Source organism: Equus caballus, chromosome 14 (assembly GCF_041296265.1).
Source record: "Equus caballus isolate H_3958 breed thoroughbred chromosome 14, TB-T2T, whole genome shotgun sequence".
NCBI classification, from domain to species: Eukaryota; Metazoa; Chordata; class Mammalia; order Perissodactyla; family Equidae; genus Equus; species Equus caballus.
This window is the reverse complement of record NC_091697.1, coordinates 62,888,383-63,164,950: the sequence shown is the minus strand read 5'-3', so window position 1 is coordinate 63,164,950 and position 276,568 is coordinate 62,888,383. Positions and strand designations below refer to the sequence as shown.

Below are 276,568 nucleotides of genomic sequence, written 5' to 3'. Positions count from 1 at the left end.
AGATTCATGCTCACTATACCAATTTATTTTTCTCCCTAAAATATGTCTTAAACAATTACTCTAGTCTTTGAATGGTCGAAGTTTCACAGGCAGGATTCAGATGAAAATTCACACAATATTCTTAAAACTGCTTGACTCCTTGTAGTTTCCAACCAATTTTCCGGTAACTGTGCAGAGTTTAGAAACTTCAGTCTAAAAATTTGACATGACAGTTGGCCGAAATAAAGCCTTGAGCGAAACCCACCAGAGCCATCCTTCAAATGACTGGATGCTCTGCTGGAAGTATTTCTGGGCAGGTTGTTGTGGAACCTGTATATGTTGAGACTCTCCTGGAATTCACAAAATGTGAAACTGGAATTTATCAGTGTGATATTAGCTAAACCTTTATGCCTTGAAAACAGAACCATCTCAGTAGAAAGCCAAGATGAGGGAGTGGAATATGCCCTAAATCAATGCTCGCCAGCTCCCTATTTGCTGGAGGCAGGGAGGGTGAAGCAGAAGAGAACGAGTGATCAGAGGCCAAGTCCTATAAAACTACCTAAATCTTTATAGCCAGAAGCTTCTGGATAGCTGGCTTTAGCCGAGAAGTAAGGACCAAAGGCCACTTTCTCAAGAGAGCAGATCAAATGCTTTACAAGACAAAAGTAAAGGGGCCTGTGAAACTCCACTGACACTTAGGCAGATAATCAGAAAGAGAGACGGGAAAAAAGCAAAGATCAGGGTTTCTACCCAGTTTAAAGTCTTGCTCAGTGACTAGCGTCCTCCCCCTTTTTTAAAAAATTGAAGTGAAATTCACATAACATAAAATTAACCTTTTTTTTTAAGATTTGCACCTGAGCTAACATCTGTTGCCAATCTTCTTTTTTATGTTTTTATGTTTATTTTAATTCTTCTCCCAAAGCCCCCCAGTACATAGTTGTATATTTTCAGTTGTAGGTCCTTGTGGTTGTGCTCTGTGGGGCGCTGCCTCAGCATGGCCTGATGAGCGGTGCCACGTCAGTGCCCAGGATCCGAACTGGCGAAACCCTGGGTTGCCAAAGCAGAGTGTGCCAACTTAACCACTCAGCTAGGGGGCTGGCTCCAAAATTAACCATTTTAAAGTGTACAATTCAGTGGCCTGTAGTACATGCATGATGTTGTGCAACTGCTACTTATATGAAGTTTCAAAATATTTTCATGACTCCAAAAGAAAATCCTGTTCCCATTAAGTGGTCACTCTCCATTCCCCTCTCACCACAATCCCTGACAACCAACAATCTGCTTTCTGTCTCCATGGATGTAGTTTTTTCTGGATGTTCACATAAATGGAATCATGTAACACGTGACCTTTTGTGTCTAGCTTCTTTTACTGAGTAAACATTTGTGAGGTTCATCCATGTTGTAGCGTTAGTTATCATTTGATACTCTACTTCTGATAGACCACAGAAAAAGTAAAATTTAATCATACATGTTTATCACTGCTTTGGAAAGAGGAAACTTAAGGTCCAGGTCATTTCCCCAAGTAGACCTTTTCCTCTTCTGGATTCTTCATCATCATTTGAAATGGACATTGGTTGTTTTTTCCCACCCAGTATCCAAGCCCCTAGTGACATCTCTTGATTTTGTGTGGGGCACAGTCTCTCCCCTACTCAGACTTTGGAGTTCGGGTAATGCTGATCCAACCTCCTCACTTCTGGAGTGGGCATTGACCTCAGGCTATCCAATAAGGGCTTTCATCCCCTTGGCCACAGTTCCAGATGGACACATATTCCAGTTACAGGGACACCTCTTGGAACAACAAAAATGAGTTTCCTTGCTATTGGACTTGAAGCTGGAAGGTGTAAGCCTGCCGGGTATCTCCACATGGATAACTAAGCCAATGCGAATGAAAGCAGAGGGAAAAGAAGGTGGGAGACAACTGAATCCTGGGAATATTGTTGAGCCACTTTGTCCAGCCATATTTAGTTAGTTACAAGCCTTTTTTTTCATTTCTTTTCTTGTGGCAGTTTGAGTTGTATTTCTGTTACAGCCTGTCACTGCAAGGCAGGAACATGGCCACACTCACCTAGGGCTGGGGCAGTGTGGATGAGGACAGTCCATCCCCAAGCCCAGGAAAAGCCTTAGTGTTCTTTGAAGGGAGGACTCCCATCCTCTATGTCTTCTCTGCCTGTCTGGTAGTGCTTTACTCTGTTACAGCAGTAGTGGACAGGCAAGATGGTGTTTGAAGTTTTGATATTTACCCACCTACCTATTTATATCTATATCTTTAATCTTAAATATTTTTAGTGTAAGTTTATATGAAAAGAGAAAAGAATTCCAAAATTCTTTCCCTCTGGTTTCATGACATTAGATCCTTGATAGGGATACTCTTTAGTTCAATAGATGGAAGGATAGAATTTCATTCAATAGCATAGAAAAAAATGTGGGTCATTTTACCAATAAAAAACCTTGAGGAACAGCATTTTATATCATCAAGGTCTTTCTCGTTCAAGTTGTCATAAGTGCTGCAAACAAACAAAGAATAGCTTTCAAACATTAGAGTGGCTTTTTCCTCAGTCTTTTTAGATTCTCATGTTTCACACTAAGAAAGACAGGAACTTTGCATATTCCCTAAAAACATTCTCCTCTCCAACATGACTCAAGGTTTTAAGATAAACTCCCAACTAAAATTTGCTAAAAAGTAACCAGGAGAGAAGTTTCCTCTGTTTTCTCTTTTGCTTTAATTGAAAAGAAGATAAATTATAGACGAGTACTCCCGAGGGCGTATTACTTTAGTCAAGGATTTCTCTTTTCGTTGTGGAGATTCACCTCCCTTTGGGGCCTTTTGCGAAGAGTGCCAGAAATGGAGTTGCTTCATCAAAAGCTGTCTTGGCACGCAGAGGTTAATGAATCAATTTCTTTAAAAATTTAGTTTTTGTACATTTAAAAAACCATAAACAATCTGGTTGGATATTGCTATGGGCTGAATTGTGTTCCCCAGAATAATGTTTTAAGTCCTAAGCCCTGGAACCCCAGAATGTGAGCGTATTTGGAAATAGGGTTGTTGCAGGTATAATTATTTAAAATGAAGTCACATTGCAGTAGAGTGGTCCCCTACTCCAATATGACTGGTGTCCTTATAAGAAGATGGCCATGTGAAGACAACTGCACACAGTGAGAACACCTTGTGACAATGAAGGGAGAGATTGAGGTTATGCAGCTGCAGAACAAGGACCACCAAAGATTGCTGGCAAACCACCAGAAGCTGGGGAGAGGCAAGGAATCTCCTTCAGTTTTCAGGGGGAGCATGGACCTTAATTTTAGACTTCTGATCTCCAGAACTGTGACACAACAAGTTTTTGTTGTTCTAAGGCACCCAGTTTGTGGTACATTGTTATGGCAGTCCTAGCAAACTAATATACAATTATATTTTTATATAATCGCTTTTTTACAATGATGTAAAGGAAAGGATACCATAAATAAGACCCCTACCTATATCAGTGTCAAGAGACCTTGAGCTCTTTGCCACATGTACGGTGAGAATGAAGACCATCCTCAACAATTATGGTTGATATTCCAGAAAATGTTGACATCATTGTGGGGGGATGCACAGTTATTGTGAAGGGTCCCAGAGGAACCCTGCAGAGGGACTTTAATCACATCAATATAGAACTCGGTCTCCTTGGAAATAAAAAGAAGAGGCTCTAGGTTGACAAATGGTGGGTGTCTTAGTCAGTTTGGGCTGATAGAATACCACAGACGGGGTGGCTTATAGGCAACAGAAATTTATTTCTCACAGTTCTCGAGGCTGGGAAATCCAAGATCAAGGTCCTGGCAGATTCAGTGTCTGGTGAGGACCTGCTTCCTGGTTCATAGATGGCTGTCTTCTTGCTGTGTCCTTACATGGTGGGAGGGGCATGGGAGCTCTCTGGGGTCTCTTCTATAAGGTCACTAATCCAATTCATGAGGACTCCACCTTCATGACCTACTTACCTCCTAAAGACCCCACCTCCAAATACCATCACACTGGGGATTAGGTTTCAACATATGAATTTGGGAGGGACACAAACATTCAGTCTATAGCAGTGGGGAAATAGAAAGGAAGTGGCCACAGTTCAGACTATCTGTATTCGTGTACAGAACATGATCGAGGGTGAGATCTTGGGCTTCCATTGCAAGGTGAGGTTTATGTGTTCTCCCTTCCCCATCAATGTTATGCAGGAGAATGGGTCTCTTGTTGAAACCCGGAATTTCTTGGGTGAAAAATACATTCGGGGGGTTCAAATGAGGCCAAGCATTGCTTGTTCAGTATTTCAAGCCCAGAAAGATGAGTTAAATCTTGAAGGAAATGATATTGAATTTGTATCCAATTTAGCTGCTTTGATTCAGCTGCTTTGATTCAGCCACAACAGTTAAAAGCAAGGATATCAGAAAAATTGGGGATGGTATATGTCTCTGAAAAAGGAACAGTTCTGCAGGCTGATGAATAAGATCTAAGAGGAAACAACAAGATGCCGGATGATTGCTAAGATCTATTTGTGATATTTTAAAGATGCAATAAAAAGTCTTCTATTGATTTGGGACTTTTTCTAAAAAAAAAAAAGAGAGAGAGAGAGATCCCGATAGGTCACTTCGGCAATATTACGATCCATGATCCTTAATAAAAAACCCCTGACAATTCCATGTTATAATGTAGAAGACTATAATTATAACAGTGCTCAAAATACCCAAGGGCATGATGGGATGCACGTGGTGTACTGCACAACTGCTGTTCCTTGCTCCGGACCCAGCTCCTTCTTGAACCCAGAGGTTCTCAAACTCTGTGTGAGAACCCTCTTGGTAAGATCTCTCCGTTTCCTCCCTCTCTTCCCTTTCCCCCTACTTCCTTCTTGCTCCATTAAAAAAAAAATTCTATAAAACCACCGAACAGAATTTATGAAAACACTGGTGCTCTTTAGATGGGGAGCCAATAATATAACTAATCTGTTCTCAATGTGATAATTCTATTAACTTTACCAAACCATGAAATACTCCAAACACACAAAAATCTGGAGCGCCAGCCACTTGGAAGACACTCCCAACTTCCAGCCATCCCTGGGGGGTGCCTTGAGAACTGCTGTGCTCATCACCTAGTACAGTGGTTCTTAACCCTGGCTGCCACGTTAAACCACCAGGGAAGCTTTTAAAGCCTTCTCACTCCAGACCAATTAAATCAGAAACTCTAGGGATAGAGCCTAGGCCCTGGTAAATCGAAAGATCCTCAGGTGGTTCTGACATGCAGCCGGGGTTGAGAACCAGTGGCTTAATGTCGTGTTGTTACTGTTGGACTCCGAATGCTCTGATAACAAGAGGCAGAGGTGAGCACCCATCTCTTCCCCTCACAGCCCTCTGCTTTTTGTCTGATTGGACTTATATAAAACCTAAGTGGAACTAAGACTAAGCCTGGTAATTGTCATGGCAATGCCCTAGATTTTCCTATCAAATCCAATCTTATTTAGAATGGGAGATGCAGAAGTGACTCCAGTAAAGTTAAAATATTTCTGCCCCTATTTAGAATATTCAGCATTAAATTCAATAGAGTTTTTCCATCAAATTTCAAACACTAAAACTTTTGAAAACAGCGGATCTCACCCGAATCAAAAAAATTTATCATTAATTGTAAAGTGCGCTTGATCACAGGGAATTATCTAGGCAATCAGCATCATGTATAGCTTTTAATGCCTCCTGTCTGCTGAATGTGAGTTCTGCATATTGATCACAAATTTGCAAATTTCTCTGCTTATGCCTCATCACTCCCTTCTTTGATTGAATGTAAAATAAACGGGATTTGAAAATCATAGAGCTGGGAGGGAACTGTGGAAACCATTTTATCTCGTCCTCTGACTTTACAACTGGATGCCTAATTCGCTATGAGAGTCAGGCTACCAAGGACTTTTGTTAAAAGCATGAATGCTGAAGCATGGACAACTGCAACATCTTTCTGAGTGGCTCCCTCCCTCCTTCCTGCTCCCCTTTTTCTCCACATTGCTGTCAGAGTGATCATTCTAAACAAATCCAATCAAGTCACTCCCATCCTCACTTAACCTTCAATGACTCCACATTTGCCTCAGGTCCAAATTCAAACTCCTTAGCCTCACCCACATTCAGCTGTGAACTGACCTGACTCTCTCTCCCTCTGCAGATTCATCTCCTAGAGCTCCTGTGTCTCAGTCTAAATGACAGTCATACAGAGTTCTAAATGGTCTAAATGTAGTTCTCCAAATGTGCCCTGTATACCACCATGCATTTGCACATGCTGTTCTTTCCCTCAAGATGCTCTCTCTCTCCCTGTGTAAGGAGACCCTTCCTCTATTCTTTCATTTGTATAGTTCATATCAGGTTGTAATGAGCAGGGTAAACATTACAAATTGCAGTGCAAGGTGTGGAAAGTGGGAGAGGACTTATTGAGATAAAGGGAGAAGATTGGATGGATGGTATTTACATCCTGAAATAAAAGGTCTTCTTAACTGTTTTCATATAAAGAGCTTCAAAGTTACATATAAGACTAAGATCAAATGGGTTGAGAATGAAACTCTCTGGGCAGGTGGTGGTAGTGGTGGTATTTCAATGGCCATAATGGGAGAGAGAATAGCCTATCTATCTATCTATCTATCTATCTATCTATCTATCTATCTATCAGCTCTCTCTCTCTGTATCCATCTTTAGTTGGATCTCAGGTGCATTGATTTAAACTAACCACACTCCTCAGTTTATGGCCTATTATTACCATTGGTCTACACAAAGTTGCCATTTAATTTAGTTTTTTAAAAACTTTACCAAAACTTTTATGCAGATTCTTAACTCCTATTCCCCTCCTCCCACATAGGAAACTATTCTAATGTATTTAATGTGGATCCTTTTATTTGTATGTATTCTTTGGGGTCCATATATTTAAAATTTACTTTTAATGGCACTGTGTTCTATATTTCATTCTATATTTTTCTTTTTCTCATTGTGTTTTTAATATTATATGTGTTGCCATGTATATTTCAGGTCTGTGGCCTTCTAACTAGTGCAACCACCATAGTTAGCCTATTCACCTTCCCTTCCCCCATCCTAGATAAGGAGCACCCAGATAGCCTCCAACAAACCTGTGCATCCCCCTGTTTGTCCCCTTATAGATGTGTATGATAGGTACCCAGGCATGGGTTCTAGATATATGCACGCTTAATCTGACCAAATGGTGCTATAGCTTTACCAGATTGTGCTATAGAATGTGCGCCCGTCTACATGCCCACTAGCAGAGCATGATATCCCTTCCTCTCCACCAACACTTAGTATTACCCAGCTTCCCAATATCTGCCCCTATAACAGGAGCAAAGTGATGCCTCATTTTGTTTTTATTCTTTTAAATAGACTTTGTTTTTTAGAGCAGTTTTAGGATAACAGCAAAATTGAGTGGAAAGTAAAGAGAGTTCCCATTACACCCTGTCCCACCCTCCCCCAGTCTCCTCCATTGTTAACATCTTGCGCCAGACTGGTACATTTGTTATGAACCTGTATTGACAAATAATCATGCAAAGTCCAAGTTTACATTAAGGTTCACTCTTGGTATTGTACATTCTGTAAGTTTTGACGTGTCCACCATTATAGTCTCATACAGAATAGTTTCACTGTCCTAAAAATCCTGGTTCTGCTGATTCATCCCTCCTTGCTCCCTAACCCCTGGCAACCACTGATCTTTTTACTATCTCTATAGCTTTGCCTTTTCCAGAATGTCGTATAGTTGGAAACATATAGTATGTAGCCTTTTCGGATTGGTTTCTTTCACTTAGTAATATACATCTAAGATTCCTCCATGTCATTTTCATGGTTTAATTGCTCATTTGATTTTAGCTCTAAGTAATTTTCTATTGTCTGGAAATACCACAGTTTATTTATCCATTCACCCACTGAATGGTTACTTCCAAGTTATGGCAACTATGAAAAAGCTACTATAAACATCTGTGTGCATGTTTTTTGTGTTAGTTTTCAACTCATTTGGGTACATACCAAGAAGTGTTGTTGAATTGTGTGGTCAGTGTATGTTTAGTTTTGCAAGGGATCACCAAACTGTCTTCCAAAGTAGCTGTGCTGTTTTGCATTCCCACCAGCAACGAGAGATCCTGTTGCTCCACATCCTCACCAGTAGTTGGTGGTGTCCGTGTTCTGGAGTTTGGCCGTTCTAATAGGTGTGTGGTGGTATCTCACTATTGTTGTAATTTGCATTTCTCTAATGACGTATGATGTGGGCGCATCTTTTCATATGCTTATTTGCTATCCGTTGATCTTCTTTGGTGAGGTGTCCACATCTTTTGTTCATTTTTTAATCAGGTTTTTAGTTTTTTATTGTTGAGTTTTAAGAGTTCTTTATATATTTTATATAACAGTCCTTTATTAGATGTGTCTTTTGCAAATACTTTTCCCAGTCTGTGGCTTCTCTTCTCATTCTCTTGGTAGTGTCTTTTGCAAAGCAGAAGTTTTTAATTTTGGTGAAGTTCAGCTTATCAATTATTTCTTTCATGTATCATGCCTTTGGTATTGTATCTAAAAAGTCATCACCATACCCACGGTCATTTAGATTTTCTCCTATGTTATGTTCTAAGAGTTTTATGGTTTTGCATTTTATATTTTGTTCTATGATCCATTTGGAGTTAATTTTTGTGAAGGGTGTAAGGTTTCTGTCTAGATTCGTTTTTTTGTGTATGGTTGTCTAGTTATTCTAGCACCATTTTTTGAATATTGTATTATAATTACATAATGTGATAAATATTGCTACACTGACAATCATATTACAATATATAAATGTATCAAAGTAACATGTGGTACACCTTACACTTACACAATATCAAATTTATTCAATATCTTTGGATAAATACCCAGCAATGGAAAGCTGAATCATATGCTAGATCTATTCTTAAATTTTCTGAGGATACTCCATACTTCTTTCCATAGTGGCTGCACCAGTTTGCACTCCCACCAGCAGTGTACAGTGTTCCCTTCTCTCCACATCCTCTCCAACACTTGTTGTTTCCTGTCTTGTTAATTATAGCCATTCTGACTGGAGTGAAGCGATATCTCATTATAGTTTTGATTTGCATTTCCCTGACAGCTAACGATGTTGAACATCTTTTCATATGCCTGTTGGCCATCTGTATATCTTCTTTGGAGAAATCTCTGTTCCGATCTTTTGCCCATTTTTTAATTGAGTTGTTGGTTTTTTTGTTGTTGCAATGTATGAGTTCTTTGTATATTTTGGATATTAACCCCTTATCTGATATATGGTCTGCAAATATCTTCTCCCAATTGTTAGGTTGTCTTTTCATTTGTTGAAAACACAAATGCATAAAGATACATGCACCCCTATGTTCACTGCAGCATTATTCACAATAGCCAAGACTTGGAAGCAACCTAGGTGCCCAGCAAGAGACGAATGAATAAAGAAGATGTGGTATATATACATAATGGAATACTACTCAGCCGTAAGAAATGATGAAATCCGGCCATTTGTGACAACATGGATAGACCTTGAGGATATTATGCTAAGTGAAATAAGTCAGAGGGAGAAAGTCAAATAACATGATCTCAGTCATAAGTAGAGGATAAAAACAATGACAAACAAACACATAGCAACAGTGATTGGATTGGTGGTTACCATAGGGGAAGGGAGGAGGGGGAAGGGAAAAGGGGTGATGAGGCTCACATGTGTGGTGATGGACTATAATTAGTTTTTGGGTGATGAACATGATGTAATCTACACAGAATTCAAAATATATTACGATGTACATCTGAAAGCTATATAATGTTACAATCCAATGTTACTGCAATAAAAAATAAAATAAATGTATTCAATAAACAAAAGACTACCTTTCCTCCTTTGCTTCTTTGTTGAAGATCAGTTTACATTTATGTGTGTCTATTTCTGGGCCCTCTATTTTGTTTCATTGATCTATATGTCTGTTCTTTCGCCAATTCCACACTGTCTTGAATTCTGTAGATTATAGTAAGTCAATGTCAGGTAGCATTCTGACTTTGTTCTGCTTCTTCAGTATCGTGCTGGCTATTCTGGGACTTTTGCTTCTCCATATAAACTTTGAATGTTTGTTGATATCCGCAAAATAACTTGCTGGGCTTTTGATTGGGATTGCGTTGAATTAATAGATCAAATTATGAAGAACTGACATCATTTTAGTTTAATTTGCCTTTCTCTGAATACTAATTAGTTAGAATACCTCTTCATATGCTTCTCAGCCTTTTGGTTTTCTTTCCTGTAAATTACTTGGTCATATCCTTGTCTGTCTTCTTCTGGAGTTCCTGTCTTTTTCCAGTTGCTTAGCAAGATTTCTGTGTATACTCTGCATATTGGTCCCTTGTTAGTTAAACATTTTGCAAATATCTTCTGTCTGTTAACTGTATCCATCATTTTGTTCATTGAGAAGAGATTCTTAGTTTTCCTTTAATCAAATTCATTAAGTTTTTGTCTTTATGGTTTGTGTCTTTTGAGTTTGTTAAAAAGTCTGTCCTCACTTCTAGATTACAAAGATATTGTGCTATATTTTCTTCTATTAACTTTATAGTTTTGTTTTTTACATTTAGATCTTTAATATACTTGTGACCACTTTTGGTCTAAGAGTTACTTTATTTTTCTTTATGTAGTAAATAAGTTTTCCTAATTCTGACTCCAAGTAATTAATTCTTTCCCATTGATTTGTGGTACCACCTGAATTGGCAATTAAGTCAGACTCTGGATCTCACTCCAAGTGGGTGTTGGTCTGATTCTGAGCATTCTTTCTTGTTGCTTTGGTCTAATTGTTCTTTCAGTGCAAACCACACTTTTCTTTTTTCATAACGATGGCCTGGTATGGTGAGTTTCCCTCTTAAGTCTTCTTTTTCATTATTTAGCTATTTGTGGACATTTGTTCTATAAAATGTTTAGACCCAGTTTATCAATTCTTCAAAAAATGCAACTGGCATTTTGACTGTCATTGCGTTGAATTTGTGGATCAATTTGGGGATAATTATCATCTTTATAATATTAAGTCATCCCCTTTAAGAATATGAATTGTCTGTCTGTTTATTTAGATCATCTTTATATCCTTCATTGAATTTTTAATTTTTCTCCATGGCAGTCTTATATAGTCTTGACTAAATTAATTCCTAGATACTGTGTATAGTGAGTGGTGCTTTATCTTTTATATTTTATATATGCCTTTGATGATTTTGTAAGTTAAAAAAATGTTTTTTTGGTGAGGAAGATTGGCCCTGAGCTAACATCTGTTGCCAATCTTCCTCTTTTTATTTTTTCCTCCTCAGAGCCCCAGTGCATAGTTGTATCTCCTAGTTGTAGATCATTCTAGTTCCTCTATGTGGGATGCTGCCACAGCATGGCTTGATGAGTGGTGTGTAGGTCCACATCCAGCATCTGAACTGGCAATCCCTGGGCTGGTGAAGCAGAGTGTGCACTTAACCACTACGCCACCAGGCTGGCCCCTGTAAGTTTAAAATTTTTAAGTTGATGTTCTATCTGGCAACCATGCTGAGCTGTCTGAATAGTTATGGTAATCATTTTGATTCTTTTGGCTTTTTATAGGTAGATGATTGCAAAGTTCCTCATTTTTTTTAAGCCCCCAAAATATCACAAATGTATTCTCTCGTAGTTCTGGAGGCCAGAAGTCCGAAATCAACATCACTGGACCAAAATAAAGGTGTCAGCAGGGCCAAAACCCCTCTGGAGGCTGTAGGTGAAAATCTGTTGCTTGCCTCTTCCTCTTTCCAGTAGCTGCTAGCATTCCTTGACTTGTGGTCACATCATTCCAATCTCTTCCACTGTGGTTACATTGCTTTCTCTCTTTGTGTGTATATCAAATCTTCCTCTGCCAACCGCTAATAAGGATACATGTGATTGTGTTTAGGGCCCACATGTATAATCCAGGATAATCTCTCTATCTCAAAATCCCTAGCTTAATCACATCTGCAAGTCTTTGCCATATAACGTAATATTTACAGGTTTAGGGAATAGGACCTGATATCTTTGGGGGCCCACTACACTTCCTCAATATAATAAAATATATATAATTCAGCCTCTAACCTCGCGTTTTACTTAATGAGGCAACAGTAAGCCTTTCCCACTTAAGTTAGGTACTAGGTGGGGATCATACAATTTCTACTCCTATATAACATTATTTTGAAGCTGTTATCTATTGTTATTAGACAAGAGAAAACAGTTGGAGGATATAATAATTGGAAATGAAGAGTTAGAACTCTATTTTCAGATGACACAATTATACTTCTGGAAAATCCAAAAGAATTAATAGAAATTGATCTCAAACAATAAAATAATTTGGTAATGTAGTGGCTTATAATATTAACCTTCAAAAATCAATAGTCTTCATAATAGAAACAAAAACCAATTGCAAAATATAATAGAGGAGAGGATTCCTTTTATGATATTAAAAAAAAGAACATAAGTGCCAAGGTAAAACTTGACTAGAAGTATCCAAAACCTATATGAGGAAAATACACCTGAAAGTTACAAAACTCAGCAAATGGAAAAATGTGCCCTGTTTTTGGATAGAAAACTCAACACTATAGAAAATATCTGTTTTCTCTATTTTAATTTATAAATTTATGAAATGCCCAATAAGAATATCGTTGGATTCGCCCCCTAGAGCTAGACAAGTCAATTGTAAAATTTATGTGAAAGAACAAACAAGCAAGTATTGCTAAAAGCCTGAAAGAGAAGAGCAACTGGGCGAGAACAGGAGGGGTTGCAGTTACCAAATGTCACAACAAACCATAAACCCTGTATAACTAGGACAACTTGGTATTGACTCATGAATAGACAGATAGACTAATGGGGCAAAGTAGAAAAGTGAGAAGTAGACTACACTGCATATGGAAATTGAGTATACAGTAAAGACAGCATCTCAAATCAGAGGAAAAGATGTATTTTTTTTTTAAAGATTGGCAACTGAGCTAACATCTGTTGCCAATCTTCTAATCTTCTTTTTTTTTTTCCCTTCTCCCCAAAGTCCCCCAGTACATAGTTGTATATTCTAGTCGTGAGTGCCTCTGGTTGTGTTACGTGGGACGCCGCCTCAGCATGGCCTGATGGGTGGTGCCATGTCCGCGCCCAGGATCCAAACCAGTGAAACCCTGGGCCGCCACAGCAGAGCCCACGAACTTAACTATGTGGACACAGGGCTGCCCCCGAAAAGGTGCATTTTTAAAAATAAATATTTTTAATAATAGAAAGTAGACTGTGTTTAGTTACATAAAGATTAGCACAGTTAAGAAAATTCAGCATAATGTTTGTCAACGGAAGTCAGCTGACAAACTATTCAAACATTATTCTTTGCTTTCTAGTTCTGGATGAGTGTCATAGATTATGGTTCCATTGTGTTTCACTTTGAACTAGAGCTGTAAACTTTTTAATAAGTGAAATTGAGATGCTGCGTAGCCAGTGTCGTGCTGGTAAATGTTTGACACACATGTTAAACACATGTGTATGTGTGTGTATATATGTATATTATAAATTTTACTGATATAAAGGATGTTTAGCAAGCAACTTACAAATAGTAATAAAACATAGAATACTCTCTATTGTAAACTCTGTATAGTTAATTGGTTCTCACAGGATGCTTTCCTTGATTTTTGCCAAACTCTTGTCCATAACCAACCTATGGTTTCAATTGATGAGTGTAATTCTCACATGAATGTAGGTACTTATTCTCATTTACATTAATGAATAATGTGGAAGTGAAATGACAAAGATGTATGTTGAATCCTGACTTGTCAATCAGGTGAATAACTTCTTTGCTGAATTGGATAATAGTTTTTAAGTATTGGAAGATTATTTCTCAATTTTTTGTGCTGGTCACAATGTAACAGCTACAGATATGATACACTTTTAAGATTAACCTACATTGCTAACATTTTCTCCATCATTTTCTTAAATCTAGATCAGGGGTTGACAAAATTTCTGTAAGAGCCAGACAGGAAATACTTTAGGTTTTGGGGGCCATATGGTATCTGTTGCAACTATTTAACTCTGCCATTATAGCACGAAAGCAGCCATAGACAATATGTAAACAAATTGGTGTGGCTGTGTTCCAGTAAATTTTTATTTATAAAAACAAGTGGTGGGCTGGATTTGGCCTACTGGCCATAGTGACTGCAGTTCTACACAGTCAACAAAACAATAAATTTAGCCCTGATTTTAGCATTGCCAATTTCTGTGGTGGGAATGCTCCCACCACAGCCAATTTCACGCTAGTAGTATAATGTTTAATACACAGGTGAGAAGAGATGTACAGCAGCATACCATTCTACAGAATCTCTACCATACAGATACTATAGACATAAATAACCTCAAGAGCCTTGATAGTAGTAAAATATATTAAAATAATTACAAAGTGATGAGTTTTGAATATTTATTAGCTTTGCTTTTAACATGGTTTTTCTCACTGAAAGTTTATATAATCTATTTTGTAATAATCGCTGTGTTTAACAATCAGCTCACAAAATTCCTGAAAATTTAAGAATTAGCTCTTCTGAGCTGGCATAAGCCAGCTCCAGCACACCATGTGTAGCCATATGGGAATAGAGAAAATTGGATCCATTATTTGTAGCATATACCAGAATAGATTCCAAATGGATCAGAGACATAAATGTAAAAATAAAATGGAACCATGCAAGTACTAGGGAAGATGTAAATGAATTCCCCTATAAGCTAGGGGTGGGGAAAACTTTCTAAACTATGGCTTAAAATTGAGAATCATTAAGGGAAATGAGATTATATTAGTTTCATAAAATGAACTGAGAATTATTCTTTCCTTTTGCATTTTCTGGAACAGATTATATAATACGGGAATTGTGGTTTTGGAAGTTTGATAGAGTCCATTTTAAAAGCATCTGGGTCTAGAGATCTTTGGGATTGAGTTTTAACTACTAATTAAATTTCTTTAATCCTTGTGAGTCTATTTTAAATCCCCTTTTTCTTTGTGTGCCAGTTTGGCATTTTATATATTTTCCAGGAATTTATCCATTTTATCTGTTTGTTTTTTAAATCTGTAATTATTTCCCATCTTCATTTTCTGATCCATGTTTTATTTATTTTTGTCATCTCCTTTTTTTCTTATCAGTTTTATCAGAGGTTTATCTTGATAACCTTTTCGGAAACAGAGCTTTTAGTCTTACTAATCTCCTCTACTTGAAAAAATTATTATATTGTTTCTTTTCCTTTATTATATCCTTTTTCTTCTTTGGGTTCACTTTGATGTTCTTTTTTATAACTTCTTGAGTTGGATGCTGAGAATATTCCTTTTCAACTTTTATTGTTTCCTGATACACATTTAAAGGTATATAAACGCTCTTCTAAATACTGCTATAGTTATGTCCTATACATTTTGGGTTTTCATGTTCATTCAGTTCTAGATATTTCTTCATTTTGATTATAATTTCATTTTTAACCTATGAGTTATTTGGTAATATGATATTTTCAAAATGTGAAACATTTAAAAGGTTTTCCTTTGATTAATTTCTAATATCATTTCATTATGTTTGGAGGGTATAATCTGTAAGCTGTTGTTCCTGGTGAGTTTATTGACACTTCCTGTAGACCTAAAATATTCATGTAAATATATGCCTGCTTCTAAAAAATGTATATTTGCTACTTGCATGAACTATTATAGTATATATATCAAAAGATATATATTATACACAGCATGCCATTAGGACATACCTATCAAAGATCTGAACAATATAATTAATAGTATAAGCCTTCCAGTTATAGTGTTTAGATAAAAATCTGCTGAATTTTTGTTTACTTAATACATTTCTGATAGTTGGGTGTTAAAAACCCTAACTATGTATATGTTTCTCTCTGTATGCTGTCAGTTATTATAACCTAATATTAGTTCATATATGTTTGTGATAGTTACATCTTCTCACTCTGTTTTGTTTACCTTTTACCTTAAATTCTATTTTGTCAGCTATTATGATTACTATTTGTGTGTGTATGTGTGTGTGTGTGTTTTGTCTTGCACTCTTTTATTTTCAACCTTTTTTGTATCTTTTGGTTTTAAGAATGTTTCTCAGAGACAACATATTTTTGATTTTGTTTTTATTTCTTAATACCGTCAGAGAGTATTTGTCTTTTTATTTGTGAATTAACATCGTTTGCATTTTCTGTAATTGCCATTATATTAGAAGTTATTTCTCCCTGTATTTTCAATGTACTGCATTTTCTTTTTGTTTTCTGCTGGCTAAAAAAATTATTCTATTTTTGTTCAAGTGTGGCTTTCCTTAAGACCCTTTCCCTGTTTACTTATTCCTATTAATATCTTAAACTTATCAATATCTGTATATTCCTCCTAACTAGACAAATAATTTAATGAACTCATTTGTGTATATATATATTATTGTTATTGTGTGTGTACGCGCGCGCACACACACACACACACGTATATCCTAATGGTTCTGCTTCTCTGATTGAACTCTATTACACCCAGATACAGAAAGAGAGAAAAAAATGAAAAGGAGATAAGGAAAACTCTAAACCTAGAAACATCAGAATAAAACAAGAACATCAAAGACAAGGAAAGAATTTAAAAACCTTCCAGAGATAATGGAGAGATCATCAACTGGAGGAAGTTGAACAGTGGGCGCAGATGACAAATAGGAAAATTGCTTTTTAAATATTAAAGGAAAATAAATTTGAACCTAGAATTTTATATCCAGCCAAATTGTCTTCCAAATATAATGACTTAAAAAATACATATATGTGTGTACATATATATATACACACACACACACGTATGTATTTCAGGTAAGACTGAGAATGAAGTTATAATAAAAATATGTGTTGGAAGCAATATTCAATATTCAAGAAATATGGTAAAGGTGATGAAATTTCTTGGTAGAGTTTGTGTTTTTATTAAGGACTGAAGTGAGAAAAAGAACAAATTTATAAATGTATCCAAAACAACCTAGAACTAAAATTTGAGATAATATCAATATCACGGGCGTGCGGAAGGGGAATACATACGTGGCAGGGATTTGACCTTGGGGAACTGTGAGAGCTGGTTAAGCAGTCTCTGTGAGGCCATGGTCTTTATTTCCAACCCTGGAGCTTTAAAACTACAGAACAGGCAGTTGGAAAGGGAAGATGGAAGTAAAAGGGGGCATGGTGAGAAGACAAGCTGGAACCCACAAGCACAAGCTGGAGCTTGTGAAGACAGACCAAAACTCATGTTAGTTCTTGTTGCCTCTAACCTTGATTATATGTGTTTCTTGCAGAAACTGGAGCCTTTCACCACAATTACCAAACCCACACCTGGTCCAGGAGTCAGAGCAGCTTAGCGAGGATCTACAGAAGATGGAGCAGTTGGATGTTCCACTGCTGCTTCACACCAATGAGGGGAGCTGGCAGGTAAGTGACAACACCCTCAAACCTTTCACAGGGATCTTGCTTATGGCCCACCCTAACTGGAAATGTACAGGAAAATGAATTTGGGGAAACGTAGTTCAGCCTAGCTAAGCTGACACAGCACAAAGCCACTGCTCACAGGTGTTAGCACTTTTCCTTCCACCCTCCACATCTCCTAGCTTTCTTTTGTATTTTCTCTCTTCACCCTTTCCTGCTGACTTCCAGGAAAGTTTCTCAGTCTGATCTTCCAACTCGCTGATTTATTCATCCTTTATCCATCTTTCTATATATCCTTTCTATTGTTTCGTTCACTTCCGCTATTACATATTTCATACATAATACTCAATTTGATTCATTTTATGTTTTCTTGTTGTTGCTTCATCTTGCTGAATCGGCCTTAACCTCTTAAGATATTCATCATCATTATTTTAATTTCTTGGTCCATCTCTTCTCATAATTCTAATTTAGATGGTTTATATTGTTGAGTTTGTTGTCTTTCTTATATAGTAGTTGTATTCCTTATATGGATTTCCCGTTATTTTGTCCCAAGAACTCTTCCTCCCCTTGGAATATCAGTTACTACACATGTTTCTGTGTTGAGAAAGGGCTATATCCCAGTCACCAGTTGACGTACCTGCAGGTGAATTAAGGTCAGGGAAGAGAACCTCAGGGCCCACAGAACTGATGGTAATCATTCCAATTTGCCCACCATCCACAAGTAACTTCTCTAGTGTGCATTTCCCATTTGAACTCTCTAGAAGCTGTCTCCATAAATTTACTCCCCTTGCCCTGGGGTTTGGAGTGGGAGGGGTACAGCGGTGAATACCCAAGGGTAACTGGTTGGTACACATCCACCCGTTCATCCCTTCTTACTCCCGCAGGGCTTTTGCACATCTCTTGTTGTACCCTCCTGATCCTGCAGCCGTGGCTGTTGCTGCCAACAACTGTGATTGGCAGACTGTGATTGTCCATGTGGGGGAGAAGCCAGAGCAGAACAGAAAGTTGTTCTCCTTTCTCCTCTCTTCTCATGGTCACCTCTGGTTGCCTCCCTCCCAGGCTGAAGCCCGTCTCTTCTTTCCCTCCCCTTCTCGGCTCCCTCCTCTCCCCCTGCCCCCATATAACAATTCCTGAGATTTCAGACTCCCTGGGGAATTCTCACAGTGTTTTATTTTATTTTATTTGTTGTTATTAGTTCCTCAAATCCACGTTTCCCTCTGGCTTCTATAGTTTCTCTAGGGTTGATTTTCAGGAAGGAGCCAGTGGCCAATGTAGTTTGTCATCTTGACAGGATGAGAGAATGGTTTATAGAATGAGCAGGTGTACCACAGAAAGGGGGGGATTTGAGGCAGCAGATATATGAGTCTTAAGAAAGAAGCTAAAAATGTACACCAACAGATGCTTTTTTTCTACATTTGACTTTTTAATTTTAACTAATATGTGTGTATATATATGTATAAGTGTGTATATGTATATATATATATATGACTTTAAAGTGAGATGATGCTGTCAGGCTTATAATGAAAACAGCAGTCTTCACCCCTTCCTACTCCAAAAATCTACTCCCTCAAAGCAACAATTTTTGATATTTTAAAAAAACTTTCTTCTAATGTTTACTTCCACATTCTAAGTAAGATGCTTATATTACTATTTCTTACTTTTAAATGTTACATATTATCTTTGGCTTCCTAAAGTAGAAAATGAGGACTTAGTGCTTGTATCCTGCTGTATTTTCCCTTCCAACACGTTCTCTTCTCCTTAGTCTAGCCTCCCAATATAGTTGCATCACTGCTTCCAATACTGAGTAGCAATATTGAGTGTTTACACTATCATGCCCACGCAAATGCTATTCATACCTGAGACATGTAGCGTGCTAAGATTATGTTTCCTTTCTTATATAGCTTTTTGTTTTCTTAGGGTTAATAGTTGCCTTTCTCCCCAGTTGTTCAGTGCTCTCTGTGCCTATCATAATTCTCTGGATACTTTCAGTAGAGTTGAAAACGAGGTAATCTATCTGATTCTTCCCCTGCCCCATTCCCATCCCTTCTGTGTGAGCTCTGCCCTCCTGCTCCACTGGAATCTGTTTAGACTTTCCCTTCGTCGGCATCTTGGGAACTTCCTTTGCCTGCCTCCCTGTGTTAGATCTCCCATTTCCTAATTTTGTATCTCGCTCTTGCTGGATTCATTCCCTTGAAAAAACCTAGTATCTTCTGGTTGCTTCGTAAGAAACGGTCTACAAGAGGTAAAAGTTCAAGTCTGCCTGTAGTGATCGTTTGTCATTCAGGCTGTCCCAAATTTTTGAACACCCACTTCCCATCATTTAACAGTTTCCCATATGATAAATTCCTCATTCTTAACAAAGAAATTTTTCAGGTTGTTTTCTGTTGTTAGATTGCAGACATGTGGTTTTGATTCCACCAGTCAGCTGCATCTGTTCCAGAGTCAGAATCTGGATCCAGAGCTGAATTACTTGGGAAGGAGTCAGGGCCTGAGGCTTCCACTTGGCAGGTGCAGATCTGGGTGAGGCAGCACAGCAGGGTCCTGGAGTCCAAAGTGTGACTGCAGCACCTGATTCCGCACCTCCTGATGATGGCAGAGGCAGAGGCAGAGGTTGGAACTGGCACCTGTGACAGCAGCCTGCTGGCTTGGCGGTTTCCACTGGCTCGACGGGCAGCTCTGTGCTGCGGTGCTGGGGTGTCACTCCTAAAAGCACAGTCCGCTTTTCCTCCCTCACTCTGTGAACTCTCTCCATCTCATAACTAGTCCTGTCGGCTTAAACTGGTGTCTTCGTCTGTTCAAGTTGCTATCATAGAATACCACAAACTGGGTGACTTAAAACCACCAAAATTTCTCACAGTTCCGGAGGCCAGAAGTCTAAGATCAGGCTGCCAGCACGGTCAAGTTCTGGTGAAGGCCCTCTTCTGGGTTGCAGATTGTGGACGTCTCCTGTGTCCTCACACGGCGGAAGGGGCAAGGGAGATTTCTTGGGTCTCCTTTTAAGAGCGTTAATCTCATTCATAACGGCTCCGCCCTCACGCCCTAATCACCTCCCACAGTCCCCCTTCTCCTAACACCTCACACTGAGCATTAGATGAATTTGGGGGGGACACAAACATTCAGACCACAGCAACTGACTAGAGAAACTTTTGCTGTTTTAAGCTAACCTGGTCAATATGCCTTGTATACCTAAAGATGCCTTGATTCTACTGCAAGACATAAGAGTTTGATTGAGAATAGAATTTGAATTCAGAAACCATTTTCCTCAAAAATGAGAAAGCATTTCTCCATTGCCTCTGGCTTCTAGTGTTATTGTTGAGAAGTCTGAGCTGTTCTTTTTCCTGAATCTGTATGTGATCTACTTCTTCTTGCCAAAGTTTTTTTGTTTTATCTCAAAGTAGTATTTATTCTTAATTTTTTTGTTTTTATATTATAAAATCTACAAATAGTCATATTTTAAAGAGTCAAGAGTTCTATATTTTGTCTTATGAAACACAACTGCTTCCTGACTTTGTTCCCCATTTCCTTACCATTAGAAGCAACCACTTTCATGACTGGTACATATGGATATATAATTAAATGCAATTTTAGCACTCACGAAATGAATCCCAGGAAGTATTTCAAAATCCTCACGTTTGGCTGTTATTCACCTTTTCAAGAAAGCATTATACATAAAAGTGGATGACTGCCTTGTGCCTAATCAGACTTTAGGCTGTAGGGGTTAGAGATCTGGTAATAGCAGTTGTTGGTGAGTTTTTGCTCCCTTCTCACTCACTTGGTGGTAGAATCTGAGCCTGGGCTGAAGTTTGAAAGTAGAAGGGGCCTCTAGTTCTAGGGGGTGACAAGCAAGAGGTCAGGTGGTTTTGGGGTCCATGAGGTTCCTGGCACCAGCATCCAGGATGGGGCTCCTGACATGTGGAAAAGGCCAGGTAGTGAAATCTAAAGAGCTGCAGTAAGGAGCTCAGGAAGGTTGGTGTGGAGCTTCTTGGCTGAGCTGAGTGCTCAGAGATTGGACTCTCCCTCCATGGAACTTAGAAGCACCGCTATAGCCTGGGCAGGGGGTGTACTGGCAGAGGCCAGCCTCAGCTCATCACTTTGGATCCTATTTAAGGACCAGCAGAAACGGCAGCATCAGGCAGAGGAAGCCTCTTGAGGCTGTTTACGCTTCAGCTGCAGCTTCATCTGCCTTTGGTGTACCTGCTCATTCTAAGCCAACCAGCTTCAGTAACTGCCATTAATTTCGCCAGCTTTAAGGGAGTACATCTGGCTCCAAAGTAGCAAAGTAGTGAGATGGAAACCAGCAGGATTCCCTTCTGAGACTGTTTAGCATCCTGGCATTTCTACATGTGTGGAAGGGCAAGGGAATCCAAGAGAGAAACTGATTTCTTACTAATATGGACATTGGGGTCTCCAGTGTGGCATCAGGGACCCTCGTCGGGCAAGGCTGGTTGTTATTCAAGAAACAACCCGTGAAATAAGATATACTGGTTACATATATTATATTTCACTAATATTGTCTCTCAACTTCTCCTGATACTAATCATCTCTGGTTACTGTTGTTATGGACTGAATGTTTGTGTCCCCCCAAATTCATATATTGAAATCCTAACCCCTAATGTGACAGTGTTAGGGGCTGAGGCCTTTGGGAGGTGATTGGGTCATGAGGTTGAAACCCTCATGAATAGGATTAGCGCCTTTGTAAAAGAGACCTGAGAGAGCTCTTGTCCCTTCTGCCGTGTGAGGACGCAGCAAAAAGACGACCATCTGTGAACCCAGGAAGCAGCTGTCACCTGACACCCAGTCTGTAGGCACCTTGATTTTGGACTTCCCAGCCTCCAGAATTGTGAGAAATAAGTGTTTGTTGTGTAAGCCACCCAGTCTATGATATTTTTGTTATAGTAGCCTGAATGGACTAAGACCCCTGTGATTTACTTTTTTTAGCACTTGAGGATGAGAGGTTAGGGAGAGAAAGGAGTTCAAACTGGGAGGGTCTGGACCTGACATGATTTTCTGTGTCCAAAGCTCGTACCTGAAGAGGCCTCTGTTGAACCAAGGCACTTTCTACAACTCACAAAGGTAAATTTGAATCCAATTTGTATATTTCTTCTGTGCAGAATTGGACTATTTATCAAAGATAGGGAAGCAAAGGCTACAAGGTTAAAGCTGAACATGGGGGCTCAGAACTTCCTTTCTCTGAACCATAGCCAAACACAAAAAACCTCAAAAAAAATCCACCCCAAAACCATAAAACAAAACTCCCAAACAAACAGAAATAGTTGGTGCATCGTTAGATTCGTACACCAGGGTGAATAACGCAGTTTTGACAAACAGTGATAAGCCTGATAGGAAACATGGAGCGATATAGGAAATGAAATGAAGCTTTTCAGGAAATGAAAAGAGGCAAATAGCCCAAACCAGGCCCCACCTCTGTGACTCTCACTAAATGGCCTGTCTGCTCCATCACAGCTGTTTTCAAAATCCTGGAAATCAGTTCTCTAGCTTAATCCAAGGTGAACTGGACCCATGGAATGTTTCAGTCACACTCAATTCTGCCACAGTCATGTTTGCACAGACGTTGTGTTTGCTGTCCTGACTCCTTGGGTGATGTGGGGCTGTAGTTATGACTGAGACTAATGAAAGACACATTTGTCCCTTGTAGTTAGGGAGAATGTGTACTCAAGAACAGTTCCATATAGTATTAAATGGAAGGTGCGGGTTGGAAATGAACAAATGGATTCCAATAAGATAAGGGAGATTATTTAAATTTGACAGCAAGTGGTTATAACTTGAAGAAATTTGAATATGGGAGGTTCTAGTCAAGCATTTTTTACCAGAAAAAGCAAATCTCTAAAGTAAGCAGAAGTAATCAGAATGCATCAACTCAAGAGAGAACGAGATATGGCACTTGGAAAGGAAAGATAATAACGGCAATAATAATGTTCAGACTGGTTCAATAAAATGTAATGTAACATTAACAATTTCTTGGAAAAAACCCAATCAACTGCTCTTCTCTTTTTATCTATGGCTCTATATTCCATGTGAATTATTCACTGCTGTGCTTAGTCCCTTGTGTCAGTGCATCCCTGAGGAATTCTGGGGTGTTAAGTAACAATGAAAGTCAAATTTGTAATATTTTATTTAAGAATAAATGTTAATTAAGGCCTTATTTATAAACAATTATCTGTTTGTTTTTAACCTGAATGCTTCCTCAATTTCAGCTATTGATTTTACTCCATTTAAACCTAGGATTCTTACCATGTATGCTGTAGTCTGGGACATTATGCATCTTTTTAAATTTAAAATACCCTATTCACAGAAAGTGTGATTTTTTTCCCCATCGCTTGCTAACCCGTTATCTTTCCATAGCCTCTAAGGGGTGGCTGTGTAATGTGTTACACTGAGAGAGAAATCAAGTTTGAGGCAGTTTTCTAGGCACTTCTGTTTACTCAAGCTGGGTGTCAGAACCCTAATGTAATGTTCAGCTTAGGTCTATCTGGTATCTGTATGATAATTTTGAGAGTCTTTTTAACTGAGGGCTTTATGAAGATAATAAAATAATTTTTTGAGAATATTTGAAACCAAATCCTGGAATTAAAATGAATGATCAACTTCAGCATTAATATAGACAACAAACTACAGTCATGTGTCCCTTAATGATGAGGATACATTCTGAGAATGTAGGTGTTTGGGTCATTAGGTGATTGCATCATTGCGTGAACATCATAGAATATACTTACGCAAACCTAGATGGTATAGCCTACTACACACCTAGGCTGCACGGTACTAATCTTATGGGACTGCTGTCATGTATGCAGTGTGTCATTGATCAAAACGTTGTTATGTGGCAGATGACTGGACAAGCTATCATAAAGTGGAATTTGATCTCAGTTTTCAGTGCTCCCTCCTCTGCTCGAGTGGCTCAGGGAATGTTTTCTGTTAGGATATTTGTTCCCCTGGGTTCCCTTTTTCCTCATCAACAATCCATGCTCTTTAATGCCTCAGGCTCTCTGTGCTGGCATGGACCCATATTGCTGTTTTCAGATTGTTCTCTGGTTCTACGTATGTCAGGGCTAAAGTTTGCATCGTTTAGGCTTTATCAATTGTTTCTGTAGACCCTCTTGAGTGTGGAATGCTCTATAAAATACTGATGTCCTACTGTACTTGTGTACCTAGGAGAAACTATGGATTCTGTGTGTCTCTTCATTCTCTCCTTCTCATCTAAGCGTTGTCCGACTTCTCCCTTCTCTCTTCTAGCTATGGTGAGGTCCTTTTGCTGTTGTCTTGGGTGATGTGGAGGGTTCTTTTCACCTTTTGGCTGAACGAGTGTCTCCATCACGGAGTTAGGGTAAAATAGATTCCTCCATTGAGTGGTACCGAGATATTTCCTACTCAGTGTCATTAAACAACCCCCAAGCAACCGTGGCTCAGGAGTTGTATGATTCCCGTTTACAATGCATGCAAGGAAACCACTTAGACACAATGATGTGTGGTGCGGGAGTTAGGGAGAATTCCTTTCTGTTTCTTCCTCCCTTCCCTTCTTATTCCTTCCAATTACTTTGGAAAGAAGTTTGACTTACCAAGTACTGGACACAGAAGTGGTGACTTGTGAACCCATATTCCCACACATTTTCAATCTTAACTCTGCATGAGATTCATCTCTAACAGTTATTAAAAAAAATAAGAAGCTTGGGCCCCACTTCTAAATTACCGAAACAGAATCTCTGGGGATGAGACTTAAGAAGTCTATATTTAAAAAAAATCTCCACTTTTTAAAAAACACTCTAATATGCAGCCAGTTTTGAAAACCCACAGCCTGAGTGTTGCTTGCTGTGTCCATGATGTGTCAAATGCTACGTCTGATCACAGATTGTGCTGGAGTTAGTTTAGTTTGATTTAACTCTCTCTTTGATGCCTTGGCTAGAGGGACAGAATAGTGACAAGGTTAAGAGTATGAATTGTCACATCAGACTGCCAAAGTTCAAATTCTGATTCTACTCCTGTGTGTGTTTTGAGCAAGTTATTTACTCTCCCCATGTTTCGGTTTATTCATCTGTAAATAGGCATTAAAAACCTATCTCATAGCACTGTTTGGTGATTAAATGAGATGAAACACATAAAGCACTGAGAACAGCACTTGACACATAGTAAATGCTGGTGAAATATTAGCCATTACCATTTTATGATCATGATTGAATCATAGGGGTCTCCTAGAGTTTGAAAGGACTTTAAAAGATGATCTGGTCCTCAGGCAGGTGGATATTATTATGATCCCCATTTTACAGATTAGAAAGCTCAGGTTTTTAAGATGTGCCTGCTCAAGATGATTCAGGATGAAAACAACAACAATTATAAAAACAAAAACAATAACAGGTAATATCTGTTGTGTGTTTACTGCATGCCAAACACTGTATTAAGTGTTTGATGTATATTGTATCATTAACCCAGTGGTTTCAACCCTTAATGTGCATACAGAATCACCTGGGGATCTTGTTAAAACATAGACTCTGATTCCGTAGGTCTGGGTTGAGGCTCAAGATTCTACATTTTAACAAGCTTCCAGGTGATGGTGGCACTGCTGGTCCAAGGCTTACACTATGAATAACATGGGTTTAACCTGAATGATGACCCTATCTAATGGGTACTAGTTTTTGTCCACATTTTGCATATAATAAACTGAAGTGTTGAGGATAAATAACTTTCTCAGAGTCATAGAACTTGAAGCAGTAGCACTGGGGCTTGGACCAGTTGTCTCCTTTCAGAGCTCGCCTCTTTAACCGCCACACCCGACTTCATTCATGTGTATGTAACAGTGGTATCTTGGCCACTTGGCTTCTCTTACTAAGCAACAGAACATAGAGAAAACACCATACATTCTCCCAAGTTTTTGTCATGTCTCTACTTAAAGCAGAGACACCTATGAAATGTTTTACATCTTTTTAATTGTACGTCATACTTCCTAGCCCTTTCAGCCAGAATGGATCCATCCATGCCTGTGGCTTCTCTTGCCGATAAAAGTCTTGAATTCCAGCTTGTATTAAACCTAATGCGCAGTCACTCCTGAGCTGTAACACTCACTCCCACTCTTTTTAATCCTGACCTTATTTGGTTTGAACCCATTTCACCAAGTTTAGAATTCTTGGCTCCATATACTTCATTTGGGTCATCGGCTTTCCTGTACCTTTTCTGTCTTAGCCTAGGTGGCAGACACAGAGAAGCTCTGCTCAGGCCCCTTTGAAGAGAAAACTCATTGCCCAGCCTCAAGGGGTGGAGTTAACTGACACTTGCAACTCTTTACTCTTTCAGGTCTGCTTCAGATTTGGAGCCCAGGCCAGCTCTTCTGCGGCCCCTAGGCCTGGACATTTCCACTAATACTGACCCCTCTAAGTGCACTCTTTGCTCAGAGCTCCTCATTGGACTGGCAGAGACTTTGTCAGGTCAGCATCATGATCTCATGGTGTTCCATGTCCAATCCTACTTGTCCTTTTCTTTTCACAAATATTACTCCCCAGTATAGTAAACCTTCTGCACTCCTAACTCCATCTCAGCATCTGCTTCCCAGCGGTCCCAGCCAACACCTCCCACTACTCAAGTGAGAGCTCCCACTCAACCTAATCCAAGTTACCAACCCCCAACTGGTGCCTGGCGAAGCCTGGCCAGATACTCCCTAGACATCTATGACCAGGCAGGTGCTGAATTATATATAATCACTCAATAAACAGATGTATATTGAGTAACCATCATGTACTCATATCTTCATAAGCATAATCACCTCTTCTAAATGTCTGAGATAAAAAACAAATGTGGCAAATTTATATACCATGCCTCTATTTAGCCTTTGGTTTCCATGATGAATTGTTTGCCAGAGTTTAAACTTTAGCAATTACATACTACATCTTGGCATCATTGGGTGCTGCCTACGTAATTACAGTGTTATAACATAGTGGGGAAAAACAAATGCCACCAAAATAAGATAAGAAGTGACTAGCTATGTCTATAGTGAAAAAAATATAATGACCATGAGTCAGCAACATTGAACTGGAGTTCAAAAAGTAAATCACATATTGGATACAAAAAAATTAGCAGAGTAGAAGACTCTGAGAGTTTTTTGTCTGTTTGTTTGGTTTTTGGGTTTTTTTGCTAGTGTATTAATACTACACAGAATCCTTGGTTATAATTTCAAATAGGGAGACATTGTCAACATGATTTAATTTGGTGGGCTCTAGGAAAGCTCCTACCCCATTCTCATATCCATTTATCCATATGTTGAGGCTTTTGGAGTTTTTAAGGGGGGCCTCTAGGGGAGGGAATGGTAACTTTTGAGTGTGGGTCATTCCCCCAAAAGTGTAGGCCTGTGTCACTGCTTTTTGGATGTATGAGGCTGTCAGTGGAGAGGTGATGAAAGAATGTCTGTGTGTCCAGGGGACAGAATGAGATCTTTCAGTCTCTGGTGAGAGAGAAATGACTGAGAGATGGAGACAGTATCATGGAAGAAGGAAAAGACAAGTCTAGTTTTGATTAGAGGAGACTTGGTACCATAAAAAAGTCTGAGAAAACCTGTAGAGAGACTAGAAGTAAATCATAAAGTGGAGGGCTGGGCAGAAAGGTTTGAAAAATACATTATTAGGTCAAAAAAGGGAGATGAACTACCAAAGAAATTATGAGCTATTCTCCAGAAAATGGACTTTGCTTGATGCAGACAGGGTAAGAGGTTAGATCTAAAGTAGAATTTCTTGTCAATAAACACCGACATTATAAATTAACAAAGGAGGTTGTGAAATTCACATTCATTGAAGATAGCTCCAGGATGGCCTTATGTGAAAGTGAGAAAACAAGAAATAACCAATTTTAAAGACCTTTTAGCCCCATGATTCTCTGATTATGGAAAATTAACATCTTTACTTTTTCTACTTCACCTACAGTCTGACGCACATGCAGCAAAGGTATGAGCATAACATTTTCTGAATAAATAGCCTAGAAACCCACCAGAGCACACACACAGCGAGATGACTCTGTCACCCATGGAGCAGCTAAAATGACATCAATAAATCATAAAATATGCCCAAGAGGGCATTATAAATCATTTAGACTTGCTATTAATATTTTAGACACGTTCATTTTTAGCAGTGTATTAAATTTTAGTGTTTGCATTCCATTTTAATTCGGCACTTGATAATTGAAATATGAGGCTTTTGAAAAAGTGATTTTGGACTATTTTTTGCTAATCATTTAAGGATTAAATAGAACAAGGGAACTGATTGTTGCTAGCTTCATTTTCTCTAAAATTCCTGCCTGGCATTTTGGACACTGGTTCTCTTGGAGTGCAGTAGGGTGATAAAAATTGGTCTTCATTAGTGAGACTGATGATAATTTCTCTTCCTGGCTATGGACCTCTCACATCTCAGAAATGTGGCGGTGTGGTGGCTAGTAAGGTGACCAATTCTTCCTGGGTCGTCCAGGACTTTCCTAGTTTTGGCACTGAAAGCCTCAAGTTCCAGGAACATGACAGTCCAGGTCAAACTGGGATGGTTGGTTACTCAGGCTGGTCCCAAAATTCCAAAGAATATTCTTTGGCCCTACTGGCCCCAGGAAAAACATTGAATTTCAACACCTTCATCTTTATGGCCTTCTTTCTTTCTGTGACCTGTAGGCCCCCCAACTCTTGACTTCTTTAGTGGCTTTATGCTTTCTTTAGTTGGTTAGTCCTGCTGGACTATCCCACTGGGGGTATCCACTTCTTCCATATTATTAAAAGCATCCCAAGTTATTTAAAAAGGTTACTCTTTACTGAGGATCTGTTTTGTGCCCAGTAGTGTGCTTAGGATTTTATATTACAATATCATGGGTCTTTGCAAAAACCCCGTGAGGATGCTATTGTTTATTACTCCTACTGCTTATAAGGAAACTTAGGTTCAGAAGGTTGAGAACTTAAGGAAAGATCTCAGAACTGGTCTTTGGAAGCTATCTTTATTGTAAAGCCTGTGGGTTTTTCTTAATCGAACTTGATCCCCTTAGGAACTTGCCTGCTAATACTTACAACTTCAGTGAATGGATCTCTACTAATAGATGCTTATATGTTTGTGATAACTCATACTTCATGAGTTATGACTTATTAGCCACCTCTTTCTAGAGTAGCCATTTTCTTTTAAGCACTAAGAGGCCATTCAGGTAGCTGACTTCAGGGGACCAGTGGTGTCTCAGAATAGGGCTACACAGACCAATTGGCTTCACTTTTCCTAGAGTTGGTGAGGAGTAGAGACTGTGTCTGCCAGGACTCTTGATAGTGAGTGACACAAACTCAGCTCCAACTGGACGCAGGAGAAGAATGTGCTTACTGAATGGCATAAATGAAAGGTATGGGGGTACCTCTGCCTTCAGGTGTGGCTGACTCAGGTACTAAACAGCTTCATCAGGACGTTGTGTCTCTCCATCTCTCAGTTCTGCTTCCCTTTGTGTTGGCACTATTCCAGGCAGCCTTCTTTGTCACGGTGATTCCCAGGAGCTTTTGGCTTAGAGCCTCTTGGTTTATCAACCTCAGGAAAATCCCGGAATTTAGTCAATGAGACTGATTTAAGTCATGTGTCTCTCTGAATCAATCGCTGTGGCCAGGGATGTGGAATACTCTGTTTGCCTAAGCCCTAGTCACATTCCACACTTGGATTTGAGGATGGGGATGCAGTCAGACTCATCTGAATCACATGTAAGTGGGAGAGGCATGCCTCATCAAAGTAAGATTGAGGAGCTGGCCCCGTGGCTGAGTGTTTAAGTTCACGCGCTCTCAGAGTTTCGCCAGTTCTGATCCTGGGCACGGACATGGCACTGCTCATGAAGCCATGCTGAGGCGGTATCCCACATGCCACAACTAGAAAGACCCACAACTAAAAATACACAGCTTTGTACTGGGGGCTTTGGGAAAAGAAGGAAAAATAAAACCTTGGAAAAAAAGAAAAAGGAAGATTGAGGTTTATTACCAGAAGAGGTGGGAGAAATGGATTCTGAGCGGGTAAGAAGTAGAGATGGACACTTGAAATAGCTAGTTAAGTTGAGTTGGTTTGAAGATGAAATGAGAAAATATAAAAGCATTTTATAAACTAAAAAGTACTGTGCAATTTAAAAAAAATGCTCTTCTTTTATTAATTGATGTACTGCTCCACTCAGAGTCTAGAAATGAAAGGCTTTAAAAGCCTGCACTTTGATTTGATTAGTAGATCATTCAATATAAATCCATGCAAATGCAACCAGCATAGGCTTCCTGGGGGAGCACAGCTGTGGCATGTTCTTTTTTACCTGTTGACCTCATGGTGGAGAGACTTGTGCAGGGGGTCAGGAGAGGTAAGAGGGGATGGGTAGTCTTGCATATCTTGAAAGGTCTATGATCAACTAACGTGCTTTCCCCTCTTCAAACCTCATACTTTATTTTAAAAAGTAAATATTAATTTTCATCATACAAATGAAGTTTATATACAGTTTAACATAGGTGTGATATGGTAGGTTCATCACAGAAGCATCAACTTTAAATGATTGCTACCTAATCTAATTCTATTTTTCCCCCTTTTGTTTCTTGGAGAGAACTTTTGTTTCCTCTCAGTATTTCTGCTGTTTAGAAACCTATGCAGCTACTCCCGTGACTCAGGAAATTTCTGCTCGGATGTCAAAGCCCAGGAAGGCAATTTTTCTCCAATTTTATTACCTTCTTGGAACTCCGCAGGAAGAAGGCAAGGTGTGCCCATGTACCCTGAGCATTCCCATGGCCTTTTCGGCTCGCTCTGCCTTGCCTGAATCTCATTTGGCTCAGAGAATAAAAACCCCTTAGGCCACTTGGTTCAGCTATCAGGAGAGAAAATATCTGAACAATGCTTCCTTCTCCCTTTCAAATCCCATTTATTCGTCTCCTTCGCATTAAACGCTCTTCTCCGCTGAGAGTGTGCTTTAATTAAACCTAGAAACACTTAGACATGAAAAACCTAGACTCCCAAAAAGGCACATACAGCAAAGTGCATGAATATATACATGTAATTATAACTTTTATGGATATTTTATTATAGAAAAGTTTGTTCATAAAAATTTTTTAAAAATAAGTAAAAAGATTTAAAAATCTCCTATATTCCACCATTCAGATATTAGCACTATGAACATTGTGGAACCTATTCTTTTAGTTTTTAGGGGAGGAAGGAGAGCCTGGCATTTGCATATTTTTCTTCATTTGTAAAAATGAGATCATGTTAAAAAACTCATTTGTAATCTTTTTGCACATAGTATCTGATTGATTTTCTTTTCTACAACAGTCTATTTCTTAAAGGAGTTAGGTCTTATTTCTTTTTCTATTTAAACATATACTTTTCAATATTCTTGAACAGAGTAGCAATTGCTAAATAGAAATGTATAGAGGTTTTTGTCTTTGCATTAATGTGTTGCTGCCCCTGCCAAGAGAGATGTTTGCATTTTAATATTGCTTTTCTGTAGATGCCTTAGTGCAAGGAAATAAATCTAACAATTGGTCCCATGGGGACATTTTAAAACAGAGTTCACTCATTATTTTCATCATGACACATAGTCTGTCCATCCATTTGCCCATAATAGTGACCCCACTCTAAAGAGAAACTTAGCCCTTCTTCCCCGATGAGGTTTGTAGAGGGAAGGGAGGAATCAGACTCAATATTCATTTTAAATGGCATTGATTAAAGATCTGCCTGCTTATGATTGGCCTATTGTATCACTGTCAACTGCACCTTTGAACACATTCATGACTGGTATACCAGTTAGCCACAATCATGTTTTAAAGTCTGTGCTCCTCTATTCAATTGTCTGTGGCTCACAATAATGTTAGATTTTGGAAAAGGAACAAGGAGATATCCCACTGTTAGCATATTTCTGTTACTTATGTTTGTCAGAACATTCCTTTATGAACTAACATATATTTTTCCTGTGCCAATATCTTTGTATGGTGGAAAATGGCATTTCACCAGCTGGACAGAAGCATCCCACTTTAGAATCGAGGAAATATGATATTTAACTTGGGTAAAATAATGCCAGGGAGGGCGTTTGGAGGAAGGAAAGTTGCTGACTGGAAGGATTGGAAATGCCAGATATTGTCAGATTGAAAGTGGGCCAGAGGCTAACTTCTTTTTTTTTTTGAGGAAGATTAGCCCTGAGCTAACATCTGCTGCCAATTCTTCTCTTTTTCTAAGGAATACTGGCCCTGAGCTAACATCTGTGCCCATATTCCTCTACTTTATATGTGGGATGCCTACCACAGTGTGGCTTGCCAAGCGGTGCCATGTCCAAACCCGGGATCCGAACTGGCGAACCCCGGGCCACTGAAGCAGAACATGCACAGTTAACTGCTGCGCCACTGGATCAGCCCCAGAAGGCTAACTTCTAAGAACCGAGGATGAGCCTGGATCTTTGATCAGAGCAGAGTAGTGGGGTAGGAACCAGACTGCCCTTTGGGAAGAACTTTTATCTGAATGCTCCTTTACATGCCAGGCAATTTGCTTATGGCATCTCATGGGTTGCAGAGGCCATAGCAAAGCAGGATCTGAGGTTCAGCAAGGTTTCCAGAGGTGAACATTAGCAATAGGTCTGTTCCCACCTCATACAAAAAGCTGCAAGTGTGCTAATTGCTAACGTCGGGGGTGAGCCTCATCTGGGACCAGCAGGTGGAAACTTAGGGCAGCAAGCAGTTAAATAATGCTCCCCTGGAGAGTGCAAGCTCAGAACAAAAGGTCATACTAACATTACCCCTGACACATCCAACAAGTCCTAGAAGGGATAAAGGTAAGTGACGCCAAGGGCATGGAAGCAAGGGCAAGCCAGAGACATTTTAAGAACTTGTGTTTCAGCATAAGCATCATGTATGGTAGGCAGTGGTAGGAGGAGAGATTGAAAAGGCAGATGGGACCCCATGGAGGATTTTACGTGTGGAAGAGTTTGGATGTGTTCTGTGGGTGATGGGAAAACTGTGGACGGGTTAAAGCAGAGGTGTGACCAAATCACTCTTGCCGTGATCGATTATTAAGGCGGGAATGTGGGGAACTGGAAAGCTGGAGAGGATTCATATGAAAGGCAGGGGGACCCATTGCAAGGGCAATAAGGACAAAAGGATAGATATTTGTTGCAGCACTATTTACAGGGGCAAAACTCTTGAAACAACCTAAATAGCAACCAATAGGAACGGAGCTGTGCAGTCATGAAAGAAAAAAGTAGCTCTCTCGACGTACTGATACGGAATAGTCTCCAAGATATGTTAAGTGAAAAGAATCAGGTGCAGAATAGTATGTACAATATTCTAAATATTTGAATGAAATAAGGGAAAAATAAAAATATATGTTTACGTATGCATAAAATCTAGTGTCAGGGTTAGCTTTGGAGGGAACCTGGGATGGAAAAGGGGCTTAGGATTCACCATATGTTCTTTTATATTATTTGAATATTTTCCATGTGCAAGAATTACAACTTTTAAAATCTTATTTCAAGAAATGCAAATCAAAACTACACTAAGATATCACCTTTCACCTGTTAAAATGGCTATAATCACTGAGACTAAAAATAGCAAATGTTGGCGAGTGTGTGGAGAAAAGGAAATCCTCATACAGTGCTGGTGGGAAGGCAAACTGGTGCAGCCACTATGGAAAACAGTATGGAGATTCCTCAAAAAACTAAAAATAGAACTACCGCATAACCCAGCTATCTTACTACTGGGTACCTACCAAAACAACTTGAAATCAACAATCCAAAGTAACATATGCACCCCTATGTTCGTTGCAGCACTATTCACAATAGCCAAGACATGGAAACAATCCAAGTGCCCATCAACTGATGATTGGATAAAGAAGATGTGGTATATATATACAATGGAATACTACTCAGCCATCAAAAAAGACAAAATCATCCCATTTGCAATAACATAGATGGACCTGGAAGGAATTATGCTAAGCAAAATAAGCCAGACTGAGAAAGATAAACATCAGATGATTTCACTCATATGTGGAATATAAACAAACACATGGACAAAGAAAACAGTTCAGTGGTTACCAGGGGAAGGGGGTTGCCGGGTGGGCACAGGGAGTGAAGGGGAGCCTTATGTAATGACAGTCAAGAAATAATGTACAACTGAAATTTCACAATGATGTAAACCATTATGAACTCAATAAAAAAATTTGAAAAAAGACAAACATTTCAAAGTCTTATGAAATAACCAATATGAGAGAGGACTTTTGGAATGTAGTGGTTCCAAGATAGAGTTTCCCTGAAATCAAATCTCTTAATCACAGCTACTTTGGTTTCTCCTTTAGTCTACAGCAGCTTGAACCATTTTCTTGGTGGCAATAGCATCTCCACTTTATCCTCCATCCGTTTTCTGGCCCAGGTGGGAAATGGCTCATGAGAATGGGAAATTAGAAGAGCAAATTGGGACAGTGGGCATCCTTGGAAACTCTTCCCCCGTTAACTGAGAATTCTCTGCCATGACATAGAATTCCACCTCCTCTCTTCCTTAGCCACACAAGCCAGTTTTATGGAGATAAGAATAGGAATAATTTTTAGGTGGCACCGTGTTTTCGATGCCAGTATTTGATGAATAATACAAATTTTATTTAAAAACAGTTGTTATGACAACTGCAGTGAACGCTGGGATTGCATGTTGTTATGGAAAGAAGTGTGCTCTCCCTCCAAGCCCTCAGCCCACACCTTCAAACCAAGGTTAGTTCTTTGGTGGTTTTTAAAATTTTAACTTCTAGATATAATACGTAAATATAAAACCAAGCTGAGATCTCACTCCCAGTGGGGTATTCAGGAGCTTGCCTTTCGTCCAAGATACTTCAGTTTTCTCATGTTGTTTTAAAGCTTTGAAGGAAAAAAAAATCCTAGAACTCTGTGGTATAGATTTTTCAGTCTCCCTGAAGCACCCACAATTGTTTTTTTCTCTCCCCTTTTGAATCCAGAGAAACAAGTCCTTTTTTTCTTAATATAGTTTTATTCATACATCATTAAACTGATTTGCCATATTATGCCCCAGTGTAGGTTTAGCAATCATGGCTTTCTCTCATCGAGAGAATGAAACAATTATTCAGAGTCTACTATAATAAAGAGATTTTGCCCAATTCTGAATGTACACACCACTGGGGGTTTTGCTAAAATCCCTGATTTTATTAAAGTTCACATAGCGGGTATGGAGGGATAGAAATTAAGTAAATTATAAATGCAACAAATGAAATGTTAACTGTAAAGTAGGAGTGTGTGGCCCTTAGGACTCAGTTGGCTAACAAAACATTTCTGAGGAGTAGTTTTTACCTGGGGTTTCATCAGTCCTTATTTTACTTTGGAAAGCACATATTGTTGGGTGGGTTTGCTCTGAGTTTTGGAAGTCCCTGATTCCAAGTTTGCTCTCTTAAAACACATACACAAGTTTTGTTTCCTTTAATAAATGCTAGAGTTTTAAATATTCTGTGGTTTTTCTCTACCATGACAAAGAGAAGAATAGAAAGTGATTATCCACTAATGATTGGCACTCAAAGGCAGGATCACACAGGATAATGAGCCGGCCATACACTGCACAGTTTGGAGATTAGTAAACAAGAGGCCATTATTGCCTCCGGTGAGAAACCACCTGGAAGTTGAGATGGTGGCACGTCCTAATCAGAAAGATAAATGACCAGCTGCAAAGCTAAAAGCTCACCATTCAAGGAGTGTCCTTCATATATTTGAAAGCATCTGGAAAATAACTCGAATCGGCATTAACTACAAACTCATTTGCAAGGCTTGGCAACATCTCTGCACTTGGCACCTCCCTAATCACTCATCTTGTGGGCCCAAAGTGTGAGGGCTGTGCTCATAAAAACACAAAGCAAAACTGAAAACCAGCAGGGTTTTACCACATGGATGCTTGCCAGTGGACACAGAAACACACTGAAGGAACTAGAATTTTCAGACAGTCTGTATGTGCCCTTTTTCTGCTCTTTAAGACCAATCTATTTCCAACCATCCTTTGGCTGTTTGTTTTGTTTTAAAGACAATCTTTTTTAGAGCAGTTTAGGTTCACAGCAAAACTGAGCGGGAGGTACAGAGATTTCCCACATACCACCTGCCCCTACACATGCATTGCCTCCCTCATTATCATCATCCCCCGCCTGAGTGGTATATTTGTCATAATTGATGAACCTACATTGACACATCGTAATTACCCAAAGCCCATAGTTTACATTGGGATTCGCTCTTGGTGTTGTACACTGTATGGGTTTGGAAAATGTATAATGACATAGATCCACTATTACAGTATCACAGAGTAGTTTCACTGCCCTAAAAATCCTCTGAGCTCTCCTGTTCATCCTTCCCTTCCCCCTAATTTCTGGCAACCACTGATTTTTTCCTGTCTCCATAGTTTTCCTTTTCCAGAGTATCATATAGTTGGAATCATAGGCTTTTCAGATTGGTTTCTTTTACTTAATTTACTTTCTTTTACTTACGTTAATATTCATTTAAGTTTTCCATGTCTTTTCATGGTTTGATAGCTCATTTCTTTTTAGTACCGAATAATATTCCATTGTCTAGATGTACCAGAGTTTATTGACCCATTCACCTACTGAAGGACGTCTTGATGGCTTCCAAGTTTTGGCAATTATGAATAAAGCTGTTACACATATCCTTGTGCAGGTTTTTGCAGGGACATAAGTTTTCAACTCCTTTGGATAAATACCACGGAGTGTGATTGCTGGATCCTGTTGTAAGAGTATGTCTAGTTTTGTAAGGAACCACCAAACTGTATTCCAATGTGACTGTACCATTCTGCATTCCCACTAGCAATGAATGAGAGTTCCTATTGTTCCACATCCTGACCAGCATTTGGTGTTGTCACTGTTCTGGATTTTGCTCATTCTAATAGGTGAGTAGTGGTATCTCATTGTTTTAATTTGCAAATTTATAATTTGCATATACTATAGAGCATCTTTTCATATGCTTATTTGCCATTGATATATCTTTTTTATTGAGGTATCTGTTAAAGTCTTTGGCCAATATATATATTTTTAATTGGGTTTTTTGCTTTCTTATTGTTGAGAGTTATTTTAACCTTTTCTTTTTGAGAAGGAACCAAGTGAGAGGACTTTTCTAATATTCAAAATGAAAATGAAAATGCAACATGGGTATTTCTGTGAATTAATCACAATTTATTTTAAAAGACTTTGTTAGAAATGGCAGTACATGTGATACCTGATGTTCTCTAGATGCTTTTAGAGTAAAAATTATAGATTCACAGTGAAGTCAGATGCATGCTTTCAAAATGTTCCTTACAGTGAGGACCTAACCAAAATTGGCAATATATTGGGGAAGACCTTCACATATATTGGAGAAAAATGCCCCACTAAAAATGTTGGGACTATCCTTCCCATGGGAGGGCAACATGCTAAGGAGCCCATATTATGTTCGATTGACTCTTTGAGCTCATCAAACAATGATATGAATAATGGGTCCTAAGATGTTCCTCTATCTAGGGTTTAATGTCCAAAGTAGAAGGCAGGACCCCCTTAGCACCTAGCACAGAACTTTGCATCAAGTATTGTTGAGCAATTCCAGAAGATAATCAGCTCTAATGGTCGTCTGTGCTTTAAATTTATTTGAGACTTGGGTTATGTAGTTTCCCAAACTCAGGACCCATGTTGAGTACATTTTAGCAAGTGACAAATGAAATTGTTGGATGACATGGATGGCTTTATATGTGAAAAGTGCTAATAGAAAATTCATTAACTAGGAGAACTTAATCCATCAAAAGCCTCTAGAGATCACATGATGAGGCTTCCAGCACATGGCAAGGACCCAATGACTTGAAAGTAAGTGACAATACTCACTCAGGAATAGTTTCATTGCTTGTCAGACTGAATGAATTGAATATGTGGCCAACAAATGCCTGCTTTCTATTTTAGAATCAGTTTTTACTGATGGACAATATTGACTCCTTCCCAAGCAGTCACAACAATCCCATGGCAGTCTTAGCTTCTGATCATAATGTATATGAGATGAGAATTGCTAAGAGCTGAAGAAAACCCACCTGCGTTAGGTAAGAACTAGAGTTGTTGGTGCTGTAGAGTCAAATCTGACTCCTAGTGACCTTGTGTATAGCGGAGTGGAATCCTGCCCAGTCTTTTTTTGCGGGGGGGGGGGGGGGGGGCACCCTCTCATCTTCCGGTACTGTATCAGACAATGTTCCATTGCTATTCACAGGGTTTTCATGGCCAACTTTTTGGGAAGTGAGTGGCCAGGTCCTTCTTCCTAGTCTGTCAATTTGGAAGCTCCACTGAAACCTGTCTGCCATGCTGGTGTTAGAAATACCAGTGGCATAGCTTTCAACATCACAGGAACACACAGCTGCCACAGTATGATAACTGACAGATGCATGGTGTGGTTCCCTGACTGGGAAACAAACCCGAACTGTGGTAGTCAAAGTGCCAAATCTTAACCACTAGACCACCAGGGCTGTCCAGGAACTAGGAAGCTTGGGAAAAATATTTTAGTTTATATATGTAAATTCCAAACACAGTATTTCCTCCCTTGAACACACTTTTCATAACTTCCCAATTAAAATATATAAAAGAAAGGGATGAAGCACAAATATGGAAAGTTGAGATACGCTTAGTATCTAAACCCCATAAAGATACTTCCATTTAATCTAATATTACTTTCTCTTTTTGGACTCAGAAATTTATCTGCCTGGGTTCAGATATCCCCTGAAGAAATGATAACCTTGCTTAAGTTCATAGAAAAGCAATAGCCTGAGCTGAGTCAGAGAGAATAGAGGTTCACACCAGGGGAGACTTCAGTTCTACACCTGACAGCTGGAGTGGCTCAGATGTGGTCCATGAGCTTGCTTTACTCTATTTGAATAAAGAGACCTTGCTTCTTGATTTGAAGATGAAGAGTTTAACTTGTGATGTGGACAGGGCAGATGCCTAGGGGAGTGCTGGGTGACACTGAAGAAGGACAGAAGCAATTGATCTTGCTTTGTTCAAGGTGGTACTAAATGATTTCCCAACCATTTCTGTAGAGACCATCTCCCAAGTGATGGTAATCTAATTGAGTCCAGGGACCCAGACAATGGCTCCCTAGGGTTCTCGAAAAGGTAGAAAAGAATGAGTGCCATTCGGTCCCTAAAGCCAGGCTTGGCTTGTTTTGTGAGTGCCAGCTGGGCACTGACTCTAGTTCAAGTTCCATACTAAGGCTGTCACTGGTATAGTGACCTGGTAGTTGACCTGACTAAAAAGGTCGCTTTATTAGACTTGAAAACGTTGAGTAAGATTAGAACACAACAGTGGAACCACCAGTCCCTTTACATTGTGGATAATACAACCATGAAACTTGTTATCCCAAGGGGAAAGAAATTGGGAGTATAAAGATTTATTAGGAAGCTCTAGATAATTCAGAATAACAGAGCTAAATGTGTTAGGGGAACTAAGATTTTGGTGGTAGAGGAGACATACCTTTTGCCTCTCTAACACAGGGGAAGCAATCTTTTCTTTCAACAGAGTGTTCCTTGGAGTTGACAGTCTTCTGGGTTATATCGTTTCCTGAGCTGGGTGGTAGGAATGGCCATTTGACCCGCTGGCTCTGACATCAGACTGACAGTGATGCTGCCACAGAGTTATGGATTAGATAGATTTGGGGAATTGGAGGAGGGTCTCACTCTACGGGCCACAGTGACCCCACAGCATCTTTTCCCCATAGTTGGTAGCAGGGCTCTAGTTTCTCTGGGATCTCTTTGCACAGGGGAGATGCCCTACAGAGTCCAGACCTGAGCATGATCCCTTCTCTCTATACCCAGAAGGTGTGACTGGGAGTGCTGATAAGCAAGAAGCATCTCAACAAAGCATGATGGGATTGAGGGTCCTGAGCGAGGCCTGAGGCTGGGGTCCAACTCCCTTCTCACATGGTCTCTTCCCATTTGCTTTAAACTCCACCGGAGGCATGAAGCCCTCACTGCCTCCTCTGTTCACATGTACAGAACTGGGCCACAACACAATTCTGTCCTCCCCTCCCTTTCCTCAAACACAAGAGTTTAAGTAATCAGACTAACTTTCCTAGTAATGTAGGTCTTTATCTCTCTGCTCAGGCGCCTGTTCTGGGGACAGTCGGGGGGAATGAGTGACTATAAAAGTCTCAGAACAGGCTCCAGCAGCACTGCTGGTAGGAGGCCCATGGCAGCAAGCAGTCACCCTTGGACTCTGAGTCACTTCTTTTTATTTAAGGTTCCTGGGATATTAAAAAGTGAAACCTTGCCAAAATAGTGGCACATTTGCCTTACATCACGCAAATCAATGCTTTTAACATCAGAAACCCCACAAAGACTCTCTGTATAATATCATTTGGGGAAAAGGTTAAAAGTCTACATGTGGGGCCCCTTGTAAGAGTGAGACCTGAGCTACCTGGCCTGGATCCCCCTGTGACAGAAATGAGCAACTAGACAGTAGGGACGAGACCAGGTAGTTTGAGAACACTTAGAAGAGGAAGCAGTGATGATCTAGAGATTTGACTGCAAGTAACAATATCCTGAAAAATAATATCTTAAGCAAGATAGTTAATATCTCTCTCACACAGAAGAAACCTGGAGATAAGGCAATCCAAGGCTAGTATGGCAGCAAGAGTGTCAGGAAGCTGCACTTGTGTTGCTGTGCTCTGTGTGTGGCTTCTATTCTCAAGGCCACCTCACAGTCCAAGATGGCTGCTTGGGTCTAGCCATTATATCCTCATTCCAGCAACAGGATGAAGAAGGTAAGAAGAAATATGTACAAAAAGATTTCACGGACTTAGTTCACAACACTTTTTCATTCAACTCATTGGCCAAAACTAGTTATATTCTAAGTTGACTGAAAGGGAAGCGGGGAAAATATCTTTTAGCTAGATAGCAATGTATCCTGCTTACAAAAATTCAGAGTTTTACAAGGGAGTAGGGGCGAGTAGATTTGCAGAGGCTATTAGAGGTGTCTGCCACAACTAGGTAACCCCCATGTCCCCTTGTCTCATGAACTTGTGGATTAAAGTTTTCTTTCATTTTTTGTTTCTGAGTTTATTGGATCAAAAGTCCCCACCATCAGATGACCAGGCATTGGCCCTTCCTCATTCCAGTCTCACATTTACCTCCCCTCACTGCCTGGACATCTAGCATCCCTGTGCTCTGGTTGTTTTCTCTGTGCGCTTCTCAATAATTGTTTGCTGCTGGTCTGATTGCCAGCGTATAGATAGAAACTTAGTCTATAAAGCCTGGCGTATTAGAAATGGGATGTTACGGTATTCTATGTACCCATTTGCTAAGGGAATTCAACTTCGGGGCTTTTTTGAGAACACTGCCCCAGAGACCTTACCTAGTACCAGCAATTCAAGTGGGCTCCCCAATGCAGAACAAACGCATATTTTCTTCTGCCTCACCTGCTTTCATGCCCCCTGCAACCAGGAGCCCGTGCTGTGGATGACGTCTGTCTCACTGATCCCTGCTTCGTTTGTGGATATAGTCCTCGCTGGTGTTCATCATCTCATGCACTTCTAGGACTTCAGAGGCTGCCAGCTAGCGCGGTGGGATCATCCGTTGTTTCATGGTGTGATTGTTTTGGGGGAATATCTAGTTTTCAAGGTAAAAGTTCCATGCAATTTCTAGTCTCTACTGATTTCAATAGAATCAGTTTAACCACATAGCTCTTTTCATCCTAGTATGTTTGGAGACCAGCAGGGAGCTGGATCTGGAAGAAATAAAGGACCGGATGAGAAGCGTACAGAGTCAGGGCCAGAGGGAAGGGATCTGGAAGGTTGCATTCTCTTTGGAGAAGTAGGACTGACTGCCAAGCATGGTTGCTCAAATGCCCTGGAGGTGGGAGGGACCAGTCTGGTGACTAGCTGCCAGGTACGAATCTGAGCCTCAGCTCCAGAAAAGCCAGGACTTCTGCTGGATCTGTCCTTACATCTCACTCACCCTCTTGCCCTCCAATGTGATTTCTTTAATGACAGAGAAAGAGGTAGAATTTTAGTTTTACTTCTGGGAATGTCACAAAAATTTGAGTATGCCCAATGTTATCTGTCAGTGTGATAGGCCAAAAAATTGAGAATGATGGTATTAGAGAATTGAGGTCATCTTTATTTGGACTTCATCAAGGCTTTTGATCAGTTTACCCAAGATATTCTTGAATTTGAGAGAAAAAAATGTAGTACATTTGTACCTGATTGAATTAGCATACCCAATGGGTGCTGATTGATGGAGGTGAGAGTCTAGTGGATGTCACTAGGCTCTGTCCTTGCCTAAAGAAGATATAGAAGGCATGCTAATCAAGTTTTCAGGTGACATTAAATTGGCAGTGATAGCTAATATGATAGATAACGGGTTAGAGAGAATTAGGATCCCAAAACACCTCATCAATCTGAAATGATGAAGTGAACTTAACAACAGGAAAGGTAGTGAGGCATAAATGTGATACCCACTCTGGAGTCCAAACTACCAACCTCACACTTACATGTTGAAGGAGACATGCTTATGTCCACCATATTTGAGCAGGATTTGAACTGTCATTCATTCATTCAACAAATATTTTTCAAGCTCCTTCTTTGCTCAGCCCTGGGGATTTGATGGTGAACAAGACAGATATAATTCCTTTCCTTATGTAAACAATTAAATAAGAAATAAAAATAAAGGATGACACACGCGATGGTAGAATAAAAACAGCATCCTAGGGAATACATAGCTTTAACATTCAGGAAAGTTCACCTTGAAAAAGTGACACTAAAGCTGAAATCTGCAGGATGAGTGGGAGCTGGCTTACCAGACAATGGGGTGAGAAAGAATGCTACAGTAAGGGAACAGCATGTGCAATGGCCGGGAGGTAAAATGACATAAAGCATTGAAGGAATGGAGGAGGTTCATTAAGACTGTGTCATAAAGGGTGGGAGAAATAATGTGAGAAGAAATTGGACAGGGAGGACTGGGGTAGGTCTGGAAGGGTTTTGCAAGTCACTTAAAGAGCTTGGATAGTATTTTTGTGGGATGGGAAACTATGAAAAATTCTTAAGCAAAGAAGTGACTTAATCAGATTTTCATATTGGAAGGTCCCCAGTGGTTTCAGTGTAGAGAAGGGAAGAGGCAGGAGGGAGCACAACTAGGTGCCTGGTGACCCGTTAGGAGGCTGTTGGAGTGAGCGAGGTGAGAGATGTTGGTGACCTCCACTAGTGACAGTGCAGGTGGAAAGCAGTGGGCAGAGCTGAAAAATATACAGAAGAGGAATCAAGGATTTGGTGATGATTTGGAGGTGGGGACAGCAGAGGATTCAAGAGTGACTCTCAGGCATCTGTGTTGGGACAACTGAGTGGAGAGTGAAACCATTTTTTGATTTGGGGGAACAGGATGAGGGGAGTATATTTGGGAGAGAAGGTCATGTGTTTGGTTTTGGATATGTTGAGTTTGAGGCGATCAGGTGTTTCCAAGTGGTGATGTCTAGCAGGTAGTTGGATATAAATCTAGAACCCCAGAGAGAGATTTGGGCTAAAGATACAGATTTGGGAACAAACTCAATGAGCCAACAAAAATAGTGAATTCCATCTTTCACCACATTCATTAAAGTAGGGAGCCTAGAATAAAGGAAATAGTAGTTCTGACTGGAGTTCAAGATGGCACAAGGGCCAAGGGCTCTGGCCCTGGTTAATCCTGGCTCTGCTCCATACAGGCTGTGTGAGCCTGAGGGTAGTGACATATGTCTTTGAGCTTCAGCTTCTTCGTTATAAATTGGGGATTGTAAAACCAGTTACTACATGGTATTTTTGTAAGACTGGAATAAGATGATGAATATAAAATGCATAACCGTTCCTGGCATATGGTAGTATGAAATACTCAAGAAATAATGAGTATTACTGTTATTGTTGCTGTTGCTATTATGTTTTACTCATCTTTTGGGAGAACTCACTTTAAAAGGGACAGACAGACCGTGCCTCATTCAGATGAGACACTGAAATGTGAAAGTTTGTCACATGAGAAATAGTTAAAGAGCATGGGGCTGGTCAGCTTGATGTACAGGAGATCTGAGATAGCACTTTTCAAATACATAAAAGTCTTCCAGAATAAAAAGGAGATAGAATTGCCCAGTGGGACCCCAGAGGATGAACTGACAGGAGTTTCAGGGAGACCGACCTCAGCTCAATATAATGGGAGCCTCCTAATAGCCAAAGTTCTCTAAAGATAGAATAGTTTGGCTTTCTTGGAAGGAGGGACTTCCTTCTCTCTAAATTAGGGATCATATGATTGCAGTTGGCATAGTCATACCTGTTATTGGAGGAGAGGTTGGATGTGGCCTTGCTAACTGTAGAGGGAGTGCCTGGTTTGAATAAGGGTATTTATTTAGGGCCTGGTGTCCTCAGCAAGTTCATTAAAATTTATTACAGCATTCATTCTCACACTGGTTCTTTAACCATAAGAGAGATTGTTGTCTCCACTGAGTAGGGCACAGGCTGAGATTTTTAGCTAGGAACATCTTCCTCACGTGGGCCCACATTCTACAACTGCCCAACCTGCATGTCCCAAATGCACACAGCACAGTGTCATGGGTAAGGGGCACAGACCCACCCCGGAGTGCTGCTGTGGGGTTTTGTCTTTTCACTGACCCATCTTAACCCCTAAATGCATCATTATCCTTCCCCAGCTGAGCGGTCTCCTCCCACCTCCGCCCTCCCTCCAGGGTAGAGCTTCAGGGAAGGCACAGTGATGTGTAATAAATAAGAGGAGGTCAAGACCTTAAATCTCACCACCCTGGGTTTATTTTCTGATAGTAAAATGGAAGGAAAATAGAGTGAAACCTCCATGATTTATGGCCTCCCTTCCCTTCGGAGGTTTTCCAGTTGCATCTTTGTGCTATGCTTGACATTTATGATATAAAGTATTAATACCTGGAAAGAGTTGCTGCTGGTGCTAATTATTCAGACCTGCTCTGACAGTGAACTGGTGAGCAATACTCATATGTCAGATCCCATCTATGCATTAAGCCTTTAACTTAAACTCGGTGGGAATTATGAGGCACTACGGGCTTTTGCTGTATAGATTTCACAGAAAGTCTATAAGAAATCTTAGTAAATCAGCCATGATAGAGTTGCTGAAAAGCAAGCCAAAAGCTGTCTGATATATGGAATCCTCAGGAAAGTCTTTGACTTAAGAAACATGCGAGAGATACTCCAGTGATACAAAGGAGGGAAAATGGAAATGAGGGGGCTAACTTTTCTTAATTCAGAAAGGAAAATGTTTGCCTCCTCTTCTAATTTTTCAGTTGTCAGATGTGCCTGGTTTCTAGTAGCTATTTGTAAAATTAATCATTTTAACAGTATCAGACAGACTGGGTTTTTACACTTGATAAATTTTTGATGTTGAATCTTTGAAAAATGTAGTGATGTGATCTTTTTTTTTCCTCTCAAGAGTTTCTCCCTAGAAGTTAGTGTTAATTTACAGATGCCAATGCATGACTATTGACTTTATCTCAAAAGATTAATACACATTAAACCAACATACAACTAAGGACTCATGCCCGTATAGACTTTTGTCATGAGAGAATTCAGGCTTTGTGATTCTGACAGATATGTTGGCAGTTGTGTCCTCATGAGGGATGGTAATTGGTTACTTAATTGGTCAGTCAGCCTGGTAGACCCTATCCAACAGTCAATCCTTTCTTCTTCCATGTTAAAGAACACTGATTTTGTTCGGGAAGCAATGAGCTCAGCCCCAGGTGATGAGATATGATTGGTCTAAGCCAATTACGGTGAACTACACCTTTGCTTGTGCGTAGTTGAGGGGCAAGGAGGTGACCTAATTCTGGCCAATGAAGTGTAGGAGAAGTTGGGGTTGAATGGGTTGGAGGGACAAGGAAGAGTGGTTTCTGGAAAAGAAATGAAAGGGGATCATCATGTGGGAGTTAGTCCTTTTTGTCTTGGCTAATTTCCTTCCTGATTTTGGATGTGCTTGTGAGAACCTTGTGCCTGCAGCCTAGCAGTCATTTTGGGATCCTGAGTGGAGACCATAGCTAGTGCTTTGGGTGGCAGAACAGAAAGATGGAAAGAGCCTGTGTTCTCTCTGACATCATCAAGCCACCAAACAACTCTGCCCACCTCTGGATCTCTTTTTAAACAAATAGCAAATGTCACGATTTAAGCCACTATTAGTCAAATTTTCTGTATATTGCTGCTGGAAGTATTCCTAACAATTATAGGCAGTTCATTCAGTTTTCAGGTCTGGGAATTGTTCTTGTTCTATTTTTTTTTAATTCATAAAAGTCACACTTGCATGTAATAAAACAAAATGTCAAACAATTTATAAAAAGTCATTAAATAACAAATGAATGTCTATTATTCCAGCTTCCAGTAACCTCCTCAAAGGAAACTACTTTTAATTGGTTCTGTTTTTAGGCCTCGATGGTTATGACTATAATTTACAGTAATTTGACTATTCTTCTATTCCTAACATATTATTTGTATAGTGTCTATTGCCTCCCCACCCTGAAAGATGAGGAACTTAGCTCTAAATTCTACTCCTTTCCCACATTTATTACATTTCCTCTATTGGTTACATTTATAGCTTTAACTCAATAAATATCACTTTTTACATTTTTACTCTGTAAATATTATTAAGTGAAGAATCAAGTGAAGTGGTTTAATCCATAGAAAAGGGGATGCAATCCTATAATACTAAACTATTCAAGGGAGAACGTTCTAGGCATTGGATTCTCTATCTTCATACTCAAATTCTTCAAAATTATCCCACACATTTGTTGCTCATCTTTGTATATTGGTTTCTTGAACAACAGGTTTTTTTCATCCTAACTTGCCAATTGCCTTACTTTTTTCTCCTGGAGAGTGGAAACACAAATGTTTTCATCATGTCACTAAGATATCAACTTCATAATCGTCCTGTTTCTTGGAAGATATTATCCTCATAGGTGTCTGAATTCCTATTCTAAGTTGGTTGACCCCATATTCCTACAGAGCGATGAAAAGGCATTGCTCCATGGTCTTCTAGCAATATGGCACATGAGAAGTTTGATGCCAATTTTATTTCAATTTTTCTGTAAATTTTTTCTTGATGCTTTTTTAGCTTTTTTTAAATTTTTCTTTGGGTGTTCAATTTTATAAGGATGGATTGGGAAATGAGTATCAATATATTTACTCTACTTAATAATCTTAAATCTTATCATTTTTGTTTTTGTGAGTTCTGGGAAATTTTCTTCTATTTCTTTTTTTAAAATTAAAATTGAATTCCCATGTCATAAAATTCAGCCCTTTGAAGCATGCAATTAAATGGTTTTTTGTATATTCACAAAGTTATGCAACCATAACCACTGTCTAGTTTCAGAGCATCTACATCATCCCCCAAAGAAACCCCATAACCATTATCAGTCACTCTCCATTCCCTTCTTCCCCCAGTCCCTGGAAACCACCAATCTACTTTCTGTCTCAATGGCTTTGTCTATTCTGGATATTTTATATAAATAGGAGCATACAATGTTGCTTTTTGTATCTGGTTTCTTTCACTTAGCATAATGTTTCCAAGATTCACCCATGTTGTAGCATGTATCAGTACTTCATTCCTTGTTAGGGCTGGATAATACTGAATGCATAAACCACATTTTGTTTATCCATTCATCAACTACTGTTTCTTTAATTATTTTCTCCTGTTCATTTTTTCAGTTCTCTTCTTCTGGCAGTTTTGTTAGTGGGGTATAGGACTTCTTATATTGATCCTCTATGATTTTAACTTTTCTTTCATATCTTGATTTCTTTCTTTTTGTCCAACATTTTAGTAGATTTCTTTGATTTTATTTTTTAGCTCTTCTATTACATGTAAAAATTTTTAGCAACCATATTTTTAATTTCCAGTAACTCTTTCTTCTTTTCTGGTTGTTCCTCTTTTATAAGAAGCCTCTTTTGTTTTGTTTTATTTTTGTTTTCATGAGCTTTAGTTCACATTTATTGAGCACCTATCTAGGTGTTGTAGGCCGATGTAAGAAGTCCCCAAAGAGTCCTATCTAGGCAGATGAGGGGCATCTCTCTTGGTAGTCATATCCACTATGTTGTGAATTAAATAAAATAAGGTCCCTTGTCATGCCTGGTACTTGGCACATCCTTGGTTTGTGTAGGACTTTCTTTCCCTTCTGCTTCTAAGTCGATCAGGCTATCTTAACACCTTCACTGAGATGGATCCAGCCTTTCCATTTATCACTCCTCTGTGCTGTTAGACAAGCTGATGAACTCTTCAGGACTGCTGCAGACCAAGTCACTTGCCAACAACTTTAGCCTTCTTTTTTTCATGATTTGTGATGCTTTTTTAAGTTCAGGTTTATTGGGGCATAATTTATATACAGTCAACTTCACTCTTGAAAGATGTTGAATTTGATGAGTTTTGATAAGTGTATACAGTCATATTACTACCACCGTAACCAAGATAGAGAATAGGTTCATCAACCCAAAAAATTCTCTTGGGTCTCTTCTCAAGCCTCTCTTCTTGGTTGTGGATTTCTTTGAGTGTTAGTGATCAATCCTACAGATTACTGCCATGGGTTTCCCCTGCTGCTGTGTGGGTTCTGTTTTCTAACAAGCATCTCTACTGACCATCAGAGCCCAGGCTTCTGACTATGAGCTCTGTGGGTAGAACATACTGACAGCAAGGTTTTCCTAGGGCGTGTGGGTGTGGAGTAGAAACGCAGCAGTTCTGCAGCTCAGATTCCACAGTCTCTAATTGCTTTGATGCAAGCAGATAGGAATGGGGTGGGAGGGGCTATTTGGACCAGATATTTCATAAACAGTCCTTTAATTTATTACACTGATGGCTGCTTTGCATCCTAGCTCTGCTGTTGTTTCTTGTCATCTACACATTTAGGGTCTCCTAGGACTCTGCCATAAAGAATGGCTCCCGCCTCTGCAGTAGCCTTCTTCCAAATGTGTTCTGGTCTCAGCTTCCTTCACTCTGGTTATCCAGTAACACGGTCCTCTTTTTTGTTGCCAAAATTTATCAAAACATATTTCTCACTAATGTTCTTCCTCCTAGTCACAATGGTGTCATAACTTTATTCCTGCTATCACCTTGACTCCTAATAATTCTTTGAAAGTTATGCTTTAGAAGAGGAGAATCAATTTAAAAACAAAAACTAAAACACCCATTTCTCATTCCAAACCATAGATTACCACTCAGATATCTTTCATTTTTGGTCTTTTCTTTCTATTCCTTAAAATTGTAAGGGGCAGCACTATTAAAATATTCTGTCTTTGAGTAGCAAAGAAAGAAACTTCCTGTAGGCAAAAATCTCTAGTGGATGGGCTGCAGTTTCCTCATTGTGAGCACTCACAGTCATAACATTCGGCAATAAGGACCTTCCATCCATGAGGAGGGAGGGGAAGAGAGTGAGGCCCTCATGCTTTCACATCTTTCCTGAGAGGTTGTTGCCAGTGGGTCCTAAGGGGATTGTGGTGAAGCCCTCACATCTGCTCACCTTTTCTTTCTTCTGGGCGTTAGCTGTGACCTCTTTCCTTGCCTCTCCTGTGGAGCACCTGCACATACTAAAGGGCCACAGTAGGGTCTAATGTATGTGAGGTGATGAGAAATCTGACCTTCACCTTGCTAAGCCCTATCAGGGATACTGTCCTGCGTGATAAGTTTGCTCCTGATATGTGATTTTATACAAGTCAATGATGTTTTGGGTAAAGCTCTCACCCTAGCAGTGGAATCTAGCCCAGCTCTGTCATGAATGTCTGTCTGATTGGAACAGGCTGCTTAACTTTCAAACAGGCTCAGTTTTCTCGCCTATAAAGAGAGGATTGTAATAGATGCCCTCCTTACAGGAATAACAGATACCCCAGGGTCTTCAGGCCTTTGTTTGGGAAAGCTCAAATCTCTATAAATATAGGAATGTTATTGTGGCTTCCCTTACCCCTGTTCCAGATCCGCACCTGGCCCTGCCCAGAAAACCAGCTGCTCCTGTTTCTTCCAGGACCTGTGGTGGCACCTTGGGCACTCATTCATTCGGTTCTGTCAGTGTCTGCCAGCAGTCACTCCGATCACTCCCCAGTTAGACGCCCCCTGCCTGTGGGGCCCGGCAGCTCTCCAGCAGCCAAGGTCTCTGGAATTAGGCTCTGCAGCATGGTCTGCCTTATTGTCCCACACCAAGACCTTGTAAGAGCAAGTCGTCTCTCCCAGACAGGGTCACAGGGCCTCGGGGGCCAGCGCAGAGCTGGAGAGGAAGAAAGAGTCGGAGCCCTGTCAGCACATTCAGGGAGGTGCTGAGTGAGTTTGTGTGTGAGCGTCCATGGGTGAGGCTGAGATGAGCTCACATTTGAAGCATCTGAAGAATTGAGTGTGAGGAGAGGATGTAGAACAGGCTGAGGAGAGGTGAAGCCTGTGTTAGATGGGTGTGAAAGCAGCTAAAGCTGTGTGAGCGAGGAGGAAGCAAGAAGACCAGGATACGCGATCTATGAACTTCATGTTCCTTTTTTCTTTTCAAGTCCCTTGCCCCTCTGCTTTGGTGGTATGTGCGCATGTTTCCTTCCGTTGTGTCTCTTCCCCTCTGCCCTTAGCTGGGAGGGGAATGGGAGGAAATGCGTGAGGCCGCGCGAGGTAGAGAGAGACTTGCACTGCCCTCTAGCTGCCATAGCAGAAACTACAGCGATAACCTGCGTTTCTGTCTGGATAGCAAGAAGCCTTTGACAATTTTTGCCTGACACTTGGGGAATTCTATTGCTTGGGTTTTTTTTTTTCCCCTGAAAGGAAAAACTGGTGAATGAGATCAATGAAAAAGAGAGGCATAAATAAAAAAACAGAGAGGAATATTCATCAGTGAATTTTTATGGTGGTTAAAATTTTAGTTTTCATCACCTAAAAACATGATGTGGGCAGCAGATAAGACCATCACATCCCTTCTTGTAGTATTCTCATTTCTTTCCCCAAGTGCCAAGTAATATGGTCGTCAATAGCAAAAAGGTGTGTTGGTGGGGTTTCAGGGCAGGAGCTCTCTCTCGCCAGCAGCCTGAAGCATCATCACATTTTCTTCTCAGACCTAGTTCTTGAAGCCCTGCTAATCAGGGAGAAGGTTGGAGCTAGAAGGCAGGGAAAAGTATATAAGTCAAAGTTAAGCTCAAATGCTGAAACGCTAGTGTTGATAAGTTGGAGTCCAGAGGCTTGGAGCTGACTGCATTGCCCTCTCCTTTCAATGCTCAATTTCCAGGTGAGAAGGCAGAGAGGTCTAGGGCTTAGTGACTATCACAGGGAGGGACACAGGTGAAATTCTGCTCTGAGAATCCCTGATCTTGGAGTTAGCTCATCCTCAGAAAAAAATGAAGTGAATGAAAGAAGAGAAGGGACAAGTATTAAGTCTGTCAGGAAAGGAGAATGTGTGATTAACTGGGCACTGTTATATTCCAGGTGTCTTACATAATTATATTACTTATCCCTGCCAGCAGCCGAGTGAAGCAGGTTCAGTTTTATGATCCTATTTTGCAGATGAGGAGACTGAGGCATAGAGAGTCTATTTGCCAAAGGCACATGACTTTGTGGAACTCTGTGGCAGCTTTATGGAGCTCCCAGCCTGTGTTGTTCCAAACCTTGTATTAGTCTCCTAATAGGAAGGAAGAAAAACATATCATATCCTAATTACTCAATAGATCTGTGATCTTTAATGCTGAAGAAGGGTCTGAGGCCACCCAGTCTATCTGTTTCAATATCTTCATTTCAAAGTTGAAGAGACCAAATTGCCCAGGGTCAGGCAAGGCAGGCTTGGAAGGCTTTCTCATCTCTGTAAAGGGCACCACCACGTACTCAAGTTTTCTAACCAAAAATCCAGGTGCCATCTTGGTGACTCTCCCTCACCTCACACCGGGGAGCCACGTTTCAGTCCTGCAAGTTCCAACTGTAAAGTGTTGAATCCTTCCCCTTCTCGCTCCTCAATGTATGCAGTCATCTTCTAATTAGCATTCCTAATTTCACTCTCCACTCATGATCCACGCCATAGCGATCTTTAAAAAATGGAGTCTGCCACTCCTCTGCCTAAAGCACGTCAAATACTTCTCATATACTTAGATTAAAATCTAAACTCCTCACTATGTCTGCTAGGCCCTCCATGAGCTAATCCTTTTCTGCTGACCTCACATAAGGTCCCTTTCCATCCTGCTGGCTGTCTCTTGACACACTGGCCTCCTGTCTGTGCCTAGAGCATATGCACTCTTTCTCATCTGAGGAAGAGATGCATGAAACGCTCTGCCTTGGAATCTGGCTAACACCATACCATCCGTCAAATCCCTGCTTAAATACGAAAAGAGCCTTCCCTGACATCAACCCGCTACAGTTACTATTAGCACATTACCCTATTTCTTTCTTTCGTAGCATTTATCACTATCTATAATCTTCCTGATTATCTGTGTACTTGTTCATTGTTTTTCTCCCTTAGAATGTAAGCTTCTTGAAGGCAGGGACTTTACTGTCTTTCATCACTGTTTTCCAAGGCTTAGACCAATGCCTGGCATGGAGAAAACGCTTCAAGATATTTGTTGAATGAATAAATGACCAAATGAACTCATGCTTCTTGGTTCCAGGCCAGTGTTCCTTCCTTCACTAGCCCACTGAGATATAAGACATGACATAGTTGGGAGATCGAAACAGAAAGTTTGCCCCCATCAGCTGGTAGAGTCAGGAGAATGGAGAATTGGGAAAAGCGGGGAGCCTGAACCCAGGATGAGGAGCGTGGGAAGGCAGACCAGGGACTGAGTCTCGACTGCAGCCTGTGCCAAGATCTCTAGTGAGTATTTCTTGATTTATCCACAAACATTTGTGATGGAGTCTTATTACACATAACAGCAAATTCCAAAGCAGCAGTAACAGCAGAAAAGAATAAAAGGCTCAGGAAGCACGCCCTGAAGAGAAAGTAGCTTTTGGACAACAGTTTCTTCATCTCAGCATTTTTCATGGATTTCAAATAAGGGGCAATAATATTTTTATTTGCACATTTGCCTTGAAAATAAAAGTGATCTTATTTATTTTCAAAACGGAAATGATTAAAGCACACTTTTAAGGTTTACTTGCTATTTTGTATTTGTAGTAAGTGCAATGGTTCCCTTCCCTTCCCCCCAAGTCTAGGTGGCATATGCCGAAGTATCAGGAAGCTCACTCCCCAACAAAATTACCTTCCTCATTTTGCTTAAGTTTCCTATAAATATCTGAATGCAGCTTTAAAATGTTAAGAATTCATATCAAGAAATACTCATGGAGAATTTATTCTATTCAAGCCTGTAAGGCTTGACCATAATACACAGACTTCAAGGACCTTGAGGACAGGCTCTGTGTTCTGTTCATTTTTAGTGTTCTGGGGCCCAGAATATTGTAGGCCCTCACAAAATATTGGCTGGTAAATGAATACATATATTGTACTATGCTAGGTACTTGGGAAACAAACAGTCATTGTCTTCAGAGTGCAGAGTAGACGTTCAATAAATTTTTTAGAAGTGTATGTAGTGGGAGCAGATAGGAGATTGTAGCACAAAGTAACACAGAGTAAGTGCAAACAGTAGTCTGGAGATGGTAAGGAGGGAATTTTGATTTATAATTCCAGAATCAGGGAGCGTTTTGCGAAGGGAAAGTGTTTCAGGATAGAAAAACGGGCACTCATTTATCGAAGGAGTGAATGCATTTTGCCACAGGGCAGAAAATGCCAACAAAAACAGGCAGGAAAGACGAGTAAGTGGAGTGTGGAGTTCGTGCGGGAGAGGGACGCCAGCGTGTGGAGCACCAGGGTGAGGAGACGGCGCTGTCGAGGCTGAGACTCCAGCAGAAGGAACTGGCACAGGCAGTGGGAATAACTCCTCAATCACGAACTGGCCTGTGCAAGGTATTCCTTTAAGCCTTCACCCCACCGTGCTGGAAGTAAATTCAGTCTGTCATTTGGGGCTTCTTTCTCCCTCCCTCAGTATCTCAGAGACTTTTGTGGCTCCTTGGAAAACAGAGAAACTTGCCCCTAATTCTTGACTCATCACGGTAGTCCTATTGTCAAAGCTGTCACAGACTCTTACATGGCAGTGCATCTGTTTCTGTGCTCTTTTTGGGCTGCAGGAATCTTTCTTCACAAGGAAGCCCTGTTGCCCAGGGTGACAGCCTCTTTCATTTCACCACACAGTCCTACACCTCCGAGGCCCTGTCCTCTCCCCCAGGTACTGCCAGGAGTAGGACACGGGTCCCTGCTGGTTGTGGACACCACCATGCCTTCCTAGAAGAGGGCAATCTCCTTCTCTCCTTTGCTGCATCTGCTTTGCTTCTGCCACAAAGCTCCCTGGAGGAAGGCAACAATTAACCCGGCTACTTGCTTGGAATAGGGGAGGAAAATACTGGTAAGACGAAGCACAGATTAATAGTCCAATAAATTATCCTGTATATACTTGATTGGGTGGACAGTGAGAAGCCACCAAAGATTAGTAAGTAATAGTATTCATATTTATTGTTCACTTTTTTTTCTTCCATTAGGTTAAGGATGAAGGGGAAAATGCAAACCCCCAAAAAACGTGGCGGAGGACGCTAGAATTTGGAGATTTGGTAGACAGAGTTTTGTAGGAAACCTCTTTAACGTGGCCAGCTAATCTCCTGGCGGCCCACCTCCCTTTTCCTCCTCACTTTGTTTAATCAAGGGCTGAAGCAGGTGGCCCTAGTTGCAGGGTCGAGAGGCTTCCTGTTGAATCTAGGTGGGGATCAACTCTTCATTCTTTCCTGGACATTATATTAACTTAGAAGGCTATCTAAGGAGAGATTTTACCTGAGGTCATTTTCAAACAGGGCTTCTGGGTGGGCAGAAATTGCACTAGGCCTCAAGGAACAGAAAACCAGAAAACAATGAAAAAAAATTAGAACTTTTATTATTCTTACTTACATTTGGAAGTAGGAAATCTAGAGCCACTACTGGGGTTCCATGAAGCCCACAGGACCCTCCTGTATTTCCACTCAGTAATCCTGACCGTGCTCTTGGGGCCTCAAGGTCACAGTTTGGTTGCCCCACCTCTAACATTATGTTTCTAGGCAGGAAGCAGGGGAAGAACAAGGGACCCAGTCAGCTGAGTCTATTTGCCTTTTAAAGAGCCTCCCCAGAAGTTCTGTCTGGTGACTTTCCTTGATATTTTGTTGGCCCAAACTGTGTCACATGGCCATTCATAGGTGCAAAGGAGGCTGGGAAATGCGGTTTTCAGCTAGGCACATTGCCACTCTCAGAAAAATTAAGGTTCTTTTAATAAGGAAGAAGGGAGACTAGATACTGAGTAGGCAACCAGCAGTGACCGCCACTTTCCCCACCGTTTTGCTGTTTTATTCAAGGTAATGTGCTTTCTGGGACTGCAAAGCAAGTTTTAACAAACATAAATCTTCTGCAAACTCTTCTTTCTGTGTACCTACTAAAAAGCATAAAAGTGATTTTTGTATTGGTATTGCATATTATGCATATTACAGTTTCCATCCATTAGCATAGATTGTCTTGAGTTGATTGTATTTGTAGATGCACGTATGTAGTTATTTTTACAGCTGCCTCTAATGGCCAGTTCTTTATTAAGTATCTTTTAGTGCTTTCCTCTACTTTCACTTTCTACTTCTCTATGTGGACCCTCTTATCTATACAAATACTTCAACAACCACTTATTTCCAGCTCTTAAATCTTTATATTTGAGCCAGTCTGCTTTCATGACTGTGCAGTCCAAGGTACCTAACTTCATTCAAGATAAAGACTTAGTCTCACGGGCGCCTTAATTTCAACATGCCCAATTGAACTTATTGTCTTTCCCTCCCAAGCTTTTCCCTCTTCTGTGTTGCTCACCTCAGTGAATGTACATGCCCAGGCCAGAAACCTGGGAGTCATTCCTGAATCCTCCCTCATATTCCTTCCCCCCTACAACCATTGGATGTTAAAGTCTTGTCTGTGTACTGAATATTTTTACATTTGTCCTCTTCTCTCTGATCCATTGCCACCTCTTGGGTTCACCTAGTTTGGACTAGCTGTTTTAAGCTATGTTGTTGCCACAAGAAATATCTGTTAGATTTCTTTGATAGCTTTGTGTGTAATCCAGGATCTATAGCTCTCTGTGATATTTTTCAAATTATTGTGTTTTCATTTAAATTACATTTAAAAAATATAAGCAAAATATAGCCTGAATGGCTGCCTTAGAATTGAGTACTGACAACTGACTTTGGTGCCTGCATGTGCATTTGTGTTTTTATTGTACCCACGGATGTTGCTATAACTATCAATAACTTACACAAAAAAGAAGGCAGAGGGACTTCGTAACACCAAATGAGGCATTTAAATGGGGGCAGATAAATATCAATGAATCACTGTCTTTTGTTATATTAACCAAGGTTTTACCCTAGTTCAAATAAGTAAAACCATCACATGACCTAAGTTGCTGAATTCAAAAGAACATGTGCTCGGACAGCCAGTCCTCTGTTAGGAGTGGAAATTTGTTTCTATGCAAACATTATCATCTGTCACATTGAATTAATAATGTTAATTTGGGTGCCGGCCCCGTGGCCAAGTGGTTAAGTTTGTGCACTCTGCTTTGGTGGCCCAGGGTTTCACTGGTTCAGATCCTGGGCTCGGACCTAGCGTTGCTCATCAAGCCATGCTGAGGCAGTGTTCCACATAGCACAACCAGAGGCACTCATAACTACAGTATACAACTATGTACTGGGGGGTTTGGGGGGGAAGAAAAAGAAGAGGAAGATTGGCAACAGATGTTAGCTCAGAGACAGTCTTTAAGAAAAAAATAGTAATGTTAATTTGTAGTTATTATTTTTGTTTAAATTTAACATGCAGATTTTTATAGTTGCATAAGAATTTTATAAGTTGCATTAAATGCTTACACCTATTTTTAGGTTTGTACAAATCTAAATAACCATATACTAATAATGTCAAAATGGCACTTTGGGTCAATGAGAACTTTTTCTTTTAAAGAGGGTGCATGTATCACTCAAGTGGGCTGGAGTAGGGTCGGCAAACTTTGTATGTAAAGGGCTGGAGAGTAAATATTTTAGCCTCTAGAGGCCATACGGTCTCTGTCAAAACTATTCAACTCTGATGTTGTAGCGCGAAAGCAGCCGTAGATAATATGTAAACAAATGAACTTGTCTATGTCCAATAAAACTTTGTTTACAAAACCAGGCAGCAGACCAATTTGGACTTCACGTATAGTGTGCTGACTCTCTGCCTGGAGAATACAGTCCCAGCTCCTCTGCTTGACGTATAGTCTGTTCACCTCTCTAGACTCCTCTCCCACCCACTCTTACAAACATTGCCTGTGCTCTAGCCATACAGAACTGCTTGCATTTCCCAATCTTGTTACACTCTTGTGATTCCATGCCTTAGCAAATGTTCCCTGAGACATCCTTCCCCGCCTTCTTAGACCCACTCACTCCTACTCACTCTTGAAGATAAAACTTACAAATCGCTTCTTCTCAGAAGCTTTCTTTGGCCCCTTGTGACTGAGTTTCTCTTCTGTCTGCTCCCTCTGTGCTTCTTTGTATTCACTCTGTGCTCCCACAGCACTTTCAGAAAATACGTCTGTGTTGTGATTGGGTATTCACTTGACTATCTCACTGCCTTCTCTCGTAGAATGAGCTCCCTCTTCTTCACCGCATATCCTGCTGCACCCTTGTTATGATTACCTCCTACCCTCAAATTTAGAAGATGGATAGAGAGAATAGAAGGAAATAAGAAAGAGTGTGAACTTCATATTGACTTCATATTTACCCAAAGACACTGAGGAAAAATCCCAGAAATGCTTGAGTTTTCCTTAAATTGGCAAAGTTGGATATTTTTCTATCTGTGGAAATGGGGACCTGTGAGCGAAGCCAGTTTTGACGAAATAAAGGGAGTTTTATGTTTGCACATCTGGGTTTTGTGACTGTAAAATTTATGCCTGTGGTAGAAGTTATTTAACTTTGAGGAATGGAAGGAATCGAAAAATAAGAGACAAAGGAAAAGAAAACTTATTGTGTATGTTTGGGGTGTGGATAGGTGAACCAAGTTGGATATGTAATAATCAAAGGTTTAGATTTTGGGGTTCTTGGGGGAGCTGTTTACAGAAGCAGACTGAGAGGGATGGAAGGCATGGTGGCGGGCAGTAACTCTGAGCAGGGTGAGATCTGGGGATTCAGAAGCCAGCAATGTTGGCTTTCTCTGTCACTCTGTCTTTTTGCCCCTCCCTGCTTCTCCCTGCTCCTTTCTTCTATTTCTATTTTCTCTAGATGTTTCTATCTTGCCTTGCCTTCCCTTCTCCTGAACCAGTCCTAATATAGTACCAAAGTAAATATTTTATTACTTATTTAAATTTTATTTTCCATATTCTAAAGTCTTGATGTAGGCCAGTTGATCCTTTTCTTCTTAAGGTGAAAGCAAAATGCATAGTAATTCTTTAAGTCACTTGTAACTTGTAGAGATTCGAATTTTTTTCTATATCACTTGCAAGGAAAAAAATTATTTCCACTACGGTTACACATTTTAGGAAAAACTCAAATAAAAGAAATACAAAACTAAGGATTACTCTTTTGTTCTATTTGAAAATATAATTATTTCACTTAAGGGAAAAAAGAGTATATTAAAAACTGAGTAGTTTTATTAAGCCATGAATGACTAATAGTGAAAATCCTGTAGAGAAAGGAAAGTTATTGTTCCAAAAAAGGGTAATGGGTTAAAATCAGGGAAAACTCCTAGCATCCCCATCACCACCACCACCACCACACACCCAAATATGCATATACAAGCCAGGGGGTAAAGATACTGTGGCTGAGTTCCCTAATCAGAAAAATTTCTTTGAAATTTTAAAACCGAGTTTCAGTTGTAAGGTTTAAGGAGTGATCCTAAGACTAGACTAGATCTTTGACTGGATCTCCGAGCACGCCTTTTTCCATTTGTGATTTGGATCTTTCTGTGGGAATGTCAATATCATGTAGCCACTTGCACACCAGACACAGGTCACATATGTATCACTAATGAACAGGAAGTAATAGAATCCTCAATGAGAAATCACATTGGACACATTTTATTGTTAAGATTATTGTTTATTATTTGGGGAATGTTAACGCTTGTCATCTGATTGTTCAAATCAAACTCTTCTGCCCTAAGTAGTTCTCGTTAGATGATGATGTTAGTGATTTTATGCAAACATGTTGACATTTCACCGTATCATACTTCTAACAGGGACCAAATTTCAGACAATATTTTTTGTCGAGAAGACCCAGGGTCTTCCTTTAGTCTACGCATGGAGTTTAATGGTCCTTCACTGAGAACATCATCATCATCACACCATTGAGGGCTTGTTGTGTGCCAGAAATTGCGTATGTAGTAACTCAGTGCTCACACAAGCCATATAAGATGAGTTCTATGATTACCCATGTTACAGATGTGGAAGCAGATACAGAAAGGGTAAGTAACTTGCCCAAAGTCACACAGGTGGTGGGCGGCAGGGCCAGGATGACATCCCTGACAGTCTGGCTCCTGAGGCCACATGCCTCACCCCATGCTTTACTTCTTCTCAGGATTCTAATTACCAAGTGTACCGATTTCCTCTCATCGCTGCAGGATATTCATCCTCTGTTGGTGTCTATTTATGATCTATATCCACCTTTCATGAAAAAAACTGATAAAGCTTTGTCTGTATAAATGACCTGTGTTAATGTCTCTTGGCATTAAGATAGCTCATGGGGAAATAGAAATTATATTTTGCAGTCCTTGTCTGGTTTCCTCAGTAATGGATTATGTCTACAGGGTATGAATTCAATCGGTTGAAAAACTGAAGGAATCATCATTAATAACAGTACAACTGACATCATATGGCTCCTAATGTGACACATTGAGAAGGACACAGCATCACCTGTGTGATAGTACTGCCAAAATGTTTCACTTGAATTTAATCATGAGGAAACAATCAGACAAACACACATTAAAGGACATTCTGCAAAGTAGCTGGCCTGTACTCTTCAAAGGCATCAATGTCATGAAAGACAAAAAGGCTGAGGAGCTCTTAAGATTGATGGAGACTAAAGAAACAGGACCATGAAGTGCATCGCATGGTCCTTGTTTAGATTCTGGATCAGGGGAAAAACAGCCATAGAGGACATTGTTGGGACATGCAGGAAATTTTGAATATGGATTGCATATTAGATAATGTTAAATTTCCTGAGTGTGATAATTGTGTAACGGTTATATAGGAGAATGCCTTTGCTCTTAGGAGATAGATGATGATATATGCATATGTGTATATAAACATAAATACATGTATACACAGACCTATAGAGCAAGTTAACAAAATGTCAACAATTATTCAACAATTATTTCAACAATAAATGGATGATTATTTACTATTCTCACAACTTTTCTGGAGGTTTGACATGTTCATAACTTTAAAAAATATATGTGGAAGTGGGGATATAGATTAAGCAAGATTAGCCCAGAGTTGGACATTTTTGAAGCTAGGTGTTGAGTACCTAGAGGTTCATTATATTATTCTGTCTCCTTTTTTATATGTTTGAAATTTTCCCTAATAAAAAGTTTAGAAGAGCAGAGAGAGTCAGTCAGATTTCATGGTGCCGGTTTCCAGTAAATGATGAGGATAAACTGCCCTGAGGATTCTCCCTCTGCCTTTCTGCATCGTGCCCTCATCGCCACTCCTGCCCAGCCCCACCTACCATTTTCCCTTGCCTGGATCCTGACTCCACCCTCCATTTATTATCCAGCCTGAAGTGAAAGTGATTTTTTTTTTTTTTAATGTAAAGTCGATCTTCCCAGGTCCCACTTAAAACCCTTCAAGATCTGCCATTGTTCTAGGAGAGAACTCACCGCCCCTGCACAGCCTGCCCTTCGCCCCTCTCCACCTCCTTTCCCTGGGTTCTGGGCTCACAGCTGGTCTAGGTCTCTGATTCTTACCCCATCCTTCTCTATACCTATGGAGAGACTGGTCCCTCTCACTATAATGCTCTTTTCCCTCTTATCTAGTTAGAGCTTATTCATTCTTCAAAATTCACTTCTGTACGAACTCCTTCCTTGGTCTATCTGCTTAGGGCAAAGCCCCCAGTGTGGGCTTCCATGGGGGCAGGCACATTTCTCTGGTAATGTTTATCCCAACTGGAATTATAATTCTGTAATTGGATTAATGCTTTCCTTTCTCACTAGGTTGCAAGCTCTCTCATGTATTGTTTTGCTTACCATGTGTCCATGATACATGCTTGATATTCATACATATTTTTAAAATTAGGGTTTTTTTCACTAAAAATATTTATAATTTTTGTCTTTATAGAATTCCGTTATATTTATCTTAAAAAGGATAGGCAATTGTCTCCTAAGGCTTAATTTCAGTTCTTCAATTGATGTGATCCCTCTGACAATGTAGAAATATTCTTGTCATAATGCTCCCGGAAATATTGGTTAAGTCACTTGGTTTCTGCTTCCTTTCACAATCGATATGACTTCATGCGAAATGATGCAGCAGTTCACATCATTCTGTCAGTCCCCATCAAGGAAACATTGTTTTCCAAAATTAAAATTGTGAATCAATTCACAGGAGGATGTCGTCGAATAAACAAAGAATCATTGCTTATATTCCACTGCCAAGTTTTTGATGAGCTTAATTCCTCTAAATGCATTTAACTTTAATGAAGAGTAATACAATTTAATAACAACATAAAATGGAATCATTTATCTTCCCAGTCCTAGACATTGGGCAGATGTCTTCTTAATACATTGTTTCAAATGTAAAAGGTTTTTTCCTTCTCCTTCAGATTTGTCTCTCCTCATTTGTACATGTGTGGCTTGGGGAGTGATCTATAAGCGCATATTTAATTAAATCACTCATCAGGCTGCAGTTTTCACGGTTGGAAATCTCTGGGATTTGTTGTTTCAAGTTCCTAAGGCAATGATATTTATCCAACCTAATAAAATATGATAATTATTAATATATTAGTCAGGATTATTTCAGTTGCAAGTGACATAAAACCAAACTCTGTCTTAAGCAAAAAGGGGCATTTATTGGCACACGTAACTGGGGAGACCAGGAGAGGATGCTGGTTTCAGGGGCTCAGATGAAGTGGGTAGGGGCCCCTCTTTGCCTCCTGGATTGCTTTCCTCTGTGCTAGCTTCATTCTCAGGTAAGCACTCTCCTTGCTCACAGCATGGGAATGTTTATGAAGCAACACAGTAGGTTATTTATTGAGATAGTGACCTTCAGATATTTAAATGTAGGCTGAGACTAAACTGGGGTTTGGAGTCGGCCTGGGTGTTTGTTTATGTGACTTGCACCTTTTTGTTTTTGGCTTAGGAGAGGTTTTGTTATAGGGCCTCTGGGAGAGGGACAAGATAGGGAGACATCACTTGCTGCTGCCTCCAGCATGGCCCAAGGACTAATTTTTGAGCCTCTGTGGAAAGAAGAATTATAACAGAAGAGGAAATCATTCTTAGGATGAATTTTGTAAACTATGAAGGGAACGCAGCCTCGTTTTGGTGTTTTATGGGCGTGATTGCTTTGAAACGCTTCCAGGAGGCAACATCAGTGCAAGACAGGACAGCATCTCACAGAGCAGCAACGATGAGCCCAAATGCTATAGTTTCATTCCTGAACACCCTCTGGAGACTTCCAGAGCTACTTGGTTCTCTGGGGCACAGAGGCAGAGTATTGTGGATTATAGTAACAATAGATTTAGCCCCTTGTTTTGTGGAGGGTGCTGCTAATTAGTTTTATATGGATAGATTACATGATGGCAAAAGGTGTCTTATAGACAGAGAAACAATGCAGAAGACATTGTCAGAGTTAAATCAGAGTGAGTGAATGTGAAGATACAAAGAAATAGAGTATTACATGTTGACAAATATTACAATTTGATAATTCATTAAAACTTGCAACTTATGCAGAAAGCCAGTAGCACTGCAGGATATTTCTCTTTTACTGCTTGTCAGGAAGTCATGTTATTGCTCTGTATGGGCTTTCAAAGATGGAACCAGTGTTAGAAGAGCTGTTTCAGACATATTGCAAATAACTGAGCAATATCAAGATTCCTCACATTGAGAGCACTCTTCCTATATAACCTCTTGGCTGGTTAAAAGCGTTAAAATTTTTTAAGAAGCATACATAATTCGATTGCAGGGATTTATACATTCAAATCAGTCATGCAGTTTGCAAAAGTTAACTGCAAATTGTTATTTAGATAAAAGCCTCTATTTCTGTTGTTTGTGTAAGCTCGGATCCTAAATAAAACCACTTTCAGTAGAATGCTCATTAAAGCAGATTTAAGATTCCAAATGAAAAGTTATTGATTTCAAAAAGGGTAAACACCACTAAGTCTCTAGAATCATCTGAAGTTATTAAATTACCAATTTAGTTACTCTTACTATTTTTTACTATCTTAGTTGTTTATTAAGTAAACCATATATGGTATAATGTTTGAAATGAAACTGGAAGATATCAGCCAATAGTTATTTCCCACAGACATTTAGAAATTAATGATCTGCTGGAAAACGATGATGGGTTTTGGTCTCCCTTGCCCCAAATTCCTGGCCCGAATAAAAAATATAGCCTACTTCATGTGTATGGGACAGGAAGGATTAGAATGGGGGTCAGATGATAAATTTTTAGCCACCAGCATCTAGCTAAAAGAGCCTGACTTAGCCCCATCACATTTCCCATGTATATTTATGTACTGTACCATTTGGGTATTATAATAAAAATTTTTATCTGTCCCTGGAGGCAAAATTGAGTTATATATTAAATGGTTATTTTCTTTGTTTTCTGCTTAGGTATGCATGTAATGTGGTAGCATAATATATATTCCACACTTGTTTCTTTCCTGCAGAGAGATAATATTTTTGCAGCTGACAGAGTAAAGACATCCTGTGCTTCCAGAATAAGAGAGAACATATTGGCAGGATAAAATACAGATGTTCCCAGTGTTTTTCTTCCTCATGGTTGTATTCAGCAGAGGTTAACTTCCATGGACATATTTCCCTGTCCTCGTCTGGGCAGTTGGACACAGAAGTCTACAGTAAATTCAAGACTGTAAAAGGTGGTTTCAAGGAAAGTATCTCAAAATGTTTTTATTGGGGGGAAAATAATACAAAATTCATTCTCTCTGCCCCCCCATAAAAGGCACTTTTCATAAGAATGTTGGAATCAAAATAACTTTCCTGCTTCTGTATATGGAAGAAACTTGAAGTATATCCAATTTTTCTCTTAAAGAACTTTATTTTTCCTAAGTGAGAACCAAATATAAAATTTTCTTGTCATAGTCTAGGAAAAATAAATGGAAACTTCTGTGACAAAGATGGTATCCTAATCACATGTTTCATCTCTTCTTTTTTATCATTTCAGAAAGACACAACCCAAGGAATGTAAAAAGACTATAAAAAGATCATTTGTGTGTTATCATCAGAAACTTCTCGACTATATTCATGAAGCTGAGGAGTTTTAACTGAAAATGATACAAGTGGGAGTGAATGAAGGGGACATGGATGAGTCACTATTCACATTTTGGCGGTTTATCCTGGAAAAACCAGTTCTTCCATTCTAAGGATAAGAGAAAAATTTCCAGATTAATTAAGAAATTTAGTAGCTCAAATGAAGACTATCAAATGTGAGCATTCAGATTAAATCATATTATCTGTAGAATAAAGGGAAGAACTTGGGGTGAGGGATCTAATTTTCCTAGTCAGATTCAAAGGGATCCTATATTAATTTTTTTTAAGTGCAGACTTCCACAAAAATGTAGTCATGGGAAACAATAAATAAAGGAGAATAACTAAGGGACATTCTTTCAGAATGTAGTGCATAAACTCCAAGAGTTGGGAATTCAAGAGAAAAGTCAAGAGGCAGAAAAGATCGAAGCAAGAGAAGCAATACTGTTATTATAGGAGTTCCAGAAGGATAAAATAGTATGGATGAATGCAAAGCAATAATCAAAGAAACAAAAGAAGACAATTTCTCTGAGTTGAAGTGTTCCATCTTTACGTGGAGAAGGCTTACCAAAAACTGGGCAGGTACCATGAAAAGGAATCATACTCAGATGGTTTTCTATGTCCTGGATAAAGAATAAATTCTGGAACAGCCAACTGGAAAAAAAAGGTCACCAAAAAGAAAAAAGTTTGAATGACATTAGACTTCTGTTTTGCAACACTGGTGCTAGAAAAACTCAGAGGAAATGTATAGACTTCTGAATAAAAAGCATTATCTTCCAAAAATTATATGCCAAACCAAGCTATTATCTAAATGTGAGGGCAAATGAAAGCCTGGTTCAGATTTGTAAGAATTTAGAAATTATATGATTCATGTATGCTTTTTTAAAAAATATAACTTAAAAATAGACCTTCAGGAAAAAGCTAATCAAAATAAAGAATTTAATAAAGATAAAGTCATGTTTTAGGAAAAAGAGAAGTGAGCAGGAAAAACTTAGACTTAAGTCTAAAGAATTGTTTGTAAGATGGTTGTGCAACTAAGTACAATTTATAACAAAGAATTTTCAAAAGAAAAATGTTGACCAAAAAAAAAAAAAAAAAAAAAAAAAGAAAGAAAGAAAGCTCCCTAGAGATGTGGGGTGAGGAGAGAGGTGGAAAAGAGGAATAAGTAAAATGTGATTAAGTTTTTATGTCAAAAAGGAGGGTCCGTATTTCTAACTGCAATCTTGACATTGAGAAGAATAAATTAAAACGTTTAAAATGTTTTTAAACAAAACCAATTTAAATTGAGACCATTAGAGAAGAAAGAAAAAAAAACATGAAAAGTATTATTATTCCAAAGGATAGCAAAGTGTGTGTGTGTGTGTGAGAGAGAGAGAGAGAGAGAGCAAGAGAAAGAGAGAGAAGGGAGGGAGCTGCAAGAAAATATAATGAAAAGCATTCATGGAATAAGATGGAAGGAATAAAAAGAAAGAGATCAATTAGGTTCTTCTATTACAATTTTACTTCCAGCCCATGTGGAGTAACGGACATTGGATTTACCCTTCCACTCTAAAAGTGAACAAAATATGTGAGGTGACTATTTTTAGGCATTGGAAAAATGGACATTGCAGGAGAGTCCTAGAGAGATAAGAAATACATGATGTGAGCCCCATACTTAACCTGATTCTGTGTCTGGGGGCACTTTCCTGAATGAGGCACACAGAAGTAGAGCCCAAAAGAAGAACATTAGTCTTACCGCGCTGAGGAGGCAGAAATTGAAACAGAGAAACTGTAAAGGCAGCTGGAATTTGCAAGGTAGGATTCCAGAGAGGAGTGAGCTATATAGAAAGGAAGTCCCAGAAGTTGGTTTGGAAATTCTCTTTAGCTCTTTGGCTGACAGCTTGTCTGGGCTTTGCATGTGCAGGTTAAGATTCTGCAAGACCTCAAGATTCTGCAAGACAGCAGCTGCTGTGGAGCTAAGAAATGAATGGAAATGCCAGAGATCATGCAGTGCTAAAAGATAAGTCATAGTGGGAAGACATCACTGAGCACGTCAATCATTCAATTGAGACCCCAGAAAGGCCACTCTTTAGGAACAAAGAGTAGAGCATATCCTCAGATTAAGGTCAAGATCAATATAGACTTGGCCAAAGAATAAAATGAAACCTGAAGGATCAAGAGAATGAGCCAGGGTCCAGCCCAGTGGCACAGTGGTTAAGTGTGCACGTTCCGCTTTGGTGGCCCAGGGCTTGCCAGTTCGGATTGTGGGTGCGGAAATGGCACCACTTGGCAAGCCATGCTGTGGTAGGTGTCCCACATATAAAGTAGAGGAAGATGGGCATGAATGTTAGCTCAGGACCAGTCTTCCTCAGCAAAAAGAGGGGAATTGGTGGCAGATGTTAGCTCAGGGCTAATCTTCCTCCAAAAAAAAAAGAGAGAATGAGCCAGTTATGTAGTTGCTGGCCTGAACCAAATTCTGTGCCTTTAAATGAGAGACACATAATCTAGATGCTCTACAATATATCATCCATAACATGATGTATAAAATAAAAAATTACTACACATGCAAAGAAACAGGAAAATGGGATCCATAATCAAGACAAAAATGCAGGCAATAGAAAGACATCCTGAGATGACTCAGATTTCGGAGTCAAGACACAGTTTTAAAAATGGTAATTATAAACATGTTCAAGGATTTAAAGGAAAACATGGACATAATGAATGAACAGTTGGGAAATCCCAAAAGGAAATACAAGCTATAAAAAAATGTCAATTAAAAATACTAGAAATGATAATTTCCCTCAGTGGCTTAAGAGGAGATTGGACACTGCAGAACAGGAAGTATGAGAACTGAAAACAGATCAATAGAAAATATCAAAATTGAAAAACAGAGAAAAAAGATTTTAAAAAATGAACAGAGCCTCAGTATCTTGTAGAATGATATCAATTGTCCCACATGTAATTGAAGTCTAAGAAGAAAAGGGAAAAGAGAGTGGGTCAGAACTGTTTGAAGAAATAATAACCAAAAATTTTCAAAACTTGGTGAAAAAATCCATCTGCCAATCTAACAAGCTCATAAAACCCAAAGCAGTTTATCTTTCAAAATATTCTTCAAAATGGAAGTTAAAAAACTTTCAGATTGATATAACCTGAAAGAATTTGTTTATATTAGTCATGGAACTGAAAGAAATGCTGAAGTTCATTGAACCAAAGGTAAAACTTAGAACTGTAGGAAGGAATGGAGATTATTGGAAATGGTAAATATGTGCATGAATATAAATGAATTTTATTTTCTTATCTTTCAATTTCCTTAAAAGATAATTAACTGGTTCAAGCAAAAGTAACAACAATGTGTTGTGGCATTTCTAACATACGTAATGGTAAAATATGACAAAGAATCAACAAAGAAAGAAACATGAGATGGGATAAATAAAAAACAAATTGCAAGATGGTAGAATTAAACCCAACCATATTAATAATTATATTCAATGTAAATGCACTAAATATTCCAATTAGTAATAAATTTCATAATAAAAAAGGGTCAGTTCATCAAGAGAATACAACAATCTTAAATGTGTGTTCATCTAATTATGTTTAACATAGCTTCTGGCACATGTAACTATTATTAATGCAAGGATGACTCAACATAAGGAAATCCATTACTGTAATTCACTACATAAATAGATCAAAGGAGGAAAAACTCATGACATTTCAATATGGGAAAAATGCATCTGCTAAAATTCAATGATCTCTTTTGATGAAAAACAAGTAAACAATAAGTCTTGGTAAGCTTCACTAGAGGAAACGTCCTTAAGCTGGTAAGGTTAGCATAAAACAAGAGCATGGGCCAGCCCTGTGGCTGAGTGGTTAAGTTCATGTGCTCCATTTCCATGGCCCAGGGTTTGCCAATTCAGATCCTGGGCACAGACCCACACACTGCTCATCAAGCCATGTTGTGGTGCATCCCACACAAAAGAGCTAGAATGACCTACAACTAGGATATACAACTAGGCACTGGGGCTTTTGGGAGGAAAAAAAAAAAGAGGAAGATTGGCAACAGATGTTAGCTCAGGGCCAAACTTCTTCACCAAAAAGCATACTAAAAAGAAAAAAACAATAAGAGCAAATATATCTGATGTAAAACGTTAGAAGCATTCCTACTAATGTTAGAAATAAGATAAATTTGCCCCCCAAATTGTTACTATTTAACCTTGTAATAGAGAGTAACTCTAAATAATGCAATAAGACAAAAAAGAATAATATGATATATAAACATTATAAAGGAAAGACACAGGTATAACTATTTGCACACAAAAGATTGCCTTGAAAATCCAAGAAAACAATTATCAGAATCAATAAAGCAGTCAGTATGACGGTTAGATACAAAATTAGCATAGAAAAATCAATGCTTTCCTACATATTATTAACAAAATATGTAAGAATAAAACAGAGAAAAGGGAATCCGTTCTCAATAACAATAATAACTATGAAATGCCTAATAAAAATATAATTCATATGTTGAAAACTATAGGAAAAAAGATAAAAGAAGATCCAATAGATGCAGATACATAGCCTCTTCCTCATAGAAAAATAATATTTTTGAGATATCAATCCTTTTCAAATTATTTTAGAAATGTAATGCAATCTTAATCATTATATGTGAAACTTAAGCTGATTCTATAGGTCAAATGGTAGAGAAAATAACAGGTAATTGCCTGGAAAATTCTGAGAATAAAAAAATGGGAGAAACTTCTCTTTCAGAAATTAAAACACATTTGAAAATATAATTGTAAAAAGATAGGGTTGGTGCAGGTATAGGCAGAGATCTTGATTAATAAGACTGAATAGAATTTAGAAACAGGAGTGTGTACACTGGGATTTAGCATAGTAATTAAAAGTATTAAATGTCAAGCCAGGCCACCTGTGCATTCTTGGGCAAATTACTTAAACTCTCTGTGCCTTAGTTTCCTTATGTGTAAAATAGGGAACATTATACCGTCTATATCTTATGGTGGTTGTGAAGATTAAATAAGTTAATGTACATAAAGCATTTAGAAGAGTGCTTGGAGTATGGTCAGAACTGTGGGAGTACTAGCTGCTATTAATGATAAGGATGGTAAAAAAAATTAGTTGGAAGATGTTGAATTACTTCTCAAATTAGGGTGAAGTTTGGTTATCCATTTTGAAAGGAATACAGTTATACACATACACCATACTCAAAGAACTAAACATAAAAGTATTAGATGAAAATATAGAAAAACGTATTCACAAGCTTGGGGTGAAGAAATCCTGTCTAAGCAAGATATAAAACATTAAAGTCATAAAAGAAAATAGTCACATATTTAAATGTATGAAAATTAAAAAGGAAACTTCCGTATGCAAAAAACATAAAAAACAACATTAATAGACAATTCACAGCCTGGGAATATATTTGCATTATATTAATAAAAGATTAATATCAATATGAATCAATAGGAAAAAGACAAACACTCCAGGAGAAAAGTGAGCAATGGATATGAAAAGCAATTTCTAGAAAAAAGAAATACAAATATTCAGTAAACTCTATAAAAATGTACAACCTCGCTGGTAATCATTGAAATGTAAATTAATGTCGTACATTTTTATCAATTATTATCAATCATTTTTATCAGATTACTAAAATATAAAAGCTTGATGATGCCCTGGGTTGGTAAGGATGTGGGAAATGAGCACATTGCTACTCTGTTGGAAGGAGGCTAAGAGGACAGAACACTTTTTGGAGAGCAATTTTTCAGTAAGTATTAAGATAAAAACTGCCCATTTTTGTTGACTTAGCAATTCCATGTTTAGGAGTTTGTTTGAAAGAAATACTTCACATGAACATGGACCTAAAGGTCGATATAGGAGAATGATCACAGCAGGAATGTTTATTACAGTGAAAAATGGGAAGCAGACAAATGCTCATCATTAGAAGGGCAGTTAAACACATTACGGTAAAGCCACACAACTACGAAAAAGGATGAAGTTCACGTATTTCATATTTTTATCATATATGTGTGGAAACTCTCCAAGGAAAGTGAAAAAAAGTATGTTTCAGGATAATTCCTCCATTTATTTTTTTACACACACACTCACACACATACATGTGTGTACGTATAAATATGGGAGGGCCCAGGAAAAATACTGAAATGAAAGTACTAGACTGTTAACCCTGGTTAACTCTGGGGATGGGGTGGCGGAGGGAGAGCCTCACATTTTTAGCCTTTAAACTTGGGTATAGTTTTAACTTTTTATAATGAAAGCATGCTCATACATAGCTCACACAATAAAAAACAATGAAGCATAACACAAGAATACTGACTGAAGAGGACGAAGCACAAGGAGGCAGATTATTTTCTGGGCAAGTGCTCTTAACTCAGCAGCTAATTCATATGACTTTGAAACTGTTACAAAGCAAACACATGAACTATTTTAATTGATTTAATATGGCTGACATAATCCTGAAACCAAACTTGACAAAGATAACACATAACAAGGCTACAGTTCATATTCATAAGCACAGATGCAAACATTTAAAATAAAATACTAGGAAATCCAGTTAACACATCACAATTAAGTAATGTTTATTCTGTAAAAGAAGAACTGGTTTTACACTGTGACAGATATTAATACTAACAGATTAAAAGAGACAAAGCACCTGACAGTCAAGAAGTGACCTGCCCATCATTGATCCATTCATTCATTCAGCACGTTTTTATTGAACCAGGCATTATTCTCAGTTCTGGTATAAAACCAAATACTGATCCATATCACCAGAAACATACATTGTAGGGAACAAAAGAGACAACCAAAAAAATGCTAAAGATAAAGCATGAAAGAGTGTTTAGGTAGGGGATATACTAGAAATCGAAGAAATAGATGATCAAATTTATGTCTGAAATCAATTGAAAGTAATATTCACAGTGGGGAAAACTAGGAGTATTTCCATTCAAGTTGAGAGCAATATAACTACTCATTCCCACTCTTAAAGCCATATTCAACAAGTTCTCACCCATGCAATAGGAGGGTAAAATAAATGAGTCATACACATTGGAATGGAAAATTGTAATACATGATTATAATTACTTATACATTTATATGATTGTCTACCTAGAAAACTGAAGACAATCAGTTGAAAAAATATTAGAAGATAAGTATTAAGTAAGGTAGCAAGTTGCAAGAACAATATAGAGCTTTCTTTTTTTTGCAGGGAAATAGTCACGCTGAGCTAACATCTGTTGCTAGTCTTTTTTTCCCCGCCCTAAAGCCCCGGTGCATGGTTGTATATCCTAGCTGTAGGTCCCCCAGTTCTTCCATGTGAGCTGCTGCCACAGCATGGCAACTGACGGATGGGTGGTGTGGTTCTGAGACTGGGAAATGAGCCCAGGGCTGCCAAAGTGGTGAGAGTGCTGAACTTTAACCACTAGGCCATCAGGGCTGGCTCTGGAGCTTTCTTATAAACTAGTAACAGTCAGTTATAATATATAATGGAAAAAGACATCATCATAATAGCAAAAAATAATATAACATTTCTTGACACAAACAACAGAAAATGCACAGGACCTATATAATAAGAAAATGATGAAGCTCTATCTGAGGATAGAAAAGAAGTCTTAACCACATTTCTAGAGAGAAATGCTCAGAATTATACAGATGTCAATTCTCCCTACATTATTTATGTATAAACTCATGTAATTCTATTGAAAATAGTAACATAATTTGGGGGGATTTAGAAACTATTTTTATTTAAATTTTTGATCTTTGTTTTTCTCATCATGCTCACTTTAAATATGAGTTCTGCTAGCTTATAGCATCAATGCTCAACTTTACTCTTTCCAGCTTCTGATGCCTGCTCCCAAAGTCAACAGTTTCCAAAACTTTGAACTGTTTTTACTGGTGTTTACGCCTATATCTTTGAACAAGAGGATTTTCCTGATTCTTAAGTTTTGCTTTTCTTTTTCAGTTTTGGAGATTATCAATTTGCGTCCTACAGTAAAAAGTAAGATTTAATTCTCTGACCTACTCCGCAAACCCCAACCAGACTCCTCCCCACCCCACACAAGTACACACAAATGTGCACACATGTCACCTTCTCTTCAATTTGACCATATTTTTGGCTCTATTGGTTCAATGTTAAAATTAGTATGTCTATATAAGTATTGTTATACACAGGTGAGTCTCAATGTATCCTACAGTTTCCTTTCATATCCAACTTGCTTTTCTAGGAGTTAATAATTATTTACTTTTAAATTTGGTTTGTTGTTGATACAATTGGCAGAGCTAAAGAGAGGGAGATAGAAAAGGAAGGGAGGGAGGGAGGGAGGAAGGAAGAAAGGAAAGAAGGATGGAAAGAGGGAAGGAAGGAAAGAAAAGGAAAAAACAAAAGAAAAAAAATACCCTCTCAAATTAGTCAAGCACTTGAAAAAAATCTAAGAATTCCAGTTTTTCTTGAAAATATGCATCCTGGACAACGCTTCCTCTTCACAGTGGACTGCTTACTGTCTCGACTTGCTGCCCGGCTTTTTCCCTTCATTGTCATCCCGGGAACTTTCTTTTTCCTTTTCTGAGGTTGGAGCTCCCATTTGCTGGGTTCCATGTCTCTGTTGTGGTTTACACTGTTGTTTCGGGGGGAGCACTTCATCCTGTAGATTCTGGGGAACTGGGCCATGGAACCGACTTAGGGAGGAAATGCTACTGTCACTGCCCCACCAGACAGTAGAGAGAACTGTCACCTCTGCCACTGCACCTTAAACCAACCACTGGCACCCTCTGGGAAATCTGTACTGCCATCACTGCCCTCTGTGATGTCCAGAAGCCTCGGTGGCCACCTGTGCCAGCCAGTTCAAGACTGCACCTGGCATTGTGTTTTAAAATTAATCTGTTAGACCCTTTTCTTTAAATACATCTTTTCAACCCATGATTCTAAATGTTAAGAAATCTCTTTCACTCCTTCTACACAGGTTGGAGTAATTTGAACTAGATCAGGTGGTGCCCAAATGGGTCTATTCTCATCAAGTTGGTGGGTAACACCAACCTGTGATGACAAATGTAGTTTGTAATTTTAAGTAAACACATACGGTTTTTTTACAGTGAACATTTCAACAGACATCGTAACCTGTAACACATAGTCTAATTGCAAAGCTGTAAGTCAATATTCAGTGGAAATATTAAAAATAAACCTTCAAATATTATAAGAAAGTTTTGTCCTTAAAAAACATATGCATAAACTCAACTGTTTTGTGACAAAATACAGAATAAGTCTGGTTTTCATTTAAATTTTTTGGCAATAGGTATGTACATAATTGCTAAATATTACTTATCTATTTATAAAGTTGTAAGAGCTAGCACAAGGAGTAAAAAGACTTTCATTTTTTCAAATGCATTAAAAAATTAAGATATGTTTCTACCACTCCAGTAGCATTTTCTATCAAACGTTCAAATAAAGAATATCTTTAACATAGTGGTGAAAGATAAAGATGAAATTATTTTCTGCAAGTCTATGGGTTTAATTTTTTTTAATAGAAGGATGATAACAGGAATCAGATAGAGACCCATCAATCTGATGTTTAACTTTACTTTTCCAATTGTGTTCAGTATTCCTGCTTCACACAGTGAACTCTCTTCCTTCTGAAATGAAAATGGAAATGTTTTCTTAATCTCAGAATAGAGATTAAATGATATTTATGTTAGCATCAGTTATCTCTCCTTGGGGAGAGACAATGTTGAACAAATGAGATTGGTTTTAAGGAAGTGGGACACAAATGAAGAAGAAGAAAGTTAAGAAATTATGTGATGATAACTTGTTTTCAAGCACTGTGCCAGTTAACTTCTACAAAATTAATCAGAGAACAGCGCTGTAAGTACTTTCATGTTCCAAGTTACACCAACTTTGAGTTGAATATTATTCATCAGTACTTAAAATTTATCCTTTGCTTCAGATTTGGAATAATATGACTTGGGAACACATGTAAGGAACAAGGCATGGGGTTGCAGGACAGAATTTATGTGCATTTCTCTGAGTTGAATTACCTAATTATATATCCTTTCTTTTTTCTTTTTGGTGAGGAAGGTTGGCCCTGAGCTAACATCTGTGCCAATCTTCCTCTATTTTGTATGTGGGACACTGCCACAGCATGGCTGGATGAGTGGTGTGTAGGTCCATGCCTGGGATCTGAGCCTGTGAACCCTGGGTTGCCTAAGTGGAGCTCGCAAACCTAACCACTACACCACTGGGCTGGCCCCTAGATATCTATTTTTAGATCAGGAAGACAACGGTGGTGAGGGTCACTGCAGAGTGGCTGAAGGTCATAGTTCTACAGTAAGCCCTCCAATCAAGATTGCATCCAGGAACCCACTGCAATATAAATTCCATTCATGAGATGGTTTGAGCCCGAACTCTGAACAATTCCAGATGAGAATAGCTAGCAGAGGGGGACTCTAAGAGCTGATTGTGACTCTGCATGATGCCAAGACTGGTATACATGGCGTGGAGTTTGGAATCAAGATAATCATGCCACACCTGCCGACCACTGGCCAAAGAATGGGTTCTGCATAATTGGGATATACACTCTTAGGGTTGTGATTTTCTCAATCTATAACTGGTTTTTTTTTCTATGATCCAACAAACTTTATTTTGAGCTTCCATTCTATTTAATGGTGGAAAATTAACCCAGTCAATTCATCATCCTCGCAAAGTTTGAGAGATGTGGGGAGAGGCCTCAAGTCGCTTGGAGGTGTGAGGTGGGGAGGCTGTGGCCCCAAGTTATCATCTATCCTGCGTGGCATTTACTGTGATGTAGGAACCCATGTGGCTCCTTGTCATTACCTTTCTGTCGTGATGTCCACATTTCGACATCATCTCTGGTCTTGTGTGATTCATCCTGCTGTGTCCCCTGGTCATGGCTTCAAGGCCCCTCCAGGTCCACTGGCCCCCTCTCAGCTAAAGTTCTCAGATTTTAGAGGTAAATTTCAGATGATATCTCATGGCACTCTGAGGCTGTGGGAAACTGGGGAGTTACCTCAAGCACTCTGTGCCTAGAGATGCTGCCACTTCAAGGTTGCTCAAGGCATAAATTAAGATGTTTCCAGCTGTAACGAAACTTATCTCAAACTTCCTTAAGGCAAGTTATTAGCTCATATAAGAAGTCAAGAGGTGAGGTGAGCTTTAGGGTGTGTTGATCCAACAGTTTAAAATTGCAACGAAAGACCTGGGTTTTCTCTGTTTCTCTGCCTGCCTTCTGCCTGTCATTTTCATTCTAAAGCACGCTCCTATCTTAGTTGTATGACAGCTGCCTGCAGAAATTAAGGCTTTCTCTTTTATATCTAATTGGTTTCTCCTGCTTCTTTCTTAAGAATGAAGAAGAATGTTCCCAGAAGTCTCTGGCAAATCCCTTTTCATCTCTTGTTGGTGTAACTGGGCCACATGCTTATTCTGAACCAATGTTTAGCAAGAGGAATGGGATTTCCCTTAGACCACAATCAGGCTGAAGCCTGAAGCTGAGGGTGGAAATCACCATTTCCTCGGGCATTTGGCTATGTGGGGGAGGGTTGAGTACCAGAACAAAATTGAGAATTTGTTAGGAAGAGAATGAGGAGGAGGGATGTTCTCTAGGGAATAAGATCAGTTCAGGATTTCGTTAGGAAAACAAATTGCTCTAGGAACTTCAAGCAGAGCGAGATTTAACCCAGGGAATTAAGCTATAGAATCGTTGGAAGGGATGAAAGAAAAAAAAGGAAGAGAGGTGAGGCGATGTTAGTCAATGTTCAGGAGCCCCAGGAAGCTGCCACTGCCTCTGTAGGAGCCCACACCTGCCTAACTGGATTCCTCTGAGCCTGTGCTCTTGTGCCTCTGCAGAGCCAGTGTAGTTGCTACGGGGCACACTGCTGCCACAGCCAAAGCCAGAAGATGTGGCTCTGCCTTTATTCTTCCCTTTAATCTTTTTTTTTTTTAACAGATTTACCGAGATATAATTTATATACCATGCAATTCAACTATTTAAAGTGTATAATTCACTGACTTTAATATATTCACAGAGTTGTGCATCCATCACCACAATCAATTTTAGAACATTTTCATTACTCCCAATGAAATCCTTTCTCCTTAGACATCATCCTCCAGTCCTAATCCCCCTGTCTACCTCCCCAGCCCTGGAAAACATTAATCTACTTTTTATCTCTATAGGTTTGCCTATTCTGGACATTGCACATAAATAGAATCTTATAATATGTGGTCCTTTGTGATTAGATTCTTTCACTTAGCATAATATTTTTGAGATTCATTCACGTGTTAGCGTGTGCCAGTCTTGTTTTTATTGCTGAATAATTTTCCATTGCATGAATATACCACATTTTATTTATCCGTTTATCAGTTAATGGCCATTTGGGTTGTTTCCAGTTTTTGCCTATAATTAAGAATGCCACTATGAACATTCATGTACAAGTTTTTGTATGGATGTATATGTGTTGAGTATCTACTTAGGAGTGGAATAACTGGGTCCTTTGGTAACTCTAAGTTTGACCTTTTGAAGAGCTGCTAAATTGATTTCCAAGAGGCTGCACCATTTTATGTTCCCACTAGGAGTGTATGAGGGTTCCAATTTCTCCACATCCTCCCCAACACTTATTATGTGTCTTTTTGATTATAGCTTTCCTGGTGGGTATGAAGTGGTATCCCATTGTGGTTTTGACTTGCATTTCTCTGATGGCTAATGATATTGAGCATCTTTTCTTATGCTTATTGGCCCTTTGTATATATATTTCGGAGAGATGTTTGTTCAGATCCTTTGCCCGTTTTTTAATTGGATAAATTTTGTCTTTATATTATTAAGTTGTAATAGTTCTTAATATATTCTAGATACAAGTCCCTTATCAGATATATGATTTGCAAATATTTTCTCCCATATTGTGAGCTGTCTTTTCACTTTTTGATGTCTTTTGTTGCATAAAAGTTTTTGATTTTGATGAATTTCAATTTATCTGTTTTTTAATTCTGCTGTCTGTGCTTTTGGTGTCATATTTAAGAATCCATTGCAAAATCTGAGATCATGAAGATTTACCCCATGCATTCTTCTAAGAATTTTTAAATTTTAGTTCATTTAGGTTTTAGATTCATTTTGAGTTAATTTTTTAATTCTTGGTTTGTTTTTTGCTGGGAGAGATTCACTCTGAGCTAACGTCTGTTGCCAATTTTCCTTTTTTTCCCCTCCCCAAAGCCCCAGTACATAGCTGTATATTTTAGTTGTGAGTCCTTCTAGTTCTTCTATGTGAGCCACCACCACAACGTGGCTACTGACAGGTGAGTAGTATGGTTCTGCACCTGGGAACCAAACCTGGGCCACCAAAGCAGAGCTCACCGAAGTTTAACTGCTAGGCCATCAGGGCTGGCTCATTTTCAGTTAATTTTTGTGTATGGGGTGAGGTAGGGGTCCAACTTCATTCTTCTGCATGTGACTATCCAGTTGTCCCAGTATTTCAGTTTAATCTTGGGCAAGTTCTTTCCACTGGCAGGTCCTGAACTGAACTATCTAGCACAGGAGATTGGGAAATGTAGTTTCCAAACTTTTAGCTCCTTTGACACAAGGGAGAGCTTAGAAGGGTGGGAACCAGCCTATAATATCTATCAAACAACCAAAATAAACAGCAGCCGTCTGGGGGGGTTTGCTGTCTCTGGTGTCTATGCAGAAAGCAGGCCACAAATCTCCTTTTACTCAAAGCTCTTAAACCTGTCTAGGATCATTTTATCACCCTCAAATCTTTGGAAGGGTACAAGATATAGGGCCCCAACTCTCTTTATTCTGTGTTTCTCTTCCTTGTTTTTCTCTCTCCTCAGTCCAGAGAATTCTAAAATTGAGTCTAAGGAAAACTCTGTCATATATCTTTCCAGACATTTCTGTTTTATGTGCTTTTGTCCTCTTCTGGGTTGTGTCCTCAAGCCAAACGACCTGGACTGAAAAGGAGGGCCTTGACAGAGACGAGGAAAATTTTGGATTAATACTTTGAAATTTTATCTTGCCACATATGGTCATGATGCTGATGGGGTGGAAGCAGAGATGAGGTGGATATAGGGTGGGGTGAATTCTTATAATATTTTCTGAAAATAACAATAAGGGCCATGCTGAGACAAAAGTGCAACAATAAAAACTTTCTACTGCTTTAAGAAATATACATGGTTCTAGGTGTTGCCTACCTTTAAAGATACATTGCATTGCTTTTCTTAATTTTGAAACAATTTGAAATACTATGATAAGCTTTTTAAAAGAATGAAAGACAATCTTAAAGATGCAGAGATTATTTTAGATAGACTATTAGATAATAAATAGCAGCATTTTGCCTGACAGATTGGAAGATGGTTTCATGAACGCAATGCAATGCTCCAGAGACAGGGATGGGACTGTGGGGGAGAGATTCTCAAAGGCGGGAGATGAATAACTTTTACATAAGGAGGTAAAATTAATAGGTGAGCAGGACATTGATGCCTTTGCTAGAGATTTCTAGTTATGACTATGCAGGTATTAGGAGTAACTTGGCAATGATTTTACAACTGTATTTTATAATAAATCATAGCATACTAATATAGACTGAACTGTTTAAACATCTTGGAGACTTTAATTTATTCAGTTTAAGAGCTTAGTTGAAGGAAAAAAAATAATGGAAAGTAAGCTGAAGGATTGCTTTTCCTGAATTCTAAATTTAGCTTAAACATATTTCTAATCCACTATGCCAGGGATATTTTCTTGAAATGCATTTGAATTGTATAATCTGATCACCTTTATTAATGCAGGGATTTAGATGGGCATAAACATGCTTACTGTATTTTATTTACTGTGTCAATTTTTAGCCTAGGTAATCCTGCAAATGATTAACTAATTATATTCTGTCTGATTATCAAGCTACTTAACATAACTCCAGTATGATCATAAAAAGCAAGTAAATCTTCAGTGCCAATAGAGGAGATTCCACGCACGGTTATCTTTGAGAAGGCAGAAGAAACTGTACCAGGTGACCACAGCGGGAACTAGATTAAATCCTTATTACAATGATGACAGAAACCAAAAAGGAATAGACTGTGGGGAGAGCAACACAAATTCACAGCCATCATTTTGGGTCTGTATGACCCGAAGACAAATACTATTGCTCCCTAAACTGATTATCTTTTGAAACTAGATGGGGAACATTCCATTGCCAATTGTATGAAATGCCCCTCTCCATTTTCAATTTAGGTCCAGATTGTCTATGGGTATAAATGGAGAACTCTTTTTTTTTTTTTAAAGATTTTATTTTTTCCTTTTTCTCCCCAGTGCCCCCCGGTACATAGTTGTGTATTCTTCGTTGTGGGTCCTTCTAGTTGTGGCATGTGGGACACTGCCTCAGCGTGGTCTGATGAGCAGTGCCATGTCCGCGCCCAGGATTCGAACTAACGAAACACTGGGTAACGAAACACTGGGCCGCCTGCAGCGGAGCGCGCGAACTTAACCACTCCGCCACGGGGCCAGCCCCTAAATGGAGAACTCTTTAATGAACAATAGAAAAGGAAAACAGTGTGTGAGAACTCAAATGTGTGATATCAATACAGCTCCCAGGGGAAATTAAAAAAAGGAACTAGCAGATTCAGAGTGTCTCCCACATGCAGAACATACTATTTCATTTAGTCCTCATCATGGCCTAAGAGGAAGGTGTTATTATCTCTAGATGTGAAAACTGGATCAGAGATATATTAGAATCTAGTTTGTCTGATTCCAAATTCTATGCTCTTTCGGTTGTTACATTTTGACAGCACTCTTTCAGGTACAAAAGACAGAAAGAAACACAATTCAAATTCACTTAGGAAAAACAAGGAATTTATTAGTTCATAAAACTGAAAAGTATAGACATGATTCTCCTCATTCAACATTGTCTGCTGCAGGCATGTTTGGATCCAGGGGCCAAGTGGAACTCTTTCTCTCTGTGTCTCAGTTCTACTTTTCTCTGTGTTGTACTTTCCATCAGGCAGGATCTCAGGAACTCCAGCTTCGATCTTTCAAGCTTCAGTCTCATGAAGAAAAAAGATTCTCTTTCTAAGTTGGAATAAAAGTCCCAGTATTGAATCTTGTTGTCCTGGTTTAGTCTAAGTAATCCTGATCACATACTATAAGCAATTTGAAAGAAAAGTGAATCTGCAGGACCAGCTATTTTAGAAAATGTTAATTCTAACTCTTAAGCCTTACATATATCTGTTAAAAGTGCAGGTATATACTGCAAAATAACTGCAGTATTTCTGAGATGTTTTTTCATGAGGATCATGAATATAACCAGATAACTATAGCAATTGGTGCTGATCATGAAGATTCCTGAAGTAAACAGACAGCCTTTACTTCTCTGCTATTGAGAAGGTCTTGATCACACTATAAGATCAAACATACAGCTTCATTCAAATCTATGTGATAATATATTGCATAGCTTGCTTTAAAAAAATATATTTGAAAGAGAGAAGGGCAAACATTTATCAAATACCTGCTATGTACAGGCATAAAGTAGGCACTTTATATCCGCTTTCATGTTACACAAATGGCCCAGCAGGAACTAACTACTTAAAATGAAAACTCTAATTAATTAAGTTAAATTAACATTCAGTTCCTCAGTTGCACTTTGAGTGAATAGCTGTGTGACTAGTGGCTATCACAATGAATGGCATAGACACAGAACATTTCCACCATCATAGAAAGTTCCATTGGAGATCTCTGGACGTTTGTGTGAGTTCTTTCCTTTTTCAGAATGGAATCTAGCAATCATAAATCATGTTAAATAACACTATGAAGAAATAATCAGTCCAGAATGTGGTATTTTCTACAAGAAAACTGATCTGAGCTTTTGGAAAAGTCAATGTCATAGACAAGTAAAGTGGAGGTAGAGGGTACTGTTTTAGATTTGAAAAGACTTCAGAGAGATAACAACCAAGTATAATGTTTGATCCTAGTCTGAATAGAAATAGTTAAAAGAAATTTTGTTTCAATGAGGGAATTTGATAATGAACTGGATATTAGATGATATTATGGAATTATTGTCAATTTTTTCAGATGTGATAAAGGTGTTCTGGTTTTGTAAGAGTATACTCAAACTTTTTGAAGATCTTTGCTAAAGCATTTACAAGTGAAATATCTTGCTATTTTCCATTTACTTTGGAGTGATATAATAGAAAATAGAGAGAGGGATGAAGCAACCACAGCACAATGTGAAGAAGCATTTAATCTAGGTGGTGGGTACTATTGTTTCTAATTCTGATATATTTTAAAACTTATAAAATGAAAATATTTTTGAAAAACCTATCTTTTTTTTGAAAATGGTTTTTGCCTTTGGTGTCACATTTAGAAAACGTTTTCTTAAACAAGAGTTTTAAAAATAGTCACTGAGATTTTCTTCTAGTATCTTAATGGGTCGTTTCTTTTAAACACTTAAATCTTTTATCTGTTTGAAATTTGTTTTGGTGTGATGTACAAAACAAAGATTACTTTTATTTTTAGGTAGTTAGATGGTAGTGAATATTTATTGTTTGCTTTTCTAAATTCACCATTTTTTCTAGAAAGAGCCCCTGATTTTCATTTAGGCGATCTACATTCCTTTTACTTTCTGGTCATGTATTTTGGGTAGTACAGAAGCAGAATATTATAAGCCTGATATTCTTTAATTTACTCTTGGCTAAAAAATTACTGGAGCAGAAACCACAGTCCACGTCGGTAGTTTAATAGGAAATTTAAAGAATGGGAGTCTTGAGATGTGAGCAGATAAACCCCATGCTAGCCATTACATCCTATTAAATAGATAGGAAAAAAGTTTAGAGTATTAACATATCTGTTACCAGAAAATGAAGGTTAAGGTTATATGTTTGTTATATGTCTTATACCAAAAAGTGGAGTTTCTATGTGTGTTTCCTAAGAAGAGTGTTTCAGTCACGGCTCAGAGGAGAATATGAAAAGCACTATAGGTCTTTTAAGCAGAGGCTTTAATACAAGGCCTCAGGTGCTTACAGAGGCATTACAAGGGCTGAAGGAGGCGAGGCGGGGGACCACCACTAGCTTTTCGGTGTACCACCCCAGAAAGTTAGACAGCCTCTGTCTGCCAGAGTCAGGAACGTGCAGGAAACTCTTACTCATCTCCTAGTAATCTGTAGCTCCAAGATGGGTGGAATGGCAGGGGAGATGGGAGCCACTCCGGAAACTCACCTTTGGAAGGCCCATGCTGTGCCTTCTGCTGCCGGGGAGTGAAGAAAAATGACTTTGGCTTCTCTGCTGCCTTTAAAGGATCATGTGAGTTTCTCTGTAAGATGGAGCCTAAAAATGCATGCAGAACTGCTGGCTAGGGTGTCAGAAAAATATACTTCTCAGGCTTCCAGCCTCTGCAATATGAGAGACAGAAGAGTGTTTAAAGCTGGATGATGGACTAGATGTCAATAGACAAATCCAGCAGAGGGGATGAGGAACTTTCTGGTAATATTCAGATGTTTACTTTAAAAATTCAAATAATTGTTGGCTTGAAACTTTAAGAGTAGACTATGTAGGAAAAAAAATGTTTGTTATAATGTGTGGTGAAGAAAACAACTGAAGTCATAAATGATGCTTGTCACAGAGGATTGGTTTCACTCACCAATTTGTAAGAATTAACTTTCTATGACATCATCTAATTTAGTAGACTTCCCAAGTGGTGGGTCAACCAGCCCTGGGGGTGGCTGGGTAGGGCTAGTAACCAGAGAAGCCTTGCCAAGGGCTCTGATTCCCTTGTTTTTCCCAGTATGCCATATGAACATAACTATCCTTAGTGTATGTATTGTGAAAAGGCTGCGAAGCACTGTATTTTAGTAAAACAATCCTCCGTTGTTTTAATGTGAATGATATTCCTGAATGTGAAGGCTTCTAAGTGAATTAATATACGAGAAGTGTAAGGAAAGACTCTTTCGGGGCGCTCGCCCTTCACTTGTGTGAATACATCATGGTCATATAAGGCTGTAAATCTCAGGATATAATATTAATATTCCAGAGAGTAATGTTAGGTAAGGAACAAAGCAGGCTGATAAAAATTCCCTGGGTTTTCAGAAAAGTTAAAGGCTTGATTAATTAATTCTTTATCTGCATCTCCTCCTCCCCTTCTTAACTTTTATAGCAAGAGTGAGATAATTATTATAATCTGAGAGATAAGACTGAAATCTACTGAGAGCTGTATTTGTGCAACTCTGTGGTTTGGGCAAATGTATTAAATGAATTAAAGAAATTCATGCTCAGGAGCCTCTGATCTTAAAATAATTTTCTACTTAGAAAAGATAATTTCCAAGTGGAAAATAAAAATCCTCTACTGAGTTATAAAATTTTTGTTTAAAATACATTCACGATTTTTGAGAAATTACTATGCACGAGGACACCTCGTGGTGCTTGAGATACATCGGTAAACAAAATAGACAACTCTGCCCTTGAAAAGCTTATATTTTAGTGGGGGAAAGGCATATATCAAACAATAAACATAATGAATAAGTAAATTATGTAGGATATTAGAAGGTGAAAAGCAACATAAAAAACAGGAAAAGCAGAGCATTGTAAAGGGGATTAGGTGTGCTGGAGAAGCAGGAATGAGTTATGATATTTGATAGGAAGGCTCACTGAGAAGGCACAATTTGAGTTAGACGGGAAAGAGATGAGGAAGCAAATCACGCATTCCAAGCAGAGCAAATAGCAAGGGCCCAAAGGGGGAAAATGCCTGGTTTGTTTGACGAAAAGAGAGGAGACCGATGTATCTGAAGTGGAGTGAGCAAGAGGACAGAAGATTATATAAAGAATTCCTATAACTTAACAACAACGAAAAAACTCAAAAAATAAGCAAAGAACGTAGCCATTTCTCTAAAGAAGATATGCAAATGACCAACAACACATGAAGGATGCTTAACGTCACTAACCATTAGCAAAATTCAAATCAAAACCACAATGAGATACCACCTCCCATCTATTAGGATGACTACTAACAAAAAAGGGAAAATAACAAGTGTTGGCAGGATGTGGAGAAATTGGAACCCTTGTGCACTGTTGGTGGGAATGAATGTACGATGGTGCAGTCACATGGAAAACAGTATGGGAATTTTTAGAAAAATTAGAAATAGAATTATCATATGATCCAGCAATTCCATGTTTGTGTATTTATCCCAAAGAATTGAAGGCAGGATCCTTAAGAGATATTAGTAAACCCATGTTCATAGCAGCATTATTCACAAGAACCAGAAAGTCGAAGTAACCCAAGTATCCATCCATAGATGGATGGTTAACAACATATGTCTACACATACAACACAATATTATTCAGCCTTAAAAGGGAGGAAATTCTGATAAATGCTACACCATGGATGAACCTTGAAGACATTATGCTAAGTGAAATGTCAGTCATAAAATAAATACTGTATGATTTCACTTATGTGAGGTACCTAGAGAAGTCACATATAGAGATAGAACGTAGAATGGTGGTTGCCAGGGGCTGGGAAGAAAGGGGAATGGGGAATTATTGTTTAACGGGTGCAGACTTTCAGTTTTGTAAGACGAAAGCGTTCTGGTGATGGATGGTGGTTAAATAGCCAAGAACTCTCAGAAATAGTGTTAGAGTGACAGTGAGCCACTTCTCACCCACACTGGCTCTCCACTTGGTCATTCCCAACAAGATACAAAAACCACAGTAATTCCTTCCACCTCTGAAACTCCTCTTTTGATCCTACATCCCTTGATAATTACTGCTTCATTTTTCTGCTGCAGTTTAGAGCAAAATTTGAAAGAGTTGTCAATACTTTGGGTCAAGTACCTCTCTTTCCATTCTGCCTTCACTTGTCTCCAAATAGACTTGCAATTCACTACTTCTCTGTAGAAAGAAACCCAGACACAGCATCTGTAAAATCACCCAACTCAGAAGCATTGACTGTGTTATACACGCACAGTAGAATTTATCTGCTGCAGGAGGATGTTATGGATCAATCATTTCATTGAATAAAACTTACTTTTCCCCCTTGATTTGTCAACATGGAATGATCTGATCAATGTGCTTGTCTTTACTATCTCTACTACTTTCAGAATAAAAATATGAATAACTTACTACTTTTTACTTTTAATTTCATAATACATATTTGAGCAAAAGTGTTTATATATATTATTATACAGTATTAAAATAATATGCACTTTTCTTTCACAAATACTTGATTAAATCATTGTCACACTTATGAACAAATGATTATTCATTTTAACATGAAAATACATAAAATCCTTCATAAGTCTTCTCCTATTTTGTTAGGCATGAGAAAGTTATTTTGTGAGCCAGAATGAGAGTCGATGTAAATCTCAACATAGCGTACTAATTTAAATTTTTAATGGTCCCAAGTAATTCTGCATGATGATTCAGATATGTCCACCCTGGTTCAATACCACTTGGTGCCTCCATTCATTTGAGGCCAAATTTCACACACAGTGCAAAGAAAGACTCTCCTAGTGATGGTGGTTCAGTTTCACATTAAGCGATTACTCAGGAAAGCCCAATTTTTACCTAGCTCTTTTTCACTTGTCTTGGTTTCACGACAGCATTTCTCCACTGGTCTTCATTAAGTTATGTGCTCATTATCTGTTTACTGTATTGCTCCCTAAGCTGGATACCTTCCTCTAATATCTATCTGTCATCTCAGCTGCACCCCTTTTCTGTATTTGAGAAGTGTTCACCTTGTGAACAGGGCTACTGCATATAGGTGTGCAGTTTGTGCACGGCAGTAAGGCTCTCAGCAGAGAGGGCAAGTGGGGCTGAAATCCAGGTAAACTCTGCCCCCTGAGCCCTGACAGTGGCCTGTAATCACTGGAGAAAGGGAAGAGTTTTTCTGCATTTTCCTCATTTGCACAAATCTATGTAGAGGCTAACAGCAATCCTGCTTTGAGACTTGATGGGAGGGAGAGCCTTTCTTGCAGGATAAAAGCACAAAGGACAAATACTTGCTTCTTCAAACTCCTTTGTAACTGGGCCTTGGACATGTGACTTAGGCTCAGCCAATCAGATGTGTCTGCCTTGGACTTTTAATTGCCACCTGGGACAATGGAGCATTCTTTCTGGCAGCTCAGGGGAAGCAGTGACATCCCATTCCTAGAGGCAACAGTTGCTTCAGTCAGTGTCCAGGGCTGGAGGCATTGACGGTGAGACGTCCGGCATTCGGTGCCCAGTGGTGGGGCAGAGCTTCTTCAGGTCAGTTCCAAGGAGAGATTTTAGCTCTGGGTGCAGAATGTCACTCTGTCCCTGGGCACCTGCCCAACCTAGTCCTCCAGTCTTCCTGGCGTTTCACTGAGCACCCAGTATCTTCACACTAAATCCGTTTCCTGCTTGAACTGCTCAAAGTCCATTTCCTTTGCTGTGTAACCATTTTATTGGAGAGTCTGAACTCAGTGAGATACTAACGTGAAGCCCTTTCATTTGATTTCTCCAACATGGTTTTCAGGTGTGCTTTGATGAAGAGTTGTTTTCTGTCCCTTCACTGCATCTTGGGTAGCTCCTTTAGCATTCCAGATACTTTCAGGTTTTAAAACATCAAGGCCAAGGTAATCCAGTTTACAGCTACTTTCAGGTTTTAAAACATCAAGGCCAAGGTAATCCAGTTTACAGCTTGAATCTCAAATCCAGTTTTATACTCTTCCCCTCACCCTAGCCCAGGTTTGAACTGTGATGCAAATGGTCCTGCCCTGGGGAATTGGGTGTGCTTTGCTTCTCTCCTCCTCCTGCATTTCCTTCTCTTCTTTCATCTTTTGGATCCACCTTTTCTGTCTCTTGCAGAATGTTGGGGTCCTGGAGGAGGAATGGGAAAAGGAACCAACATCTCACGCTTAGCTGCTGCCGCTGTGGTCCACACTGATGGTCAGTCCACCTGTAGAGGAGACATCTGGATGCTGCTGAAGTGCAGGGCATGGGTGGGCTCTTCAGGAGGCCCTGCAGGGGCCCCAGTTGCACAGGCCTCTGACATGATTAATTCATCAAAACCTGAGTTCTTCTGCCCCCTGCCTTTTCAGTTTCTGCTCCTTGGCTCTGTCTCCCCACTAGTAGGCAACCCTCTTAAGCAGGGTGATGACAAGATTGCTTAAGCCCAGACACCCTCCAGTGGTGTCCATTTGGCCCTAGGGAAACTCAGGCTCTTGCCTCACCAAACATTGGGAGTAGAAGCTGCCCACTGTTGTCTCTTCCCAATTCCCTTCCTCCTGTTCTAAGGTGTGGAGAGATCTGCCTGCTCTACATAAGCAGAAGTCTAACTAGGGGTGGAGATGCTGTTCAGTCCCTGCTCAGCACTCCTCATCTCCGTGACAGTTTCCTTGCCTCCCCCTGTATCTTAAATTAACTTGCCCTAGGGAGGGAAGAAACATTCCTCTTTCCTCTAATATGGAGAGGTGAAAAGCCACCAATTGGGTGACAAATTTCCATGTGGCTAGAATTCTGACAACTCTTCTGAAATTCTTTATTTTTTTTCCTATAGGGGTAAAGGAATAGAGATTGGGAGGTGGATGACAGTGCTTGCTGGTGGTATCAGAGCTGGTTTTCATTTGCCTCTTATTAAGTTCTGCAAAGGTTGTGTTTGGATGCATTCTTTAGAATGCAGGCCAGTTACCATTTTACTCTTCTTGGCTCTGAGACTATAGCCACAATTCCCAAACAACTGGAAAACACCATTCACCAGCCTGTTACACTTGCAATAAAGGCCCTTACTGATTCACAGTGCTTTGTCATGTATAGTTTATTGGTGGCTTAGTAACTATTTCCTCTTCCCAATGACACCCTGATTTATTTTTGGGACGTTTCCTCTCCCTACTTTTCCATGCTCCAAGAGGGATGGTATATTAGGCCAAGTACTTCATGTTGTCCCAGGACAGCTAAGAAGACATGCAAAACCTGAGTTCAGCCAAATGGACGCTCTCTCCTGTGACTTTAATCTTGAGAATGTGACGTGAGGACTAAGGAAATTAATGGTTTGGATTCATTCATCTCAGTGGGAACAGTCTGACCAGTCTGTTTCTGCTCGGAGACCTTGGCTTTGATTCCCCCTTCCCCTTCCTCTAGAGAGAGGAGTGCCTTCTTATTTTCAAATTTAGTCTCACAGTTTCCCCTCTCTTTTGTAGTCCCTCAAAAGCTTCCCCTAGTTTTGTTTTTATTAAGTTAGTCAGAGTTGACTTTTATTACTTGAAAACAAGAACCGTGACTGACACAATAAGCATTCATATTGCAGACAAAAGGAGATCACACTGCAGGAAATGTTTTTTTTCTGATACTCATATCATTACCACGGTTACTTTTAGTCATCTTCTGTAACTTTCTTTTCATACACAGTTATGAGAGTCCTTATTATGTAGATTGCTTAGATTTATTTATTACAAATAGGAATAGATCTATTTATTGAGTCAAATATTACAATTTAAAAAGCAATGTCAGGAAAATATCCATCTCTACTTCTATCACTTTTTAGTCTTCTGTATGAAAGATGAAGCCTGTTTCCTGTTAAACCACTTCCAAGCATGATACCACTCCACAGGAAGTCTATTTTTACAAGAATATCATAGATAGGCATATTGTTGGTTCAAGAGCTTCTCCAAACATAGTGTCACACCAGGAAAAGTGCCAGCAGTGCTTTTACAAATTGACAGTCCAGATAGATTCAAAAGTCATAAAAGTAATTTAACATTTAAATAAAGTGAGAAAATAGAACTTTGCTACTCAAAGTGTGTCTGAGAAACAGAAACATCCACCTAGAGTAGGTTAAAATGTAGGCCCCACCCAAGATACTGAATCAGAATCACATATTAACAAAGTCCCTAGCTGATTAACATGCACATTAAAGTTTGAGAAGCACTAGAATAGAAAATATAAGACATTACGTATAGTGAGAGTAAGTTTTGTTTCATGAAACTTGTTCCAATTATATGCATATAAAGATATGAATTTGGTCATGATGAAAAATGTACTTCTTACTGTGGCTCACAGTAAGAAAAAAATTTGGAGAGAGGGACATCAGCAAGATGGCCAACTAAGACTTCTCTCATCATATCCTCCCCAACAACAATCATTTGGCATTAATCCATGGATGAAAGTGACTTTGTGGGAGCTGTGGGATCCAGAACCACACGCCCAAGGACCCAGAAGGAGTCTTGCCCATTCATGCATCAGATAATAGGAGTATAGGCCATCGTCCCCATTGTGGACCCTCAAGCGGCCCATGAACCAGCATTAACCCTACTCAGCCATGGTCTAGGAGCCTCTGGAGAACACTGACTTACACAGTCACCCACAGATGAGAGAGTCCTTGGGGAAGTCCAGGAGTGCATTGCAGAAGTTCTAGCATACTGCTAGAGCAAAAAATTCAAGATTAGATGTACTGGAGAAAGTAGGAGGAACAGTTTGACTTTATCCATGTCACCCTTCCCTCAAGGCAACAGAACTCAGTGCCAAGAGGGACTTTCTCAGCTCATGATTTCTGCCTCAGGGAAAGTGAGGGCATGTGAGTGAGTGCCCAGCTTCCCAAGCTATGAGGGATGCTGCCAAAGAGACCCATCTCTCAAAAGTTATGGAGTGGCTGGATGGATTAAAAAAAACAAGACCCAATTCTATGCTGCCTACAAGAGACTCACTTCAGCTTTAAGCACACACACAGGCTGAAAGTGAGGGATGGAAAAGATATCCATGCAAGTGTAAAGCAAAGGAGAGCAGAGGTAGCTACACTTACATCAGACAAAATAGATGTTAAGCCAAAAACTATAATAAGAGACAAAGAATATGTTATTATGTAATGATAAAGGGATCAATTCATCAAGAGGATATAACAATCATAAACATACATGCACACAACATTTGAGTACCTAAATATATTAAGTGAATATAACCAGATCTGAAGGGAGAGACAGACAATACGATAATAGTAGGAGACTTCAATACTCCCCTTTCAGCAATGGATAGATCATCCAGACAGAAAATCATAAGGAAATGTTGGACTTGAACTATAATTTAGACCAAATGGACCTAACAGACACATATACACGACATTCTATCTAACAGCAGCAAATTCATATTCTTCCCAAGTGCACATGGAATATTGTGCAGGATAGATCTATGACAGGTCACAAAGCAAGTCTTGGCAAATTTAAGGAGATTGAAATCATATCAAGTATCTTTTCCAACCACAATGGTGTGAAACTAGAAATCGATAACAGGAGGAAAACTGGAAAATTCACATATATGTGGAAATTAACACAATCCTGAACAAAGAATGGGTCACAGAAGAAATTAAAAGGGAAATAAAAAAATATCTTGAAACAAACAAAAATGGAAATGCATCATGCTAAAATTTATGGGATGCAGCAAAAGCAGTTTTAAGAGGGAAGTTTATAGTGATAAAGGCTCACATTAAGAAAAAAAAAAGATCTCGAATAAACAACCTAACTTTTCATCTCAAGGAACTGGAAAAAGAAGAATAAACTAAGCCCAAAGTTAGCAAAAGAAGGGAAATGACAATAAATGAAATACAAACCAGAAAAACAATAGGAAAGATCAACGAAACTAAGAGCTGGTTTTCCAAAAAGATAAAATTAACAAAACTTTAGTTTGACTAACCACAGAAAAAAAAGAGAGAAAACTGAAATAAATAAAATTAAAAATGAAGAGGAGACATTACAACTAATACCACAAAAATACAAAGGATCATATGAGAGTACTATGAACGATTATATGCCAACAATTGGATAACTCAGAAGAAATGGATAAATTCCTAAAACATACAACCTAACTAGATTGAATCATGAAGAAATAGAAAATATGAATAAAACAATAATGTGGAAGGAGAATGAATCAGTAATCAAAAACCTCCCAACAAAGGAAAACCCAGGACTATTGTGAATTCTTCTAAACATTTCAACCAAACATTTCAAGAAGAATTAATGCCAATCCTTCTCAAATTCTTTCAAAAAATTGAAGAGGAGGAAACACTCCCAAACTCATTTTATGAGGGTAGCATTACCCTGACCCCAAAGCTAGATAAGAAGAAGAAAACTAGAGGTCAATATCCTTGATGAAGATAGAAGCAAAAATTCTCAGTAAAATATTATCAAACCAAATTCAACAGCACACTAAAGGGATCATACACGATGAGGAAGTGAAATTTATCCCTGAACTACAAGGATGGTTCCATATACGCACATCAATAAATGCAATATACCACATTAATAGAATGAAAGATAAAAATTATATGATCATCTCAATAGATGCAGAAAGAGCATCTGACAATATACAACGTCCTTTCTAATAGAAGTCTCAACAAATTTGGTATAGAAGGAATGTACCTCAATATAATTGAAAGCCATATATGACAAGTCCACAGCTAACATCATACTCAAGGGTGAAAGGTTGAAAGCTTTTCCTCTAAGATTAAGAACAAGAAAAAGATGCTTCCTCTCACCACTCCTATTCAGCATAGCGCTGGAACTCCTACTCAGAGCAATTAGGTAAGAAAAAGAAATAAAATGCATCCAAATCAGAAAGGAATATAATTTTCCCTGTTTGCAGATGATACAATCTTATATATAGAAAGTCCTAAAGACTCCACCAAAAAACTATTAGAACTAATCAACAAATTCAGTAAAGTTGTGGGATACAAAATCAACATCTGGAAATCAGTTGTGTCTTTATACACTAACAATGAAACACCAGAAAACAAAATAAAGAAAATAATTCCCTTCACAATAGCATCAAAAACAATAAAATAATTAGGAATAATTTTAACCAAGCAAATGAGAGATCTGTACACTGAAAACTGTAAGACTTTGATGAAGGAAATTGAAGAAGACATAAATAAGTGGAAAGATATCCTGTGTTCATAGATCAGAAGAATTAATATTGTTAAGATGTCCGTACCACCCCACACGATCTAGATTCAATGCAATCCCTATCAATATTCCAATGGAACTTTTCACAGAAACAGAAAAAAAAAATCCTAAAATTCACGTGGAACCACAAAAGACCCCAAATAGCCAAAGCAATCCTGAGAAAGAAGAACAAAGCTGGAGCTTCCTAATTTCAATCTATATTACAAGGCTATAGTCATCAAAACAGTATGGTATTGGCATAAAATAGACACATAAACCAATGGAACAGAATTAAGAGACCAGAAATAAAACTCACACATGTATGGTCAACTAACATTTGACCAGGGAGTCAAGAATACTCACCGGAGAAAGGAGAGTTTCCTCAACAAATGGTGTTGGGAAAACTGGATAATTACATGCAGAAGAATGAAATTGGATCCCTATCATACGCTACTCATAAAAATTAATTCGAAATGAACTAAAGACTTGAACATAAGATTTAAAGCTATAAAACTCCTGGAAGAAAACATAGGGGAATAGCTCCTTGACATTGGTCTTGGCAACACTTTTTTTTTTATATGACACCAAAAGCACAAGCAACAACAGCAAAATAAACAAGTGAGACTACACCAAACTAAAAAAGCTTCTGCATAGCAAAAGAAAACAATCAACAAAATAAAAAGGCAACGGACAGAATGTGAGAAAACATCTGCAAATCATATATCTGATAAGGGATTAATACCCAGAATATACAAGGAACTCATACAACTCAATAGCAAAAAGAAGAAAAAAAATCTGATTAAAAATGAGCAAAGGACCTGAATAGTCCTCCAAAGAAGACACACAGATGACCAACAGGTACATGAAAAGATACGCAACATCACTAATCATCAGGGAAATGCAAATCAAAATCATGATGAGATATCACCTCACACCTGTTGGAATGGCTATTATTATAAAAACAAGAGATAACAAGTGTTGCAAAGATGTGGAAAAAAGGGAACCCTTGTGCACTGTTGGTTGGAATGTAAATTGGTGTAGCTGCTCTGGAAAACAGTATGGAGGTTCCTCAAAAAATTAAAAATAGAACTTTCATATGATCCAGCAATCTCACTTCTGGGTATATATCGAAAGGAAGTGAAATCAGGATCTCAAAAAGATATCTGCACCCCCGTGTTCATTGCAGCATTCACAACAGCCAAGATGTGGAAACAATGTAAATATCCTTTGACAGATGAATAGGTAAAGAAAATGTTATATATGTATATAACAGAATATTATTCAGCCATGACCAAGAAGGAAATCCTGCCATTTGCCAAAACATGGATGGACCTTGAGGGTATTATGCTAACTGAAATAAGTTAAACAGGGAAAGAAAAACACTGTATGATATCACTTATACGTGGGTTCTAAAACAGCTTAACTCATAAAAACAGAGTAGAATGGTGGTTTCCAGGTGCTGGGGCGTGGGGGAAATGGGGGAGATGTGGTCAAAGGGTACAAACTTCTAGTTATAAGATGAGTAAGTTCTGGAGTCTAATGCACAGCATGGAGACCAAAGTTAACAATACCATATTATATACTTGAAAGTTACTAAAAGTAAATCTTAAATGTTCTCACCACAAAAAAGGAATGATAAATATGTGACATGATGAAGGTGTGAAATAACCCTACTGTGGTAATCATTTCACAATATATAAGTGTTTCAAATCAAGTTGTATATCTTAAACTTATACAATGTTATATGTCAATTATATCTCAATAAAGCTGGAAAAAAAGAATATTTCAGAGAAAATAGGCAAAACAAAACAAAAATGAAACCAAAAAGACTGAAAAACGCTAAGCTAGGAGAAATACACAGATGAATTTGTAATCCCATTTTTGCCCCTCTCCCCAAGAATACCAAGATCTCTCACATCTGTGGAGGCATCTTACATAAGAGGAGATGGAAAAATGCCCCTAACTTCTAATTCAGGGTCAGGTGCTGCAAATACAGTTTCCTCAACCATTGTCCTGTGTCTTCTTTTCTTTCCTCCAACACCTTCAAAAGAGAGTGATCTTTTTAAAAAAGTAGGCAAGGGTCATCCTTGAGAAAGTAGTATAAAAAAAAATCTAGGACAAGACACTGAGATGAAGGAGTCTGAGGGGCCACTCGTGGGCCCAGAACTCCACCTTTCTAACTCTCTCCATCCTTCAGGTGAGTCTTATGATTAAAGATACAACCTATTTCAGTCTTGCCTGTATTTGTCCTGTGGAGAGAGATGAAGCTGTATATATATATACCTAAGAGCTTCTAAGACTCCTGAGCAAAGACTCTTTCTAAGAAAAATCAAACTCTACAAAGCCAATTTTCAAGGTCCATGGGGGGAAAAGTAATTAAACACAGCATTGGTGAAACTTGAAGAGCTATCGTGGGCTATCAGAAGACTAGAACAGATAAAGGTAGTTCTAAGACAGGTGAAGTTGGAGAGAGAGTATCAGCTTTAAAGTCAGACCTGCCTCTGCCGCTCACTAGCTACATGATCATGGGCAAGTTAATTGATCTTTCTGAGCCTCCGTTTTCTGTAAAACAGAAATAATGATACATACCTCCTGTTAGTATGGAATGAAGTAAAGAACGTTCACTTTGTGCCATATTTATAAGTTAACATTTTGTAATCCCCCCACCCCTTTTTTAATGGGAAGGAGATAAATTCTGTGAACTCTAGTCTATTGCTGTAACTAACAAGCTTTTAAATCACAGATTGAAAGATATGATTGAGAGCACTACAGAGTGGAAGTCATGGGTATGACATGTCAACCTTGTTTGCTAAGAGGTAGAACTGCTAAGCTTACTTGATTTCCTTTATTGGAAATATTACAGACAGATAAATTGAAGGAAGGAGAATACATCTGGATTTATAAGGTAATTGAAAAAATATCCCATGAAATCCTCATTATCAGATGTAATAGAGTTGTAGCATTTATAAGTGGTTGACAGACCATAGTACAGGATATGAATAAATAGAAATGGAGAAGAAAATCTCTGTCAGAATATACCTTTGACTTTTACCTGCTTCCATATGTTTAACAAGTATTTGCTCAAGAGCACTGTGGCTTGCTGACCAACTTTCAAATACCATGATTCTGAGCTGGCTAGCTAATATAGTAGGACAAGAATTAGCTCCACCAAGATCTCAAGTTCTAAAACAGACCACGTGTAGAAAAATGGAATTTCATAGGGCTTAAGGAATAGTCCTGTAAAATTACTATGAAAGTCCCAATTAATTGTATAAATAATATTTTAAAAAGTCGGGCTAATAGCAAGTATGAGAAATAGTTGGATTTTTAGTAGATTATAAATTCTATGTTAACAGAAGAGTATAATTACCAACAAAAAAAAACCCATTTAATCTCCTATTGTATTAATAATGCTATAGTATTTAAAATAAAAGTAGTCAAAGTCTCACTGTAATCCAGGTTGTTCAGGTTTTATCTGAAGTGCTTCATGGGTTCATTCTTGGTACCACATGTGTATCATCCAGAGTTATTTGGATGAAAGGAACAAAAACCAATTCTATTCAACTCAAGCAAAATAAATTAAAACATAGAAAAAATGTGAAGGAATTTATTCAAAGAGTATCTCCTAAAGATCAAAGGAAAAGAACTTCTTTTTCTGGCCATAAAGGAGTAACTAGATCGGATTTATGCTCCTGCTCTAAACAACCAAAAATCGGACAAAATATATGAAACAACACTTTTCAGATATTAGGCAAGAGGAATGCGGTCTCTGAGAAAAGGTAAGCAGATGAGGTGAACCCTAGAATCACTCCAGCTCTCTGACTAGAGGTTCTTCCTGGAGCACAGTACAGGGGAGCACAGGAAAGACAGACATTGGAATTCAGAGAGGCTGAGGTGGCTGGAATTTGGAGGGCAGTGTACCAAAGAAGAGAGAATTACATGAGGAAAGATCTCCAGAAATTTGCGTTAAGTCCTTCTACTGTTGAATAATACTAAGCCATGATGAATAGGGGGAAACTTTATAAGACTAGGCGCACCCCAGTCAGGAAAGCTATAAGCTGAACAACTGACAGACCCCTGGCAGCCCTGATAAACAGAGTGAGGAGTGAGTAGTCTTCCCTGAACTGCTGGGGCATTCAATAGAGACTCCAGAAAGCTCATGCCTTGTTAGAGTATATCAGTCTGGCACTAATCAGGAGACAGAAACCACACGGTGGGTTAAACGGGGGGGTTTAACATAAAGAATTATTAACTGATAAAAAGTGACTTAAGATATGACAATTCTGCATGGTACTCTAGGCTGAGAAACTGCTCAAGAAAGGACAAAATTGGAAGGGGTTCAGACCTCATTGGAGAAGTTATGGTTCAGTCCACCTGCTAGCAAAGAAGTTTGCTGGTTTGCCCAGGCTGTAGCTGTCTAAAGTCTCCAAGCTATGGGGAAGCAACGTTCTGGAGTGCAGGTGAAACACTGGTGATTGGTAACAGGTAGTGTGGGCACGCAGAGAGTGGTAGCTCTGTGCAAACCCTCTGGACCACAGATGAGCCACACAGGAGCCTGTAGAGGGAGCAGCGGCACAGGAGATACTCTCCAGTCCACAGGCAAGCCATGTAAGGAGTTGTAGAGCGTGCGGGGACTGAATGGGAAACCTTCAGGCTGCAGGCAAGCCATGATTGTGGGAGCAAAGAGGGAACTGGAGAGCCAGTGTGGGAGTGATGATGTAAGCAGAAGACCTTCAGGGCACAAGTTTCTTTGTGGAGGGTCTGCAGGACATTTATCGCCATGCCAGAATGGGGCTGCAAGGTCCTTAGATAGATCAAAAAATTGATGAATCTCTTGCCAGACAAAGAGATCACAAGAAAAGAAAAATACAGACCAATATTCCTCCTAACATAGACACTCCTGAACAAAATTTTAGCAAATGAAATCTCATAGTACATAAAATCTATACTACACATGGCCAAGTAAGCTTTAGTCCAGGAAGGAAGGCAGTTTTAACAATTCAATCAATTAACAAAGTCAAGGAGAAAAACCATGCAATCATTTCAATTGATGCAGAAAATGACAAGATTCAACAGTCATTCATGGTAAAAAACTTAGTGATGGGACTTTTTCATCCAATGAAGGTGTCTATGAAAAACCTACAGCTAATATCCTACTTACCGGTAAAAGACTGTTCATATTTGCTCTAAGATGGGGAATAAGGCAAAGATATTAGTTTTTACCACTTTTGTTCACCATTGAAATAACTGGGTATCTGTGTGAAAATAATGAACTTCAGCCCTTACCTCACACCATACACAAAAATTAACTCCAAATGGATCACAGGCATAAACATGACAGCTAAAAGTATAATCTTCTGAAAGAAGCCACAGGAGAAAATTTTCATGACCTCGGGGTAAGCAAAAATTTCTTACATAGAATGTAAAGAGCACATCCATGAAAGAAAAAATTGATAAATTTCATCCAAATGAAAAACTTCTACTGTTTGAAAGACAGCATTAAGATATTTAAAGGCGAGAAATGGACTGGAAGAGTATATCTGCTATATGTATATCTGACAAAGACCTAGTATTCAAAATATATAAAGAACTCCTACAACCCTATAACAAGAATACAAATGACCTGATTAAAAATTGGGCCAAAAATCTGGACATTTTATCAAAGAACAAATGACATGCAAGCACACAAAAAGATGGTAAACATCTTTGATGGCCATTATCATTAGTCATTAGGGAAATGCAAATTAAAACCATAATGAATACAACTATATACCCAGTGGAGTGGCTAAAATAAAAAGACAGACAATAACAAGTGTTGATGAAAATGTGGAGTCACTCTCCTACATTGCTGCTGGGAATGCAAAGTGATGCATTCACTTTGGAAAACGGTTAATCTCTGTTACATAGTTTAACACACACTTACTGTATAAACCAGTAATTCCACTCCTGTGAAATAAAAGAAATAAGAACATATGTCTACAAAATGACCTGTACAGGAATGTTCCTAGCAATTTTATTCATAATGAGACTAAACTGGAAATAACCCAAGTATTCATCAACATTTGGTGAATGGGCAAATTGTGGCATATCCATACAATGGAATAATACTTATCAATAAAAAGAAATAAACTGCTTACACAAACAACATTGGTGAATCTTGAAAACATTATGTTGAGTGAAGGAAGCCAGACACAAAGGGATACACGCTATATGATTTCATTCTAGAAACTCTAGAAAAGACAAATCTAATCTATAGTTACAGAAAGCTATTCAGTGGGCCAGGGATGGGATGGGGAACTGACTTCAAAGGGGTGCAAGGGAACTTTCTGGGTGATAGAATTGTTCATTATCTTGATTGTAGTAGTGGTTACATTGTTCAAAACTCATCAAACCATACACTTAATATGAGTGCACTGCATTGAATGTAAATCATGTCTCAATAAAGTTGATTAAAAAAATCAAAGGAAGTGGAGTAACCAGGTTTCATAAAGCAGAGTAGCTTTGAGGAATAAGCGACATGAGCTAATGGCCAGTCTCTGGAATACCGCCACACGGATCAATCAGCTCTCGATTTGTGTGTTCTTGTGCCGTTCTGATCATAGTTCGCATTCCTGGCAGAAAAAGTCTGAGGGGACCAGCTTAAGACAGGGGTCCACTCCTGGCCCACGGTGACTGACCTTACTATCCAGACTGCACTAAGTGTGGCAGGGGTGGTCCCCCAGAGAAAAATGGAGGTACTGTTAGCCAGAAGAAACGGCAATCATGCCTGGTAAACAAACAAACAAATACAGTGTTCCCTGTGTTTCTAGGGGTGACCGAGGAGGACGGTGAGGGGTTTCAAACATATATATGTTCGTTCATTCCATTCAAGCAAAATTATGAGAATGGACTATTCGCCAGGTTCTAATGCTGACTGGGGACGCTTATATATTTGAGGTCTCTCTAGAAAGAAAGAGTGCCTGTGTAAAGAAGAGAAACCTGGTAGGAGAGGATCATCCTGGGGGCTATGAAGCACAAGCCTTTTTTTTTTTTGCAAAAAGCAGAGGAAGATAGGATTCAGCTGAATATAAGAAAGAACTTTGCAGCAATCAGAGGTTTGTATCTGCTTGGGTCGTCCAGACCCGAAGAAATTCTTTAGTGAGGAAGGTGGACAGTCAGAGAAGTAGATTCCAGAATTCATGTCCCGCCCAACCCAGAAATGGAGAAAAGCCTTTTTCATCGTTTTACCTTTGTATCGTCGGTCCTCCCGGGGGCCTCCTTGGCCAGTCGGCAGAGGGAGCCATTCCCCAAGAAATCTCTGCGCCAGGCCTCCTGAGGGCCCGGAGGGATTTTCTTGCGGGTCCGGGGAGTTCTCTCTCCGCCCCGCCTGTAAGGCAGGCTCCCTCACTCCACAACCCCCGCCCCCCAACTCTCCTCGCCCCACCTTCCCAATCATTTTTGCTGCATCGCACACTCTTGCACGGTTAGCTCACCCATCCCGTCCCCGTCCCACATTTGCGCTCCCTCCCTGGCACCGCTAGGGACGTGCCTTCCACTCCAGCTGGTCGCTCGGGTGCTGTCCCTAGTCCCTCGAACCCTCATAGAGGCTCTAGAACACCTCCCGAGGACTTTGACGCCGAGGCGCGCACTGAATGTGGGTCGGGACGCAGAAGGGCACTCTCTCCGCCACCCCTTGGTTCACCCCCTGCGGTGACCCTACGGTTTGCCAAATTCGTGAGCGGACTATTGGCGGGGTCAGTCCTGGGCGGTGGAAGACGCTCAGGGCAGGGGCGACCTGCTACTGGGGCGCAGGAGTTGGGTAGGGAGGATCCTGCGGGTTGCACCAGGGACTGCTTGGGGAGCCAAGCGACCCCCCCTACCCCCCCCCCCCCCCAAAAGCGGTCACTGCCCCGGTGGCAGCAGCTGCAGCAGCAGCAACTGCTCGCATCCCGGGCCGGGATCGGGTTACTCCCCTCCTCCTCCAGCATCTTGGGCCAGACGGGGAAATCCTTATTCAAGTTTCCAGCGAGTACTTTCCCTGTGCTGAAAACTGGGGGGTCTGGAAACGCGCTGAGACCGGCCTCCTTTCCCGCGTCTCCACCTTTGAGCCCGAACGAAGACTCCCAAGTATCGCTCTTTTCTGGGACGCTGCTCGCAGGCTAACTGCGCTGTTTGGAACAGATTTTGTTTCTCGGCTGGCGTTGGTTGAAAACCAAGGGAAAAGGGTTGCGCTGCGAATCTGAGGATCTCAGGACCCTGGTAAGAGTTGGGCAAACTCAAACTCAGTTCTGGCGGCCGCCGGACCTTGGCCGGACGCTGGATGGTTTCTTATGGGCCGGGGGTACATTTCCTTGGCCAGGATACCCGGGTGCAGTGTGAGGTGGGGCGAGATGGGCTCAGTCTGGGTTGTTTACTAGTCTCAAGGGTTTATTGTTACTGTTTGCTTTTGGTTTTGTTACTTGGGATTGTGTAGGAACTTCTTGGAGTATTTTTCATGGGGAGACACCTCCATTCCGCACTTTATTTTGCATAATTTCTGCCTTGTGTTGCCTCGTCTGTGTTGACAGGTGTCATAGCTGGATGCAGGGAGGTTTGTGGGGAATCAGAATGAAAAAGAGTTTCAGTGGGGCCTTCCTTCCAGACCAGCTTCATTCTCCTCTGGGATCTTGACTTATTTTCTAAACTTTTCTTTCGATATTCAGATTGTTCAGATAACTCGTTGGACCTGGGGATGCTCCTCTTCCAGAGTTCTCAATGTCCTTAGGGGTGTCAGGATCACAGGCTGGGTGACTTAGACCAGAGGAGTCTCTTCCTTGTGGGAACGCCTGGCTCCTCAGGGAATGTTGGAAGGTGCCATTCTTCAAGCCATAGTTACTATAGAAAGATCTATCTTGTGTTGGTCTTTTCAATTGCTTTGACCTAGGACTTTCACCTCTGGTTTAGGGAAATATTTTGTCCTTATTTTTCTTTCTGGAATTAAGAATGACACCACTGAGTAAATGAAGTATTTAGTGATATTCTTGATGCTTCTTTAGCATCCTCACACGAGGATCCAATTTCTTTAGGGGAATGTTAAAGTTTGGCATTTTATTAGCCCAAAAGTTCTTAGGCAGTGATATCCATGCTGTAGCCCTAGGCAGAGAGAATGCCGTTCCTTCTTGGTTCATCTTGCCTTTCTCCTTTATACCCTGAGTCTCACTTTGTGTATGTCCTTCCTTATGGATGAAAAGATTGGGATCAGATCATTTTATCCAGAAATGCCATTTTCCTGATGCGACTGCTCCAAGGGCTCAGCTTGTAGGGTACTTTTTGTTTTGCTGTTCTGAGGTCAAAGAGCTCAGTAGAGGTTGAGCTCTGAGACCAGGCAGCCTGGGGTCAACTCTCAACTCTGTCACTTTCCAGTTGTGTCATTTGGGGCAATTACTTAACCTCTCTATCTTCATCTGTAAAATCAGAACGATAATAGCAATGCTTACATCAGAGGGTTATAAACAGGATTAAAAGAGCTAATGCATGTGGAGTGCTAACAAGCCTGGCAGATAGTTAGCTATGATGATGATGATGTAGCCAACATTATTAACTCTTGTGTCACTATAATATAGCTAAGAGCTAGCTATTATTCCTACTTGCATGAGCTTTGAAGGCTGCACTCATGTGGGCTTCACGCCCACCTAGGATAGGATGCATTGTCAAACTCAGCTCAGACATGATCTTTGTAGTGCTTTCTGCTGGGGCCCTTTCAGAGGAAAGAAAGGTGCATGTGACAGGGCTGGGATTTGTCGAGGGTCATGATTGGCTGCCAAAGGGTGCTTGGGACAGGTGGGAAAGCTATACTCAGTTTACAAACTGTACCCTGCCTTCGAAACTGCCTGTATTAATATACCTCCTTTAACCTATTTTTTAGAGGCCGATCATTTGTTCAATAAATATTTATTAAGCCTAGATTACATTTCGAGCACTGGTCGAGGTTCTATAGTATTTAAGTTGGTGGGCTTCATTTTGAAAATGCATATGCATGAGTATTTGCCTTATGTTCCTCCCCACCATTTCAAGCGTTTTAGGGCTTCATGTGACACTAGCACTCTATAAATTAAATCCCAAACACTTTTTAGCTATCATGGTCTCAGTACCTGTTAAAATGAAGAGTACACATCACTGAGGAATTGGACAAAATATTCAGTATAACCTCTGGCAGTTTACTTCTCCCATCAGCTCCATCAGGCGTAAACTTGTGTTGGGAGGTAAGGAAAGAACGGGATACTCGCGGTGTTCCTTCTGACTCTGCGATCCTTAAGTTAGCTGCCTTACTTCATTGGTGGTTGTTTTTGAACTTCCTTTTTTTTTTTTAAACATTTGTCTTAGGTACCTAAATGATGTCACTTCCATCATTGCATGTTAATCAAAGTGAATGATGATGCCGATAATTAATACAAAAGGAGAAGTATTTAGCTCTGCTTGTATTTCATCAGCTATTCTCAGCTTTGGTTAGATTGAACTGTGAGAAATTGTCAAAATTTGACCATTTTTGACCTACGTAAAATGGCGATTTCATATAGTTCAACCTGATGTAAATCCTCGCCCCATCTGCTTGATGAAGATGCAGTGAGTCTCGGGTGAGGTATGAAAAGTCTGCAGTGTTACAAGTTCACCAGGCGATTCTGTTGCAAACCCAAGTCACATGCACATTTAGTAGCAGTGGATTTACCTTCCAGATTCTCAGCTTGGGCTAATAGCATATTTCTAAGATAAAAATCTGATCATGTCATTCCCTTGTTTAAAAATCTTTGTTGGCTCCCCAGATGGCGAGTATCAGTGTCACCCAGGTACTCATTGAAAATAAAGATTCCAGGGCTTCATCCCAGATGGAAGGCCCAGAAATCTGCATTTGAGCAGATCTCCAAGTGAATCTGGTGGAGGTGACTTCAGATCACAGTTGGAGAAATACTGGTGTATAGCATAAAGCCTGACGTTTTCCCCAGGATACACAGTACTAACGTTGCACCATCTTCTCTGGGTCCTTTCTCTGCTTCCCTGTTCCCCACTGATCTGGATCTTGTTACTGTTCCTCAGAGAATGCATTGCCTGCTTTCTCTCCTTCCTGACCTAGCTGTGTGCTCTTCTCTCTGCCAGAAGGAAATGTCTTTGCTCCTCTTTTCTGTCTATCAACTACGTACTACCCATTCATCCTTCAAGATGCAGTTCAGATATGATCTCCCTTCTGAAGGTTTTCCTAGTGCTCTCACATAAACTTAGTGATATCTCATGTGATTCCTATTCTTCTATGCAGATGGCTTTAATATAGCATCTATCATGTTATATCAACTGTGTTTGTTATCTGGATGTTTCTCCAACTGATTGGTGAGTTTATCATTCCTTATTCTAAGCCTTTTTCCAAATGGCTGGCACATGGTAATTACATAATAAATGCCTAAAGAATGTGGGGGAAGAACAAATGAGTGAATGCTAATTGACGTTTTCTTAGCACACCAAGTGTTTGGAACAGTCACTATGTACGTTCTAAGAGTGGTGGCAAAGCCAGTCAAGAATTTGCAATTTGGCTAGACATAGCCTACAAAGTTAGTAACCTGGAGTGGAAAAAGGACAAGATAGAATATCTTAAGAAGACTTACGAAACACCAAATGCCACCGAATTAATGTTATGTGTTCCCCACTGTGGCAGTACTATGATCCAAGAGCTGAGTTGATCATACCTGGGATGGTTTTGGTTCTGAATGACAGTGCCAGGGCACTGGAATAGAAGAGCCAAGGCCAATACAAACAAACAGATTTTGCCTTGTGCTTTTCAGTTTATAAATACCTTTGTATTTGTTTTTGTATTTGATCAGAAACATGGTGACTGGTACAGTACTATTTTTCCTACATTAATACAGAGTGCATTCCTAAAAATAGGTCCAAAGGTTGTGTAAAAGCCTACATGTTAAAAGAGATGCTGGCCCTAGAGAGCCAAATATATTATAAAATGTCTAATTATATCTTGCCATTTAATGACCACAGCATTTAGTGCTTACGCCTTTCTTTAATTTTTCTTTCTTTAACTTTCCAAAATTTTGGTTATTTTCTCCTCAGTTGAACAACAATTGACCTGTTCAATACATTTCTGATTCAGACTAAAGATCTGCCATTTTTGGCATGTCTGATAGCTTTCATTTTTGTCTCACTTATATTAAGTTTACGAGACAAAAACTTCTTGTAATTACTATTAGGTTTTAAATTTTTCCATTTCTCACTCATTTTTTGTAATAATGGAAATACGCAATAACATTTGAACAAGTGAACAAAAAAATCCCAGGGTAATGACAAACGTGGTGATGCTGCAAAAATTGAACGTTTAGCTCATGGGCGGTTTCCAACACAAAGTAAGTAACAAAAAATGTTGATTTTCAGGCTGCTCTGTGAGAGTTCCAGTGACTTAGGGCGGGAAGGTAGCAGCTCGGTGCGTGAAGTACAAATGTCTAGATTGCTTGGACTTCAAACAAAGCAGTATTAACAACTGCCTGTGCTCTCAGTTTCTCAAGGATTTGTACCCAGTATTTCGTTTTAAAAATTAGCTTAGTTTTAAGAATTAACTAAGATTCATTGGGTTTTGTTGATTTGTCTTCTTTTTCAGCTATGTTTCTAAAATGAACTTTCTCTACCTTCGTTTAAGCTTGCATCTGGCTGTATTTTTGTAAGTCTCTTAACTAGTCTCCTTTATTCATTCAGCCATGCATTCATTCATGTACTCATTCTCTCTATCATTTATTCATTCAGCCATGCGTTCATTCATCTACTCATTCTCACTATCTGAATTTCCCAAGATTTTGCACTTATCTCTTGTCTCTCTTTTCTTCACAATTTAAGGTTATTTTTCGCTGTGATCATTCTAACTCTTTTTAAAAGTAGTTATGCAGAGGATTAATTTATAGCACTTAATAAAAGGATTTCTCATACTGTGAGAAAAAAAGATACAAACTAGTGTTATTTTACTTTATGTAACTTTATTTAGAAAACTGCAGGTCGTTGTGAGGATGTTATTTGGTGATGCATGCTCTGTGCCATTAGCCAATCTGGAAAGTGTGAAAGTGTTAATATATCCTGTTATTATTGATGTTCATTTCTAGTGATTTCCTCTCTTGTTTCATTTCCAGTGATTTATACTCCTAGATAAAGAAACTATGTAAAGCATTTTAATGACCTCAATTTCCTACTCAGAGGGCAATAAATTGTACTCTTCCCCACTTCTAAGACAAAGAAAACAGTATTTCAATACGGAAAGCCTCATCTTGATAGGTACGTGTGCAGGATATTAGCATCTGTTAAAGACATCTTTGGGAGCAGGGAGACGCCATCCTAGAGGGTGACTAAGTGCCTTGTCGTTAACGTCCTGGCTGACCTGGATGAGCTGCACAGATTTGGTTGGTTCTAAGACCTCATCACAGGTGATCATTCCCATGATGAATCCTTTAAATACTTTCTGATAAAGAATGATGTTTGTCTTTTTTAAAAAATAATTTTTGATGGCAAATTGAAAATCAAAATTCATAAATTTAACTTGCTCCTTATGAAACAAAATAGAAGTATGAAATCTTTGTTTTGGACCCAGGGGACTAATTTTACAATCAAAATGAAAAATTTTAACTGTCTACCTCTATTGATTTCTTAAGAAGGGTGCCTTATGTATTTTTTTGGACAAGGAATCAATGACAAGATGTGACTTTTGTGTTCTTAAAAAAAGCAATTGGTTTGAGTTTTATTTTTGCTCCATTAGATATTTATTAGGTGTATATTTTATCGGGATAAATACTATGTGGAATTAGCAAGATGCTTGCCTTAAAAAAAAAAAGATAAAAAAATACAACTGACTGTGTGAGGCTGGGTGAGTGAGGGCTGAGAGGGCAGTGCTGAGAGCACTCTGAGAGCTTGTCCTGGAGAGAGGGCTCTGTGTGCTCAGCAGAGGTGTCTGGTGGAGGGGACCTCAAAGAAGAGAGCATTTGAATGGATGGGGCATGTTAAGGGAATGAGCTCAGCAAACACGTGGCTGCAGGGGTTTGCAGGACATCTTCAAGCAATAGTGACTGAACCATGACACAGGAGTGGTGAGTTAACATTTGAGAATCATTTGATGATAGCCGCACATGGGGCTCTAGGACGAGATTCTGCCTGCTCCCATAGCACTATGTGCACTAAGGGAGCCCCTCATGGCACACTGCTCCTATCTTATTGTGTAGATCAGATGTGCTTTGAGGCACCCTATTGAGATTCAGGTAAAAATTGAGCCCCTGTTCCACAAGAAGGTGTGAAATGAGAAAACTGTTGTTTCTTTCAACCACTATGGGGCTTCGTGGGGGTGGGGGTGGGGCTCATGTTTTTTCTAGCATCATCTGGATTTGAATTCCTATTTTCCCTTAAGAAGTTTAATTGAAAGATTATCTTGCCACACTACTGTACTGTCTTTTTTTTAGTGTGAAGTCATCCACCCAGCCATGGATATTGCTTCCTATCTCCTTCACTTCATAAAATATCGCCAAACATGTGGCTCTGAATGGCTGACTTTTAAGACTTGGAACTACAGAAGAAGTTCACATCTGAAAACTTGAAACTGGACATTAAGCATGCTTGTTTTTTAAAAGCCATTTGTCTGTCTTACCGTTGGAACTTTGTCACCGTCCATCCTTTTCTGAAGGCCACAGCCTCTGCCAGGTGCTTCAGCACCCTCCTTCTACTCTCCCTGCACCTCCCTCCTTTCGCTCATTGCTGACCCTACCCCTAAATTCTGTTATCTTCGGAACAGCTATTATTATTTGTTTTAATTTCCTGCCTCCTTCCTCACGTTTCTTGGCACTCGTGTCTTTCTCACCTGTCTTCTCCCCAGGCTTTCCCCCACACTAAGTTTTGGTAACCGTGGTATAAAGCATTTGCCCTTTCAGTATCCCCCATCTTCTGTACATCCCTTGAGCAGATCCATGTACAAAATCAGGCCATCAGTGAGGTTAGACCTGCTTGAGGCCTCTGTTTAGCCTCTGGTTTCAAACTTCAGGGGCCTGAGAATCACCGGCAGATACTGGCTTCTCTCTAATGATTTGGATTCAGTAGGTGTGTCGTGGGGCCCAGAGGTGTGTATTTTCGACAAGGTATTCTGATGCAGGTGGCCCATGGATGCACTGTAATCCTTGTTAGGCTATACTGCTTCATTCAGGAGGCATGGCTTTTCTTTTTCTTCTTTAATATTTTAGTGATTGGTCAGAGGGGGTCACAGAGAATAGCTGATCTGTGAGAACTCGTGCCTCTCCGTCTCTGCTTGGAGGGACAATGGCTGTAACACAACGCTGTTCATGTGACAGCCGGAGAAAGGGGCCCATTGTTCGGGGATTGGCTGATGCTCCATTCCGCTCTGGCCAGCCATCCAACTGAGCTTGGTAGCCCCAAGGAAACAGACACACTTGAATCAGAGAGACAAAGAAAGGAGGTCAAGGCCTTTCACAGTTAAACTACTTGCAGCAATGTGTCAGAGGTAGGATTTGGGAAGGAAAAAAGCAATGCTGTGGAGGCATCATTAATCTGCTGGTTTGGGAGCATGAGACACGGCGCTGGGGGAACACAAGTCTATTAGAATTCCTGGTTGATCTTTGGCCAAGGAAGAATTGTTTCCTACTCTGTCCTTTTGACTTACCTTATTGCAGGATTTTATGATTGATTTTAAAAATAAAAAAGATCTCCCTGTGTCCATGGTAGGCAAAGGCACATTTCTCAGCCCCTTTTCCTCAAACTCATCAAAGACAGGTATCTGATCTGAAAGCCTGCTTAAATCCAGGCCTACAACCTCAGAGAATGAGTGTTTGTTCTGGGACGTGGTCACCATATAAATGATGTGTTAATAATTTCCTTCCAAATCTAAGTTCAGATGTCAGTTTTGAAGCCGAAAATTTTTTTGAGATTGAAATACAGTGAAATCCATTAGAAAGTTATTGATGTATTTGCACAGTTATGAGGTTGGGGGACTCCCCAGATGTCATTTAGATGCCACCCCTCACCCCTAGCTTCTAAACTTGATTCTAGCTCTGGAGGGAAAGGGTTGCAGACTTCCTGTAAAGGTCCAATCCAGATCTGAACAATTGACTACATTCTTGGTGTCAGAAGAAGATTCAAATTCAAGGTCATAGCCTGAGCAAAGGTCGCAGACTTTTTGCACAGAATTGTTCTTTTAGCCTGATTACTCCCTTTATGGAAAAGTATGTCATTCATTCAGCCTTTGCCTCTGGGTTTCTTTCAAAGGGAAACTTAGTCCCTAGTTCTTGTGGATATTTGTAGGTAGCTTTTTTTTTTTTTTAATTTAGGTGCAAAATACAGCCTTGAGAGAGGCAGAATGGGGAAAGCCTTTTCTGGATGTAATGGGTTGTGGAGAGCCCATTTACAGAGTGTTCAGGCAGCTGGTGCCCATTGGCCAGTAGGAATCCTTTTGTCTCTGAGATAAGAGGTTTCCTGACTGGGAGTATTAGACTTAACAGCCTTGTACCCAGGAGAAGGCAATATATGATTCGCTTGAGGTCACTTAGCGCTCCCTGTAATTAAGTCTGTCATTGCACCTTGATTATAGACTATCATTGTAAATCCATTAAAGAGGGAGAAGCCAGTGGATTGCAGAGAGGCAAGTGGCTTTATTTTCTCCATTATATTTCCACTCCTCCCTCCCCTTGCAGCTTGTTTGTACTTTACTAAGTGGATATTTGGTTTTACCAATGATATAGAGGCCTTTGAAGTGGAGAAGGGAAAGAGGAGACTGTTTGCAGGTGGCAAGAGGATTGTGTTAAACACGCTCCTGATTAGTTAATTAACTTTCAATTCGTTGTCATTAGGCCTTTTGCTTTGGCTCCATTCCTCTGATGCAGAGAGGCTCACCCCTCAGTTCTGTGAGGGATGAATACCGTGCTTTACTTGTTCTATGTAGTCATATGTTGCCTTCTATTGTGGTTGTTCGTGTGGTAGCATGTTTAATGCTAAATGCTTTTTTAGGCATAAGATGCTTGCTGGGACTTAGTTTTGTGTCAGAATTAAAGCTGTGCCCAAGGAGGGCATCTGGGATGCTAACATTGTTCTATTTAATATGGGTCTTGATTATACGTGTGTGTTCATTTTGTGAAAACGTATTGAGCTGTTCAATTTTGATTTGTGTCCTTTTTTGGTTTGTATTTTATACTTCAATAAAAAGTTCCAAAAAAATTTAAAAGCATCATGTTTAATGGAGAATTAAAGCTGTAGCGGTGATGGAAAACAGTAAACTCGGGGAACCCCAACTGTCACCTAATTTGGGTCTCAATGGGGCTGGGAGGGCCTGGAGCTTTAAATATCCATGAATTCGCCCTTACTTCCATAGCTGGAAGGGCTGTGTGTCAGAAAGCAGTGAAGCAGCACCGTTAGAGCTGATTATTTTACTTTCCTAGGCAGCAAATCCAGTGCCTAAGAGATCAGCGGTGTTAGCAGAGCCCTGCTCTTTAGAATCTCAAACAAAAGCACCCCTCCAAGTTGGCCAGCTAGCAGATCTCATTCCCACTCTCCACCCTCCTCCTGTTCATTGTAATTTGTCAGGAAAAATCAGAAAAGCTCTATGGATCATGGATGTTTTTCTGAATCTTCAGATGACATCTCTCCTGAAGTCTAATATTGGAAAGCTTTTCTGTTTTTCTCCCATTTTTCTAACTGGGACAAAGTGAAATGTGATGTGGGGTCTTTAGCTCATCTCTCTCATTTATTTCAGCCATCACTTCTTAGCTCCACGATGAGCTCCAGGAGCCATACCTGTGAAGGTGCAACAGCTGTATAACCAAAACGGTGCTTCTGGCACAAGAGTGGCCTGTGGCCCTTTGTCTAGAGGACATCTGTCATCATCAGCGTGGGTCATTGTACCTATAGAACCTCCTAGCTCACTGTTACAGTATGGAGCTGGTAGATTCAAACAGAGAAAATAGGAGCTTTTTTTTTCTGAAGGAGATTTTGGAGTCCTTGGCTTTGAAATAATTCTAGCACATCTCTGAGAGGTCTGAGTACCCATTCTATACACTTCCTTTGGGCATTGGACTTAAAGATTAACTGTTGATTTACACGAACATGTGTGATTAAAGTTGTGAGTTAAGAGACGAGATTTTGATGGTCTGGGTCTACTCCTGGCTGGCCCTGTCATTTACCGTATGAAATGTGACAACTTGAGTCAGGACCCGTCTCCACCCCTTAAACCTTTGTGACCTTGGGCAGGCTATTAAGCTCTCTAAGCCTCTTTTCATCACATGTGAAATGATAACAGTATATACTTTCAAAGAGTCTTACATTTAGCCTAGTGGTAGACGCGTAGTGCTCTCCTAATAAATTGCAGTTATCGTTATTTAACACCAAGTAATGTTAAAATAGGGGAGAATAATTAACATGTCTAGGAATAAGATTTGCCTGTGCTTTTTATGAAAGAATCATCCAAGTACTTAAGTAAGATCCTACTAATTATAGAAGTTAGAAAGTATAGTCTCTGACACAGCATATAAACTATAAGGAATTTAAAATATTCTGGAGTACAACAACATTTACTCATGGGCATGAATATTTTTTAATGAAGATAATATTTTGCTAAAAGAAAAGTTATTTAGGGGCCAGCCTGGTGGTGTAGTGGTTAAGTTCACGTGCTCCACTTTGGTGGCCCAGGGTTCATGGGTTTGGATCCCAGGCATGGACCTACACACTGCTCATCAAGCCATGCTGTGACAGCATCCCACATACAAAAAAATAGAGGAAGATTGGCACAGATGTTAGCTCAGGGCCAATCTTCCTCACCCCGCCCCCCCCAAAAAAAACCAGAAAAAGAAAAGTTAGTTATTTCTACTATAGAATTAGGGTGAGACTTTTAGTTAATGAATCTGTTCTTCCCTAGTAAGATGTCAGCAGAGTTGAAAAGAAATGTTCAAACAAAAACTTGTGCACAAATGTTATGGCAGCATTATTCACAATAACCAGGAGGTAAAAATAACCCAAATGTCCACCAACTGATGACTGGAGACTGGATAAACAAAATATCATATACCTATACAATGGAATATTATTCATCCATGAAAGGAATGAAGTACGATACATGCTAGGACATGGGTGAACCTTGAAAACATAATGCTAAGTGAAAGAAGCCAGACTCAAAAGGCCACTTGTTGTATGATTCCATTTATATGAAATATCTAGAATAGGCAAATCCATAGAGACAGAAAGTAGATTAGTGATTGCAAGGGGCTGTGGGGAGGGGAAAATGGGGAATGATGATTCCTTCTGGGGTGATGAAAATGTTATGGACCTATGTAGTGGTGATGGTTGCACAATGTGGTTAAAATGCTGAATTTTATGTCTATGAATTTTACCTCAATTATTTTTTTTTTACTTTTATTTAAAAAATACCACATCAGCAGGTATTTTGTATTTAGATGAGATGTATCTGCATTGGTCAGTCTATTTTTGTTAATGATGTTCCTGTTATGACCCAAGCTTTTACTGCATGTTGTGGAGAATACCAAAAATGACAAGGCCTGGCCCCGGCCTTCAGCACATTGCTGGTCTCTGAAGACAGGAAAGGATGAGGAAGCAGGTCCTATGTTCCAGGTGAACCCATCTTAGGAGAGGGAGAGGTCCCTGCGGATTTGGTAATTAGAGAAGGCTTCTTAGAAGAGATGGGACTTTGAAAGATAAGTGAGCTTCATGAAATCACAGAAGAGGGAGAGAGCACCCCAGTTGGTAGAAATATACATGGTGAGGGCAGTGGGAGGAGTGTGTGGGGGATGGGTGTAGGGAGGGCAGGGGCAGGCAGAGATGGCCAGAGTGGAATGTTTCTATAATGGGATATCAAGAATTAAGGTTGGAAGTATAGGATGGAGCCAAGTTGGAAAATCTTTGAAAGCTGTTTCAATTCAGTGGATAGCAAAGGATTATCATTGATGGTAGGCATAGAAAATGAAACAAAAATGTGGGAGACAAGAAGAAGACTATTGCAATAATTTCACTAAATCTAACACAGTCTGTTATTTATTCAATAAATATATGTTCATCGCTACCATGCTCCATCGAGTTTTCTGTGATGGAGATGGGGCAATTCCTGAGATAAACTAGGTCCCTGTGCTCTGGGATTTGCATTCTAGTAAACATTCTGGTATTGACTGCTATGTCCCATCAATACAGTGGACAAATGTAGTTGAAAAGTTAAGGCATAGCTGTGCTATAATGTAGTGGTTTGGAGTGTGGCTTCCAGAACCAGACATCCTGGTTTAAATCCTGGTTTGCTCCATTGTTTGTTAAATGTATGCCTTGGGCCAGTTACTCCAGACTCGATTAAGTGGGGATAATAATGGGAGCTTTCTCATAGAGTTGTTATGAGGATTAATTGAGATAATAAATAAAAAGGACTTAGGACACTATCTGCCATGTAGTAAAGGCTCAATAAGTTTTATTTATTTGTATCCAATTGATTAATTTCTACACAAGGATTTGTCCAGGTCACTTCTGTTTTTAGTTCAGTGAGGCTATTTCAGAATCCTGGTGTGCTGCATCTCAGGTTAAGCTCTCTTTAATACGCCATACTATTTTAGATATTGAATTTGTTGAATTAATTAGCATACAAACTCTGCCTTTATGATTCAGGAGAACCACAAAATTCCTCTCTCTAACAAACTGCAGCCCTGACCTTGGCTTGGGCAAAAGCTTCCAGATAACACTCCTACATTCTGAATAGAGAAATCTCTTTAAACATCTTGGCCTGAGAGGTATTGCCCTTTCAGTATTAGGAGTCTGGTGATAAGGAACATGGTTGATGCTCCAGAACTTAGCACATTCAGTCTCTCTCTGGAGACACAGCTTCAGTCTGAATTTAATTTCTTTGTGTTACCTCATCTCAAGTATCACAGGCCACCTCAGCTCTCTGTGCCTCTGTGTCCCTTTCTGTGAATTAGCGTGAAGTAGCCAACTACCTCATCAGGAGGTACATTCTTAGAGCGTATCAGAAGGAATCTTTGGAGCTTATGGGAAGAGAGTGCATAAACTTTGAGGGCCCTGCCAATTCTAGCATAAATTGACTCCAGTATGTAAGCTCCTTGAGCACGTAGGATCTATCTTATTTACCTTTCAGTCCCCAAATGGTCAAGGATAGTGTTATAAACTGAATTGTGTCCCCCAAAATCCATATGTTGAGGCCCTACCCCCAATGTAGCTGTATTTGGAGATAAGGCCTGTGAGGAGGTGATAAAGGTTAAATGACATCGTAATGTGGGGCCCTGATCCAACAAAGCCGTTGCCGGTATAAGAGGGGGAAGAGATACCAGAGCTTTCTCTTTCCATCATGTAAGGAACCAGCAAGAAGGAGGCCATCTGCGAGCCAAAACTGAATTGGCCAGCACCTGGATCTGGGATTTCCCAGCCTCTAGAACTGTGAGAAAGAAATTTCTGTTGTTTATGTCACCGAGTCTGTGGTATTTAGGTATGGCAGCCTGAGCAGACCAAGACACGTACACTTTTTCTTTCAATAGAACAGGAACTTAAATATTTGTGGACCTGACTAATTTCAAGATTATTCAGAACTATGGAGACATAAGAATAACATGAAAAATGAACCTGACCGACAATCCTAATCCTCATTTAAATGGATAATCTTGACCTTGTCTTCCACTGTATACCAGTGAGCTCACAAGGTAGCATCATTGCTTGATTAAAATTTCCCCAAGACTTTATTTTTCCTTTGGTGGAGGTGCTAATGAGTGGTGAACCAGTCAATGGCAAGTGATAACCATTGTCGGGAGGATATGAAGTAAGGGAAGAGCCTGGACAATTGATACTTTGGACTTTCAGGTTTTGAACAATTGACCTCCTAGCTATTCTTTCATAGGATGCAGTGGAATTAAAGTGGTGAGAATGTGAGAGGAAGGTAAGTCATGGAGGCCGCACCAGTGAGGCAACACTTCGCCTGGGCCAGGAGAGGTGAATTGACTCCTCCCACCAAGGAGAAGAGACCCTCCTTCAAGAAGGGTGATAACTGTGCCTGAGCCCAGCCGAGAATTCAGGGGCACAGAGCCCTGGGTATGGCTAGCCAGATGGTCTACTTTTATTTTGGTGAAGACCAGCCTGGACCAAAGGCACTTTTCTTCTGCCAGTCAAAAACAAAGACAAAACCAGAAGAGCTTATGATGTGGAGCTCTGCCAAGGTGGCTGGAAAAAAAATCCTTGCCTTTCTTTCAAAGCAGCCTGTAAATGATGCTTTGTAGTTTTGTTTGTGCCGCCACTGGGGTTGTTCAGAGGGCCTCCCCGCAGCCCATCACTGCTGTGGCGTTTAATTGTAATGATCATGATCATCCTGCAAGCTAACCCTTCAGGTCCAGTTGTCACCTCCCAGCGTTAATTGTCTTTGGTTGAGGATATTGTACTGTTATGAAATCCAGAGATCTTCTGAAGGCAATCTCCTAAATTTGCTTTTAGAATTTCAAGCACGTGCTTATGTGTAGCCTCCTCTCTCAAGGACAAAACTCTGATCTTCCTGAATTTGCCCAGAGTTCAGATGTGGCAGACAGAGACATTAATTGTTTCTATCTAAGAAGGATTTCTTACAGCTTGACCTAAGGAGACTCCTGTCTAGCTGGAGCACTTGGAAGAGCATTTTTCATTTCTTGGCCAGGATTTACTATATATGAAAACAAGGCTGTGTAATTAGGGCCCCCATGGCACGTAGATTCATTCACTGGCACATAAGAGAGACCTCACTGGGCTAGTGGCTGACATGTCCTCTCTGTTTCCTTTGATGGGGGAAGTGTTAGGCTCCATTGCTGAGAGAGATGGCAACCAAAGCCTGACAGGAGACCTTCAGAACAAAATGTCAGTGTGTAAAGAAAGGGCCATGTAAGCCAGAAGAGTGTTGTCACTGAGTTCTAAGAACCAGTTCTTTAAAACAAAAGCAGCATCCTAGTCTCTGTCTAGGAGTTGGATCCATCACAAGTAAGACCCCAGGCAGAGCAAACCCCCTTCAGTGCATACTGGGAACCACAGTACAGTTTCTTCCATGGTGTACTCCCTGAGACGTGAGGAGACGACCAGGCCTCTGCCTGGCTCTGGCCTCTGGGCCCACAAGGAAAAAGCTGTGTGCAGTTGCCGTCCCACCCATTCTTTTTGGCCCAGCAGTTGTTGGCAGCTGAGCAGCTAGGGAAAGTGAAGATGCTTGCGGGCGGTCAGGATCAGGCCTCAGAATCATTGTTGAAGGCCCAATGGGGAGCCCATGGTTAGAGGAAAGAAGTCCAGGTGATGTAAAATTATTTAAGGAGAGATTTATCGTTAGGGCGTTCTACTTCATTGACTCAGTTCAAGTTTTATCTTAATTGTACTTTATGCTGAGTTGTGGGAGGGAGTGGAATCACCCAAGGTTGAAATTCCAGCATGATTGTGGCTTCCCACTTTTAGAATTGCATCAATTAGAGGTAATTTTTTGTGTTTTCTAATCTTGGTGCCAATGGAAAGCATTGACAGTGATGCAGATCTCAAGGCTAATGTCACTAACCCATTAATTTTTTTTTTTGGCCTTGAGTGAAAGGAATAATGCTTCTAGAGTGAGGGAGCATACTTTTTACCCCAGAGCTATAGCTATTAGGTAGCCCAGAGTGGTGGAAAGAATACTGCGTGTGTCTAGGGCCAAAAGATCTTGTCTTGAAATCTAGCTCTGCCACGGTTTGACTTTAGGCACCTAAAAACTCCTTTGTGGCTGTTTCCTTATTTATAAGATGAAAAGATCAAAAAGGCCCTTTCCAGCCCCATGAACGTGACTAGGAAGCCCCTGGGGCATGTCTGGTCTGTAGGGGTGCAGCTGAGTGGGCCGGTGAGAAGAGCGTTGGTGAGGGCTCACTGCTGGCGGCGCGGGGAGCAGAAGCACAGCCTTGCCTGAGCACGCTGCTTGGCATGGCCACGGAGCTAGACACCAAATGGAAGTAGCACGTGTGTGTGACATAAAGAGTGTGCTCTTTCTGCTCCCTTCTGTGCCCTGGAGAGGCTGAGTATGAGTTTCAGGACAGCTGTTTTCTTGGGGGGCTCTTCCTCTGTGTTGGCCCAACCTAGCACCGACATGTGGAACTGCTTCCTCCTAAAGCATCGCCTCAGCTAAGTCTCAAAATTTAGCTAGCTTCAGACCAAACCCAAAACTTCTTCTACCCATGATGGTTGCATTTCTTTCCACTCCATTATGAAAGATCTTTGGGAAAATGTGTAAAAATGGATTGTTCTCGCTCTCTTTCTTTGTCAAACATACACACAAATTAAAAAAAGAAAAAAAAGAAATTGTTAGCTTTAAAAATTTTGTGAAGTCTGGTATCTGCTTCTGTTCCCCCAGAGACCCTGAGAAGAGTGTCAGGTGATGGCATCAAGCCCTGGTTCGGGAGTGTGGTGTGTGAACCCAGTCCTGCCCCACTGGGTGATAGAGAACCGGGACACTCTAATCCCTATCACATGCGGTGACCCGAGCAGACCCTGCAGGACAACAGAAGTCTTGCTGTCTCCTCTTGGAGCAGTTGCTCAGAAGCCGTTGTCCAGCTGTGGCCTGCTTTGTTAGGAAGTGCAGCCTGGCTTGATCTTTTAATCTCTTTTCTCCCTATAGGTATTATAAATAACAACTGGTCCATAGGAGTACCTGCCAGAAGGGATTGAGATGTGCATTCTGTACTCAAAAAACCATTGTTTTGTGTAATCTTAACTTCATTAGCAATGGGGGATGGGGGGATAAAACCCAAAAGCAAAGCTACTTTGTTATGACTCAGAAGAGCCAAGTTGAGGAATTTAGAATTGAAATCGAGGAAGACAAGTTCCTCTAAAACCTCAAATTCCTTAGCACTTCTCTGAGACAGTCAGAAGCACACACACACACAAGTCCGGATCCCTAGGTCCATTCATTCCAGGTTAAACAATCGAATCAAAGTTTTGAATTCGGGCAGACGCTAGTGGAGAGCTGGAATTCTCATGTTGCTCCCTGGCTCCAAGATGTTTGATGCCCTGTAGTTTCTGTCTGCTTGAAGTTGAGAGAGAGTTAAATTGCTCTGTTTCGGTTTCTGCGTCTGGGTTCTGGAGGAATTGTCATCTGCTTTACAGTGCTCTTAGAGAGCAGAGAGGTGACATTCTGGCCAACTGTCACAGAGGAGGCAGGGATGGGGCTGGGCTGACACAGTCACACTGTTGTTAATACATTTGCTAATACTTGCCTCCTTCACCCCCAAATTCTAGTGACTAGATTACAAATCCATATGCGGTCCGTGGAAGAACGCGTGAATGTTTGTTTTAATCATGGAGACGGGTAATAAGAAGCAAACAGAAGTCCCTACCTTTTAGGGAGATATCTGTTACTTACCCTTTGGAACTTGGCTTAATTCTAGATATTTCTTTTTCTTATCATGGTAAAATAGACATAAAATTTACCATTTTAGCCATTTTTAAGTGTACGGTTCTATGGCATTAAATACACTCACATTGTTGTGCAACCATCGCCACCATCCATCTTGGGAACTTTTTCATCCTCCCAAACGGAAACTCTGTACCCATTAAACAGTAACTTTCCATTCCACTTTAGCCCCCAGCCCCTGGCAACCACACTTCTACTTTTTCTGACTCTGTGAATTTGACTACTCTAGATAACTCATATAAGTAGCGTCATACAATATTTGTCCTTTTGTGACTGGCTTATTTCACTTAGCATAATATCTTCAAGGTTGATCCACGTTGTAATGTGTCAGAAATTCCTCCCTTTTTAAGGCTGAATGATATCACGTTGTATGTATAGACCATATTTTGTTTATCCATTTATCCATTAACAGACGTTTGTGGTGTTTCCAGTTTTTGGGTAGTGTGAATGATGCTGCTATGAACATTGGTGTACACATCTGTTCGAGTCCCTGATTTCAGCCCTTTTTGAGTGTATACCCAGAAGTAGAATTGCTGCATCATATGTAATTCCACGTCTAATTTTTGAGAAACCACCATACTGTTTTCCGCAGCAGCTGTAGCATTTTACATTCTCACCAACAACGCACAGGGTTCCAGTTTCTCCACATCCTCACCAAAACTTGTTACTTTCTGGGTTTTGTTTGTTTGTTTTGCATTTTGATGGTAGCCATCCTAATGGGTGTGCAGGGGTATCTCATTGTGGTTTTGATTTGCTTTTCCCTAGTGATTAGTGATGTTGAACATCTTTTCCTGTACATATCAGCCGTTAGTATATCTTCTGTAAAGAAATATCTATTCAAGTCCTTTGCCCACTTTTTAATTAGGTTGTTTGCTCTATTGTTGAATTGCACTTTTTTTAATATTCTGGATTTTGACCCCTTATTAGACACTATATGATTTGCAAATATTTTCTCCCATTGTGTGGATTGTCTTTTCACTCTGTTGATACTTTCCTTTGATACATAAAAGTTTTTAATTTTTTTTTTTTTTTTAAGATTTTAGTTTTTCCTTTTTCTCCCCAAAGCCCTCCCGGTACATAGTTGTACATTCTTCGTTGTGGGTCCTTCTAGTTGTGGTATGTGGGACGCGGCCTCAGCGTGGTTTGATGAGCAGTGTCATGTCCGCGCCCAGGATTCGAACCAACGAAACACTGGGCCGCCTGCAGCGGAGCGCGCGAACTTCACCACTCGGCCACGGGGCCACCCCCAAAAGTTTTTAATTTTTATGAAGTCTGATGTATCTGATTTTTCTTTTGCTGCTTGTGTTTTTGGTGTCATATCCAAGAAATCATTGCCAAATTGCCTTTAGATATTTTAACGTATAGCTCCTTTCTCTGTAATAACACATAAACCATTACTTGTTTAAATTTACCTTTTGAAGGACTTTTGCTTTGAAATGGCTCTTTTGTACTTGTTTGGGGAGTGGCCTTTATATAATTTCAGAATTGGTCGATTTCACTTTCGCCATGCTCAACCATCTCTCTTCTCTTCTCGAGGGATCACAAAGGCTCATTTGTGGATACGAAAAAAAGAGAGTGAGGGAAAGGCTGAATTTGAAAAGAGCCTCGATCACTTCTATTATAGGGGCTGAGGAGAGAAAGGCCAAATTTAAGAAGTCTGGGGAATGGGAGAGGGCCCTTTGGCAATCATGACTTGCGGGAAGTGTATGACGCCAAACTGGATTGCCATTTGTCTAAGAAGTCTGAGATCTATTTCCTAAAGCCCTTTTTTTCCCCCTCAGGCTGGAAAGATTGTTGAAAAGTGGGCAGGCCCTAGGGCTGAACCTCTAGGGAGCTGACCCTCAGTCTCCAGCCCAAGGACAGAAAGAGTTGTTCCACGTACACTTCTTCAAGTGTTTAGACAATGGCTTTTATAAATATTCATTCTTTTTAGAAAACACCATATATTTCTTTTATTTTTATTAAATGCTGGTAAGATTCTTCTAATAGCTTAGAAAATCCTTTCTCTGCTTGCCAATTTCTCATACTTTACTCACTGTTATTTCTGGATTATATTCTGTGCACAAATCACCATTAATAGCAGCCACACATTCCAAACACTATGGATATTGCCTGGTATAGAAAAGAAACTGAGAGTGCATGATAAATTTATACAATCTCCTCCTGGAAGAGCAAGTTAAATATGGAGAGAGACTACCTCAGGGGCATTCTGCTTTACACTTGATTGTTCCAGAAAAATGTGTTTACAAGCTATCTATGTTATAGTGTTCTCTCATTGCTTATGTTACAAGCATATGTCACAACTTGCGTGGCATTGGCTCTTGTTTACTTTAGACATCCAGGGTCAGGTGGGTCTGTGTGTGTTTCCCTACAGGGCGTGTGTTCAGATAGGAGACTGTTTGCTGTGGCTGTCCTGCCTGTAGGTCTGATCTGAAGGGTGATTTTCTGTGCCAATGATTGTCCCTGTGCTGCTGCCTGCGCAGTAAGTTGACTTAGGGATACAGAGAGCTGAGGCTGTCTGGAGTTTTGCAGTTTTCAAAAGTTGAATGATGGCCTCCTTTATAAAGGCAGCCCTTTTCAAATGAACTGCAGTTTAATTAGTAGATCCCCACTCGCCTACATAAACAGACTTGAAGGGATCAACCAACAGCTTCACTGGGGACAAGGAACAATGGCAATAAGTTTCTCTAATATGTATGTTACAGAATGAGACGTTAAATTTCTAAAATCCGATTTTGTGGTTGCTTCATAAGGCCCAAGGCATCTGAGGAATTAGGGATCCTGAGAAACTGACTTCTTGATGCTGCAAGCTAGTGCACTTTTTAAAGTCATAATTACCTCAAGAGCTAGAAAATGCTTTTCATCTGCAGCATCCCATTATAACTCCTCATTTTAATGTCTGCAAGTAGGCCTCACAACAAAACCACAGCTCAGCCCCTCCTGCTCTCCCCTCGCTCCTTCCTTTTACCACTGTACCTGTTTGTCATGGGCTGTGGGGAAGCGTGGTGGAGCCCAAAGGAGGGAGGGAAGCTGAAGGCAGAGCAAGCATCCCAGGCCCTGCTCCCAGCTTAACTGGCACCGGGAAAAAGTGCCTTCAGCTGGCACAGGGGCTTATGTGCGCCAAGTTTTGCTTGTTTGCCCTGAAAATCCTGGTTGTAACAGAGACCGAGGCCATTCAGGCGGCGAGCGGGAAGCTGCTTTTATGGGGAGGCTTTTTTGGCACCATGTCCGACATACACTCCAGTCAATCATGGTAAAGTGCCTAATAACAGATGTGGTAATTAAGCCTGAAGAACTCTGTCTCTATTTTTTCGTTTTTATTGCAGGGAATAACAAAGTGCCTCATTATACCTCCAATTGTGCTGATTTTTGAACTGGGCATACTGATGTCGTAAAAAAGGACATCTCTGCAAGGGCTTTCTTCCTCAGTCCGTGTCAGCCAAGGTTGCTGCCAGGGAAAGGTTGGATCTGTTTTGGGGAGGATAGTTCTGTTCTTTCTGGGCTGCCCTTTGCACTCCAACACCAAAGTGCATGTAGATTCCTGGGGTACAATCTGGTTCCTTGAAGTACCTTGGTTGTAAATAAACAGTTTTACCTTTTCCGTGCCTGTATGAATATAAAATGCTACCTGATTCTTTTAGGTTCAAATTATGCTACTTATAGCAAGAAATTAACTTCAGCTTTCCATCGTAGAAAGGTTTCAGATAACCCGAAACCATGGTAAATTACCATATTTTAATAGGATAAATTATCTTGGAAAAAAATTTAATCACATCTGAAAAGGTCTGTCTTTGATTGTGGCAGTTTCTAAGGCAAGTGTCTTCATTAAGGTTGTTTTTCCTTCTTTCTTTTTTAATGATGAACATGAGTCTGGCTCATCATTAAAGAAAGTGAATCTAAGAATTTAATGACTTGGGACAGGTAGAAAAAGTGTATGTTCTCAATAGGAAGAGAACATGACTTGAAACTTTCTCTTGAGCTCTTCCTGGATGTCCAGAGCTGGTTCTGTGTGACCGTGGTGCTCTCGGGAAAGACGGCCAAGTTTCCTGCCCATTCCTGCTATGTTTCTACGTGGCTCTCTTGGATAGTGTAGATGTGGACGCTGCATTTATATCACGGACATGAATTTTTGTTTGTTTCTAATTTAGTGTGGCCATAAAGCATAGATATTTGGGCAGATGTTCTGTTTTCAATATTTTGAAAAGGCCTTGAATCTCATTTTATAAAATTATTGATTCGTTTGCTTGTCTTCTAATGCATGATTTTGAGTTTTTCAGGATATTTCCAGGAGAATTTCAAGTTGACCGTATTCTTAAATTTAGCTCTTTTAATCTCACCCAGTGAAGCAGAGGATTCGTAGAGCATAATCAAGATTTAACTCAATTTCAATTCTTGTATTAGTAAAGCATAAACTTGACATGTTTATTTGATTAGTCCTGAACAAGTAATTTGTGGGTATCTGACATTTGTACATACACATACACACACATACATGTAAAAGTGTGCCAACCTTAATGGCACTCCATATTTGTTTACTCATCTGACGCCTAATATTTGTAATTCACTTTTTACCACCTTTATCCCTTTAGGCATTTTCCGCCATTGATGTCAGGCATATTTCTTGTCAAATATGAAAGTAGGCATGTGCAGACTCAGATTTTACCACATTAAAATTTGTTTTAAGAAACTATCTCTATATGCATCTTGCATGGAAAAGTGAGACCTCCTAGATACAGTAGGAAAGGCCCTTGGTTCAAGCAAAGACACTGTCATCAGGATTATTCAGTTGCTGGAAAAGCAAAGCTTTTCTTTAAATAAGATTCAGATTAGTTTTCTTATATTTTCCCTAAGAATAGCAAGATCTTCTGCAATGAGACAGTTTATGTTTTAGATCCAGTTCTAATGTTGGGAGAATATGTCTATAAATTCAAGGAGATGCCTTTTAGATGAAATGGAAACTTGGCTAACCCACAAGGGCCCTTAGCTAAAGCACCACCCCCGGCAGAATAGATCATTTCAGGGATGGTTTCTCAAAGTTCCCTGGGCTCCCAGCTGAGGCATTTGTTTTTCCCACATAGGGATCCCGTTCTCAGTTATTAATCTCTCACCTCGATCCTTTGGACTCATATCAACTATCTGTGACTCACAGGATACAGCTCCCGGACTATCCAATCTCTCAGATCACCGCCCAATATGATGTGAATGTTGCGTGCCCTCTAGCTACAAATTTTGATCTAGCTCAGTTAGCCATTTATTGAGCGTCTGTTATATTCTTGAAGACGAGGAGAGAAGTAGAAATCAGGGAGGAGTGGAGTGCAAGACAAGACAAAGACTTGGGCTCTGCTTTCAAGGAGATTCGAGCCTAGTTGAGGAAATGGGATTGGGTATGTCATGATGACCAGCAGCCCAAGGTAACATCACGTTTCAGATGAAGGATGTGGAGAGTTGATTCCATCAGAGATTTCTATGCAGTTTTTAGTGAAGAGACTAAAGAATATTTTTTCTGATGTTCTCAACACATCATTAACTACATATAGACTGAAAGAATAAATTATTGCAATGAGAGAAATAAGTTGACAGGAAGCTTATGTAATGGTTTGAATTTCAAACAATTAGGGAGGCTTACATGTTGACCCGAGGGATTCATGGAAATGAATCATAGACCCTTTTAAATTAGCAGGGCAGGAAAAATATAATCCTTGCAGGAAACTATTTTCATCCTCCATAGATTCTTCAATTGAGATAGTCTTCATATGTAGTTTAAATCCATTAGATTTTATTTTTCCTTTTTAAATTAAATGCTTAGAAAGTTTAAAACCTTGAACAAATGACAGTATTATAGTTTATAGCAACTGCTTCTTCTTAAGAAGGAAATTAATGTATTCAGTGTGATGGGGTCAACTTAATCTTGAGTGCTTTCTGCTACCTGTAGTTTCCAGTATTTATGATAAAGTGAAGATACGGCGATTAGAGATTTTGAAATTAAAAAAAAAGAGTCAAGGAAGAGAACTTACAATAAAGGCAAAAGGGCAATGACATTTCAAAAGATCAAGAATGGAAAAAGGGAAGAGATTAAGGAAATATAATAAACTGCAAAGCCTGTAGCCTGCGGAGTTCGGAACTCATGGTTTTAGTTTAAATACCTTAACTTCTTTGGTTCAAATTGCCCTGAAAGAGTTATCAGAATCTGCCTAAAAGTAAAGGTGTTATTCACTATGAAACCTGTAATTATTTTTATGTTAATATTGCAGTTTATATATTCTTCACATTATACTTGGTGTGCATTTATGCCCACCTGTGCTTTTCATTTCCTTGCCTTATTTGGGAAATGTGTAAACGCTTATGTATATTTCGGGTCCATTAAGATGTTCTTTTACGTATAGTCACAATGTGACCTTCATTAAAGACCATCAAAGACCTTAGTTACTTCTCAAAATTAATCCTTAAAAATATATGAATCCCTTCCTTTTCTTTTCTGTTTATATTTCAAGCATATATTTTAAATCACTTTATGATGTAATCTTTCTCTTTTCTAAACTGCATTTATATTACACTTCATGAACACGTTGAGGCAGGGTAGTCTTTCAGTTATTGTAGCGGTAAAGGTTATGATTAGGAAGGTCTGGAGTATTACTAGTATAGTAATGTATAACTTTTTCTGGACTAATAATAATCTGCTAATTATTGAGGATTCATTCTGGGGTGTTCCCAGACATTGTTTTTCTAGTGATGTTTGCTGAGATGGGTCCCTGTGCCAGCCCACATAGGCATGCCCTAGGAATTGCGCTTTTCAGCCACAGGGACTCAACTCTTCCAAAGAGTCTTAGCAAAGAGTCTCTTCCAAAGAGTTCTTAGCACAGCAAAAGGCTGCCATTGAGAGTTTGGTTCCATTGCTTCTTTGCTCCTGACTCTTGTACCTTCTTTTGTTACTTCCATTGCCTGACTCCCAGCCCATCCTGGACCCTCCTTTTGCTGTTCCCAAATGTGTGCTCGTGGGCACCTCACTTTGCCCACAGCTGAGAGGAAAACCAGGTCCACAAGAATCGTGACCAAATGTCACCATGTTTGAGCAGGGCCACTTACTGAGAATAAAGGAATGCCAATGAAAAGAATGCCTTAAACTTTTAAATGAATTTGCAGAATGGCTAACTGTTAATTAAGCCCTTGAAAACATCCATAGGTTCTCTTCAGAAACAACATAAATTTTGTCTCTAATCAAAACAAATGTTTTTCTAGCAAAGCTTTCATTGTTTTTCTGTATTTATAATCACTAGTGTTGCAATCATTTTGTTTCAACTCTGGGATATTTTTTTGTAGTTGTATAGTTTAGCAATTAAATGGGATAATCTTGACCCTCCATTTCTTCCTTTTTATATTGAGAAAAATATTTCACAATCCAGAACGACTGATTTACATATTTTGAGCTTTATCTATCCTATGGATCATTCATTCATTCATTCATTCAGTAGTCAAGAAATATTACTGAGCCCTCAGGATGTGGTAAGAACATGTAGAGATGAGCAGTGTACTGTTTTCACATTAAGGAGTTCACCAGCTGGTGGAGAGATGATTAAGAAAATGATGAGCGAAAGAGTATGTGTTACTGTGACAAAGTCCACATTGTCTCTTCCCAGGATGTCCCAGGGGTTATGGGAGCAAAGAAGGATGTCTAGATTGGCCTGGGGACACTTCTAAGAGGAAGTAACATTTGATTCTTGAAAAGTGAGTGAGAATTAAGTTGACCACATATTTAAGGCCATTCCAGGAAGAGGGAACAGCATGGGGAAAGACATAGAGGAGTGAGAATGTGTAATATTTTGAGAAATTCAAGTAGCAAGAATTGCCCAAATGATGTATAGAAATGATACATACATGTCAGAACTTGCTGGGTGATAAGACTAGACTCAGGTGATCTTGAATGAATGAATATCAGTTTGGACTTTACCACAAAGGCGAGCTCTGGAAAGCTTTTAAGTATAGAAGTAGGATGTTTTGATTTGTGTTTTGAAAGAATTAGCAGCAACATGGAGGATGAATTGGAAGTTGATTGGTAAAAGCAATAAATTGATCAAACTGAAAAACTAGTCAACAGCTAGTGTTTCTGGGTCTTGGTTTTAAAACTTGCTGTCAGTAAAACCTGTTTTATCTTTACAAGAGAAAGTCAAACTAAAGGATTGATACTACTTAACTGTTTATTGCTGTAGTTAAAATGAGGAATAAAACTAAATTAATGATAATGATATATTTCTCAACTCTTTGTTTCGTATTCCAATGTTAAAATAAAATTTAAAAACTTAATGACTCTTTCAAGAATAGCCAACCAAAAATTCGCCATTTCCTCACTTCCCATAGAAGTTTTTGCTAAAATATAAAAGTGATAAACAATTTAAAATGATAGGACCATACTAAGTAGGTACACTTGGCATCACTGGCTGAAAATGAATTTAAAAGTACTTTGGAAAGCAGATAAAATCGCCAAATTGTGTTTTAAAAAAAAGTTATAGAATCATCCTGGAATATACAAAAGTTATAAATACATGAGGTAAGAGATGACAACTCATGCAACAATTTTGCCATTGGAAAACTGACTTCAGCCTGAAAAATAAGTTAATGAAAAACATTTTCAATAAGCATATCAAGGATGTTGGCTGAGAATGAGAGCGAAAAAAACTGAAAAGCCCATAAAAGTTTTAAAACTATGCCCTATTTCAAACCAGCAAAGTCAAAGTCCTCCCCTAGAACTTTTAAAAAATAAAAAAGAAGTATTTTAAGATATTTTATGGTACCTAAGTGATGCACAACTGCCTCATGGTACATAAAAATTATTAATTCTTGAAAAACCCATGACTTGGAATATATATTTTTCAACTGATTGTTATTTGTCCAATTCACCAATTCCAAATCTTGCTGGAGAAGTCTTACTAGACCCAAACCTTTTTCTTTTTTAAACTAGTTTTTCTTTTCTTAAGTTCTTTGTTCAAGTCTGCATACTTGACTCCTCTCTATACTTTTTATTCTTTACATTCATTCATTCATGTATTCATTCACTCATTAATTCATTCATTTGCCCTCCTCTCTCCCAGGTGCTGTTCTAGGTGCCAAGGACACCACAGAGAACCAAAAAGACATCATCACACTGAGGAAACTGGGGGATGTCCATTTATCTTTCATCAACTCCTTTGCCACAGCCATTAGCAAAACTTTTATGAGGCCTGTGTCTAATCTGCCCCTTTGATGCACAGATTGAGTAGACATAACTCACTGTGCGCTCCTCTTCCTGGAATGAAAAGGAGAATTCACACGTGGCTTTATTAAAGCCTTGGCCATTTCATCGTTATTTAAGTGTTAAACTTTTATAAAAACCCTATTGCCTATAATTTGTATATTTGTACTCTATTAAGACTGGAATCAGCCACATAAAAAAAATGTAATTGCATCTTTATTATCTTTGTGTATAGCAATTCATAATATTGTGTAAGACAAACTGACAGGGTCTTGAATTTTGGCCCAATATTAGCCTTAGGAGAAGCTATTTATGAAATAGCTTTGAGACCTTGGACATACACTTAATTTCTCTGAACCATGGCATCATCATCTGTAAAATTAGATTATTGGATCAGCTTTCTGCTAAAGGCTATGTTCACACTAAAGCCAATGAATCTTAGGCATTCTGGAGGCTTATAAGGAAGGCAAATGAAAAATGCGACTCTCATTATATGTTTGCTTGCCATTAAAGCTGCTTTCCTGGCTGATATTTCTGAAAGGCAAATAAAGCACAGAAAGAATGAGTAATCTGTCTGTGATCAAAGTTTGATGCCAAGACAGACTAGAATTTACCTCAGTCACCATACCTTCCTGTCCCCATGGCATCCAGATCCTAGATTTCCCTAAAAATGGCAGAGAAGGACAAGTAAGGAGATGCAGAGAAATCAGAAGAGAGGATTATGGATAATGTGAATGAAGGAAGTAGTATGGAGAATGACTCTTAATTTTCCTATCAATATGAGATTGTTCTCAAACTATTATTCAGGGTCAGACAGGGTCACTTCTTGAATAAAAGATCTGTCTAGATACCACAGGAAGTGGTGTTGCTACTTCAGCATGTGGCACTTTATCTACTAAAACAAAGCCCTATTTTAAGAGTCATAAAGTTGGGGTTTGGGCTGTGGCTTCCTATATTTGCATACATATGCAATTGGTGAGGAAGCGGAGGTGGGAGGCAAGGCTGCCCAAGCATTTTCTCCTTAATGTCCTGGCCAAACGCAACTTTGAATAATTATGTTCTTTCTCCTACTTAGACTTCCTCGGCAGTTTCCTCGCATTTTGCCTCAAATCTTCAAAGCTTTTGACCATATGGGTTTTTAACCGTAAGGATAAAAGTGTCCAGACTCTTCTGTGGTTGCTTTGCATCCTGGTCCCGGTTAGTGGTTCAGAACTGAGTCACCCTGGGAAGAATGGCAGCTGAGTCCCCGTGTTGCTGATTATTTGAAACATCTGTACAGTATAAATGTGGACATACCTTATGTATTTTCTAATTCAGAGTCTTAGTTTTGACCAGGACGTCTCTTAGTCACTTGGAGAATCTAACTTTTAATGAATTTGCGTTTCAAGTAGCATTTATGACTCCAATACACAGATGGTGTGTTTTTTCGAAAGACTAAGACTGTTTTACCTGATGGAGAGGTGATTCGATTGGAGTTGAGAGACCTAAGTTCTGGGTTCTCGTATTGGACCCCCCACAAACTAGCTCTGTGATCATAGTCAAGTCATCATAACTTGGACCTTCAATTATTTCATCTACACAGAGAAAAGATTACTATTGGATTCCATCAGGCCTTAAACTGTAACTTTCTCTTCTATTTTTTTTAGCACAAAATCTCTGTGGATCCCAGGACATCCGTAGTGCTCTGGAAACTTTTGGGAGCCAAATGAATGTTAAAAACCTAGGTTATATGGCCTGTTATGAAGTAGTAAAAACTAGAGAAATGCTGTGTGTGTGTGTGTGTGTGTGTTTGCCTTAATAGAATCTGGATAGATGCAGTTGGCAGGAAAATTTTTGAAAATCTTGAATTTTAGATTTAGAAAGAATTTAGAAATTCTTTTCCTCATAAGGTCTCTGCTCTTCTGTATTTTCTTCTCTGAGAAATAACCTTTAAGGAAAGGAAGGCTTCACTTGGATTGCTCAACCGTGCCCTAATCATGAGTATCTCAGGGACTGAGGGTTAGCATACTGATCCAGAGTTAGGAGAGCAGGTGACATGTAGGTGCCCCTTGTCAAGCCAGTGATGGGGGCAGAATATGAGTGTCGTCATCCATCCTACTTAGTAGCATGCACCATTGAGAAGGACCTTCCTGAGAGAGGGACCATGTAAATACTTAGGCTTCCCATTATTGTCCCTGTCCTCCCCCAACCCCACGTGCAAGGAAAGACCCAAGAGTCTGATGACACCCAGGCATCCTGCTGCGCATCAGAGAATTATATTTCCTCCTCTTTCCCTTTATTATCATTTGATTTTTCCTTTCTAAAGGAAATTGCCTTCCTTTGTCATTTATTCTGTTGCAATTGAATTTTTTTACTGCTTATATCGTGTTGGGGGATTGGTCAAAATGTTCAACTTCTTCAATCAGTGTTGTTGGTTGAAAGGAAAAAAAAGCAATAAGTCTCCCTTTCTTTCTGGGCTGATCAAATTCTATTTTCTAATTCATTTTTCTCAAACCCGTTCATTCTTGGACTGCCTGAGGTCTCATCAGGCATTTGAATATTTTACCTTGAGTAAGAATTAAACCGTGATCATTCCTGACCTGGCTTTACAATTCCTCTTCCACGCACTTTTCCCCTCTGTGTTGCAAAAGTTATGTAGATGAATGTCCTTATTCTTAGGAAATGTACATTGAAGTATTTAGAGATATGGGGCATGACATGTACAAATTACTCTCAAATGGTAAAAAATATGTATATATATTGCATATATATGTGTGTATGTAGACAGTAATAAAGTAAGTGTGGCAAAATGTTAGCAACTAGTGAGTCTTGGTCAAGGTCATACTTTGTTCTGTATTTGTAACTTTCAAATAGATTTAAATTATTTCAAAGTAAAAAGTTAAAAAAATGAAACAATAGTTAAATTTTATATATCATCTTATCAGAGATAATCATAGAAAACTAGTTCCAATGCAGGAAAACAAAAGAAACATTTATTTGTAGATGAAAGAATAACCCAGAGCCCAGAATCCATTCATTTACTATTTTATAAATGACTTGTAGCACAGAGCACATGATGAACTCTCCAGGTTGTTGTGAAGCAGGTCAATTCTTTGGATAGTCAGATGCTAGGTTAAGGATAAATGGCAGGATAATCTGGGACAGCACTTTGCGTGGAAAAGCAGCAGATGTACCTCAAAACACAGGCATTGTGGGAGCATGCCTCTAGGAACAAAACAGCTCAAACTGTAATGAGAAGATGATGGGCTCTTGCCAGGAGTTATAATGTAGGGAAAAGATTTCAGATCATTGCAAGTGGTGTCTTCTGTGTGCTACTGCCAATGAGGATGCCAAGAAAATGGTGGGCATTATTGAGAGCTATTTTGGAAGTCAAACAAAATATTGATGGTATAGACACATAGGAATATTGGTTGTCTATTGCTATGTAACAAATTACCTCAAAACAGCAAACATTTCTTACCTCACAGTGTCTGTGGGTCAGGAATTTGGGAGAAGCTTAGCTCGTAGTTCTGGCTAAGGGTCTCATGAGGTTGTAGTCAGTATGTCAGCAGGGCCTACAGTCACCTGAAGGCTTGGCAGGGGCTGGAGGATCCACTCACATGGCTGTTGGTAGGACGCCTCAGTTCCTCACTATGTCGATCTCTCCACAGGGCTGCTTGAGTGACATGGCACTTTATTAACATGGCAGCTGGCTTCCCAAAGAATGGTGATGCAAACAGCGAGATGGAAACCGTAGTGCCTTTGATTACCTAGGTTTCGAAGTCATACTCTGTCATTCTTGCAGCATCCTATTGGTTACACAAGTCCACTCTATTCGTTCTGAGAAGGGCTTGCACAAGGCAGGGATCATCGGGGGCCATCCTGGAGACTGGCTACAACAATAGGGTGTAATTAGGTCTGCCAAAGCATGTGGTTGTTGAAAAAAGGAAAGAAAGCGTAAATTTTATAAAGGGTATGAAGGCTTTTTCATTTGGTGGACAGGCCAAAAAAATTAGGCCTCCTCAGGTTGAGAAGAATGAGTAGGAATGTTATTGAGGAATATTAAATAATGAGAAGTTTGAGAAAATAAATATGACTTTATTCACCAAATTCTGGAATGAGAAGTGGTGTTTGAAGTTTCTTTCTCTAATAAAAAAAGAGATGTATTGTTTTCCCAGTAGGTGATAAATAGATCGAATGGAGAAAATATAACAGGGATTCAGAATGGTTTAAACTCAAGACAGCTCTCCCTAACATCAACCCTATTTTCTATTATTTCTCCTAGTCCTGACAATTCTTTCCTTCACTGGTTTCTCACATACTTCCCATTCCTTAGGCTACCACCCTGCGGCAGGCGGTTCCACCATACACCTCAGTTCACTAACCTCTGCCCGCTTTCTTTGCCTCCAGTTTCTGTTCCTTTGGGTGAATTTTGCACACCTTCTCTGTGTTAATCTCCAAAACACCTCTTTCCTCAAATAGTGCACCCTGCTCAAAGGCTTAAGTGTATTCCACGGCAGGCAAGATAAAATCATTTGCCCTCTGTAGCCTCATGCTCAGGACCCTTCATCATGGAGCTCTGCCTGCCTTTCTAACACTGCTTCTCAGGATTCCTTACAAGACCTCCTGCTCTCTGTCTCTAGGCTGAGCTTACACTTTTCTTTTTGCCTTGTGACCCCTCCCCATGGTTTTCATTTACACAAAGGCTTCCTTTTATCCAATGTGATTTTGAGGGCAGATTGTAGACATTGTAGTCATCAGCCAGACTTGTTCAAATCTCTGCTCGAATTGTCTGATTTCAAGTGAGGCATTTAATCTCAACCGGTGAGATTACAAATAGGAGGTGTGCAGCGTGAGGTAGGCACTCAGTGATTTCCAATTCTTTTTCTTTTGAAAGCTTCTGTTCAGATTTGACCTCTTTCAGGAGCCTTCACTGCTCCCATTGATTTTTCCCTCCTCGTAAAACTCGGGCAATTTATTTCTACATTGGCTTATTTGGCAAATAATCATATTTTATTTCTAACTTTCCTCCCTAGTAGATTTTGAACTATTGAGGGCAGAGACCATGGCTTATAAGTCACAAGAGTCCCCGCAGTTACAGTTACTTGCACTTAGATCCTTAGTGAGTATTGTTTGAGGGTTTTTTCCATAGGTTCTAGGTGATGGATTCATAGGGACATTGTAGAGTCCGTCCAAAAGTTGATGACAAGTGAGTGACCAGGGCCTCCCCCAGATTATCCCAATGGTACCTAGATAATGACTGTGGGATGTCTGGTTAAGTAGGTGAGGCTGTACCTCTGTGTTCCCACAGCAGCCTCTTATGGTCTTAATCATGGCTGCATCATGCCGTGTTGGAATGGATGTTTGTGGCCATTCTCCATGTGGGCCAGTGAGCTCCCTCAGGGTGACTCAGTACCTGGCATCCTTAGGGCTTTGCCCACTTTTTTGCTTGATGTGAAGTGCCCAGTGGATGCTAGAACCATTATTAAACACTCTGTGCTAATGTTTAGGGATTATTTTTTTAGTTGTTTATAAAACCGTTGTAGGTTTATAAAATAGGATTTGAGAATTTTTTTTATTGGTGTTAATAGTCACACTCATTTAACATATTCTTAGAAGCGTCCAAGGAATGCTGTGTGACTATTACAACATGATTTAATTTGACTTAGAAGAATATCTTTTTTTTTTTTTTTGAGTTCTTCCCCCTCCCTTCAAAAATGGTTTAGCTAGCTAACTTCCATTCCACTTTCCTGCAGAGCCTGGAAAGGAAAAAAGGTAAAGATTCCTTGGACTCCCTCGTGAGACAGGAACCAGCCTAATGAGACAGGGCCATCTGTAAGGCCCCTGGCCACAAGATAAGGCACTGAATCAATGGGCAAGCTAGGAGAATCAGACAGAGTCCACCAAGATCCACCTTCTGCAGCCTCTGAACTTTCCTGGGCTTACACATGGGCCCTAGCACCGAGGAGTCCACTGAAGGTGACCCTATTAGCATAGTAAAAACCACACCCAGGGGTGGAGAGCTGGCATGCTAAAGATACATGTGTTGCATGTAGTAGCATGCTACGTGACAGCACAGGTGCAAGCACGACCCCACCTCTACGTGCCGTGACAAGGCACTCCTCCCCAGCCTTTGCCTAATAAAAGCCCCACAATCCTATTCCCTAACGAGCTGGTCACCCGCCCCTTTCCTTTTTGCGCAGGCTCCCTTGTGCCTCTTCTGTGCACAAGATAACAAACTCTTACTTTGACTTAGAAGAATATCTTTTTTGAGGTATTTGATGTTAGCAAAATGACATGAGGTCCCCCAGATAAACAATATATATAGCACTTGTACTGCTTCAAATGAGTAGTTATACTTGGGTAAAGTAATAATATTACTTTACCCAATAGTTACAGTTTTTTTCTTGTGATGAGAACTTTTGCTATTGACTCTCTTAGCAACTATCATACAATACAATACAATGTTATTAACTATAGTCACCATGTTGTACATTACATCCCTAGCACTTATTTATTTTATAACTGGAAGTTTGTACCTTGTGACTGCCTTCACCCATTTCACCCACCCCTGCCTCTGGCAACCACTAATCTGTTCTTTATATCTATGAGCTGATTTTTCTTTTTAGAATCCACACATAAGTGAGATCATATAGTATTTGTGTAACCACGGGCCTACTAGGACCAGTTCAACTGACCCCATCTTATCAACAGAATAATTAAGAGTTGTTTTTCAGGATCTAAGAGTCTCCCCTTGTCTAGTTCAGAATGGTTGAGATCACCAACACATCAACTGGGCCTGCCCAAATGCCCAGTAAGTGAGCCTTTTGATGTCAAAGGACTGAAAACCACCCTCTGATCATGCTAACACCACCATTTTGTGAACATGTGTCCTATGAAGAGCCGTGAAGCTTGACTATGCTTGCAGAGATCATCAGTTACGTCACTTCTCCTTACCTCCAATCGTCTATCTCCAGACTTCAGAGTGCCCTGCCGCTGATCCCATAAATTTTACCCAACGTCCTAGATGAGGGAGACAAATCTGAGAGCTGATGCCTCCTGTCTCCTTGCTTATTGATCTCACAATAAAGCTGTATTCTTTTCTCAAAAGCTGATGATGTAATAATTGGCTTTTTTAATGCTTATCAGGTAGGAGAACCCCATCTTTGTGTGGTAATATTTATTTTCTCTTTTTGACTTATTTTGCTTAGCATAATGCCCTCAAAGTTCCATCCAATTTGTTGCAAATGGCAAGATTTCCTTTTTATTAATGGCTGAATAATATTTCATTGTATATCTATCTATCTATCTATCTATCTATCTATCTATCTATCTTTCTACCTACCTACCTACCACATTTTCTTTATCTATTTATCCATCAATGCACACTTAGGTTGTTCCATGTCTTGGTTATTGTGAATAATACTGCAGTGAACATGGGGGAGCAGATATATTTTCAAATTAATGTTTTTGTTTCCTTTGGATAAATACTCAGAAGTGGAATTGCTGGATTATACCGTAGTTCTATTTTTAATTTTTTGAGGAAACTCCATACTGTTTTACATAATGGCTGTACCAATTTACATTCCCACCAGTAGCGCACAAGGGTCCAAAATGTGGCTATTCTTCATCAAGAAATTAGTTTTCATTTAGATAACTGTGAGAGGATTTTAGGGGTGGGAAATGAGCTTGAGAAAAAACTGGATGAGGGCACCCAAGTTATTTCTATGTGTGCACTTAGTGATTTTAGGAAGAGAATAGAATTTAGAGTCAGAAAGAATTGTCTGGAATCATTTATCCCGCTGTTTTAAAAAATAAATTAGCAAGTCAACACCCCGTTATTTATTTCTCCCTAACACACTGATAAAGGAACTACTCCCTATCATCAGAACCCAGACTCATCCACTGTAAGGATTTTATTCAACCTGATTATTTATTGAGGTTTTTGTGGTTGAGTAAGCAAAGCCTGCCTTCCTAGTAGGCAGCAAGAGTTAACTCTGCCTGCTGTGTTTCCTCTTTCTAAGAGGAGCACTTTAGCAATGCTAATCAGTTGTACTGATTTTCTGTTTTGATTTTTCCATAATAATTAAGTGAATGATATGGAATGCAATCAGGTTTGGCACTAGGGGGTTCATGCAAATGATAGTTTATTTTTTTACCTTTTAAATTTCATTAAATGGAACCATAAGGAAAGTTGTTTGAAGAGGAAGACTGGGTGGGTGGGAGTAGCTTAACACTCTATTTAGAGTTTTGAATAATTTCAAAACGTCTATTTTAATGAAGTAGATCACCACTGTGTTGCCTTTTTATTCAACTGAAATAACACTATTTTTGAAGATTGTATTTTGTTTTCATTTGTACTCCAAAGTGGAAGATTATAGTGTAAGACAAGATGACACAGCTTAAAAGAGAGAAGTGAGGAAGAAAAATGATTGAACTTTCTTTCTTCAGGGTAGACACAAATGAAAAAAGGCACCCGCATGTACTCATCAAAACCTGTAGAAGGAAGCAAATGAAATTGGGAATGAGTATATGTAATGCCTAGTCCACTTCTTCTTTGGGTTGCTTATCAGTGCTTTTATTAAACAAGATGGAACAAAAGAAAGGACCATCCATGTTTCTGAATATAGTGAAGTGTTGCATTTCTACAGTTCTTTCCAGTCATTGACATATTTGTGAAATATCTTCTCCCCCCACCATATATAACATTTAAATTATTTTCTCAAATGGTCTTAAGCAGTTTATGTGAGTTTACGTGATTCCTGCATCTGGATCTAGCAATTCTTTTTGCTTTTCGTATTTTATACTTTAAAGTAGATTATTCTAGAACTCAGCTAATTTTCTAATTTTAATTCTGAAAATGCTTTGGGAATAAGAGACTCAGGGATGTGTATATACATTTTTTAATGTGCTGATATTTTCCCTTCCGTGAATGCCACCAGCAGCTTTGCAAAGCAGTTTGATTTTCCTGTATGCTGAATTTCAAAAGCAATAAGGAGGCGACCAAATTCTGCTTTTTTTCCCCTACCATTTCTGTAGAAAGGTTAAAGGCTTTACAGGGTCATGCTTCAAGTGCAAAGCAAGAAGGGCTACCAAAAGATTAGCGGTAAAATTTTTACTTTAAAAGAGAACACACAGCCTCTTTCTTTTTCTTGGCATTTTGACTCATCGCTTGCAGCAATTTCTAACTTTACAGACTAAACATTTCTAATTGGGAAATGGATGGTTTGAGTCTGAGATTGTGACTTAGGAGATAAACTTTCCAATTTGGGGTAGTAATTGTTGTAAATAGATGGCAAATTACTGCTGACCAGCCCTCGTTTTGTCTTTGAGGAAAGAATGAAAGTTAATATACATATTTCACACTTCATTGAAAGGAAATAGTTATCCTGACTTAGAGAAAGCAATGAGACAGAGAGATATTTGCCATGCTTGTTTGTTACAAGCAAATGAATTAAAGGTTTTCTTCTTTTGATGGATGAGGAAAGCATTAGCAGTATATTATATGTCTTCAACTGTGAAATGGAGATATTAAAAATACCTGCTCCTTAGGTAAGTTACGGTGAGGATTAAATAGATAATTAACATAAAATATTCAGCACTGTGCCTGGCTCACAGTAATCAGTCAGGAAATGCTAGCTGTTATTGTTTATCATCATCATCATCATCATTTTTTATTCATTCCTGTTAAGTGGAATAGCTTCTTTGGTTATATAATGTTAAGCTTCCGATTTTACCGTTTCATGACGGTTAGCCTGTGAGAAACATCAGTAATTTGAATTAATTCAAAAGCCATATTTTGGTTCCCCATTTGTGCTTTATATGTTGGGATTATTTTGTGATGATTGAAATTCCCTTTTTAAAGATTTCACAACCTCTCGTGGTGGCTTACACTACCTTTCAATTACCCTACACATTCATGATATTTTTTCCTTATTGCAAATCAAACATTTTCTTTTGTTTTAACCTTTGTGGAGTTAGAGATAGTTAACTTGCCATAATATACTTGTCCTTATAAACAATTTTGATTTTGAACAATTTAGTACTTCTTCATTTGATCTATTCTCTTGAATTTGAAGGATTAAACTATTTCCTAAGGTTAGGTTTTTGCTGGTATTATTGTTTATTATTTGTTTGTTTTAAGATAAACTTACCTTTTTAAACCACAAGGTTATTATTCAGGAAGTTCAGTTTCCAGATACTAAAAACTGGTGAGCTCATGGTGTGTAAAATTAATATAACTCCTCAAAGTGCCAGCTTTCACCCAGAAAATAACTGCTTTGGTCACATAATCTGGCCTATTGTTCCTAGTTTCATGAGATTACCAACAGGCATGTTAATGCTTATTTCCTTTTTAATTAATAAATGGATCAGCTATTTCTAATTCATGCCCATTTTTATAATGATTATATAAAATCATTTTATGTAATATGGCAATTAAACTTTTCCTTCTTACTAAGTGCTAAGTTTCTGGAGGTGAAGAGAAGGAGATGATTCCCAGGTACCTGCCGTTGCCATTGTTACTCACCCAAGCTGACCAGTGCCTGGCACACAGTAGGTGTTCAATAAGTGCCCACAGATGACTTCATTAGAATATCTCATAGGAACCTCAAACTTGACATCTCTAAAACAGAGCTAAAGCTTCCTCCCCCTGGAGGAGGAGGGCTTCTGTGTTTCCCATCTCAGTGGTGGGCACAGTGTCCACCCAAGGGCCGATACCAGGCGTCCCTCCTCTCTCTGTCTGGCATTTAGTCGCCAAGTCCTGTGGATTCCACCTCCTAAAAATCTCCCAGATGCACTCAGTTCCCTGCAACCCCAATGTTACTTTCTTAGTTCCCCCACAGTGGTGTCTCACCTGACCTCCCTCGAAAGTCTCCCCCTGCAGGTCACTCTCCCCTGCAGCCAGAATGATCTTCTGATGTCACTGCACCCTTTACTAGTTGTCTCTTATCTTTGGATGAAGTTCACATACTTTGCAATGGCTTATAAAACCCATTGTGACATGCCCCCTGTTGCTTTCTCCATCTGAATTACAGTCATAGGTCACCTAACAATGGGGATACGTTCTGAGAAGTGCGTTGTTAAGTGATTTCGTCGTTGTGCGAACGTCATAGAGTGTACTTACACAAACTTAGATGGTACAGCCTACTACACACCTAGGCTATATGTCACTAATCTTACGGGAACACCATCAAATATGCGGTCCATCATTGACCAAAACGTTGTTGCGTGGCACATGACTGTAATAGGAACTCCCTAAATGTGCCTGACTCTCCCTCACCTTCAGTTCTCTCTGCCTGAAACCTTCTCATCCCTCTTCTTCTGTCTCCTTTGTCGGCCTGTTTTGCAAATATGTTGCTGCTTATTTTTCCATTCTGGTCTTCCCTTCTCTCAATAATACCAGGTTCATTTTCTCTAACACTGACCTCCAAACAGCTTTACACCTTTTTTTGTACACCTGGGTAGAAACCTCTGTACGATAGCTGGTTTTATTTCTGCTCAGCAGATGGGGAAACTGAAGCACTAAATATAAGAAATGTATGTCATGATTATTAAACTATAAGCTTTTTAATAGGCAGGGACAGAAACTAGATCTGTATTTGTTTTTTTTTTTGTGAGGAAGATTCACTCTGAGGTAACATCCATTGCCAATCTTCCTCTTTTTTTTCTGTGTGAGGAAGTTAGTCCTGAGCTAACATCTGTGCCAGTCTTCCTCTATTTTGTATGTGGGATGCCTCCACAGCGTGGCTGATAAGTGGAGTGGGTCTGTGCCCGGGATCCAAACCTACGAACCCGAGCTGCCAAAGTGGAGCATGCGGAACTTTAACCACTCGGCCATGGGGCTGACCCCCTAGATCTGTGTTTTATGTCCAGTTTTTGCACAGTGCCTAGGATAGAGTGGGCATTCAGTGCACATTGAGTGAGTTATTAAATGAATCTCAGTTTGAGCCTGAGGTGCCTCGTTCTCTAGTCAATGGAGCTTCTGTTTCATCATTTATCCTCTAGGACAAATGAGGCCAGATTCCTGTGTGACTCCTTTTCTTCCAGAAGGGAAGTATGCCTGGTGAGAGAATCTGGAAGTCTGTGTTGTTCAGATTTGGTCGGTAGATTCCTTTGATGTTGACTGGCATGGATGAGAAGGGCTTTTGTTGTGGTGGCAATTAATGATGATTTGCACATTTTAGGAATTTACAAAATGGTGGCCACCTGGCACAACATAAGAAATACCTCTCTCTCCTGGACCATGAAATGTGGTGACCCGTCTATTTAAATCCATGGCTTGTCGTGCATATTTCAGCCCTAGTGACAACTGGTACTGAATGGTTGCTGTACTGAAAAGAATTCTGTTTGGGTCACTTTAATGCATCTCTAATTTGGACTTTTTTTTTCTTGTAGGTTGTTCTTCAGCAAAAATGGTTATTTCTTCAAACTCCTGCCTGGGCTTTATCTGTTTATTGTTATGCCACTGGATCAGGACAGCATCATCTCTAAATCTTGAAGACCCTAATGTGTGTAGCCACTGGGAAAGGTAATAGTTCTGAAAGTAGTCTGCGAAATAATTTCTGATAAGTTTCTTTATATATCATTATCAGTCTGATCTATAAAATTGGAATTTAGAAGAGATTGTAAAATTACTTTTATGTAAAAATCATTAGTTATATGTAATAAATTAGCATTATTCATCTTGGTCTTACAGAATATATGTTAGGTGAAAAAACCTTGTTATATTGACTCTAACACAAGTGTAATTGTTAAGATCCAGGGAAAACATTAATAGCTCAATTAAAATGATCTCTCTAAGGTCTTCTCCCTGCTCTGAATCTATTTGCAATAATTTGATAGGGCTGGACTTATGCATGGGAATGAATGAGTGAGCAGTGGAAGACAGTATGGAATAATGTACTTAAGTGTTGAAATGAATGCATAAAAAGATTGCGCTGTAGGTGGCCTGAAAAGGAAGACATGATTTCTGGAGGAACTGGAAAGACTGCATGGAGTCAGTGTCACTTGAGATGCTCTTGAAGACCTGAAGGAGACGAGTGGATGGCAGCGCTTGGGAGCGGTTCTGGGGATGGAAGGTAGCTTGAAACCAGTGCCATGCAGACCACTGAGGGCTGTGCCCAGTGAGACTGGAGTCTGTACAGGACTGGAGGAGGGCAAGATTGAATAGATTATACAAAAGCAGATAGTGTAATGTCCAGAGCTGGGCGAATTGCAGTAGGAAATACAGAGGAAGTAGAAAACAATGTCATTCTCAGAGATCTTATAGTCCCTTTTGGAACGCACATATAGCGCAGATCACCTTGTGATATTGTAGTACCATCAAATGCAGTCTACACCACTCTAATGTGCTATTTGCATTCCTCACAAAGTATCTTTATCCAAGAATAACATGGCAAATGCAGGTTTTTCAAACAGCTAGAAGGTGCCATCCTTCTAGCACTCTCAAGTACTAGAGAGTAATATGTTCTTTTAATAGCTATAAGGCAGTGACATCGAACTCTTGGTCTCTTTCTCCTGTCACCCTCAGCACCATGATTAGCACACCACAGAGTACACATTCTAATCACAGGTGTCACCCACTGGTAGGATAAGCAAAGCTCAGAGCCTTTTAAGCACAGCAGCTGTATTATCCCAGGGGCACACTGGTGCCCCTCACTCACAGCATTATTTTTCGGTGAGGGCTGTTTCCCGTCTCGATTGGCAGTGTTACAATTTGGATAACAGAAACATATTTCCCTGATCGATCAATGGGGTTATGTATCATTATGAAATGTTCAGCTGTAGAGAAAATAAGTGTGTGTGTAATAAAGTTCTATGTATTTGTGGTATTAACTACATTCTACAAAATTTAAGGGGAGGGACCTCCTATTAATTTATAATCTTCATAACATCTCCCATAAAACATTTCGCCATCAAGCAAATAAGTATTTATTAAAGTAATAAAAATGAATCAATGAATACAAGAGTGGATACATAGCAAATTTAACAAAGGGAGAGGCCATTGGTTTTTGAACTTCTGGAGGATGATGGCTTTGGAATGGGAGGAAAAAAGCAAATTTGTAAGATACTGTGAAATAAGAACCAGTGGATCTTGGTAATACATTGACTGTAGTATGTGAAAGACGCAGAAAAGGCTGAGATTTAGAACCTGCTGTGCGAAAGAGTGGAGGTGTCATTGCACATATGGAAAAATAAAAAGAAGAGAGTTGATTTGAGAGGGAAGAGATTAGTGTGGTTGTGTTCATAAGATCAATTTGAAATATGGGCCTGGAAGTGCTTGGGAATATAGATTTAGGATTCTTCAGCATGTTGAGATGTGAACAAACTCCCTAAGGGAAAGGCTATAAAGAGAAAAGAATCCAAGACTTAAAGTAACCTAGCACCCGCTCATACGTACACATTTGTCCTGATCCATTGCTCCATATTTGATCAAACTTGCCAACACACATTGCATTATTTTTTTCACCATTGATAATTCCCAGTGTCTAAAACACTGCCTTGCATATGGCATGTGCTCAATAAATAATTGTTGACTGAGTAATTGTTTTCTGGCAGGAAATGAAATGACTAAATATAGACATCAATGGGGGAGGTTCCAGGGGTGGGGGAGAGAGACAGACAGACAGACAAGGGGCACATTAATCTCCAAACCTAATATAATTCTCCTGCTGCACGAGTGATAAGAGTAACCTCGAAAATACTCACTAATGGGGAGGGAAATTGAGGTTGAAAAAACAGGGACATGACAGAGATTTTTTTCCTGAGTATATTTTTTCTATGAACTGCTAGAAAGAAGAATTGACAACTACAATCTTCTTATTGATAAATTTCCTGTTAGAAAGCTAGGTTATGATTCTTTGAAGAAAGGTAAAAGAAAGTGGAATTGTTTTGACAAGAATGGAGAAAGGAGTATGAATTAAAATGATCAAATAAAGGTGCAGGTGACAGGTTCTCCTTATTTTCAGAAACTGAAATGGGCTTGAATTGAAATGGGGAGAGGAAGATTAGCTTCAAAAACAGAGTTTTTGGTAGTCGGACTGAGTAGGGCTCATTGTAGTCTTTCCTTATGCTAAGACCCTCTTGTACCCAAAGGTGCTGAGCCGTAGAATCACCTGGATCCTTGTTTCTCAGAGCGTGGTCTGTGGAGCTTTGGCGTGAACATCACCTGGGAGCTTGTTAGAAATGCAGACTCCGCCTCAGACCCACTGAATAATTTCTTTTCGAATGAAAACATGCCTCATTTTAGCGCAGCAATTGTGATTCTTAGAAGTTGTAAATAAAATGAAGTTAAGGAAAATTAAATCATTTAAAATACACAGGAGTGCTTGTTATTAAAGGAATTCTGTGCAGCATCTTTTTGGAAAAGGAATAATTCCAGGAGTCATCTGTTCCTTCCCCTATAGCCTTTCCCTGTTCTGTGAGTTTAAGTGCTTCCATCTATTGGGGTTTCTTCTAAAGAAGCCACAAATGAAGAGAGGACATTTTTCCCAGCCCTCTGGGGCTGGAACACAGAAGTGGTAGTAATTGAAGCAGCGGTCCTGAAGCCAGCAGAGAGAAGAAATGATGATTATTACTGTATCTGATTAAAGTAACAAGATAATTTTGGCAGATAAAATGTAATTAACCACTTTGGAATGTGTCCAAGTAATGATGGCTTTTTACCCCCTGTTCTTTGACCTTAAATTAAATCTTGCTGGAATTTCTCCCTGGATAATACTTCGCAGGTTAAAATCACAGTGATGATATGTTTTCAGTGTGTTTGAGAAGATAAACAAGCAGGAGATAAAGAGTTTCGCATCTTGGTGCTGGAAATAGTGTAGAATTGAGATCAGATCCCTTTTATACCACAGTTTGCCCCTCATTGTCTGCTTTACAAGCTTTAGGTGTTCTAGCGACATCTGAGAGGGGACACAGGGACAGGATGGTGTCTGAGGGTGGTGGTGTTAGTGCTGGCTCTAGACTGACCCCTAGCACTGGGAGCTCATTTGTGCTGAAAGCAGGATTGGACTAGACAATCGAGAAGTTTCCTTCTTCTTCTTTGACTTTAAGAGTGGCTGCTGATGAACTTGCAGGTGTGGCCTGTTAGCACAGGCACTAAGTTCAAACAGCCCTGACACTGGCCAAAAAAGCAGTGATAGAGACCAGAGGAGGCCAGCCCATTCTCAGAGACATTTCCCTTCATGATGAAAGCATAGAGCTTCCAGAAAGTGGCCCCTTGAAAAGTGATACCCCCTTAATTGTCTAACCATAGGTGGGTATTGAGCAAATTAGGTGTAGTTGCTTATGGAATATTTGGCAGTGATAATTTGAAGACTGTTTATTACCATGGAAAGATGCTTAGGATATACTTTTTTAAAATTTTTGCTTGTATATTTTCTAGTTTTTTTTTCTCTTTTTTTTTTTGAGGAAGATCAGCCCTGCGCTAACATCTGCTGCCAATCCTCCTCTTTTTGCTGAGGAAGACTGGCCCTGAGCTAACATCCATGCCCATTTTCCTCTACTTTATCCATGGGACGCCTACCACAGCATGGCTTGCCAAGCGGTGCCATGTCTGCACCCGGGATCTGAACCGGCCAACCCTGGGCGCTGAAGCAGAACCTGCGAACTTAACCGCTGCGCCACTGGGCCGGCCCTAGGATATACTTTTAAGTTAAAAACATCAGTGTCAAAATTATCTGCTAGCATGATTATATAATAATATAAAAACAAGAAAACTAAACTAACCTCCCCCCGAAACTGTAAAGAAGTACGGCAAAATGCTATTGGTTATGTATGAGTTACGGAATTCTCTTTTCCTAAAAATTTTTTTCCAAATTTTGTTGTGTGATTATAATACCATTAAAATGGAAAAAAAAGAGAAAGATTGTATGGAAAAGAAAAAGTGTATAAAAAAGGACAAAAGAGAGGCCAGCTTGGTGGCGCATTGGTTAAGTTTGTACGTTCTGCTGAGGTTTGCCGGTTTGGATCCTGGGTGTGGACCTACGCACTGCTTGGCAAGCCATGCTGGGGCAGGCGTCCCACATATCAAGTAGAGGAAGACGGGCATGGATGTTAGCTCAGTGCTAATCTTCCTCAAAAAAAAAAAAAAAAAGAACAAAAGAAATTTGATATGAAAAGGCTCGACACCCTTAGGTGGAAGCCTCAGTTTATGATCAAAATGAAAAATAATTCATATTCAATCAGTTCTGAATTGAGTTTGAACTTCTGAATCATTTTAATGAGAAGGGTCAAGACTGAAGAGAAGTGTTGAAAACACAGTGAATTTTATTCTCCTATTTTCCCCAAACTATATAGATTTCTCTTTTGAAGCCATATCACCTTATTTTCAGCATTTACGTGCTGGCGTCTCTTGAGAGCTCTTTTATGGCAGGAATTGCATAGAAGTTGTTCAATAAATGTTTCTTGAATTGGAATCCTAAATGGTTTGATTACCCTTTTATGGAGAAGGGCTTTTTTGTTTTCTAAAACCAGAGAAACATCTGCAAATGTATGCTATAGGTGAGCAGCACGTGACAAGAAGAGGAAATTTGTGTACTTGAACATTTCTTCTGATTTAGGCAATCTTGCAGGCTGTCAGAGATTAGTGAAAGCATTTTCATGTTTGCTTGTGGAATCAGTTCCCCATCCACATCAGATGGGTTGTGTTTGGCCGGGGTCCGTTTGTTGATTATCACTTTCGCTCTTCAAGGCATGCAGACCTCAACATCATAACGTGGCCTTTGAAATTTTATGGAAATGCTGCATGAGGTCTAGTTCCAACAAACTAATTTAGTTCAGCTAAATTAGCACTGTAGTGCCTGGTAGAATCCATTTTTTTGCCCAACTGGCATTAATTTATTGTGGTTTCTTTTTCATTCTCATAGCACATGTGGAAAGTTGCTGTTTTGCTCATGGGTCATGTCGACTGCACCTATGTGGGCAGTTCCATATACAGAAGACATACATTCACTTTGCTCTCCACTAGGAATGGAGAAATAATGCTTCAGGCCTCAAGATTCAGCTATTTACAAGCAGCTGGGTAGGAAGGAAAAAAATTGGCGAGGAAGTCTTAGAATTTGCATCAATCTGAACCTTAGGAGACCAGTAGGGATCTGAAGAAAATAATAATAGCTTAATGTGATATTTCCTCCCAGGAACACTTATATTTTAACAGAGGCCTTTTCTTTACCCAAAAGGGGTTATATGACAGATGTAGGCAGTTGCGTACTCTACGTTCACCTGAAACTGTTCTTGCAGGTAGCAGCAGTGTCATCTCCTGCAGTAGAAGGAAACAGCTATCTGAAATGTATGTTAGAAATTCACGTGGGAAGGGATCTTCACGACCATCCCTGACCCCCAGGTTTTAAGATGTGATAATGAAAACCCAGGGAAGCGAGGTTATCTGCTGAAGGTCGCCCAGTTTCTCAGTGTCACATCAGGATTGTCAAAATCAACCATAAATGCAGACCAGATTTAAATTCCCTGAGCAGACAAAGCTAGTTAGTCATACGTGCAAATCTTAATTTAGCTTATTTTGCAAGACAAGTGAGATTAATTTAACTTGGGTCACTTCTTGCTTATGCCTTCAAAAAGCATAGGCGAAATTTAAATAGTTTCCCACAATTGATGTGACCACTGACCAATTCCCTTTCATTTAAGAAAATCTTAACATTGCAAGCAGTCACTGTGAAGAGTGAACACTGCCTGCCTTTGCACCGTATGAGCTGCCTTATAACAATACACATCAGAGCCTCATTCCATGTTTTGGTTTGAGTGCTCCCAGTTTGCAAACTGTCTTTTTGGTGTGTGCACATAAAAAATTTACTAATTCCTACTGAAGTGACTTTTGGTTTTACTTCTGGGTTTCATGAACTTTTGGCAGGGTTATAACCCTGTCTTTTAATTAGTGATCTTTTCAGTTGGGCTTGTTGCGTCTGAGTAAGAGTTGTGGAGGATCCCTAAATTTACCTAGAAATCAAGTTGCAATGTCCCAAACAATGAAATACACAAAAGTATGACTAGTATGATTGTTTCATGGATGTCCTATTGAAGCCTAAGTACATGTCACTAACAGAGACCAGCTAGGAAAGAAATCCCACTGGATGTGAGGCCAGCACCGCACAGCTTTCCAAATGAGAAGGTTCTGCTCTAGAGGTCACCTGAATTCTTCAGGAAGAAATTTCAACCTTATTCCTTCCGTACCTTCTCTACTTGATAGTTCCTATTATTGAACTTGGGCTATTGATTTGCAGCAAGTGAGCCCGTGATTGTGGCCCGTATTGTTTGTTAGTGTGAATTAAGGATTTTCTTGGAAATCTTTAGGAAACTGTTGATGAAAAGAAAATGGTTTGGAAAAGAGGATTCTCCAGATTTTCCCGGAGGCAGGAACTCTAATCTCTTGGGCATGTAATAGCCTGCTTTAAAATGAAGAAGTATGGGATTGAACATTGAATGTTTTTTATATTTCATGGATGTTTTCCACCCACATTCTTAGGCCCATAGGATTGCATGCTTTTACTTTAACAAGAAGCTGCTAGTGAAAATGCATTGGAAATGCAACAGCTGGCTGTTCGTATGATTATTTCAGGCTAATTGTCTCAGCCATATGTTTAAAACTGGGTTTCAAGACTTCTTTGTTGTTTTTATTTAGAGGTTGGATTTTCTTCTTCTGCATGAGAAGTAGGGCAGGCACACGAAAGCAAATGATTCCAAATTCCAACCCGAAAAATAGGCTCTTTCTGATTTTCCAGAATCAGTAGCAAGTGTACTGGGTTATGAATACTCAAATTGTCTCTTTGCTGATTACCCCTATCATTTGCATGCAGACTTAGATTGAAAACTTTTTGGGAAAGATCTTGGTTATCCCTAGACCCTTGGAGTGAAGAGATGGAATTATACACAGAAAAATACATGGTGATATATTTTTATATTCAGGAATATCAGAGTTTATGGTGAATAATAAAACAGAAATTTTTTGAAATCTATAGCGTGAACTCTTGTCTTTTAAATATATTATTAATATTGGTCCTTTTGGGGTTCTGGTTCAAATAAAAACCTTTAAAAATGTGGAGATTCTCTGTTAAAAGTCAGTGTGGAGTTGCAAAAAGAGATAATGTAGCCTACAGTTGTTTTTCGTACATAATATATCATTAAGGTAAGAAAGAGAAATATTGGTTCCTTATCTTTCCTCTTCTTTTCAGCTACTCAGTGACTGTGCAAGAGTCATACCCACATCCCTTTGATCAAATTTACTACACCAGCTGCACTGACATTCTGAACTGGTTTAAGTGTACACGGCACAGGTAAGGGAAGCTCAGCTATGTTTCTGACTTTGGCTAACTGGGAGGAGTCTGATACACCGACATTAAATATTTGAGAAGGTGCATCCATTCATCTAGTGAGGAGTTATTGAGCGCTTGCTATTGTTCCAAATCACAGGAGATATAGAAAAGCAATAAGGTTGTCGGTGCCCTTAAGGAGCTTGTAGAGAAAATGTCTACTGGTTTCCATCGTTCGGTTAGCAAGAACTCACCCAGCTTTTGAGTTGTGCATAACTGGGGGAAATACTCTTAAATATGGACATCACCAGTTATCAAGAAACTCATATCCCAGCATGTGTTTCTACTTAAACATCTGACTCAGTTTAGGCCACCTTAAATTTGACCTCCACTTAAGTAAAATAAGCCCCATATTTTTTTCTGTAAATGCGAAAACAGAAAATAAACAACATAATGAATATTAATGTTAATATGGAAGGGAACCATGGTACCTTAATTTTATTTGTAAAATACTTATAGAAGTACGAGTCATGGGTCTAGGGTGGCACCTGCTGGTTTATGCTGCACTAAATGATGTCATGCTCACTGTCACTTCTTCAGACGAGCTTTCCTTGGCCACTCTATCTCAACCAGCTTTCCCTCCCTGTCACGCTCTATTCCCTCACTCAGGCTTTATTTTTCTTCACACCATTTAATCATTACCAGTCTTGATATGATATATTTATTTATTCAATGTATATCTTTACTTAAGTTCTGCAAGGAATTTTTCCTTTAAAACATATGTAAGTGAATGATGGTTAGATAAGTATCATATGTGATATAAATCAATACTTTTCAAGATATTTCAAGATAAGTGAAATAGAGATGTCACGAAACTTCTGATCCCTTGAAATAAAGTGTAGGTTGGCTTAAATGGGCAATCTTAATATGTTCTTAGCAAGTTGATGCCTTAGCATAATATTGGTCAAGACATAAGTTCTATGTTTCTTAATTATTTTGGAGTACTTTGCTTTTCATACCTTTAGCATATTTAATAGCTCTTTTGTATTAAAGTATAAATTCTTGGTTTCTAATCAAATTGCAGGTCAAAAAAAGTAACAGTGTGCTTTTTCCCTCTGTATAGAATCAGTTATCGGACAGCCTATCGACATGGGGAAAAAACTATGTATAGGCGCAAATCCCAGTGTTGTCCTGGATTTTATGAAAGCAGAGAAATGTGTGTCCGTAAGTAAGACCTCCATCCCTTGAAGTTCACTTATTTTTCCCAGTGCTGATTTTCATCTGTTAATGGCAGCCGAGATGGAGGCGTGGGGAGGTGGGGCGTCTTGGATCGTTTCCTTTCACTCTTGGCTGCTGCTGTCTTGGTCTGTGTAATGAGGGAAGCATTAACCCTGTCCCTCTGTCCTATCAGAAATCTCCAAATGAATGTCGCTTGAGGAGAAAACAGATGTCATAGAAAGATGATTCAGGGCCGGATGGAGCAATGTTAATTACGGTTGTTCAATAGAAGTCTCTTTGGAAATTGGTCAGGGAGTCATTAGACTTAGGGCACAGCCGAGAACAGAGACGTAACTTTCCTGCAGCAGCCGACCAGAGTCCCGAGGAAACTTCTGAGAGGCCAGCGTGTTCTTTTCTGGTGCATAGAATGATGAGACTTATTAAGAGTTGAAGAGCTTTCACAATAAGAAATGGCTATAAGTCTGGGTCACAAAGTAGACCTCCTTTTTTCATTGCCTTTTTCTCTCCCCTTTCCCCTTCCCATCTCGCCACTTCATTCTGAGACGTCTGTAGACAAGTTTGATATTTTATGATACACTTCAGAAGATCCTAGAGTATCATGTGGGATGCAATTTGCAATTGAGATTTCTTGCTATTGTGTATATGACATGTAGAAGAGACCATTAAAAATGATTTTGTTCAAATGTTTTGGTTCAACACACAGCTAGAGGGGCACCTTTGCTTTCTGAGCTGAGACACTGATGTTGAATAGCGTGGAGAGACACACGGTTCTGCTCTGATTTGGAGGCACTGGGAATGGTTGGACACATCTGGGCTTAAGAATCCGCGGAGCCAGGTGACAGCACTGGCTCTGCCGCCGCTCAGCCGGGTGACGTTGGAGAAGTCATTTTTACCTCCTTGAGGCTCCTTTGCTCTCAAGTAGAGAAAGGGCTTGGACCGCTATGTGTCCTCTTCCTCCCAACCCTGGATTCTATTCTTTATGTAGACAGGAGATTCCTCAACTTTGATTCAGAACCAGGGCTATATATGATAATGTGTTGATTGAAAAAAATTAGAAAATGTAACTAAACAAAAAGAAGAAAAAAAAACACATGGTGAATTGTATTTCTGAGTTACAATTTGAATCATAATATTTTGAATTACATTGTCAGTAAATGTACTTCTGTAACATATTGCAAATATTGGTATGTTATTGCATTATAGGTATTTATTTAACCATTTTCAACTGTTGAATATTTACATAATTTACATGTTTTACCTATTATGAACTGCCCTAGAAGACATCATTGTGGTTAAATCTTTGTTCATACCCTTAATTAATGGGTAAGGATAAATTCCTAGAAGTCAAATTGCTGGGTCAGAGGTATATACATATTTCTGAAATGTCTGGTGTATTTCCAGTTTGTACCCCACCAGCAATATATGAAAATGCCTTTTTGCTTATACCCTGTGCCAATTTTCCCTTTGCCATTTTTTCTTAATTTGCAAGTTTTTGATTAATAATGATGCTGAATAAGAAAAATTACCTGTTTACCATCAACCATTTTAGAGAATAATCATAAACTGATCTATGTGGCCCAGGCTGATGGAAATTTTCAAAGGAAAGCACTGAGTGCACAGGGTGAGACTGGGGAGGCCAGGTTTTGGGGTGACATTATCTTGGTGCCCTTGCCAGGTTTCAAACTTAGAAGCACAACTGTCAGCATACTGAGAGAGTAGTTCCATCCCCTAGGATTCATTTCTGTTATCCCAGATCATAGGAATTATGTATAAAGCCAGGATGCTAAGTCATTGAGTTACACAGAGCCTGGAGAGCTTGGGCTGTCTTCTGGCCGTACCTTCTCTCCTTGAAGGCCTGGCATGTGGGAAGCTAGATTTTAATGGCAAACTGGTATGGGGAGCGTGGATCCATCCAGGCAGAGAGTTTCAGTGCTTCGTGGACCCAACCTTCCACACCCCAATCCCTCTGTCATTTTATTCAGTAGTGCAGCCCATCTCAGAAAGCTGGGCAATTCCACTAGCACCATCATACTTGACAATTATAATGGTAAAAATAACTTTTCCTTTATCTCACACTAGACAGGTTGTGAGGTGTCCCCCTGACTGCTTGGATAGGCATCTCTAGCATTTGTCTCTAAAATTCTCCTTTTTCTAAACCTTCTTGGCTGACCAACTGCCCCTGGAGACTGAAACATTTTTCTTTTAGATATGTTAATATATTTAATCAGCTTACTGTCTAGTCTCAGAGGTCTGGGGGCTCTTTGGTCTTTAAGGGTATTTTGCATCTCTCCACTCTGATGTCTTGATTTCATAGCTCATCCCCATAGGACAATCATGCTTCGCTTACTTGCTTGTTCTTGGGGATGCCTCCAGTAAAGCTTCTGTACTTTCAACAGCTGGCACTCGTGAGGCACCCTTGTGGATAGAGAAGGAAGAGAGAACACGCAATTCTTGGTTCTGCTTTCATAATCTTTTTCGACTAGGTTTTGCTGCCAGGCACATAGCACATTCAGCATTTTTAACTGTTTCCAGTTACCAAAAGGAATTCAATCACAGGAATCAGTTATAATTTTAGTTTAATTTTTGGTAGTCAGTTTACCCAGAAGGCAGAAAAGCATGGTTTCATGCAAATACCTGTATTTGAAAAAAGTTTCATTTAGGTAACAGGAGTAGATCCTTCTGGAAGGCAAGTCCCATCCTCCCATTCCTCCCCACCCCTGCTTCATCCTGCCCAAGATTATGCACTTCTGCTAAACTCTCAGGCTGTGCGGAAGCTGCTGGTCCACAGAGCACGCTTTGAATAACAAGGCTCTGTATCCAGAAGACAAATATATGTCGTCGGGCGGGAAGAACCACAACAGAGAGTGGTGGGAACGGTGTGGTTAGAAGCCTTTCCTAAGAATCTGGTTGGAAAAAAAGAATGCATTGGAAAATTTTCCACAAAGAAAATATTACTAGACATGAAGATGTCTATGATTCCTTCATGAAGTTTTAGCCTGTTGATAAAATTAATTAAACTTTTAAGATTATTCATCCTTCAAGGTTACTATTCTTACCTAATCTTGTGTTTTATTACTTTTGATTTGGAGAAATTCAAATATTAATGAAGAAATACCCAGAGGAATGGTGTTAATGTGTGTGTGTACATTTATATGTGTATATATGTATGTAGTGTGTGTATGTGTATGTATATATGTGTTCATATATACATATTTTTTTTTAAGTTGAGAGATAATTGACATATTAGTTTCAGGTGTAGAACATAATGATTTGATATTTGTATAATTGTGAAATAGATACAAGTTAATTAAAATAAGTCTAGTTAACATTCATCAGCACACATTTACACATTTTCTTTTACTTGTTATAAGTACTTTTAAGATTTACTCTCTTAGCAACTTATAAAGTATACAATACAAAATTATTCACTATAGTCACCATGCTGTACATGACATCCTCAGGACTTATTTTGTTTATAAGTGGGAGTTTGTTTCTTTTGACTATCTTTACCCATTTTGACCATCCCCTATCTCTGGCAACCATGTCTGTTCTCTGTATCTATGAGTTTGTTTTTTTGTTTTTTTTTTAAGATTCCACATGTAAGTGAGATCATATAGCATTTGTCTTTCTCTGTCTGACTTATTCAGCACATATGCCTTCAAGGTCGATCCATGTTGTTGCAAATGGCAAGATTTCCTTCTTATATATGGTAGAATGGTATCCTATATATATATATATATATACACACACACACCACATCTTCTTTGTCCATTCATCCATTGATGAAAACTAAGATTGTTTCCATGTCTTGGCTATTGTAAATAATGCTACAGTGAACGTCGGGGTGCAGATATCTTTTCAAGTTAGTGTTTTTGCTTCTTTCAGTTAAATAGCCAGAAGTGGAATTGCTGGATCATATGGTAGTTCTGTTTTTGATTTTTTGAGAAACCTCCATACTTTTTTCCAGGGTGGCTGCACTAATTTGTATTCCTACCAACAATGCACAAGTGTTCCCGTTTCTCCACATCCTCGCCAATGCTTGTTATTTCTTGTCGTTTGGATAATAGCCATTCTAACAGATGGAGGTGATATCTCATTGTAGTTTTGATTTGCAATTTCCTGGCGATTAGAGATGTTGAGCATCTTTTCATGTACCTGTTGGCCATCTGTATGTTTTCTTTGGAAAAATGTCTATTCAGATCCTTTGCCCATTTTTAAATTGGATTGTTTGTTTTTTTGTTATTGAGTTGTACGTGATCTTTATATATTTTGGATATTAACCCTATCAGATACATGATGTACAAATATTTTCTTACATTCACTATTTTGCCTTTTCATTTTGTTGATGGTTTCCTTTGCTGTGAAGAAGCATTTTAGTTTGATGGAGTCCTGTTTGTTTATTTTTGCTTTTGTTGCCTTTGCTTCTGGGGTCAAACCTGAAAAATCACCACCAATACCAATGTCAAGGAGTTTACTGCCTATGTTTTCTTCTAGAAGTTTTATGGTTTCAGGCCTTATGTTCAAGTCTTTAATCCATTTTGAATCGATTTGTATATAGTGTAATATAGTGGTCCACTTTCATTCTTTTGCATGTGGCTGTCCAATTTTCCCAACACCATTTATTGAAGAGACTTTCCTTTCTCCATTGTATATTCTTGGTTGGTTTGTCGTAAATTAGTTGACTATATATGCATGGGTTTATTTCTGGACTCTCTGTTCTGTTTCACTGATCTGTGTGTCTATTTTCATGCCAATACTATACTGTTTTGATGACTATAGCTTTGTAATGTAGTTTGAAATCAAGGAGCGTGATGCCTCCATCTTTGTTCTTCTTTCTCAATGTTGCTGTGGCTATTCAGGGTCTTTTGTGGTTCCATACAAAGTTGAGGATTGTTTGTTCTATTTCTGTGAAAAATGTCATTGGGATTTTGATAGGGATTGTGCTGAATTTGTAGACGGCTTTGGGTAGTATGGTAATGTTAACAATATTAATTCTTGCAATCCATGAGCACAGAGTATCTTTCCATGTATTTGTCTTCCTCAATTTCTTTCATCAGCGTCTTATAGTTTTCAGTGTATAGATCTTTCACCTCCTTGATTAAATTTATTCCTAGGTATTTTATTCTTTTTGATGCAATTGTAAATGGTATTTTTTTCTTAATTTCTCTTTCTGATAGTTTGTTATTAATGTTAATAATTAATTTTTGATTTATGGAAGTTATAAATCCCAAAACCTAGTTGCTTCTTAAGCTAAATTCAGCTTATGGATGTTTCACTCATTAGCCTAACAAACTTTAACAAACACATTAAAGGGCCTTTGACTGATGTTTTATAAATTTAAACACTGTCAAATTTTTAAAATGGAATTTATATATTTAATAAATTCAATTTCCATTTTAAATAATCCAGCTTCCAAGCTGACAAACCATTCCATGTGCTTGAATAATTTTTGTAAATCTAATAAGTTCAATTTATTAATAAGGTGAAGTCTTAAATTTCCTTAAATGCTCTAACATTGTATTTGTAAGGTTTCAACTTTAGAATAACATCTCTAATCAATTATGTCATTACACATTTAGAAAATGACATTAGACTGTCCTCTTATTCTAACAGGCCACATTCTTTTAAATATTACAAACATCTTCTTTTTTTTTTTTTTTTAAAGATTGGCCCCTGAGCTAACATCTGTTGCCAATCTTTTTTTTTCCTTCTTCTTCTTCTCCCCAGAGCCTTTCAGTGCATCGTTGTATATTCCAGTTGCAGGTCCTTCTTGTTCCTCTATGTGGGACGCTGCCTCAGCATGGCTTGATGAGTGGCACTAGTCTGTGCCCAGGATCTGAACTGGTGAAACCTGGGCTGCCGAAGCAGAGCATGCAAACTTAACCACTCGGCTGTGAGGCTGGCCCCCAATGATGTATTCTTTTTTCATATAATTCTTATTTTTTTACAACGACACATCTCTTGTAAATAATAAAATGATATCCAATTGCATTTTGCAAATCTCATGGCTATGCCTGAATGTGAAATCATAACCTCTAAGCTCACCTTGTTCACCCTCTTCCACTCTGCCTTGGTGCTGGTCCCATGTACAGTCTGAAGTTATAAGCATGGCAGTTATGTGGCTCTTCCTCCAGGGCATTAATTTCCTCTACAAGATCAGCAGTCTCCAGACACTTCCCATCTTCCATCTTCTCAAACCCCCTCTCCCCACCCAAGATGCCGTATAGTTCTTTAATTTAGAATTTTGAACTTATTCCTAAAATGAAAAGATACCTAACACAAATTGACCTAAATGTAGTGTGTTCCAAGATTATCTGTTAGCGTCTATTTCCTCCTCACTGTTTTGGCTGCCTCACTTACCCTTCCTGCCTGCCTGCCTGCCTTCCTTCCTTCCTTCCTTCCTTCCCTCCTTCCTTCCTACCTACGTACCTACTCTAATGTTGGACATTGAAATAGTTTAGTGGCTACAGTGAGTATCATTTCATATCTCTCTTTGCACATATGAGTGATTCATAAGATAAGTAGGATTTCTGGGACAAAGGATATGCATGTTCTATCAGTAAGGTTTAGTTTCGGCTGTGAGATAAAAGTTATTTACTTCTCATATAAGAGTCCAGAGGTAGGTAAACCAATAGGGGACCCAGGCAATTTCTACCCTTCCACTCCACCATCTCTAGGGTGTGGGCTTCATCTTCATCTACCATTACTGATCTCTATGCATCAATCTAGGTCCCAAGCAACACATGGAAAAGGCGAGAGAAAGAGGCAAATGGCAATGCCAGCTGTCTCCTAAGGAAAGTTCCTAGAAGTAATCACATTCCATTTCCAGAACTTAGTCACATGGCCTCACCAAACTGCAAAGGCATCTCTATTCTGGGTGGTCAGGAGCCCAGTAAAAATATATTTCTGTGGGAAAGGAATAACAGATATTAGGAGCAATCTGAGCCACATTTTAAGACTTTTGGGTACAAATTGCCAAATGGTTGTCCAGACAGGTTGTAACCACTTGCATGCCCACTAGTAGTATATGAAGGTGCCCACTTCCCCATATCCTCACCAACACTAGGTATTACTATTGCTTTCAACCTGTTGGGTGAAAAAGTGGTACCTTGCTTTGCTTTGCATTTCTGTATTTAGTAGTGGTGCTGTTCTCCTCAAAAATATATGTTTTTTGTATTTTGTATTTTGTATTTTGGTTTCAAGGACAGAAACAGTTTGGGGGATAAAGTGACTGCTTTGTTCTTCAGAGAGCCACAGAAATGCTGATTAAAAACAACAGGTGGCAGTGGAAAGAGACACAGGCTGATTTCAGGGCTGGTAAAAGAGACAGTTTGAGACTCAGACTTGAATCCCAAATTCCAGGTCAAACAAGAGGGTGGCTCAGGCCCTTCAAAGCCCCTTAGACTCACCGACATCACTGGGATCCATTCTCTCATCACCACGAAGTTCAATATGTCCCCTTCTCTCAAGACCTCAACTGATCACAGCTCCAGGGATGGTTTGGAGCCGGGGAGCCTCTTGTCTCCTCCCACGGCCCCCCATCATGAGCACTGAGGAGAGAGGAATAATCTCTGGTCCCGCGGCCATGACGGGAACCCTAGGCAGCCCAAACTGAAACGTGAACGCTCTGGTCCATGGAAAGGAGTTGAGACCCAGCCTCTTAGCAAGTGGGGATCACTTGTAGATTTGATCTCATGGGACTAGGGAAACTCACAGGAAAAGCAGCAGCAGGGTGGGAAGTTGGCAACTATCCTTCTGTGAGAAGGATTGGTTAATCCCAAGACAAGCCTGGCTGTATTTTTTCTTTTTTTAAACATTGGCACCTGAGCTAACATCTGTTGCCAATCTTCTTCTTCTTTTTTTCTTCGTCTCCCCAAGGCCCCCCAGTACATAGTTGTATATTCTAGTTGTAGGTCCTTCTGGTTGTGCTATGTTGGATGCTACTTCAGCATGGCTTGATGAGCGGTGCCATGTCTGCACCCAGGATCCAAACCGGTGAAACCCTGGGCCACTGAAGTGGAGTGCACAAACTTAACCACTCATCCACAGGGCCAGTGCCTGGCCATACATTCTAACTTTAAGGTCCTTGGTTTCACCATGGCTGATGACAGAGAAACCAGATCATTGTAAGCAGGGCTGCTTGCAGCAGAATCGTGAATGGACAAAGGGTCTGGGCATGGCTCCCTTCTCCAGTCCAGGTCCCAGCCCTGCCCTAAATGCCCTGTCTTCTTCTGCTGGATGCTGCTGCAAAGGAAGGGATTGTTCTGGTGAGTTTCTTTGTGGTAGACTTAACTCTGTTACCCTGTTTTTGTTAGATGGATGAGGTCAAATGCTGACTTCAAATTACAGCTGTAATGGGGGCCTTGCAGGCAGCATGACTTGCAAGGAAAACATAGGAAGCTGTTTGGGGACCGGGACACTCTGTTGCCTTGTAGGCTGGCTCTGATGGTGGAAGATCAGTTCCCATGGATGTGCCCTGCCTGTCGTTGGCACTCGTTAAGAGAACTTTGGAACCGTAAATAAGAAGTTTTAACTCCCACACACTGAACTGTATATGATTTCCTGTTCTTAGCAGGGAGGAGTGTGACAATTGATTACCATAGCAGTGAATGAATATTCACAGCTGATTTTTAACTTGGCCAGTTTTATGAAAAACTGAACTGGCTGTAGGCAAATAAGGAGCTAGAACTGTGGTTGGTGTTTATGTAAAAAATAATTCCTGCAGATAAACTTTACTCTTGTTTGAATGTCATGCTTCAGTAAGCAATGGGTTTTAAACCCAAATTTTGGGTTAAAGGCTTAATGGCATTACTTACCCAGGACTATTTTCCTTCCAGGAGGTAGGCCACACAGGTGGCACTTTCAGGGGCCACATTAGGCTATTTGCCATATAACTTGTACATTTCCCCCTGTTTCTTCTTTTCGTATTGGAATATTTATTACGTTTTGTTAAACTGGAGTTAACAAAAAGCTTCCTTTTTAGGATAGAAGATACCGTCTCTTGGAAGTGGCTACCTGGAACATTGTGTTTAGAAGGATTCTGAGGCCATCCATGTCTGTGCTAAGAGAGAGAACAGAGTGACTCAGTGATTTCTGTCATCGTCATTGGGTGGCCCAAGTGCCCGCATTTGCCCTCCCTGTTTTGGACTCTTTCTGCCATCCTATGGCATTTTGGACCTCTTGAGTCATGGAGATATCATTTGAGGTTCCTAAGTCATGCACCTGGCCATGGGCTCCTGTTAGATCTAGCTTCTCCATTAACTGGGAAGTCATATATACTTTTCCTGCTTTTGGTCCCGGAAAAATGAACTTCCTCTTTGTGAGCTGGAGGATTTGCCGAGCTAACTCAGGATTATATCATCAGCAGTTTTCTTTAGAAAATGGAAAAAGATTCTCACCAGCCACATTTTGCCTCAGTGTCAGCCACAGGGGGCTCTGATAGGAGGGGCACTGGAGGCTTGGGCAAATTGACCAAATGGGCAAGACTTTGGGGACGAGCTGCTCTGCGGGCACTTGTTTCCCCACCTGGAGATTATGGAAGGACACATTGAATTCTTTATCCAGGCTTCTTGTCATTTTGCCCTTTTATTGCTGAGAAGTTTGGGCTCAGATTTTTCAGGGTGAGAGCAGTTGGAGTGCAGGGCAAGATGCCTGGTTTGGGGCTGTGAAGATGCAGCCTTTGGCAGAGGGCTGTTTTATGGATGAGCTGGGCTTCTTTGGGGCATTTGGGGACTATGGTGAGAGCTTAAGGAGAGGATGAGTACCTCTCTGAGGTTAGAGGCCCTCTGAGCCTTCTGCTCTGGATTTGTTTGACTCTCACAGGCTTGTTTAATAATAAAGTTGTGATAAATAAATAAAGTTGTCAAATATTTCCAAACAACCCTAGTGTGTAGACTCTTTTAGGCAGACCCCTTTGAGGACAGATAAAAGTGAGACAATCCTGTTAGGCTAACCAAAGCGACCCTGAACTGACAGCACTCAGATGGTACGATCCTAAGTGTACCTACCCAGGATGCCCTTTTTGCCACTGGCAGTGAATTTTTTCGTGTTTCCATAGGGACCCTAAATTCTGTTGCTATGGAGCCCGACTTGGTTCAGAGGAACCTACCAGTAAATACTGGGAAAGGCCCTTTGTCCACATACTGAACCAGCAGAAATTCCAATTTTCCCACACATCTATTGGAACCTAAACTTCACTTTTCCAGTTTTGATCATTGGTCTCTGCTGGTAGGGAAGATAGGAAATCTGATAAATAGTGTAGGAAACTTTCTTTGCTTTACTGATTGCCAATGCTTACTCACTACTTAGGATTTTACAAATAGAAACCATGAATTTAATAGTAATAAAAAAACCGCTATGAATTTAAGATAACCCCAGTCTAATAGATGGAAACCCTGTCTTCTGCCTGTTTTTTGCTTAAGAAAGCTGACTATAGAGTCCCGTGGAAACAGTGCCAAAGAGAAACAATGCAAAATCCTTGCCGTATGTCTAGAAAATGAGTTCCTGCAATTGCTGTCCTTGCAGGACAGGTAGAATTTTTACAGGCTTAGTAATTTATGCCGTCTCCTCGCAGGGATAGATAATAGCTAATATAAAAGCACAGAAGTGAGAAGCAATTTTTATTGCACTATGGTTCAAATCTTTTTAGAGCAGAGTAATTTAAAAGAAATGGAAATAACACATTTTGATCTAAGTGACCAACCACAAAACATTGACATGACCAGGTGGTGACAGAACTTGAATTTTCAGTCTGGGGTAGTGGCTGTCAGCACTTTTACAGAGAATCCAGTGATAAACCTAGAACATCCCTCTGGGCCACACACAGAGATGCTAATGAGGGGGAGGCTGATGCATGGACGCAGGCAGTGCTGTGTTGACACTGCTCTTTCCTCAGGCTGCAGTCATATCCCAAGTTCCAGATGTAGTTTTCTTCTTGATGAACAATTCTAAAAGAGGTTTGAAAGAAATCAGCCAGAGCTCCAAGAGAACCGCCACCTAGAAAAGCAGTCTTCTTGGTTAGGTCACAGAGGGCTGCATGATCTTGAAGGTGGGCCTCCCTGGCCAGCTGGGCACATTGGAGAGGCAAAGGCTGTTATGGTAAGTCTACAGATACGGCACCCAAACTGATGTTTAAGCTTAAAAACAGCTAAGGTAACTTATTGTACTTAGCATATAATTGAGGGACAGAAAAGGAAATGTGCCACCTCAAATGAAATCTATCCATTGATCCAGGGAGGAGAATAGGTCTCCAGAAACTTGGACTCTGGGCATTATCTGTAGTTGCATGCCCCTAGTGTGCGCTGCTAAATGCTCATCCTGCAGAATTCACTGTTGTGTAAGGTGGGGAAATGCCTTGTCTGGATCCTTTCCCAAAGGTTTATGTTAGTCTGTTAAAAGCTCCGGGCTGCTTGGAATAAGGGCATGTCTCAAACTTATTTGACCATGGAATTCCCTACTCCTTCACCTTCTCTCTCTCTCTCTTTTTTTCCCCCAAGAACATGATGGAACTAATAATCCTCAGAGTCTACTTATTTGGAAAACAGTGCTTTAAGGGATTCAGTTTGCCTTTATATAACCTTAGGCTGGTAACTGTAAATATTTAACTTCATCTTTAATTTCTTCTTTTTTTCCAGCTTTACTGAGAGAGAATTGATATATAACATTGTGTAAGTGTAAAGTGTAGAAGGTGGTGATCTGATACACTTATATATTGCAAAATGATCACCCTAATAGAGTTAGTTAACACCTCCATCATCTCACGTAATTACCATTTCTTTTTTGTGGTGAGAAAATTTAAGATCTACTCTCTTAGCAACTTTCAAGTATATAATACAGTATTGTTGAGTATAGTCGCCATGCTGTACATTATATCCCCAGAACTTATTCATCTTATAACTGGAAGTTTGTGTCCTTTGACCACATTTTCCCATTTCCCCTACCCTCCAACCCTGCCCACCACCATTCTACTTTCTGTTTCTATGGGTTCAGCTTTTTTAGATTCCACATGTAAGTGACATCATACAGTGTTTGTCTTTCTTTGTCTGACTTATTTCACTTAAGATAATGCCCTCGGACTATCCATGTCATCACAAACGGCAGGATTTCCTTCTTTCTTATGGAGGAATAATATTTCATTGTGTGTGCATATATATAGATATATACATACACCAAATTTTCTTTATCCACTTTGCTGAAGGACATTTGGGTTGTTTCCATATTTTGACTATTATGAATACTGCTGCAATGAACATAGGAGTGCGGATATTTCTTCGAGATTCTGATTTCGTTTCCTTTGAATATACACCCCAAAGAGAGATTGCTGGGTCATATGGTACTTCTATTTTTAATCTTTTGAGGAGCCTCCATACTGTTCTCCATAGTGGCTATATCAACTTACATTCCCACCAATGGTGCACAGAGGCTCTCTTTTCTGTACATCCTTGCCCACACTTGTTATCTCTTGTCGTGTTGATGATAGCCATTCTAACAGGTGTGTGGTGATAGCTCCTTGTAGTTTTGATTTGCGTTTCCACGATGAGAAGTGATGTCAGGCACCTTTTCATGTACCTGTTGGCCTTCTGAATGTCTTTGGAAAAATATCTATTCAAGTTCTCTGCTTATTTTTTAATTGGTTGTTTGGTTTTTTGCTATTGAGTTATATGAGCTTTTGTATATTTTAGATATTAACCGCTTATCAGACATATGATTTGCAAATATTTTCTCCCATTCTGAGGTTGATTTTTCATTTTGTTGATTTTTTCTTTTGCTGTGCAGGAGCTTTTTAGTTTGATGTGGTCCCACTTATTTATTTTGCTTTTGTTGCTTGTGCTTTTGGTGTCATATTAAAAAAGAATGTTGCCAAGACCAATGTTAAGGAGTTTTTTCTCTGTTTTCTTCAGGGAGTTTTATTGTTTCACATTTTACGTTTAAGTCTTTAATCCATTTTGAGTTAATTTTTGTCATTAGTGTAGGATAAGGGTCCAATTTCATTCTTCTGCATGTGATTATCCAGTTTTCCCAGTACCATTTATTGAAGGGTCTATCCTTTCCCCATTGAGTATTCTTGGCTCTCTCATCAAATATTTGTTGATGGTATATTCAAGGGTTTGTTTCTGTGCCCTAGATTCTATTCTGTTGGTCTATGTGTCTGTTTTTGTGCCAATGCTGTACTATTTTGATGACAGTAGCTCTGTAATATAGTTGGAAATCAAGAAGTGTAATGCCTCCAGCTTTGTTCTTCTTTCTCAGGATTGCTTTGGCTATTTGGCATCTTTTGTAGTTCCATACAAATTTTAGGATTTTTTTTCTATGTCTGTGAAAAATTCTGTTGGAATTTTTACAGGGATTGCATTGAATCTATAGATGACTTTGGGTAGTATAGGCATTTTAACAATATTAGTACTTTGAATCCATGAACATGGGACATCTTTCCATTTGCTGTGACTTCTTCAATTTATTTCATCAAAGTCTTAGAGTTTTCAGTGTACAGGTCTTTTACTTTCTTGGTTAAATTTATTTCTAAGTATTTTATTGTTTTTTGATGATAGTGTGAATGGAATTGTTTTTTTTCTTCTTCAGTTAGTTCATTGTTAATGTATAGAAATGAAACTGATTTCAGAGTGTTGATTTTGAATCCTGCAACTTTACTGAAATTATTGATTAGTTCTAAGAGTGTTTGGTGGAGTCTTCATGATTATCAGCAAACAGATAATTTTACTTTTTTTCTGACTTTTGTGCCTTTTATTTCTTTTTCTTTCCTGATTGCTCTGAATAGGACTTCCACAACTATGTTGAACGGAAGTGGTGAGAATGGGCCCTCTTGTGTTATTTCTGATCTTAGAGGAAAAGCTTTCAACATTTCACCTTTAAGTATGATATTAGCTGTGGGCTTGTCATATATGGCCTTTCTTATGTTGATGTACATTTCTTACATACCAAGTTTGTTGTGAATTTTTATCATGAAAGGATGCTGTATTTTGTCAAGAGCTCTTTCTGCATCTATTGCGATAATGTATGATTTTTATCTTTCATTTGATTAATGTGGTGTATCACGTTTATTGATTTGTGTGTGTTGAACCATCCTTGCATCCCAGGGATAAATCCCACCTGCTCAAGGTATATGATTTTTTAATGTGCTGCTGAATTTGGTTTGCTAATATTTTGTTGAGAATTTTTGCATCTATATTCATCAGAGATATTGACCTGTAATTTACTTATCTTGTGGTGTCCTTATCTGCCTTTCGTATCTGGGTAATGCCAGCCTTATAAATGAGATTGGGAGTGCTCTCTCTGCCTGAATTTTCGGGAAGAATTTGGGAAAGATTGGCATTAATTCTTCTGTAAATGTTTGGTAAATTCACCAGGAAACCTTCTGGTTCTAGGCTTTTCTTTCTTGGGACGTTTTTGATCTCCTTACTCATTATTGATCTGTTGAGATTTTCTATTTCTTCATGATTCAGTCCTGGTAGGTTGTATGTTTCTAGGAATATATCCATTCCTTCCAGGTTATCCAATTTGTTGGTGTATAATTGTTCATAGTAGTCTTTTATGAGCTTTTGTATTTCTGTGATATCTGTTGTAACATCTCCTGTTTCATTTCTGATTTTGATTCTTCTCTCTTTTTTCTGTAGTCAGTTGAGCTAAACATTTGTCAATTTCATTCATCTTTTCAAAAACCAGCTCTTGGTTTCGTTGATCTCTTTTATTGTTTTTCTGGTCTCTATTTCATTTATTTCTGCTCTGATATTTGTTATTTCCTTCTTTGTGTTAACTTTGGGCTTAGTTTGTTCTTTTTATTCTAGTTCCTTGACATGTAGAGTTAGATTGTTTATTTGAGATCTTTCTCTTTTCTTAATGCAGGTATTTATTACTGTAAACTTCCCTCTTGGAAAGGCTTTTGCTACATTCTGTAAATTTTGGTGTGTTGTGTTTCAATTTTTGTTTGTTTCAAGATATTTTTTGATTTTAATTTGATTTCTTTCTCGACCCATTGCTTGTTCAGCAATGTTATACTTCCACATATTTGTGAATTTTCTAGTTTTCCTCCTGTTATTGACTTCTAGTTTCATACCATTGTGGTTGGAAAAGATACCTGATATGATTTCAGTCTTCTTAAATTTGCCAAGCCTTGTTTTGTGACCTATCATATGATCCATCCTGGAGAGTATTCTATATGCACTTGAGAAGAATGTATTCTGCTGCTGTTGGATGGGGAATATTATGTATATGTCTGTTAGGTCCATTTGGTCTAAAGTATAGTTCTAGTCCAATATTTCCTTATTGACTTTCTGTCTGGAGGGTCTATCCATTGTTGAAAGTGGAGTATTGAAGTCCTCTGCTATTATTCTATGGTTGTCCATTTCTCCTTTCAGATCTGTTAGTATTTGCTCAATATATTTTGGTGCTCCTATGTTGGGTGCAGATATATTTACAATTGTTATATCCCCTTGATGAATTGACCGCTTTATCATTATATAATTACCTTCTTTGTCTCTTGTTACAATTTTTGGCTTAATGTCTATTTTGTCTCATGTAAGTGTAGCTACTCCTGCTATCTTTTGGTTTCCACTTGCATGGGGTATCTTTTTCCATCCCTTCACTTTGAGCCTATATGTGTGCTTAAAGCTGAAGTTTTTTAGGCAGCATATAATTGGGACTTATTTTTGTAAATCCATCCAACTACTCTATGCCTTTTGATTGTAGAATTTAATCCTTTTACATTCAGAATAATTTTTCATACACTTACTAATGCCATGTTATTGTTTTCTGACTATTTTGTAGTTCTCTTGTTCCTTTCTCTCTCTTTTTCTGCCTTCCTTTGTGAATTGATGATTTTCCACGGTGGTACGCTTCAATTCTCTTCTCATTTGTGTATCTCCTGTAGGTTTTTGCTTTGTGGTTACCATGAAGCTGACATAAAACATCTTATAGATATAAAAGCCTGTTTTACTCTGATATCAGCGTAACTTTGATCACATACAAAAACTCTGCTCTTTCACTCTGCCCTCTTTTGTGTTTTTGATGTCACAATTTACCTCTTTTGTATTTTGTATTTTTTTGTATTTTTGTATTTTGTATTGTGTATTCATTAACAAATTATTGTAGCTATAGTTATTTTTAAAACTTTCATTCTTTAACCTTTATACTAGAGTTAAGTTGTTAACACACCCCACCATGTTACATTATTAGAGTCATCCTTCTGTTTATTGAATAAATTTGATGTGTAGCATTCTGTAAGTTTAAAGTGTGTTGTTACACACTGTAACACACAAAGTACAGTGTGTTACTTTGATACCTTTATATATTGTAATATGCTTGCTGATGTAGCAATTTTTATCATATTACATAATTATAGTACAGTATTGTTCTCTATATTCATTATACTGCACATTAGATCTGTCTGGCTTATTTACCGCCTTTTACAAGTTTTTAATCCTTAAACACCATCACACTTATCCCCCCACCCCCAACTTTCATCCCCTGGTAACCACCATTTTACTCTTTGTTTTTTACAGGTTTAACCTTTTTAGATTCCACATATAAGAGATATCATGTAGTACTTGTGTTTCTCTGTCTGACTTATCAAATTTAGCATAATGTGGTCAGGGTCCATCCCTGTTGCCACAAATGGGAGGATATCTTCCTTTCTCAAGGCTAAATAATATTCCTTTGTGTGTATGCATCACATCTTTTTATCCATTCGTCTGTTGATAGGCATTTGGGTTATTTCCGTATCTTGGCTATTGTGAATAATGCTGCAATGAAGATGGGAGTGCATATATCTTGTTGAAATCCTGTTCATAATTAGAGTATTCTAAATTTGACTATATACTTACCTTTACCAGTGTGTTGTAACATGAAAAAAAATATGAAAATATACTAATTAGCATCCTTTCATTTCAGCTTGAAGCACTCCTTTTAGCATTTCTTATAGGCAGGTCAGGTGGTGGTGAACTCCTTCAGCTTTTGTTTGTCTGGGAAAGTCTTTATCTCTCCTTCATTTAGAAAGCCAACTTTCCTGGATAGTGTTCTTGGTTGGCAGTTTTTTCTTTCAGAACTTTGACTATATCGTTCCACTCTCTCCTGCCTGTGAGATTTCTGCTGAGAAATTCGCTGATAGCCTTACGGCTATTCCCTTGTAAGTTATAGGCTTCTTTTCTCCTGCTGCTTTTAAGATTCTCTCTTTGTCTTTGGTTTTGACAGTTTTATTAGAATGTGTCTTGGAGAAGATCTCTTTGAGTTTGTTTGGTGACTTGAGCTTCATAAACTTGAATATCCAAGTCTCTCTTGAGATTTGGAAAGTTCTCAGCCCTTGTTTCTTTAAATAAACTTTCTGCCCCTTCTCCCTCTCTTTTCTTTCAGGGCTCTAATATTTCTCAGATTGCTTCTTTTGATGCTATCCCATAGATTATATAGGCCTTCTTCACTCTTTCTCATTCTTTTCTCTTCTCCTCTGACTGGATAATATGAAAATATCTGTCTGCTGCTTCACAGATTCTTCTTCCTGCTTGATCCATTCTTATGTTGATGCTCTCTATTGTATTTTTCATTTTATTCATTATTCTTCAGATCCAGAATTTCTGTTTGGTTCTTTTTTTTTTTTTTTTAAAGATTTTATTTTATTTTTTCTCCCCAAAGCCCCCCAGTACACAGTTGTACATTCTTCATTGTGGGTCCCTGTAGTTGTGGCATGTGGGACGCTGCCCCAGCGTGGCTCGATGAGCAGTGCCATGTCTGCGCCCAGGACTCGAACTGACAAAACATTGGGCCGCCTGCAGCGGAGCGCGCGAACCCAACCACTCGGCCACGGGGCCAGCCCCTGTTTGGTTCTTTTTTATGGTTTCTGTTTATTTGTTAAACTTTTCATTTTGTTTGTGTATTGTTTTCCTGATCTTATTGAATTGTCTTTCTGTGTTTTCTTGTAGCTCTTTGAGCTTCCTTAAAATAGCTATTTTGAATTTTTTATTGGATAAATTGCAGATCTCCATGTCTTTGAGGTCACTTACTGGAAGATTATAGTATTCTTCTGGTGGTGTCATGTATCCTTGATATTTAACTGAAATCTTTTGCTGCTGTCTTCACATTTGCAGATGTAATCACCTCCTCCAGTCTTTACTAAATAACTTTGGGAGATAATACATTCTATCAGCTCTGCTAGAGATTCTGAAGTTTTCTCAGACCTTGTATTGATATACCTGCTCCACACTTCTTGCTCCAACTTGTGGCAGAATTCTTAAAGTTGTATGCCTCCTCTCCATCCTACAACATGCCAGGCAAGGTGCTGACAAGCGTCCCTCTTGCTTTCCCAAAGGTGTTTCTGGTTTCTCCTTGTCCCACAGATTTAGGTGGCTTTCTGCACATAATCACTAGCCATCTGCCAAAGCTTGCTCTCAGCACTGTTGGGAGTGTGCAAAAATTCTGGACACAGAGTGAGGGTGTGCATGGGTGAGGTGCACAGAGTGTTGGGAGTGACCGTGGGCCATTTGGAGATAGCTGCAGGCTAGGCATCCCCAGTGGCTTGTGGGTAGGCTTCTTGATGGATTCTGCAACATAGGTAGTAGATCCACGTTCCTTTCATGCACTCTGAAATTCCTATCTTCTGTTTTCCCAGCCTCTTCCCTCCCCTGAGTCATGCAGCTCACAACTCCATACTCTGGGTGTGGCGAGAGACAAATGGGCCTCTTTGACAAAGTCCTACACAGCTGGGGAAGGTGTGCGCTCACTCACATGCTCTCCCTTTCCCTTGCATGAGAAATCACAGACTGAGAAGGGCTGTCTTGGCACTGAGCTGTGCTGCTTTGGGGAAGGGGTGATGTAAGTAAAGTCTAACTGTTCCTCTTAATTTCTCCATGGTGTCCAAACTTGTATTTTTTTGCTCCGATGATGTGCTGGAGCTTCTCTGCTGGAAACCTGGATTTCCACAAAGGCCCTCTCATCCATGGGTGATTGCCTAAGACAGTGTTTTCCAGAGCCTGCTGGACTGTGGCCAAGATGGACTGGAGACAGTTCATGGGCCACTGCAGGGTCCACAGCTGAGACTGAAGACTATACACTATTACCTGATGCATGGGTGGGCAAGACTCCTTCCAGGTTCCTTGACATGTGGTGCTGGATCCCACAGCTCCCACAAAGGCACTTTTGTCCGTGGATGGATGCCGAGTTGTTGTTGTTGAGGGGGAGTACCACAATGGATGTCTTTTTTAGTCATGTTGCTGATGTCACATCTCTTTTATTTCTTCTAGAGGCAATCATAATGTCTGTTGTAACAACTCAAGAAAGGGAAATTTTTAGTTATCATGGCAGGATATGGCAGACACTTCTTCCCTTTACCATGACACAGAAGATGTACCTATTTACTGGTTTCAGCAATTGGGGCACCGTTGGCTGGGCCTCCCTCAAGTTTTGAACTGTTATTAACAGAGATGTTCATAGCAAACAGTTCTTCACCAAAAGTAAAGTTGTCAATGAGTATGCGTATGAAGCAGTTCTTGATATTAAATTCAAAACAGCTGTATAAATAATAGATTTGCAGTTGATACAGAGGAAAATCTAAAATTAAGAAAAAAGAACAGTTAAGTTCAAAATGTCATCTGTCAAAGAACTTAAAAGCTCTTTATTCTGAACGTCTTAGGGCTTTCACTGATGTTTCGTAAAGCAGGCTAATAGTCTATGCCAGAGGTGGCAAACTAGCAGGGTGGATGATTTGATGGATAATCATGTTTTGTTTGGTGCACATGGTGTTTTACATTTAAAAAAATTTTAACATAAAACTTAGGACTTTCATCTTCTTTGGAAAAATCAGGCAATTGATAACACTGGCTTGACATTCTTCTGTGGCAGTAGACAGGAGATCCTGAAGGGGAGCTGCCCCTTTAATTAATTAATTTATTTAATTGAGGTATAATTGACATTTAACATTATATTAGTTTCACGTGTACAACATAATGATTTGATATTTGTATATATTGTGAAATGATCACAATAATTCTAGGTAACATCTGTCACCAAACATAGTTGCAAAATTTTTTTCTCATAATGAAGACTTTTGTGATTTTTCTTAGCAACTTTCAAATATGTAATACAGTATTATTAACTGTAGTCACCATGTTGTACATTATATCCCATGACTTATTTCTTTTATAACTGGAAGCTTATGCCTTTTGACCCCCGGTAGCCGCCCCTTTTAGATGAAACAGTGCTCTCTGAGTTTGCCCAGGCTGTAGCTGGTCTGCTTACTCTTCTCATTGATCCTACCTGGCTCCGGGAGGCATTTGAGTGTGTGTTTTTGTGGGGCGTTCTAGTAGCAAAAGTCCTGCTGCTAGCTTTCTGTTGGACCCTTGATCTTTTTGAAGAAATTCTACCACTTAATTTATACATTTGGCTTAAGGCTTCAATACTGAAATGCAATGTCCCTGACAAGGGAATTAACCGTAGCTGTTATTATTAGTCCTTGACTCCTGAATATGAGACTCCGTTTATTCTCAAGCTAGTGTAGACAGAGAAGGAGAGTAGAAAGAACCTGAGGGCACCAGAGGTCACAAGGAAATCTCCAAGGAGGAAGGAGGGGAGGACATTGCATGGGAAAAGTGGTAACCCTAACTATAACCACACTGTCCTCTCAACTTTCTCTAGGGCTGGCCTTTATTGTTAACATGTGATTCAGATGAATTGGATAACCGGAAGCAAAGTGTCTGGAAACAAGCGTCAGCAAGATGAAATAGGGCAGCCTAGGGGAAATGCCATATGGTGGAAAACACACAGTGGGCAAGAATACTTGTGAAAGAATTCTATGGTTCCATCGAGAGTGGTCTGACCAAGAGAAATGCCATTCTAAAAACAGAGGAGCCTGGTATGGCACTTCCTCTAGAATCACTGTGCTTTCCTCACAGACATAGACATGACAGGACCGGGAGGGAAATGATTTATCCCAAACGAAGGCACCTTCTTTCTGGTTTCTTCTCTAAACCAGATGCTGACAATTTTGCAACCCTTCTCAAACTGAATCAGTTTGCAGTTGTATCATCAGAGCAGTTGTAGGCTGAGTTGTGAGGAATTTATGCTTAGGAAAATTAGAGTTTATTCCAATGCTCGCTAACTTCTTGAAACTATGGTCCATTAGGATCATGCTACTTATATTACTTAAATCCAATTTAACCTAAAGAGACACAATGCGAGAGTTGTGGCCAAAATAGATAATGCCTGTATATTTGTGGAATTAAGCTAAAAACTTTCCATTTTCAAATAAATGAATAGGATTATGTGCTCCACAGATGGTATTTCAATCCCTTGCGTGGGATCTGTTACAAGAGTCTATTTCAACACTTTTTTTTGTGTAAGTTATTCACTTTGTAGAGCAAAAGCTTAGTAGAATATTGTGTTGTGAGTTTTTAATATTAGCATTTCCTCAAATATATATTTCTTGGGTGGATCTAAAGCCCATACCTTCATAAACATTTGGAAAGCTCATACATCAATGATCACAGACTCTTAATGAAATTGCAAAATGTGTACAGTATTTTAGTGTTAGCTCAGATTTTTTTTCTATCTGCCCTCTTTGGTGTAGAAAGAGGTCTCTTTGCCTCTCTCTGGAAGTTCTCCTCACACTCTGATTTTGTTTTATCAGCTTTACTGAAGTGAAATTGACAAAGAATAACTACGAATTTAAGTATACAATTTGATAGGTATTGGCATATGTATACAACCATGAAACCATTACCTCAGTCATGGCAGTGAATCTGTTCCTCACATATAAACATTTCTCACACCCCTTTGTAATTCCTCCATCCACTCCTACCTTCCCCCCACTTCCCCAGGTAACCACTGATCTGCTTTCTGTTATTCTAGATTAGTTTGTATTTTCTAGAGCTTTATATAAATGGGATCATACAGTATGTTCTCTTCTATATCTGGTCTCTTTCACTCAGCATAATCTTTTTGGGTTTCATCCATATTGTCGTGTGTATCATTCATTCATTCATTTTTATTGCTGAGTAGTATTCTATTGTATGGATATACCACAATTTATTTTTTCATATGTTTATGGACATTTGGATTGCTTCCAGTTTTTGTCAATTATAAATAAAGCTGCTCTGAGAACTTGTGTACAGGTTTTTGTATGGACATAAGCTTTTATTTCTTTTGTGTAATACCTGGGAGTGGAACGGCTGAGTCCTTTGATACTTGTACACAAGTTTTTAGAGATGCGTTATTTGTAACAGCCGAAAACTGGAAAAAATCGAAAAGTCTGTAAAGACTTTAAGACTGACAAACTTTTCCAAAATGGTTGCGCATTTTACATGTGTATGAGAGTTGCATCTTTGCCAACACCTGATACGGTCGGTCTTTTAAATTTCAGTCATCTGAATAGGTACGTAGTATTATCTTATTGTAGTTTTAATTCATACTATTCTAGTGACTAATGATATTGAGCATCTTTTCATGAGCTTATTTGTCGTGAGTACATCTTCCTTGGTGAAGTGTCCAAATTTTTTTCCCATTTATTTATTCATTTGTAATTGAGCTATTTCCTTATTTAGTATTCTTTATGTATTCTGGATACAGGTTCTTTATCAGATCAAGTTGAAAATATTTCTTCCATTTTGTGTCTTATCTTTTCATTCTCTTAATGGTGTTTTTTGAAGAGCAGAAGTTTTTAATTTTGATTTGATGGACAAATTTATTAATTTGTTCTTTTCAGATTATGTTTTTGGTGGCTTATTTAAGAAATGTTTGTCCAACTCACTGTCACAAAGGTTTTCTCTTATGTTTTCTTCTAGAGGTTTTATATTTGTAGGCTTTACATTTAGGTCTATGATTCATTTTGAATTAATTTTTATAGGTGCAAGATTATGTATCCACATTTATTTATTTGCATATAGATATCCAATTTTTACAGCATTGTGGAAAAGACTGTTCTTTCTTCACTTAGTTGTCTTTGTGCTTCTGTCAAAAGATGCTTGTCCATATGTGTGTGGACTTATTTCTGGGCTCTTTTCTGTTCCTTTGATCTGTTTACATTTACACCAATATCACACTGTCTTGATCATTGTGCCTTTATAAGTCTTTAAATCAAGTAGTATTCATTCTCCAACTTTTTATTTCTTTTTCAAAGTTGTTTTGGCTGTTATAGGTACTTTGAATTTACATATGAATTTTAAAATCAGCTTGTCGATTTCTGCAAAAAAAGCTGCTGGGATTTTGGTTGGTGTTCTGTTGAATCTACAGATCTACTTGGGCGAGAATTGATACCTTAACAGTATTGAGTCATCTGCCTGATAAACAAGGTCTCTCTCTCTATTTAGAGAGAATATGTATATGTAAATGAATACGTATATGAGTATGTTGGGTGAGGTGTTCTGTGTATGTCAAATAGGTCAAATTCTTTGATAGTTTGGTTCAATTCTTTAATTTCTCTCAACAATGTTGTTAGTTTTTAGTGTATAGGCCTTTCATATCTTTGGTCAGATTTACCCCTAAGTGTTTCATATTTTTGGTATTATTGTAATGGCTTTTAAAATTTCAATTTATGGTTGTTCATTACTATCATATAGAAATATGATTAAGTTTTGTATATTGGTTTTTGTCTGCAACCTTGTTGAACTATCTTGTTATTTTTAGTAGCTTTTTTGTAGTTTCCGTCAGATTTTCTACATACATACGTATACTTACATAATCTGTAAATAAAGGCAGTTTTGCTTCTTCCTTCCAATATGAATGTCTTTTATTTCTTTTTTCTTGTCGTATTATACTTGCTAGAACCTCCAGCACAATGCTGAATAGAAGTTATAAGAGCAGACATCCTTTTCTTTTCCTAATTTTAGAGGGAAAGCATTCGTTCTTTCACTATTGACAATGTTAGTAGCAGGTTTTTCTTATTTGCCCTTTATTGGGTTAAGGAAGCTCCTTTTTATTCCTAGTTTGCAGAGAATTTTTATCAGGAATGATGTTGGATTTTGCCAAATACTTTTTTGACATTTTTTGCAATAGTCGTTTTCTGCTATTATGGATATTTTTTTAAATTTAGGAACCAACTCACCTGAAAGACCTCCCAAAGGTGCAATGTATTAGTTAGAAATCATGTTTGGCTGCAATAAATAATATCTGAAAAACAGAAACATATACCTACTAGGGGGTTATTATCTTTATGTAATGAGCAGTCTGGAAGTGGGTGCCTTATGGCATTCATTCATCCATGCAAGGAATTCGAGTGCAGGGTTCAGTGACTCTCAGGGCCCCACCCTCAGAGTTGCCTGAGAGTATGAGCAGATGCAGCCATTTTGTCAACACACCAGGCGTCAGGGAAGAGGAATTGCACTTACCAATTAAGTCTGTCCCCCTGCACTGTTTTCCACATGGACACTTCTATCCAGAAAGAGCTGGGAAATGTAGTTAATTGCTGGTCCCATTACTGTCCTTGGTGAAAGCGGAATTCTGTTAATAAGGGTGCAGGGAAGAATAGACTTTAGGTATACAATTAGCGATGACTGCCAAAGACACTACTAGTAGTTGCTCTTTGTACTTGTCCTTAAGAGCCATGAAAGCTGTATCAGGAATGGAGGGAAAGGAATTTTAGATAGGGATTTTTTCCCATTACATTTACTAAATGCAAATTCCTGGGTTCCCAGCGTTTTCTTGCTCTCCATGATTGACCAGGCATCTATGCAGATCGCATATATAGACCACTGGTGGCTGTGGGGCAAGAGCCCCTGACCCAAGGCCGTAGGTTATGCAAATATGGGCATGGGATGGAAGGAGAATGGGGTATGAGGCAGTTATACTTTATTACAAAGTTGGCTACTTCCTCAGTTCAGATGTTCTCTCTTTCATAGGACCCTCCTTGATCTTAGTCCAGTTGGAATTAATTGCTCCCTTCCCACAGCTCCTACAATATTTTTAATTGAGGTATAAGTTTTTGAGATATCATTCATATACCATACAATTCAACCATTTAAAGTGCACAATTCAGTGGTTTTAGTATATCCACAGAATTGTGCAACCATCACATACTCAATTTTAGAACACTTTCATCATCTCAAAAGAACCCTGTACCCATTAAGCACCACCCCAGTTTCACCCCTAGTCCCTCCCAGTCATAGACAACCACTAAAACACTTTCTGTCTCTGTAGATTTGCCTATTTGTACGTTTCGTATAAATGGAATCATTGAATGCACTTTCACGGCATTTTGCTCACATCTCTGATAGTACCCCTGCATTCTGCTCTGTGGTTTGTGGCTTTGAGGGGCCTATATTTGACTTCCTCTGCAGAATAAGAGTTCCTGGTCTGCCATCTTCGTATTGCACAGTAGTGCCTAGCAATGTACCTGCTACATCAGTGAATATTAAATTGAAGGAAAAGAGAATTCCCTTCCCTTTTATAAACAAACACAATAGGGTAGGCTGTAATGTAATGTTTGGAAATATGAAAACAAAGTTATTCCTGTCTGTACTTGAACACTGCAGTAGCAATCAGATTTTATAAAGACATTGCAAATAATTGGCCTCAGACAAAAGTATGGAGTGGATAAAGTTTATCTTGGAAGTCAAATCTCTGCTTTCTCTTGCTTCCTTATTTGAATATTCTAACTTCTGACTCCTAGCCACTTAGTACACCTGCCTTATTATCTGACCCCACACAACCTTTACCATCCTTTTTATCTCTGCTTTCCACTTTAAAACTCATCCTACGTTTTGTTCCACTGAAGTCAGGCACCAGGGTTTAATCCTACTTCTGCCTCTAACCCCAGCTACCAATATTGGGAAAATCATTTCATTTTCCTAGTCTCAATTTCCTTGTCTGAAAAATGTGGGAATGATATTCAGTAAAGGCACCTTTTTTTTTTTTATTGAGTTATTGATAGGTTACAATCTTGTGAAATTTCAATTGTACATTAATGTTTCTCAGTCATGTTGCAGGTGCACCACTTCACCCTTTGTGCCCACCCCCCACCCCACCTTTCCCCTGGTATCCACTAAACTGTTCTTAGTCCATAATTTTAAATTCTCAGTAAAGGCACCTTTAACTCTCAAATCTATGTTCCTCTTCAGCAACTCAGAATAAAAGAGTGGAAACAAGATTTGTGACTTTCTCTCTTTATTCATATACCCGATAAAAGGAAATTCTAAGGAAAAATCGATTAGCTGGAAGGTTTGCTTTCAAGAATTACTTTGATCATGGAAACCTTTTTCAAATTAATTTAAATGAATTTATTATATTATGTCCTTTAGGACACCAGTAGCTCTGCCCATTCTTACTTTCACTTTTTTTTTGCCATACCCTACGTGTAAATCCAAAGGGAAAGGTATGTGGCAGAAGAGAAAACTATTGAGTATAGTTAGTGGCTGTCAGTATTAAAGCCAAGTATTTACAAGTGAAAGGAATGGGGTCCATGGCACTGGTAATGGGATTTAAATGGATTTAGGAACTAAGGCTGAAATAAGAGCCTAATTAGAGAAGATTCCAGGGTCATCATGTCATTCTTCACCTGTCCATCAGACAGACAGGCTGTCCACAGCTTTCACTTCAAAGATGTGGCATGTTCTTCTCATCAGTGTCTCTTGCCTCCCAGTTCTTGAGGGAGAAGATGCTTTGACTGCCCCTTGCAACTTGAAGTGTCTGCGGCAGTGTACTTAGTGTGGGTCTAGAGATTCAGCTTGCCTCTGGGCTCTAAAAAAGACTATTGAAAACTCAGAATATGATATTTAATGATTTTCTTAAAGACAGTTGTGAAAATAAATCATATTGGATAGATCATCTTTGCTAGCATTTTCTTGGTTTTAATTGCCCTTTTAAAAATAAGAAGAAAGGACATGAATAGGGAATAAAATGACTGTTTCCTTTGATGCAGGAGCCACGCTAATGATGGGTCTTTTGTTCCTGTCCTTGAAATCTAAGCTATTGAGCATTTGCTAAGGGGGACCTCTGTTCTCTTTCTCTTTTCTTGTTCACTTTGGGATTTTCTACAGGACAAATTCAGGTCTTTCACCCACATTGGTTTCTCCCATGGAATTTGTTAGTCATGGAAGCTCAGCCCCCAGAGTAAGTGGTCTTCAAAGGTGAAAGAGGAAAGATGAGGCTGGGGTAGGGATCTAGCTCAGTTGGTCTTCTCGAGGGAAGGTCTGTGTCTGTCACCATGTCGGCCACAGTTAGTGTTCCTGCAACCTGGTGAGATGGGACGTCAGAGAACATGGAGTTCTATAGCTGACTCTCTTCTCCTCTGTTGTCTGCCTTTGCTCCTGCTGGTCTCACACGTACTTGGAGAAGGCTGTTGCAAGATGTGGAGAGTCCAGAGCTGGTAGGATAAGGGCATGGAGCAGAGATGGCATTGTGTGACAGAGTCTAACGCTGTGCAGAGATTCTACGCCATGGCAGTAGAATTTTGTGTTCTTTCCTTTCAGAATCCATACCAATGACATTTCCCCTTATTTAGATCATTATTTGACTTTAGGCTTCAGTGCTCAGGGGTGATTCCATTGGCTTTAACTTTAATTAAGAAAAAAATCATTAGGAAAGCAGATTCCCCCTTCTAATTCCTAATTAACTTAGAGAGGAATTTGTTTTCTTCTAATTATCTATTCACATTTTGCTTCAGACTTTGGCCAAATGTTAGTTCAAGGTTTTCATAAAAAATAATCTAAATTTTAAAATTACAGTCACAGGATTATTCTTTTCATCTGTTATAATTGACTGGATTTATTGGTGTTCATTTCATAAAACACAAAGTTTGTACCATCAGGAATCAAACATGAGGGCATTCATAGGATTGTTCAGAATTCTCGAGGCATTCTGAAACAGATCTCTGATTTTTACACATAGAAATTCACTTAATATCCTTTTTTAGAACTAACAAAACAGTAGCAACGAAAACAATCAATTGGCATCCAAGCACGTGCAATTATGCTTCTTAACCCTCTGGGACACGTGTTTAACTTTTCATGCACTTCTTTACCCATTTTAGTAATCATGTTGATATTGGAGGAATGGTGCTAGGGCTGCTTGCTCGATCCTACCTTCATCCCTAGTTGATTCAGGTGGGTACAGGGGAAACCATTTGGGGTCCCCCTGGGGTTAAGACCAGCACAACTACAACTAAAACCAAAGTTTAATCTGCAGCCTCTGTGGTGACTATGCATATCAAAGAAGTAGTTTGTGGGGAGAGAAAGATGAGTGGTGAAAGGAGGTGAAGAGGAAGATAAGGAGTGAAAAAATAAGGGGAGAGCAACAAATTGAAACCTGCCTGTAGAACACTCCAAAAGCCTCCTCTCATAGCCACTCCCTCCCAAGTAGCTATGAAACCCCAGGTTGCTCTGATCCAATCCAGTGTCCTGGGAACCCAGAACTTTTCAAATTTTCAAATGGTGGAATTGACTCTTTTGCCAAATGAAATCTTATATGAATACTCAAGATATAAAAACAAAGTAGTATTTTATTAACATAAATTTACCTTATGTTAACATTTATAACATTTCCTTAGTATAAAATTAATTGGTGAGAATAACAAGACTATTCTAAATAAACACAAAAATTTGAAATTCGAGGGTGTGGGTGACACCTCTTTTCATCAACCACCATATCTAATTGCTGTGTTTTCTTTTAAATGCAAAGTATCAGAAAACTCTTGTTTCCTATTAAAGGCAAACAGTATCTGATTTTTAAAAGTTCTTGAGATATGCAAACAGAATTTTAAATCATTTTAGTATCTTGAAGGAGGAGAAATTGGTAAATTTGGATCTGCAGGCTCATCATTAACAATATGCTGGAAACAGAGATGTCATCAGTACATAAGACAAGTAAGACAAAGCACTTTCATATTTACGTAGTCACAGTGGGTGCCAGTGCACTCTTTAAGGTGAGTGTCCTGTGTGCATCTGCTCCATCTAACATAGTGTGATATGACATCCGGAACATGCCCTGCACGGTTGGACCTGAGCCCTTTGAGGCATTTAATTGATCCTTGCATACTCCAGTTATGGTAATTTTCTGGCTTGTATGTGCATGTCTAAATTTCGAAGAAAGAACATTACAGAGCTACAACATTACAAATGAACGACACATCTACAGTATCAAACACGTGCATAGAGATGGCGGGAGACACTGAACCCTGAGGTTGGCACCTATCGACTTAACCTAGTAGCATAAGTCAACATATTGTAGGGCCAATATGTTCATATGTTGCAGACAGATTTTTCTTTTAATTAAATTAAATATGGGATTGTCTGAATAAAATCTTTTGAGGTTGCTAAGCATCTCCTTGGAATTCTACTGTCAAAATTTCTATTCTGGACCACGGTTGCAAGCTCACCTGGCCTGGCGCTCCTCACCAAAGTGCCTGAGTGCTAAGAATTATTCTGGTGGTGGAAGTGAGCCTGCGTGTTCTGAAATTTGTGGTCACTTTATTCTGTTGTAGTGTCCTCTACCTGATGGTTTCTTGTAATAAATTTATATCTTTCGTTAGAGTTTTCCCAGCTAATTCTCAGAATAGAGTCCTAATACCTTAGTTTGGTTTTCAAGGTCTCTCTTTATCTTTCCAAAGCTATTGCCCCAAACACTGCACCCAAACAGACCTTCTCATTTCCATTGGTTTTCTTTCTACCTCTTGCCTTTACTTTCTCTTCATCTAAAATGCCTTTCCCTTGTACCGCTTCATGTCTAAATTTTTTGATAAAGAACTTAGATGTGATTATCATTTTTGGTATAGCAATATGTGTAATACATAAAATATATATCTCACACTATATATATACACTATATATACAATATAGATACACAATATATATTATACACACAGAAAACACTGGATAAATCACAAAAAAGAATATTTAATGACATGGAAAGATTCTACCATTGTATTAAGTGGAAAGGCAAATTAAAAATATCACGATTCTGTTTTGTTTTGGTTTTTTGTCTTGAGGAGAAAAATATATAGGAAAAATTTCCTGAAAGGTTCTACACATATAAAAAAGTCACTAGTTGGGGGCCGGGCCTGTGGCGCAGCGGTTAAGTGCATACATTCCTCTTTGGCGGGCCCAGGGTTCACTGGTTTGGATCCTGGGTGTGGACATGGCACTGCTTGGCAGAGCATGCTGTGGTAGGCGTCCCACATATAAAGTAGAGGAAGATGGGCACAGATGTTAGCTCAGGGCCAGTCTTCCTCAGCAAAAAGAGGAGGATTGGCAGCAGATATTAGCTCAGGGCTAATCTTCCTCAAAAAAGAAAAAGTTACTAGTTGATGGAACTGGAAATGAAGTTTATTTTGCATGTTGACATTTTACATTTGGACAGTAGACCTGTTTTACTTGTGTAATAAGACATGAATTAATAAAACTTATCTTGAAAGCATAGGATACCTTATCCCATCCTTACGTAAAACTTTGGAATATCTGAACCCAAAACTTCTAAGTTCTCACAATTACTCATATATCCAGGTATTTTAAAGACTGTTTAACCAATGCAAGTGGCTAAGATTGAAGGCAATGCTGATGTTTGGCACAGTGTATTTCTGATGTCCCTTTCGATCAGTCCACTGAAGTTTGTTTGGGAAATCATCAGGCTACTCATCCACTCATGTTTGCAGTGATATCCCTTCCTCCGTGGGTTGGGTCACACCTAAGATAAATTCACTAATGGCAGAGGAGTTGAGATTTACTGTTTCCTGAAGACCTGGATGACGTTTTTTGAATGTTCTCTTCAGTAGAAAAACGGCATCTAATTCTGCTGTCCCAGTTGTGAATAACCTGTGCACAAAGAAATTTACTGTTGTTTCTGGTGAAGGCATTATGTAAAGGGAATACCTCTCAGTGCACTCGTCACTGTGGAGTCCTGCTATCTTGCTTAGTGGTTGTTTCTGCATCCCATATGCTCCTCCGGAAACAGAGAGGATATATTTGGTAGTCAATGATAATTTTTTTAAAAAGTGGATTAGGCAGTTTTCCTTGAAACTTCTTTCCTAATTTAGCATGAAGTAGAATTAAATAGTAGAAATGAAGGAATTTATTTGGAGATATCAAAATAAGAAGGGGAATTGTTTGGTTATGCAGCGGACAGTAAGAGGGCTGAAATGGATTGAAGAAAATTATCAAGCATGCATGTTGTTTTTAAGTGATACTTGAGACTGGGATGTGAAACAGCTGTGTCGCTGGGGGTTTTTGTCTTGTGCCAACTTTCCTTATTTGATTGATTTTCTCTCTGACAGCCCACTGTGCTGATAAATGTGTCCATGGTCGCTGCATTGCTCCAAACACCTGTCAGTGTGAGCCTGGCTGGGGTGGGACCAACTGCTCCAGTGGTAAGTTCCCACCTGCTCTTGTCTGTCTCGGGATGTTTTTGCTGTATGGGCCCCCTTGTCTGCAGATTACCTCGAGCCACGGGTTTCTCTCTCCATCCCTATGTAGAACATGGTGTGGATTCCCAATCCAACTCATTAATACAGTTTCTTTGAAATGTGTACATGTATTATATACAGAACTGTTGTTAATTAAGTATAAAGAAAGGAACTTGAAAAGAAAGAGATTTCATAATCTGATGCTGCTTCTGTAAATATGAATGCATTTTCCAGAGTAGGGTCCAGAATTTAGATTCCTTAGCTTAGTAAGGCAGTGGTAGTAACATAACTATTGTATTCTAACTTCTGTTTTACATCTTGATTTATCTAAGATACTTTCTTGGTGATTAAAATTTACCTCCTGTTGGTTTTCACTCAGAAGTAAAATTAATATTTTCAATGCTTAACATATTTATTTATCTCTGAATTCTGAGATTCAGATAATGAGTACTTGCTCAGATAACTTTGGGGAGAAATAATGGTAATGAAAATTCATTAACATTTTGGTATTAAATCAAATCATAATATAGTATATAATTTGTCTCCATTATGTTGGAATTATAATTCTAAAATAATGATATTTTGGACTATAAGCAGTTTGCACTTAAAATCTCATGTTCTTTATTATGAGGATTAAATGATGGAATGTCATGTAATACAGTTACTTTTCTAAATTTCACAGTTAAAACTTAACTTTCCTTGCTAACGTTGCTGCGCGTGTAATTGTGTACACTTCCTGTTCTCTTTTGCTTCTTTTTGTCTTGAAAAATGTGAGAGGGAATCGAAGTGCAACTAAATGGTAATGCACAAAATGTTACGTTTAGAGAAACGAAATAGCAGATTTAAAAATTAGCAGGCTCTCATGGGAGCATAAATTTGTCCTCATTGCTACTAAATACTTTTCTGAAACTAGTCTGAAAGGACTTCAAGCTGTCTGGATAAGCTGGTTTCAAGAATTGTTACTTGCTTACATTTGGAATTGGCACGATTACTCATTATCTTGTTAGAACTTCTTGTTGTAGTCTTGTGATCTCTTGCCTGTCCCTAAAACAGCATATCTGGGGGGAAATCCTTGTGCTGTCTGTGCACAGAACATTCTAGGTGAAAGAGCCTTTTTGTTGTATCTTAGACAGGGAGAGTGTGTGTGTGTGTCTTTCTGCCCCTGACAGGCTTCCAATTCCAGTGGTCACTCTCTTGCAGGGTTTTGTTTTGCTTCTCCTGGAGATCAGGAGGAGAGGGGGCATTTTGTTCACATGCCGTTGGGGCAAAATGTTTGGGATGTGGGATTTGGCACATGTCCATTTTTCTAGCCGACTGACCTCAAATGGGATGTTGCTTTCATTAACTTTAACAGCTTAAAAATCAGTTGTGCCTACATGTTTTGAAGAAAAATAAAATTATTATATAAACTAATGGGAAAAAGAAGAGTGGGTGTATTCTTCTTTTGAAATGTGAAGTTTGTTACTAATTCCAGGGCAAGAATGCTGTGGAATAATTTCAGTTGTATTCATGCTTTGTCTTATAAGAACTGCAGACTCAAGCTAAGAGATCAGACCGAAGCATGTTTGTTTAAACAAAACAAAAGCCTAGATGGGTTTCAGACTCTCCAGAACTGATTTAGGCCTTCTAGAAAACAAACTGTTGCTCTATTTTGGAGTTTACTGATTTTTGAACGAAGCCTCTAGAATTCTGAGAACACATGTTCTTTTCAATCCTGGAAGATGATATGAGGCGACTCTTAGTATATTCTCTACAACTCATGTTTTGGTTTTATAATGACAAAACCATAAATACGTGGACAGATATCTGAAATCTTTAAAGATGTCCTGAGAAAACCATTTCTGACATGTTTAATAAGCACGTAAGAAAATGTTATTCTGAGCTGGAGCACTGGGTCTTGTCTGTGGCAGTTACTCTAATATCACTCGTTAGGAAGTGTATAATTTAATTACTCTTGGCCAGATAATTCTCGAAACAAAATGCATGCTCTAGTAATCTACTAAGTAGCAGAGTTAAAATGGCTTAATTTCCAAGGATTTTATTTCTATGTCCCTCTCTCTGGTTCTTGTTATGAATATATTTGATGATGTATGTTAGGACCATGAGATGATTGCTTTGATAATCTGACTAGTTCCTTGTATCAGCCAGAGTCCAATCAGGAGACAGAAACCACAATAATTTGTTTTGAGTAAACCTTTTTTTTCGGGACAATTTTAGATTTACAGAAAAAGATACAAAGATAGAGTGTTCCTATATACCTACATCCAGTTGTCCCCCTTGTTACTTTCTTACCATTAGTTTGTCAAACTGAGAAACTGACATGAGTATATCACTATTAAATAAACTCTGGACTATCTTTGAATTTCATCAGTTTTTCCATTAATGTCGTCTTTCTGCTCCACGATCCAATCCAGGGCACCATGCTGCATTTCATTGTCCTGTCTCCCCAGTCTCCTCTGGTCTGCGACAATGTTGCAATCTTTGTTTTTCATAACCTTGGCAGCCTCAAAGAATACTGGCCGGGTTTCCTGTAGAATGCCCCCTAGTCTATGTGTCTCTGGTGTTTTTCTCATGATTAGACTAGAGTTATGGATTTTGAAAAGAGCACCACAGAGTTGAAGTGCCCTTCTCATCACACTTTATCAAGACGTTCATATGACATCACCAACGATGTCATCACTTGGCTAACCTTCACTACTTGCTATGCGGAGTGTTTGCCAGGTTTTTCCACGTGAAGTTACTCTTTTTCCCTTTCCCTACTCTATTCTTTGGAAGCAAGTTACTCAGTCTAGCCTACCCTCAAGGGTGAAGGGCAGGACTTCAGCTCATATCTTTGAGGAGCAGTATCTACATACGTTATTTGGCACTCTTCTGTAAGGAAGATTTATCTTTCTCCCATTTATTCAATCATTTCTTTATATCAGCATGAATGAACTCATGTATATTTATATGATATTTTGGATTATAAGCCAATATTATGTTATCTTTTTGCTGAAAATTTTCCAGGTTTGGAGTTTGGGAGTTCTTTTGGATGGCTCTTGTGTCATTTTGACATGCCCCTATCTTTTTGGTTTTTGTTTTCTTGAGCAATTTCTTACTTTCTGGTACTACAGAATACTCCTAAATCATTTTGCATTTTTCCTGCCTCAGCTTTAGAATGACCCTTTGGAGAACGGTGTTTAGAAACCAAGGCCCAGGTTCCAGATATGCTCATTGCTAATGGGACACATAGTATCTTGAACAGGGCAAGTTTATTAAAAAGAATTGACTATAGCAGAAGACTGGAATAATGAGGGATTGGCTAGTAGGGGCCTAGCACTTGGAAGGATATAATAATAGCTGACAGCAGGAGCAGCCGCTGCTCCTAGGGCTGAGACAGAATGCCCAAAAGGAAGCCCCACTAAGGGTATGATCCAGACCTTGTTAGAGAAGGCACAACCAGAGCTCACTGAATGGCAGAGAGGCTGCCGTGAGACTACTATAGCAGAACTTGCTGGAAATCTGTCCTCTGGAACTTGGTAGATATCTGCCCCGTGGGACACTTGGGAAAGCTGTTCATGGAAAAGTGTCTTACCGGAAACACTGTGCTACAACAAAAGCCCCAGGGGGATGCCAGGGAAAGTTGCTGGCTGCTGGGTCTGCTAGCCACAGTGTATTGCAGGAGCTGGATGCTAGAGAAGCTGCCCATGCTGTAGGAGCCTGGAGCTGGGCTGGAGAAGCCACTTGTGTTGTAGAAACTGGGCGCTGTGAAAGCTGTAGGTGTTACAGAGCCAGGTGCTGGAGCAGCCACTCCCACTGTGCTCACACGGCAGGAGCTGGGTGCTGGAGAAGCCATGTGCACTGCAGGAGTCAGTTGAGCTCGCACACTGAAACCATGATGGAAATCTCTTTCCTCCCCTAGTGTCTCTCCAGGGCCCTTTACTGAAAATGGTTAACAGTCGGCCAGCTGGGAAAGGAAAAATATTTAAAGGGCCCGTATCCATTTTTATAGAGCAGGCAATGAAGGATAAATTTAGCACTGAGAGATGATAAAGTGGCAACTGTTGCAGGCCACTCCTTTGGTTACTCAGCTCCTCCTTGCACATGTCTACACACATTTGAATTCCTGTACATCAACAAAACAACTCTGTATTTCTGCCTAAGAAGATACAGCTATCCATCTTACGAGTAAAAATGTTCTCACTCTTGTCTCAAAATGAGGTGATGTAAGTCCCAACGGTGGTGTATCCATTGCTGATTATATTAATTTTTCCTCAAATTCAGCCACAGTTCCACTGAATATTCTGTTACTTAGTAAAGTTAATGTCCAGCAACTTGTATATAAAGTAAAATAAAAATGGAAAGAGGAAAAAAAAGAAAATGGCGTCTGCAAATAAACACATATGTATAACAAGCAATAGAAAATATTAAAAACTACTTCAGGCACCTTTTCTGTAATTAGTCGCAAGGCTGTAGTTGTATGTATGGTTTCCTTCTTCCCCTCCTCATTCCAAATTTCCCCTTCCTCAGCCCAAACCTCAGCTGCTTGGGGTTCTTTACCTGGGGGAGTGACTTAAACCTTTATTCCTGAGGATCTGAATTCTCATTTGTCCTGCCTTTTTTTGGTTGTTGACATTTTCCGTTAACCTTTCCTACTGGGCATGGAAGTACTGAGAGGTGCCCCACGGAATCCCTTGGGCTCCAGACAGGGGTCTCCTTTCTCTCATTGTGTAGTAGTGACCTGTTTCCCCTTGATGATCAAGATCAATCTTCAATCCTGATTAGAAGAGTAACTCTTTTTTACATTACATAAAGAGCCTAAAATGACCAGATGACAATAAATTGCTAACTATCCTACACAGCTATCTCTCTGTATTTTTTTCCTTGTTGATGTACATGGGAGATTAAGGGACTAACAGTACCTTCACATGTACCGGTTTACGAAGGCCTCCCCTGGAGATTTAATCTTGCTGTTTACCTTGTCAGTGGAGGGAAGGAGTCCTCTATGTGATATGCAGTCAGTGTTCCTGGGTCTCAATATATGTTCTGTATAAAAAAACCAGGTGAGTCAGAGAACTGCACAAAGTTTGTTCCCCTGGAGTGAAATCATGACTTATTTGACTAGACTCAGACATATTGCTTCTTTGAAAATTTGATTAAATGATTTTTTTAAAAAGCACACACATATTTTACTTTTATTGGCTTTCTAATGTATACCCTAGCCTATATGACATCAATCTATCTTGCCGCCATCTCTGTTCCCTCCTCTCTTTCCCGCTCCCTCTCTGTTCCACCCCAGCATCAATCTCTCTGTCTGTTCATCAACCCTGTATTCCTTTTCCTGCTTCACTGAGTGATAAACAACTCCTGGAGGGCAGGGGCTGTGTGTTATTAATATCTTTAGCCTCCATTGTGCCTGGCATGTTATTGGAGCACAGTAAATGTTTGTTCCATTTAATCAGATTGAATGAACTGTATGATTCTGAGAAGGTCATTCATGTGTTCATGATACAAACTTTCATTGAATGATTACTGTGTACAAGGAACTGTTCTGGATGATGGGGATAAGGAAACAAATATGGAACCGTCACTGGTCTCACAGAGCTCATAGCTTCCAGAAAAGTAGATAGAATGTTGCATCCTGAGAAAGAGAACAGCCTCAGCAGAAGAGGTGGATGGAGGAAGCTAAAAATGGAGTTGGGAAGCTAGTGAGAGGTTGCCTGGGTGGACTAGGGCAAGAAGAGCCTAACGTAATGCTGGGGCCAGAAGCAGATTGCTGTGGGGTGAGGGGTAACAGAAAGAAGATATAAAGTATAGATGACTCTCCAGAAATGGCTGAAAAGCCAATGAGAGGGAGCAAAGAGATAGGAAGTTAGTAAAAGGCTCACGAGAAAGTTTTATGTTTGTTTGCTTTTGTTTGTAGTTTAAGGTGAAAAACACTTAGGCTGAGAGAGTGGTGAAAAAAAGGAGAGAGGCTGGAGGCTCAGCTGAGAGAGAGGATCACCTAATTGAGGGAAAAGACGGCTGAGTGGGGTGGCGTCCCAGAGCTGCTTGGCAAGGAGTACTTCCCATTCCCAATAGAATGAGGAGGAAGGAGTGGCTGGCAGGAATGTCGACGGGTTCTAGTAGCAGGGGTGCCAGGGGGCAAAGGGGAGGAGAATCTGAGGGTGTTCATATTTGATGACCTTTCTTGGAAAACGGGGAGAGAGAACATGATCCGAAGGAGAGCAGAAGTTGGGTTGCGTTGATGATGATGACAGTAATAGTTCTCCTTTACTGAGCACTTAGACTGTGCCAAGCCTCATGGTAAGGGCTTTACAGGAATTACATTTAATCCTCATAACAGACAGCAAGCTGGTTACAATTCTTGTTCCTATGATACAGTTGAGGAAACGGAGGCACAGTTTCCTAAGTTAATACCTCTAGTAAATGGTGGAGACAGACTTACATCTCATTCAGAGCCAGTGAGTTTAACCACAAGGGCATGGTGCCTCCCAAAGTTGGGAAGCAGGTTTAGTGAAAGTGACAAGGGTCAGTGACATTGAGGGAAATGAAAGCAGGTGGCAGGAGCTGACAACGTGAGACAAATATTAAAATGTTTCCTGAGAGATGTTGAGAATACACTACCATTAGGATGATGAATTTAAAAGGACACCAATTTGATTGGACTTATTTGTAATTTTTAATGTCCTCATTTGTAATATTAGGAATGTTGGTTCAGATTGTATTTACGATCCCTTTTCAGCCTGTGAGTCTATGTGTGATTTACTGAAATACGTATATGCAATCCCTGAGACCTTTCTTTGTGTTGGAACCCCTTTAAACCTTTTGTGTGAGTAGCAATAACACGTTGCTTCTCTCAACCTATAGAGTCCTATTTATGATTTTCTAAACATCTATAGAGAAATTTGTGTTTCCTCTGGCTGTAGGGCACATCCAAAACACATGGGAGAGTCCTGAATCAGCCAGCAGCCAGCAAATAGTTTTCAAATGCTTGTTCCCCAGGCTTTTGACATTAGTACCAAATAGAAGGAAAAGTGCAAATTAATTTTGGTCTGGAAAATCCAAACCAGAGTTTATGTAGTCACCAATAGCATTTCTGATTAAATATACTTGGAAGTAGTGAAAATATGCCCAGGAGGCAAGACTAGCTCAAACATTTTCAGGTACAATGTTAGGAACACGGACAACCTTTTCTATAAAGCAGGCACGCTGTGCAGCATGGAGTAAGTAATAAGACTTTGCCTGCAGGATATTTGAATTGAGGATCCATTTGAAGGATATTACAAGCCAGAAATAGTAAGGCACAAAAAGCTGACTTATTCCCCAGCAAGTTCTGCCGTAAAGGTCTATTGACTGGACACAATAGTCGGATCGATGTTGTCTGGGGAGAGAAGACACGTGGAGCCCAGTCCTCTCGGCAAGTTGTTAACATACCCATCACACTGTCAGAATTGCTTTAGAAATCAGGTTGATGGAGCAGCAAGAATAGGAGGAGATCATTTGGGTTCTCTGGCGTGGGGGCAGGACATTGATGATAGGTGGGAAGGATTGAGCTCAGATGGTTCATCAGAACTGCCCAAAGGCAATTTCACTGATGGACTGCCCAAATATTTTGATAGAGGTCACAAAGAGAAACTGCTGAGTTTGTCTTTCCGAAGGGATCTGAAATCTGGGCTGTTCTTGGTTACTTTCTAGAGAGAAGACTGTCCTTCACTCCCTTCCACCAGCCTCCATGTTGGAATTGAATTGCAATGGTCCTAGCTGCTCTCCTTTCTGTGCTGTTTCTGGGCCTCACTTTTCTCAGGCTTAAAATGAGAATAAGAGGATCTACTTCATATGCTTATGAGGATTAAATGACACAATACCTGTTAAATGCTCAGCGCTGTGCCTGACGGCATAATGATCACTCAGTAAATGGGACTGACTCACAATGCTGCGTGTGACAGACATGGCTTCCACCAGACTTCTTCGCATCAGTCCAGTCTTTGGACTGGACAGTGGATGGGGCGGCTCTTTGTGGACATCTCATTTCATCCTGCAGGCTACCTCCTTCTTTAGCAGAAGCCTCTCTCTGTCCACAGTTGCTGCCAGGAGGCTCCCCAGACAGAGCCCAGGTGTAGTTTTTTGTGTTGTCCTCAACCTCTGACCATGGATGTCCTTACCCAGTTATTTAGTGTCTCGTTTCTATTGCTTCTGGCATAGTGAGAACACTATAGACATTTATGTGACTCGTGCTCATCAGTTCACATGAAGTGGCTGGAAAGACAAGGCTGGGCTGTCGTGTCCATTCCACGTCATTTGTTGATCTTTTTTTTTTTTTTTACTTTGTGTAACGTCCCTCCACATCCATTTATCAGAAAACTCTTGGTTCAACCTCAAAATATAACAAAATCTAAACTTTTCTCACTATCTCTACTGCTGCCACTCAAATCCAAGCCATCATCCTCTTTTAATTGGTGATCACAATAGTCTCCTTGCTATTGGGTCTACTCAGGCCCGACTTGAGTCAGTTCTCTGCAGTGAGACAGAGCGATCTTGTAAAAATGTACTTCAGAATGCACTGCTCTCTGTCTCAAAACTCCCCAGTATTTCCCATTAGAGTTAGAATAAACTGCAGCCCTGACCATGGGCACCCAGCCCTGTTTGGTCCGTCCCACCCTATCTCCCCGATCGCTTGTCATCCCACTACTGCTGTGGGTATCGCACGGCTCGGCCTCTGCCTTCCTTTCTTGGAACATGCTAGTTTCACTTCCGCCTTTGCACTTGATATTTCCTCTGCCTGGAATACTCTTATCCCTGGATCTTTACATGGCTGACTTGTTTAGGTCTATTAGGGCTCAGCCTAGGTGCCACCACCATAAGACGCTTTCCCTGACCTCCCTATATAAAGAGTATTCCCCCCTTACTCTCTAATGTATCTCCTTCTTAACTTTTTTTATGGCACTATTTGAAAATATTTTATGTGTTTACTTGATGTTTTTTGTCTCTCTTCCCCTCCAGGATGTAAACCTCAGAAAAACATGGATTTTTGTCTGTTTTATTCACTGCTGTCTGGCTAATTTATTCACCTAATATCTAGCACAGTGCTAGGCACACAGTAATGCTCAATAAATATTTGTGGAAGGAAGGAATGAAGGCAAAAATGGATATTAAAATGAGATATGAGGAGTTGGCCTGGTGGTGTAGTAGTTAAGTTCGCGCTTTGCTTCAGCAGCCTGGGGTTTGTACGTTTGGATCCTGAGTGTGGACGTACACACCACTCATCAAGCCATGCTGTAGTGGCATCCCACATACAAAATAGAGGAAGACTGGCACAGATGTTAGCTCAGAGACAATCTTCCTCAAGTAAAAAGAGGAAGATTGACAACAAACGTTAGCTCAGGGCCAATCTTCCTCACCACAAAAAAAAAAAAAAAAGAGAGAGCGAGCAATATGAGACATGAGTAGGAGTCTGCCTCTGCTTTCAAGGTGCTTTCAGTTTAATGGATGAATTGGAAGTACATACATAAATATATGAGCAAAGTATCCAGAGAAGTTAAGGAGGAAGTGATCAAAATTCTTCTGGAGAAAGGGTGTGACCTAAAATCTTTCCTTTGGTGGCCTTAAGGTACCTCAGTCTCCTGTGGCTTCAAGATTCACCTTGGCTGTGTGCAATGTAGGCTCATTCACCCTTGGTGACTTAACAGAAGATTCCTCGCTCATAAACTGGCAGCTACAATGAAATTGTAGAAGCCAGGTGAGACATTCTAGATGTAGCTTCCATGATCTTGAGGAAGGTGTGGGTGTGGGAGCTCCTGACCCTCAGGAGTGGAAAGGTTGTAGTATAAGCATCATATGGGGTGTGACTTCTGAAATGGTGGCCCCATGCCTAAGAAAATGTTTGAAAGTCAGCCCTTATTTGAATGGAGAATGCTTAACATTTTTGCCACATCTAAACTTTTGCCTATTACTTCTTAAGGTGGAAATTCTGTATGACTATATAAGGTCTAGTTGTTATTTTGTACCAAAACAGAGTATGAACAGTAAGGAATTAGGAAAAGAAGTTCAGACTACAAATTATTTCAAATCACACAGCTACCATTTTCTGCTGGCGGTAGTGTGCTTCCTGGCTGTGCTGCTTTAAGTGGAGTAATATGCATGAGATGGTCCTTCAGCCTCACTTGTACTCTCCCTATGACCTTGGGTAGGCTGATACCCGATTTTAGTAGAGCAATGTATATCTCACCTTATGGGGTTACATTGTTAATTGGCTGAAATTAAGTGTTCTGGTTGATTATATAATCTGGTATCTTTCATGACCATATCTGTTTTCTTGTTGTTTGTGATCGTTGTCAAAGAATTTTTTTAAATACTTGAAAATTTCCTCAGGGCAAATAAGAAAAAAAGCTAATCACTATTTTTCCTTCTTTGATCAAAATATCTTTTAATTCATTGACAACCTAGTTGATTTTTTAAAAGTTTGAACACCTCGGCGCCGGCCTGGTGGCGCCGGGGTTAAGTTTGCACATTCGGCTTCGGCGACCCGGGGTTTGCTGGTTTGGATCCCGGGTGTGGACCTGCGCACCACTTGGCAAGCCATGCTGTGGTAGGTGTCTCACATATAAAGTAGAGGAGGATGGGCACAGATGTTAGCTCAGGGCCAGTCTTCCTCAGCAGAAAGAGGAGGATTGGTGGCAGATGTTAGCTCAGGGCTAATCTTCCTCCAAAAAAAAATAAAGTTTGAACACCTGTGGCTGGAACAAATTAATCATGTTTGACATGTATAAAACTAATAAAGGGCAGAAAGTAATAAAATGATAAAGACTGCTCTAATAGAGTAAATAGTAGAGGTTATAAGAACCTAGCTCTTGGACCGTAAATGAATGGTATCATCTTTAAATTCTGTGAAAACCTAATGGTTTTACTAGTAACTGCTGTTGTGCAAAACTGGTGGAAGTAACCTCCAAAGAAAGTTTAGATTTTAATGGAATTGATTTGAACTTGATATTAATATATAACTATGCATTTTGGTTCATACATTAAAGAAAAGCAGCCGCTTAAAAAAAGAATCTTATGTAGTAAAATTAGTATTGCACAAATCAGATTTATCCATGCTGTAAATTTGTTTTTAGAATAATTAGACCACATCAAAGTAAAAAACATCGTTAAGACAGAGGATACCATAAGCAAAGTTAAAAGAAGAGCAAGAAAGTAGGAAAAGATTTTTGTAACATGTAAAACAAGTGATTAGTATATAGAATATGTAAAGAACTCCTACAAATCACTAGCAAAATAATCCTCAACTTCAGAATAGGCAAAGGATGCAGTAAGGTAATTCAGAGGCAAGGAAACCTGATTGGCTAATGAGCATATGAGAATACGCTTATCTTTGTAATAACCAGTGAAGTGCATAGTATAGGAACAAGATGTCACTTTTCACCATCAGATTGGCAAAAGTTAAGAGGTCTGACAAGATTGTGTTGGCAAGGATGTGAAAGGAGGCTTCTGGACACTACTCTTCTGAGGGAGAATTGGCAGAGTAACTTTAGAGAACAATCTGACTGTCTCTAGAGTAAAATTTGGGTTTGTGTACACCGTGTGATCCAGTAATTTTATTTCTACTTCTTCACAGTTTGTCTGTGTACCTTGGAGAAACCTTTGTGTGCTTGTTCGAGGGAATATATTCTTTGCATCCTTGTAAGGGTGAAAATTTGGAAACAATTAAAAATGGCCATGAATGTGGGAAAAGATAGATTTATTGGAGGCTGTTAATATACTAGTATGCTGCAGACCCATTCATTCCTATAAACTGCTATAGAGTATTACACCATATTAGCAGCTGTATCAATGTGAGTAGATCTCAATATTGTACTATTGGGTGAGAAAAGCAAGATGCACAGTGACATATGCATTTTAGGTAAAACTAATAAATACATAAAATAATATGATATATTATTTCTGGACACACACAGACTGGAAGGATACACATTAAAATCGTGACATTGGTTACCTCTAGGGAAAAAGAAGGGAAAGAACTGGGAACCAGGCTCAAGGAGACAAAGGGGACTTTAACTTTGTCTGTAATGTTTTATTTCTTATAATAATGATGAAGCAAATGTGACACAATGTTCACAACAGTTAATTCTAGGTTGTGGGTACATGAACATTTGTTATTTTATTACTTATAGTCTCCTGTGGTTAAAAAAAAATTCTTTTTTCTCAAGAAAACTATATTATATCCCTCAGATCATGCAGTTAGCATTGAGGGTTTGGAGCCTAGTTTTCTTACTGTGGGATTTTAAGCAAATCATTTAAGGACTCTGCCCTTTGGCCTCTCACATCCAGAATGAAGATAATAAGCATTTGCACAGTGGGGTCCTGAGTACCTATCCTTCAGTGTTCATCTCAAGCCCTCCACCCACCCCCTGCTGAAAGCCTGCTCCCATCTCTCCTCTGCCCAGAGGTGCGGTGCACACAGGTCCCCCATGTTCCTCGAGCATCCGTGCACTGCAACACTTACATCCTTTTGTGACAAATCTCAGCGTGGGCCAGTCTCTTCCAACAGATAAAGAAGTCTTAGCTATAGAACATGTCTTAGGCAGGAGCAAGTATTAACTGCTCAACAAACAGAACTTAGTAGCCACAGAAGATGCTTAATACATTTTTAATGAAAGAATAAATGAGCAAAGAACAAAAATATGGTAAAACTTTAATAAAGCAAGACATCCTGAAATGGCTCCCGAGGTTGTTAGGATTCTTTTGACTTCAGTGAATACATGTAATCCCCCCAAATCCCTTACTTAATCCCCGCCTAAGTTTATATCCTTGAGATTTTCCTGCACTGTGAGTAGGGTCATCAATGTGCTCTCACAGAGAGACGTCAACGTTTATATTTAGACACGTTAAAGAATAAATGTTTTACGCCCTTTGTTCCGGTTCATGGTTTGAGAAAAGCATACACTGAGTTATAAAATAACAGTTCATGCTTTGAAAATTCATTTAGCAAACATTTTTTTAAAGAATAAAGGTTCTCTCTCAGCCACTGAATAATATTAATATAAACAGCACTGGGTGGTTGTCCACAGTGATTGTTGGCACTCGGTCAGCCCTCCAGCGGGGTTTTTTGACATGTGAAGGACATGAGGTTTTAGTGCTTTCAGAGGGTCTGGAAAATACATCTTTATTGTTCTTCTTCATGGATGGAGAAGCTTTACAAAGTTGTTTTATTTTTAAAGCACTTGATGTTTTGAACGAGGATCTTTTCTTCTACGTGAACAAAGGGAATGACACACCATCGCCTTGTTAGCCTGAAGCACAAGGAATGGAATCATAGGGAGATAAAAGACCCCAAGGGAACCAAGGCTTAGGAAGAAAGAGTGGATATTTCAGGAAGAACCATGTTTTTCTATCCTTTGAGACAGCGGAAAATTATTTTGGTCTATTCTAAAAGACACTCACTCTGTAGAGATATTTTCTTGAAAGTGGCTTATATGTGCTTTGTCTATTTATTAGAATTTGAAGGACTGAATTTTCTTCCCTGATAATTTTTCTCATAGTCACAAATGTTCCTATGTTTAGAGTCAATGGAGAGCATCACGGCAAAACTCCGTGTAAAAATATATTTTCAAGTCAGCATAGTTGACTGATGATACTTGACATTTATATGTTAAGGGCACTTAAAGTCTTAGTTTCTTCAAACAGCAACCCTGATGTGGGTAATTATGTATTATACACTGACATCACTTTCCCTATGATAAATTTGAGTTCCAAGATTCAATACGTTATCCCACTGTAAATATCGGTAGAGATGGATCCACAAAGTTCTTGAGCCCCTCATAGTTCTTATATCCCGGAGGCGTTAAACCAAGACAACAAAACAAAAACAAAGAAAAAAAGCCGAGGCTGCTCAGTGCATCCAGGGTTGGTTTAGACCTAACACAGGTACACAGAATTAGGCACTTTTGTTGTTTCTGTAATTCAGAACCAATTGCTTTAAAAAAAAAAAAAGCATCTTATACCTCAAAAGGTGTTTCAAGCCTGCTTCTGTGGTCTTAGTAGGCATAGATACACTGAGACAAAATCAAATTAATGGGATTGGTGCCTAGTAATGTGGCAAGATTCTCCAGATTTCATTTATGACCATCTATTTCTTTACACTAAGGGGAATACAACTAAAAAGTTCACGTGATTGTTTCTGAGTTTCTCCTTTTACATTTCTGAGTTTCAAGTACAAGCCTATACTTCTGGACACAATCAGCAGCAGGCAGGAAATTTCTAAATCCAGTTTCTAATTGGTGAGTAAGAATAGGATGCAAGGTAATGCTGGTTTTCATTGCAGGCCTGAGGTTTTTCAGATTGGCTTTATAAAAATGGGTGAAAGGGGTGATACCAGGGTTTGTTTTTTACTTTGTGGAATTACTGGGAAATTTGTTTTTGAAATTCTCATTGTGAGAACCAAGCTGGCCTTTTTGGCATGAATGATTCACACAGTATAAACAAATATACAAACCAACTACAGACCTGTTATTCCAGCTTCATATACAGCTGGAGGATGTTTTTCTAGGGTGTTCTTTTTCCTGGGGTGGGATGTTCCAGTGTGCCAACCATGGAATAAAATTTCTGCTGCTACTAGATCTGTCGTGTGTCACACGTAACAACAAGTACTTTTTGTGTAATTGGTATGTTCCACCATCCCTATTTTGCAAAAAGAAAGTTAAGTATAACAAGGTTGGGAATTTGTTCAAGTTTCCATGGCTGTGAAGTGGCAGTGGCCCAGCTAGGGTCCAGGTCTGTCTAATGCAAAATGATTATATACCCACCTCGAGCTAGCTAGTGATTGATGAATTTTGTAACAAGGTGAACTTGATGGTAAACATCACTCTTTTCTCTAAGGGAAAAATGATTTCATCCTTTCCTTTCCTTTTTTTTTTTTTTGTTTTGCTGAAGGAGTCCTTTGGATGAAGCAATATATTAACATGCCCTTGTTCCTTCCTCTGGATCATCTCCTAATTTAGCCTTTTGGTTTATCTCTAATTGTGTTCCTTTCCTTATTCTTTGTCTACACAAAGACAAGAGGTTTACTAAACTATCTCCTATTTATTCAAAGATTTTTCCTAATGCCTTGTTTTTGTCAATACAAATGTGGCTGTGGACATTTTGGGACATTTCTTATCAAGACCATTCTGATGAACCTGCTGCTAACACTCTGAAGCCTGGGAACTCTTGTTTTAAGCAAACAAGTATTATTTCTCAAACATCTGTGAAACTTTTGTCTTAGAATGTTCTTTTTCGAAAACCAGCTGGAAGTGGTTAATGCGCACTGATATCAGATTTTGTAATTGACAAGCAGAGCATCGTCCTTGGGCTGGTCCGCATGGTGTGGGGCAAGATTGCAACTTTGGAGGCATTGATAGATTGGGGTTGAACCCTTGCTTTGGCCACTTGAACACTAAGTGACTTTAAATAATTTCTGATCTGAGTCCATCTTGCACACGAAATGTTGGAATAATTATACCTATCTCATTGAGTTATTGTGAGGTTTAAATAAAACAGCTACACAGTATTGACACGTGTTCAAAACTCAATGTATCCTAGAACCCCTTCCCTCTCTCCCTGTCCTTTGCCTGGAAATTTGGACTGAGGGTTTGAAGTGGATTAGGAGAGAAGAATATACCTAGAATTGTTATGATGATTTTACAGGTTTCTCTGCTTGTGAAAGTTAGTTATAGTGCTCTACATTCACAGTCACTTTTGCTCACTTACCAAATGTGTCTTGAGAAACGGCCCTGTGCTAGGCACTATGTGAGTCTAGTTTTCAGGTCAGTGTACTCCTAAAGCTAATGACATCAATACTATTTTCACAGTGAGCTTACTGGCTTTTTTGTTTGCATAGAATAATTATCAACTTACAGAAGCTCTTCTGATCTGACCATCTCCTTAGTTTTAATTTCTCTTCAAGAAATGCCCTATGTTCTCACTAGTGAGATAATTTCCTATTTTCAGTGCCCCTAAATACTGAGTGATTCATGGACCCCTCAGGCTTGCTCAGTGAAAGATCTTAATCCTTTGCTGCGCTACCTTAATGGATCATATTAGATGAAAAATGTAATTGCAGGATGTTATGTTTAACCAAAATATGTAATTTCAGTACTTCAGGAGCAGAATGGTCTCGTGAAAAGTGCTTGGACTTTTGTTTGCAGACAGTCTTGGGTTTCAATACTGATGCCACCACTTACTAGTTGAGTGTTTTTTGACATTTTACCTAAATGTTCTCATCCTAAATATCCTCTGTGTGCTAAATGTAATAGTGATACCTACCTTGTTGTAATTGCTGTGAGGATTGGAAAGAGATGTGTAAGGCATGGAGCACAGACATAAACTCTTGGCAGATCAAACCATTTAAAAAAATAACATTTTTCTTTCTTTTCTTTTACTGCCCAAAGGATACACGTTGATCATAGAAAATTTAGAAAATTTAGTTAATGCAAATGAATAAAAGAAAAATCGCATACACTCTTATGACCCAGAGATACCCAATGGTGCCATTTGACTGTAGAGCCTTTCAATATCTGTCTGTCTGTCTCTGTCTTTCTCATTCTCCCTCCCCTCTCCTCTTCCCCAGGTATTAGGTTCAACCATATACAATTGCTGATATCTGGCCATTTTTGACCTAAATTAACAATTTCATCTGGTTCATTCTAATATATTGCTAAAATCGGATCATGTGGTACATATCATTTTTTAATATCCTTTTTACAATTGTGATATTGCTAACATCTTTCAAGTTGATTATTCTTCTATAATATCACTTTTAATTGATGCATAGTATTTCATTATATGATTATACCAAAATTTTTTTCACCATTCCTCTGTTACTAGAAAATTAGGTTGTTTTCAGTTTTTTATTATTATAAACAGTGCTGTGATAAGCATCCTTAGAGCTTTGAGGGGAGTAAAGCATAGTGGTTTAGAAAACAGACTCTGAAGACAGGAGGTCTGTGCTTCTCCGCTTACTAGCTGTGTAACTTTAAGCAAGTCACCTGGCTTTCAGTTTCTTCATCTACAAAATAGGAATGACAACAGCACCTGCTTCAAGAGTCACAGTGTCTAAGGGCACACTGTAGGTGGTACTAATGAGTTAGCTATTATGAATTGTTACTGTCTTTACACACATATGTTTATTCCTTTTGGAAAAATTCCAAAAATGGAATTTGTGAGTAAAGGGCTTTTGATACTTTTCCAAACTAATCTCTAAAATGGATGTGGTAATCTGCTCTTCTGTATTAGTGCATAAGAATGCTGGTTTTCACAAAAAGGGAGAGGTTATCGTCACTGTAAGTATCAGTCTCGTCATTCTTTTACCCTACTTCAGGATTTAGGGTGCACAGTTTTTCACAGTTTAGTATCCCTGAAATCGGGATGCTTCTAACCGTCATTGTCAACCTGGTGACCACCATGGCATGATTGTACGAAACCTCATAACAACTGCCAAGATCAAGAAAAGGTGTCAGTGTGTCTTAACCCTATGAAATTCAGTTTTATTTGAGAGATAGGAAACAAGACAAACGTATATAAAAATTGTGGTCTGAGTGCAAAGTGAGTGTCGTGGGAAATATATAATGCCTTTTTCAGAGAGCATCTCAGATTGGGTCTGAAAATGTACCTGAAGGACAGAGGTTTCTGGGCTCAGCTTGGAAGACTGGGGAGGACTGATGGAGGCAGAGGACATGTCTGATATGTCTCCATCTCTACTTATTTCTATACTTACTTCTTTTTGTTGTGCACGTAGCTGAGAAAGATGATAACGGCCGTGATGCGGTAGCCTAGAAGCCCGAGAAGGCATTCATGGACGTTTGCTATTGAAAAGCCTTTTGGCTGTTGCAGGTATCATTCTCTCTGGATGTAATACCTCCTGCAATCTCCCTCCTCTGCCAGTCACCCCTCTTTCTATGTACAAATCCTCTACCCGTTACTTAACTATGGCGCATTCTGCCTTTAGGTCTCAGCCTAGACATCATCTTAGCTGGGAAGCCTTTTCAGACTCACCAACACTAGTTAAGTGTCAACCCCGTGTTTTCCATTGTAGCTAGTCCATGTTCTTACCTTACCGCTTCTCACAGGGTATTTTATTGCCTAGTAACTTGATGTCTCTGCCCTTAAACTGTTAGCTCCTAGAAGCAAGTACTCATATGGTTCTCCTTTAAACTCTAGGCCTAGTACCATGGCTGGCATATGGCAGGTCCTTAAGAGATATCAGTTGAGCGAATTTCAGTACCCAGCCCATGAACGTAACCTGTGGTTACCAGCGTTATTGGAAGTTATAGCCATAGGGCTCTGGGATGAGTCCATTGTCTTGAGAGGATCCAGTGCTCTACTAGTTGTCACTAAGGGTTGTAGCATGGACTGTATATTTCTGATATTACACAGTAGTTTAAAATTCCTTTTATTTCCAAGTAATTATGAGAGCTTATTAGAGCAGGCTGTCCATGCTGAAACCCTCTTTAAGCCGTCTCCTGAAACATCGGCATGAATTCGGGCACGTTGTATCTGATAGCCCATTTCTAGCTCTTAGCCCGATAAGAGCTGAAACCAGAAGCTGAAAATGAGTCATCACTCCCTTACTAGCATTTGGGTTCTTTTCAGTTTAATCTGAAACAAAATTTTGTTCACTTACCTCCCTTATTAGGATATTCAAGCTATTTCCATGTTAACTACATTTTTTTTTTTAAGTTGTCAGTGGGAGTAACCAACCTAGTCACTTCTTGTGGAGTGAAACACTTTCTCCTTGAGATTGGGTGAGGTCTTAAGTAAAAGATGTGAAATGATTTGACTTCAGACTCTCTCCCAACTGTCTTTCCAAACATAATACTTGAATTCAAGATAATTGGTCACTTGATATAAAGAGCAAATTCTCTCTCTTTTCTAGACAGTCAACTTACCCTGTATTTGTAAGTAATCAGGGAAGAAAGCCGGCTTTTGTGCAGTGAACTGTGTAACTCACTGCGATACATTTAAAAATGGATGACTTGAAGTAGTTAAATATGACAAATGAAGAAAGGAAAGGAAGTCACAGTGATGCCTAAATTCAAGAGAGGAAAGGAAGTCGCAGTGATGCTTAAATTCAAGCCAGGCTTCTGTGTCCTACATGTTCTACTTCCTGCCTATTTGTAAAATGCTATATGTGGATTTTTTTCCCCAGCATAGCCCATGTTGATGCCCAGTATTCACACTGTGAGGCCCATGTATCAGTCGCCTTTTAGGGAAATACAGCCCAAGGGGAGAAGTTGTCACTTCAAAGCATGCCAAAGTGCTTAGATATAGCCAGGAAATTAACCATGTCGGCGTGATAATATTTCTTTAAAAGCCTGAAACCCTTTCTTTGATGCTGATAGTTATCAGCTTCTGCTATGAACTTGTTTCTGTCATGAGGAGATATCTTAAGGTTTTTTAAAAATCTAATCCCAAGAAAACAGAGCTGGTCTCTGCCTGACTGCTCTGCTGGGAGAGAAGTTGTTGAATAGGATGCGGAAATGGGTCATGAAGGAGAGTAAAGACCAGTTCTGTCCCCTCTACAAGCTTGACTTCTTCCAACCATTCTCCTGTTGTTGGAAAACATATTCTGTAAAATGTATGTGCTCCAGCCCGCTCTTATCACAGTGTCACAGTGGGGAAAACGAACTCTAGTTCATTATGACTTCTTCTTAAATGCTTTTGACGTGATCTTGATGTCTTTATCAAGGTAATTTTATTAGCTAAAATTGTTCTGTGTCAATCAATTAATCCTGCATTGTACATAAGGAAAAAACAGGTATTTAATTTAGTATCTGAGGCTTCCAGAAGTTGAGGGGGATATGCAAACTTTGGAGAGGGTTCAGCAAAGAAAATGAGTGAGAATAGTGATGAACTGGATTGACTATACTGTGAGGAGGACAGGAGAAAAAAGGATCAAATCATAGCATAATGGATTTGGCTTGTGTGGGATGAAGATTTTCCTTACTTTTAGGATTGATGAACCAGGGAACAAGTTACAAAGGACCGTGTAATTTGCTTTGTTGTACCTTAAAGACAGGATAGATTCTTCTCTACCTGGGATAGCTGAAAGGATTTAAAGGAACATACCATGTAATATGATTTTAAAGAATAGATCTTAAATTGAAAGAGTTACAATTGAAAAAAAAGTTCTTTGTCCTTATCCATGGGCAATAAAAGAAATAACTCATATGAATAACAATTAGACTTAAATCTCATCTTGGAACTGCCACCTAATCTTATTTTGTGAAAGAAGATTGTGAGTTCTTAGGTAATTGCTTTCTTGATCTGCTTTAAATTCAATACTTCTCTCATTGTTTTTAATTGTGTTAAAGTATGTTTATTAAAGTACTAATGAGACCAAAGCCGTACTGATTAAAAACAGAATTATTCATTTAAACCTTTGGATATTATGAAATGAAAGGTTAGGTTCTAATATTGGAAAATGAATCCTGCACGTCTAATAAATTGTGTGCCTAGCATTCTTTTCAATAGTTTATTCCAGATCTGTTGAAGTTACAAAATTGTTATGAAATGAAACTTTTTTTTATTATAAATGCAATTAATCCTAAGAGCTCTAAGCAGGGTGCATCTTCCCTAGTGATTTTTATAGCATCTAATTAATAAATGCATGGCTGACTGGGCAATGCATATTAAGAGTAAATTTTGCTTATCGTCACCCTTTATAATTTTCAGAATATTTGAGGTTGAGGTTTTTTCCTTCCCTGCTCCCCTTTGCCTCTTCATTGACTTGAATTTCAGCCACTATTCCTTTTCTTTGGAACTGCACTTCTAAATCTATCCTTCAAATTCTTTTTTCTGCCTTTGTCTTACCTGTTTTCATGTTCCTATTATCTTTTTATTTGATATCCATTTTCTTTTTATTTATTTATTTATTTTTAATTACAGTAACATTGGATTATAACATTATATAGCTTTCGGATGTACACTGTAATATATTTCAGATTCTGTGTAGATTACATCATATTCACCACCCAAAAACTAACTGTAGTCCATCCCCTCACATGTGAGCCTAATCACCCCTTTTGCTCTCCCCCGCCTTCCCGTATGGTAACCACCAATCCAATCTCCATTGCTATGTGTTTGTTTGTCGTTGTCTTTGTCTTCAATTTATGAGTGAGATCATATGGTATTTGACTTTCTCCCTCTGACTAATTTCACTCAGCATAGCACCCTTAAGGTCCATCCATGTTGTCACAAATGGCCAGATTTCATAATTTCTTATGGCTGAATAGTATTCCATCGTGTATAAATACCACATCTTCTTTATCCATTCGTCCGTTGATGGGTACCTAGGTTGCTTCCAAGTCTTGGCTATTGTGAATAATGCTGCAGTGAACATAGGGGTGCATGTATCTTTATGCCTTTGCGTTTTCAAGTTCTTTGGATAAACACCCAGCAGTGGGATAGCTGGATCATATGGTAGATCTATTCTTAATCTTCTGAGGATACTCCATACTGCTTTCCACAGTGGCTGCAAGATATCCATTTTCAGTTTCAGGTTTGTCTTATTTTTACATAAGGTCAGTGAATTTAAACATCTTAGTCAATTTTCTTCTGTCTTTTCTGACTGCCTCGCAATCACACATGTTTTGACTTACATCTTGAAAGCAGATCAGCATTTCCTTTTAGAGTGTTCTGCCCAGACCTGTGGCAGGGCCAGTCTACTCCTTGGTAGCTCTGCCTATGGGTCTGCTCTCGATCTTCATGAGCAGTCCCTGAGGTCAGGGCCCATCACTGATCTCCTGAACTCCCCATTCTTCTTGCCCAGTCTCCCTGCCTCTCATTGTCAGCTCTGTCCTGCCCTATCCTCACACTGTAGCCAGGCTGACCTTGCGAGGAGGCAAATATGCATTGTCCTTCATTGCTTAAAATCCTTTACTACCAATCCCTTGTCCACAAGATGCAAGCTAAACTCAGCTTGCATAAGAGCCCCTGCATTAGCTGACCATCCCCATCTGCCTAGCCAGCCTCCTCTCATCGCATGCACGACTGCTCACACCCTCCCCCAGCCAATTACTCTAGCCACGTCAAACTCAACACTCCAGGGACAGGGGACAGGCTGAGCAAAGACATGGAGTTGAGAAAAATGTAGTGATACTTAAGCAAGGAAGTGATACAAAGTGGCCTGCTTAGTGCCGAGCACCAGTTTGTGAAGTCTTGCCATGGATTGATACCAGAGTCTAGATGCCCAGCTAAGGAATGGTGATGAAGGGGTTGTGAAGCCATTTTCTCCAAAGGAAGAGGAAAGCTGGTTCTGAAGGGCTTGCTATTACCCACATGCATACTCTGATGCTCTCCACTGTTTCTTTTGCCATCCTCAGCCTGTGACGGTGATCACTGGGGGCCCCACTGCAGCAGCCGGTGCCAGTGCAAAAACAAGGCTCTGTGCAACCCCATCACGGGGGCTTGCCACTGCTCTGCAGGCTTCCGGGGCTGGCGCTGTGAGGACCGCTGTGAGCAGGGCACCTATGGTAACGACTGTCACCAGAGATGCCAGTGCCAGAACGGAGCCACCTGTGATCACGTGACGGGGGAATGCCGCTGCTCACCGGGATACACTGGAGCCTTGTAAGTGACATGCTGCTGAGCAATGTGGCTGAGCCCACCCACCCTCTCCATTCATACTGCTGCCACTATTGTACTCCTGTGCTTCTGTCTCTATTGCTTCCTGAAGAGTTACTGAGAGGGCAGGACTCCAGGCACAGACATGGAGATCAGCAGTGATGGCCACTAGGTCCTCCTGCTGTGTGACCCTTGAGCATCAGAGCCCAGGCGCAGTCTAAGGGCCAGCTTCCATGCTTTCCTTTTGGCAGAGCAGAGATAGCGAGGGCCAGGATGTTGTGTTGAATGACGTTATTTGAGGGTTGTTGGGGCAGATCTGAGGTTCCACTTTGATTCTCCTGCAATTGCATTCATTTTGCACTGCTGGCTGTTAATAGTCCATATTGTTCTGCTCTGTGTGGCAATTAATTAGCTGGATAAAGCTGGGTGGGTTCAGTGCCTTAGAAAAGAAGAAAGGGGGAAGGTGTTAGAAATAGTCCATGATAAAAAGTTAACTGGATTATTTAAAATTCCCATGGATCCATATGTTGCTTTGTGAATATAAAAGTATATGTATGACATCTGTGTGGAATATGTGCACACAGATTGTTACATTCTTTCAGGAGAACATTGAAGCAAACACTTAACCTCTATTACTTTCTTTTGTGGAAAGGACATTCTTCGGTTTGCTTGTATTAGAAAACAGAATAAGAGGCAGAATTTGCCAAAAAAGTAGGAGGTAAAAAAATCTTATTCCCTGACTGAGAAAATTACACTTGTAAATCACAGAACTAAAAACATGAAAAAATGTGGCTGATTAGGTAAATACTTCCTGCCGACAGTATTAATGGCTATAAAGTAGAGCTAAAGAAGAAATTGCATTAGCTTAGAAAGCCCTGATTTTCAGAAGAATGGATGATCATTTCAAACTATTTAATTGTTAATATTGCTTTTATGGGTTTTTATCAAGGCCGCAATTGAATAGGGCTGTGGGACACTTGCAGCGATTTCACCAGAGAGAAAAAAGACTTAGAGAGAAAAAGGCTTAGAGAAGAAGTTTGCTTGTACAATATTGGGGGGGGGGGGCTGCTTAAAGGCACAGAGACTTGTCAGTCTGAAGAAAACACTGAAAATCGATTATGAAGAATATGTGTGCAGAGCGGGTGATGTGCAAATGTTTCTATCTCCTTTGAAGTTAGAACAAATGCACAAATGAAAGGAGACTTCAGATGTAACACATGGGCTTTATAAAAGTTCCATGGAAAGTTCCTGTCACCAAGGGATGTTTGACCAGACGTCGTGCTTGGTGCTCTCAGATGGACAGACTCTCCTCAGGTTGAAATGGTTTCGTTAGAAAAATACCCCAAAGCAAAGGGATGGACTAGGTGGTCCCTCAAAGACCCTTCCAGCCAATCGAATTAATGCTCTTTATGTTGATGAAATGAACACTATTAAACAGGAAAAGCTTGTCTATTTTAGGGTGCTGGGTGCTGTTGTGTCTGTGAACCTGAGGGTTGTATGATTGGGTAAATAACAGTGTCCTTTGTCACACATTAATCCCTCAGCTGTGAGGATCTCTGTCCCCCTGGCAAGCATGGTCCACAGTGTGAGCAGAGATGCCCCTGCCAAAATGGAGGAGTGTGTCATCATGTCACCGGAGAATGCTCCTGCCCTTCTGGCTGGCTGGTAAGCTCCCCTCCTCCCTCCCAAAGTCACCTTTCCAGGAGACTGAAGAGAAAATGCCTGAGGAGGACTTTAACACTAAAGAAAGTTACACTGATGGTTAAAGATTCCCAAATTGGAAATACCAGACCATCTCAAAGCTGGAATCCTTCGGTCCAAAGAAAGCAGACGAGATTAAATCCTGAACTTGGAGTGCAGTAAGGGTCCTCATGGAAAAGATAGTAGGCCATCTGTCCTGCACTCCCTCTCAGGATATAAAAGGGAAATATCTCGTCTTACGCATGACAGCCAGAGCTGTTAAACACTAGGAGTATTTAAATAATCGTCTTCATAATCGTGTCCTAAGGCTCACTATTGTTCTTTGAGAGCATTATTCTCAACAAAGTAAGTATTATGTGAAAAAGTTAGCTGGTCGTTTAAACCTGGAGACACACTGAGGTAAACTGAATTTCCCTAGTATTGCAGAACTTCTCAGAGCCTTAAGCATGATAATCCAAGAGGAAGCTATAGCTCACCACACTTCCCGAACTTTGACCGTGATACTGTTTCTTTCTGTAGTATCTTCCCGGCTTAGTGTTATTTGGAATATATATAATGGAAGTGTCAAAGCTGGTTCACTAACCAGCTTTCTCTGAAATCAGGAAGTAGTCATTGTTCTTATTTCTCTGAGTTGGTTTTTTCATAAGTCTGCTTGAAGGTAGAAGAGTGAATGACCAATATGTGTTCCTTTCATTAACAAACAAAAATTAAGAGAGCAATTTGCTCCAAGTGAGCCCTGATGGTCTAGTGATTAAGATTCAGCACTCTCACCACTGCAACCTGGGTTCATTTCCTCGTCAGGGAACCACACCACGCATCTGTCAGTTGTCACACTGTGGTGGCTGGGTGTTGCTGTGATGCTGAAATCTATGCCACTGGTATTTCAAATACCAGCAGGGTCACCCATGGTGGACAGGTTTCAGTGGAGCTTCCAGACTAAGACAGGCTAGAAAAAGGAGCTGGCCACCCACTTCCAGAAAAATGGGCCGTGAAAGCCCTATGAATAGCAGCAGAGCATTGTCTGAGATAATACTGGAAGGTGAGAGGATGGCGCAAAAACACCGGGTAGGGTTCCACTTTGCTGTATACAGGGTCGCTCGGAGTCGGAATCCACTCTATGACACTAACAAAACAAAACAAAACAGGTGACTTCAAGATCGCCTCCTATCTCCACGAGCTGTGGTGAAGCTGCTCTTGCAGGATTACGGGTGACTTCCTAATTGCCAAATCCAGTGATGACTCTTCTGTTCTCATTCTGCTTCATTTTGCCAAAGCTTTTGACACTGTTGCTCATCCACTTCCCTTTCTTAATCTCTTTTCCCTCCACTTCTCTCATGGCTCGCTCCTGCCTCTCTTACCAAAGATCTCTTTACCTAACCCCCCTTCGTCTACATACCACGTTATTACAGTATTTCCCAAGTTTCACTCTTGTCCTTTTTTCTCACTATAAATCTCTGGAAATCTCATCCACACCCATGGCTTTAACAGTCATCTGCTGATTTTCCCAAATCTTGACCTTACCTCACCTGAGCCCAGACATGTATCTGTCACTAGCCTGTTAGACACTCCAACCTAGATTACCTCTAGATGTGAAGACACCATCTTTCTGGGCTGCACTGAAGCTGGGGTTTTAGGAGCCAGACATCAGGTGATGGTGGTCTGGTACTGCCCTTGTTGTGGGTATGGAGCAAAGGAGAACTGGAGTCCACCCTCCAATGAGGGTCGTGGGAAGTCAGGGAGACTTCAAGATGTTAAGATCACTGGGGCGAGTGGAAAACAAAAATCAGACCCAAGGTGAGAGTTAGGAAATGGTAAGCAGGCAGAACAAGGTCTGATTCTGGAGGTTCTTTTTTTTTTTTTTTTTGAGAAAATTAGCCCTGAACTAACATCCACCACCAATCCTCCACTTTTTTTTGCTGAGGAAGATCGACCCTGAGCTAACATCCGTGTCCATCTTCCTCTATTTTATATGTGGGACACCTGCCACAGCATAGCTTGATAAGTGATGTTAGGTCCGTGCCCAGGACACAAACAGGCAAATCCTGGGCCACCAAAGCAAACACACGAACTTAACTGCTGCACCACTGGGCTGGCTCCACCAAGCCTTTCTTAAGGCTACTCCCCTTCTACCTTTTTTATTTTAGTTAAAACCAACACTTATCTCTTAGTTGCCCAAGGTAGAAATACTGACTTATCCTTGACTCCTTCTCTTCTTTCATTGCCTGTATTCAGCCTTTCGTCAACACTGGTCATTGCTGAGTCCTTGGCAAGGGAGAGATTGGCTGGGGTAGCAGAGTGTCCAGACAACTCCGTGTTCTTTGGAGGAGGAGCTGCAGGCATTCTATTCCTAGGAATTTTGTGTAGACGTTGTCTGTGAAGTTGACTCCTCTTGAGATTGAAGCTTTCTTCTTCTCAGTTGGGGTCGTCATGGTGTGGGATAGTGGTAACCACAGGCTTGGACCGTGAAGTGGGCAGATGGCCTTCCCCCTCAGCCCGGTGGAGCCCGTCTACCACTTTCTCTCTACTCTGGGTGCACTACCTTCATAGATGTTTCTTACCAAAGGCTTCAGCTTAGACTCTGCCTTTGCAACATTTTATTTGTGCTATCATCCTAGGTGCTTTCCAAAGATGTATATATGTCCCTGTTACATATACACACACATGTTTAAACTAAGACAACTAATGTCCTACTTAAGGTGGTTTACTCACATTAATCCTGTTCGTAAACAATATTCAGCAGCATCTCTGAAGCTTATGTGGGACCATTACAAAAAGTGGGTAGAGTCCCTGAAAAAGAGAAAAATTTCACCAGAATCCCTGCTTATCACAGATCGACCCTTGGCACGTTGTTCCTTCAGTCATGTTAATATGTTGTGCTAGAATGGAGGGATTAGAGCTATTTTTACATCTGGCCCCCTCACCACATTGTGAGCTAATTAAGAGTTGTGACCTTATCTTTGATTCTCAGAGCTTAGCACTATGCCTGGCACATGGATGATTCCCAGTTAAGCGTTGATCTGAATCATCTCTCAGAGGCTTTTTCAGTTCCAGGAGTCTGTGGAAGAACTTTCCGTGTTTGTAGATAGCTAGAAACCCCCAGAAGAGACTTAATTAGCACACCAACTGCCTTTGTGGGTAGCCAGGAGTTAGAGGAAATGTATTTTCTTATGCTTTCCAGAATAAACATTTACAAAACCATCTGGTGTTCACTAGCCTCCAATTTCAGAGTACCCACAGTCTGCCTTTTTTTAGAGAGAAGGAGGACAAAGCAACAGCTTCCAGTAGTTAAAAAACATTTAAAAAATCCCTGTTATTTGGGATATGTTGTTTATTCTAACAATCACTCCAATAAATAGATCAGAATCTACAAGCCCAAGTTATGGAGGCAAGTGAAGTAGAAAATAGTAGGGTATTTCCTTGACTCATTGGTCCAATATCTTATTCTTATCCACACAGGATTGGAATAAATATAATGACGGTGCCTGACAAGATGGACAGCCTCTCGGGCAAGGAGACATGTCCAAGTTACTCTCTTGATTTTTCTCCCTGGGAAATAAGCTTTTGTATTGATCTTGGCTCAGCAATGTTTGTTGAACCTGCTGAAAATAAAAGTGTTTTCCTTCTGAAATAAAATGTCTAGTTTCATTCCTGTGGAAGTATTTCTTAGGCAATGTTATTGTTAATTCAGGTACACAAAATTTCAATCATATGTTAAGCTACATTATAAGAAGTAAAGGCAGTGATGATGTGTGTTTTCTCTAGAACATATGGTAAAGCATTTGGATGTTCCACTTGCACCAGATGTTGCTGTTCATGTAATGGATGCTCAATAAGTATCATTGACTTATTGTACATGTAAGACACAGGAAGAGCACTCAGGAGGATATATAAATTCCTTAGGTTACCATAATAATTTGATGTAGCTTTACCTTAAGCTTCAGTCTTTTAATATGGGTGTTTCTTAAGATTACTCTTCTGACATCTTTGAATGTATCTTAAGATATAGGCCTACGAAGTAAATAAGTCAGTTTAAAATTTCTAACATTTTTAAGATGATGAAGAGAATTTATGTGTTCTAAAATCCCCTCATCTAATTTTCTTGCAGCCCTGTTCCCTTATCCCTCTTTCCCTTTCTGTTTCCTCTCTTTCTCCCTGCTCCTTTGGTCCTGCCCTGGCTGGAGGCCCATCTAATTTTCCAGGTCTCTTTGAATGCAGGGCACAGTGTGTGGCCAGCCTTGCCCCGAGGGTCGCTTTGGAAAGAACTGTTCGCAAGAATGTCAGTGCCATAATGGAGGGACATGTGATGCTGCCACAGGCCAGTGTTATTGCAGTCCAGGATACACGGGGGAACGGTAAGGGACAGTCTTGTATTTCTCTGCCTGTTTGTAGTGGTGTGAAAGGAAATGTGGTAGGGTCCAGGAAGCACCTTCTATACCAAGTGTCTGTGACCATCCTGTAATATTCCAGAAGCATCTATAATGTGTCAGCTTGATAGATTCTATTCCAACTCAGTGCCAAGAAACTGAATCATAGACAGCAATGGTGACTTGAAGATACAGAGAAAGCATTAGATATAATAATATCAGCTATTCAGAACCCATGATAAGTATGTCATTCTAAACAATTGAGTATTTAGGACAGCCACTTCAAGTACCCAAACTTTTTAGATTTTAAACATTTTTGGATAGATTTGTTTTAAAATGGGATGTGTACTCAAGTATCTTTAAAAAGTGTGTTGGGCATGAAGTTACCTTCACATGATTCAGTATTCTGTTAGGAATATCCTTCTTTTTATTGTGTGGTAGTGATGGAGTAAGATCCAATGGGACTTGTACGGGTCTCAGGTCCCGCATGAAATAAGAGCAAATGGCTGTGCTCATGTGGTGCTTACATCCTCTGTTTGTCATGTTTTGTATTAGATGGGAAAGTGTTACCCCAGAGGGCTGTGTTCCCCCTACATCTTCTAATTTGCTCGTCAATCTGTTATATCCTGGAAGGCTAGATAACCAAGCTTGTTGGATGTGTGTGTAAAATTACAGAAAAGAGGCTTGAGAGGCAGAAGAGTTTAACAGTTAAAAACAAACATTTTTTGGAACCTGTGCCCTTGGAAACATTCTCATCTATAATGTTCAAATAATAATTGTATTTTTCTCTAGAGTTGTTATAAGGATTAAAGTAGTTAGTACATTAAAGCATTCAGAACAGTGGTGAAACTTATAAATATTAGCTCATTATAGTTGAGTGATTTTTATGAAGTGTATAAATACTAGCGATTATCAACCTGAGTGATGTCTAGGAACTGTGTAAATATTAGCTAGCATTATTTTTTGGTAATATCTGTGATTCAAATTCCTTTAACCGTCTTCCCTATTTTTTTTATTTCTAAAATTCTGGTCTAATTTTATGATTTTTTTTAAAGATTTTATTTTTTCCTTTTTCTCCCCAAAGCCCCCCGGTACATAGTTGTATATTCTTCATTGTGGGTCCTTCTAGTTGTGGCATGTGGGATGCCACCTCAGCGTGGTTTGAAGAGCAGTGCTGTGTCCGCGCCCAGGATTCGAACCAACGAAACACGGCCACCTGCAGCAGAGCACGCGAACTTAACCACTCGGCCACAGGGCCAGCCCCTAATTTTATGATTTTTAATAAGATTATGTAGGGTGGGGTTTTTTTCCTCCACTTAGACTCCACACTTTCTTGTTAAATTTATTTCTAAGTATTCTGTAATTTTTGAAAAATCCCATTTCAGTTTCTAATTGGGTATTTGTGGATTAAGAAAAACTTGCTTTTGAATATTTCCTTTATTATTTAATCTCACGACCAAACGTTTTAGTTAATTCTATTGTTATTTTTAGCAAACCCTAAAGTTATTTCATTGTCTACAAATAAAGATATTTGTCTCTTCTCTTCAATATATTTAATGATTATTTCATTTTCTTGAATTGTTGCATTAATTTAAACTGCTAAAACAATGTTGACAAACAGAAGTAAAAGTGGGAATTCCTGCCTTGTTACTAATTTTATTGGAAATGGCTTCAGTATAGTTTCATTTTTTTTGGTTTTTAGTGAACTTTTTCATGCTTTAGTTTTTTTTTTTATCTCTATTTTTATTAGGAACTTTTGTTAGTAGTATCTGTTTAATTTTATTAGAGGTTTTTTCATCTTTTGTTAATATAATTATGTATTTTTCTGTTAATTTTTTGATGTTAGGAATTATTGACACCTTTAGTACATGGTTTTTATGACATGTAATTGGGCTACGCAGAAAGCTTTTGTGACCTCCATCCTGGCGTATGGTTGTATTTTGGGTAGATGAAGTTGTTAGATGAGCTCTGGATCCATGGCAATAACATCTTATTATAGATGAATCAGGAAAGGAGAGTCAGGAGACCAAGCAGAATCCTAAATAATAGTTTTGTGTAATATTTTAGGGCGCTGAAAATTTAAATATAAATTGTTTACTTGCCCTCCAGGGATTTAAGCCTCAAATTCGAGACGACGTGAAAACAACAAACATGTAAGGCAAGCCATGCTCATCTTAGAAAAGGAATAACAGCTAATTTTCAGGTGAATTTTAGATTTGAGGCAAAGAAGGCAAAAAGCCAGAGAAAGAGAAGGAAAGTGAAGAAGGAACTTGCTTCTTGAGTTGTTGTTCTTATAACTATTGCTTTTCTGATAAACTGATGGCATGATTCCTGTTTTCAGTTGTGCTATCCCCAGCTGGGTTCCAGAGTTAAGACATATACACACACACAATGACAACAAGCACATTATTATTACGAAAGGGAAAAAATGATGGCTTTGGGGCAATTTGTGGCAGGGGGTGTGGGGAAAGCAGCCTCGGGGGCCTGGGGTCTCACCATTGCCCTGTTCTGAGAAGTCAGCGTAACTTGATCACTGAGGTTAGGCCAGAGGGCTGCTGCCTGGAGGAGCAGGTACCACCACAGGCAGCTGCCGGCAAAGCATTCCCAGGATGTGGGGATGGCCCTCCCAGCCAGAGAGAAAACAGAACAAACAAAACAGGCACCTTGGAGGCAGGCAGAGCAACTCATGGGCTGCCCAAAGAATAGGCTTTGAGGTTTGTGGAAAGGCTGAGAGGACATTGTGGTGAGGAAATGTAATGTGGCACAGCCAAGCAAGAGTAAAGAGAGAATGGTTTCCAGATCCTCACAAAAATTCTTCTGAAAGGGTTAAAAGAGTGTTCTTAATGCTAATGGGTTGTCGTGGAATCACTCAGGCCATTGGTGGCCTAGCTCGAGTCCATGCACCTGATTGGTGCTAACACCAAAGTTAACACCGTAAGTGTTAGCTGGATGGGGAAATCTGTGAATCAATTGTGGATTCTGTTCAGGTGAAGCCCAGCACTATCCAGCCACACCTGGGTTCCGTGTTCCCCTGAAAGTGAAGAAGAATGGGAGTGAAAGGACGTAAAGTCAGAAATTGTAGACAGGAACTGGGGGGATGTGGCCTTGGTCTTCAGTTGAGGAACCCTTTCCTGTATCCAGGACTGTAGAAGAGTTGGCTCTTTCCCAGCACTTTTTATATTTCCCCCAGAGCAGCAGTTCCAGATGTTAGAGAGGCAGGCAGCTGATCCATCGATTCCAGGTTGAATGAGGAATGTGACTCTTTCACACTAAATCATGGTTTGGCCCAATTATTCCAGTCCCTCTAGGGAGGGACATGCTCAAAAGGACAAGGCAAAAAGAGGGAACTGCCACCCCTTATACACTAACTCACTTCTTTTTCCATAAGTTCTCAATGAGATTTAATTTAATAATTGAAATAGTATTAAAACAAGCCTGTAACCCTCATTGGTTTGAGAATTAGTGTCATTCAGGGTTTATCTCTACTTAATGCTTGCCCATTTTCCCCAGTTCCAGGGCATTACTCAAAAAAAAAAAAAAAAAAAAAATAGAAACTCCAAATTTCCATATTTCTACTGTGGCCAGTATTTCTTGCTATGTCTTTATCTGCCTTCTCTCTTAAGAAAACGTATTTCCTTTTTTACTGATTCTTAAGATAGCTTTTCTTGTTCCATCTGGGACTATAAAAGCAACATTAAGGGCATAAAGTTCATTGGGAAATGATGTTTATTTTGGATAAAGAGGCCAAAAGGGAGATAAGACTGATTAACAAAGACTTTTAATTCAGCAAATCAGGAAATTTTAAGCTACTTGGTGATTGTGTTTTTATTTTCAAGATGGAAAATGTCTCCTTCTAGAAAGGTATCCTACCATTTTGGCTTGGTAGATGGAAATAGACGTAACTATTGCTAACAGGATTCTCTTACAAGTGCAATATTGACAAAAAAGAAAGTGGGAATGTGAACCAACCTTTACATAATGGCTACTTTACTAAGTAAAATTCAAATGGCTTTTTGCCATTTGTAATACAAACTGGTAGTATGTTTAATTATAGGTTAGAAAGGTAAATATGGGTCAGAACCAGCTATTATGGATTTTGTTTTCCCAAAGAAAAGGAAGTCTTTGCCAAGATAGGATAAAATATGCACACTGGTTCCCTGTCATTTGGTAGCAGACGCTTTTCCAGGCTTCCCATTTCTAGACTGTTCACCCACTTTTAGAGCTGTGCTTTTTACTAAGTTAAAATCATAGAGCCCAAAGCTTAACATTTGGGGCCATTTTAGTGATATTATTTTACCTTGTTTATCTTTTTCTTTTTGGTACTGACTTGCAAGGAAATCTGGATAGACAGGTTGTAAAGTGTCTTGCCAGCCTTTAGCAGAGCCACAATGAGGCCAGATTTATTGTACTTCAGCATTTCTTTCTCTAAAGTCTACATCTTTAAGGAATAAACTAAGTGACTTGGCTTATTAAAGCTTCTTGCAAGTTAAAAATAGAGTACCTTTTAAAAATACTGCGGTCTAAAAATAAGTATACTCATGTGTAGCTTTAAAGCACACATCTGATTTTATGCTAAATGTGAGTTCAGTTACTCCAGAACTTTTCTAATGGTTTGTTGAGCAATTGATTTGAAGACTCTGCCTATTAGCAAACACACCTAAAGATGTGAAACCAAATTTGCAAGAGGCTCTTTTCCTTGTCTCTATCACATTCATACACTAGAGCCAGAGTTAACCAGAAAAGTTATCAAAGGATTCTCAAGATGTGTCCTCTACACCTAAACAGAATCCCGCCCAGCCCTAGTATTGTTAGTAGCCACACCCTGTCATTAAAGATATGCAAAGCCTTGTGGCAAATAATTGCTTTTCAGTCCCTTTGCTGTTGCTTTCAAATATGCTTGAATTTGTTCTCATGCACTTGCTGCTTGCATTATACCGATCTGAAAAATGCAACGCTGACCTACATTTTTGACTCTGGGTCTAGCATGACTTGAGAGCCACATGGGAAGTGCCTGTTGAGACTCACAAAATGCTCTACTTGTGGTGAGCGCGCGGCTAGAGGAGACCCTGTCTCCGTCTCCCTTGGCAGAAAGCACTCCTTCTGCTGCAGAAAGCCCCATTAAGTCACCTTGCCTGGTCGAGAAGAAACTTGGCTGGATGGAGAGCAAGTCATGCCTTCCATGAAGTGATGATAATTTTCTCTTCCCTATCACAATTCCCTCCAGCAACTCAGCTTCCCACCTGATCCAATTCACCCAGAGCGTGTCCTTCCTCTGGGACTGAGCTCTAATGTCATTTCTTAAAAGACAATAAAGTGAGGGCTGGCCCCGTGGCTGAGTGGTTAAGTTCACACGCTCCGCTGCAGGCGGCCCAGTGTTTCGTTGGTTCGAATCCTGGGCGCGGACATGGCACTGCTCATCAAGCCACGCTGAGGCGGCGTCCCACATGTCCCAACTAGAAGGACCCACAACTCAGAATATACAACTATGTACTGGGGGGCTTTGGGGAGAAAAAGGAAAAAAATAAAATCTTTAAAAAAAAAAAAAAGACAATAAAGTGAATTTTTGCGGACTGATATTCTTTCCTTGCCATTTGGCATCCCTTCTTCTCAACAGAGGACGATATCCCACTTCACAAAAATTTTGCGTTAGAGAACTCCAAGCCTTCCTACAACCCGCTGGCAGGAGCTCCCCAGGTTGGAATCGAGGACACCTAATTTCAATCGCTCAGACATCCCTAAATCTAAGGAGGAGTTTTTTTATTCGTTACATAACTTTCTAAATGGGGAGCAATGATTACCATTCACCTTTGAAAAGAGCAGACGCATGGCTGAGATTAAAAATTAATGTCAATATGAAATCCAAGAGAATTAAAATTTAGTTTCAAATTTGCTACATACTTTTTCTCTTTGGAACAGGGAAAGAATATTTTTAAATTTCTCAATGATGGGCTGGAACTAACATTTGGACAATTTCTTTTCTCCCTTTCCTGATATCTACTAAAATGCTACATATGCTATTGGCAAGCACTGGGTATAAAACATGCTCCATGTCTCAAGCTTATACTTTTATTTTGCTTTTGTTTTTATTTCTTTTACAGGTCGTATTGTTGTTACTACTAGCTGTAGCCAGTGTAATTCATCTTAATACTTTTCATGCCTCTGAAGGGATAATCACTAAATAAATATCAAATCCAAAAAGCAGTTTCAATTTATACATAACAAAGCCTATTTGAATTGACTATTTCTTTTCACATGGTACTAACTCATCCATCTTCCACTCCCACCTCCTGCTTGATAGATGCCAGGACGAGTGTCCTGTTGGCACATACGGAGTTCGCTGTGCTGAGACCTGCCAGTGTGTCAATGGAGGGAAATGTTACCATGTGAGTGGCTCGTGCCTCTGTGAAGCAGGCTTTGCTGGTGAGCACTGCGAGGCGCGCCTGTGTCCAGAAGGGCTCTACGGCATCAAATGTGACAAGCGGTGCCCCTGCCACCTGGACAACACTCAGAGGTGAGGGTCGGCTGCCCTTGGAAGGAGGTGTCCTCTTAAAGTTTTAACCATCATGTCCCCTATTGGAAGCAGGGATTGTCAGACCTCGCCCCAAGACCATTCCTGCCTCTGGGTCATCCTGGGTAGGAACCACTAGGTAAACGCAAGACTTTTTCACTTGATGGGCGATGATTCAAGTCAGGAGTGCTAAAATTATTAGATGGTCATGGGTGGATATTAGATCCTATTCGCTACTACTGGCCACTGGCAAAAATTATGTTTGCTGAGGTTAGTAGAACGCTTCCCTAAGAAAGGGATTCTCTGACATTCCCTTAGAAGCGAAGTTGCAATGAGAGACGGGTTAAGTCCAGTTTAGTATGTAAAAATATCACAAAATGATTCTCACTGCAACATCTTTTACTTGACAGCACATCTGTGTAGAGAGGAAGTATACTGGTGGAAGTTTTGTGAAAGTGCTTCACATGTGGCTGTCACATGTGAAATATGTTTTCAGAGTGGATTACTCTGCATAGAACTCACCAGGGTCTTTTAGCTCAAAAATCTCACAAAGAATTTAAGAACAGGAAACCATGATCCCACCCACCCTAGTATACCTTGTCTGCCTCTGAAAATATCTTTCCACCCCCTTTTTTCCTTTCCCTCCCCCAAGGACCAGATAAATATCACTTCGAATTCTGGGCTTCATTTGCAAACTGCTGGAAAAGTAGAATCTCACAAAAACGTCGTGCACTATATAGCAGCTCAGATGTTACGAGAATTACTTTTATTTGCATTCAGCACAGCTGTTATTTCATTTATGCCTCTGAAAGATAACTTGTGGCCATGTCAAATCTCAAATGTGCAAAAGTTAAAAGTAAACAGAAGCCTGTGGTTGGTCTCTTCTTTAAACCATTGTTAACGGGGAACAGAACAATGGGCTTTGCAATGTGTGTGTGTGTGTATGTGTGCGTGTGTGCACGTGCTGGAATACATTTTGGTGGGACATATGAAAGAAATGGATTCTTAATATGTCTCAAGCAACTTTGTAAGCTGTTTTAGTCAACTTTTGGTCTTCTTCATTGCAAAATATTGCCACTCTTTACATGACAAGGTTAAATAAGCATCTGGGGAGTAAAACTGAATAATCTCTGCAGGATTTTGTTTGTTTTTCAACTCTCCAATGTTTAAGGAGTTGGCAGGAATGGGGACAAGTCACGAGTTTGGCCCTTCCTGCCATATAAGGCTTGTCCCAGCAAATGGTAAGCCGCGTGTAGTGGTAATTATGAACTTTCTAATACCACTGTGCTGTTTCATTTGGTGTAGACACATCCTGAAATCAAGTAGATTAATAAGGTTATACAAAGGAGCTCTGTTATGAGAAGAACTGGAGAAGCAGAGAAAATATTGGTTTTGTTAGAATTGGGGACCATGTTAATAGTGGCAAGGTGCAAGTGGACAGTTATTTGAGTGACATCAATACTGCGATAATTTTGACATAGGTCATGTGTACTTAAGTATGTATGCTTTAACAGAGAAGTACATGAAATTATTTGACAATCACGTAGATCAAAGAAACACAGAATCTATCTAATAATGTATGTCAAATAATCAGAAGATTAAAAAACAGTTAGCCTAAGTACTTCCCTAAATAATGAAAGCTGTTTTAAAAAGTTAGCTTTTACAAATTTCTGTTGAAACCAATTGAATGTTGATTATATGACTGTCTCGCTGAATTCACAGTTGGAGCCATCCATTTGATTCTTATATCTTGAACTTCCATGTAAAATTGTTGGAAACACACGTTTCCTTTGAACTAAAAGACATAGAATGTTTGTATGAATTGAAAGTCTAGCTCATTCATTTTACCATTTAATCAAGCAAATGCAGCTTGCTATGACATAATTTATGATGTGTATTTATCCTAAAACCTTTATTATTAAAGAGATAACTAATGCAATGTAAACTAATAGGTAAATTGTGAGTTCTATGGATGTACATAATATCGACATATATTGCAGACATATATTTGGGTAGAGGTTTGTATTAGTTAGCTTTTGCTGTATAAAAAGAAAAAACTACCCCAAACTTAGTGGTATAAAACAGTAATTGTTTATTAGCTGAAGATATTTTGCTTTACTGTTTGGCCTGGGCTCAGCTTGGTGGTTCTTTTGCTGGTCTCCCTGTGTTCAGTTGGCAGATCAACTAGAGGCTGGCTGGTCTTAGAATTCCTCACTCACATGTCTAGCATTTGGCTGGATGATAGAGGAAACTGAGCTATACATGTCTCCAGTGTCTAGCAGGTTAACCTGGGCTTCTCTACATGGTGATTGGTTTCCAAATGCAGCAAGAGTCCCGGTGAGCTCCAACATGCAAACACTCTTCAAACCTTTGGTTATGTTGTGTTTGCTAATGTCTCTTTAGACAAAGCAGGTCACATAACCAAGTCTAGATTCGCACTCCACTTTTTGATGGGATGAGTTGCAAAGAATTTGTAGCCATTTTTATTTTGCAATCTATCATAGGGTCAAAATGAATTCAAATATATTTATAAATGATATTAGTATTTTAAAAACAGTGCTATTATAGAGTCTAAAGATGCTCTTTAGTCCACTGTGACCTGGACTTTTCAACTGAAAACTAACTTTTATGGCGGAAATAATTTTGAATGGTAAAATAAAATTCAAGATTTAGTAAGATTCCACATGGGATATGTATATTAGCTCTTGTTATTAAGGACATTTAATAGCTGTGGGCAATCAGGATGTGTCTATTTGCAAATGCCACCTAATTGTCATTACATCTGAGCATTAATAACGTCTAAGGATATGAATGAAGGGAAATTCAATGACTCATTCTATTTTAGCCAATATTGTATTGGACTCTTGTAATGATTTAACTCTTAAATTGAAATATGTACTAGAATATTTATATCTGGTTGTATGTGCATAAAATAATAGATATTCTTATATGTGTATAATCCTATTTTCATATGTACAAAGCAAGCCTCTTTAGAAAGAAAACAGGTAGGAGTGTATTACCCTTCAAGCTCCAATCTGCTGCTCTAACATTGACACGTAAATCTCATTACCAATTAAGCTGCCTGCATGAGAACCCATCAGATGCCTCCAAAGTGCTCTGGCTTCCTCCATCTAATTACAAATTGCTGAATACTAATTTTGGTGTCAATCAATCTGAGAACCAGTGTGCTGCACTAATTCTCACTAGGGGGCATTGAATATCAATCTCTCTGTCTGCCTCTAGCTTAGTTCAATTCCCTGTCCCCAAATTGTCTGTTTTGTTTAACATTTATGTCTACACCACGAATATTACTTTCTACTTTTTAATGTAAAGTAATATTTTCTACTAAAAGATGTCCTTTTTTTAATAGTATGTTAAGATAAGGTAAACTACTTTACCCAATCCAACACTTGAAATATTTCTCTTCCTTTTCTCAAATGTAGGGCCTTCCTGAAGTAAATTTAAATTTGTCCTTGCTTTTTGCACAATACAGGCTTTTATTGGTCCTGCTAACCCTTTTATTTGTGCTAAATCCTAAATTTTAGCAATTGTTTTTATCTAGCCCTCCTAGCAAGCTGCTATCAAACTTCATTTTTCTTTAGTGTAAAAACAAATAAATAAATCTAGGTTCAAGTTTGATTCTACCACTACCCGTGTGAGATGTCGAATAAATTACTTATTCTTTCTACGTCTCTGTTCCCTCATTTATGAAATGGGATCACCCCTGATGCTGAGCATGGCTGTAAGGGTTAAGTGAAATAAAGCACACGGATTGCTTAGCATGGTGTTAGCACACGTTCAGTGCTCAGGAAATGCTAGCTGCTGATCTGTGCATTCACTTGCCATATCATCATAAACGTCACATGAGTGTTCCCTGCAATTAAGGGTGATTCCCTTTAAGCCATGACTTGGACATTTTAAAAATTAATTTCAGGGGGAAATGTTGCCTTTGTATGCAGTTATACAGATTATAATTTAACATCACTGGATGACTCTGAGATATCAGGGGGAAGCAAATTAATATGGGAAAGCAAGGTCCCTGATGTCAGACCCCACTGCACGTCAACTGTGAGGTTTTCACTTATTCACTCAGTCGCTATTTACTGTGGCCTCCCACGTGCCAGGGACAGGTAACAAAACACACTCAACTCTTGCCCTCATGGAGCTTGAAGTCTAGAGGGAAAGGAAGACTTTAAAGTATTGTAAAAATAGACATAAGATTATAGGTTGTGATAAGTGAGATGAGGAGAGAGAGCAGGGTGCTATGAAAGAGAGTAATAGGTGAGACCTAATTTAAATGTGAGAGGTCTGCGAAGGCCCCTCTAAGGAAGATATTTAAGCTGAGACTGGCAGGCTAAGATGGAGATAGCTAGGTAAAGAGTGGAGAAGCAGCATTCTAGGCGTGTGGAATAGGCCATGTGAAGCCATCGGTAGAAAAAGCTCAATGCTTTGACAAACTGAAAGAACTCCATTGCACTTGAGCAGAGTAAAAAGAGAGAATGTTGATGAAAGAAGCGGTTGGAAAGCAGGCAGTGGCCAGATGATGAGGGCAAGTGGGCTGCAGTGAGGGTGAGCATATATCTGGTGTTACAGGGACTGTTTAGTTTAGGCCTATTGTCCTAGTATAATTATTAGTAACTCCCTCTCCACTCTTAAAAATGTCCTAGTTTAGACAATAAGTTATATCATCTCTCTACCTAGATTAAACCGTATGGATTTTATTCTAAAGTCTTTGAAGAGTTTTAAGAAGAATGATAAGATCTACTTTTAGATGATGACACATGAGTGAATGCAGGGAGAAAAGTTAGAAAGCTATTCAGGAGCTTAGGAGATAGGTGACATTGGCTTGGAGTAGGGTGGTGACAATGAAAATGAAGAGATGTGGATTGATTCAGGACACATTTTGGAGTTAGGATTGTTAGGTCCTAGTGATGAAGTGGAGATGAGGGAGGAGTTAACAAGAATAACTCTGAAGTTTCTAGTTTAGACAACTGAGTCGCTGGTGGTGCCGTTACTTCAGTGGGACAATTGAGAGCCAACGGTGAGTGAGGAATGAAGAAAGGGAAGAACAAGGGGTCCATTTTTGGCATGTGAAGTTTGAGATGCCGTGGAGATGCTAGGTGTCTGCCCAAGGATAAACAGATAAGTAGATCAAGTAGATCTAAGTAGATCTAAGACTCAAACCCTTGTCTTCTGAACCCAAACCTTCTATACCCAATAAACCATCTTAAATGTAGAGTTGTGCTTGGATATTTCTTCCTGCCATGTTTCCTGAGTAATGCTTGTGACCAATGCCAAGGCCTTTGCTTGTGGGCACTTAGTTGCAGCAGAGGCCTACGAGTATGTTTAAATAAATTTGTGAAAACGAGTAACAAACTGTCCACCCATAGGCTTTTTCTTTAAAGAAAAAAAAAATGGTAGAAAATGAGATTATGGGGTGTGGTTGAGACCCTCAATTGACAGACCAGGACATCAGGCCCAGGGGGGTTATATGCATTCACTAAGGTTAACTAGACAGTGAGAAAGCTGGACTTATCTCCTCAGTCTTCATCCTCCCAGGTCACTGTTCTTTCAAGAGTAGAAAATCTATAAGCGGTCTTCTGATGAGAGATCATTTAGCAAACGTCTTATGCGACAGTAGATTTTATTGTTGGCTGTACTAAGGGGAGGCTTTTGTCTCCATCAGGGGAGGAAGTCCATCTTTAACAGTCTTCCAAATGTGAGCAGAGCTAGTTTGAGTATTAAGATTTTCCTTTGGTGAGAAGCACATGTGTTTTGAGGGCCACAGAGTGCCCTATTGTGTCAACTGCACTAACGCGTGCAGCTTAGCACAGCTGATGTGTCCATTTGCCATGGAGCGACAGCTGGCTGCCTGGCCATCAATGCGGCTGCTGTTTCAGGTAGAGACAGCTGCTCCACCACCAGGTATGGGGAGCTGAAAGGAACAGGCTGAAAAGGTCACTGCTTTTGAAGTTCCTTAGATATCACCCTGGTTGATTGATTTGGTATTTTCATTGGATGGAGTTCTTTAGATCTTCTCTTCTAGTTGATCTCTTATTGAATTAGTGCTTTCAATTTATGAAAATTGAAATGAGCTTCGGACAAAAGGACACAGTTGTAATAATCATCCTGCTAGAACATGATGCTGATTTCATGCAACATTTCTGTAGTACCAATCAGGTTTGGGCCAATTAATTAAATCATGCCAAGCCTGGGAATGGAGTTTGGGTGATCGTGCATGGAATTGCCCACACTTTTAGTGATCATGGCTAAAGCAACATTTGCACGGGCCTTGGGTGTCATGTTTACCCGAGAATGACTTGCTCCTTTCATCCACGTCTCTCAGCTGTCACCCCATGTCTGGAGAGTGTGCCTGCAAGCCGGGCTGGTCGGGACTCTACTGTAATGAGACGTGTTCTCCTGGATTCTATGGAGAAGCTTGCCAACAGATCTGCAGCTGCCAAAACGGGGCTGACTGTGACAGTGTGACTGGAAAGTGCACCTGTGCCCCAGGATTCAAAGTGAGTGGCTTGGGCTCTGGAAGAAGGAGACGAGAGGTACAATGGGGAGCATATTGATACCACGATTTATATGACCTTTTCTGAAGTACAAATGTGCTAAAATCAGTCACTTTGTTAACAGAGAATAAAGAGAAAAGTCATAATGAGAGATGTGAGTAATTACCTTAGAGTGATGACTTGGAAAGCTGGCAAAACTATAAATGTGGCATTAATATTTATTTAATTAATATATGTCATGAATATGATGTATTTCTTACATAATTATTTTACTGTGTTTTATAGGCAACAAAAAAATTACTGTTCCAAGTAGGAAATGTATTATTGTCAACAATTTTTGTTTTAATTCCATGCAATTTGAAGGCACATAATATATCAAGTTAGCGTTTATTATGTATTTACATTCGATGGTTAGTAGTAAGTAAGTTTTTCGGCCCCTTTGAGAATGTACACCTTGCAGATATGCCTGTAAGCCAATAGAGCAGAATTTAGCCTAGTTTCTAGGATTTCTCAGCTACAGTTAGGAATCTTTGTTTTAAAGGAAGATGGGTTGTTCTTGAGTTATTTTCTTCCGTTTTAAAGAGGAGCACATTAAACTATGAAGAATGTTGATGACTATTCCAGAGCACATAATGTAGAGCGAATGGGTCCTAAAGTCCCCGAGCTGAGAGGGTCTTTACTGGGTTTTCTAACCTGTGTTACAGTTCTTTGGTCAAGCCCTTGAATTAGCCTTGTCTTCAGAGTCTTCTGTTTTTAGAGACGGTGACCTCCAGGCACCTTTGGTAACTGACTTCTATGTTTAATGCTCACTGTCAGATAATGAATTGAATCACGCTTCTGGCTGAGTGTGTGTTCTGTTCTTTGCTTCATTCACTAATCATATTACATATTGTACAAGGAAGTCTATGAAGCATTGCAATTTAATGTATCGTTCATATTTATGTTTATTTATTGACTAATTTTAGAGCTATAGTTTATTGTTATGTATCTGCTTGTCTGAACAAGGACAAAGGGTTTTGTATTTGCTGCAAAGGAAACCTAATGAAGGCAGCAGGCTTTTTGGGTCTTTTTCAATCCTGTATCCTAGCAGGTAGCTAGCAGCTAGCATTGCCCTTGAATCTCTAAGATTTGTAGAGTGGTGACGTTATAGCAACTTTTTAAAATAGAGGGTGTTAAAATTAGAGAGGGAGTATAATTAGCATTGCCAAGATAGATTTTTGTTTGTTTGTGTTGGCCTTATTTCAGTTGGTAAAATTGCACATATTTCCCTATTTGTGCCTGTCTAGGGAATTGACTGCTCTACCCCTTGCCCTCTGGGGACCTATGGGATAAACTGTTCCTCTCTCTGCGGCTGTAAAAACGATGCTGTCTGCTCTCCTGTGGACGGGTCTTGTACTTGCAAGGCCGGTAAGTGGTTGAATGAGTCTTTTATCTGATCCTGGTCCTATTATCTCCTAAAGTCACAGGAAAGAAACCTTGACTGGGCTTCTAGCTCTAACTGAGCCAAAATTCAGTGCCTGAACTCAGCAAGCCCTCACCCAGGGTGAGCTCTCCTGCTCTTGCGAGTACAAGGGAGAGGCTCACATGAGGTGAGCTCTGAAGCTGATGCCAGCTCCAAAAGTCTGTGAGTCTCTGTGCTTTAGGGAGGAGTAAGCAGGCAGACATGTGTCCGTGCTCCTAAATTGGCCTAAGGTCATGACAAGAGCTGCAGCCAAGCACCAATTTTATGTGAGGGCCAGAATGCATTTATTTGTTGTTGCTGCTGCAGCCAGGACTCTGGCTACCACTGTTCATGGTTAACGGAGTCCTGCTTTAAAGACAGGATTGTTCTGTCAAACGCAAACCTTCCTTCTCTCTCCCATATAAATATTTCACTTTCCCAACCTGAACAAAACTCAGCATTCCAAAGTGTCCATCACTATACATTCAAGGTGCCCCCATTCCAAAGCTCTTCCTCTAGTAGCCCAGTAGTGCCTCTCAGTGTTGGCATCCTTGTCCATCACACGGCACACACGGATGTTTGGGTGCTTCTATTCATTTCTGATGGAGGCTTTACATGAAAGAGCCAGTGCTGTGTGTTCTGGGGCTGGGGACACTGCTGTGCATCTCCAAGATGTTTCTAAAGGGAAAGGTGGCTGGGAAAGGCTCGGCAAACTGCCTGCGGCCTTTGTTTCCTCACATGCTCTGGTGTTCTTGTCATGGCAGGCTGGCACGGGGTGGTCTGCTCCATCAGCTGTCCCAGTGGCACATGGGGCTTTGGCTGTAACTTAACATGCCAGTGCCTCAACGGTGGAGCCTGCAACACCCTGGATGGGACCTGCACGTGTGCACCTGGATGGCACGGGGAGAAATGTGAACTTCCCTGCCAGGTACGACCGAACCACTGCCCCAACTGGGAAGATCTGGGAGGAGCTGATGCCAGAGGGTTAGCTTATTTTTGCAGTTTTCCTGATTTAAAGTGTTTGAGTGTGAACCAAACCTCAGTAACTATTAGAAGAATTGGGGTGCTTGAACTCAAATCCGATATAGGATTGGAAATGGGGTAGATGTGGAAATTGTTTAGGTAGCTTTGTGAGAATCACTTCCTTCTTTTCCTTCATCTCTACCCCCACATCCCTCATTGCCTCCTCTATTTTCTTTGTTCTCATCCACCCATCTCTTTGTGGCAGCCAGTCAACAGCATTTGTCAAACACCCAGTGTATGCCTGTCAACTCTCCAAATATTGTGTTTCCATTATAATGGAAATCCTCCAGCCTTTGGGGTGGAGAGTGGCAGGGAATTGAAAGGGGGTGGGATGGTGTCATAGAAATGCTCATCAAGGGGGTGAAAGAAGCTTTGGAAACAGCCGGTCTTTTAATATAAATATCTCTAGAGTCACAAGAATCTCCAAAGATTTCCCTAGTTCTGTGCCGACTCCTTTCCCTTGACCTGCTTCGGAGATATTCGTCGTTATAAATCCCACACTGTGTCTCTCGCGGGCTGGCAGAGGGTGCAGAGGGGAAGTGCATTCTATAGTAACATGCGGATTTCTCTTTCTTCCTGAAGCTCTTGGCTGGTTTCTTTCCCTCTTTCCTTCACTCTTTCTTCCTATCACAATTCTTTTCTCCTGAGCCATTAAGCATTCTCTCAGTGGTGCGTGTTCTCTGCCTCCAGGAGACCATCTAATGGCAAGATGACACTGTGACCCCCTGAACAGGGTCTTCCATGGAGGTTCTTTTCTCCCCAGGCTTCCCCTTCATTAAGTACAACCCATTTCCCAAGGCAGAGAGGATCTGCCCTGGGCTGGTCCGTGCCCTCCAAACCCCTAGGACAGAGTTAAATTAGTTTGCTGCCTCTCATCCACCAGTGAACAAATTATCAGTGCTCTGAGATGGGCGTGAAGATCCCCTTTCATTCCCAATGTGATTGTAGACCCAACAAAGCCTCTGGTACCATCCTGTCCTTTCTCTTATGTTAGATGCGTTAGGAAATCAGCAAAGACTGATGGTTTAGTGGCTCATATTGTAGCAAAGCTAATTCCTCTGCAACCCTATCAAACATTAGTGGGGCCTAAAAAATAGTTTATTTATTTTATTTTAATAAGTTCTAGACAAATGATTATGCCATCTAACACCCACTACCTGTTTTATGCTGGTTCTCAGGTTCCTCCCTCACGGTAATTGTGCACGTTGTGTTTTTCTTAGTACGTGGGTGGTGTGGGAGGTTTGTAGTGCCCTCCCTCAGTTCATCAGGATCTGGCATGGAAGAGCAGGGCTTGTAAATGCAGAGCTTTCCATTCCTTTCCCACAAACTAAGTGATCACGAGACCATGAAGAGTTTCTTCTGCACTGGACCACCAAAACTGATGTGCAAGTGAAAACGTTAAAGTCTGAGAGGAGATGAGTGAGGAGGGGGTGCCAACTCGTACTCCACGCTCTCTTAGGATCTTGAATCAGAACACTTCATGTTCTCTAGACTTTATCGAAAGGAGGCTATTAGTTAAGAAAAGTAACAAAAGACATTCATTTTTCCTTATAGTTCCACATATCCCACTGGCAACTTCTGGAAACAAACTTAATTCAATTAGAGCTATAATACTTTTTAAATTTTGAGCTTCTCTATGTGGATCAGGGTCCACCCTTTCCAGTAAAGAATAGGATGCCTTGTAGGGAATATTGGACTAATTTATAAAAATCTTTGGGAGCAAAAGAAAATATTTTTTTATGAGTTGTGGCTTACGATAAGATAAAAAAGATTCTTTTAATTGGCATATTTGCGTATACACATCTCAACATATTGGCATAGTTGGTTTCACCATTTGTATGTCCCAACCATTATGTCAGACATAAACTAAGGTTTGAGAGATTTTAAAACACTGACCTCCTGGAGCCTACATTTGGGGGATGAGAAGACATGGGAAGAGGTGATTGTGGTGCATGTTGCTGAGAAGTGTTTGGGAGAGGAAGGGGACGTATCTGAGATGGCTGACTGTGGCCCTTTTTGTCCCCCATCATGGGATTTCCCATGCCCTCATTGCTGTCTTCCACGCAGGATGGCACGTATGGGCTGAACTGTGCCGAGCGCTGCGACTGCAGCCATGCAGATGGCTGCCACCCCACCACGGGCCATTGCCGCTGCCTCCCCGGATGGTCAGGTGAGAGCCAAGGACCACTGCTTGAAATGGGAAATGTGCCAGTTTATGCCTAGTGCTCTTTACTATTTCAAAGAAACACACGGGTCAACTTTTCAAAAAAATGAAACTACAGTAGTCTCCAGTAAGGTGACACATTTTTACCCAAGAAATGCTACTGCTGGGTCTAATTGATGTGTAGTCCAGGAGTGGCTGTCTGTTCAACCAGCCCGGGTGGTTCTCTTCAACCTTCCTGTAAGGTCCAACCACCAGAATTCAGACCAGCGAGAGGGGAAAAATGTGAATTTTGTGAAGAATTTAGCAAGACCTTTGTGGTATTTTTGAGCATTGAGGAAAGAATGATTGAAGTAAGCCATAAGAATCTAATTAAGTTCACCTTACTGAGGCAAAAATATGAAATGTTAATGTTAATGTGGTTAATATGCAAATATTAAAATATTCTTTACTAGAAATAAAAAAGTTTTAAAACTTTATTTTTCTTATATTAATGTTAATGATATCATAATATGATTATCAGTTTTTCCAACCACAGGTGGAAGTTCCTTATTCATATGATTTCGTGGTTTCAGCCAGGAAGTTTATCAAACTAGCAGTGGTCTTAGAAGAAGAACAATGTTTTGGCTCGTGATGTACAGACTTGGGAGAGGCACCAAATGCCCAAGCAAATTGAGAGCTTCTTCTTTTTTTATACGCTAATCAAGCCTATCCTAAAAAGACAAAAACAGACAAAAAAATGGAATTTCAAAGACTTATTAAGAAAAATTACCAAAGAAAATGCAATATAAAAGTTGTTGAACATTAGGATGGATGAGAGGGATTATATTGATGACCGTTTCCAGTGAAAGTAAAATAAAATGTTTGATTGCTGATATGCCAATTTAGAGTGAAAACTTGTTAAACTAAAGACTAGATTAGAGATAAATAACTGAACTAAAACTTTCTTTTAAAATTATCTTCTCATTTGAAGTCATTTGTGAATGTGTGCGTGTATGTGTATTTATATATATTTATATATATGTGTGTATTTATATATATATAGTAATTGTAGATAAATATATTTGTGTGTGTATATACATATAGAGAGAGAAGAGAGGGAAATTTGAAAGACAGAACTATTTCCATATTGATCATTCAGTATCCTCGTAAACAGTTTTTAACTTGTCCTCTAAAGGAGAAATTGATAGTAACAAGCCAAGTATTCTCTTTAGTGATGGTTCATATTTTTAGAAGATGGATCTTTCAGAGGAGAATCTTATGTCTCCATACTAGAGATGTCACATTCAGGAAATCATGGAGTCAGAGTGATCTTACCTTTTAGAAAAAAATGCATACAAAGAAGACTCTAGGGAAATAATATTAAGTAATGCTTATTGAGAGCTTACTGCAGGCTCACAACAACTCTATGAGGTAGGAAATGTTATTTTCTCCTTTTTACAGATGAGGAAGCTGAGACCAAGAGAAGTTAAGTGTCTTGACCAAGGGTCCCAGAGTCAGTAAATGTGAGAAACAGGATTTGCAGCAATGCTCTCCCAGCACATAGCCAGCTCTCTTAATTGCTGCACCCAACTACCGTACACAGACTTATTCCAGGAAGTGCTGGGGGAGAGGGCAGTCATGCTGAGATTTATTTTCAGCATGGATGAAGACTTCTGAGAACTACATGGGAGGACCCTGGTGATGAGTGCTGATAACCAGTAATTTCTCTTTCTGTATATGAAATAGCTTTATTGAGATGTAATCGTATACCATAGAATTCACCTATTTAAAGCATAAAATTCACGGTTTTTGTATATTCAAAGAGTTGTACAACCATCACCACAGACAATTTTAGAAGATTTTCATCACCTCCTAAAGAAACCCCATTAGTACTCATTAGCAGTCATTCCCCATTTACCCCCAACTCACCAACCCTGTCTTCTCCCTTCTCCCCCTCCCGTAGGCAACCACTAATCTACTTTCTGTCTCTGTAGATTTGCCTATTCTGGACATTGTATCGATTCATACAATGTATGGTCTTTTGTGACTGGTTTCCTTCACTTAACATAGTGTTTTCAAGGTTCATCCATATTGGAGTATATATCAGTATGTCATTTCTTTTGACTGCCAAATAATATTCCCTTGTATGAATAGACCACATTTTATTATCCATTCATTAGTTGATAGAAATTTGGGTTGTTTCCACTTTTTGGCTGTTACTAATAATGCTGCTATGACCATTCTTGTACAAGTTTTTGTACGGATGTATACATGTTGGGTATATATTTACATGTTGGGTATATATATATTTAGGGGTGGAATTGCTAGGTCATAGGGTAATTTTTTAACCTTTTTAAGAATTAAAAAGAATTGCTAAACCGTTTTCCAAACTGGCTGCACTGTTTCATCTTCCCACCAGCAGTGTAGGAGGGTTCCAATTTTTCCATATCCATGCTATCATTTGTTATTATCTGCCTTTTTGATTATAGTTATTTCTGTTGGTGGGAAATGGTATCTCATTGTGTTTTCACTTTGCACTTCCCCAATGAGTAATGGTGTTGAACATCTTTTCATGTGCTTATTGGCCGTCTGTACAACTTCTTTGGAGAAATATCTATGCAGATACTTTGCTTTTTTGTGTGTGTGGAAGATTAGCCCTGAGCTAACCTCTGTGCCAGTCTTCCTCCACATTATATGTGAGTCACCACCACAGCATGGCCAAAGATTGGTATAGGTTTACCCCTGGGATCCAAACCCATGAACCCAGGCCGCTGAAGTAGAGCATGCTGAATTTAGCCACTACACCATGGGGCTGGCCTTTTTGTTTATTTTTTATTTTATTTTATTTTTTTGAGGAAGATTAGTCCTGAGCTAGCATCTGCAGCCAATACTCCTCTTTTTGCTGAGGAAGATTGGCCCTGAGCTAACATCTGTGCCCATCTTCCTCTATTTTATATATGGGATGCCTGCCACAGCATGGCTTGACAAGGAGTGCTGGGGTCCATGCCTGGCATCCAAACCAGTGAACCCGGGTCACTAAAGTGGAGCATGCGAACTTAACCACTACGCTACCAGGCTGGCCCCCTCCTTTGCTTATTTTTTAATGGAGATATTTGTCTTTTTATTATTGAGTTGTAATAATTCTTTTTATACTCTAGATATATGACCCTTATCAGATATACAACTTGCAAATATTTTGTCTCATTCTATGAGTTATTTTTTCACCTTTTGATGATGCCCTTTGCAGCAGAAACATTTTATAGTGATGAAGTCTAGTCTGTCTGTTTTTTCCTTTTGTTGCTTATGCTTTTGTCATCAAATCTAAGACACCATTGCTTAATCCAAGATCAGAAACATTTATGCCTATGTATCCTTTTAAAAGTTTTATAGTTTTCACTTTACATTTAGGTCTTTGATGCACTTTGAGTTCATTTTTATATGTGGCATAAAGTAAGTGTTCAACTTAATTCTTTTGCATGTGAATATCTAGGTGTCCCAGCACCATTTGTTGAAAAGGCTATTCTTTTCTCCATTGAATTGTCTTGACACCCTTGTTAAAAATCAATAGACCGTGAATGTGAGAGGGTTCATTTCTGGACTCTTATTTTTGTTCCATTGATAAATATGTCTATCCTTATGCCAGTACCATACTGTTTTGATTACTGTAACTGTGTAGGAAGTTCTAAAATTGGGAAGTGTGAGTCCTCCAACTTTGGTCTTCTTTTTTAAGATTTTATTGGCTGTTCTGGGTCTCTTGAATTTCCATATGAATTTTAGGGTCAGCATGTCAATTCCTTCAAAGAAACAAGGTAGGCATTTAATGATGATTGAATCTATAGATCAATGTGGGGAGTGTTGCCAACTTGACAATATTAATTCTTCAGATCCTCATCAGTAACCTCTTCAGTGATGTCTCTCCATCTTTTGAAATTTGTTGAGAGCATCTCTCACTTCTGACAGGAGTCAACTGAGACGAATTGCCATGTGCTTGATTCCTAGTATCTGAGAGCTGCCTTGAGAAACAGAGCAAGGCTGGTGTGACGGACTTTCTTTTCTGTCGATAGGAACTCCCCACGGACACAAGGACTTTCGAGCCCTCTAGTTTATCCTTCACTTGCAGAAACTGAGTTAACTCTGACTTCAGATATGAAATTTTACTTTTCCGTGTTTCTGTTTGGCTCTCAGTTGCTAAATGTTAAAACTACATCACACCAAGGATTAAACCAGATTTTGTGACTTCACAAGGGTTCTTGAAGTTCTCCAATGGAGTGACCAGTGCTCAGTTCTCAATGACCGCAGTGAAGCAAAATAACTTTTGTAATCCTCTGACAAATTCAGAACTTTCCTAACAGGCCGTATCGTTTGTTTTGACCAATACTCCACCAAATCTACTTTGTTCTTATGAATATAGAGGAAATACGAGGTGTTCCTGAGCACGCCAGTCACTGCTCAAGTATCCACCTGCTTTGATGATTTAGAACCAGCCTTTGAAAGACATACTCTAGTATACATGAGAAAAGAGGAGATATGATTTGGCTTGAAGCCAGCCAGAAAATATGTTAGTTGCATTCCACAGTCTGGGTCATGGGGTAAGACAAATTATCCCATCTGGCCTCAGACCTGTGGAACTCCTGCGGGAATGCAGTGGCTTTGTCACACAGCATAATCTTGTAATCCTCTGTCCATCTGTGACTGGTTTGCTTCTCCAAAGGGGAGGAAGCTTTGCAGCTTCATGTTGCTCCATCACTTGTCGCCCACTGTCTCCTTTCTTCAATGGTTCCAATGTCTAGTTTCTCTGAGTCTTCTGTGTGGGCCGTTGGTCTGCAAGTGTCTAAGGCTGCTGTGAGATGTTTTTTCAAAGAGGCCATCCCCAACACTCACACTACCTCATAAGGACCTTTCTCAAGGGAAAGAAAGCTTTGCTTTTCATTTAGATGACAGGTTTGGGCTGAAGAAAGAACCGAAGCCCAGGGAAGCAAGTGATTCTGTTTCCTTCCTCCCTGTTGCCGAGATTGCTCTAGGTGAAATGTCAAGTGTCTCAGGACAGGGTAGCAGTGTGTGGGGTAACAGTGAGGCTTTTGTGAAGAAATCAGTGAAATCTAACACAGGGACCTGAGCTCTTCCCCCGACCAAATCGAGGAGGTGGTGTAGAGGCACCCACAGTGCTCGGCCAAGGACACTGTGGGGAAAGGCTGAGCAGGTCCCCAGGTGTGGAGCCTGGGATAAAGGTCAGGAGAACCTTATCGCTCTTGACAGGAAACTGACACACCTGAACTGAGGCAGTCCTCTGCTAACGTGATACACCATGGAAGTAGGCTTGCTTTCTTACCATGGGCCTCATCCACCTCTCCTCGTTACTTCACCTTCTTTTCTAATGTCTGACTGTCTTTTTCTCTTAAAAGAACTGAGACTGTTGTTTATTTCCTAATTGATAATCCCATTTTACCATAATAAAAAAATTCTTCAGAATGTACTACCATACAGATTAACCAACACTTAAGTTACATCTGATATCCCAGATGCTATGTCCAAAAGAAATGTACCATTTTTCCAAAGAAAAGACATGCACATTTATCATAGAAGTTATTTAAAACCTTAATTTGTTGACATTTTTAGCCAAAAGTCTACTTATCAGAAAGAGGCAGATTGCAGTAAAAAAAAAAAAAAATGGAGAAAAATGAAACACCTTCCAGGATATAGGCTGTGCCTGGGCTCCTTCTCCCACACCTCTGCTGAACACACACACACACACACACACACACACTGCTATAAAATGAGACTGGCTTTCAGAATCATTATTCTGAAATTCCAGACGTCAGTGAAATGTAATTAGTCGTGTGTGTGTGCATGTGCGTGTGTGTATTTCCAGAGTCCAGAGTGATATGCTTTATAAAGTATTTTCCAAACACAGTAGAAACATGCTGACTTGTCTGTCTTTCTTCTGCTCTGGCTTCAGGCAGCCAGAACACCTCTTCACTGGGTGTCACAGCTAATCAAGATTCCATTCCAGCTATGTGGGAACGCATGTGGGCTCCAGCCTGGTTCCCAGCCCTGGCTAAGATCACTGTCACCTGGGAACTCTTTGAACTTGTACGTTCCCAGTCCCCACCTCACACCTCCCGAATGAGAATCTGGAGGGTGGGTAAGGAGGATGGAGCCACTGCCAGCCCATAAAGCACCTTTTGTACAAATTTGGAAAAGGTTTGGAAATCCCTCAGGATGTACTTCTTGGCAAGTAGAGTGTGAGCTGGATTTCTGCCCTGACTTAGCGGTTTGGTCAGGGGCTCTTGTATAGTGTACAACCTGCACAACCTTACTTGGTGGCCTTGTCTGTCATTTCAAAACTTTCCCCAGTGGCCCATGCAGCGGCAGTTACCAATCTGTAGACTGGCCTCAGCTATGCCTTGCTACTGTTGTTATTGAAGAGGTGGGGGTCTGGGGGAGCATTTCGGTGACAGAAGCCTCATAGCCAGCGGCAAAAGACTAGAGTATGCAGTCATACCAGAAAAAAAAGTTAAATGCTAAATTGAGAGAAAAGAGATTAGGACACTAAATCAACCTCCAGTAGTCTTGGGAAAGAGAGAGGGACTAGCAAGCCATGGTATAATGGTCAGGAGGGGAAAGAAGGGTAGGAAGAGAGGCAGGGTGCTTGCCTGAGCCCAGCCAAGAAGGGGGCGTTGGGAGAAGGAGAACCCAGAGTCAAGTTTATGAGAAGAGGCAACTTCTCTTCTCTTCGCAGCAAGCAGACCTCGGCCTGCAGTCGTTCCAGCCTCTCTCCAGGACAGCCCCCCTTGCTAAATTTCCCCAAACACCAGGTTTGACCAGCTGAGTGAATGGCTGCTTCAGGTACTGATCTGTCCCAAAGTGATCTCTCCCATAGCTTAGTGAGGCCCGAATTGTTATAAGGGGAGACCCACCTTTCCTCGTCCAGTGACATGTAAGTGCAGCTTCAGTGCAAATGAGTTTTAATTATCGTGCATGCACCCAATCAGCCACAAGAGCAAATGACTCGTACACTGTCTGACCCTTTAGGGTACTAGGGAGCGGAGAGCATGTATGCACAGGCATATGTCTGTCTGGCAACAAGCTCTTGGGGGAAAGGAGTTATATAAAAGTAGAAGATGGGATCCTTGAAGTGAGGGTGGAGAGAGGGCTTGCTCTCCCCAAAGAAAGGCTGCAGAAAAAGCCGCAGCTTCCAGATCTCCCAATCTGACTAGCAGTCTGACCTGCTTGCTTTTATCTAGGTCTGGACTAAGGCAGGCCATGCTCTCTGCTGTTTTGTCTTGCTGCTGCAAAGGCAGACATCTCTGATTTATGTGACATCAAGATGTTTTTTCTAACTTGGTTACCTATATAAAGCAGACCCTTTTTAATGGGTCTTTAAAATTCATAGTTTCCATAGAAAGATTTAATTTAACAACCATTTGCTGAGTATCTCCAAGCTGTAGGCACCCATCATGCTTAAGTGCTGGGAACATGGAGATGAAGTGGCACCAGCTCCCGGCTGCAGAAGGAAGCTCTCATTCCCTCGTTCCCTCGTGGCAGACACTGTATGCGAGGTGGAGACACCAGGGAGTGACGACAGGATGCTGCCACTTTGTTGGCCGGAGGATTAGAAAAGCAGAAAAATCATTATGACTAAATGCTGTAATTCCTCTGTCTTATAATCAGCAAGCCCAATAATTATTAACAAATCTCTCTCTTTGTTCTAATATATGTTTAATAGCTTGTTGCTCAGGAAGACGGTGTTGATTCGAAATCATTTCCTTCATTCACTAACTCCCTAAATATTGCAATACTGGCATGAGGAATGTAAACAATTAAGCGAGACAAGAAGTTTGGGTTCTATCTCTGAGAGGGGAAATAATGACACCCCAGATGATTTATTTTCCGCATTCATGCAATCACAAATGCCTAGTGAATGTTGATTTCACATCGAGGCTGCTGGCAGACTGCATCAGGCATTAAATGCACGAACATTTCTTTAGAGCTGCTTAGCTGAAGTTTATCACGATCATTCAGCCATTGCCTAGCAACTTGTGAAGGCTATCAAAGAGCTCTTTGTCCTCGGTCCTGGCAAAAGCAGTCCCTCACAGATCTCCTTATCAGTGTCAGAGCATTTATCGGGGGAAAAAATGCTTCTATTGAACTGGAGATTCCTGCAAATTTAGAGATACCCCCTTCCTATTTTGTCCTGTCTTCCAAATGTTTTAGGAAGTTGTTTCCTGAAGTAACTTGTATTAAAGACTTTATCTGTACCTTGGCAAATATTCCAAAAGAATTTCCTCAAGATATCCCATGATTCTATTGCTTTATAGTCTGGGCTAACGTTAAAATCACAGACCTTAGCTCATGAAAGTATATCTTATTCTCCAAAATAAGCGAGGCGCGCCTTTCCAACCCCTTAGCTGAGAAGGCTCCCGATTTTAAGTACACAAAATAGAAATAGGTTGGACTTCCTGGTTTGAGTGCATTTCTCAGCACTTCTTCAGGGACGTAAAGAATGATACAGTGCTCGATTCAGTTGGAAAATTGTCCAAATATCATGTTGGAAAGAGGAACAGTACTTATTGACTCATTCAACACATACTTGCTTAGCACCTCACTGTGCTAGGCACTGTAGTGACCAAAAACAGCACCATCTCTCCCTCATCATAAATTACCCTGGGTGGAGTATGGAGGGGTGGATCTTTCGCTCGCATTCTCTCCTATGTTTCTCTGGACTTCGTCTTCCCCTGCATTCTCCTGCATTTCACTTGGGTAACCCAAAATAGCCACCTGATAGGTCTTTCTTCCAGGCTAATCATCATCAAACCATCATCTGCCCTCCCACAAAACACAAATTCAGTTATGCCGCTTTCCTATTTAATTGTCTCTTTGGTCCCTGTTAACACCAGGAGGAAGCTCACACTCCACAGCGTGGCGTTCTTAGCTCTTCTCCACGTGACCACTGCCTGGCCGCGCTGATACCTCTCCTCTTCCCAGCACCAGTTTCAGCTGTCTCTAACATTTGCGATGGGCCTCTGAGCCTTGCACCCACCATGCTGTTAGCCTAGAACCCCCTCCACCTTCACAAGCTACTTCCTTCCCTAACCTGATCCCCAGACAGAGTTGGGTGTGCCTGCTCTGGGGCCATTATCACTCTGGAGTTGGAGATCTGTCTTAGGGAACTTCTCGCCAGCAAGCCAGCAGCTGCCAGACCCCTTGAATGCTTACTGAGTTGAATCCTCTTTTCTGTCTTTGACAAACAAGGAAACAAAAAGATGTCTTGTAGGACCCCGGCAAAGTTGGCAAAGAGTAGTATGAGATCAATGGAAATAATTAAGGAATAAAACACACAAACACACACAGCCAAAAAAAAAAAAAATGGTTGAAGCAAACTTACAATTCCCTATCCTGGGGAAAGTTTCACTGCGGGGTTGGTCTGACAGGGAGGTCATGTCAGTAGCCATATACCTAGTGTGACCTAGAGAAGCACTTACCCGGTTACCCCCTCGGTGAGTCTCACTACCTGAAATTCCACAATTAGAGATTTATTTCTTAGACCCTTGTGTTCTCTTAAAATATTAATATTCTCTAGAGAAGGTAACACCTCAGCAATAATAAATGTATCTTCTCCTGTCCTGACTATAAGATGAAGGGCAGGATAACAGGAGGGCACAGAGGTCTGAAGGGGAGGAGAAGCAATAGAAGAAATGGTGCAGCAGGAGGAAAAAATAGCTTCATACTTTTCCCTGGAGCGGTCCCCTGATTGAAACATACTTTATGGTTGTCTTCAAATAGATTAGGCATTAATGTCTGCAAAATGATGACTTATTTTTAGTGATGATAGAGAAAAGGAAAAGGGCTTGAATTTGTAGGGAGAGTTGGTGATGGAATTTTTATAATTTACTTTCCAAGGAAAGACTTCATTGCAATCCTAAAATAAAAGTTATTTAAAAGTAGGGTTGGTTCTGTTGACATATGCTTATGTGATTGGAGACAGAAGATGTGACACACGGTCTCTAGAATTCCCTATTATTCTCTGGAAATGAGATGATAGGTAGAGCGTGTGAAACAAGCTTATGCAATGGAGCACCTTGCTTTACTGTGGGCCTTGTTACTTATATGAAAATTACCTCTGTAAAGTTGATTATGACTGATGGTTATGCTAACCAGCTGGACAAACTTATTAGGGAGGAGGAATCAGGTAGGAAATAAAGGATCACTTTATTCAGATTTGCCAATCTGCCTAGAGTCGTTTTTCTTAACATGCTCCAATTGAGAATGTGCTAAGTCATACATAAATCATGATCATCTATAATGTAAAAAAGCAGCACGTACTTTTGACCTAACGTGTACTCCATTCCATCTTGACTGCATTTATTAAGTGTAATATAAAGTAGAGATCTGGCAAGAAGCAGATAAACTAAATCACCCTAAATGGCTGCATCTCCTTCCTTCTCCAAGCTCCCACACCACAAAAAAGTGCCAAAAATCAGGATTTTCAGGATGATTTTCAGATTAACCGGAAAATTGCTCAGTTTCTACTTCTCCAAAATCCTAACTGGGATTTGCCTAGATGGCTCCAGCCCCAAATGGCCAGGGTCGTCTGAATCTCTATGGAGCAGGTGTCCCCATTTTTGCTGCTGTGAAACAGGAGTCCTGGCTCTCTACCAGAGCTGAGGACCTGAGTATTTCACATAGAGAGTGAAGCCCGTAGCAGGTTACCCTTGTTGGTACTTCCTTCAAATTCACAAAACAAACTTTAGGTTTGCAGCCTCCTTTCAAAGTGGTTTATTCCGCAGTGCATTTGATGCTTTTGCCTGGTAGATGTGTGAGTAAAAATGCCAGATGAGACCGTGGCTGGCGTATCACTTTTGGGGAGCATAAAATTTGCAATTCCATCTCAGTTTTTTAAAAGACATTTGGAAAAAATACCATATATTTGTGAACTCAAGGGGAAAAAAATATCATAATAGGCCAAAATTCCGTATTTTATTCTATGGGGCACACTTAACCCCCAATTGGCTTATAAGAGGCCTGATCTCCTTTTTTAGCCAGCAGTCCAAGCAAAAATAATGGTCTATTGTGGGTTCAAGCTAGACACAATGAGGCCTATGCGCTTTCATGCCTGCTTAACAAGTGGGCAACTTTAGAAGGAGAAAACAGGAGCAGTCCACAGCGGAGTTCTGGTTGAGCAGGAATGATTTCGTACATATTAGCAACGTTTGTGTTATGGTTTGGGGCTGCTTCTGTGTTAAAGTTTGGGCCATGGTAACGTTTCTCCTAATCAGTTTAGAAGCAAAAACTGAGATATAAAACACGGCCCTCTCAGCCCCCTTGGTGCCGGATGGTGGTGGCGTTCCGGAATCCTGGAGTGTGTGCGTGCTTGTTCCCTTGGTCTGAGGCCAGCAGTCGCCAGTCCGCTACTAATTATGACTCATTCTTATTGTCTCTCAATGCAAAGGGCATTTCTTTGAGTAGTGAAAAATTCTAACTTACAAGAAGGAGGCCCCTGTTACATTTCAAATACAAGTTTATGAGAGAGACGTCCATTTACCTCAAATAAAACCTGGTTTTATTTTTACTTTTGCAACTTTGGGTTTTCTTTGTTTCCTTTAGGCATAGTTGTTCATTCACGACTGACTCGAAAGTTACTCTATTTCCAGATGAGAGTTAAACACCTACATGTTTCAGAATAATGAGTAAGCTTGGACAGCAGCAATACATAACATCCATTGTGATATTCTGCCTGTCTCGGCCCAATGTCAGATCAAATTTTAAAGAGGAATTTGGTGGGAGAAGTTGGTGTATCTTTCTGTCCTGCACAATGTGTTGTCAGAATATTTTAAGACTGTTTATTTGCTTGCTCCAGGGGAGCGTTTTCTTCATGTAAAATAATTTAACCACCTTTAACTTCTCGTTATCTTTTTACACTTGATCGATTTCTCTATGAAAATAAAGAATGAGGAGAGGGGAGAAGTCTCTGAGGGCTAAGATGATACAGTATTTTTGATAAATTTTGCCTTTAATAGAGAGTGCCCTCAGGCTTCCCTTTTGCTCTCTCCTCCTAAAGTTGAAAAATCAGTACGACAGAAGTGTTTTGTTCTTTCTCTTTGGTGATGCTATAGAAAATAGTTCTGGGATTATTTTAATGTTATGATCATACATGATCACACAATATATGATGATCGATTGATGTGGATGATGTGGATGATGTGACAAGTAGATTTTAAACCTTGTACCATCCCTGCTGGTTGCTGCCCGTGATCACTCAGCTTGGACACCGTGACTTTAGTCCCTTCTCTGACCTAGCATCCCAGAGGCTCCCGCCATCGCTGCCACTCACTCAGCTTTGCCGTGTGCGTTGTTTCAGGTGTCCACTGTGACAGCGTGTGTGCTGAGGGACGCTGGGGCCCCAACTGCTCCCTGCCCTGCTACTGTAAAAACGGGGCTTCGTGCTCCCCTGACGACGGCATCTGTGAGTGTGCACCAGGGTTCCGAGGCACCACTTGTCAGAGAAGTAAGTGACTCATTAGGTGACAATTTCTGCCTTCCCTTCTCAGGGTGCCATGTACAGAATTATCTCTGTTCCACCGCCAGTTCATAGTGATGTTCTGTTGCAGACAAGGGCAGAGGAAAATGTAATAGGTCACCCTGTCTTATGCAGAGCTGTCCTCGATAGCATTTCCCCAAGAGCTTTATTCTGTCCAACCTTCAGGACTAACCTAACAGATGGGGCTTTAGCCATTTCTTTTCAGAAATGATTTCTCTGCCTCATTGGCATCATCATCAGGATATGTTTCTTGATCCTGCCTTAAATCTTGCAAATGGTGTTCCAGAAATCCATTGACCTGTAAATATTTTATTCAGCAATTTTGGCATGGGTCTTACCTCAATTACCAGAAGTCAACATCAGCCAAACCTTGCGGCAAATCATACATCCTGCTAGTAGTCTCAAAGTCAGTGCTATGGGGAAAATAGAATTGCAGAGTTAAAAATGGGAGCTGTTAACATTGGTCAATAGAATTTTAAGTTAGGAAATGATTCATAAGATTTTACTATATCTTTTATAAATATAATCAAGAAAGGAATGTATGACTAACTATAAGATACATTACGCTAATTTTTTAATTACTTTTTTTCATGAAGAGCTCTATGGTCCTATTTTTAAATCCAAATAATGTCTTGGGAAGAACCTAATTATGTAGCATTTTGCTTATTCACTTTTCAATCACAATCATTAACCTGGACCATGTTGAGGAAGAAGAATCTTTTAATTCTGACTGTAGATCTATTTATTGCCAGCAATGACTCTTAAAGAATGAAGGATCAACATATGGCTTAAGAGTGTTTATTTGGGCCTTCTTAGAATTTAAAATTTTATTTCCTTCCTTCATTTATTTGTTCAACAAAAATTCTTTGGGGCTGGCCCAGTGACACAGCGGTTAAGTATGCATGTTTCGCTTCGGTGGCCCAGGGTTTGCCAGTTCGGATCCCAGGTGTGGACCTACCCACCGCTTGTGAAACCATGCTGTGGCAGGCGTCCCACATATAAAGTGAGGAAGATAGGCATGGATGTTAGCTCAGGGCCAGTCTTCCTCAGCAAAAAAGAGAAGGATTGGCAGCAGATATTAGCTCAGGGCTAATCTTCCTCAAAAAAAACAAAAAAAAATTTCTTCAAGTCCCTGCTCTATGCCAATCCTCCAGCCAATTAGGGCCATGAATGGGTAAACAAAGAGGACTAAGACATTTACCTGCTCTCAAGGAATTCAGAATTTAGTGGCTTCTTTTCATTACGGTTGTCCCTCAATATCCTCAGGGGATTGTTTCCAAGATCCCTGCCCCCACCCAGATACATAAATCGGAAGATGCTCAAGTCCCTTATATAAAACAGCATAGTATTTGTATATAACCTATGCACATCCTCCTGTATACTTTAAATCACCTCTAGATTACTTATAATACCTAATACAATGTACATGCTATGTAAATAGGTGTTATACTGTATTATTTAGGGAATAATGACAAGAAAAAAAATCTGTACATGTTCAGTACAGATGCACCAGTCATAGGCCTTTCCATCCACAGTTGCTTGAATCCATGGGTGCAGAACCATGGATATGGAAGGCTGACTGTATTACAGGGTACCCTTACCCTTTTAGTGGTGGTTGTTTTATATTTGGAAAATTCTCAGTATCATGAAAAAAATTTTTTTACCCAAACTTGAACTAGATTCTGATGTGTAATATGAGAGAAACGTATCTCAAGAAAGATAATTGTCGATTTCCATTCTATTTTCAGTCTGTTCTCCTGGTTTTTATGGGCATCGCTGCAGCCAGACATGTCCACAGTGTGTGCACAGCAGTGGGCCCTGCCACCACATCACGGGCCTGTGTGACTGCCTGCCTGGCTTCACAGGCGCCCTCTGCAATGAAGGTAAGGCACACACAAGTTTGGAGAGAGATGTGAAGATGAGCAGGCCCCATGGAGTCCGTCCTCAGGCTTCCTGAAGGATACGTTTTCAGCTCTTAGCTCTTGATGCCTTCTGGTATGCTGTGTTCGCAACTTCCGTAAATATGACTTTGAGTTTTGGAAAAGCTGTCTTGCTACTCCAGCAAAATCTCTTTATTCTCTGAGCTGTTCTAAAATCTGTTTTAATTGGAAACAGCCTCCCATGAAAAATCAATGTAAGGAAGAATTTTGACTCCCTGAGCAAGAAGCCGTGAAGTCAGATTTCTAGAAATGTGATGATGTCTCCTGGTTTGTGATGCCTTAATAAGGACGTTCGGCTTCATGCGTTTGTAAAAATGAGCCCATTCAGGACTAAGGATGCTGTTGAGTGGAGGCAGCTACTAAATGGGCAGCTGGGTTGATGACCTTTAAAGTCATTTCCTGTCCCAGGGGCCTAGAGTTTGATGAGATGTAATTGTGAGTTACTGACCTATAAATTATTCACAGTGTGTCCCAGTGGCAGATTTGGGAAAAACTGTGCAGGGATTTGTACCTGTACCAACAATGGAACCTGCAACCCTATTGACAGATCTTGTCAGTGTTACCCGGGGTGGATCGGCAGTGACTGCTCTCAGCGTAAGTCTTGTTTGAGAACAATGACCAACCATTTATGTTTGTTTTCAAATTCTTTAGGATTGGAGTATGAGTGTTTATATAATCAAGAAAGAATATATGAAAATTATAATACACATTACTTTAGTTTAACTGACTTTTTTCCCCATTAAGAGCTCTTGACAGTGGTCCTATATTTAAATCCAAATAGTGTCTTAGAAAGAAGGTCAATAGGTAGCATTTTGCTTATTCACTGTTCAATGATTCTTCATCTGTAAAGTAAGGGTATTGTGCTCAGAAAATCCATTCTTAGGTTCATACTGAACTTCAAGTGTCAGCTATTATCTTTTCTTTGCTCTTGGGCAAAAATGGTACATACAATTATGGGAGAAATTTTTTCATTTTTAAAATTACTTCGGATTTATTTATTGTCTTTGTTGGGCCACATTTCCTTCTGGGTGACCGTATTGAAATTATAGGTGGTCCTCCTTTTAAGCAGTTATGTTCTTGAAGCATTAATATGAATAAGAAGTATTTCTTTTTTTTATAAATCAAGTCATTTTACCCCATAATCTTACATTATTTCACAGACACTTTATGTGAAGTTCTGATTGCTCTTCAATGGGCACTGATCCCTAATGATTTAATTTTATTATTTTCTCCCTCTTTCAATTAAGAGTTTTTACGAATAGATCAATTCTTACATACAACTGGGAACTTTAACGTTGAAAACAAGCCCCTAGTGACAACTCTGGAATAGAGCATCAAGTGCAGGTTTTAGAGATCAAAGACATGAATTGCATGACCTTGGGTCCCTTGACCTCTCTTGAGTTGCATCATTTTGCCCATCTGATCACTGCTCAAATGTCCCCTCCTCAGAGAGGCCTTTCCTAAAGGAGAAGTTCTCACCATTGTTGTCCCCCTCACCCTGTTTTATTTTTTCTTATAGTACTCACTGCCATTGTTTTCTAAGTTGGCTGTTTGGCTGGTTGGTTAATTGGTTTGCCTGCCTCATCTACTAAAACAACAGCTTTCAGAGGGTTGTCTGGACCTTGTCTTGTCCTCTGCTATCTCTCCTGTTCCTCAAACAGAGCTGGGCACATAGATGCTGAATGTGCGTTTGTTAACTAAATCTGTAAACTGGAGATGATTTTTGCTCTGGCTGCCTCCCTCTGCAGTCTGTGAATGAATACGATGTCAATGATGGTTTCTGTTGTAGCCAGCATTGCCATCTGGGTTTTAGTCAGGTTTGGAGCAGTGTGCTTTCTTGGTCCTGATGCATCTCACATGCAAGGAGAAGTGGAAGAGTGGATGGAATTCTCTCTGCTAGATGCTGGCCTCAAGACCTAACAGAGCTCTCCATGCCTGCTCTGGTTTCAGCTTGTCCCCCTGCCCACTGGGGCCCAAACTGCATCCACACGTGCAACTGCCACAACGGGGCCTTCTGCAGTGCCTACGACGGGGAATGTAAATGCACTCCTGGCTGGACGGGGCTCTACTGTACTCAGAGTAAGTGACCGGCCTTCTGAGGCTCACCAAGGGGAGCCACACCCAACAGGAAACAGCCTCACCCTTTGTGTGCCCGAGCTGAGCTCACCAAGGGTTCCTGGCATTGGAGTGTTTTGTCTACCCAATGACTTCTAGACATCTAAATTTCTCTAAGTGGTTAAGAGCAGCCACATTCCAAGTTTCCTGTCTCTGTCATATCAGGACACTGAGGAGAACCAGTGCTATATGTGATGGTGTGCAGTTTCTTTCTCCACTCTCCTTTAACCAGACCCTATTTATTTGGGTCAAATTCCCTATCCTGCCTTCTAACTCCATGAACTTTAGGATAAGTGACAGTGATTAGAAAGGTGGTGAAGACAGCAGGCCTCGCAGCCTGACTTACTTCGTGATCTTGGAAAAGACGGAGTTCAGTGGTTCTCAAACTTTAGCGAGCTGCAGAATCACCCGAGGGCTCGGTACACACCGACTGCTGGCCCCACTCCCAGCATGTGTGATTCAGTAGGTCTGGGACGCGACCCGAGAATTCACATTTCTAGCGACTTCCCAGGTGGTGATGCCAGTCCGGGACTATGTTTTAGAAACCACTGTTCTGGTTCTTCTTTCCATTTTGTATCCCACAAGGCCCTGACCATTTATTGTTCCATGAGGGTTTTTTTTTTTTTTTTTAAGATTTTATTTCTTTCCTTTTTCTCCCCAAAGCCCCCCAGTACATAGTTGTATATTCTGAGTTGTGGGTCCTTCTAGTTGTGGCATGTGGGACGCCGCCTCAGCGTGGCTTGATGAGCGGTGCCATGTCCGCGCCCAGGATTCGAACCGATGAAATACTGGGCCACCTGCAGCAGAGCGCGCGAACTCAACCACTCGGCCACAGGGCCGGCGCCTGTTCCATGAGGTTTTTAGCATCATGGGATATAACGTGCAAAGTACTTCACAGCTCGGCACATTGGGTGAAAAAAAGACTATTTTCTGCCCTTTTGCCTTCAATTGAATAAGGAGACAAGACAGGAAAGCATATATTACAGTTACCGTTAATAATAATATATAATTTTAAATCACAGAAATGAGCTCAGGAGGAAAGATGGGTCAGAAATGAAGCAATTCTTGTTTAATACTAGTTAGAGAACTTAATTAGAGAATAGGCTGAATAAGTCTTTGGAAATTTCTAGAAGGGTGTATACACTTTGAGCCATGATTTGAAAGGGAGATTTAGCAAGAAGGGAGATTATCCCAAGCATATTCTGCTGAGATTTTATATATATATATATATTTAAAGGTTTTGAGCGCCTCATAGAAAAGCATTTATAGGTTATTATTTATAATTCCAAAATGAGGTCCTGCTTCAAACAGAAGACCTTTCTAAGTGGAAATAACACAATATAGTGGGAAGACCATGGGATCTGGAAGCAGACCTCCCTGTATTTATATTGTGGCCTTGCCATCCCGCCATTGGCTAGCTGTGTGACTTTGGGCAGTCGGGGCTCACTTTCCATCTATAGGATGGGTTTCGTGGCTGTTGTAAAGATTCAGTGAGAGGAAGTATGAAAAGCACCTGGCACAGCATAGGTGCTGAATAAATACGTGGCAATGGTGGGTCACTGCATGCTGGCATCTGTGCTCTGCCTCTGTTTCTTGAAAGTTGGGCTTTCATTAAAGCCTCACTATAAGTAAAAGGGAAAATAAAAAGCACATGTGATACTTGGAAACAGCCATCGAACCTGCCTGTATTGAAGCTTTCGTTTTGCCAGAGAGCCCCGAAATGCTCCTGCAGGGCAGCTGCTGGCCGTGAAAGCCAACAGGCCTTGTGCATGTCCTCAGCCCAAGGGCCCTGGTGGTCGGGGTCTTGAAAGTTGTGCAGCAGTGTGAAGGCTCATCGCTTTTTAACAATGCACCTGTAAAGTGCAGGGTTTTTTAAGTTCAGCGTTCTACTACACATCTTTGGTGAAGGTGATGTTATCTATGTAACAGATAACAGTGGACAGGGCTAGTAGCAGACTTGGAGACGCTCTGTACTATAAGTAACAGCATACAGGTAATAATATAGACTATTCATTCCAGTCCATGGAATTTGGGTCCAGGATTCTAGTAGCTGGGTGGAAGAAAGAAAGGAAATGCCCCATCCTTCTGCCTGGTTCAGGGGATGCTTTGTGAGAAGGCATTAGTCTTGCCTTTTAGGGCACCAGTAAGAGTTAAACTGCCAGGTATGGAACTGTGCTGCCTCTTGCTCCTGAATTACAACCTCCTGTGAGAGCCCCGTCTTGGGACTTCAAAAAGCCTTTGTGACAGACTGAGATCTGCATTATTGTCTTTATTCCCTCTAATGGCTCAGCATCCTTCAGGTTTAAACACAAAGATGTTGGAAGCACGAGCTGTGTCTCCCCTCAGCAGCCTCTTGACTTCACTGTCCTTCATCTGCACGCAGGATGTCCTTTGGGGTTTTATGGAAAGGACTGTGCGTTGATATGCCAGTGTCAAAATGGAGCTGACTGCGACCACATATCTGGGCAGTGTACCTGCCGTACCGGGTTCATGGGGAAGCACTGTGAACAAAGTGAGTATGAGAGCTTGACAACTTTAGGTGCTACTTTTTCCCCCTAGAACCCATTTTCCTAGATGCCTGAAAATATTAAGGCGGAACTTGCAACTTTTAAGTTGTTTGAAGTGATGGCTGGTCATTTACCAGCACGGTTGACTTCCCTTGCCAGAGACCTGGCCACCTCGGGATGCTTGCTGGCTGTCTTTTCCCTCAAAATTCTTGAGTAACTCCTCAGTGCTCTGGGTGGAGGGGGTGTGGCTACAAGGATGAAGACAGAATTCAAGTTTTCCATCTGTTCATCCTGGCTCTCTCTTCCTCTCCTTCTTATTTTTGGAACATGGCTGCTTAAAGCTTTAAAAGAGCCAGTCAAGCTTTCTTCATGGCAGAGGCAGAGCCTGGGTCTCACACTGGAAGAGAGTGCATTTGGCGGGACCAGCTGGGTGTGTGGGAGGCAGAGGGGCTGGGAGCCCAGGCCAGCCCCACTGCGGGTGAGGGAACAAGTCCATGCAAACGTTGCCACCCCTCTAACAACCTTTTCTGGATAATGCTTTTACACGTTTCCACTGGCAACCTCTCACCTTAATCTTAATAACCTTCAAGACAATATATTGCCTTAAAATTTTGTAAAACTCCCACTTGGGGAGAATGTGCTCTGTTGGAATTACCCATCCTTGATTTTCCATTTCCACCCCACCAGCTATGCATCTGCTCACAGGACTGTAAGAACATTAGTCTTAGACTGAATATTTCAAATTAGTTTATTGCTCCTTTCCTCTGTGATTTTCATTCAGTATTCAAGATGAATAAATAGAGTCTTAGAGCTGTGTGGGGCTCACTCTCTTATCATAAATGTCAGGAAAAGGTGCCGTACATTCCCCGCTCTCCAGAGGGTACACTCTTGGAAAGGATGCAGCAAACATTAGATAGCTGTAGGAGTGATGTGACCTGGAAAGGTTGACCGGCATAGCAGGACTTTGGCAATAAAGCATCACTCTCCCCCCATCCCATCAGCATTTCAGAGCACCACTGGGCAGCCAGGTTGTCTCAATCTTATGTGCTAAACCCTAGAATCTTTTTGCATATCCATCCATCTAGGATATGTAAGAAGAATGACATCCAGGAATCAGCCTGGACAGAGATGGCCCAATTTTAGTTTTGCACTGCTAGTTCATTTAATCATGAAACAGATATTGAGTCTCACACTTGCAGGCACACCCTTTTGTGTATATAAATATTGTATATGCATTTATAAATGTCTAAACATATGTGCATATACATATATGCATAGAAACCAGGATAGGCTGTAAACTGACTTTCTCCTGAATGCTAGACTGGTTATGGTCTTATTAAATAAAAGCCTCTTAAGTGCTCCCGTGATTACTCTGAACATTGAATTAAAGTGTCCCTATTTTTGGAGACTTCTTGCAATGCTCATTTGTAAACAGAAACTCTGTTTCACAGAGAACTCTGATAACAATAGCACATTGCCCCCTGCTGCTCACTTTACAAAAAACAGCAGCATTTTGTCATGATGATTTTTAGATTTAACCTGCCTGTGCTATTCTTTGAAATTCATGCTCGACTCTTACTAAGATGACGTCATAAAATCCCACTATTTTAGTCTCTCAGCCTTCAACCTGCAAATCCAAATTTTGAGGAATACTGTGGTAAATGAAGTTCTTCCCAAGAAGATTAACAAAACTTGCCCCTTTTCTCTTCCCCTACTCCCAGCTGATCCAAGTCAGAATGTGCCTTCAGGAGGATTTCTGAGCCTACAGTAAAATAAGTATGTTCTCAAGGAGGCATCTCTAGCTTGCACTTTTCAGTCTAGTCCCCTTCCATCCCACACTTTGGCCTGGTGGAGTCGTCTCACACTGCCCTTAGTGATGCTCTGCATCCGTTCCACTGGGTTTCCACAGACTCTCTGCAAGTCCGTCAGGAAGATGGGTACATAGAAGCTGAAAGTGTCAGGAGCTGTAATAAGGGGCTGATTCTCTAGCCCAGTGTCACCTGGCCTGTGAGTCTTACCTTGATTTGGGGAGTGCTGGCGAGCTCTAAGACACCCTGGGTGGCACAAGTCTGCCCAAACAGGGATCTCCTGAAAGGGCTAGCCTCGACGCACAGGATAATACAGTAAGAGACAGCCTTGCCCCAGATTCTCAAGGCTGGAGAGCTACAGTGGACTTTCCTCTCCTTCTCAGAGTGCCCTGCAGGAACATATGGCTACGGCTGTCGCCAGATATGTGACTGTCTGAACAACTCCACCTGCGACCACATAACTGGGACCTGTTATTGCAGCCCAGGTTGGAAAGGGGCACGCTGTGATCAAGGTAAGGATATGGGTAAATAACAACTACTACCTCTTATTGTATGGCCACCACGTAGCGCCCAACATTAAGTATTTTCACCTGTGTTATCTGATGTACTCCTCATCATGACTCTGCCAGGCGTAGCTGATTATTTATTTAGTTGCCAGATGGGTGCCTTATTGTTGCTGTCCTACAGATGAGGAAACTAAAGCTCAGAGAGGTGGAGTAATTTGCCCAAGGTTGTATAGCTAATATGTAGAATATGGGCTTTGATGCCAGGTTTTCCAAAGCTCATGAACTTTCCAGTATGCCTATAATTTTTTTCAGCTTTACTGAGGTATAATTAACCTATTAGAAGCAGCACATATATATATAATTATCCTATAGATTTACACACACACCGTACATATATATACACATACATATATACAACACATGTGCACAACAACAAAAAGTATACCATTTGATATAAAGTCTGATATATATATACACCCATGAAACCATCACCACAATGAAGGTAATGAATATATCCATCACTTCCAAAAGTTTCCTCATGAACCTCCCTGCCACCACTACCACCTGGGCCCCAAGCAATCGCTGATCTACTTTCAGTTGCTATAGATTAGTACATTTTTTAGGGTTTCGAATAAATGAAATCATGCTGTACACTTTTTTGTTTGATTTTGTTTACTTGCCGTCATTATTTTGAGATTAAACCATGTTGTTGTGTGTATCAGTAGTTCAGTTCTCTTTATTGCTGAGTAGTATTCCATTACATGGATATACTGTAATATGTTTGCCCATTCACCTGTTGATGGACGTTTGGATTGTTTCCACTTTTTGGCTCTTACAGATAAAGCTGCTGTGAACAATAGTGTATCAAGTCTTTGTATGGACATATGCTTTCATTTCTCTTGGGTAAATTCGTAGGGGTAGAATGATTACATCATATGGTAGGCGTATATTTAACTTTTTAAGAAACTTGTGCCCATGGGTTTAAACTAGGATGTGTATCACAGTCTCCTGGGAATATTTGACATGTACATATAGTCCCACTTGGCCACTTCTGATTCTGGGGTAGATGAGGCCTTTGAGAAAGCGCTTCTGATGGTTCTGGGGCATGTGGTGCTTGTCAGTAGGTAATGAGCACATGGGGTAAGGGCTTTAGAAAATTCATAGTGTTGTAGGTGAAGTCATCTGAAACTGTAAATACGTAGGTACTCAGATTTCATTTTCTTTCATAAAATAACTTTTACATGCTCCTGATGTATGTTTGACTGTCATAACAATAGGATGTTATATTTCACAATCTTTGTTATTACAATCACATTACTACAGATGCATTGTGACCACACTGCACTGGCCTTGGTGCTCTGCGTTTCAGGGCAGAGTGTCTTGTAAGAAAGTCTAGCATTTAACATCAGAAAGTCATAGGGACATTTGAGCCAGAAGCACCTTCACAGAAGCCAGTCTCCTCGTTTTCAGATGATGAAACTGCAGCCTAAGAGCTTAAGGGAAAGTTCAGAATATCTGGATCAATTTTTTTAGACTCCAGGTTTCTTGACTCTTAATCCATGTCTTATTGTCCTCACTCAAGGAACGTGAGGAAGAACTATAGAAAGCTGAACTTTGAGGTTTAGTAAGTTTTTAGGATGATGTTAGCAAGTATTCTTGGGGCATTTCTATGATAGTTACTCTCTATCATGGAAAGTAACTACATAGATCAATGTCTTCCGAGGTAAAGGGCCCATTTCGATTAGGATAAAGCAGATCCTGATCTTGGACTAGATTTATAATGGAGTTAGTCTTGCTTGGAAGGAAAATTACTTTACTGTTACGAATGCTAAGAAAAGACATAAAATTAAGTCTGGTAGTTGAGACATGTAGGAGTTAGCTCTTTATAAGCTTAATGCTGTATAATGAATAAAGCACAATAAATATTAGATAAATTATTTCTCCTAATTAATTGCCAGTCTAAGTGTTTATCTGAAATATGTGAGAAGCTCCTAAAACCCACTGTTGAATCCTTGAGTTTAGGAGATCCTGTCTCTTTTGAGGCTTAGAGCAGCCTTTCTCTGGGCACAGACAAGCCAACAACATCTGAAAATGAGGAATGTTTGTTTTTCCTTCCTGCTCTGTTTCCAAATTAACAATTCATGAGCTGAAAATATCCAGGCGTTAGCACAGTTGGAGATTTTTGTAAATAGAGATCAAACATTTATCCAGCACATTGTCATCCTTACTCAAATCTTTTTCTCCTTTTTGTAGCTGGTGTTATAATAGTCGGAAATCTGAACAGCTTAAGCAGAACCAGTACGGCTCTTCCTGCTGATTCCTACCAGATCGGGGCCATTGCGGGCATCATCATTCTTGTCCTGGTTGTTCTCTTCCTACTGGCGTTGTTCATTATTTATAGACACAAGCAGAAGGGAAAGGAATCGAGCATGCCAGCAGTGACCTACACCCCTGCTATGAGGGTCATGAATGCAGACTATGCCATTTCAGGTAAGATGGGAGTCATTAGAAGCATTTTACTCCTTGAAAACTAAAGTTTCATCCTGGTTCTTTGAAACTGTGTGTTTGCCTGTGTTGTCTGTTGTTATTGTCAATTAGCCTTGAGAAAATTTTATGCTTGGAAAAGAGGTGTTTTGAGAGATGTGTTTTATATGTCCACAGTAGTAAAATCATCACTCTTGTATTCTATGAGCGTTTTGAAATTAAATTTATTACGTGGTTACTTTAGACTTGGGGAATTTTGACCTGGAAGAAGCTATACTGGGCAGCAAGTCCCAAGCTTTTGTTGTATGTGGGGGACAGGAGAGGAGGAGTGACCACAACTTTACCAATGTCATGGAGGACCAGGTCTTCTGTCTTTGGCTTTGAGTTCTTCCCACAATGCCTTGCAGCCTGTCCCTGGGCCCACACGAATCGTTAACTGCACAGAAACCAAGTTATATACGTTTTTGGTATTAGCAAGGACCAAGACAGTTCTTTAAGAAAATTCTTTTGAATCTTTCTGTCACAAATCCCCATAAAACTAAATTTTTAAGTAACACATTCAGTTACCAGAAGTAACCGCTTAAACTGAGCCATTTGGAAACTTGAAATATTTATTAATTTTTAGGCAGTTACTGAAGGATTTCAGCTGAACTTCGTGTTTATAAATGCACTGACTCTGGGGGAATACATAAAGTAGCTGATTTACTTAGTAGCGCATTGCTAGTGCGGAATAGTGTGTCAAGAACTCAAGTGTTTAAAAAAAGAGGAAAGTTACAGCAGAATTAGCTTCCAAACAATGTCTTCCCAGCTTGTACGAGCCTCAAAGCAGACAGCAGCTGTCTGTGGATACTTTCACGCTTTTCCAGGAGGCAGGTAGGAAGGCAGACACCTGCTGCTCCTAGAAGCTTTGCTGAATATGCTGGGCAGGAGAAAGTTGTGCCCAGTTTGTGATATGGAAGCAGTCCAGACATTTGTTGTTGCTATTTTGCCTCCCTTTTCTCCACACCAATTTAGGGGAGCCTGCCATCTCAACCCTTTCCTTCTCTTCCTGCAGAAACTCTTCCTCACAGCAGCAGTGGAAATGCTAACAGCCATTACTTCACCAATCCCAGCTACCACACGCTTACCCAGTGTGCCACATCCCCGCACGTCAACAACAGGGACAGGATGACCATCGCAAAGGTGAGAGTCCTTGAAGGTGGTGGGCAGGGGAGAGAGGAAGGAACAAGCATGCACTGAGGGCTGCTGCTTGCTAAATGCTCTTCTAAGTACTTTATACCTACTGTCTCATTTATTCCTCTAAACAATCCTGCGGGTGCGTGTTAGGATCTCAAGTTTACTGACAAAAACCCTGAGTAGCGGGAAGTTTAAGTCACTTCCAAACATAGCTCCCCAGCTGGACAGTGAGGCAGCTGCGAGGAGAGTCAGGTCTCCCTGTGTCTGCGATTCACGCTTTTCCATTTTCCATTGCACGTCTTTGGAAAAATGTTTCTAATATTGCATGAGGTTTTAAAATAATGTCTCACAGCAGACCCTTAGCAGACTTGATCCTGGGTAGAATGGCCCAGTTTGTCCTTTCTGACCACCTGTCTTCTAGTGCCCTTTCCTGGCCACCTGCACTTTCATAACAACAACTGCAATCAAATGAGTTTATTAAGGTTGAACCACATGAAATTGCATTTTTGTAGGTCAAAAATGATTGAATAGGAACTATGTGCCAAGCATTTCTAATCATTTTACAAATATAAACTGATTTAATGTTCACACCAATCCTGTGAATCAACAGTGATTATTATCCCCATTTTCTGGAAGCACAGAGAGGGTGGAGACCCAGGGCTGCTTGTTTGCTACCACGCAACTCGCCCCAGGTCTCTTGCACAATGCTCTGAAATCCCAAACATTTCTCCCTTCCAGTTGCACCCAAATTATAGTTCCAATCTCCATTGTCTAATTCCAGCTCTCTATTAGAAGAAAACCAAGCTAATTAAATTAATTCAGTTGCAATTAAATTAATGTAGCTGGATTTTAATTATAGTGCCTCAGAGTTAAATAGAGCTTCGTGTTCTCCAGAGATTTTCGTATTCATCATTCCATTTGTTCTCATTCACACTCAGGGAGGGAGGCAAGGTAGATTATGTTCGCCTCATGTTTATAGCTGAGAAAACTGCTAAGACTCACTTGTGACTCACACAATATCATACAGTATTTGATGGGAGAGCTCAGACCGAGAATTTGGTTTTTCAGTTCAAAGTTCCGTGTATGTCAACCCACATGAGGTCTAATAGGCACAGAGTGACAAAGTGAAATGAAGAAGGGGAAGCAATGGGGAGATCAGTTAGGGCCGACAGGTGTGTACTCCTGCTGCCCTCTAAGTCCCATCAGGTCAGAAGCGGTCACGTCTGCCCCTCAGCACAGCCTCATTTAAGAACCAGTCCTTGGTACATGCTGTGGGCATGCTCTGCCCAGATCAGTAACACTGCGCTGTGCCACATTGTAATCTCTTTTTACATCTTTTATTGTTTATATTTTTAACAGTCAAAGAATAACCAGCTATTCGTGAATCTGAAAAATGTGAATCCTGGGAAGAGAGGCCCTCTGGTGGACTGCACAGGCACACTGCCCGCAGACTGGAAACATGGCGGCTACCTCAACGAGTTCGGCAAGTTCTCCCAACCCCCAGCCTCAACAAGCACCTGTATGTTTCAGTCACTTCAGATGGTCATACATTTATGTCTGTCCCAAAGTGACCTATTGAGAACATGCATCATAAACCAAAATAATAGAATTATACCTAATACCTATATGGGGCGTATTTCTATCCTAAGTGCTTCATTTATTCAACAAACATTTATTGAGTTCCTACTGTGTGCCAGGAATTGATAAAAAAGGAAACGAGGATCTCTGCCTGCTTGTAGTTTATATGCCAACTCTGTATCTATTAATTTACTTACTTTTCTCACAAGTACCCTAATTGATAGGTGCTGCTATTATTATCATCATCTCCATGTTACTCTTGAGAAATTCAGTCATAAATAGGTTAAGTAACTTGGGAAAAGTCTCAAAGCCTATTTAATGGTAGAGCTGGGATTTGAACCCAATCAGCTTAGTACTAGGTGTGTGCACCTGTTCTTGAGGCCCCCTTCCCCTTTCAGGTGACGAAATGGAGATATCAACAAGATTATAGTAAGTCAGTGGTTCTCAAATTTTTGGAATCAGAACCCTTTCACACACTCTTACAACTTATCAGGCTCCAAAGAGCTCCTGTTTCTGTGAGTTATATCTGTTGATATTTACCATATTGCAAATTAAAACTGAGAACATTTAATATAGTTATTAATTTATTTATAATAATCTCATTTCATGATACCATAAAATGCATTTTTATGAAAAATAACTATGTTTTCCAAAACAAAATCAGTGAGAGAGTGGCACTGTTTGACACCTTAATAAATCTCTTTAACATCTGGCTTGTTGGAGGACAGTTAGATTTTCGTGTCTGCTTCTGCGTTCCATCAGTACTGATCTCACACTCGGTGTAGATACTGGAAAATTCCCCCATACACTCGAGACAGAATGTGAGGGAAAAAGGCAAATAGTTGTCATTGTATCATTCTGAGAATAGTTTTGATCTCGTGGCCCTCCTGCAAAGGGGCTGGGGATTCCTGGACCACACTTAAAGAGCTGCTGTCATACCCCATTGAGCATGCGCTGCTGTTTCCAAGCATGTGCACCTTATTCTCAGGGAGGAGGTGATGATATAGTAAGTAATATGTGTGTAGTGCCTTATGATAACAAACCCTTTCATATATATTTATTTGGTGGTAAGGTTGCCAGGAAGCTCAGTTAAATTTGAATTTCAGATAAGCAGCAATTATTTTTAGTATAAATATATCCCAAATATTTCTTGGGGCATACTTATACTAAAAATTATTTGTTGTTTCTCTGCAATTCAAATTTAACTGGACTTCCTGTGTTTTTATTTGCTAAAGCTGGCATCCCTACTGGGTGGGCCCTTCCACGAATCTTGATTTATAGAGGAATAATCTGGGAAGCTCACAGAGGTTAACTCTCTTGTCCAAGATTTCATAGAACGAAGGGGGTAAAGCTCAGTCTCAAAACTGGTTTTCTGACTGCAGGTCCTTTGATCCTTCTATGAACACCATATATGTTACATCACCTGAGCCAGATATAGGAACCAGTCCCTGGGGGCTCCTGGATCCTCTCTGACTATAGAAATGCAAATGTTTAAGTAGGAAAATGAGTAAAATTCTTAACTTTTGTCTGCATTCTACACCAACATTATCAATAAGATGTGTATTTCTAAACACTGTAAAATTATTTATATAGCAGATTTACAATATGCTTATTGGTGAAATCATTTAACGTTAAGGAGGGTTTTTAAAATCTACATTACATTAATAATTTATCTCAAAGCAGTACATGAAGTGATATTTAGTAAACTACCACCTGGTACCAGTGAGGGAAAGGTTCTCCCATTCCCCCTTCATCTACTGTAATTTGTCCTGACTCCAGAGCACAGAGTTAGTGCAGTGGTCAGATATAAACTTCTCTGCTTCCTGTCTCAATTAGACCCAAGGGACTGATTGTTGGTAACAGAATCTTCATTGGAAATTCTGAATCTCCTTGGTTTGTTCCATTCCAAGAGTAATTCTGAATTTAATGTCCTTTTAAAGTGTTTGCAAGGAAAGTGTCTTCCCTTAGAAAGAACAGAGTAAGGCACTTATGGATGATGAAATGTGCAGGTGTTTTAAATGATGGAAAAGTTATGATGTTGTCTGAGAGAGTCCTCTCTTTGACACAAAAGCCCTGAGATCAATTCCTGGTTCTGTTACATGACACTGAGCCAATCACCCTCTCAAGACTAATTTGTTCATCTGTAAAATAGGGATAAATATCATGTTCTGGCTCATTGTATGAATTAGATTAAACCAAGCATTTGAAAGCACCTGTCCAGGGATTGGAGCATATGGGAGTTTATGAGGAAACCCACCTACTCCCTTGTTAAAACTGCACCCCGATCTTCCAAGGCAGTGAAGATAGGATCTGGCAGGGGTGGCAGGTCTCACAGCCTCAACTCTTGTTCCCTAATTTACTTTCCATCCCATGCTGCTCCCCTCTTTAACCCCTTGAGGAAGGGTAGGCCATTGCACAGATAAGACAAATGGACATTTAACAAGACTTTGCTACAGTTTGGAGATGGCTGAGAGAATTTGGCAAAGAGTAACATAGATAGAGTTCCTTGATAGGACACTCTCAGAGGCCACAAGTCCTGCCCATCTTCATGGGGTCCCTTTACCAAGTCCAGGAATCCCCAAGACCACCCTCTGTTCTGACACCAACTGTAAGTTTGAGGGTCCCCAAGACCACCCTCAGGATCAATAATTTGCTAGAATGACTCACAGAGCTCACTGAAAGCTGTTATACTCATGGTTATAGTTTATCACAGCAAAAGGGTACAGATTGAAATCAGCCAAGGCAAGAGACACAGGGGACACAGGGAAGAGTTCAGGAATTTTCAAAACATGAAACTTCCAGTTGTCCTTTCCAGGTGGAATCATGGAAGGTGCTAACTTTTCCTGGCAACAATGTGTGGCAATACACGTAGAGTATTGCCAACCAGGGAAGCTCACCTCAGCCTGGGCATCTAGAGTTTTTATGAGGACTTAGTCACGTCGACATGGTTGACTGCCCATGTGGCTGACCTTTAGACTCCAGCCCATCTGGAGGTCCAGCTGATACCAAGTGGCCCAAACTCCCTCCCATAAATCACTTTGCTAGACTATCCAGTGTAGCTCTAGGCCCCCAGGTAAACAAAAACACTCCTATCAGGCATAGGACATTCCAAGGACTTGGAGCTCACCTCCCAAGAACCAAGGATGAAGGCCAGTCCTCTCTTTGGTAGGGTTAATTCTTTACTACACATCCTGATCCTGCCTCCCCGCATAACTCTGTGGTGCCTTTCCCACCAGATGGGAGCATGGCTGGACTTCACCACCCAGACCCCAGAGAGTGTGCCTGAGAGAGGAAAACATTCCCATTTCCTGTCCCACGACGATTAGTATTAGACACACTGTCTCTCTTCAGGAGATCCTCCCACTTTCTCCACAAAAGTGTGTCCCCATGGGACATTGCCATCAGAACTTGAGTTCAACATCACTCTAAGAAATGCATTCACAGTGGCAGGGGAGTCATTTCCATACCATTTTGATATTTATTTGAATGGTCATCACAAGTCATTACTCTTTGTTTTTAGCCTAAGTCCATAACATCCCTTTAAAAGATAATTGAAAAGGCCTTGGAATGTTTACAGATAGACTGAAGCTGAGGGTACTATGACACGTTAAGTGTCACAGTAACTGAAACACCATTCATTTATATGGTGCTTCAGAGTTTACAAAGCCTTTTCATAGGCTCTATTTCACTTGATCACAACATCCCTGTAAGGCTTGGAAGGCAGGTTTTGTTTTCCTCTTTTTAAGAATAAGAAAATTGACACTCAGAGAGTTGAATATCTTGCCCAAAGTCATGTGGCTGATAAATGATGAAATCTAAGTCCTTTGTCTCACTTCTGATCCTGACTGTGCCCTTTCTGCTGAGCAACCTGGAATCAAATGTCCTCATTGATCTGTGCCTCAGTTTCTGTCCCGTGTTGACCATCCTTTCCCAAAGTCACTGTAAATGATCAGGAGAAGGGTCAGAATGATACGTAGGTATCTTTAATTCTAAGCGCTGGGGACATCTGGTATGAGTGATCTGGTGTAAAGGTTTGCAAAGCAGCAACCTCGGCCTTTTCCTGCCCAAAAAGTCTTCCTTCGTGACCTTGGCGCGTTGAGTGGGCTTTGTCTTCCTTTTAGTTCTTACTGGGTATTTTTTTCTGCATTTGTCACAGGTGCTTTTGGACTTGACAGAAGTTACATGGGAAAATCCTTGAAAGGTATGGTGTAAATTTGAGGAAGAAATACCTTTATCAGAATCGCTGTTTTTTAACAAAATTTGTTATGTCGGAGATGGAAATAATTTGTTAAATGAGCAAGAGTGGCACTGTAGAGAAAATGGGGAATTGCTAGTGTGGTAAATTACTCCAACAAATATACAAACGTGTTTGACTGACATCAAGACAGTGGCCATCGGTGGATCTTGCTAGAGCATAGGTCTTGGAGAACAAAGGTTTCAGTTTGCTGGGGAAGCATTCATATTTCCTTTGAAAGAAACATGGCTTATGGGGAGAGAGAAATGTAAAAAAGGAAATAGCCAGGAAAGTGAGACGAGTCAGCATGGTTACATGCTCATTGTGGCCTGCTCCTCAGGAGGAATTTGAGAAATAATATCACATGCCCAGTATCCAGGTTTCACAAGAAATCCCCACAGCACAAATGCCTTCTTCACCATAATAATAGAACCTTCTTGTGCTCCTGGGGCCAGCAACAGCTGGTTTCTTCTTGTTGTTGTTGAGGGAGATTTGCCCTAAGCTAACATCTGTGCCAATCTTCCTCTGTTTTGTATGTACACTGTGCATGGCTTGATGAGCGGTCCATAGGTCCACACCTGGGATCTGAACCTGCCAACCCCGGGCCGCGGAAGCAGACCATGTGAAGTTAACGACTACACCACAGGGCCAGCCCAACAGCTGGTTTCTTGATCAAAGCTTTTGAGAATTCAGAAACTATTAGTAAAATAGAGTGGAATTAATTTTATTTGAGTGTGATTATCAAAATGAAATCAAATCCATGATGTTTATATTGGTACTCACCTTAGAGAGGAGCTAAAATTACTTTATAGATGGGTAATTTTATAGCAAATTCTCTCCGAAATAAGTTGAAAATGTATGGCATTATTCTTAGTGTATATAATTATAGAAAACTAGCTATGAAGAGAAAGAAGTAATCTGCTCAAGTAAATTATTGCAGAAAAAATAAATGATATTGCCCATGAAATAGCATTTGCTTTTTTCCCCTATCTCTCCTCACAGACCTAGGAAAGAATTCTGAATATAATTCAAGTAGCTGCTCCCTAAGCAGTTCTGAAAACCCATATGCCACTATTAAAGACCCACCTGTACTTATTCCCAAAAACTCAGAGTGTGGTTATGTGGAGATGAAGTCACCAGCACGGAGAGATTCCCCATATGCGGAGATCAATAACTCAACTTCAGCTAACAAGAATGTCTATGAAGTTGGTAAGTTCTCCTAACCAAAGGAAGGACCTAGTGTATAGGAATGTTTTTTAAACAATTTTAAAATCTTTGAGAATATAATAATTTCAGTTCAAATAACCCTTATTGAAAATAAAGGCCCGTATTTTAATGCAACCTGTGTTTACAGTGATCATGTTAGTTGGTGTCAAATGAATTTTTCAGGGAAAAGGCCATTTAAAAAGTTTAAAGTAAGTTTTCCTTATCTCCCACCTGGTCATCCATCTTTTGTTTTGTAACCATAGTGAATATTTTAGCATGCTTGTGGATTAGCATATGTATCATATTAGCTAATATGTTGAATTAACCAAAACAAATGGTTCAAGTGCATTACGCAGATGTTCCCATTTCCTGGTTGCATTCATTTTACTAATATGATGCTTTTAGCAGAATTGAAACATTTTACTTTTAAATTTGCCTAATATATCAGTAATATTCTCAGGTGTGAATCTGATACACTTAATAGGAATTCAATTAAAATTAGAGTTATTTTGATTACCCCTTATAAATGCCATTTGGAAAAAGTTAAAACATACCAGAGCTATCATTGGCTATATATTTTAATTTTTCTTTCTCTCTCTCTCTCAGTATTTATGATTTAAACTTTAAAAACTTCTCTACTACTTGTAAATGAAGTGGTTAATTTAACTGTAGTAACTAGTAATTCATTTTATATCATAGACTTGTCACTGAAAAGATATACAACTATTTTTAAAGAATGAAGACAGCTTTTTTAAGTGGAAGGTATAGTGAACTAAATTTATTTTTGAAAAGTCGGTAACGATTCCCTTTTGAATTGTGGCATGAGCCCCCACTGTCAGATGGAAACTCAACTGAGAGCCAGAGTTCTGAGTCCTAAAGCTGTGAATTACTTACATATTTCCATGAATGGAGTTAACCTATAAGGTCCTCAGGCTTCTCACCTGTAGAGTAAGGGGTTTGGACTAGATTATCTCTAAGGTGTTTTTCAGACATTGATTCATATTCAGGGTTTCTGTATATTCCCTCGACGTCATCATCCCCACCATACAGTCATCTTTTTGTTCTGAACACCATTTGTGTATGTCGGTGGGTCTACCTACCTCTAGAGTAGCCACCTATATGTGCTTATAAAAGGATCATTTGTTTTTAAAAATAATATTTCCTTACATTTTAAATAAAGCTCCTCTTATGTGTTTGATATTTGCAAGAAATGCCATGTGCTATTTTTTAAAGATTTTCTCTTGCTGATAAATTAATGTGTCCCTGGTTGTCACAGAACCTACAGTGAGTGTTGTCCAAGGAATGTTCAGCAATAATGGGCATCTCACCCAGGATCCATACGACCTCCCAAAGAACAGTCACATCCCTTGCCATTATGACCTGCTGCCAGTCCGAGACAGTTCATCCTCCCCGAAGCGAGAGGATGGTGGCAGCAGCAGCAGCAGCGGCAGCAGCAGTGAATGACACCAAAGGACCACTCGGTGGCTGCTGGAACCCTTTCCAGGACTGCAGTTCGGTTCTTCTCCATCCTCAAGTTTGCCACCTTATGTGAATGTTAATCTCCATGGTTGGCAATTGTCGGACGTGAAGCAGAAGGCTCAAAGCTGAGGCTGACTGACCGTAGGTCCTTTTTGTACAGGTGGCTCAGAAGGAGATATCAATGTGATTTCCCGTTCGTGTTAGTTTTAGAACTGCACCCATGAAGCATGACTTACTGTAAAATCTTGGCTAAAAGCATGAACTTGCAGAACTCCTTCAAAGATATGGGTTGCAGTGGACATTGATGTTATTGCTTGAAAAATTAAAATTTAAATATTTCTTTCTCATTGGCATTATAGAGCTGTACCTAGGATTGTGCAGTTTCCCATAAAATTTAGTGTAAATCACTAAACATGTAGAAGCAAAAGGGCATATTATGGAGTCCTTATTGTTTTTTTTTTTTCAGTTGGACTCAGAATTGTAGGGCTAATATGAACCCAGGAGGAAAGATTCTGTCAAGTGGTATACCTGGATAGACTTTCAATGAACTCTAGAAGTGGATAGCAAATTTAAATATGAAGACTCTAGACTTTTTTTAGGATGAAGAAATGTACAATTAGAATTATTTTAGAAATACTAGAATTATTTCAGGAATCAATATACAGTGTGCCGGGCAGAGGTGATTCTTCTCTCTGTTTGACCCTTGACCCGCTTTAGATCCATGACACTATTCTGATCACTGTCCCCATCATAGACATTTACCACTTGAGATCCATAACATATCAATAATTATTTCATAAATATAGAAATGAAATAATTTTATTTTTGACAGACTGGATTGAATGAGTGCATAATGATTGGAAAAAGTTGTAAATTTTAAGTGTAAGAAGACACTTAAGTTTTGTAAACCATTAGCAATACATGCTGTAATATAGAATTAGCAGATAGTTTTGATTAATTTTTCCCTAGAAGTGACTGAAATATTTTTGTGCATATTTGTGAAAGGGGCACTTTCCTTTTATTAATTGTTGATTTAGAGAAACTATGCTTAAGCTGGTCTTTTGCATTGCTAATATGACATGTACCCCATTTTTTCATTAATTTGTATTTCCATTTTTAAGTTGTATATTCTATGTTTTGTAGTGTTTGGATTGTTAATGAAAAAATTATATTATATGTTCACTGTTTCTTATATTATTGCCATTTATCTTTTAGCTTGATAAAAATGCATTGCTCTTTCTGAGGGAGGAGATGAAAATATATAAATCCAATCTATTAAAATTGGTCATTACTAAAATAGTACAGTAACCATAGGTGAATGGCTTATAACTGAAATAGAGAAGCTTTTTAATATTCCAAAATGGAGTTCCTTTTGATCTGTGGGTTCTGAGTCTCCATTAAACCGGGGGAGGGGAAGCAGGGAGCCATTGTTATTGAACGAGTACCACAGACAGATCTTACTAAAGACTTTCATTAGGGTGGTCATATAATTGATCATCCAAACTGGGACATTTTTGAGAGTAAATGAGAGCATTATTAATAATTATCCTACAATAGGCTTAAATTTGTACTGTTCCGGGCAAACCAGAATGGATGCTCATCCTGTGCATACTTATCACACAATAACATTTTTCACTCTAAGGTAGCTGTCTCAAGAGAATGCCAATATGACACAAGAGAGCCAGTCTCTCTTTGACCTACCTGAGCAAGCTGAAGGACTGAAAGGCTGAATGAGGAAGCAACGTCATGACAGAAAACGGTGGGCGTCGATCTTTGAAAGACATGAAACCTTATGTGTTGTCCTGTCTCAGTGAGTCAATGAACAAATATGTATCGTGCACCTGTTCTGCTAGTAGTATACGTGAGGCATTATCTCTGCCAGTTATTGACTTGGATATCCAGTGATTTCATGTCACACACCTGCACCTGTGATGATGGTTTGGTCAGGTGGATGATAGAGCAAACACACTTGGAGCATTCACTCCTTTGATGGCTATTTCTTTTTAGGGAACCCCAAAGTTAATTCAAGGAGATATGGAATTTCCTGGAACGCACATCAAGAACTACTGATTTATCCCCAAAATTAACCACTGGCTGGCCCTTAACTCTAGGGGCTAGGCATCCAATAGAGACACTTGTGGGTCAATAGCCACAGAGTCCTTTTTGGTAAGAAAAAAGTAAGACATTTTTCCTCTACTTTTTTAAGGATCATCTCTTCAGAGCTCCATGGTGAGTTTGAATTTCCCCATTACTCCCTGGAGGTACGTTAACAAAAAAAAAAACACTTCTGTTTTTCCTTCGTTCCACTTTTTAAAAAAAAATGAAAGTTTCATGTACAAAGGTAACAGCAACTTAAGTGGAAAACCTGGGTGGCAAATGTGGCCTCTAGAGGGCACTGCCATCCCTTCCTGTGCGTTTTCTGACAAATCAATTGCTCACAAGAGCTGCTGTCTTGAAACATTTGTACCTGACCTGATTCTTGCTTGTCAGTGTTCACTCAGGACTTTTCAAATGTCAGAACACACATAGCACTTTGGATATTATAAAACTACATGTAATATTTGGATAATTGAGAAATCAAAACTTTGATATAGATTTGGGTAAAGAGAGAAATACTTTCATTGGAATGAGAATTAAAGAAAAGATAAAAGGACCTGACAAAATTTTCCCCCTGAAATTACCACCTTTTAGGACTTTTCCAGATTTATCAAATTTAATTGGATAGTGATGTCATTCTCCATACATAGTGAATCTGTTCTTATGACCTTTGAATTGATATTAATATGAGACCCTAAAAATAATTTCTTCCCTATATCCTATAGTAGTTAAAGCAGTGAGTGAGCTTGGTGACACCTAGCAAGAGCCATTCATGTAGGAATGTTAGCCAAACTATTATTCTTTTCCTAGAGGTTGATGTATCAGAAAATTTATAAACTGTTTGTATTTGTATATAAATACATCAAAACTGGCCCAAATGATATGCTTGCTTTAATATGGGGAATATGTTATTTGTAGTTAATTATGTGCTAAGGAATATTTCGTAATTATTTACAATGCTTGATGTAAATTCTCTCCCATGCTATAATAGTAATGTTAACAGAGATTTTGATATGTTTAGCATTATCTCTATGGAAAATTATATTCACCAATTTCAGGAAAGCCAACATAGAATTTTGTAATAGGACAGTTATAACCTGTCCCAACGAAGTCCATTAGCACAACAGCTCTATTGTGAGAAATGCAGAGAACTTTATGAAAATGTGGTCACCTTGCCTCCAAAGAGCCACTGTGGTAGTTGTCAATTATTGGGGATTTGTAAACCGTAAATATTGCGAAAGTTGCACAAGCGTGTCACAATATCATTTAGAATTCATGTCGATATTAGGAGTCCACTTACCACTGAAGATGAAATCATAACAAGCTAAGTTTTAAGGTTATGTTTTTTTAAATAACAAATTTTCTATCTCTGGATAACATCTTTATTATTCAAACTAAACCTTTCAGAGATATTTTGGTCTTGAAGGCTTTATGTCATGGAAGTGTACATAGATATGCAAGCGTGAATTGTGTGGCATGGATGGGTGCTTGTTTTGTAACTAAAGATGTGCGGCAAACCGTCCTTTGAAGGTCCTCTTACTATTGGTGTCCTAACGCTGGGCCTGCTTACTCAGTATTTAGTTCAGGCTTCATTTTGATATGCAAATCACAATATATATTTTTAAAAGGAAAAAATCAAAATACATTAGGATTTTCTTGATTGTAGCAAAGAAAAAATGCTTTCAGTGTTAAAATATCTGTTTTCCAAAGATGATAAACTTTCATCAGTATAAGCCTACAACATTGTCATTTATATCACCAAATGAGTTTATAGATTAATGCAATAAACTTTCTAGTAAAAAGCTTTGAAGTAGTGTTTATTTCTATGTCTGACTCTGTTGTTAATGAGAAGAAAAAAGTTATGATCCTATTGGAAAAATTAATGTTTTTTTATGTGTGGCCCTGTGGCACTTTATATATACATTTGAAAACAATTACATTTTATCATATTTAATTGCTCGTATATCTGCTTTCCCTTCGGACTGCTTGTTCTTTTAAAGACAGAGGCAACTCTAAGGCTGATGGTCCCCTGTCCCATTAAATAATATAGAGTGTGTGGTGTCTATTATATAGACTGTGTTCTGTCTATTAATTCCGTCCGCCCCTTCAGCTGGCTGCCTAGCTGGTCTCAGCAGCAACCTCCACTGAATATTCCACAAAACAGAAAATATATTGCTGAACTAATGTTTGAGCCTTTCTATTTTCTAGGCTTCTACCTAGAAGCACATGCTAGTTTTGCTGTGGCTGCATCTTGGACATTAGGACAATTAGAAGAACAGACAAGAACACCGTCCTCTCTGAAGATCCAACTATGATCAGGGACTTGAAATATTTTTTCCCAAGGGTTTAGAATAGAACTTTAGATGCCATACTGAAATTAAAGTAAAGGATTCGGTGATTGTAGGCGAAAGCCAAAGTTTGTTGACACAGTAGTTGTTGCATATCACATGCAGGTTTGAAGGCTCGATGCTGGGTTCCATGCTTGAGTTCTACGAAGCACACTGCACACACAGGATTATGAGGAAAGCAGAGCTGGTGTGTGTCGTCAAGCTCCAATGTTTGGAGTCATGTTGTAAGACTGATTTTATAGTTAATGGAAAAGAGGTCATCTTTCTTATTACCTATTTTGTATAGATGCTGGAAAACTGACTTGACAGTAATGTATTTTTATATTTAATAATTTAATCAATATTTCAACATGTGAATGTGAAGGAAAGCTGAATTGATTAAGTGTTTTGCTTCAGATTAAATATCTAAATCTTGTGTGTGACAAAAGAAGAGGATTTTGGTTCTTTCTGGGCCCTGATGTTTTGTATATTAGCAAGTTATCCAAAATTGAATGGAATTTAATAATTCGAGATAATAATACCTGAATTGTACACATCTAAACGTGCAAGAACGTTTTTGTTTTTCACACTTAGTATACTTTAAGGAGAAAATACAGAAGGAAAAATTGCTTTTTTAAAATCTTTTTAAAAATTTTATTTTATTTATTTATTTTAAAGATTGACACCTGAGCTAACATCTGTTGCCAATCTTTTTTCTTCTCTTCTTCTTCTTCTCCCCAAAGGCCTCCAGTACATAGTTGTATATTCTAGTTGTGAGTGCCTCTGATTGTGCTATGTGGGATGCCGCCTCAGCATGGCCTGATGAGCGGTGCCATGTCCGCTCCCAGGATCTGGACTAGTGAAACCCTGGGCTGCTGAAGTGAAGCATGCGAACTTAACCACTTGGCCACGTGATCGGCCCCAGAAAAAGCTGTTCTTAAAGAAAAGTGAAAATTTGAAAGGTGTACTTATGGTCTTGCTTATACATCCATGGGATTCTAGTTATTATCATTTAAAAAAATTTGCTATCATCTCCAAAAATATTGGGAGGATTTTTTTTAAATATATGCTTTGGGAACTAAGAAACTAGTACAGACTACTCTGTGTCAATGTGTTTGTCTAGAACATCTATTAGCTCTGGAGCCAGTGGTAAATAGAAATGAGTCAATGTAAAGCGAAGGTTGTGTTAGTTCGCATGCAACTTTTCTTAGGCAAAGAGAGCTAAAATAGTGGGAGTCGAATTATAGTCTTCAAGAGAATCTTGAAGAATCTAATCTTGGCTGCTGCTCAATCATCACTTCTTGAGGAAGGCCTTTCCTGACCACCTGTGTGGGATAGCATCGTCATCCTATCTCCTGTTACCTCGCTTGATTGTCTCCTTGAGGCTTGGTATCTGAAGTTATATTATTCAGTCTTTTGGTTTATTCATTTATTGTTTATCTTTGCAACTAGAACATAAGTTCCATAAGGGCAAGATCTTTTCTATGTGGTTCACTGCTGTATCGCCAGAATACTCAATAGGATCTGGCACATGACAGGAGTTGAGTAAAGACTGATTGATTGATTGATTGATTGAATGAATGAATGAAATAATGGCTTCTGCTTACTTTGGCAATGCCAGGTTTGGCTTTGTTCTTCCTCAGCCTTCTTCTTAGGTGACTTAGAAATGTTGCTCCTTCTGTTCCATCCTACAATTGCCATAATTCATGATGAGAGCTGCAAGTTCAGGAAGCTCGTAACCTAAATGGATATAGAATAACAAGGGCCTGTCAGTCTCGCAAAATATTTTCTTCTTTTATTTCAAAGCTCAAGTCAGTTCTTTGATACTTTGCCCACAAATCTGAGAGCCCCAGCTCCAGAGGTTTTGAATGTCAAGAGTATTGCCGTTGTGTTTTTCAATAGATATTGCTAGGGAGTGCATTTTAGTTGGAAATGTTACACTCAGCATCTCCTACTCTTTGCTTCTATGAGTCCTATATTATAGCCAAGTTGTACTATTTGCTGGTCTTTATTCTCCCTCCAGCCCCCACCATCCTCTTCCCTGCACTTCCCCCATCTCTGCTTTTGTCCCTGTGGCTACCTCTGCAATATTTGTGCCAAGGTCACGCTCTCCACAGGCTGCTCTCAGGCAATGATTGAGTGTGGGAGGGAAACTGAGGAGAGCCCTTTTCTGAAAATGAGGGACTCTTTTGACAGGTGACTTTGGCTCAAAGGCTCCCATTGGCCCAAGCTAAACTTTCTTAGAACTGCACTTGCAATTGAAGACTCTTCTTTCTCTCTCTTCCTCACTGGACCAGACTTGCATCAGGCTAAAGAGAATATATGACCCAGGTGTACCTAGCTAAAAATATGCCTTGTGGAATCTGCTCTGTGGAAACATGTAGTCTGCTTTGTGGTGGCACACTGATTCTCTTACTTAAATCCACAGCTCTCTCCTTTCCTTAGTCTCAGCCTGGTGAGCACAGAGGTATATGGGTCAATGTTTAAAACCAGCAATCTGAAAAAATTGAAAGGCACTGATTTGTAGCGTTTTCCCATTTCTGTGGTGTAATTATTCCCACCATGGCCAATTTGAAGCTACCAACATGACATCACTGAATGTGGAGTCAGGAAGAGATGCATGGTAGCAGATGATTCTGTAGTATTTCTACAATATAGACACAATAGATGTAAATGACCTCAAGGGCATAACTAATAATAAAAGGTAGTAAAATAACTAAAATTGCTGATTTTGAGTATTGATTACCTTTTAAAACATAATATTAAATTTTAAGTTTATATGCTTTAATTTTAATAATTGTTGTGTTCAACAACTGGTTCACAAAATTCCCGAAAATTTAACAATTGGCTCTCACACCCATATGAGCTGCTTCAGGATGTCACTAGGTTACCACACCCTGATTTCTGATTGTCCAAGCAGGGGACTGTGATCCCTACTCAAAACAGTGACATTAACTCATACAATGTAGGAGCTGGGAAGGAGGTCGGAGCACATTTTCTCTCCTATCTTTTTTTTTTTTTTTTTAAAGATTTTATTTTTTTCCTTTTTCTCCCCAAAGCCCCCCGGTACATAGTTGTGTATTCTTTGTTGTGGGTTCTTCTAGTTGTGGCATGTGGGACGCTGCCTCAGCGTGGTCTGATGAGCAGTGCCATGTCCGCGCCCAGGATTCGAACTAACAAAACACTGGGCCGCCTGCAGCGGAGCGCGCGAACTTAACCACTCGGCCACGGGGCCAGCCCCATCTTTTAATTTTACATCCAGAAAAACTGGAGGCCAGGAAAGTTATACATTTAAGAAAGCACTTAGTTACTGAAAATGCCATGAGCCAGGTCTCCTCAAATGCATGGATTTCTGATGTACACATTTTAACAGAAAAAAAGATGAGCGGATCTAGATTCCTTTTTTCTAAAAAGATCCTCAGACTAATTATTTGGCCATGAAGGAGTCCTCCTCATTTGTGGCTTTCCTATGAAGCACTGAATTGGAAGATGACTTTGCTCAAGGGTCCTGGGCTCTGTATAGTACACAAACTCTTAGCATGAGGATTTATTTATGAATTGCTCTTCAGAAAAAAACACACTTATACACAAAGCTATTTAATCATGCCATTGTTTATAACTATACACAGACGGGGTTCCTTAACTTTGTCATCGAACCCACTTGAGACTTTTTCCAGGATGGATGCCCAACTAATGGAGACCATTGAAAATGAATGATTATGTTATAAGAACTTGATTGACTGGTTTCTTCATTTTGCACTAGTTTTAAAAAGATTCTCTTTAATATTTCCACTCACTAAATAGCTGGGCGTTGATAAATAGCAATTGCTGTCCTTTATGCTTGAATTGTGGCTGCAAATTTATTAAGTAAAAAAAAGTCCTGAATATTTTATTTGTATTGCAGGTAGATTTTATTTCTGGCAGAAAACAAACTGAGGTTAGTCACTTGACAAAGATAAGCTTAAAATACCCAAATGAAAGGCAGGATTTTTCTTATTTGCCTGAGATGTTGAAAGCGAACCTTGACAGGCTAAGCTGAGACGTTGATCTCCAGAAACATATTATTTAAAAGGTGGAGAAAAGGAGGGGAAAAAGCTAGGAAAAATAAACAGAGCCTCAAAATATTGGTATTTTCCCTCGTAGAGAAAAGTGTTAAGGTGATTGCCAATGAATACCCTTAAACCTAGAATGAGAAATCATGTGGCCATATTAATTACGAGAAGATGCCTTTTGGTTCCTAAGAAAAGTGCCACGTCTCTTGTTAGGGCAACTGATTCTTCTATGAGCTCAGCACCTGGTAAATATAAAATAGTTTTCTGTTAATTGATTTTGAATGAATGAACCAATATAAGAACATTATATACTTCATTAAATGCTTTAGGCGCTTTTAAAGCAAAAGTCAGTATTAAATATCATAAATAGTAAAAAGCCACAGTGCCGTTAAACAAAAGCTTAAAAACTAAGCATAATGCGTTAAAACATGGTCATATAACTGTGTATTACATAATATGAGACAAATTTTCTTTTTGACTGTTACTGGTTTCAAAGGCAGACTGAGTTAAGCAAGACAGCATCTCTTAGAATAATCATGTCACCACCCAAGGGGATGACTTCAAGGAAAACATTTCCTTGGGTGTTTACATCCTGAGTTTTTCATTTTTTAAAAAACTAGACTTACCACTTTATAGTCAGAGCTCTTATAATATTAGAAATTAGTTCAGAGGCTAAGAGAAAACAAATTCTCCAAAGAAAGCCTTAGAGGAATCTGAGAAAACCAACAACTGCTCTGAGAAGCAGTGGCCTTTCATCCAATGACAGAGCTGGCTGGTGACCTCAGCTCTTAGGGGTGTGATCAGCCCGTACCCAAATCCTCTGGTCGCGGTGGATTTCTTCTTGACATTTTTACTCACAGCTGTTCTAAGCATCTTGTTACTTAAAGCATGTGAAAGCGGAGAATGTTGCTTGTGCATAGCCATTACTTTGTTGATTAGAATAGAAGGCCTGCAGCATTCCTCAGTAGAACTTAAAGATGTTGATTTGATTTCTCTCTCCTGGGCTATGGAGGATCATTTCACCCTTCCTTGAACCTCCTTCCCACTTTCCTCACATCCCACCACGGACAGACCACACGATCTCTTCCAGGTAACGTTGCCTTACGATGCAAAGATTTTGCTATGATATTTAATGAATTCTGATCTCAATTTTCCGGTTAGTCACAGTCATTATTTGTCTCCATCCTTCTATCTATGTATCTTAATATCTTCATTGTCTATTTTTGCAGTGCTGTAGAAGGGGTTTTTATTGTGACTACTTCAAATTCTTTCTAGGGTTGAGAGGAATATACTCTAAATCAATATCATTTGATGATGATAGGAACAAAAAGGAATGTGGAGTTGGCAGGACTGGTGACAGATTTCCAGTTTGACACCTTGTATGATCTTGATCAGGGTAATTCATTTCACTTTGCTCGTTTATTCACCTGAAAAGAAAAGATACTGACACTATTCTTCCTCATAGAAGTGGCATAACTTGTAAACTGTCTAATATTTGAAAACTCCAAATGAATGTGCTGCGTATTGGAGAATAATGCAAGATAGCTTTAAGAGTTATTGAAATATTTTGTTGAAGCTTGAATTTACAAAAATTACTATTATAGAAGGATCAAGAAGGAAGACATAAATGTGATTTTCTAGAATTGACAAAATGACATAAAATAAGTTGCTGGGCTGACTACTCACTTGATAGATTCTTACAGGATGGAGTCATGGGTGTAACCATGGAAAGGGTAAATTAGTAGTCCCAAATCCTGATTTAACCTGTTCGGCTCTAAAATGAACCTTCTGGGCAGCTCTGTTTAAATTACTTTACCTGCCACCGCATAAGTGACATCTGGCATTTCCAGCAGCTGACCACATCAGAGGAATAAAGATGGGGAAAAAATGTCCATGAGATAATTTCTGGAAATGTCCTAACCTTTTTGGAAAAATGCTGCTATAAAAACAGCTAATATTATTTTTAATACAGGGATAAACTCGTATAAGTAAAATATCATAATTTTTAGGAATTAAATTTTATTTTTTAGAGTAGTTTTAGGTTTACAGCAAATTGAGCAGAAAGCACAGAGATCCCATATACCCCCTGACCCAGACATGTGCAACCTCCCAAATATTGACACCCTACATCAAAGTGGTATATTTTTACAATTGATGAACCTACACTGACACATCATTATGACCCAAAGCATATAGTTTACATTAGGGTTCATTCTTGGTGTTGACATTCTATGGGTTGTGACAAATGTATAGTGACACGTATTCACGGTTGTAGTATTGTACAGAATAGTTTCACTCTCCTAAAAAATCCTCTGTGCTCCACCTATTCATCCCTTCCTTTCCACTAATCCCTGGCAACTACTGATCCTTTTACTGTCTCCATAGTTTTGCCCTTTCCAGAATGTCATATAGTTGGAATTAGACATTAGGTAGCCTTTTCAGATAGGCTTCTTTCACTTAGTAATATGCATTTAAGCTTCCTCCTTGTCTTTTCGTGGTTGATAGCTCATTTCTTTTTGGAGCTGAATAAAATTCCATTGTCTGGATGGACCACAGTTTATCCATTCACCTGCTAACGGAGATCTTGGTTGTTTCCAAGTTTTGGCAGTTATGAACAAAGCTGCTATAAACATTTGTGTGCAGGTTTTTGTGCAGGCATAAGTTTTTAATTCATTTAGGTAAATGCCAAGGAGTGTGATTGCTGGATCGTGTGGCAAGTATGCTTAGTTTTGTAAGAAACTGCCAAACTGTCTTCCAAAGTGGCTGTGCCATTTTGCACTGTCACCAGCAATGAACGAGAGTTCCTGTTATTCCACATCCTCTCCAGCGTTTAGTGTTGTCAGTGTTCCAGATTTTGGCCTTTCTAATAGGTATGTGGTGATATCTACTTGTTTTAATTTGCAATTCCCTAATGACATGTGATGTTGAACATCTTTTTGTATGCTTATTTGCCATCCATTTATCTTCTTTGGTGAGGTATTTGTGAACATCTTTGGTCCATTTTTTAATCATTTCTTCATTTTCTTATTGTTGACTTTTAGAAATTCTTTCATATGTTTTGGATAACAGTCCTTTACCAGATGTATCTTTTACAAATATTTTCTTCCTGTCAGTGGCTTGTCTTCTCATTCTCTTGACATTGTCTTTCATAGAGCAGAAGTTTTTGATTTTGATGAACTCCAACTTACTAATTATTTCTTTCACAGATCGTACCTTGATGATCTATCTAAAAGTCATCATCATATCCTAGGTCGTCTGGGTTTTCTCCTATGCTATCTTCTAGGAGTTTTATAGTTTTGCATTTTACATTTAGGTCTATGATCCACTTGAGTTAATTTTTATGAGGGGTGTAAGATCTTTGTCTAGATTCATTTTTCTTGCATATGGATGTCCAGTTGTTCCAGCACCATTTGTTGAAAAGACTATCTTTGTTCCATTGTATTGCCTTTGCTCCTTTGTCAAAGATCAGTTGACTGTATTTATGTGGGTCATTTCTGAGCTCTCTATTCTGTTCCATTGGTCTATTTGTATCTTCTTTCACCAACTTTCTCCATTTCATCTGTGGTTTAGTGTCTGACATTAATTTGGGGAAAATTCTCAGTCGTTATTTTTTAAATATTGTTTCTGTTCCTGTCTCTCTTTTTTTCCTTCTGCTTTCCCACTATATGTATCTTATACCTTTTGTAGATGCCCCTCAGTTCTTAGAAATTCTGTTTGCTCTGTCTTCTTTCTCCTTGTTTTTCAGTTTTAGAAGCTTCTATTGTCATATCCTCAAGCTCAGAGATTCTTTCCTCAGTCGTGTCCAGTCTACAACAAGCCTGTCAAATATATTCTTCATTTCTGTTACAGTGTTCTTGATCTCTAGCATTTCTTTTTTATTCTTTCTTAGAATTTCCATCTCTCTGCTTGCATTATCCACCTATTTTTGTGTGTTGTCTACTTTTCCATCAAATACCTTAGCATATTAGTCCTAACTCTTCAAAATTCCTGGTCTGATAATTCCAAGATTTGTACCATATCTGACTCTGGTTATGATGCTTACTCAGTCTCTTCAAACTGTGTTTTTGCCTTTTACCATGCCTTATAGTTTTTTGTTGAAAGGCGAACATGTTGTATTAGGTACAAGGACCTAGAGTAAATAGGCCTTTAGTGATGTAGTGGTGAGGTGTGGGAGGAAGGGAAGCATTCTCTGGTCCTGTGGTTGGTCTCAGCTTTTCTTGAGCCTGTGTTCTTGGGCTGTGAACTTCACAAGTGCTGCCCGATCCGTTTAGGTGGGACAGAATGGCTAGACCGGGCAGGAGTTGGGTATTTCCCTTGCCCCAGGTCAGTTAGGCTCTGATAAAAGCCCAGCAGGCTAGGCTCTGGTTAACTACTTTCCCCTGAGGTCAGGCCTTGTTAAGAAGAACAGAGCGCTCTGGCATATTGCAAAATGGTTCCTTTTCCCCTTGCCCTGCCAGAAGCACGAGAGGATTTGCTATTCACTCTGAGAACCTGGTTTGAGCTCCTGGAAGTAAAACTCACGCAAACGTGGGGACTCCCTATGACTGGGACCCCCTGGGGTTTTTACCTCTCAAACTTGTCCGCAGTGAGCCTCCAGCAATTCATTAATCGCAGTTCCAGTTTTCCTACCTTGGCTCTAGTTCCTGCAGAGGTTTCTGCTCCAGTAAGTTATGATTCTCTATTCTCTGTCTCTCTCTTCAATTTTGGGAGCATTGGTTTGCCCTGCGATCTCAAATCTCTGATGGATCTAACAATTGTTGATTTTTCAGTTTGTTCAGTTTTTACAGGTTGTTAGGACAGAGTGGCAACTTCTAAGCTGCTTGCATGCTGAACTGAAAACTGAAAGTCTGAAGTATCATTTTTATGTGAAGTAAATGATGACCTCCTAAACTTATGAGTGTGAAACTACATTGCAGAATAAATGCCCAATTCTTTCTTTCTTCTTAAATATGCAAAAGACCCTTCTTCCTTGGCTCAGTATCACACTTGGGCCTACTTTGTGTTACTGAAAATTTTCAATGATTAGCATTTCAGATCTTTTAATAATAGAAGAAATATTCATTTTGAAAGTTTCATTTTTATCATTTCATTTAATGGTTTTCATATATATATATGGTGCAGTGTGGAATATTGTACATTAAAAAAAAATGATCCTCACCCTTTGAAAGCATCTAGCCTAATTTGAATTCTCTTCCTTTTATGCAGCAACCACTCTTTCTGGTGTATGATGACAAAGTCAGGAGAAAAAGTATTAATGCCTTTCCTCAGTACCTGTTAGTCTGAGAATCCATGAAAATTTCTAAATTATTAAAATGCAGCTGTACATCCTAAGAATAAGATTCACAATATGTATTAAAATAGTTATTACAATAAATGGAAGCAGACATTCTTTCACTGCTTGAGTCAGACTGCTGCTTATTCACTCTAAAATTCATTCAAACTGCCCAACCCTTTAGTTTTTTTGCTTTCTGTTTTTCTCATCCAAACATGTATGTAATAGTGGCTGAATCCTTTCCTGTCAAGACACGGCTAGGCAATAAATCACTTTCCATTTTAAGCGATAAGTGATTTCATTTATCTCTGATCAAAGTATCCAAATAGTTGCATAAATTGGTAAGACAAACCCAAGAGAAATAGGAATTGGATTCTGCTGTTAACCTTTTATTTCTTTGCAGTTATTTTCAGATACCTTTTTCAATGGTCTCATTACTTTTCAACACTTGCTATCAGAGAATGTGTTGCCCAGGTTCAGCATCACATGTGATCTATCCTAAGTTTTTTTAAAAAAGTATTTCCATGGCTCAAATGAAAATAGAGTAGGGTCATTTATCACTTTTGAGAGCTAAAGATTTTTTCACAATCCTTCAGCACATCAATGAGATGGGGCTAGGCTTTTTCACAACTAGTCCACAGCTCAGAGCTTACATTGGAGTGTAAGGCATTATCATGTCCAACCAGATATAATGCCCCGTGGCTCTGCTATTTGTTTTTTCTTAGCATCGTAACGTTTCTGTGAGGCAGCCAATATGAAATACAGAAAGTCCAAGCTCATGATAACTTGGCAGTTACCACTGTAAAGATTTGAATTCTCCTAGATCAAAGCTTCAGTCAGAAACTAAATGGGTTGTACAAGAAGTGGAATTCTGTTCCAGTACAGACTCAGGAAGGAGTAGAAATCCTTCCAAGTGTGGAAAGAAGAATCTAAGTTCCTGCCATAGATTTGTATCCAATCAGAGGAGAAACAGCATGGATAAATAACCCAATTTATAAAGGTGCCCCATGAACATCTGGTGAGTGCTCTCTAATTCAGCAAACATTCATATGTGTGGATGCTCAGATCAGAAGAGACTCAGAAAGGTAAACAGCAGTTTGCCTTGAGCCTTAGCTCAGTTCACTCTGGCTTAGCTACATCAGCTGCCTGAACTGGGATGGGTTATAAAGATACGGTTAGATCAGAAAAATTTCCTAGATGTCTGGTCTCGTGATAGTTGCAAATTTTCTTTAACTTGAAAATTCAGTAAAAATGTTTTCTATTTTCTTAGTGACCCAAATGCTAATATAATTAATAATGCATTGTTTTATTGCACATAGTATATGGGGATTAATTTCAGATTTCATCAGGTGTAAACAAATGCACATTACATGGCTTTTATATGTTGCAGATTTAACTATGAAAAATACTTAAGATGTTCCGTTAAGTAATCTTTCTTTCTCCCAAATTCTTTTTTTGCTTAATTGAGATATAATTGACATAGAACGTTATATTAGTTTCATGTATACAACATAATGATTTGATATTTGTATATATTGTGAAATGATCACCACAATAAGTCTAGTCAATATTCACTACGTTTTTTGTGTGTGTGTGATAAAAACTTTTAAGATCTACTCTCTTAACAACTTCCGAATATAGGATACGGTATTATTAACTATAGTCACCATGCTGTATATTACATCCCTAGGACTCATTTATTTTATCATTGCCATTTTGTGTCTTTTGACCCCCCTCATCCATTTCACCACCACCCCTCACACCTCCGGCAACCACCAATCTATTCTTTTTATCTATGAGTTTTTTTGTTTGGGGGGGTGGCAGGTGGATTTTTAGATTCTGCATATTGGTGAGATTATAAATATTTGTCTTTCTTTGTCTGAAATTTCATTTAGCATAATGTCTTCAAGGTCCATTCATGTTGCTGTAAATGGCAAGATTTCTTTCTTTTTTACGGCTGAGTAATATTCCATTGTGTATGTGTGTATACACACACGTGTGTGTATATACCATATGTTCTTTATATATTCCTCCATCAATGGGCACTTAGGTTGTTTCCATGTCTTGCCTACTGTAAATAATGCTGCAATGAACATGGGGGTGCAGATATCTTTTTGAGTTAGTGTTTTTATTTCCTTTGGATAAATACCCAGAAGTGGAATTACTGGATCATATGGTAGTTCTATTTTTAATTTTTTGAATAACCTCCTCCATACTGTTTTCCATAGTGGCTGCACCAATTTATATTCCCACTAATGTCATGTAAGGATTCCCTTTTCTTCACATCCTTGCCAACAGTTGTTTTTTCTTGTCTTTATAATGGTAGCTATTCTGACAGGTGTGAGCTAATATCTCATTGTAGTTTTGATTTGCATTTCCCTGATGATTAGTGCTGTTAAGCACCTTTTTGTGTACCAGTTGTCCATCTATATGTCTTCTTTGGAAAAATGTCTATTCAGATCCTTTGCCCGTTTTTTAATCAGATTATTTGGTTTTTTGCTATTGAGTTGTATGAGTTATTTATATATTTTGGACATTAACTCCTTATCAAATGTATGATTTGCAAATATTTTCTCCCATTCTGTAGGTTGCCTTTTCATTTTGTGGATGATTTCCTTTGCTGTGCAGAAGCTTTTTAGTTTGATGTCATCCCATTTGTTTATTTTTCCTTCCTTTGCCTTTGCTTTTGGTGTCAAATCCAAAAACTCTTTGCCAAGACTGATGTCACAGAGCTTACTGGCTATGTTTACTTCTAGGAATCGTTCTAGGTCTTACATTCAAATCTTTAATCCATTTTGAGTGGATTTTTGTGTATGCTGTAAGACAGTGGTCCAGTTTCATTTTTCATATGGTTATCCAGTTTTCCCAATACCA

General features: G+C 39.6%; 1 protein-coding gene, 1 long non-coding RNA gene and 1 pseudogene across 10 annotated transcripts; 2 read left to right on the top strand and 1 right to left on the bottom strand.

Annotated features, from left to right (window-relative positions):
- The first annotated feature begins 3,500 nt into the window (after positions 1–3,500).
- Positions 3,501–4,448, top strand: LOC100063619 (large ribosomal subunit protein uL6-like; annotated as a pseudogene).
- A 76,195-nt stretch (positions 4,449–80,643) lies between these two features.
- Positions 80,644–83,372, bottom strand: LOC138917565 (uncharacterized). Its single transcript, XR_011425748.1, has 2 exons — positions 83,019–83,372; positions 80,644–80,876 (listed from the first exon to the last, which is right to left on the bottom strand). It is a non-coding gene; the product is annotated as an uncharacterized lncRNA (long non-coding RNA).
- Positions 83,373–100,098: 16,726 nt separating this feature from the next.
- Positions 100,099–263,849, top strand: MEGF10 (multiple EGF like domains 10). 9 transcript variants are annotated; one of them, XM_023617773.2, is made up of 27 exons: positions 100,779–100,915; positions 105,285–105,344; positions 105,805–105,946; positions 139,681–139,813; positions 147,468–147,569; positions 148,669–148,769; positions 179,974–180,066; positions 202,437–202,683; positions 204,222–204,342; positions 208,594–208,730; positions 215,041–215,253; positions 221,597–221,771; positions 223,055–223,175; positions 223,974–224,137; positions 226,300–226,402; positions 238,734–238,880; positions 240,662–240,796; positions 241,319–241,447; positions 242,804–242,932; positions 245,352–245,480; positions 247,667–247,795; positions 250,043–250,279; positions 251,328–251,455; positions 252,809–252,968; positions 257,184–257,228; positions 258,264–258,470; positions 259,744–263,849. In XM_023617773.2, exons 3-27 carry the CDS (start codon positions 105,847–105,849, stop codon positions 259,929–259,931), a joined length of 3,573 nt encoding a protein of 1,190 aa, XP_023473541.1. In that variant the 5' UTR covers positions 100,779–100,915; positions 105,285–105,344; positions 105,805–105,846; the 3' UTR covers positions 259,932–263,849. The 9 variants fall into 9 exon arrangements, with proteins under 9 accessions (XP_070089233.1, XP_023473544.1, XP_070089231.1 ...); XM_070233130.1 differs by lacking the exon at positions 105,285–105,344 and having other exon boundaries at positions 100,269–100,915; positions 252,809–252,932; XM_023617774.2 differs by lacking the exon at positions 105,285–105,344 and having other exon boundaries at positions 100,269–100,915.
- The last annotated feature ends 12,719 nt before the right edge of the window (positions 263,850–276,568 follow it).

Bases quoted from the DNA above. Each gene is read 5' to 3' on its own strand.
- MEGF10 (XM_023617774.2), top strand. From the start codon at position 105,847: ATGACCTCAATTTCCTACTCAGAGGGCAATAAATTGTACTCTTCCCCA. The intron at 238,881-240,661 runs GTAAGTGACTCA...TTCTATTTTCAG, and splicing joins AGGCACCACTTGTCAGAGAA to TCTGTTCTCCTGGTTTTTAT. The intron at 250,280-251,327 runs GTAAGATGGGAG...CTCTTCCTGCAG, and splicing joins TGCAGACTATGCCATTTCAG to AAACTCTTCCTCACAGCAGC.